This window comes from Rhinatrema bivittatum, chromosome 4, assembly GCF_901001135.1.
Source record: "Rhinatrema bivittatum chromosome 4, aRhiBiv1.1, whole genome shotgun sequence".
Lineage (NCBI taxonomy): Eukaryota > Metazoa > Chordata > Amphibia > Gymnophiona > Rhinatrematidae > Rhinatrema > Rhinatrema bivittatum.
In genome coordinates, this window is record NC_042618.1 from 228,136,123 (window position 1) to 228,376,295 (window position 240,173).

General features: G+C 45.6%; 1 protein-coding gene across 1 annotated transcript; it reads right to left on the bottom strand.

Annotated features, from left to right (window-relative positions):
* Positions 1–14,258: 14,258 nt before the first annotated feature.
* Positions 14,259–209,055, bottom strand: LOC115090566 (cystine/glutamate transporter-like). The gene is made up of 13 exons (XM_029599809.1): positions 208,980–209,055; positions 178,109–178,347; positions 177,112–177,238; positions 122,461–122,576; positions 111,485–111,610; positions 90,003–90,102; positions 84,992–85,036; positions 74,482–74,605; positions 52,695–52,798; positions 48,676–48,772; positions 32,581–32,730; positions 17,624–17,798; positions 14,259–14,678 (listed from the first exon to the last, which is right to left on the bottom strand). The coding sequence occupies exons 2-13, from the start codon at positions 178,314–178,316 to the stop codon at positions 14,614–14,616; spliced, it is 1,437 nt and encodes a 478-aa protein (XP_029455669.1). The 5' UTR covers positions 178,317–178,347; positions 208,980–209,055; the 3' UTR covers positions 14,259–14,613.
* Positions 209,056–240,173: the final 31,118 nt, after the last annotated feature.

Below are 240,173 nucleotides of genomic sequence, written 5' to 3' on the forward strand. Positions count from 1 at the left end.
TGTGGTTTTGATAGGGGAAAGACAGGCTGGCCCAGGAGACAGTTCCCTTTCCTTTGTGCAGGAAAGGACTCCCTAGAACAGGTTCACCCCTAGAGTGGGGTGTTTCCATTGGCGTCTAGTGAATACCGTTGGTGTCTAGTGTATACCGTTGGTGTCTAGTAAATTCCGTTGGCGTCTAGTGAATACCGACTGTACTTACACACTTCAGCTGATGACAAAGAGCTCTCAGAAATAAGAATACTGCTACTCAAGTCCAAATCTGCAATATCAACCTATGTTGACTTTGTACCGTACAGTGCCTCTGTAAACAATGGGAACACAGAGGATGAACTAGACTACAACTACTACCAGTTTTCTATAGCACTAGAAACATTAATGTAGCAACTAAGAAACAGCTTGGGAAAATGGCCCATATTATGAAGGTCATGAAAAGTATATCATAGCTCCAAGCTGGACAGACAGGCACAGCGTTAGAGGTCGAGCCCTGGTAGGGACATAAGGCCTGGATGAACAGGCACAGCAATCGAGGTCAAACACTTGTAGGAACACAAGGATGGACTGACAGGCAAAGCAGTCGAGGTCAAACACTTGTAGGAACACAAGGCCTGGATGAACAGGCAAAGCAATCGAGGTCAAACACTTGTAGGAACATAAGGCCTGGACGGACAGGCACAGTAGTCGAGGACAGAGGTCGATCCCACCTAGGGACATAAGGCCTGGAAAACGCTTGACACCTACATTCTCCACTAACTGCAAGGGCTGGTTATTAAGGACACAGCAATCGAGGACAGAGTCAATCACACCTAGGGACACAAGGCCTGGACTGACAGGCAAAGCAGTTGAGGTCAAACACTTGTAGGAACACAAGGCCTGGATGAACAGGCACAGCAGTCGAGGTCAAACACTTGTAGGAACACAAGGCCTGGATGAACAGGCACAGCAATTGACGTCAAACACTTGTAGGAACACAAGGCCTGGATGAACAGGCACAGCAGTCAAGGTCAAACACTTGTAGGAACACAAGGCCTGGACTGACAGGCACAGCAATCGAGGTCAAACACGTGTAGGAACACAAGGCCTGGACTTACAGGCAAAGCAGTCGAGATCAAACACTTGTAGGAACACAAGGCCTGGATGAACAGGCACAGCAATCGAGGTCAAACACTTGTAGGAATTCAAGGCCTGGATGAACAGGCACAGCAATCGAGGTCAAACACTTGTAGGAACACAAGGCCTGGATGAACAGGCACAGCAATCGAGGTCAAACACTTGTAGGAACACAAGGCCTGGATGAAGAGGCACAGCAATCGAGGTCAAACACTTGTAGGAACACAAGGCCTGGATGAACAGGCACAGCAATCGAGGTCAAACACTTGTAGGAACTCAAGGCCTGGATGAACAAGCACAGCAATCGAGGTCAAACACTTGTAGGAACACAAGGCCTGGATGAAGAGGCACAGCAATCGAGGTCAAACACTTGTAGGAACACAAGGCCTGGATGAACAGGCACAGCAGTCGAGGTCAAACACTTGTAGGAACACAAGGCCTGGATGAACAGGCACAGCAATCGAGGTCAAACACTTGTAGGAACACAAGGCCTAGACTGACAGGCAAAGCAGTCGAGGTCAAACACTTGTAGGAACACAAGGCCTGGACTGACAGGCAAAGTAGTCGAGGTCAAACACTTGTAGGAACACAAGGCCTGGATGAACAGGCACAGCAGTTGAGGTCAAACACTTGTAGGAACACAAGGCCTGGATGAACAGGCACAGCAATCGAGGTCAAACACTTGTAGGAACACAAGGCCTGGACTGACAGGCAAAGCAGTCAAGGTCAAACACTTGTAGGAACACAAGGCCTGGACTGACAGGCAAAGCAGTCGAGGTCAAACACTTGTAGGAACACAAGGTCTGGATGAACAGGCACAGCAATTGAGGGCAAACACATGTAGGAACACAAGGCCTGGATAAACAGGCATAGCAATTGAGGTCAAACACTTGTAGGAACACAAGGCCTGGATGAACAGGCACAGCAATCAAGGTCAAACACTTGTAGGAACACAAGGCCTGGACTGACAGGCAAAGCAGTCGAGGTCAAACACTTGTAGGAACACAAGGCCTGGACTGACAGGCAAAGCTGTTGAGGTCAAACACTTGTAGGAACACAAGGCCTGGATGAACAGGCACAGCAATTGAGGTCAAACACTTGTAGGAACTCAAGGCCTGGATGAACAGGCACAGCAATCAAGGTCAAACACTTGTAGGTACACAAGGCCTGGTTGAACAGGCACAGCAATTGAGGTCAAACACTTGTAGGAACACAAGGCCTGGACTGACAGGCAAAGCAGTCGAGGTCAAACACTTGTAGGAACACAAGGCCTGGATGAACAGGCACAGCAATCGAGGTCAAACACTTGTAGGAACACAAGGCCTGGACTGACAGGCAAAGCAGTCGAGGTCAAACACTTGTAGGAACACAAGGCCTGGATGAACAGGCACAGCAATCGAGGTCAAACACTTGTAGGAACTCAAGGCCTGGATGAACAGGCACAGCAATCGAGGTCAAACACTTGTAGGAACTCAAGGCCTGGATGAACAGGCACAGCAATCGAGGTCAAACACTTGTAGGAACACAAGGCCTGGACTGACAGGCAAAGCAGTCGAGGTCAAACACTTGTAGGAACACAAGGCCTGGATGAACAGGCACAGCAATCGAGGTCAAACACTTGTAGGAACACAAGGCCTGGACTGACAGGCAAAGCAGTCGAGGTCAAACACTTGTAGGAACACAAGGCCTGGATGAACAGGCACAGCAGTCGAGGTCAAACACTTGTAGGAACACAAGGCCTGGATGAACAGGCACAGCAATCGAGGTCAAACACTTGTAGGAACACAAGCCCTGGACTGACAGGCAAAGCAGTCGAGGTCAAACACTTGTAGGAACACAAGGCCTGGACTGACAGGCAAAGCAGTCGAGGTCAAACACTTGTAGGAACACAAGGCCTGGATGAACAGGCACAGCAATTGAGGTCAAACACGTGTAGGAACACAAGGCCTGGATGAACAGGCACAGCAATCGAGGTCAAACACTTGTAGGAACTCAAGGCCTGGATGAACAGGCACAGCAATCGAGGTCAAACACTTGTAGGAACTCAAGGCCTGGATGAACAGGCACAGCAATCGAGGTCAAACACTTGTAGGAACACAAGGCCTGGACTGACAGGCAAAGCAGTCGAGGTCAAACACTTGTAGGAACACAAGGCCTGGATGAACAGGCACAGCAATCGAGGTCAAACACTTGTAGGAACACAAGGCCTGGACTGACAGGCAAAGCAGTCGAGGTCAAACACTTGTAGGAACACAAGGCCTGGATGAACAGGCACAGCAATCGAGGTCAAACACTTGTAGGAACTCAAGGCCTGGATGAACAGGCACAGCAATCGAGGTCAAACACTTGTAGGAACTCAAGGCCTGGATGAACAGGCACAGCAATCGAGGTCAAACACTTGTAGGAACACAAGGCCTGGACTGACAGGCAAAGCAGTCGAGGTCAAACACTTGTAGGAACACAAGGCCTGGATGAACAGGCACAGCAATCGAGGTCAAACCCTTGTAGGAACTCAAGGCCTGGATGAACAGGCACAGCAATCGAGGTCAAACACTTGTAGGAACACAAGGCCTGGATGAACAGGCATAGCAGTCGAGGTCAAACACTTGTAGGAACACAAGGCCTGGATGAACAGGCACAGCAATCGAGGTCAAACACTTGTAGGAACACAAGGCCTGGACTGACAGGCAAAGCAGTCGAGGTCAAACACTTGTAGGAACACAAGGCCTGGACTGACAGGCAAAGCAGTCGAGGTCAAACACTTGTAGGGACACAAGGCCTGGATGAACAGGCACAGCAATTGAGGTCAAACACGTGTAGGAACACAAGGCCTGGATGAACAGGCACAGCAGTCAAGGTCAAACACTTGTAGGAACACAAGGCCTGGATGAACAGGCACAGCAATCGAGGTCAAACACTTGTAGGAACACAAGCCCTGGACTGACAGGCAAAGCAGTCGAGGTCAAACACTTGTAGGAACACAAGGCCTGGACTGACAGGCAAAGCAGTCGAGGTCAAACACTTGTAGGAACACAAGGCCTGGATGAACAGGCACAGCAATTGAGGTCAAACACGTGTAGGAACACAAGGCCTGGATGAACAGGCACATCAATCGAGGTCAAACACTTGTAGGAACACAAGGCCTGGACAGTTGACGGTCAGGCACAGCGATTCATGTCAGGTACATGTGCTGCAGTGCATATATTATTTGGAGCATAGGAGGCAGTTGGAGCTGCTGCAAGGCTTTGAATTGCTTTTATTCATCTTGCATTCACAGGGAAAATTTGGAAACCCAAGCAAAGGCAGGTTTACTTTCAAAAACACTAGCATTTCCATCAACTCTGGTTCTAGCCTTGAGCGGTGAGGGCTCATGATATCCCCTGTCATTGTAAAGACACATTCACTGGGCACACTGGTTGGTGGACATGACAGATATCGCTGAGCCACTTTGGCTAGGTGTGGCCAGACAGTGGACTTGTGTGCTTAATATGCCAGCGGATCTGTATGCATTTTCTCTATCGGCTCTGAGAGATACCGTGTCACTGACAGCTGTGCTGCTGTCTCCTCCTGTGCTTGGGCGGGCTCAGTCACTCAATCCAGCTGCTTTCTCTCTCGCCCATTGCACAACTGATGAATCTTTATGGCCAACATGCCTTGGGCGTTCTGACGTGGAGGAGGAGGTACTATCTGTCACTGACACAGTACTGCTCCTGCTTGGGCTAGCAGCACAACTCTCTGACGTGCCTGCTGTTTCCACCTCTGCTTCAAGCCTAATCTGTCTCTGCCTATGGCGCTCCTGTTCATGGACCTTTGCTAACAGCAGCTCCTTCACAAATGACAGACAATTGGTCTGTAGGGCGAGTTTACCTTTCACACGGGGATCACAGACAGAGGCGAGCATGTATGTGTGGTCGTCTGTTAAAGGCCTTAATCTGTCTTTCACCTGCTGTTGCAAAATGTCCAGACACTGCAGCACCTCAGCAGTCATTCCCTCTTCCCGTTTAAAGGCCTCCAAATGTTCATCCAGGAAATTAACTATAGGGATGTTGTCAGCCAAGATGGCACTTCTGAAACTCAGCTCCTCCGTGACATCTTTGAAGGGCTGCAGGATTTTTACCAGCTGACTCATGACTAACCAATCATGATGCCCTAGGGGATTCTGCACACCTATGTCCATTCTACCAGAAAGTTCATGAAGGGGTGTCTGCAGATCCAGTAACCTCTCCAGCATCATAAAGGTGGAATTCCACCGGGTGGCAATGTCTTGAATGAGACGCTTGTGAGGCATATCCAAATCAGTCTGCTTTTGTCGGAGAACCTGCCCCGCCTTGACACTTCTGTGGAAGTGTGCTGCTATGTTCCTGCACTTCTGTATTAACCTATGCAGGTATTCATTCTCCTTCTCATTGGACTCCAAGCTCAGAGCTGACTTCACTACCAGGTGCAGAGTGTATGCAAAACATCGGATGTTCTTAAACCGCCCATTGGTTATTGCTTTTACCATGTTTGCACCATTGTCTGTGACAAAGAACCCTGCCTGCGTTTTCCTGTCTCGCTGGTATAGTTGTCAGCCCTCCAGCATCTTTCTGATGTATGCTACAATATTGGCTGCAGTATGGGCCTGGTCCATCAGGTGGGTGTGCAGTAAAGCCCACCTCCATCCTGATACTTCTTCAGTAATAGAGTTGCTGGCTGCCCCTGCCTCAGCCATGTCCCACCAGTGTGCTGTCAGAGAGAGGTAAGAGTATGCGGCATTCATGGCGGTCCAGATATCGCAGGTGAAATGCACTCTTCCGTCTGCCTTAGCTAGCAGTGCTTGCATGCGACTGCGACACTGCTTGTACAGGCTGGGGATGACCTTTCTACTAAATGTGGTTCTGCACGGGATTTTGTAATTTGGAAGTACGACCTTCAAAAAACGTTTGAAACCCACATTCTGCACTAGCTGCAAGGGCTGGTCATCAAGGGCAATCATTTCCCCAATGGTCCTGGTTACAACTTTTGAGGCTGCCTGCCTCCTACCCCGGGATAGCGTTACCGCACTCCACCCCATTTCCTCCATGGTGGATTGTCGCTTCTGCCACATGTCAGGGGGTTGCTGGCCTGCCGCCTGACTGCTAGAAGGGTATGAGGGCGTGGCCAGACTTTGCTGCTTTCCTACCACTGCACACTGGTTGGAAGGGGTCCCCCGACTGGAACTGCCACCATCCCCAGATGGCAGTAATCTTGTTGGGTGTTGCCTCTTCATATGATGGTTCATGCCAAAATTAGATAGATGTCCCATTTGCTTGCCTCTGCTAATATCCCTGGCACAGTAATTACACCGAGCATAACGCGGGACGTCCGTCACTTTAAAGTGTTTCCAGGTCGGAGATGTCTTTCGTGATCCTCCCCTCTCTAATACCTTGGGGGTGGATGCTGGCACTGGAGTTGAGGTAGTGGGTGCACCCTGAGAAGCAATGCCAGAGGGGGCATCAGTCACCCTCTGTGCCTGTACTGACTGCTCTTCCTCCTCCTCAATATCACTGTCATCTCTCCCCTGCTGCACATTTCTGGAGGCTAAGACAGTACTAACTGATTCTTCCGAAGATTCGTCAGCTATTACTTCTTTCGTTTCTGATGAGAATCCCACACAAGAAGATTCTTCATCTGAATCAGAAGCAAACATTGACTGCGCTACCTTGTGAACGCTAAGTGTTAGTCGAGACTTCTATCCCCCTGCTGCTTTTGGGTGTCTACATTTTGTCGGGCATGACTCTGCCTCCCCTTCCCTCTCCTCCAAAACTACAGGGCCAGAAACAAGTGGTGGTGATGGCGATGTATCATGGTCAGATTTCATTTTTTTTGGCATGGAACTGCCATCCCCTACAAAGAGTTTAGATTGCGACAGTTGCCTTTTTAGCTGTACTGGTGGTGTTGCACTAGTGTCTTTTGAGGTGCCTCCTCTGCCAGTCCCAATCACTCGATTATATCTCTCTTTCCCTAACATTATGGATTTAATGTCACTGAGTAGTAACACTGCCCACTGTCCCACAATAATAAGGTTCAGTCTGTTTAAAATGCCCACTGCCCACTGTCACGCTGCCTGGCTGTGCACTCATGTGTGTGGCATGTACACAGAAGCTGCTTGATTGTAAGCACAAAAGAGGCAGACTCCCCGGGCACTTCACTGCACAGACCCACTCAATAATAAGGTTCAGTCTGTTTAAAATGCCCACTGCCCACTGTCACGGTGCCTGGCTGTGCACCAATGTGTGTGGCGTGTACACAGAAGCTGCTTGCTTGTAAGCACAAAAGAGGCAGACTCCCCGGGCATTTCACTGCACAGACCCACTCAATAATAAGGTTCAGTCTGTTTAAAATGCCCACTGCCCACTGTCACGGTGCCTGGCTGTGCACCAATGTGTGTGGCGTGTACACAGAAGCTGCTTGCTTGTAAGCACAAAAGAGGCAGACTCCCCGGGCGCTTGACTGCACAGACCCACTGAATAATAAGGTTCCGTCTGTTTAAAATGCCCACTGCCCACTGTCACGCTGCCTGGCTGTGCACCAATGTGTGTGACGTGTACACAGAAGCTGCTTGCTTGTAAGCACAAAAGAGGCAGAATCCCCGGGCGCTTGACTGCACAGACCCACTCAATAATAAGGTTCAGTCTGTTTAAAATGCCCACTGCCCACTGTCACACTGCCTGGCTGTGCACCAATGTGTGTGGCGTGTACACAGAAGCTGCTTGCTTGTAAGCACAAAAGAGGCAGAATCCCCGGACGCTTGACTGCACAGACCCACTCAATAATAAGGTTCAGTCTGTTTAAAATGCCCACTGCCCACTGTCACGGTGCCTGGCTGTGCACTAATGTGTGTGGCATGTACACAGAAGCTGCTTGCTTGTAAGCACAAAAGAGGCAGACTCCCTGGGCACTTGACTGCACAGACCCACTAAATAATAAGGTTCAGTCTGTTTAAAATGCCCACTGCCCACTGTCACTGTGCCTGGCTGTGCACTAATGTGTGTGGCATGCCCACAGAAGCTGCTTGCTTGTAAGCACAAAAGAGGCACACTGCCTGGGCACTTGACTGCACAGACCCAGCCTGTTAAACTTCCCAGTGAAGCCCAGTGCACTGAGAGACTAAGTAATTGGAATTAAAAAAAGCAGGAATTTTTGTCACTCCAGAAAAATGGATTAAATTGAAAATAATGGTGGTCAGTGCTAGCTGACCTAGCACAGCTTCTCTTCTCAGTCAGAGATGACCAAAATAAACAGCTTGAAAGAAACAGGAATAGTAGTGGCTGTAGCTGACCCTGGCACTTCAGCAAAACAAAGAATATTTTTCTTTCCTTAGCTAGCCTATCTATTCTCTATCAGTTCTGCCTGCTCCCTCTTCCACCCAGCAGCCCACCTCCCCACAGCATCGCTGGAAATAACTGCGTGGCTCCTCGTGCTGATGTTTATATACTGCTGGCTCATCAGTAAAATCCACAGAGAGCACTGATTGACAGCGCTATTGGCTGCATTCAGTGCTGCTCAGAAAATGTCAGCGCGGATACGCTGCGTTCCGGTATCCATGCCGACCTGTCCGACCCTTTCCTGTGAGTCACTGTGACTCACAGGAAAGGGTCAGACAGGTCGGCATGGTTACTGCAGGGGCACCGCCATTTTGTGGTAATCATAGGTAGCAAGCAGCTAATGGGGGCGAAGAAAAGCGCGAGCCGCTGGGCACGCCGAATAAAACAGAAATATGTTAAATTCGTGGGGTGTCGCGATGCGTTTCGCTTCCCCACGTATTTAACAGATAGGACAAAATAAGTTGCGGATCACAAATACGTGGAAAACGGATGCACACCCCTAGCTCTTAGTACCTTTTAAAGTTCTATTTCCCTTCCACCCCACCATTAATGTAGAGAGCAGTGTTGGAACTGCATCTAATTGAATATGTAGCTTAGTCAGGGGTAGTAACCGCCTCAATAAGCAAGCTACACCCATGCTTTTGTTTACTCGACTATGTAATTCAGTCCTTGTTGGTTGTTGTCTATATATAGATCCTCTTTTCTACATTGCCCCTGCCGTTGAAGCAGAGAGCTATGCTGGATATGCGTTGAAAGTGAAGTATCAGACTTTCTCCCCTGCCATTGAAGCAGAGAGCTATGCTGGCTATGCGTTGAAAGTGAAGTAACAGACTTTCTCCCCTGCCGTTGAAGCAGAGAGCTATGCTGGCTATGCGTTGAAAGGGAAGTATCAGACTTTCTCCCCTGCCGTTGAAGCAGAGAGCTATGCTGGATATGCGTTGAAAGTGAAGTATCAGACTTTCTCCCCTGCCGTTGAAGCAGAGAGCTATGCTGGCTATGCGTTGGAAGTGAAATATCAGACTTTCTCCCCTGCCGTTGAAGCAGAGAGCTATGCTAGATATGCATTGAAGTAGAGTATCAGGCTTATTTGATTTGGGGGTAATAACTGCCGTAACAAGCAAGCTACACCCTGCTTTTTTGTGAATGCAAATCCTTTTTTTTTTTTCCATATTTCCTCTTACCGTTGAAGCTTAGAGCAATGTTGGAGTCGCATTAACCGTGTGTATGTATATTGAATAAGGGTATTATCTCCAGGTAGTAGCCTTCATTCCCGCGAGCCACCCCCTCTTCATTCACGTCCTCTAGACTTGATGGATCCACAGTTTTTATCCCACGCCCCTTTGAAGTCCTTCACAGTTCTGGTCTTCACCACTTCCTCCGGAAGGGCATTCCAGGCATCCACCACCCTCTCCGTGAAGAAATACTTCCTGACATTGGTTCTGAATCTTCCTCCATGGAGCTTCAGCTCATGATCCCTGGTTCTGCTGATTTTCTTCTGACGGAAAAGGTTTGTCGTTTTTGGATTGTTAAAACCTTTCAAGTTTCTGAAAGTTTGAATCATATCACCCATGCTCCTCCTTTCTGATCTACCATTGGTGACAGATTGCTCTGGAAATGCCCTTGTGACATAAAGCACACCCATTATAGAGGTACTACTTCACCTGCACACCTGTAAGCACTTCCAAATGAGGGCGTATCATTAACTATCTGCCAGGACTACTTTTAAGTGTGCCCTTCAAACATTGCCATGCACGTTGCACCTTCAGTGTTGTTTCACATTTACTGTATTACTACAACTGTCACTCTTCAGGGTCCAAGAGCATGTGTGCCACGAGCACACTTATGACACGGTGGCATCCACATGTGAGGCTGATAATGAGGGCCACTGTTGATGGCTCTCAGGCCACACCATGCTAGCTAGGCCACCGAGTGCCATACCAAATGTCACTCAATCTCTGTCAGTAACAGGCAGAACAATTGGTGGTGGCCACATGTGTATCATGTAATGTTTACAATGACAAATTTATTTCAAGTACACTGTTCACCTCCATCATTAAGACAATTCATGATCATCCATATGTGTTTGTATGGTTCACAGTGCCCTACTCAGCCCAGAAGTGATACAAAGACAAGTGATAGCGAGTAGAGCAGAAGCTAACAGGCCTCAGGTGCCCCTCCCCTAGAAGGGGAATAGGAACATGAACCCTATTAGGCAAAGTGTGTCCGTATAAGGTTTTGCTGAATCAGGCTGTCACTCAGCATGTTCTCCTGGCCTTCAGCAGGGAGTCATAGGGGATCTTGTGGCAGATCTGGACATATATCCATTGGTAGTCCGTGGCGTACAGCCACATTATGGAACACACAGCACAGCAAGACAATCTTTGCTACTTTAGGTGAGGCATACATTAAAGCTCCACTGGTCTTGTCCAAACAGCAAAAGCAACTTTTCAGAATGTCAAAGTGCATTCTATGATGCAGCAGGTAGCACTTAATAGGGATGTGAATCGTTTTTTGACGATTTAAAAAAATCGTCAGATAATTTTTAAATCATCAAAAATCATTAGAGTGCACGATACAATACAAATTCCCCCGATTTATCGTCAAAAATCGTTAAATCGGACACGGGAATTATTTGGGGGGAAGGTGGGAAAACCGGCACACCAAAACAACCCCTAAACCCACCCGACCCTTAAAAACCAATCCCTTACCCTCCTGAACCCCCCCAAAATGTTAAATTACCTGGTGGTCCAGTGGGGGAGGGGGGTTGTCCCAGTGCGATCTCCCGCTCTCGGGCCATCGGCGCCATTTTGGCTGCAACTAATATAAATGGCGCCGATGGCCCGATAAAAAAAAAACCCACCCGACCCTTTAAACCGATCCCCTTAGCCTCCCCCACCCTCCCGACCCCCCCAAACATTTTAAAATTACCTGGTGGTCCAGGGGGGGCGCAGGGAGTAATCTCCCGCTCTCGGGCCATCGGCTGCCACTCATAAAGATGGCACCGATGGCCCTTTGCCCTTACCATGTGACAGGGTATCCGTGCCATTGGCCGGCCCCTGTCACATGGTAGGAGCACTGGATGGCCGGCGGCCATCTTTACGATGGCAGCGGCCATCTTTAAAGATGGCAGCGGCCATCCAGTGCTCCTACCATGTGACAGGGACCGGCCAATGGCCCCCCTGGACCACCAGGTATGTGTAAAAAGTTTTGGGGGGGTCAGGAGAGTGGGGGAGGCTAAGGGGGTAATTTTAAAGGGTCGGGGTGGGGTTTTTTTTATCGGCACGGGCCTCACTAAAAAAAATTAGTGATGTGAATTGGAATCGGAACCGATCCCAATTCACATTTCTAATTATCAGATTTTCCACCACCCCCCCCAGCCGAACCCGATCGTTAAAACGATCGGGCACACGATTCACATCCCTAGCACTTAAGGCCTCGTATCTTGTCTCTGCCAGTGTGTTTGGTATGTGTATGGGGGTGAGAAGCTAGGGCCTGCAACCATACCCTAAGTCTCCTGCGGCAATGACAGAAGAAAGGTATGAATGTTTGCATTTAGAGATGTGAATCGGAACCGGAATCAGTTCTGGTTTCGGATTCGTGGACTATCGGGAAATTATTTTTCCCGCGGTCCAATCTTTTGTTTTTTTTTAATCGGCTGTGCCGAGCCGATAACCCCAAAACACAGCCTAACCTTTTAAAATTACTTCTTTAGTATCCCCCCACCCTCCGGACCCTTCCAACTCCCCCCAACCCCCAAAAAAAAGAATTTTTAAGTACTTGGTGGTCCAGTGGGGGTCCCGGGAGCATTCTCCCACTCTCGGGCCTTCGGCTGCCAGTAAAGAAAATGGCGCCAATGGCCCTTTGCCCTTAGTATGTGACAGGGTATCTGTGCCATTGGCCGGCCCCTATCACATGGTAGGAGCAATGGACGGCCAGCGCCATCTTTAAAAATGCCATCAAAATCGATGGCAGTGGGCGTCAAAGGTCGGTGGGTACTGAAGCGTCGCCATTGAGGAGAATCGACCGTGAAAGAAAACTTACCAATCAACAACGAAAACCCTGACTAGGAATACTATGGAGAGGATCAAGAGGGACCCAGCATTGAAAGTAGGCTAAAAAATCACGTTAAAGCAAAAACTGGAAAGTTTTCCAAAAGAAGCCAAAAAAGGCCGAAAGTCAGCTCACCAACGGCGATGCTGCAACTCTACAGAAAAAAAGAGACTGAAGAGGGACTCTGCATGGACACTTGGTATAGGGTAGGCTGGGCATGCCCAGTGAGGCAAGTCACATAAGTTTTCCATGTCTGCCCTCCATCTGATAATGTCACCCATGTGTGAGGACTACCATCTTACTTGTCCTTGGAGAAATGCTTTTTAAAATCAGGTCCACTGTGTCCAGTGAGTACTGATGCAGCCAATGTGGTATATTTTATGCTAAGATTGTGAAAATCATGGTCTGCTAAGAAAAGGGAGTATTAGTGTCTGAGGTGAGAGGAAATTGTATTCAGTGTGTACCTTGTACTAGTGAAATGGAGAGTGGGGAAGTTTTTGCAAGTGGTTCTTCTTACCAAGGGGAAGATGTACATATTTTATTTACATATATAATTGAGCGATCCCATTACAGCCTCACACTACCTCCCGACCTATGAGACAAGGCCAGAGAGGCACTCTACAGGCACATCCTATCAAAACAACACTAAGTAGAAGAGCCCTTTCCACCGCAGGCCCGTTACACTGGAACTCACTCCCTCCAGACCTCAGGCTCGAACAATCGACACCCACCTTCAAAAAAAGACTTAAGACCTGGCTATTCAACCAAGCATTTTCATAACCTATTTATCCTCTCACAGACCACCACTGAAGAATTCCTCCCCTTGACACCTCCTCAATATCCTTCAATAATCTCCCATGCGCACTTGCTCCTCCGAACGAATTTCACGACAATGACTCTAGGGCTTCCCAAGACAGCTCCATTGACTTCACATTATGCTCTTATAAGCTATTGTTCTTATAAGCTATTTGTATATAATATTTTCTCTCCCTGTTCATTGTAAGTTACGATCCAAGTTGCATTCTCCCTGTTCTATGTAAGACATTATAAATTACTCTTTATATTGTCATTGTAATTGTTGAAATGTGAACCAAGGGATTAGTAACATTGTTACCTGAACTGCGGTATATAAAACTGTAAAATAAATAAATAAATAAATAAATATTTTGTTGAAGAGCTATTAAGGGCAATCTTTTCCTGCTTTTGTAACACAGCCCAGATGTGCAAGCCTATGTACCTTGATTTAATCAGTGACTACCACTGATATTATGTATTCTAACTGCTACTGGTAACACCAAAAAAATGAAAGTTTTGTTTTATGGGAATTTGTAAGTCTTTATTTTCAGGTTATTTTGAGTGTTGGTGTAGTGAGGAGACAGCAGTTGGTGGTGGTGGTGGTGCCATAAAGGGGATTCTCACAGGGTAAAATCCCTATTCAGCTTAGGCATTTTATTTATGCCCCTTCTCTGCCTCTAGGTCCAGATCTACTGCACCATCTGCTTGACCTAAATCTTTATGAACCCTACCGAAAGACTGGCACTTGACTCACATTCTATGTACCCCATCTGAATGTGGTTACATAATAATAATAATAATGATAATTCTTCTACACTCTCTTTGGAGGTTCTTGTTCAGTGTCCAAGCACAGTGAAGTTTTAAGTCATTCTGCTCAGCGACAGCTATATTTTTTTTGCATAATTGTAAACTGAGATACTGTTTGAATGAATAGCAACATGTTTAAAAAAAAACAGCCCAAACAACATTAATATTTATGTACACTATCAATGTTTTCAGTACTGTATGTGATATCTCTCATTGTCCTTGCCCAGATGGCTTACAATCTAGATTTCAGAAGAACAAGGTTAAACAATGTGTTCATGGTCACAGACTGCTTGGTGGTTTTGAAATTCAAATCAGGGTCTCCAGGTTCAGCTCCATCGCTTTTTGCTATAGTACCAGCTCAATTACTTTCATTGTTATTATTAATGCTACTAATGTAAATTCATGATACGGCAGAAAAATGTGTAGTAAAATATTACAAATTACATTAAATGGAGTTGTACTAATCATACAGTATCAATCCAATTAAAGTTACAGTAATTGCTTGGTATCAATAGGTGCGGATTTCCTGGGGGACCACCTCCAGCAGAGTCTGCAGTTTGAACGTGAGATAACCTGCAAATGAGCACAAGTATACTGGAGTAATTTTTTAAATGCATGCAGTGTTCCCACTGAAATCACACAGTCTGCAGCTCCTCCCTTCCTCTGCAGCACAGATAAAAAATACCCATAAAACAGCAAGCATGCTTTTATCCACAGAGGGAGAGGGTAATTTTCAGCTCCTGCTTTTACCAGATAATGAGTTACCCATGAAAAATTTTTAAAAATTGCCCTTTGCTATTTTTGCTGTTGCTATAGACTTAGCAACAGCAGCTCCTCATCCCCAATAATGCATCATGGTCAAAGAGAGACAGAATTTCAGCAAACTCGCTCTCTCTAATCACAAACTTTCAGGCACATCTGAACCTTTGGTGCTCTCTCTCAGCTTTGAATTTAAAGCAGATAGAATAATCTGCTCCACTACACCTTTGCTAGAAATTGTAGTTAGGAGGGCAATTTTCAAAGGTATTTCCATGGGTAAAACAGAGTTTGGCCCGCAAAAATGGCATTTTACAAAGCTGCCCGCCAAAATTAGAGTACACTTATGCATATACGTCCTGTTCGCTGGACTAAGCGGAGGTACACATGAAGACAGCATTGGGAAGGGGTTGGATATTTATGTATATCCTTTTGGATTTTCAAAAGCATGCATGTGAATTTTCTCAAAAAATGTTTCACGTGCATGATAGCAGGTGTAATTGTGCGTGGATGTGTGCAAGTCTGCTTTGAAAACTGGTGTAACTTGAGTTTTGGCCACTTCATTTAGGGGTGATGCTTGAAAGTGACCTCGGGGAAGAAAATATGCTTTGAACATTTTTTTATTTCTGATCTTGTAACGTGATTAAATTACCCATGCCACCTGAAGAAATGAAGGGGCAAATTTCAAACTGTCAATACTGGGACTTTGAAACTTGTCTGCATCTGCTTTCTGTGCAGGTATTTTTTGCATGGAAAATAATGTGTGTAGAGTAGAAAATGCAATTTGCCAGCACTATTTTCTCCCCTTACTTAAAAGTACATGCATTGTGGAACAATGTGTATAATTTTAATCAAAATGAGGTAGCACAATTGTCAGATGGTCATTTTGCAAGCATACATGACTATTTATTGCATATGAAACATGCCCTCATAATGTTTCAAGGATAAAACAAAAAGTTTAGTTTCAAAGTTGTTTCTGGGCCCGATGGGATAAACTGTGAACTTCTTGTGTACGGCCTACTAGGACCTTATCAAGGAGTATGTTCTGGAAGGTGGAGTTGTTTTGTGTGGTCCATCTCCACAGAGTCACTAGGGGGAGTTGAAGGAGATGAAATGGGAGAGACAGTATACCTGCTGGTCTGCGATTACAACCATTTGTAGGAAAACAAGAATTACAAACTAATGTACATGGATTTATTATTAATTGACTAGACTTCTGTAATAGGTTGCAGGGTCTTCCAACTGTAGCACTGAGAAGGTTGCAATTGGTGTAGAATATTACAACCATGATACTCTGTGACTATATGACTCCTTGCTTGGAGATGATATATTGGCTTCTTATTATGTGTAGGATTAGATCTAAGATCCTATGACTAGTGCTTTATAGAGGATACCCAAAATATTTAGCTGATCTTCTGATTTCCTATAATCCAGCCAGAATGCTGGATTATAGGAAATTGACTCAACAAGATCTTATAAGGATACCAGGTCCTATCAAAATTAGGCAAGACCATATGAGATGAGCAGCTTTCAGTTATCAAGATCCCCTATTGTGAAATGCCCTGACTTTAGAGTTGCATAAGGAATCCAGTTATATCAAGTTCAGAAAAGCAGCCAAGACCTAGTTGTTCAAGCAGGTGTTTAATCATTGAATGGATCCTGGGCCTATTTTTTATCTGTGAGAGAATTGAATCGATTTTATATTTAATCATATCAGTTTTAATATACATTTTTGAAAACTATAGTTTAATCATGATATAATTAGGCTTTTATGAATTCCTCCTTGTGGGGATTTTAATTACAGGTTTCTATGATAATTTTATTGTATTTAAGTATTGTATGATTTATGATTAAGGTAGTTGTGATTTTTAAATGCTATTGTATGTATATATATTTTTAATTGTAAATCTCTGACTATTTTTTGACAGGCGGTATAATGAAAAATTAAACTAAACTAAATTAAACTAAAGTCTCTGAGAGGAGATGGCAGAGAAGAGGTTGCATTCACTCTCCAGGTGACAAGCAGCACTGGGACACTGGAGTTGTGGAGTAATCTGTATCTGCATCCAGAGGAGGACATCCATCCATGACTGAAAGATAGGGGCACAAACCCAAGGAGCTGCAGAGTGTAAGTATTCAAGGAAGAGTCTGAAGAAACTGCAGAAAATCTTTCAGTTGTGCTTAAAAGAGTCTTGGGAGGCTACCAGTACTATATTTTAGTATGTGTTTTGAGTGACTTTAAGGCCAGATTATTGTACTATTTCTGGAAGTGGAATTTTGTTGTATCTACTATGATTCTGCCCCAGTAAACATTTTATTTTTATTAGAACACCACTCTTGGCATAATGACTGCTATTTTGAGTGACTGCACTATAGATCCCCTTGGGCCTAGCAGCAATTCTCCCTCACCATTTGGGAGAATTTGTGGAATTGCAGGAAGTTCGTGCAGAGGAAGATGCTGAAAGAGAGCATATACTATGAATTTATGAGAAGTGGTCTTTGGCTATGCCTATGTGTGATATGGTGCTGGATCTCAGCATAGGAATAATAATCCCATGTGGACTCTGAGTGTTACCTGAGCAGCTGAAGAGCTTGTGTGCCACATAGCAAAGTATTAAGCCCAAGGTCTCATAACTGACTGACCTTTTCAACATATTTCCTCATAAAATGTAAGACTATGACTATAAACATTTAAATCCAAGGGCAAATACATTTCACACATTGTTTTTCACATATAGTTCATGGATTCAGTTGGTACTTACTGAATAATGCACGGCATCTAGCAGGCATCGGCCTGTAGATCAGGAGGTAATAGACTGGAACACCAGTTAAAATGATGGCAGCACCAATGCTGCAGTTCCCAGGGGCAGAGTAAAGAGACATTGCCACTGAGCTGAGGCAGATTATGATGAAGATCACTGGGATGAACAAGGGTAGCTGGAAAGAGATGAACAAAATATGCAGGGCTTAATTCATTCAGCATTTGTATCAGCTCCAGGTTTCGTAGCTGCAGTAGTTCTACACTATCAAGACCTGTTTGTGCCCAAACTTAGGGACCTGTTTTACTAAGAGATTGATATTCAAAGTGCATTCAGCATTACTTAGCCGGATAAGTGTAATTTATCCAGCTAAAGAGAAAGCTGGATAGTAAGTGGGTGGGCAGTGGGCAGATTGGTGCAGCGCTACTTAACCGGATAAGTTGCGACATTCGCTCTTATCCTGTTAAGTTAATAAGATAAGTTAGACCAGCCATAAAGCATGTCTAACTTAGCCAGATATAGCTTATCCAGTTTAGTAGCGATATATATGCAGATACTAAACAGCATGGTCCCATGTAAATTAGCTGGATAAATTATATTGGTCCCTAAAAGTTTTCTCCCATTTTGTGTCAATGGGGAAAATGCTTAGTAAATAGGGGTGGGAAGAGGGGAAAATTTTGTTTTGTTTTTCGTTTCATTTGTGTGTGTGGGGGGGGGGGGGTTCCCCCAAGAATTTTGTTTTGTGTAATGTTTAAAAAAAATGAAATAAACATTGAAACACCACCACCCCCCCCCCAAAATGGCGCCGGCCATAGACAACACGATTCGACTGCAGGAGGTCGTTCCGGACCCCCGCTGGACTTTTGGCAAGTCTTGTGGGGGTCAGGAGGCCCCCCCAAGCTGGCCAAAAGTCCCTGGGGGTCCAGCGGGGGTCCGGGAGCGATCTCCTGCCGCAAATCGTTTTTCCATACGGAAAAACCAAAGGTAGCGCCGGCGCCATTTCTACAAGCACCGGAGGTCCGAGAGTGGAAGATCACAGTGGGACCCTTCCTCTGGACCCAGGTAATTTAAGGCATTTTGGGGGGGTTCGGGAGGGTGGGGGATTTATTTTAAAGGGTCGGGGTGGGTTTTAGGGATGTTTTAGTGTGCCGGTTTTCGATTTTCACGATTTTCACGATATTTTAAAACCCAAACGGCGACGATCCGATTCCCTCCCCCTCCCAGCCGAAATCGATTGTTAAGATGATCGATCACACGATTCACATCTCTAATAATTTCAGAAGCAAAACTTTAAAATGCATTCATTCTTGCAGAATCAGTCTCTCGACACAGGCTGTGATTCTCAAGAGGCTGCATTGTGAGGAACAATTTAGACTGCTCAGTTCTTAAAAAAATAGTGTGAACTTGCAGGCAATAACAGTCAAAACACTTAGAAGCCAATGCAATAAATTAGTGCAGAAAACAAGTGCTCAGTATTGAGCACCTGCTTTCCTAATGCACACCCAGCCTCCTCTCCTGGGCGCACAATTTAATATTTAAATGAGAGGTTGCATTAAAAAGGAGGCGTTAAGGACAAATGTGCGCCCCTAAATGCTTCCTTGGCAGCGAGCACCAAGGAGAAGTGACTGTCAGTAGGTTAGGAAAACAGAAACTCAATTTTACGAGCGACCCTTTTTGTAACCTGTCTGCTGGCACGCTATTTTTTTTTTTTAAATATCCTGGTCATTTTGGTTCCTACGACTTAATTTCGCTACAATATTAAATTGGAGGAAGTACAGAAAAGCAGTATTTTCTGCTTTTCTGTACCCTTTTTGGGCTGCTCAGAAATTAACGCCTGCTCTTTGAATCAGGGGAGAATAGCTAATAGCGCTCGTTACATGCAAATGCTTCGCTGGGGGTTGGACTGGCGTTTTGGATGCACTAATCCCCTTATAAAGTAAGGGCGTTAAACAGGTTAAACAGTGTGCTCGGCTGAGTGTACAGTATTGCATCGGCCCCTTAATTTAGTCTGAATCCAACTCCCTTTTCCCCCCTGCCGTTGAAGCAGAGAGAAATGTTGCAGTTGCATCAAAAGTATCAAGGCTTATTGGTTAAGGGCAGTAACCACTACACCAGAAAGTTACGCTCATGAATCCTTTTCTTCATTTCTATTCTCTAGCCTTTAGGGATCCATGGTGTTTATCTTATGTTCTTATGTTATGTTCTTATCCCATGCCACTTTTATTTCTTTGACTGTTTTCGTCTTCACCACCTCCTCCAGAAGGGCATTCTAGGCATTCACCACCCCCTCAATGAAGAAATATTTTCTGGTGTTGGTTTTGAGTTGTCACCTCTGGAGTTTCTTTTTGTGAACCCTAGTTCTACTGATTTCTTTCCAAAGGAAAAGGTTTGTTGTTCGTACATCATTAAAACCTTTCAGATATCTGAGGTCTGTATCATATCTCCCCTGCACCTCCTCTCTTCCAGGGTACACATATTTAGATCCTTCAGCCTCTCCTCATAAGTTTTCCAATACTGACCCTGCACCATTTTGGTTGCCCTTCTCTAGAGCACCTCCATCCTGTCTCTATCCTTTCTGAGATACGGTCTCCAGAACCGAACACAGTACTCCAAGTGAGGCCTCACAGAGGAACTGTACAAGGACATTATCACCTCCTTTTTCTTACTGGTTATTTCTCTCTCTATGCAGCCCAGCATTCTTCTGGCTTCAGCTATCCCCTTGTCACATGCATGACACTCTATTTCTTGGCATTGAATCCTAGCTTCCAAATCTTCAGCCACTCTTCAAGCTTTCTTAAACCACTTTTCATTCTCTCTACTCATTCAGACATGTCCACTCTGTTGCAGATCTTAGTATAATCCGCAAATAGACAAACTTTACCTTTTATCCCTTCTACAGTGTCACTCACAAAGATATTGAACAGAGCTGGTCCCAATGCCGATCCTTGTGGCACTTCACTTAACACTGTTTTCTCTTCAGTGTAGGTTCCATTTATCATTACCCACAGTCTCCTGTCTGTCAACCAGTTTGTAATCCACTCCACCACATTGGCGCTGACTCCTAAGCATCTCATGTTATTCACAAGCTCCTGTGTGGGACTGTATCAAAAGCTTTGCTGAAATCCAAGTAAATCACAATTCTCTAGTCACCCAATCAAAACATCAGTCAGATTCGTCTGAGAGGACCTTCCCCTGGTGAATCCATGCTGTCTTGAATCCAGCAACTTACTGGATTGCATATAGTTCACTATTTTTTCTTTCAGCAGAGTTTCCAGTAATTTTCCCACCACCAAGATGATGCTAACCGACCTGTGGTTTTCAGCCTCCTCTCTGCTACCACTCTTATGAAGCAGGATTACAACTGCTCTTCTTCAAACTCGTGGCACCACTCCTGTTTCCAGAGATCTATTGAACAGGTCTTTCAGCAGACCTGCCAGGACATCCTGGGATATACCTCACCCAGCCCCATGGCCTTGTCCAATTTAAGTTCTCTTAGCTCTTCCCACACATTCTCTTGTGTAAAAAGAGTTGTGTCTACCCCATTCTCATTTACGGTCTTGTCAACCAGCAATGGTCCTTCTCCAGGGATTTCTTTAGTGTACACAGAACTGAAGTATTTGTTTAATATTTCTGCCATTTCTTTGTCTATCTCTACACCTTGCTCCTTGTCACCTTTCGATTTTACTATACAACTTCAGGCCTTCTTTCTTTCTCTTATATATCTGAAAAATATTTTATCACCTCCACCTTTTTGGCAATCCTTTCTTTGCTTGACATTTCTCCCTTCCTGATTTCTTTTTTGTTCTCCCTCAGTTTCACCAGATAATATTCTCTATGTTCCTCTTTTTTGTATCCTTTATACTTCCTGAATGCTGTTCTTTTTGCCTTTATTTTTTCAGCCACTTCCTTTGTGAACCAAATTGGTTTATTTTTCCTTCTACTTTTTTTTACTTTTCTAACATATAGATTTGTTGCCTTTGTAATACCTCCTTTTTAATTTTGCCTACTGTTGTTCCACCTCGCTCATTTTCTCTCAGTCTTCTCCTTCTTCTTCCAGGTATATCTCCATTTTGTCAAAGTCCATATTTTTGAAATTCAGAACTTGGATCTTCATGTGATATCTCTGTACCTTATTTGCGATATCAAACTATACTGTCTGATGATCACTGATGCTCAGGTGGACGCCTGTCTGGACATTAGTGACATTATCCCCATTAGTGAGCACTAGTTCGAGTATCACACCCTCCCTCGTGGGTTCCATTACCATTTGTTTGAGTAGATCCCCTTGAAGAGAATCCACTATCTCTCTACTTCTTGCAGATTCTGCAGAAGAGATACTCCAATTCATATCCGGCAGATTAAAATCTCCAACAATTAACACTTCTCCCTTCTTTCCCAGTCTTTCACCAGATCTTGTTACGATTGGGCAGTGGTCTGGTGTAGTGAACAGCACCTGCAGGAGGAGTGACTCCAGGTGGAGAGAAACAGGGGTTGCCGGACAGTCTCTAATAATGGCTGGGGAGGAATGTGGTGCAGGCAGGAGTGTATAGAACTGGGAGATGGCTGGAATCTGTGGAGCTGAGTACTGGCTGGCAAGGAGTCTGGTGCTGGCTGGAACCTGTAGAGCTGGATGCTAGCTGGAAGGTGTCTGTGGTGCTGGGAGCTGGCTGGAGGGAGTCTGATGCAGGCTGAGGGAATCTCTGATACAAGGTGTGTGGAAGTAAGGGTGAACTAGATACACAGGAGCAGCATGGAGGTATGTGTGGAAGTGAATGTAGGTAAGCGTGGTCTGAACACTGGAACTGGGTGCAGGTATGGGTGGAATCAGGATAGCATGCAGGTAAGTGTGAGACTGAATGTAGGTATGTGTGACTGGACTGAGGGAACCCGGGAAGGCAAGACAGACAATGAATAGACAGACTAACCAGACAGCACTAACACTGAACATAAAACACAAAAGCCCGAAGGCAGCAATGCAAGACAGACTGCCCGAAGGCAACACAGCAAAGCAGAAGGCCCGAAGGCAACACAGAGGCAGAAAGGAGGCAAGAGCAGGGAGCCCAAACGAGCTCGATGCCGAAGCACTGAGGCATTGGCTAGGCAGGGTTATATAGGAAGTCCAGGTCATGAAGCAGATAGGTAAACCAGAGTGGGCAAGCCAAGAGAGCGTACTCGTGAGGGACCTCTGGTGGCGAGGTGGCTGCACAGCAGCCATAGTTGTAACAGTACCCCCCTCTCTAAGGCCTCCTCCTCCTCCTGGGTCCCAACTCTGCAGGGGGTACTGAATGATGACAAATTCAAACCCCTCCTGGGGTGGCGAGGCAGGCTCAAACCCTTCTGGAGCTGATGTGGCAGGTTCACTCCCCTCCTGGGGTAGCGAGGCAGGCTCAAAGCCCTCCAGAGCTGATGTGGCAGGTTCACTCCCCTCCTGGGGTAGCGAGGCAGGCTCAAACCCCTCCGGAGCTGATGTAGCAGGTTCACTCCCCTCCTGGGGTGGCGAGGCAGGCTCAAACCCCTCTGGAGCTGATGTGGCAGGTTCACTCCCCTCCTGGGGTGGCGAGGCAGGCTCAAACCCCTCTGGAGCTGATGTGGCAGGTTCACTCCCCTCCTGGGGTAGCGAGGCAGGCTCAAACCCCTCCGGAGCTGATGTGGCAGGTTCACTCCCCTCCTGGGGTGGCGAGGCAGGCTCAAACCCCTCCGGAGCTGATGTGGCAGGTTCACTCCCCTCCTGGGGTAGTGAGGCAGGCTCAAAGCCCTCCGGAGCTGATGTGGCAGGTTCACTCCCCTCCTGGGGTAGTGAGGCAGGCTCAAACCCCTCTGGAGCTGATGTGGCAGGTTCACTCCCCTCCTGGGGTGACGTGACTAATTTAACCCCTTCCCGGGGTGGCAGAACAGTCCCAAACCCCTCCTGGGGTGACACGGCAAGTTCACTCCCCTCCTGGGGTAGCGAGGCAGGCTAAAACCCCTCCTGGGGTGACATGACTAATTCAACCCCTTCCCAGTGTGGCAGAACAGTCCCAAACCCCTCCTGGGGTGACGCGGCACGTTCACTCCCCTCCTGAGGCGACGCAGCTGGCTCAGACCCCTCCTGGGGTGATGCGGCAGGCTCAGACAGCAGGGTAATAAAGTCTGTTGTGAATTGTTCACCAGTTGTGGGAGTAGTTATGATGGTGCAAAAGGAGGACAAAGACTGGACAGCTGAGGACTTGGTAAATAGAGACGGATTTTTGAAGCCTAGATCATGGTTCCCTGATTCTGAGGTATGGACTTGCAGCTTAGTGAAAGCACAGGCAGCTCTGGAACGTCTTGGGAAACAGTTCGTTAGTCGTGACTGACCTGCAGCTGTGGGAAGCAGAGCTCTGCTAGGGTTAATTAGTTCTCTCTTCTTTAGAAGTTCTTGTTTCTGAGACCCTAGCATGGAAGTCACAGGAGCATTCCATTACCAGGTGAGTTCTAGGGTTTTCTGGGAGATAACTTGCTTTTTTGTGCAAGGGTTTCTTCAAAGTTTTATGAAAGGATGTGTTGGGATTCTCTATCCACAAACTGCCAATAGTAGTAACATTATTAGTTGGACCAGAATCAGAACACAGACTAATTGAACTGGCTGATATTTCTTGTGAAACAGCAGGTCTGGTAGCTGTGCAACAGGGGCAAGGTTTGCCTGGGGGTAATAGGCTAGGGATACAGGAGCATTTCCACCATCCTGGTCTAGGGGTGTTGCAATTTAAACATTCTTGGTAGACTGCAACATTCTTTCTGTGACAGTTACTGCATGCCCAGTGTTCCTGATCTGAGAGCTGACAGGCTAAACAGTTTTGATAACTTAAATAGTTCAGGTTTGGCAAGAAGCACAGGTAAAAAACCGTGGAGACTCTGAAGTATTGTGGGTAGTGGAAAAAAAGTTGACTCACCGGATGGATACAAAGTCCTATCTCTCTCTCTGGAGGTGGATGGCTTCGGCATGCTGTTACAATTGGGCAGTGGTCTGGTGTAGTGAACACCACCTGCAGGAGTGACACCAGATGGAGAGAAACAGGGGTTGCCGAAGAGCCTCTGATAATGGCTGGAGAGGAATGTGGTGAAGGCAGGAGTGTATAGAAATGGGAGATGGCTGGAACCTGTAGAGCTGAGTACTAGAGATGTGAATCGTGTCCTCGATCGTCTTAACGATCGATTTTGGCTGGGAGGGGGAGGGAATCGTATCGTCGCCGTTTGGGTGTTTAGAGTATCGTGAAAATCGTTAAAATCGTGAACCGGCACACTAAAACCCCCTAAAACCCACCCCCGACCCTTTAAATTAAATCCCCCACCCTCCCGAACCCCCCCAAATGCCTTAAATTACCTGGGGGTCCAGCGGCGGTCCGTAGCTAAATCGGGGGAAGGGGGAGGGCAGGAAAACCGGCACACTAAAACACCCCAAAACCCACCCCCGACCCTTTAAATTAAATCCACCACCCTCCCGAAACCCCCCCCCCCCAAATGCCTTAAATTACCTGGGGGTCCAGCGGCGGTCCGTAGCTAAATCGGGGGAAGGGGGAGGGCAGGAAAACCGGCACACTAAAACACCCTAAAACCCACCCCTGACCCTTTAAATTAAATCCTCCACCCTCCCGAACCCCCCCCCCCAAATGCCTTAAATTACCTGGGGGTCCAGCGGCGGTCCGGAACAGTCTCCTGCAATTGTCTTCAGCCGGCGCCATTCTGCGCCGCCATTTTGCAAAATGGAGGCGCAGAATGGCGCCGACTGAAGACAACACGATTCAATTGCAGGAGACCGTTCCGGACCGCCGCTGGACCCCCAGGTAATTTAAGGCATTTGGTGGGGGGTTCGGGAGGGTGGGGGATTTAATTTAAAGGGTCGGGGGTGGGTTTTAGGGTGTTTTAGTGTGCCGGTTTTCCTGCCCTCCCCCTTCCCCCGATTTACGATTTTTTGACGATAAATTGGGGGAATTGGTATTTTATCGTGGCCCTAACGATTTTTGACGATTTAAAATATATCGGACGATATTTTAAATCGTCAAAAAACGATTCACATCCCTACTGAGTACTGGCTGGCAAGGAGTCTGGTGCTGGCTGGAACCTGTGGAGCTGGATGCTAGCTGGAAGGTGTCTGTGGTGCTGGGAGCTGGCTGGAGGGAGTCTGATGCAGGCTGAGGGAATCTCTGATACAAGGTGTGTGGAAGTAAGGGTGAACTAGATACACAGGAGCAGCATGGAGGTATGTGTGGAAGTGAATGTAGGTAAGCGTGGTCTGAACACTGGAACTGGGTGCAGGTATTGACGGAAAGCCATCTCAAGTATCAGGATAGCATGCAGGTAAGTGTGAGACTGACTGTAGGTATGTGTGACTGGACTGAGGGAACCCGGGGAGGCAAGACAGACAATGAATAGACAGACTAACCAGCCAGCACTAACACTGAACATAAAACACAAAAGCCCGAAGGCAATACAGCAAGGCAGACTGCCCTAAGGCAATACAGCAAGGCAGAATGCCCTAAGGCAACATAGCAAGGCAGGGAGCCCAAACGAGCTCAATGCTGAAGCACTGAGGCATTGGCTAGGCAGGGTTATAGAGGAAGTCCAGGTCATAGAGCAGATAGGTAAACCAGAGTGGGCCAGCCAAGAGAGCGTACTCGTGAGGGACCTCTGGTGGTGAGGCAGCTGCACAGCAGCCATAGTCGTAACAGATCTCATCCATGTCTTTATTTTGGGTTGGAGGCATGTAGACCATGCCAGTATAATACAAGCAATGATGTTTCTCATCTTGATAATTACAATATAGTTTATTTGGGGCATCCAGGGAAATTGCTGACTTACAGGCCGATACAGAAAAACCCGCGGGAAAGCAGGAAAGCGCCTGCTCTCCCTGCGCGCACAGGCCACTCTCTTGGGCATGCGATTCAAGAGGGTGGCCTATGCAAATTAGGGCCCGTGGTAAAAGGAGGCGCTAGGGACACCAGCGCGTCCCTAGCGCCTCCTTTTTGACAGGAGCGGCGGCTGTCGCGGGTTTGACAGCCGACGCTCAATTTTTCCTGTGTCAGTTCTCAAACCTGCTGACAGCCACAGGTTCGGAAAATGGACACTGGCAAAATTGAGCGTCCGTCTTCCGACCTGCGGGCTGCGGTCTGATTTTTAATTTATTTTTTTTTTAATTTTTACTTTTTTTTTTTACTTTTGGGCCTCCGACTTAATATCGCTATGATATTAAGTCGGAGGGTGTACAGAAAAATAGTTTTTTCTGCTTTTCTGTACACTTCCCCGGCGCTGGCAGAAATTAACGCGCGTCCCCCCGAAACTAATAGCGCCTGCAACCTGCAAATGCATGTTGATGGCCCTATTAGTTATTCCCGCGCGATACAGAAAGTAAAATGTGCAGCCTGGGCTAACAGTGCTCTCCATCAGAGCGCACTGTACTGTATAGGCCTGAAAGTTACAACTAGCCCAAAACACTGCTGATATGGTTTCTCTAAGCAGGAAGGAATGAGATAGAGCTACACAATTATTGCTTGCCTTACACAGATTATCCATCAAATTACAGGCTTATTTTAAAACCCTTACCATCATTTCAGAGCATTAAAGGGGTGCACTCCTGTTTTTGTAGCATGCCCTCATGGTCTAATCAGGAATGTCAGCTGGTGCTGTCTAATGTTCAAAAATGTATGATAGTAGTATAAAAGGCACAGCACTTGTCAAACTTATTTGACAGGTTGGCTCAGCCAATCAACATTCACTTCCAGATTAAGTCCCATCCACTTTCCATCCCTCTCAGCCAATCAGTGTTCATATAGTCTAAGTTCTGCCCACTATTATTTTGATGACATCATAGGAATTTGTCATAGCCACACTCCCAAAACATGCTCTCTTCTGGACAGTTTTGACGACATCATAGAAGGGCACACTCATTTCTTTTTGATGATGTATACAGGAACCAGAAATATATTTTACCAAGATGGCACTGGCTGTATGGGGCAGGATATGATATCACTGTCAAGATGGTTCTGACTATATGGGGGCAGGAAATGACATTATGGCGAATATGCACAGTCCATTCATGAGCAGTAAACATCACAATGGAACATGAAGAGACAGCCATGTTTAATGATGTCACAGTAAATGACAGCAAAGCCAGGCATGCTCAGTAAATGGCTATTTTTGTTTTCAGAGATAGTATTACCATGGAACATGATTTTACAGGAAATGACATCATCACCAAGCATGTGCAGTAACCCCTGTTGTTTACAATGGAAACCAAAAGAAACTCCAAGAGGGGCTAGTGTTTGTTTCGTTTAAGAGGAACAGACATTTTTTACAGTCTAAAGAGCAATAATTTGAGGCTTTTTTTTCTGCCCCACATAGTAAACCCTGATGTAATTAATTTTTAATAGATGTAGGTATTAGTGGCGGTGTGAAAACAGCTAATCTTAGTGTAAAAAAAAATCCTGCTACTATTTTTTCCTTACATACCATATATACTTCTTTTAGCAGGCAGCCTACAGCCTATAGTGTGAGCGGTGTACAATTTCAGCACAGATGGCAGAGCTGTAGATTTTACAAGGCAGACACAGAAATGCAGCCCTCTTTATACAAAACACAAAGATATCAGAGATGCATAGAGAAAATTTAAAGAATAAACAGTATCAGGACTGTGCTGTAAGCTATTTACAAGCTGATGGTTAGTAGAAAACATATATTTATGATAAGAATCCACAAAGGAAGTGAGAAAAAGCATCCGTAGTAGAATGACATGGGGAAACAGAATGCACGCTGGGCTGATTTTCTCTGTCATTGGGCAGCACCAGAGAGCAAACCCCTCGCTCCCTTCTTTCTGATGGCCAATTGAGAGGGGTGGTCTGTGATGGAACTGCAAGCACCCCTCCTTTTCACACACAAACCAGGTTTTTTTTAAAAAAAGTTGTTTTTAAGTGAGCAGGTTTAAAATGAAGGTATTCACGCTTTGACAGAAAGACACGGTCTTCAAAAAATGTTGTGAGACATTATAAAAAAAACCAGGACATGCCAAAACATGCCCTGATGGTCAGAAAAAAAAAGATAACGGTGCACCCATACCACACGGAAATTGCCATATAAGCAGGAAAAATGCTGTTTGCACAAATGTGGCTATTTTTTCAGCAAAATAATAAATGTGGTCATTTCTTCAAATGATATTTAAAAACGGTCCATGCTTAGCCTATTCAGATTTTTTCCTATAGTAACTTCTCACTAAGTCAGGAGTTCATAAACTTGAGGACCACAGCTCAGTTGGGTTTTCAGGATTCATACAATAAAAACACATAAGAATTATTTGCATGCAAAGCCTCCATTATATGCAAATAAATCTCACATATATTCATTGCGGAAATCCTAATGACTTGAGTAGGTTGCAATCCTTGAGGACTGAGTTTGGAGATCCCTGCACTAAATTATTCTGGATTCTGAATTAGGAAAGGGAGTTCTGACAGTAGCCAGATCTGACTATTAGAGTTAAAAATCTATGCAAGAGAAAGAAGAAAGGACAAATAAAGTATTTGCTGCAAGTGTACTTCTTTTTCAGCTGTCACAGTGGTGTCACTTCTGCTTTATACGTCACCCCATCTGGCTTGATTTCTCTCTATTGCAGGTTTGATTCAAGTCCAGACAGTATTATATCTGATATGTGTCGTAGGGAAGGGCAATTTTCACAGCATTTTCCATAGCTAAAATGCTTTTTACCTGGGAAATCGGCTGCCTGAAAACAGCCCACCCTCCATGCAGGTAAAAGTATGCATAGAGTTCCTCTACACACCTACTCTTGCCCACATTTTGTGGAGGCGTTCCTGGGGGTGGAGTTAGGGCAGGGGTTGAAAGTCTGCACGTTGTGTTTAGACGAAAAATGTACCTCATACAAAAAGGAGGTGCTAGTGGGTATTTTCTCTTTGAGAACTGGTTCAATGTCCTGGGTAAGATTGCACATGGACTTTGCAGATCTGTGGGCAGTGTGAAAACTACTCATAGAGGTCCATGTTCAGTAGGCCGGGTAGTGGACAAGTTATCCGGCTAAAGTCAGCCGGATAACTTGTCCCATATATTCAGTGGGAGAAACGTCCTGCTGAATATACCAGCCTAAAGTTATTTGGCTACATATAGCCGGATAACTTAAAAAACCTAACTGGCTATATCTGAATATAGCTGGGTAGGTTTTTTTTAGTTATCTGACTTTGTGTGACTGAATAACTAGATATCTTTAAAAGCTATCCGGCTAAGTAGCGCTGTCCTTACCAAATAAAATAAAGGCTCAGAGGGCCAATCCCGTTATCTGGCTTAATTTAATATTAAGAATTTTATGTTATTATGATTTTTATATTTAGTATGTGTATTGATAGTTTTAACTCATTATTGTATTTTAACTAATAGTTAAATTATGTTTTATATGTAAATTTTGATTTTGTACTGAATATGTAAACCGTTATGGAGGTTAACACCAAACATCGGTATATAAAATTGATTAAATAAATAAAATAAATAAATAAACCTAGCCAGATATACTCAATATTTGGACAAGGTTAGCCGGATATCTCAGCCCCTCCCTGGAATGTCCCTGAAATGCCACATTTTTATCCAGCTAAATTATAGTCAGATAAGTACTTAGCCAGCTATAATTTAGATGGATAAGTGGCTAAACATTTGCCATTTAGACAGATAACTTTTGAGTTGTCCATCTAAATGGCTTTTGAATATCTATCCCAGGGGTCGGGAACCCATGGCTCGCGAGCCAGATATGGCTCTTTTGAGGGCTGCATCTGGCTCGCAGACAAGTGTCGCCACACTTCGCGGTTCCCCGCTGACCCAGCTGCTCCCCGGTCCTCCGCCGCCCGGGCTTAAAATGCTGTCAGCCCGGGCGGAACGCGGCGGGACAGCTGGAGTCAGCGGCACCGGCGTGCTCTCTTCTCCTCCTCCCGCCCCCCCCCCGCGGCCCGGAAGAGGAAGTGGTGAGCATCGGGTGCCTGCGCGGAAGAAGAGACCACGCTAGTGTGGTCTCTTCTTCCCGCGCAGGCACCCGATGCTCTCCACTTCCTCTTCCGGGCCGCGGGGGGGGGGGGGGGAGGAGGAGGAGAGAGCACGCCGGCAGCGGCACGACTGGAGTCAGCTGGGTGCCAGCGCTGGAGTCATCGGGTGCCTGCGCGGGAGTCTTCCCGCGCAGGCACCCGATGCTCACCACTTCCTCTTCCGGGCCGCGGGAAGAAGAGAGCACGCCGGTGCTGAGCGGCACCGGCGTGCTCTCTTCTTCCCGCGGCCCGGAAGAGGAAGTGGTGAGCATCGGGTGCCTGCGCGAGAAGAAGAGGCCACGCTTGTGGGAAGAAGACTGCAGCGCGGCTCGGAGGAAAATGAAGAGTTTCAACCGCGGCCGATGGGACTCCGCCTCCGCGAGGGCTGAAAATGAAGGAGGTTAGTGTTGGGAGGAGGCTGCTGCTGCCGCGAGTTCCTGGGGTGGGGGTGGGGGAGAGAGAGAGTGAATGAGCGAGCAAGCGTGTGTGTTTGAGATCCTGTGTGTGTGAGTGAGATTGCATGTATGTGAATGATTGAGAGCCTGTACATGTGAAAGAGAGTATGTCTGTGATTGAGAGCCTGCCTGTGAGAGAGAGAGCATGAATGTAAGTTTACCATTGGGAACCTGTATGTGTAAGTTTGTGATTGAAAACCTGTTTGTGTGAAAGAGTATGTGTGTATGATTGAGATCCTTTGTGTGTGAGAGAAATCATGTGTATGTATGATTAAGAGCCTGTGTGTATAAGTAAGAGAGAGATCATGTGTGTCTGTGTCTGATTGACAGCTGGTTTAGGTGATGGAGCATGTGAGTATGTGATTGAGAGCCTGTGTTTAAATGAGAGAGAGAGACCATGTGTGTCTGTGTGTGATTGAGAGCTGATTTAGGTGAGGGAGCATGTGAGTATGTGATTGAGAGCCTGTGTGTAAATGAGAGAAAGAGAGGACATGTTTGTAAGCATGTGAATGAGAGTCTGTGTGTGAGAGAAAAAGACAGCATGTATTTATGTGATTGAAAGCCTGTGTGTGTGTGTAAGCGTGAAAAGATAGACAGCATGTGTGTAAATGTGTAATTAAGAGCCTATATAAGTGAGTGAGAAAAAACATGTGTATATGTGAGTACTGAGAGCATGTGTGTATAGGTGTGTCATTGAGAGCCAGTGTGAGAGAGAGCGCTGGTATGTGACTGAGAGAGGAGAAAGTTCCAAGCAAACCACCCCACCTCCTGCTAATTCAGAACAATCTCAGGACACCTGGATATCAAACGTTCCCAGGTATGCAGAGCAAAAAAATTTTTGTATCCTTATTATTTTTCATTACTGGATCTTTGTGTCTGCTATTTTGAAATATTTTGTTGGTATCTGGAAATGTTTTATATGAGTTTTAATTATTGGATAGTCCTCTCATCAGCTGTTTCGAAATATGTTCTTTTTGTTAGTACAGTTTTACTGCTGATGATTTTATATTTCTTGATTTGTTTTATAAGGATGGGTGATGTTTCTTTTTTCCTTTGTTACACTGCATACAGAGACTCTGGCTTGTTGCAGTTTCCAATTCAGTTTTTTCTGCATGCTTCTTGTTATGCGTTTTGGTCTCTTTATTCTATGTTAGGTGAGGGACAGCACGTGATTCAGGTGAGGTTTTCTGCTGGCGTGTTGTTTCTGTGTAGGACTCTATAGCAGCCTGACTTGGTCCGTTTTCCTAATAGGAGATGTATTGGTGTCTTAAGGCCTGGTGTAATATTTTCAGAGACTTATTGTACATTAAAAGTGGGATCTTACATAAAATGCACACATTTACTTGTATTTAGTTTTAAACATATTGTATGGCTCTCATGGAATTACATTTTAAAATATGTGGCGTTTATGGCTCTCTCAGCCAAAAAGGTTCCTGACCCCTGATCTATCCCATAATGTATTTTTAATGCAGCCGGTCATTACCTTAAATGGCCTGGGTACCTCAGGGTGCCGGTAACGATGGACAATTAGCCCAGTAACTACCAACGCTATAAAAAGCCAACGGGAGAAGCTGAAGAAGTTCAGGAGGGAATACAGATCTGCACTGAATACCATGAATGTAAGTAGAGGGACCTGCAAGGTAAAAACAGAAACACTTTCAATTTACCTTGGTGGGCTCCAGGAACAATTACATCCCAATTTCTCTTCAATTGTTCTACCTGAAACCATCCTTTGACCACAGTCTAGAATTCTGTTTTGTTAAGCGTCCAAAGCACACTTTATGACGCTTACCCAGGGATACAAGAACACTTAGATTTTGTAGAAAGCATAATTTTTTATTGAACAATATAAGTATTCTTGGGATGCTGGATGCCATTTCTCTGACAAACTGACCACCTTCTTTAATAGGTAAAATACAATACAGTACTAGGTCAGAAATTCTGAAATTGCGTGACTACCTGGAGAATCATTTACATAGGTTGTCATGTCAACAGCATGATACAGTATCTCTAAACTACCCTGACCAGTTCTCCAAGTTGGGGCCCATTTACCATCACTCTTTAGATAATTCTTTGTTCTGTTAAAATCTTGCTGCTCAGGGCAATTGTTATATCTTAGGCTGTGTGCTGTGTTTTCAGATGCCCCTGTTACAGTTGCCCCTATAACCAACATTCTAGCCTGAGGTTCTAACCGTTGCCTTCTGCTTTTGAGACCCTATAATTAGGCATCACAAATTGTCACCAGCTTCAACTGCTGTCCAGGTGTCCTTGGAATTCCTGCAGGTCAGGCTCAGTAGGGCATTTAAAGTTCACATAGCCAGAAAGGCTAAGATAGCAGAGGATTCTGGGTCAGTTGCTGTCTCCATGTTGGTCTCAAGCTCAGGCACACATATCAGTTTGCAAACAGAAAATGCGTGAGGATATATTATGTATACCTTTTAGTGCTTAACAAGGTTTGTATATATTTCTTGTTACCTTAATGCCTCTCCAAACTAAAAATGGAAACAGTGCTCAGTTATTGACAATTATAATGTACAGTTATTAGTGTGGTCTTTATTGAACAGCAGACAATGTGAATGTATTACTTTCACTCATGATCTCAGGCTTCCTGCTGTGAGGGTACTTATACTATAGGGAAGCCCAACAAGCCTATGCCTTGGTAGTGGGCTGAAGAGGAGCAAGTGCTGAGGGTGGAGCAAGATACAGCAAAGTCAGACTGGGATGGAGCATATACTGAAGCTGGAGCGAAGCAGAGCTATAATAGAGCTAGGACAAAGCAGATCTCTGAGGATTAACTGCACAAAGGCTGGGTAGCCTTCTAGTTGTCAGTATTCTGCACCCATCCATCCCTTTTAGCTGGCCATTGGTCAGTCCCAGTGCCTTAAGGGTGTGGCCACCGGTTTATCTGACTCAATCTTTACCCCCATGTTTCTGGCTCAAATGTAAAGCCAATTGGTCCAGTGGCTAAGGATTATGTCCTTTCTCCCTATCCTACCCCAATTTGAATCCCCACTGCTATCTTGTTGTAACTCATGATATCCTAGATGTTAGCACCCATTATTTCTGCAGGGAAAGCCACTCTAATATTCCTTGATGATGATTATGCTCCAGCCTCCTCCTCATCCTTCTCATGAAGCATCCAGGCTGACCAATTTCTTTGGATTTCTCTAGAAGTTGTCTTGTCTGACCTGTGCCACATCCATCCTGCTCTACTATTTATTTATTTATTCTATTAATATTTTACTTTTGAGGCACTAGACTCATATACTTCATCTAATATCCTATCTTGGTTGGTTTCCTGTTTAATTAGGACATTTGCCATTGACTGCTGCTTGAAACAACTACCATGGAAAAGGTCCACTGCATCCAGTTGAGGTACATACTATATTCCTTAAAGGAAAAGGTGAACAGCTTACTAAAATTGTGTGATATGCTGATTTCTAGGGATGTGAATCGTTTTTTGACGATTTAAAATATCGTCCGATATATTTTAAATCGTCAAAAATCGTTAGGGCCACGATACAATACCAATTCCCCCGATTTATCGTTAAAAAATCGTAAATCGGGGGAAGGGGGAGGGCAGGAAAACCGGCACACTAAAACCCCCTAAAACCCACCCCCGACCCTTTAAATTAAATCCCCCACCCTCCCGAACCCCCCCGAACCCCCCCTCCCAATGCTTTAAATTACCTGGCGATCCAGCGGTGGTCCAGAACGGCGGCGGTCCGGAACGGCCCCCTCAATTGCATCGTGTTGTCTTCAGCCGGCGCCATTTTGCAAAATGGCCGCCGCAAAATGGCGGCGGCCATAGACCCAAAACGATTCGCCGCAGGAGGTCATTCCGGACCCCCGCTGGACTTTTGGCAAGTCTTGTGGGGGTCAGGAGGCCCCCCCAAGCTGGCCAAAAGTTCCTGGGAGTCCAGCGGGGTTCCGGGAGCGATTTCTTGCCGCGAATCATTTTCCGTACGGAAAATGGCGCCGGCAGGAGATCGACTGCAGGAGGTCGTTCAGCGGGGGTTCCAGACCGCCGCTGAACGACCTCCTGCAGTCGATCTCCTGCTGGCGCCATTTTCCGTACGGAAAACGATTCGCGGCAAGAAATCGCTCCCGGAACCCCGCTGGACTCCCAGGAACTTTTGGCCAGCTTGGGGGGACCTCCTGACCCCCACAAGACTTGCCAAAAGTCCAGTGGGGGTCCGGAACGACCTCCTGCGGCGAATCATTTTGGGTCTATGGCCGCCGCCATTTTGCGGCGGCCATTTTGCAAAATGGCGCCGGCTGAAGACAACACGATGCAATTGAGGGGGCCGTTCCGGACCGCCGCCGTTCTGGACCACCGCTGGATCCCCAGGTAATTTAAAGCATTGGGGGGGGGGGGTTCGGGAGGGTGGGGGATTTAATTTAAAGGGTCGGGGGTGGGTTTTAGGGGGTTTTAGTGTGCCGGCTCACGATTGTAACGATTATCACGATAGTTTACACACCCAAACGGCAACAATAAGATTCCCTCCCCCTCCCAGCCGAAATCGATCGTTAAGATGATCGAGGACACGATTCACATCTCTACTGATTTCTGCTACAGAGCATGAAGGCAATTTTCAAAGCATGTGGGTAAAAAGCATTTTACTTACATAAAATGGCCATCTGAAAATTGCTCTTCCACAATGCAGCTAAAAGAAGGTGCCTTCTTCCACTATGCTCATACTTTTAGCCTCATTGAGAAGACGTATTTTCAGGGGCTTATTTAGTTCAGGGGAGGAAAACTGCAATAGATTGCATTTTCAAATATACCCATGCATTTTTCAGCAAAATTCTACCCATACAAAAATGGTGAAATGACCATCAGCAATTTTTTAAATATTTCTTTATTTATGGATGCAACAATATAAGACATCACAAAGAGAGTAAAATAATAACTGCAACATCCACAAGGACTTAAACAGATTGCATAATATGATGCTATCTCGTGAACAATAGAACAAGGATATAATAAAAAGCTTAAATTGAGGCATTTATGTTGAATGAGGATAACGCAAAGATATATCATTCAGTACATTGTCTCCATTGCCAGTTTGCCTTCCATATAGTATCATAGGCCTCCTGTTTGTTGAGAAGAACATCTTTTCCATTATTGCAATGTCGGCCATTACCGACTTCCAATGAGCAATCAAAGGAGTCGACTTCCAATAGTAGATGATAATAATGCAGGCTATGGGTAGCGAGAGTTTCAGCGGATTTAATCAAATCAAAATCATCCCATCTACCCAATAAACACAGAGAGACATTAAGCGGAAGATGATGACCCAGTATTTCTCCAATCAAAGTCTCAATCTGCTGCCAAAAATTGTGAACAATGAGATAGTCCCACCATATATGAAAGTGAGAAGTGGATTCACCACACTCCTGCAAGCACAAGGGTCTAGAGGTGCTGAATTTAGAAAAGAACAGGAGATATTTATATGTTCTATGTAACAAACAAAACATGAATTCCCTGATTTTAATAACAGTGGGACAAATTGAGAATTGAGTTTCATACGTCCTTCCAATCATCATCATCCAAATTTAAAGATAGATCTGCATTCTACTTCTCTATAATTGTGGGACATGTCGCTGGATCAAAAATACCTTTCATCAAAAACATATACATTCTAGATATTAAGGGGTGGATTTTAAAAGGGTTACGTGCGTAATATACGCGCGTAACCCTTTTAAACCCCTCCTGCGCATGCCGAGCCTATTTTGCATAGGCCTGGCAACGCGCACAAGCCCCGGGATGCGCGTATGTACCGGGGCTTGAAAAATGGGGCAGGGAGTGGGCGGGGTGGGACGCGGGCGGGACCGAGGCCTCCGGCACAGCGGCTGTGCTGGAGGATCGCGCGCCGGCACTCGGCCAGCGCGCGCAACCTACACCTGCCAGGAGGCAGGCGTAAATTAAAAAATAAAGGTGGGGGGGATTTAGGTAGGGCTCTGGGGCGGGTTAGATAGGGGAAGGGAGGGGAAGATGGGGGGGTGGAAGGAAAGTTCCCTCCAAGGCCGCTCCAATTTCAGAGCGGCCTCGAAGGGAACGTGGAAAGCCATCGGGGCTCCCCTAGGGCTCGGCGCGCGCAAGGTGCACAAGTGTGCACCCCCTTGTGTGCACCAACCCCGGATTTTATAACATGCGCGCGACTGCGCATGCGTAGATTTGTGCGCGCCGGGTTGCGCACACAAATCTACGCCCGCGCGTAGATACGAAAATCTGGCCCTAACTGTTTCTGGAATTTAATTTGAAGAAACAAAGTTTCCAAACCCATATGAGGACGCAGTGGTTCACCACTATTCGGATGCTTCATTATGGCCCTTTTGTAATTGGGAGAATATGAACCGTGTATGTTCCCCAATATGAAATTCAGCTTGAAGTTCCTGAAAACTCCTGAATTTGCCATAAGCATTTTGTACCTGCGGCAAATCAAAGTGAAAGTAAACACTTGAGAATGGGACAAAGTCTATGGGTAAAAAGTACTGGCTGAATCAGCCCGCAGAAGTTGGAAGAAAGATGGAGTTAGTGTCATGTCGGCCTTCACATGCTGAAAAAGTAGGAGAATGTATCATGTCAGCCTGTGCATGTTAGAGGAGGAAGGGGGTTGTCACATTATAAGAACATTAGAACATAAGACTTGCCATACTGGGTCAGACCAAGGGTCCATCAAGCCCAGTATCCTGTTTCCAATAGTGGCCAATCTAGGCCTCAAGTATATGGCAGGATCCCAAGGGGAAAATAGACGCCAAGCTGCTTATCACAAGAATAAGCCGTAGATATCTGCAGCTTCACCTTAATACTGGTTTATGGACTTTTCCTCCAGGAACTTGTCCAAATTGTTTTTAAATGCAGCTGCACTAATAACTGCCCAATCTCGTGGTCAGACCATGGTCCCGTATGGGTGGACCTACGCCCTTTGGGCCGGGAGGCTAGTCAGTCCTGCTGGCGCCTGAACAAGTCCCTCCTGGATGAGGAGTGATTTGATCAGTCTCTAAGTAAGCAAATGCAGGAATACTTTGATTTGAATTGCCTTTCTTCTCTCCCTTGGGAACAATCTGGGAATGCTCAAAAGCTTTTGCCAGGGGACTCCTTATCTCTAGATCCGCCGCCTGTAAAAAGGCACATGAAGCTCATCGATTAGCGCTAGTCAATAAAATTTAGCAACTGTCACGCCGACACACACACACTCAGTCCCATGCCCTATATATTAAACTACTAGTGACTAAAGCCGATCTGCACCAGCTAGATAATGATAAACTATTACATTCTTTAGTACTTAATAAGCAAGCCTAATTTGCGGGTGGTAATAGAGTGGGGTTTCTCTTTGCCCGTCAACTTAAATCCAGAGTTGCACAGAACATTATTTCTAAGATTAAGATTACCTCTGGCAGCATCTGTATGGAAACCACTGAAATCCGTCAATGCTTTTCAGATTTTTGTTCCATAATCTACAGTAGGGAAACTACCATACAGAATCAGGATATAGAGCCTTATTTACAATCTATGACCCTACCAGCCCTGACTATAACCCAGAGACAATTTCTAGACTCACCTATTTCTACCTCCAAAGTGGTGCAAGTAATTAAATTGCTTATGGCTAACAAAGCACCTGACCTCGATGGATTCTCTAGGGTATACTATCGTAAACTCTCCACCACATTAGCTGAGCCATTGGCTACATTTTTCAATGATCTTCGTGAGGGTAGAGCCATCCACCCTCACTCTAATACAGCTGGAATAACAATCTTAGCTAAATTGGGCAGGCACCCTTCCCTGTGTAGCTCGTACAGACTTATATCATTTAATTAATTTAGATTTAAAAATCCTGGCCAGAATTCTAGCCCTCTGAATGAATCGCTTCTTGCCCCATTTGATTCACACTGACCAGGTTGGGTTCCTCCCACACCACTTAGCAGCTAACATATGCAAAATTGTTGATTTAATTTGGTGGGCAAAGAAAGTTGGTGTCCCCGCAGTTCTTTTATCATTTGATGCAGAGAAGGCCTTTGACCTTGTACACTGGCCATTTTTGTTTGTGGTATTAAAAAAGCTACAATTTGGAGAACTCTTTTTGCAGTGGCTGTGGCAACTATATTGATTTCTCAAAGCTAAAGTAAAAGTGAATGGGGGATATAGCCAGAAATTTTGTATTGGCCGAGGCACTCGGCAGAGATGTCCTCTCTCCCCCCTTTTATTCGCTTTATTCTTAGAGCCCTTAGCTGCAAAAATTCGATCCTCACCAGGTTTTAAGGGGATATAGATAGGACAGTCAGCAATTAAAATCTTGCTATTTGCAGATGACATAATGCTTGTCCTGTCTGACCCAGCCACTTTCTTGGAGGGTGTTGCCTCTGAAATGACCCGATTCAGTAGGGTATCTGGCTTTAAAGTAAATGCTGAGAAATCAGAGATCTTTAACATTAATTTATCAGCTGCTGAGATTACTTATCTCAAAGAATATTTCCCATTCCGTTGGGCTAAATCAGCAATCAAATATTTGGGTGTCTTTTGGGTCTCAATGTTTCTGATCTATTTGCTTTAAATTATATACCCTTGGTGCATGCTATAGATAAAGATTTGGAGAAGTGGAGCAGAACCTTCTTTTCATGGTTAGTGTTGCGTATGTGGACCTGTGAGCCGAGACGAGGTTGATACCGTCACCAGGGGAAGGCCCCCAGTGGTCCTCGTCATTGGGAGGCGGTGCAGGCTGAGAAGACCCAACAGGAGCTTCACCTTTATCAGCCCACATTCCCCGCAGGTTGAGCCCTTGGGTGCTAGGGCTGGCAGGACTTAGGTGCGGGTCTCTCATGTCGAGGAGTCCAAAGGAGAAGACAGCATGGAATGAGGCAGGCAAAGGTCGAGGCAGGCAGCAGGCAGGCAAGATGAAGAGACAGGCTAGAGGTCAGGGCAGGCGGAGGTCAAGCGAAGTAGGAGTACCAGGCAAGGATCAGGCAGGCGGAGAGCAGGCGGAGACGAGATACCAGGCAGAAGTCCAAAACCGGGGAGTCAGTCCAAGGGCAGGAGCAGGAACAGGAGCAGGACCAGAGCACAGGATCAGGAAGACAAGGCTGGAATTCAGGATCAGGAAGACAAGGCTGGAAAGCAGGATCAGGAACAACGTAGACTACGCACGCAAGATCTGAGCAGGACCCGTTGCTGAAGCAAAGTGCAGTAGTCAGAGCTAGGTTTAAATACCCGGCTGAAGTGACGTCATTTCCCAAGGCCGCGGCAAAGTTTTCCTCCGTGGGCCCTTTAAATGGAGGAGAATGGCGCATGCACGCCTAGAGAGGTGGTGCCGAGTCTGAGCCGGCGGCATGTCGTGCTGCATGAGCAGGCCACCGCAGCAGGATTCGGGGCCTGGTCGCCTCGTGCGGCGGGGAAGAGGGCCGAAACAGGATGCCTGCTGGAGCAGATAAGGGGGCCCAGCTGCGGGTGGCCGCGGCCAGGAATCCTAACAGGATGCATCGCTGTGGTTAAAATGAATATCCTGCCCCGTTTTTCCTACATATTCACCATGCTACCTATCTTCCTCACCTCAACACTTTTGCGAAGGTGGCAGAGAAAAATCTTTGACTTTATCTGGTGCCCCGCCTCCTAGGGTAGCTCATCGTGTACTTCACATGCCCAAGCTTCAAGGTGGTCTACGAGTTCCTAATTTGCTTGTATACTATGTATCTTCCCAGCTACGGGCCCTTATCAATATTAATCGCCAAAAGGAGGAGAAGCAATGGATGACACTTGAACAATCGATTATAGGCTATATGCCGCTCAGTGCAATATTCTTGCAATCACGAGACACCTGGCACTCAGTGCGCTGTATTCCACGGTCTACCCATACTACATTGAAACTATGGGCGATCTGGAAACCAAAACTTGTTGGGGATTATCCGTACCATTATCAATCCCATCTTTTTCACAATATGTCCTTCACAGTAGGTTACCAGGCTCATGCCTTTAATACTTGGAAATCCGCAGGGATCACAAATACTGGACATTTGTTTAGGCAAGGCTACTTTCTGTTATGTTTTGTAGGGTTTGGGTGGACCCTTGGACACTGTGGCAGCTGACCTCGCCCAAGGGGGGAAGTGCTGTGAGGGGCCACAGGTCAGGCTTAGCTCTGGACACACAAACACAGATTATATCTTTATTTAGACAGTTTATGAAGCCACCAGAGGTGGCAGTAGTGAGTAGAAGATGGAGCCCGGCTGGGCTGGTATTCCTCAGGGCGCTGGAACAGCGGTCTCTCTGGTAGCAGTGCTGTAGGGAGAAGAACTGAGAGAATGGGTACAATAAGACATTCACAGAGTCCCCAGTATGGAGTCCCTTGCTCCATCTCCTTCAAGAAAAAAACTAAAAACATGGTTATTCAACCTTGCTTTTCCAGAACCCTCATTTTAGCTAACACATGCTCTCCATTTCTCGCAACATATCCCTCCTCATTTCTCTTCACAATTATGATTTGGTTTATTATAAGTTCTCTTTCATTTTTCACTTTTTCTCTAACTCATGTTACCTTGAAGAAACCCTCAGATACCCTTTAATCTTTTTCTCCCTAATGGATCCATGCTCAATCAATTGGATCGACCGTTTATTGTGACCTTTATTACTATGTAATGCTAATTGTTTTCCTGGTCAATTTACTGTATGACTATGTTACCCAGAGTTTTTCTTATATGTTCATGGTTCCATGTACCGCCTACAGGCAAGTTCTTTGTAAACCGGTTTGATTTGTATCTATTGCAAGAAGATCGGTATATAAAAACTAAAAATAAATAAATAAGTCCCGAGATAGGGAGAGCTGGCCCTCGAGGAGCGAGTTCTAGATCCCTGGGAGCAGAGACTCATTGGCAAGTACTCACACAGCAGTTCCAAGTAGGAGATGGCACTGGCGCTGGAACGGAGGCAGGCCCTCAAGGAGCGAGTACCTGGTTCCAGGGAAACAGCTCTGAGGAATAGATGGTAATAGTACTCACAGATGGTGTCTGTAGAAAATTCTTCCAAGTAGAAGAGGAGATGGACACAGGCAGCGAGTCAGGGAACATGGGCCCTCAAGGAGCGAGTACCGGTTCCTGATAGCGACCTAAAAGAAGCAGAGAGGCCCCCGAGGAGCAGGTACCTCGTTAGCAGCAAAGAGTCCAATAGACGTTGGAGGCAGAGTAGCCTGGTACGGAGAGCGAATCCCATCCGTAAGAATCCCCTTGCTAACTCGATGGCTAGCAAACAGCGATAGGCTTAAATATCCGGGCAGCGTGACGACATCACAGGGGGATGCCTCTGAGGTTTGCGCCATAGAGGAAATAAGAATGAGGGCCGCACGGCACGCGCCCTAAGGTACCTGAGGAGCATGGCGGGAGGCAGCTCCCAAGCCATGCTCCTCAGGTCTGGGGACACCGGAGAGGTCGGCAGGCAGACGCCGCGGCAGCCAGACGTCCACAGGGAGCAGGAGGAGTCGCAGAAAAAGAAAGGTAGGCAGAGTGAAGTCGTTGGGCAGTGACGGTTGCAACATTTTCTTACCTCAGAAGCTCTTCTACCACACTACTGTCTTGTGAATGTTAACTTTTTAGCTTACGCACAGGTCAAACATTTCGTAGATTCAATACACATCAAGCAAGCTTTGCGCCCCAATAAATCTTTATTTGAAAATTTTTGCTCACATGCTGACTCCATGTTCAGAGTTATCTCCAAAATATACAGTCTAATAATGGCCCAGAGTCAACAGCCCTTTAAGCACATCATTAAATGGGAGCAAGATCTGGGGGCGGCCTCTAGACACTAAAGTTCACGGTGTTATATCTAGAAATGCTAACAAGTGCTCAATATCCGCACACTTGCAAGAAAACTGCCTTAAACTTCTTGACTGTTGGTATTTAACCCCAGATAGATTACACAAGATTTACCCTCACCGATCCGACATGTGCTGGAGAAACTGTGGCCATACGGGCATGTTTCTTCACATATGGTGGCATTGCCCTAAGATCTGTCCTTTGTGGCGCAAAGTAATTGATTGGTTTGGGAAACTTATAGGAGTGACTCTGCATCTCAACACAGGTGAGACTTTACTTAATATCCCTATTGCAGGGCTCACTACACATCAGTGCAAATTAAGCATGCAAATCTTCTTAGCATCTCGAAGTTTTATTCCCCTACATTGGACAAAGTAAAATCCCCCTGCTTTTCAAAGATGTACTCGAACGTATCCACAAATATCGCCAACTGGCCCACCTTTCTGCTATCAAACACAACCGGCTACTTTCCACAAAATCTGGAAGACACTCTTGGATTCCCCATATCAAAGGGATAAGGGCATAAAAGATTAGTGCATCTTGCTTGATAATGAATGAGTTATAGAATGGTTTATCCATGTCATTCAAATGGGTTCTTTGGCTTACCTCAGTGAAAAGTCCTTTTTCTGTGCAACCAATTCCATGTCTAATGTGTGTCTGATATATGTTCATGTTAGTGGGTGGGAGAGGTATGGGGGGATAGTGCTAGCAGTATTAAGCTATTGAATGCTATTTTGTTATCTGAATGCTGTATCCATTTAAGCACTATGTTATTATTGTTTTAAAATATAATACAATTCTAATAACAAAAAAAAAACCAGGGGGTGGGGGGGGTTAATTCACATTGGTGTTTAGAGGATCCAAGCTCCCGGGAGAGCAAGGTCTTGTTGGGCTGCCTATTTCTGTGGAAGGTGGCATCCCTTGCCGTGGGAAGGAGTGAGCTGCAAGATCCTCTTACTCTTCATTTAGATTTTTCTTTTTTTGCCGCAGCCCAAGAATGCAAGGGGCCCGCAGCAAAGCAGAGCATGAGGTATAGGGCTGGCAGTAAGGCAGCCGCAGTAGGCCTAATGGCCGCCTCCCACCAAAAGAGGAAGAAGCAGAGCTGGGAAGGGGAGGTGGCTGGATTATTTCCTGTCTCGGCAGTTGAAGGTATGGGAGGGGTCCTGTCCAAATAGGGCTGGTGCAAGGGGATTAGGCACCTTCTGCCTAGCGCCGCCTCCCCCAATCCTGGTCATGCCAACACCACCCCCCCCCCCCCCCCCGTGGGTGCGCTGATACCCGCCCAAACTCTACCTCCTGCACCACCCCCCAAAACTTAAATAAAATAACACCCCCAGGACTCACGAAAATAGAGCCATTGCCCTTACCATGTGACACAGGTTGGCCAATGGCACCAGTAGTCCCTGTCACATGCTAAGGGCTAAAGGCTACCGGCGCCATTTTGGTTAGTGGCAGCCGACGGCCCGGGAGCAGCAGATTGCTCCAGGGCTCCCCGCTGGACCACAAGAGGTTTTCGTGAGTCTTGGGGGGGATAATGAGAGTGGCATGATCAAGGGGAAGGCAGGATGAGGCGGGAGCTGGACAGAATTTTCAAGGGGCACTTTTTGCCGCTTCAAAATTCTGCCGCCTGAAGCGGCCACCTCGGCCAGCTTCATTGGCTCATGAGTGGCAGCAGCGCCCCCTAATGGGCAGCACCCTCGACCAAGGCCTAATTCACCTAGTGCGTCCGCTGGCCCTGTGTCCAAGACAGTAGCAGGAGGAGGGCTAGGAATCTGCTGCCGACACAGAAAATTCAGTGAGCAAATGATAAGTAAGAGCCTCCGCGAAGGCTTGAAATTGAAGCGCAGTTGGGTACCTGGTCTTGGTTGCAGAGGCCCCGCAGACATGGGACTGCTGTGACCAACACCAACCACGTGATTGGCTGCACTGGCCCACCGGGCCATGCCCGAAGCCCCGATAGGGAAGTGCAAGGGCAGATTGGCCTAAGTATATCACTTTGCACTTGTCCACATTAAATTTCATTTTCCATTTGCACGCCCAGTCTCCCAGTTTTGCTTATAATTTCTCACAATCCTCTTATAATTTAACAATTTTGAATAATTTGGGGTCATTGGCAAATTTGATCACCTCACATGTTATTCCCAAGTCATTTATAAATATATTAAAAAGCATCGGTCCCAGAACAGATCCCTGGGGCACTCCACTATTCACATTTTTCCATTGAGAAAATGTACCATTTAGCCCTACTCTCTATTTTCTATCTTCTAACCAGTTGGCAATCCACAATAAGACACTGCCACCTATCTCATGACATTTTAATTTCCTAAAAAGTCTCTCATGAGGGACTTTGACAAATGCTTTCTTAAAATCCAGATACACTTTATCAACGGACTCACCTTTATCCACATGTTTATTTACACCCTCCAAAAAATGTAGCAAATTGGTGAGGCAAGACTTTCCTTGGCTAAATCCATGTTGGCTTTGTCCCATTAAACTATGCCTATCTATATGATCAGCAGTTTTGTTCTTTCTGATAATTTCTACCATTTTGCCTGGCACAGATGTCAGATTCACTGGTCTGAGATTTCCTGGATCACTCCTTGATCCCTTTTTAAAAACTGGCATTACATTGGCATAAGAACATACGACATGCCTTATTGGGTCAGACCAAGGATCCATCAATCCCAGCATCCTGTTTCCAATAGTGGCAAATCCAAGTCACAAGTTCCTGGCAAGTACCCAAACATTAAATAGATCCCAAGCTACTATTCCTTATTGATTAATAGCAGTTTATGGACTTACACTAACTGCTGTAACCACATCCTCTGGCAATGAATTCCAGAGCTTAATTATGCGTTGAGTGAAAAAGAATTTCTCCGAAAATGGACCAAAAGAAAGCAAAGGCGACATAGCATCAGCCGGTAAATTCCATATGAATGCAGTAGTTTTGTGGTGGCCCATGCAGGCTGAAGGAGGAATTGAAGACGCGATGGCCTGCGCAGGCCAGAAGAAGGAGGAGGTATCTTCTAAGCCCACAAGGGCCAGAAGAAGAATGAAATTATAGCTGAATCATCCAGTACCAGCTGCACCTGAACAGGTGAGAATGTTAAGGCAGGTGAGGTCAGACCCAGCGGCAGGAATGGGGAGGGGGTGAGAGAGAATGAGAGTGTGTGTGAAAGAGAGAGAGAGAGTTGGAGAGAGGAAAAAAGTTTTCCCCCTGCACACCAAACTGAGTGAAACAGTTCACCCCTTGTTGATCTGAGAGGGTAAGTATAGAAATTTTGCCCTCCTCCCACTAATCTAGAAGGAGGAAAGTTTGTACCACCATCCCCAGTTAACTCACACCAATCTGAGTCTGGTGGGGGAGAGAGTTTGCATGCAACATTCCCCATCTCCCTCCTCCCCACATACACACAAATCTCAGGGTGACTAGAACTGAAGGGTTCCCTGGTATGGCCCAAAAAAATCAGTGCTAGCTAATTAAGTCTATCCTTGCCCCCCAAAAACACCTCCTGACCATATTTTGAGCTGCTAACGCTAGACACTTAGTCAATCTAGGTGGTTAAATTTAGTCACTCTGCAATAGGGATCTATTATTAGGTAGCTAGAACCTGCTAAAAATCAGCCTCTTTGACATTAAAGATGATGCCATAAGAGAGGAGGCATAATGAGGGTTAAATAGCAGAAAGATACAAAAATAGTCCCAATTGTTTTGGGCACCCCTGGACTAATTAAAAAGAACTTCCACTTGGCGCAGATGACACATTATACCCTATGAACTCCAGAAGAAAGCTCTCTTTGGCTCAATGTAAGCATTAAGATAAGCACTAGCAGTAAATTTGAGCTATTGAGATCGTATTTGTTGCGCTCCTGCGAGCGGGCCTAGCAGCGAGCGGGCGCTTACCTTCGTGGCACAGAGCTGCCGACGTTCTTCGCCGCGGCGGGGAGCTGCGGACTGCGTGGCTTCTCGTGGCAGGGAGTGCCGCCAATGCCTTCATCCACCTCGCGGCCCGGAGGCCGCGGTCCTCGGGCTCCCTTGCGGCGTGGAGCCACTTCCCAGCCTGCCTTCCTGCGGCGGAGAGCTGCCTCCAGCGAAGGGTCCTGCTTCTCAGCCCAGCCCTGCTTCTCCATCGTCAGCGTCTGTGCATGGCCGCTGGCCATGGTCCTGCACAACTTCCTGCTTCCTGTTCCTAAGCGCGGGCCGTGCCTCCTTCAGAGATTTAAAGGGCCTGCGGCCGGAAATGCCCCGGGCCTCACCTGGACTCTGCCTTGGGTGTTTCCTGATCTTCAGCCCTATTTAAGGACCCAGCTTCCAGTCCTTAGTTGCCTTCACAAGGAGTTAGTTCCTCTCCAGGACTTCTCGTCTTCTCTCCTGCTGGTATTTCCTGTTCTTCGAGGGATCCCTCATTGTTCTTCATGTTCGTGGTCTCTTCTGGATTATCTCTCGTCTTGTCCTGATGTTTCGTGGTCTTCCTGATGTTCCTTCCTGATGCTTCGTCTCCGCTTCTGCTTCCTGGACTCTTAGTTCCTCCTTGTCACCATTTCTGGCATGCCATGTCATGTCTTGTCACCTCATGGCATGAGCCTGTCTTCTCGTCTGCAGCGCAAGCCTCCGGAGGGTCATCTTTGCCTGAAGTCAAGTCTCATCTTGGTCCCCTATCCTGAATCTCATCTCGGCCCTCGGATGTTCTTGTGGCTGCTCCATCCATGCCTAAGACTGACTGAACCTGCTCCTTTCCAGCGTGGTCCGTGACCAGCCATAGGCGACTGTGTAGGGCGCATCTCGGTGCAGGCTTCTACTGAATCTTCGCCATGTTCCAGCTTCATCTTCTATGTATTTGTCTGGAGTCTGCCTTGCACTCAAGCGTGATCCGCAACCAGTCCCGTGGGTCCGCCCTGTGGTGGGCTGTGTAGGGCGTGCTGCGTCGCAGCCTCAACCCAGTATTAGACTTTGTTCCTGAACCTTAATCCTGAGTCTTTTTACTCATGCTTCTCGTCTGAGTCTTCACGTCCCAAGCTTCTCATCTGTGTCTTTACATCTCCAAGTTCCTCGTCTTGAGTCTTCATGTTCCAGATCCTTCATCTGCCCTCATCTCCTGTCCGGCCTGCTGCCTTTGCCATTCCAAGCAGCAGGTCCGAAAGGGCTTGGAGTAGTCGGAGGACCACTCAGAGACCAATCTTGCATGGTTGGTCTCACTCAGGCTATGCAGGTCGGCAGCGGCCTGGCTTTCTGGTCTCAGCCCAGGCTCGGACATGTCTCACCAGCCTCGGTTCTGCTTGGAGTCCTCTGGGGTTGTGCCGAGGTCCAAGGGCACACAGTCTCCTCGGACATGGGACCGCTCTCCTAGCGCTCCCTAACAGATTGCAAAGGTCTCTGAGCTTTCCCATGCTTAAGGTCTCCATCCTCCCTAACAGTATTAAACATACTCTGGCTCATGAGTGAGGTTCGTTCCGGTCATAGTATAAACCTATTTGGAGACATTACACACCAGAAATGTAATCATTCCTATCATGGTTTGCACAAAACAAACCCCTTTGGAGATGCTAACCCAACAGATATCTTGTAAGGCAATACAAAAAACGTCTCTATATAGTTATACACACACAATGTGAAGTGGAATGAGATGCATGGGCAATATTGTCCGAAAATCTCCCTGTTTGGAATTTTCCAAAGTTGGTAGGTAAGAACCTCACACTTGCCACAGATGGCTACCCCTCCTACCCCACATCCAAGTTGTAAATCCATAACATAAAATGAAAAAAATCTAAATTATTATACCTGCAACATCACTGCTGGAAGAGGCGTGTGTCTTCGAATATGGATCATGGAGAACAGCGGAGGCCATTGTCCTTCCCTCGCAGCCACAAACTTTTCTCTGTCAGAAGCAAGGGTTAGACTATCATAGCTTCTGATAGATAAGGCTTAGGAACTGGGGGCATTTCAGTACCTCAGGAATATCTCAAAAAAGGAATGTAGAAAGCTGCTTTCCAATATGAATTACAGCCAAGACTACAAGTATTCATCTCTGCAGTGTTTTGAATATAATTTAACAATGTGGAGGCAACTGAAAATGCTTTATGACATGTTGGCAGATATGATGAGCGACTGAGCTCCACACTGCTCTACCAATCTCAATAATAAATATGGCTGAAACCATCATAGAGATTAAGCTTCACATTTTAGATATCAGTAGTCATCCTTCTTAATCTGTCCATTAATGACTCTACAGATGCATATCAAGATGATCTCTCAACTCATCATGCCCAGAAAGAAAAACAGCTCTGCAAATGTTGTTGACTGACACTGTTACTATAGGGTCTTGTGAAAGGAACTTTGGGAAACTGACATTTGTGAAAAATGACATGATCAACAAAGGAACAAAAGAGAATTTAGAATCTGGCAGTTTTTCTATTGAGGACAAGATGGTAAAGCTCAGTCAGCTTCAATGGCACAAGACATGAGTTTGCTTCAACACAGCTTGGGAGGGTTCTATTAGAGACTTCATTTCCCTACTGAAATAAGTTATTTGGATTAATTCTCTGAATTAAATCATTTTGTTAAGAATAAAATTATCTTGATTTTGAATATGATTTCTTAGAATTTGGGAAACTGTCAGTCTTTGTTTTGCCACAAATATGATACTTGTACATTATTTGAGTTGAACGGGAAGTTCCTAATCCATCCCAAATGTGATGTTAAATTTCAGTCTGTGAAATAAAAAATAAGGGGCAAGAATTTTTGGTTTTACACTTTCCAGATTATGAAATCTTTCCTTCCAAATCCTTTTAACGGTTGTCGCAAAGAAGCTTCTCCTTGTTTGGACCAACACTGCTAGACGCAAATTAAAATCAACATCTAGCTATTTAAGTTTATACTACGTAGTTCTCTTTTAGTTGACTACATTCCTTTTAAGCAATTTTTTTAGCCTGTCAGTTTCTCCCTTCTCATTGGAACCAGCCTCTACTGGGCTATGGTATTATAAGCCTTCATTTGCAACTACCCAGGGATTTTTCACCTTTTTTTGAGCTGGCCCCATTCCCCCTTCCATGGAGCTCAGCCATTTCAACAAAATCCTTAGATCATGGCTCGCTGTGGAATCTGGTCCGCATGTACCTTGATTCTTACCAGTAAATAACACTGCTGCGCAATGTCTAGGATGCCCTTCCTCCATGGGGCTATGAATTCTGCCTTTGCAGGATCCTGACTGGCCTGAAGAGCAGAAGCTGAGTTTAGGAATGCTTCCCAGATCTCCTGCAGCACTCTCACTCACAGAGCTGTCTTTAGGCTGAAATGAGGCCTTTTGTGCATTGTACACACACACACATAAAACCCTAATTTCATTATTATATATGTGTGTGTGTGTGTGTGTGCACTCATGCACAACCTACACCACATGCTCCTAGCCGCCCTCTTCATCTCTATCTACTTTCCTCCATTTCTGTTTCTTTCCCCCTTTTTTCTCCCTCCCCTCACTACCCTGTACTCTGGCTGTTGCCCTCAGCCTCACAGAATTGAACTGGCTCTTATTTCCCTCTACCAGGACCTCCACTGCTCCCCTACAAAATCATGAACTTCCAACTTCCTTTCACCCCTTACCAAAATCATGGACTTCCAAATCATTGTACTGCCCCATCATGGACCTCCAACTACTTTTGTCACCATCACATAGACCTTCCCTCCTTCTGTGGGCATTCACGCCTTCCTATCCCCTATCCATCTTTTAGGTGGAAAGCTTTTGGAGCAGTCGTGAGCTCATCAGTAGAAGTGATATCAGCAATAGCAACAGGTCATCGGCGAGCACGAGATACCTGGGAACTCTCTGGATTGCCCCCCAGAGACTCAGGTAATTTGTATCAATTGCCAGGCCCCAGAAGAAATACCAAAAAGCTCCGTGTTTCTCAGTTCACTGTTCCAGTCATTTCCCTTCATTAATCCTGCAGGAAGGTGAGGAGTAAGCCTGCAGCAAGTAAACTGCAGGGCAGCATGTAGGGAAAAACTGCAGCTGTGATTCCAAGATGTGGGACTCAGCTGAAGGTAAAGTGAGCGACGTCGCAAGGAGTGGCAAGTGCCACTCTAAAAATATAGTTTGCCACTCCAGTTTCAGACATCGGATAAGGCAGAGGTTTGGGTTATCCCTGCCCAATCCAATGTGGTGAAAAGCAGTTGCTCATAGCCATGGGAGGATTTGGGGGGAAGGGGTGCATTGCTTCCTCACCTCAATGCAAGAAGACAGACAGAATTCGCCAACACTAGCAGCCTGCTGTCAGCAGAAGAATTGACCCAGCAGAGTCAATGGCCTAGTGGAGCCACTAACATTTCTCCCCCTGCCCACAGCCAAAAGCTCCAACATATCTTCTCCCACCAACAGCCAAAGAAGGATCTGCCAGCTCTTCCTTTACCATCGGTGGCTAAAGAAAAGGCTTAGCAGGGGTCCAGAACTTCATTCCACCCGCAGCCGATGAAAAGGCCCAGTGGGGCTCCGGCATTTCCTCCCCACCTGTGGCTGGTGAAGAGGCCTAGCAAGGCCCCAGCACCTCCCCTCCCACTAGCTGAACAAGAGGTCCAGCAACCAACACATGTTCTTTCCCACCTACAGCCAAAAAAAAGATCAAGCAGGGCCTCCTTCACGTCCTTTTCTGCTAATGGCTGAAGAAGAGGCCCAGAATGAGAGAAAGAGCTAGTGAGTGTGTGTGTGGGGGGGGGGGGGGGGGGGAAGAGCCAGTGAGTGTGTATGTGTGTGTGTGAGTGAGGGAGAGCCAGTGAGCAAGTGTGTATGTGCATGTGTGTGACAGAGAGAGAAAGAGAGCCAGAAAGTATGTGCATGTATGTGCATGTGGGTGTGAGGGAGAGAGAGCCAGTAAGTTGTGTGTGTGTGTGTGAATATGAGGGAGAGAGAGCCAGTGAACATGAGAGAAACAGTGTGTGTGTAAGTAAGAATTTGTGTGTGTGTGTGTGTGTGTGTGTGTGTTTGTGTTTATGTGTGAGAGAATCTGTCTATGTGTGTGAGAGAGAGAGCGAGTGTGCGTGAAAGTGAATGTGTGAGAAAGAATGAATATCTGTGTGTGTGTGTTTTTTTGAGACAGAGGATAAAATTTGTGCGTCCCCTCTCCATTACTAATCCACAACAATTTCAGGGTGACTAGAAACCAAAAGTTCCCAAGTATGGAGAGCAGAGGATTTTTTTATCCATATTGGGGCAGATTTTCAAAGGCTTACCCACATAACATACGCGCGTAACCCGAAAACCTGCCCCTGTGCGCACCGAGCCTATCTTGCATAGGCTTGGCGGCGCGCACAAGCCCCGGGACGCGTGAATGTCCTGGGGCTTGCAAAAAGGGGCAGGGTGTGGGCGGTCCTGGGTGGTCCGGGGGTGGGGCGGGGCGTGGCCGGAGCCTCTAGGCACAGCGGCCATTTGCCGCTGTGCCCAGGATCGTAGCTCGGGGGGGGGGGGGGGGGGTTACATAGGGCTGGGGGGCAGGTTAGGTAGGGGAAGGGAGGGGAAGGTGGGGGGAGGCAGAAGGAAAGTTCCCTCCAAGGCCGCTCCGATTTCGGAGCGGCCTTGGATGGAACGGAGGAAGGCACATGCAAATTGCACAATTGTGCACCCCCTTGCGCGCGCTGACCCTGGATTTTATAACATGCGCACGGCTGCGTTCTAAAACCTATGCATACACATACTCTGGAGCTCGCACATAATCTTAGCCTCATTTCAGCAGGGCAATTGTAAGTCTGGTGATTTTACCCAGAAAAGTGGCTTTGAAAATTACTCTCCAAAACAGCTTAAGTTCAATCCATACCTTGCGCCGCTGATGAGACCACCATTAAGAGTTCCAAAGCAGGACAAGACAACCAAGACTTGAACGATGAGAGAAAGCCATTTAGAAATGTGGTCTGCAAATGTCTGAAAGAAAAATGAAACAAGAATATTTCCCTGTCTTCACATTTTCATTGTACTGAATTTGACAGAAAGCTTCCGTGCAGTAAATTAGTTAAAAGCTCTCCCTTCACTGAGCTTACCTGTACAGTATTTGGGCAAGGATTTATTTGTGGTGACCCAAAGAAAAATATAAATCTCTGTAGAACATCAGTCAATCACAGGCAAACAAAAAAAATTTCCTCCCTCACCTTGAGAAAGCAATTGGAACAAATTTCTTAACAAGGACTCATGAGGAGAAGATGTGCAATTTCCAAAGACATTTCTGTAGGTAAAACAGAAATGAGGATTTTTTAAAACTGCCCGCCCTCTATGTGGTAAATATGAGCGTAGTTCCATTACGAGCTTTCGCTTACCCGCATCTGAGGGATCTGTTCCGGGGAGGCGAGGATTGAAACAACACGCATATTTTTGAATTTTTAAAAGTACATGTTCTGTTTTAGGAAGGAAAAAAAATCCAGCAGCACAAACAGGAGGCGTAAGTGCACATTTAAACACTTTTTTCTTACACAGTTTTCAAAGGGAAAGTACGTACGTGCATGCATGCGTTTATTTTGAGAAACGCTGCAAAGTTTCATGAGGGTAAAGCATCCACGGACTTTGCAAATATGTGGGACAATTTGAAAGTTTCCCTCTAGATCTCACAAAATCTGGATAACCAGCAGGACCATTGACCTTTAGATATTTGTCAATGTTGGATGGTTGGAAAAACAGTTGGAATAAAGGATGGGTCGGAGATATGCATTGGACTTTTGTTGGAAACATATGCCACAGGTGCCATGCATGCACCAAAATACCTCTGGAATTTCACATTGAATGCTCTCTTTCTGTGCACGGTGCATTTGTGGTAGACAGAAGGAACGGTAGATTTGTACAGAATACTGTACCTTGCAAAATTAACATCAGAAAAAGTAGCTTTAGTTTTGCTTGGGTTTAGAAATTGTAATAAAGAGTTAAGTTGCTCTCTTGACACTTTGTATGGCCCTTTAAAAGGTATCACAACCTACAAACACCAGAATTTTCTAGGCCTAATAGAGTTATTAGAACCATTGACCCTGATCCTGCTTAGCTTTCACGATCTGACAAGTTTGGGCTTTCTTTGGGAATGTGGCCAGTTTTGTAATAGTTAATATGCTGCAGGACCCGGAAGGTCGATATGTTATTCTTATTGGGAACTGGAATGGGAGGGAAGTCACTATATGCAGTTTATATGCACCTAACACTTATTCTCATCAATTTTTTGTACATATTAGTCATTTGCTGGTTTTGCACATGAAAGGTATACTGTTTCTAGCAGGGGAGTTCAATTATTATCATGAGACCTCCATTGATAAGTTTCCTCCAGTAAGGCTGCATAGTAGCTTTAAAGATAGAGGGGTGGCTTATATGTGTCGCCAAATGGGGCTTCTAGATGTTTGGCAAACCTTGCACCTGGTGGAGAAAGATTATACGCATGTGGCACAAGCTCACCTATCATTTTCACGCATAGATTATATTTAGGTGTCCCATAAGAACATAAGAAAATGCCATACTGGGTCAGACCAAGGGTCCATCAAGCCCAGCATCCTGTTTCCAACAGTGGCCAATAGGGATGTGAATCGTTTTCCATATCGTCTTAACGATAGAAATCGTGTGGCAGGGCAAGAAAATCGTCTTAGGCACGATTTTTTAGTTAAAAAATCGTTAAAAATCGTTTTTTCCGATTAGTGCGCACTAACTCGAGTTAGTGCGCACTAACTGAAAATGATACAATTTGACACTTTTCAGGTCAGTTAAGGTCAGTTTAGGAATGAATATGTATTCCTATTGGCTGCCCTCTTATTAATTCATGTTACCAAGTTTCCTACTGACAGTATATGGGGGATGGGAAATGGAAACAGTTGGTAGCTTGACAAAACAAGTAATGTGATCAGTCAATGTGACTAGAACTTGTGCCCTAACCCTGATACCAGGGGTATTGTGATCTTCCTGCACACAGTGCCCTATCCCTATTAATACCAGGAGTGTTGTGATCTTCCTGCACACAGTGCCCTATCCCTAATACCAGGGGTGTTGTGATCTTCCTGCACACAGTGCCCTATTCCTGATACCGGGGGTGTTGTGATCTTCCTGCACACAGTGCCCTATTCCTGATACCGGGGGTGTTGTGATCTTCTTGCACACATCCCGGTATCAGGGATAGGGCACTGCATGCAGGAAGATCACAACACTCCTGGTATTAATAGGGATAGGGCACTGCATGCAGGAAGATCACAACACTCCTGGTATTAATAGGGATAGGGCACTGCATGCAGGAAGATCACAACACCCCTGGTATCAGGGATAGGGCACTGTGTGCAGGAAGATCACAATACCCCGGAGGAGTGAGGGTCAGGCAGCTCCCCCCTGTCTGTGAAGCCAGCCTCTCACTAGTAATGCAGGGAGGGAGCTGTCTCAGACTTCACCATCCTCCCCCCCCCCCTCACCCACACACCATTCACTAGCTGGGACATGGGGGAAGTCAGGAGTGAGGGTCAGGCAGCTCCCCCCTGTCTGTGAAGCCAGCCTCTCACTAGTAATGCAGGGAGGGAGCTGTCTCAGACTTCACCATCCTCCCCCCCCCCCTCACCCACACACCATTCACTAGCTGGGACATGGGGGAAGTCAGGAGTGAGGGTCAGGCAGCTCCCCCCTGTCTGTGAAGCCAGCCTCTCACTAGTAATGCAGGGAGGGAGCTGTCTCAGACTTCACCATCCTCCCCCCCCCCCTCACCCACACACCATTCACTAGCTGGGACATGGGGGAAGTCAGGAGTGAGGGTCAGGCAGCTCCCCCCTGTCTGTGAAGCCAGCCTCTCACTAGTAATGCAGGGAGGGAGCTGTCTCAGACTTCACCATCCTCCCCCCCCCCCTCACCCACACACCATTCACTAGCTGGGACATGGGGGAAGTCAGGAGTGAGGGTCAGGCAGCTCCCCCCTGTCTGTGAAGCCAGCCTCTCACTAGTAATGCAGGGAGGGAGCTGTCTCAGACTTCACCATCCTCCCCCCCCCCTCACCCACACACCATTCACTAGCTGGGACATGGGGGAAGTCAGGAGTGAGGGTCAGGCAGCTCCCCCCTGTCTGTGAAGCCAGCCTCTCACTAGTAATGCAGGGAGGGAGCTGTCTCAGACTTCACCATCCTCCCCCCCCCCTCACCCACACACCATTCACTAGCTGGGACATGGGGGAAGTCAGGAGTGAGGGTCAGGCAGCTCCCCCCTGTCTGTGAAGCCAGCCTCTCACTAGTAATGCAGGGAGGGAGCTGTCTCAGACTTCACCATCCTCCCCCCCCCCCCCCTCACCCACACACCATTCACTAGCTGGGACATGGGGGAAGTCAGGAGTGAGGGTCAGGCAGCTCCCCCCTGTCTGTGAAGCCAGCCTCTCACTAGTAATGCAGGGAGGGAGCTGTCTCAGACTTCACCATCCTCCCCCACCCCCTCACCCACACACCATTCACTAGCTGGGACATGGGGGAAGTCAGGAGTGAGGGTCAGGCAGCTCCCCCCTGTCTGTGAAGCCAGCCTCTCACTAGTAATGCAGGGAGGGAGCTGTCTCAGACTGGTATCAGGGTTAGGGCACTGTGTGCAGGAAGATCACAACACTCCTGGTATTAATAGGGATAGGGCACTGTAAGAGATGACTGTAGTAGATTGAATAAAGATCTGATGTTTCTGCTCTCCTCACACCAAACAAAAACACCACACAAGCAGAGAAGCCCTTCTTACAAAGCTGAGCTAGTGAGTTAAGTAGGAGGAAAAGTAAACATACTTGTGCCAGTGTGGCTACTTAAAAAATACACTTACCAACAATCAATTACATATATTTGAACTGTGTACAGTTCCAGCCAGGACCACCTTTCTAAAATGCACAGTGATTGGCAAATTCAACATGCACTAGCATTTCAGGTGCCTGCTAACAAAAATAATAAACAAACAAGTTCTAGTCACGTGAGTGCTGATCATTACATTACTTTTTTTGTCAAGATTCCAACTGTTTCCATTTCACATCCCCCCAACCATTACCTCAGTATTAGCCTTGGTAACATCAATAGATAAGAGCACAGCCAGCCAATAGGAATACATACATACATATTCATTCCTAAGTGACCTTTACTGACCTGGGAAGTGTGAACACTTTGTTTCATTTTCTGTTGGTGTTTGTTAGTTTCCAGTTCCATTTCCCATCCCCCCAACCATCACCTCAGTGGTAACATCAATAGATAAGAGGGCAGCCAGCCAATAGGAACACATATTCATTCCTAACTGACCTTCAGTGACCTGGAAAGTGTTTATTTGTATCATTTTCAGTTAGTGCGCACTAAATCGAGTTAGTGCGCACTAACGGGGAGTTAGTGCGCACTAACTCGAGTTAGTGCGCACTAACACGATTTAACGATTTTTAACGATAAATCGTTAGAATTTCTATTGTATCGTGTTCTATAACGATTTAAGACGATATAAACATTATCGGACGATAATTTTAATCGTTGAAAAACGATTCACATCCCTAGTGGCCAATCCAGGCCATAAGAACCTGGCAAGTACCCAAAAACTAAGTCTATTCCATGTTACCATTGCTAATGGCAGTGGCTATTCTCTAAGTGAACTTAATCGCAAGTAATGGACTTCTCCTCCAAGAACTTATCCAATCCTTTTTTAAACACAGCTATACTAACTGCACTAACCACATCCTCTGGCAACAAATTCCAGAGTTTAATTGTTCGTTGAGTAAAAAAGAACTTTCTCTGATTAGTTTTAAATGTGCCCCATGCTAACTTCATGGAGTGCCCCCTAGTCTTTCTACTATCCGAAAGAGTAAATAACCGATTCACATCTACCCGTTCTAGACCTCTCATGATTTTAAACACCTCTATCATATCCCACCTCAGTCGTCTCTTCTCCAAGTTGAAAAGTCCTAACCTCTTTAGTCTTTCTTCATAGGGGAGCTGTTCCATTCCCCTTATCATTTTGGTAGCCCTTCTCTGTACCTTCTCCATCTAAATTATATCTTTTTTGAGATGCGGCGACCAGAATTGTACACAGTATTCAAGGTGCGGTCTCACCATGGAGCGATACAGAGGCATTATGACATGTTCCGTTTTATTCACCATTCCCTTTCTAATAATTCCCAACATTCTGTTTGCTTTCTTGACTGCCGCAGCACACTGTACCGACGATTTCAATGTGTTATCCACTATGACACCTAGATCTCTTTCTTGGGTTGTAGCACCTAATATGGAACCCAACATTGTGTAACTATAGCATGGGTTATTTTTCCCTATATGCATCACCTTGCACTTATCCACATTAAATTTCATCTGCCATTTGGATGCCCAATTTTCCAGTCTCACAAGGTCTTCCTGCAATTTATCACAATCTGCTTGTGATTTAACTACTCTGAACAATTTTGTGTCATCTGCAAATTTGATTATCTCACTCGTCGTATTTCTTTCCAGATCATTTATAAATATATTGAAAAGTAAGGGTCCCAATACAGATCCCTGAGGCACTCCACTGTCCACTCCCTTCCACTGAGAAAATTGCCCATTTAATCCTACTCTCTGTTTCCTGTCTTTTAGCCAGTTTGCAATCCACGAAAGGACATCGCCACCTATCCCATGACTTTTTACTTTTCCTAGAAGCCTCTCATGAGGAACTTTGTCAAACGCCTTCTGAAAATCCAAGTATACTATATCAACCGGTTCACCTTTATCCACATGTTTATTAACTCCTTCAAAAAAGTGAAGCAGATTTGTGAGGCAAGACTTGCCCTGGGTAAAGCCATGCTGACTTTGTTCCCTTAAACCATGTCTTTCTATATGTTCTGTGATTTTGATGTTTAGAACACTTTCCACTATTTTTCCTGGCACTGAAGTCAGGCTAACCGGTCTGTAGTTTCCCGGATCGCCTCTGGAGCCCTTTTTAAATATTGGGGTTACATTTGCTATCCTCCAGTCTTCAGGTACAATGGATGATTTTAATGATAAGTTACAAATTTTTACTAATAGGTCTGAAATTTCATTTTTTAGTTCCTTCAGAACTCTGAGGTGTATACCATCCAGTCCAGGTGATTTACTACTCTTCAGTTTGTCAATCAGGCCTACCACATCTTCTAGGTTCACCGTGATTTGATTCAGTCCATCTGAATCATTGCCCATGAAAACCTTCTCCATTACGGGTACCTCCCCAACATCCTCTTCAGTAAACACCAAAGCAAAGAAATCATTTAATCTTTCCACAATGGCCTTATCTTCTCTAAGTGCCCCTTTAACCCCTCGATCATCTAACGGTCCAACTGACTCCCTCACAGGCTTTCTGCTTCGGATATATTTTAAAAAGTTTTTACTGTGAGTTTTTGCCTCTACAGCCAACTTCTTTTCAAATTCTCTCTTAGCCTGTCTTATCAATGTCTTACATTTAACTTGCCAATGTTTATGCTTTACCCTATTTTCTTCTGTTGGATCCTTCTTCCAATTTTTGAATGAAGATCTTTTGGCTAAAATAGCTTCTTTCACCTCCCCTTTTAACCATGCCGGTAATCGTTTTGCCTTCTTTCCACCTTTCTTAGGGGCGGATTTTCAGAGCCCTGCTCGCCTAAATCCGCCCAAAACCGGGCGGATTTAGGTGAGCAGGGCCCTGCGCGCCGGGAAGCCTATTTTACATAGGCCTACCGGCGCGTGCAGAGCCCCGGGACTCGCGTAAGTCCCGGGGTTCTCCGAGGGGGGCGTGTCGGGACCGTGTCGGGGGGCGGGCCCGGTCGTTGCGGCATTTCGGGGGCGTGTCGGCAGCGTTTTGGGGGCGGGTATGGGGGCGTGGCTACAGCCCGGGGCGGTCCGGGGGCGTGGCCGCGCCCTCCGTACCCGCCCCCAGGTTGCGGCCCGGCGCGCAAGAGGCCCGCTGGCGCGCGGGGATTTACGCCTCCCTCCGGGAGGCGTAAATCCCCCGACAAAGGTAAGGGGGGGGTTTAGACAGGGCCGGGCGGGTGGGTTAGGTAGGGGAAGGGAGGGGAAGGTGAGGGGAGGGCAAAGGAAAGTTCCCTCCGAGGCCGCTCCGATTTCGGAGTGGCCTTGGAGGGAATGGGGGTAGGCTGCGCGGCTCGGCGCGCGCCGGCTATACAAAATCCATAGCCTTGTGCGCGCCGATCCAGGTTTTTAGCAGATACGCGCGGCTCCGCGCTTATCTACTAAAATCCAGCGTACTTTTGTTTGCGCCTGGAGCGCAAACAAAAGTAGGCTATTCGCGCTCCTTTTAAAATCCGCCCCTTAATGTGTGGAATACATCTGGACTGTGCTTCTAGAATGGTATTTTTTAACAATGACCACGCCTCTTGGACATTTTTTACTTTTGTAGCTGCTCCTTTCAGTTTTTTTCTAACAATTTTTCTCATTTTATCAAAGTTTCCCTTTTGAAAGTTTAGCACGAGAGCCTTGGATTTGCACACTGTTCCTTTTCCAGTCATTAAATCAAATTTGATCATATTATGATCACTATTGCCAAGCGGCCCCACCACCGTTACCTCTCTCACCAAGTCCTGTGCTCCACTGAGAATTAGATCTAAAAATGCTCCCTCTCTCGTCGGTTCCTGAACCAATTGCTCCATAAAGCTATCATTTATTCCATCCAGGAATGTTATCTCTCTAGCGTGACCCGATGATACATTTACCCAGTCTATATTGGGGTAATTGAAGTCTAAATGTAGAAGGAGCGAACCCTTGCACATAAGCAAGTATCACGCAACAACACTGGTGCAAGATCAAGATTTAATCACCACAATTTCTATGGTGGTTATTAACAATTCCAATAATGGAAAGACTCAATTTTTATAGTGGCAACTCCATGCGTTCAACGAAACAGAATTTGAACAGGTCCCCCGACACGGTCCCGTGTTTTGCTGGGCTGCTTCGGGAGGGACCAGGGGTATATTTTAATCTAAGACATAAAACAAATATCAGTGAGTATAAACAATGGTGAAGAAAGGCTACACAGTACCGACCTTTACAAATGTACATACCTTTATGAAAATACCCGGAGCGCGCAAGCTCACACAGGTGTAGGGCATTTAAACACAGAAAAGGCGCGAACGTGACAGCTCTCGCGAGAGCTGTCAACTTACAGCTGGTCTCGGCGGATCCGCACAGTGGATACCCATCTAATAAAACAGGTACCACTCAATTTCTTTATTGAGGCCAGAGGGGGCTACCGTGTCTAGAATAAAGATCCATCTCTGCTCCCTCCTGCCTAGGATCTCGGGGTAGTTGCCTCCCCGGGGAGGGCGGCGCACAACCTCGATCACCAGGAAGGAGAGATCAGAGATGGTATGTTCGCATTCAAGCCAGTGGGACACCAGGGGTTCATCAAGTCTGTGTAAACGAATGTTAGAACAATGTTCAATTATTCGAGTTTTTAACATGCGTGTGGTTTTTCCCACGTAGAGCAACGGGCATGTGCACTTCACAATATATATCACCCCTTTAGTGAGACAGTCCGAGGAAGAGCGAAGTTTGAACACCCGCCCCGTAAGTGGATGTATGAATTCTGACATATTGGCTGTGTGGCTGCACATAGTGCAATGACCACAAGGACCATGTATTCCTAAATTGTCAGATGTGTCAATGAATGGGTAAGTATGCACTAGCCTGTCTCGTAGATTTCTGCCACGCTTAAAAGTAAAACGAAGCGGGCCACGTAACAGTTCTGTGAGTGAAAGTGCTGACCAGTGTCGCCGTATCGTCTCAGCAATGGTGCTCCCCATTATTGAAAATGGCAGAATACAGTTGTTAGATTCATCAGGCGAACTGGAGGATGGTAAAAATAGCCAGTCCCGGTTTGTGTATAGCGCTCTCTTAAAAGCTCTCTTGACTACCCTATGGGGATAGCCGCGGTCCAGAAAACGGTTGGTCATTACTTTTGCCTGTGTTAAAAATTCCAGGCGGGTGGAGCATAAGCGGCGTAAACGAAAGAACTGGCCTGTTGGGATATTGTCGCGCAAGGCGCGAGGATGACAACTCTGATACTGTAATAGAGTGTTCCGGTCAGTGTGCTTCCGATAAATAGATGTTTCAAAATGCTCCTGACCTGCAGTAATCAAAATGTCTAAAAAAGCAATTTTCCAACGGTGAATACAGAAGTTAAATTGTATATGGGCATTGAGAGAGTTGAGCCAATCCAGAAAACAATAAAATTGTATATCTGTGCCCATCCAAATCACCAAGACGTCGTCAATGTACCTACGCCAAAGATAAATGAATCTGGACCACTCAGAAGGATAGATAAATTGACTCTCAAAATTATCCATAAAGAGACAAGCCAAACTGGGGGCCATAGTGGCCCCCATAGCTGTGCCTTTAATCTGTTTGAAGTATGAATCATGGAACTGAAAGAAATTCTCAGTGAGGGCTAGTTCAGATAACTGCATTAAAAAAGAAGTAGGTACACGATGAGGTCGTGGGCGTTTGTCCAAAGTGTGTGAGATCACTTGAAGTGCTTCAGTCTGAGGAATATTTGAATATAGTGAGATAACATCAAGTGTGACAAAAAAGAATGGGTCAGGGGGAAATGGCAGTTCAGATAATATGGAGATCAAATGAGTAGAGTCCCTCACATATGACTGAATTAGCGACACAAAAGGTTTTAGGAAATAGTCCACAAACTGGGATAAGGGTTCAAGAAGAGAGCCAATGCCCGAGACGATAGGACGACCAGGCGGATGCATCAGCGTTTTATGGATTTTGGGTAACGTGTAGAACTGTGGTGTAACAGGATGTGGGGTGGTGAGAAATTTCCCTTCTTTAGTTGTAATAATATGCCGGTCTAATGCTTCCTGAACAAGTTGTTTGATAGTACCCTGTAGTTCTTCGGTGGGATCAGTCAATAATGGGCTATAAAATTCACGGTCACTCAATTGGCGAACAACCTCAGTGTCATAATCAGAACGGTCCTGGACGACGATCCCGCCACCCTTGTCCGCTGGTTTAATCATGATAGAATGATCCCTGCTTAAGGACATTAAAGCATGTGTCTCGTCTCTAGTCATATTATACCGAATAAATCGTTTGGATAAAAAGATCGTGCGTACATCCCTACTGACTAGGCGTTCAAAAGCACCGAGGGAGACATCAATAGGGCCTGGGGGGATCCACCGAGACCGCGGGCGCATAACTGACATATCCGTAGATGTGTCAGAATCCAAAAAGAATAATTTAAGTCTCAGCAAGCGAAAAAAAGCGGTGGAGGTGTGTGAATACATCAAATATATCACCCTTAATCGTGGGGACAAAGGAAAGTCCCTTCTCTAAAACCCTTAATTCACATTCAGAAAGACCATGTGAGGATAAGTTAAACACAGTCTCCCGGTTTACTGCCACGGATCCGCTTGTGATCGTGTTACACGAGCTGGTCTCTGTGCTCGCTGGACTGTTATAGTTCCCTTCGCTCGCGATCCCCGGGTGTTGCGTTGACTGTGGCCCGAGTCTAAAAAAGATGCCGCGATCGATGCATACCGAGAGGATGCAGAGAGTCCCAAAGCAGAGTCGGAGGAAGTTTGACCAGTCTGTTCGCTGAATAGCGGTGCGCCATCTTGAGGTTGTTGTCCACGATTCCAACGCTGAGCCCCTCCCCGAGGGCGTTGTGCTGCCTGCTCTTCTGATGAGGAATCTCCTGACGAAGAAGAGTCCTCGGCAAAGGTAACCTTCTTGGCAGGTTTCTGACTCATCCATCTGTATACGTACCCCGTCTGATAATCGGTAGCGTCCCGCTGGAATTTGCTGAATTTAACCGCTTTCAGTTCAGAGCGGAACTTAGATAAATTTGCTTGAAATTCCTGAAGTTGCTGATCGAACAGGTCCACCACTGTAGATGATTTAATCATCTCAGTTTTAAGAGAGACTTCTGCTTTCAACTGGTCAATAAGCTCTTTATTAGTTTCGATGATCAGCACCATCAAATCCAAAGAACATTTATTGAGTATTTTATTCCAGCACGCTAGAAATGCGGGGTTGTCAGTGTGGAGACGAGGCTCTTTTTGAATACGGAGTCCCCTGGGTATCCGGCGAATGTGACAATATTCTATAAGTGTTGATGAGTGGAGCTCAGCCCTAGTCAATCGCTTCTGAGTATTGATCAGATCCGTCCAGGTCACTGGAGGAGTGGTATCCAAAGAGGAGTCCTCAAAGAAAGGATTAGCTGTAAGTACCGCGTTCACTGCGGCTTCCGAATAACTAAACGTGTAATCATCAGTAGCCATAACATGCTCCGATAGAGCGGCACTAGTCCAAATGTAGAAGGAGCGAACCCTTGCACATAAGCAAGTATCACGCAACAACACTGGTGCAAGATCAAGATTTAATCACCACAATTTCTATGGTGGTTATTAACAATTCCAATAATGGAAAGACTCAATTTTTATAGTGGCAACTCCATGCGTTCAACGAAACAGAATTATTACAACTAAAGAAGGGAAATTTCTCACCACCCCACATCCTGTTACACCACAGTTCTACACGTTACCCAAAATCCATAAAACGCTGATGCATCCGCCTGGTCGTCCTATCGTCTCGGGCATTGGCTCTCTTCTTGAACCCTTATCCCAGTTTGTGGACTATTTCCTAAAACCTTTTGTGTCGCTAATTCAGTCATATGTGAGGGACTCTACTCATTTGATCTCCATATTATCTGAACTGCCATTTCCCCCTGACCCATTCTTTTTTGTCACACTTGATGTTATCTCACTATATTCAAATATTCCTCAGACTGAAGCACTTCAAGTGATCTCACACACTTTGGACAAATGCCCACGACCTCATCGTGTACCTACTTCTTTTTTAATGCAGTTATCTGAACTAGCCCTCACTGAGAATTTCTTTCAGTTCCATGATTCATACTTCAAACAGATTAAAGGCACAGCTATGGGGGCCACTATGGCCCCCAGTTTGGCTTGTCTCTTTATGGATAATTTTGAGAGTCAATTTATCTATCCTTCTGAGTGGTCCAGATTCATTTATCTTTGGCGTAGGTACATTGACGACGTCTTGGTGATTTGGATGGGCACAGATATACAATTTTATTGTTTTCTGGATTGGCTCAACTCTCTCAATGCCCATATACAATTTAACTTCTGTATTCACCGTTGGAAAATTGCTTTTTTAGACATTTTGATTACTGCAGGTCAGGAGCATTTTGAAACATCTATTTATCGGAAGCACACTGACCGGAACACTCTATTACAGTATCAGAGTTGTCATCCTCGCGCCTTGCGCGACAATATCCCAACAGGCCAGTTCTTACGTTTACGCCGCTTATGCTCCACCCGCCTGGAATTTTTAACACAGGCAAAATTAATGACCAACCGTTTTCTGGACCGCGGCTATCCCCATAGGGTAGTCAAGAGAGCTTTTAAGAGAGCGCTATACACAAACCGGGACTGGCTATTTTTACCATCCTCCAGTTCGCCTGATGAATCTAACAACTGTATTCTGCCATTTTCAATAATGGGGAGCACCATTGCTGAGACGATACGGCGACACTGGTCAGCACTTTCACTCACAGAACTGTTACGTGGCCCGCTTCGTTTTACTTTTAAGCGTGGCAGAAATCTACGAGACAGGCTAGTGCATACTTACCCATTCATTGACACATCTGACAATTTAGGAATACATGGTCCTTGTGGTCATTGCACTATGTGCAGCCACACAGCCAATATGTCAGAATTCATACATCCACTTACGGGGCGGGTGTTCAAACTTCGCTCTTCCTCGGACTGTCTCACTAAAGGGGTGATATATATTGTGAAGTGCCCATGCCCGTTGCTCTACGTGGGAAAAACCACACGCATGTTAAAAACTCGAATAATTGAACATTGTTCTAACATTCGTTTACACAGACTTGATGAACCCCTGGTGTCCCACTGGCTTGAATGCGAACATACCATCTCTGATCTCTCCTTCCTGGTGATCGAGGTTGTGCGCCACCCTCCCCGGGGAGGCAACTACCCCGAGATCCTAGGCAGGAGGGAGCAGAGATGGATCTTTATTCTAGACACGGTAGCCCCCTCTGGCCTCAATAAAGAAATTGAGTGGTACCTGTTTTATTAGATGGGTATCCACTGTGCGGATCCGCCGAGACCAGCTGTAAGTTGACAGCTCTCGCGAGAGCTGTCACGTTCGCGCCTTTTCTGTGTTTAAATGCCCTACACCTGTGTGAGCTTGCGCGCTCCGGGTATTTTCATAAAGGTATGTACATTTGTAAAGGTCGGTACTGTGTAGCCTTTCTTCACCATTGTTTATACTCACTGATATTTGTTTTATGTCTTAGATTAAAATATACCCCTGGTCCCTCCCGAAGCAGCCCAGCGAAACACGGGACCGTGTCGGGGGACCTGTTCAAATTCTGTTTCGTTGAACGCATGGAGTTGCCACTATAAAAATTGAGTCTTTCCATTATTGGAATTGTTAATAACCACCATAGAAATTGTGGTGATTAAATCTTGATCTTGCACCAGTGTTGTTGCGTGGTAATTGAAGTCTCCCATTATTACTGCACTACCAATTTGGTTAGCTTCCCTAATTTCTCTTAGCATTTCACTGTCCGTCTCACCATCTTGACCAGGTGGACGGTTGTATACCCCTATCACTATAGTCTTCCCCGACACACAAGGGATTTCTACCCATAAAGATTCAATTTTGTATTTAGTCTCATGCAGGATGTTTATCCTGTTGGACTCTATGCCATCCCGCAAATAAAGTGCCACACCTCCTCCCGAGTGCTCCTCTCTGTCATTGAGATATAAAATTTGTACCCCGGTATAGCAGTGTCCCATTGGTTATCCTCTTTCCACCATGTCTCTGAGATGCCAATTAAGTCTATGTCATCATTCACTGCTATACATTCTAATTCTCCCATCTTACTTCTTAGACTTCTGGCATTAGCATACAAACATTTCAAAGTTTGTTTTTTGTTTGTATTTTCATTCTGCTTTTTAATTGATAGGGATAAGTTAGAATTTTTTAGCTTAGGTGAGTTTTTAGTTACAGGCACTTGGACTACTTTTCTAATTATTGGAACCTCACTGTCGGGATGTTCTAATTCTAATGCATCATTAGTATCCTTTAAAGCTACCTCTCTCCGAACCATGCGCTGCTGAGCGACTGTCGGCTTTCCCCTTTGTTCTAGTTTAAAAGCTGCTCTATCTCCTTTTTAAAGGTTAGCGCCAGCAGTCTGGTTCCACCCTGGTTAAGGTGCAGCCCATCCCTTCGGATGAGACTCCCCCTTCCCCAAAAGGTTCCCCAGTTCCTAACAAAACTGAATCCCTCTTCCTTGCACCATCGTCTCTTCCACGCATTGAGACTCCGGAGCTCTGCCTGCCTCTGGTGACCTGCGCGTGGAACAGGGAGCATTTCAGAGAATGCTACCCTGGAGGTTCTGGATTTAAGCTTTCTACCTAAGAGCCTAAATTTGGCTTCCAGAACCTCCCTCCCACATTTTCCTATGTCGTGGGGGTCCCACATGTACCACGACAGCCGGCTCCTCCCCAGCACTGTCTAAAATCCTATCTAGGTGACGCGTGAGGTCCGCCACCTTCGCACCAGGTAGGCATGTTACCAGGCGATCCTCACGCCCACCAGCCACCAGCCACCCAGCTATCTACATTCCTAATAATCGAATCACCAACTATGACGGCCAACTTAACCCTTCCCTCAAGAGGGGTTTTCTCTGGTATCTCAGGCAGCAATAGAATAGTCAGTAATTTCTGACCACTCACTAGTCTGTTCACCGAGATTGATTTGTTGAGGCCGCTTTGATAGAAAAGATTTAAACCATAATAAAACTGTACCAGTGATGCCAATGTGTTTAAGGTTAGAGTAAAGAATATCATGATTTACTGTATCAAATGCAGCAGAGATACCAAGCAAAATAATAATATAGTCGATACTGGAATCAATGTTGTGTGCCGCCGCTGCGGCAGCACCAGGGAATCCAGGCCATTCGTCCCCGCACCTCACCGCACCTCCCCGCGGTGATTGCTGGCGGGGGAAGCGCCCCAGGCTTCCCCTCGTGGCGTCGGGCTGCTCTGCAGGGCTTCCGGGATCCAAGATGGCTGCCCTGCCCTTAGGTGCAAGGCCATGCCTCCTTTGCTGATTTAAAGGGGCCTCGTCATCCAAATTGCCTGCACCTGTTCCTAATGGACTAGACCAGGGGAAGTATAAAAGGAGACTTCCTCTGCTCACTCCTCGACTTGACCAAGGAGTCTGCTCGCTTCGGTGAGTCTTCTAGTGCCTTGGGTTCCTGATTCCTGGTTCCTGCTTCTTCTCGGTTGATTCCTGTGTGTGTGACTTCGGACTGGCAAGCGGTGATTCCTCAGTGTGTGACTTCGAACTGGCAAGTGGTGATCCCTCGTGTGTGACCTCGGATTGGCAAGCGGCGATCCTCTGGTACTCGACCTCGGACTTCTTCCGGACCACCTGTCTTCAAGGGCCTACCTAAGTCCCAGAGGTCCGGGCTCCTACGGGCTCCTCCCTGGGGGGCCGCAGGCTTCCAGTGGCGAAGATCCAGTTGGCCCTTGCACCGACTTCACGCCTCCTCGACCTCTCAAAGGTCCACCTAAGTCCCAGCGGCCTGGGTCCCTACGGGCTCCTCCGGGGGGGGCCGCGGACTTCCAGTGGCGAAGATCCAGTTGTCTCTGCTCCGACGTCACGCCTCTTCACCCTCTCAACAGCCGTCCCAGTCTTCAGCGCTGAAGGACCAGCCAGTTCCATCTTCTATTCCGCCTCGCCACCCGACGGGGGAACCAAAGGAGCCATCTCCTAAGGTATATCAACCTCCTGTCGGTCCAAGGGTTCACGATCCCTCCTGATCATAACAATCAAAGCCATGTATAGTAGTATCAAAAAGAGAGAAGAAGGGATTCTGTACTGTATCTTTTACAAAAGCCATGTTGGTTTGGGTGGAGAAGGTTACTATCTTCAATGTATTCAGATAGTTGATGAAATACTACAGATTCAATTATTTTTGCTAGAGTCAGAAGAGAGGCTATTGGACAACAGTTTGTAATGTCAAGGAAATCAATTGTTTTCTTTTTCACAATAGTTAGAATGGTAGTCTGTTTAAGGGCAGATGGAAACAGACCAGATTTAAGTGATTAATTAACTATTTGAGTTATGATTAGTGAGATGACTTTTATTAATTGACCAGAGCAGGGGTTGAAGGGGTTATTTGAGACTTTTTATTTTGATAGAATTTTGATAATGGTAGAAGAGTCAACAGTAGCAAAATCAGACCAAAAATAAGTAGCTGGCAGACATGACTCGCACCACTTCAATAAAGCCTCCCCTTGGATTGATTCTGGCAAACCTAAAATGTGCACATTATTCTACTTACTACGGTTTTCTAAAGAGTCTAATTTCTCCTCCAGTTGCTCATTTTTCCTCCATAATTGCTGCACTTCATCATCTAGCCCAGTCAGCCTATCCTCATGACGGCCTTGCTTTTTATCAATGGCGACAAGCATCATATTTTGGCTAGAAAGTTTTTCATGCAGTTTGTCTATCGAAGTTTGCAATTTTTTATGTTGTGTAATCACTGCCTTGGTAATATCATTTAGAAGCAGCTCTGAAATGACTTCCGCCACTGTTCCAGTTTCTGCCACCATTTTGTCCTCCGGAACATTCTGGTTCTCTGCTCTGCCATAATCCCTGTCCTTCATGCTGCTATCTACAAACAATCAGGAGAGCTCATTTCACCAGCTTCAGCGATCGGGTCTGAGGTGTTTGCAAATTTAATATGCGGGTTGACAGCGATCCCCTAGGAGCTCAGGCTCCTGACCTCCGCCTAAGCTCACATCGTCACTGGAAGCCTCTCACATATATCATATTTTATAAGTAGAAAACACAAGTGATTTCTGCATATAAAGTACGATTTCTGCATATAAAGTACGATTTCTGCACAGAAAGCATTATTTGTGTGCATAAATTCTATTTTTATTTATTTTATTTTATTTATTTATTATTTTGCTATACCGGCTTTCATGACAGGAATCACATCAAACCGGTTTACATTTAACAATGTGTGTAAAGTAGAGAGAACTCAAACCACAGTAACAAGAGCATGGTTAGGAGAGTGCAACAGTTACAATAAAAACAGGGTAGTAAATAACTGGGATCTGGAAAAGAAAAAAGGGGGGAGATAACTGAACAGGAAAATATTTACAGGGTAGCAAAATCGATTCCAATATAATATTTACAGGGTATCAAAATCGATTCCAATAGAGTGCAATTGTATATTAAATGACATTAATAAAACGGTAATGGAGATGATGGTGAAGTTAGTGATTTCTTATTTAAATTCATTTTTTGATAAAGTGTTTGTGATGTTGGGTGAGGTTCTCAATCGAGGCCTGGGAAGGCTTTTTTAAAAAGCCAAGTTTTTAGCCTTTTCCTGAACGTTAGTAGGCAGGGTTCCTGTCTCAGGTCAGTTGGTATGGAGTTCCATAAAGGTGGGCCTGCTGTTGAGAACGCTCTGACACTGAGAGATTTGTATTGGTAAGTTTTGGCGTGTGGTACCTGAAGCGATTCTTTGTAAGATTCCCTGATGGGTCTGGTGGACGTGTGTTTTTTGAAGGGAATTTGTAAGTTGAGCTGTGTATGTTGATGGATGACATTGTAGATGGTGGTGATGGATTTGTACATGATTCTGTAGTGAATCGGTAACCAGTGAAGGTCTTTGAGGATTGGGGAGATGTGGTCAATTCTCCTGAGTTTGTAAGGATTCTGGCTGCTGTATTCTGTACCATTTGTAGAGGTTTGGTATGTGAAGCTAGGAGGCCCAGTAGTAGTGAGTTGCAATAATCTAGCTTGGAGAAGATTATTGCTTGCAGAATTGTTCTGAAATCCTGAGTGTGGAAGAGTGGCTTTATTCTTTTAAGGATATGTAATTTATGAAAGCAATCTTTGGTAGTTTGATTGATGAATGATTTAAGGTTGAGACGGTTGTCTAAGATTGCTCCTAGGTCTCTTACGTGGGAGGTTTGAAGGAGGGCTGGTGGCTTTGAGAATGTATTGTTGTTTTCTGGGGATATAAGCAGGTATTCTGTTTTCGAGGCATTGAGTATTAAGTTTAGGCTGGTGAGGAGGTGTTTGATTTCTATTAGGCAACTATCCCAATATTCTAATGTTTTAGTAATGGATTCTTTTACAGGGATCACGATCTGAACATCATCTGCAAAGAGGAAGTGTTTCAAGTTTAGTTTCGTGAGTAGTTGGCAGAGTGTGAGCAGGTAGACATTAAATCGCGTGGGTGAAAGAGAGGAACCCTGCGGAACCCCTAGGGAGGATGGAAAGTAGTGGGATTCTTTATTATGAATTTTTACCTTGTATCCTCTGTTCTCCAGGAATGTGCTGAGCCAGTGCTGAGCCTGTCACTCCTATGTTTGCCAGCTGTTTTAGCAGGAGGTGGTGGTTGACTGTATCGAAGGCAGCCGAAAGGTCAAGGAGGATTAATAAGAACGCTTGACCTTTATTGATGCCGGAGAGGAGGAAGTCCGTGAGGGAGAGAAGTAGTGTTCGGTGCTTGCAGCTTTGCGAAAACCATATTGGTTTGGGGACAGAATATTGTGATCCTCTAGGTAATTAGATAATTGAGTGTTCACTAATTTTTCCATAACTTTAGCTATAAATGGGAGGTTGGAAATAGGGTGGAAATTGTTAGGATCGCTGGCATTTAGGTTCGGTTTTTTTAGGAGTGGTTTGATTGAGGCTGTTTTAAGGGACAGGGAACAATTTATGATGTCGGCTAGGGTTTTTGATATAATAACGGGGATTAGAAGAAGCATTTTGGAAGGGATTTGATCAAAAAGGTGTGAAGATGGTTTCATTTTCTTCAGAACCGCTTGTATCTCTGAGATGGTGATGAGTTTGAAGGAGTTGAGCTGAATGTCTTTGTTTGGGAGAAGATATGTGCTATCGGATGTGCAAGTGTTTGGTGTCAGCTGATTGAGGAGGTCGGAAATTTTTTTACTGAAGTGAAGAGCCAGTTCATCTGCTTTAGTCTGGGATAAGTTGGTTGGGATATCTGGAGTGATAGCTTTTGTGAGACTGGAAACGAAGGTGAAAAGAGCTTTAGAGTCATAGATGAGGTGGTGCAACATTGGAGAAATAGAAACAGAAATGCATTTCCTTTTGTTCTGTACAAAATACAAAGATATCAGAGTTGTACATTTCCCAAAGCTAACAGAGAAAATCCAAGAATTCCCACAAAAGAATGAGCAAGAAACCTCTTAATAATCTTAGGGGACGAGGAGAAACAGAGACTATACAAGAAAAATATGTGGTATCCTGCCACCAGGCTAAAAATGGGACCATGCAGACCAGTATCAAAACCTGAGATGTACTTTCTGTAACCTGCATCTTTGCATGATTTATTACCATTTTGTAACTTTTCCATATTTTCCTACCCTTTTATTTTAATTATTCGGTATATTACTTTTGTAACACATGTAAAATTTAAATAGACAAGGTCCTAGTGTATGCTCACTAGGACCTTGTCTATTTAAGTATTCTATGTTCATAGAGAGAGACAGGAATAATCGGTAGTGGGAGATAAGTATAGATTACACATGTAAAACTGTCATGCCAATACATTTTTTTGAATCTTGAATGCCATTTGGAGCTGTTGCAGATCTTAAACCTTGCTTGCCTGGTAAGGAAGTGGCCCTGTATAATTTGATACTCCTGCAGAGTATTTTCTTAGCGCTGGAAACTTTATTTGGTATGGCAGATTTGCTACAAATGTATCCCTCTAATGGGGCACATAAAAGATTGAGAGGCTCTAACCTAGGGGTCAGGCTCTCAGGTTTGAGGGTTCTGCAATGTTGGTTCAAGCAGATGGTGTCATGGACCTGGGCTAGAGGCAGTGGTTCCTCTTGAGCCAGACAGGGAAACCCCTCCTTAGATCTCCTCTCTGTAAAATTTAGCTCTCTATATACCCCTTTTTCTTCACAGTTGGTAGCTGATGTGCACCAAAACATGAACTACATCCAGGTATATTTCAAAACTTTTAAATTTTATTTTCTGGGGTTACCAGCCAGCAAATATTTACAGTATTTTGGAGGGTAAAAATATTGCTGAATAATTCAGGATTCAACAGAACCCTCAGCAAAGATACAGCTCACAACCGTATAAACAATTGATCAGCAGAGTAGAATAGTACCTCCAACAATCTTCAGTTTGCCTCCAATACTCCACGTTTACTCTTTCAAACTAATCTCAACAGGAATATGTGTCTCATATCCCAAAGCTCAGGGGCCACTAAGCAACCCCACCAGTAATACAAGCCATCATCCTATTCTCCTCACAAAATCCTCAGGGTTTCTCTAACCAAGATAATCACGCCATAGGCCATACTATAAGAACATAAGAACATAAGAACATAAGAAAATGCCATACTGGGTCAGACCAAGGGTCCATTAAGCCCAGCATCCTGTTTCCAACAGTGGCCAATCCAGGCCATAACAACCTGGCAAGTCCCAAAAACTAAGTCTATTCCATGTTACCATTGCTAATGGCAGTGGCTATTCTCTAAGTGAACTTAATAGCAGGTAATGGACTTCTCCTTCAAGAACTTATCCAATCCTTTTTTAAACACAGCTACACTAACTGCACTAACCACATCCTCTGGCAACAAATTCCAGAGTTTAATTGTGCGTTGAGTGAAAAAGAACTTTCTCTGATTAGTTTTCAATGTGCCACATGCTAACTTCATGGAGTGTCCCCTAGTCCTATTATCCGAAAGAGTAAATAACTGATTCACATTTACCCATTTTAGACCTCTCATGATTTTAAATACCTCTATCATATCCCCCCTCAGCCGTCTCTTCTCCAGGCTGAAAAGTCCTAACCTCTAAAGAGCTGTTTCATCCCCTTTTTTGAAATCTTTTGGCTTGGAAAGGGTTCTTAGATTAGGAGGTACTGAGTTCCAGAGGATTGGACCTGCTATCAACCAGGAGCCAGAGTAGCTGACACAAAAATCAGCTTCACAGGATTGGTGGATTTGGCCCCTAGCAAAGTCTAGCTGCCATGTTCTGCAAAAGCTGAAGGCATTTGAGATTGTGTGGTGAGATGCCATGGAACAGGGAGTTACAGTTGTCTGTGCAGTTGGTGACCAATGTGTGTATGACAGTAGCTACTAGCTAGGTCCTGTTTTTTGAAGTAGTTGCAGATGAGAAGTTGGAGAAGTTGACTGCTGAAATGCAGGAAATGATGCATACATTTGAAGTGATGTGACTAGTTTGTTGTGAATTTTTTAAGAGAAACCCTGACTATGTTTATCTGATTTGGTCAAATTCTGCTCTATGCTTTGATAGAGATTGAACTCTCTCCATTACTGTTTCTTGAGATGGTTTTAGTCCCATGATGTGGGAAGGATAAGAATGCAGCTGTATTTCAAAATGGAAAATGATTATGCAGAGCTCCCTGGACCAATGCATTAGTGTTTGCTGTTTATCTCAATGCAATTTCAAAAGGAAATTGCTGGGCCAAAAACAAATTACATTTTCATAGCCACTGATAAATCTGCTTCTTTTCAGTTCTATGTACCTTGATGCTACTGTGTGAATCACAGACCACAGTGTTATAACTTACCACAGCCACGGCATCTGAAGTCAAAATCTCTTCTGTTGTCAGGACCGTGTAGTAGGAGATATTGGTTAGAATGTACCCAGTGGTAACAACAACCAGAGACATTATCACAGTCAGTGGAATAGTTCTACATGGAAGAAAGAGAAAATGTAACTAAGATCATTCAACTTCTCACATTCTGTGGTTCAAAATGGGCCTTGCAGTTTGCAAAACACAGAATTCTGTATTTTTTTATGGCAGAGGTAGCTTCCAGGCACTGGTGTATGGGCAGAGAAGATTTCTAAAATGTAGGATTCACTTCTTTTTCTTCTATTTTCTAATTAGACCCTCTCTTCCTTTCATATATAGGCAGGAAGACAGCTGACAACAAGCAAGTGAGCGCATAACAAGTATTGATAATTTCGGAAGTCAAGCACATGAAAAGATAAGTAATTTTATTGAATAGAGGGATCACGCAAAACATAATGGTGAATAGTTTTCAAGGGTAAAAAAAATTTTTTAAAAGAAAAATTTTTTATTGGGTGATTTATTAAAAATAAAAACATAAATAAAATAGGCTTACTCTTATGGGGTAATGGTAGATGACGTGATCTAACAGTGCCGATACATGAGAAGGGTTGTAGCCCTGTACAGGGCAAGAGCCTGTGAGACTGTGAGCACTTCTATCTGATACCTTCCCCGGTAGAGTTTGTTAAAGTATTATAAAAAATAATATATGCTTTTGAGCATTAATCCTCAAAGTTAATTGTTTTTTTGTTAGTTGATAAATTTTGAGGTAGTGAGCCGTTGTTGTAGAATATATATATAAAACTTACATGCAGGGCCTCCAATCTCCCATGATTCCATGACTAAGGCAAGGCTGCAAAATCCAACCCTCATTACAAATTTCCCCAGTCCCTGCAAAATCACAGGGAACCATGGGGGCTGGATCAGACATCTTATCTCCTCCCCACCCAGCGCCAATCCAGGCTTAAGGGTAGATTTTAAAAGGCCGCATGCGTAAAATCCGGCCTTTACACACGTGGCTGGGCCTTGCGCGTGTCGAGCCTATTTTCAAAAAGGCCCGGCCACGTGAGTAAAGACCAGTACGCGCATAAGTGCGGGCCTTATTGAAAGGGGCAGGCCGGGGGATGTTTTCTGAGTAGGGAGGGGCCGGCCAGGACAGCGCCATTGTTTGCTATCCCGAAGACCTGGCTCCTGGCGCACACAACTTACTTCAGCTCAGGAGCTGAAGTAAGTTGCTGAAACAAGGTTAAAAATAACAACAAACTAGCATTTAATTGGAGCAGACTGGGAGGGAACTGGGGAATGCCGCAATGTGTCGCTGCGCAAATTTTGCTAAACTGTGCTCCCCCCCTTGCACACGCCGACCCCAATTTTATAACATGCGCATACCGGCGCGCGCTGTTATAAAATCTCGCGTCCATGTGTGCGCACCACGTATGTTTTTAAAATCTACCCCTTAGTGTTGTGGAGAACCATGGCCTCACGCTTTGAGCTACAGGGAATACTGAGGTGTTGGGCACTTGAAAGTTTGAAAATCCAGCCCCAGGTAGTAAAAAAGATGACATGGCTTGAGGCACTGGATCTGTCCTTCTTCTAACGCCAAGCCCAGATCAGTGGCGGGGATTGGAAGGAGTGGGGGGAAAGGGGGAAATTGGGGGAGGGGGTGATGTGGAACAGGTGTTAAGGTGTGAGAGAGGGGGTTGAGGGGCTAAGGGATGCGTGTGAGGGAAACAGAGGGGATATGGGGTGTGTGTGAGCAAGAGAGAAAGTGAAGGGATAAGCATCAGCAAGAGTAGTTTGAGAGAGTAGATCTTCCCTGCCTTACTTCCTGATCTCATATCTCCTCTCTGAGTCTAGAGAGGAAGGGGTAGACTGCCTTTTCTTTCCATTGGAAGAACATGAGTTGGTTCTCCTGTGTTTGGAGAACTTAAAGGCTGGAGTGGGTTCCCGGAGGGCCTCTGTTGCACTCAGGAGAATTGCTAGTCCAAGATCTCGGGGATAGAGAGGCTTGTCCAGGAGACTGATCATCAACACATTCTGTGATAAATTTAGAGTGGGAGAAGAGGATTCAGGTAGTCTACCAGGCCTTAGATGGAAAGGAGACTTTTAAAGTGTAATTTTCAAAAAGCAAGCAATAAAGTGAAAGTGTGTGTTTTCTTTGAAAATACTCGGTTAATTGACTGAGTACATGCACACATCCACTCACATAAAGTTACACTTCCTCTGTAGAGGGCACAAGTTTCAGGTATACACTTATGTGCATACTTTTATAAATAAAAATGAATAGGTTTAGATTTATTGATTTAATAAATCACTTTTCTATAAATAATAGAAGAGATGTACAATAGAATAAAACAAGTATGCATGCAAGTGCCAACTCCACCCCTTGGAACTGTTTCCTCTCAGTGTGCATAAAAGTACACAAAAAACCAGGTTATGTGCTTACTTTTACGCATGCTAAGCCTGCGTCAATTTTAGAACAACCATTTATGAGCATAAAACTAATTTCACGCTTGTAAACGGCTTTGAAATCACCCCCTTAGAACCCGTGAGATTCTCACTTACTGCTAACTTAAAAATTAGTTTTTCTTGTAATCTTTGTTGTCTACTGGAGAACTTGCAGGGCCAAAAACAAATTGGAGAACTGTGTTTTCTGTGTTTTGTGTTTCTCTATTTGTGTTCACTTATGTTTTGTCTTCAGTAAAATCCTCTTTTGGGAAAACAAAATCTTGTGTGCGCATGTTAGAAAATCAGCGCGTCCATGGGTGCGCACCAGGAAGCGTGCACACGGGAAAATCTACCCCATAGGGAATGTCCTAAAAAGATGAGGAGGAAGGTTTACATCATTTTAAGGATTTCTTTCTTACACTGAGGGGTGACTGCAAGGCACAGATGTTGATAAGTCTCAGCACCCTGGTTAACGTCCCTTCTCCATCAACTTGGTTGCAAAAGTTTCCCGTGCTCAAAATTAGATTCTAAATTTGTCTGGATTTAGGAGCACTGAGCCAACTTTCCAAGGGATTTCCACAGGTAAAAAGCATTTTACCAGGATGAATCAGCTGTTTGAATGTTGCCCACCCTTAAAGCCTTCTCATTTTTCCACAAAGTGTGTGCTTTTAACCACACTCAGAGGAGGCATTCCTTGGGGAGTGTTTAGATCAGGGGAGAAAAAGTACGCATATAGACAGCTTTTTCAAATCTGTGCGTGTACTTTTCAAGCAACATTCTACCCACGCAAAATGCGGGTGCAAGTGACCATGTATACTTTATCCCCATGGCAATTTTCAATGAGAAAGTACCTACTTTTGCTTTGTGTATTGGAGCAAAGCCTGCAGGTAAAATGTATGCACAGATTTATCCACTGAAGACGGTTTGAAAATTGCCCCCACTAAGCTGCACAGTGCTGGGTACTTTATTCATTCATTTTGTATCCCATCCTACCAGCTTAGATCGAGCTTTTGTGGACATAGGTCCTTTCACAGTCAGTAACAATATTTAAAATCATCAGCTATGCATAGTTTCTCTCTAACAAACAGAATGTATCAGATACTGTAAATCATCTGTTCTTCACTGCAAATACAGTTCACGTGATGGGCCTGACGAAGATAGCTACTCCAGAGCAAAATGGGGCTGACCCCTGTGCAAAGGCATTCTAGCCATTGCCAAGTTGTCTGTGGCTCTTCTGATTCTAGTGGAAAAATATCCACTACCTGTTGAAGGATATCCACTACTATCAGCTAGTACTGATGTTGCTTGCAGTCATACCTTCCATTACTGGAGACATCTGCTTTCTGGGTAATAAAACTCCCTGATCTGAGACGGCTCATGACAGATACAGTTGATGCCTTGGGTCTACGGTCTGCTGCAACCATTCTGTACAGTTGACCACCATTCTTCTTATGTCTTGTAGGTGTGATGTCAGCCAAGACCTAAAGGTTGTCTGCATTAGTTAAAATAAGGTAACCAGCAATGCCTCTGCAATACTTGTTTTACCCTAGGTAGATGGGGTTTTTATTTTTTGCATGTATGGACCTTTCCTATACAGGATATGCATTTTCTACTATTCAATAATGGAGAACCAGTATGGTTGACCTAAATAGTAAATGCATTCACTCCATTTAGTATTGGCCAGTTTCAAGATTATTTTACATTGTGAACTTACCTTCACCATGATTTTCTGAATCTATGCCTTATATGTAGAAATTGACTATTACACCAAGGTAAACAGTATTCAAGTAATGGGCCATTTTTAAGCCATTCTACATGACTTTGAGTTCCTGATTTACATCTCTGTTCCTTAAATGGAATGTGTACACTTGATTTTCCTCATAATTAATAGTTTGGCTTGTTCAACTTGTCATCAGGATCATTTTAAGGTACTGGAAATCCTTGCCTTGGATTGTCACATGCAAGCCGTCTGCGTAGATAATTCTGATATCCAGGTGAATCGTCTAATCATTATTAAGAAGAAATTGCCATACTGGGTCAGACCAAGGGTCCATCAAGCCCAGCATCCTGTTTCCAACAGAGGCCAAACCAGGCCACAAGAACCTGGCAATTACCCAAACACTAAAAAGAACACATGCTACTGATGCAATTAATAGCAGTGGCTATTCCCTATTGCCTAATCATTAGTGTAAATATTAAAACGTATTGGTATAAGCACATTGAAGAAGGCCATTTTACTTTGCTTTCCATCTCGTTCTACAAAACAAATTGCCCATTCTTTCTCTTGCCATTCATTCTCCAAATGATTTCAATTACATGTAAATCTTTTATTATTTCCAGTAATTTAATGAGTAACTGTGATTAATGGTATCATAGGTTGCCTATAGATCTATAAATACAGCTCTTGTAAATAAACTCTGTAGATTGGGGGTTTTTTTTCATCTCTTTGCATGATTTCTCTGCACATGCAAGGCATAGCACAGAAATTTCACTTCTGAAACCATATGTGATACTGAGTGATCAGAGGGTAGCCAGAGAACAGACTTCAGGATAGTCTCTGGCAAAAATCTTTTATAAATCTCTTTTTTTGTAGAAAGTAATACAGCCAAAGCAACTTTGTTATTCTATGCCAGGGCTTCCCAAACCTGTCCTGGGGACCCCACAGCCAGTCGGATTTTCAGGATGCCCACAATGAATATGTATGAGATGCATTTACATACCATGAAGACTTGGTATATGCAAATGTATCTCATGCATATTCATTGTGGATATCCTGAAAACCGGACTGGCTGTGGAGTCCCCAGGATAGGTTTGGGAAGCCCTGTTCTATGCAGTTCAACAAAAACATGTGGCAATGCAACTTACAGTTCAGTGCAGTTCTCTTTCTCAAGGCTTCCTTCTTTCTCCAGGGGCCCTTCTAACCCCTCTGGGCCCTGCTCTCTTGTCCCCGGCTGAAGGAAACATCCCTGACCCAGAATCCCTTGCTGGGTGAATTCTTAAGGAGGACTGGGCCAGATAACTGTAGCTGGTCCTTTAAGATGTTTTGAGCAGGGCTGGTGCAAGAGCATTTGGCATCCTAGGCAAACCTTCGATCCTCCACCCCTCCCCCATCTTATCTATTGGCAGCAGCTCCAGCACAACGCTCCCTCCTATGGCAGGACAGGCTCCAGCAGGGTGCTCTCTTCTTTGGAAGTATTGGCTCGTGCACAGAACCCCTCTGCATCTTATGCTGGCAGGATTTTGCTGCCTCCCCCCAAATTTTGGTGCTCAAGGCCAGTGGTTTTCAACTGGTGTGAAGCGACACACTAGTGTGTTGCGAAGCACCAGGAAAAGTGTCACGGCCCACCAAGTTAAACACGCTCTGCTGGCAAATATCTTCTCCACCTGCATGGGATGATGATGAGCTCCTTCTCTTACTGCAGGGCAGAATTCCTACACTGCTCAGGAAAATGTGCTGAAGGTGCAGACCAGGTCCCCGATACATGTGTAGCCTTGCACGAGAATGGAAGTGGCTCGTGGGAGGGGAGGTGACTAGTAAGGGAGACCATGCCCAGGATGAGACAAGAGAGCCACAAAGCTCAGGCAGCATATAGACCAGGAGCTGGGGAGAGGGAAGGAGAAGCAAGGGTCCGAAGAGACAGGCGAACAGAGACAGCATTGCAGTGGAGGGTGGAAGGTACTGAGTAGGCGCCATTTTGCCAGTAGCGCTGAAGGGAGGGTCATACCTCTGACTAGTTTCTCCCCACTCAGTAGCCTGGTTAAGAGACAGAGAAAGTAGACAACTGAAGAGGAGGGAACCGGCTGCAATAGATTTTTGCTCAGGAATAATTGCTTGATTATTGATTTGCAAACTACTTATGTGACCACACTAATCTTCCAATCTGAAATGAACACTGGTGACAAGAAGAGGGGCTAAGATAAGAGATTCTGGTTGGAGGGGGAAGAGAGATGTCTGGGGTGGGTGTGGGTGTGTGTATAAGAGAGAGAGAGACTGGTTGGGAGGGTGACTGGTATGTGAGAGAGAGACTGGTCATGGGATGACTGGTGTGTGAAAGAGAGAGAGAGACTGGTCATGGAGTGACTGTGTGTGATGGAAAGACTGGTCATGGGGTGACTGGTGTGTGAGAGAGAGACTGGTCATGGGGTGACTGGTGTATGAAAGAGAAAGAGACTGGTAGAAAGGTAACTGGTGTGTGAGAGCAAGAGACTGGTCAAGGTGGGTGACTAGTTTGTGAGAGAGAGGGTGGTTTATGTGAGAGAGACTAGTTGAGGTGTGACTGGTTTGCGAGAGAGAGACTGTTCGGGGGAGGCAACTGCTTTGTGAGACTGCTTTGTCGTTGGGGAGGTTAATGGTATGTGAGAGAGAGAGACTGGTTAAGAAGTGAATGGTGTATGAGAGAGACAGAGAGACTGGTTGGGAAGAACTGGTGTGTGAAAGAGAAGGAGACTTGTCAGGAGGTTGAGTGGTATAAGAGAAATAGAATGGTCAGAGAGGTGACTGGTGTGTGTGAGCTAGAGAGACTGGTTGGGAGAGGGGGGACTGGTGTGAGAGAGAGGTCAAGGAGCAGGGTGGGATAGAGGGAGGAAGATATGTCAGTTACTCCCTACAGCTACTTCACTCTCCATTGCTTCAGGTACAAACTTAGGGCCTGATTTACTGTGGCTTTTCTCCCATTCTGTGTCTATGAGAAAAAAGCTTCGCAAATGAGGCCCTTTGATTGTAAGCCCTCTGGGGGTAGGGACCTACCAAGTATACCTAAATTTGTAATTCACGCAGGGCTTGGACCACATTATAAATCTGGGTTAATATTAAAAGGCAGCTTCGGAAAGGTGGATTTTTAGACTGAATTTGAAGAAGGTCATTGAAGGAGCATCACGCACCAACCCAGGAAGTCTATTCCAGATGTACGGTACAGGAAAGTGGAAAGCACAGAGTTGGAAATTGGCGATGAGGTGGCAGGGCATGTGCTAAAAATCTCCTCTTAAAAATTGTTGCATATTGTAGTCCTGGGGGAATTCTGTGCTACTGCAAAGTGCAGAATTTGCGCAGAATTCCCTCCCTGTGCAGAATTGCCAAATTCTGCGCAGAAAATAGCAGTGGAGACCCCGGCATGCAGCAGTAGAGCGAAGAAGGAAGGCCCCCGTGTGCTGCAAACGGAGTGTGCTCCGCTCGCGGCAAAGATAAAGGCCCCGGTGAGAGAGAATGTGTGTGTGTGTGTGTGTGTGTGTGTGTGTGTGTGTGAGAGAGGGGGGAGGTGAGGGTGAGAGAGAGCATGGGAGGTAAGAGAGTGGGGGGGGGGGATGTTTGAGTGTGGGATTCAGAGAGAGGGAGCCTATATGAGGGGAGGGGAGGGTGAGAGAGAGCATGGGAGGTAAGAGAACGGGGGGGGATGCTTGAGAGTGGGTTTCAGAGAGACAGAGCCTATATGAGGAGATTGTGAATGAGTGTGTATGTGTGTGAGAGATTGGGAGCTCGTGTGTATGAAAAAGGAGATATGTGTGTGTGCGAGAGAGTGAGGGAGTCTGTATGAGGGTGTGTGTATGTGTACTAGAGAGAGGGAGCATGTGTGTGAGAAAGAGAGGGAGAAGGGGAGCCTGTGTGAGGGGCTGGGACTGGCAATAGAGTGGAAGGGGGTTGAGCCTAGAGATGGAGGGGAGGGAAACTGGCAGGTGGAGGAATTGGGGCCTGAGAATGCAAAGGGCCAGGGGAGTAGGGAGAGCGAGTGGAAGCGACACACTTACAGTGAATTTCTAGGGAGATTCTGCTCAAAATATTTAAAATTCTGCATTTTTAAGTAATAATTTTTTCTGTATTCATTTAAAATATAATTACTTAAAGACTGTCATGCAAATTGTGTTATTTTGACCAATATAATGTTTGCAGAATTTTAAGTTTTTGTGTGCAGAATTCCCCCAGGAGTAACATTGTCAGCTTTGTACACTGGGTATGTTGGGGGGGTGAAGAATATCAAATGGGGGGAAACCCCTATGTATTTATAAATGGTTTATGTGGGAGTGCTCGTAAGGAGATTGGGGATGTCGGGCAAGGAAAGTGGAAGAGAGAAGGCTGCTGAGCAGGTAGGGGGATGGGAGAAAGAGGGCAGGGAGAGTTGAGCAGGGGAGAGAGCGAGCACAGGAGAGGATGTGGGAAGATGGGGGAATGTTGGGCATGAGTGTGAGGGGATGGTTGAAAGGGAGTAATTATTTTGGAGACGTGAAGGATGGTGGGGGGCAGGCAGGAGGAATGACAGGGTGAAAGATCCATAATATGTCAGTTCTGGAAATGTGCATTTCTTTTATCTTTGTAGTGTGCTTAGTGCAGGAGGAAATGTATTTCCGTTTCCATTTCTCCAGGTTTGCACTGCATGCAGAGTGGCTTTTTTGAGTTTCCATTACAGTTTCTATCTCCACATTTGCAATTTGTGGTCTTTTATTCTGTATTTAGTGAAGGTCGGTTCTGAATGTATGATCGAGGTGAGGTATTTTACTACCATGTGGGCATCTGTATCACTCTTATTTGTTGTATTTTCTCAATAGGACATGCATTGGTGGTAAACTGCTGCCTTTTCATAAGGAAAGCTTTGCATCTGGTAGTAGAGGGAGTCTGTATTACTCTTTCTGAGATGGCACCAGAATCAGAATATCTTTTTTGTATGGGGAATGACCTAGTTCTGCTCTGCTTCCATTATATGTTTACATTTAGCCTTGGACGGTCATGTGTTTGGTGTGTCACACCTGTGAGCATCATCTGTCAGGTGTGTCCCAACAGAAGAAAGGTTGAGAAGCACTGTTCCAGGAGATTGCCTTGTTTGCCTAATAGAAGCAGTGGCCCTGGTTCTGAGGGAGTTTCTTAAACACTCCCTCACACACCATTAAACCAGCTCTTTTTTTTCCCTGTCAACATTTACTTGTAACAACACAAATAGCCACGTACTCACATTTCCAAAATAGCATATACATGTGCACATACTACTTACAAGCATATATGCCACATTTATTTTCTTAATGTGTGAAAACCTTTTGAAAATTAACCCCACAGTGTCTTCACCAACTTCTTTTCCTTAAAAGTAAAACACAGCTGTGGATTTCTAGCACTCCACTAGAGATCCTTAGACACAAAAGATTTGCAGATGGTTTTTTTCCTTTGTGGGAAAAAAGGAGAAAATCTCCTCCTCCCATAAAAGAGAATATGAGAAAGAGGCCCACTCTGTCTGTGTAGAAAGGCCAGTGACCCTTTCACTGGAAAAAGTAAGAAACTGGACAAAATTCTCCAGAAAGCAGGCCAGTACTCTTGCTGCCTCTCTCCTCTCCTCCACGATATTGACTTCCTCTATTGCCTCATGGAGACGCTTATATAGATTTTAGAGAGCGCGGCACCCCTTTTTGGGGATGAACATTCTATACCTCTGGACACACCCGTTGCTGGAAATTTCCACATGTTAAGATATGGTGAAGGCTCAATTAGCCTTACATAATCCTGACAAGGACTGAGCATAAGGAACATCCAGGGTCACAGCAATTGATCAGCCAACCTAGACAGCTTCCTAGGACATGCAATCAGAGGTGGATCTCTCATTGGTGCAGCAAGTCTGATGTACCAGATCCCAACCTGCTTGGAGCCTGTAAGCCAATAGCAGCCCCTCTACAGGCCATCAACAGTGGCCATGTATAGACTGCTGAGATGAAAAATAGAAAACGGTGGCCCTCCAAGTCCCAATATGAAAGGAAGCTGCAGCAGCAGTGGATCACTGATCCCACTGATCTTTCATGTCCTCCTTCCTTCCACAGGCATCCGTTCCTCTGCCCTGCCCCAATCAGACAACACTCCTCCTCCTGTGGCTGTAGCCTCCACTGAGTGCATATCCTTTCGGAGTTAAATGTCAGGACAAAAGAAACAAATGCCACTGATTTTAACAACCAACTGAATTAGCCAAAAAAGTTGCTAGTGCTATTGCTTTAATATATAGGGACATTTACACTTCAGATTTAGACCAAATCCCTGGAATTCCACATGAGATAAAGTTGTACTTCTCTAATTAAGAAAATGGAGATGATTTACCTTCTAGGATTTACCAATTCCTCCCGAATGTAGACAGTCTGACCCCTGCAAAGTTGAAAAAAAAAAGTTTAAAAAGCAAAGATGGAGCAGTTACAGATAAAATTCTGTTTATACCTTCCTTGCAATCCAGAGTAAATTTATGGGATGATGAATATTGCTAATATTTTTCATAAATTTGGCACTGAAAAATCCACCCGAATCTGTCAGAAAATTTGGACTACATGATCAACAAATACATAGAGCCAGCAGAAGCCTCCGAGCTCGAGAAACCAGGCTCTGCTTCCCCACATGATATTGAAGTGACTCCTCATGAAACAGATCTGCAGAGTTTAGAAGAGTTCAAAGCCCCACATTCACAGATTACTCATAAGAACATAAGAATCGCCATGCTGGGTCAGACCAGGGTCCCTCGAGCCCAGCCAATCCAGATCACAAGTACTTGGCAGGACCGCATAAAGTAAATCTAATTCCTGTTTCTTTCTCACTCCCAGGGGCAGCAATAGCTTTCTTTAGTCTACCTAAGTAAAAGTGTGTTATGGACTTTTTCCTCCAGGAACTTGTCCAAACCTCTTTTAAACCCCGCTATGCTAATCACCTTGATCACGTCCTCTGGCAACAGATTCCACAGCTTGATTGTGCACGGAGTGAAATGCGTTTTGAATCTGCTGGCTGTTAGTTTCCTGGAGTGCCCCCTTGTTTCAGTATTATTTGAAAGGGTAAATATTTACCACTCATGATTTTATAAACTTTTATCATGTCCCCTCTTAGCCATCTCTTTTCCAAGCGGAAGAGTCCTAGCCTGCGCAGCCTCTCATCATGGAAGAACATAAGAACATAAGAAAATGCCATACTGGGTCAGACCAAGGGTCCATGAAGCCCAGCATCCTGTTTCCAACAGTGGCCAATCTAGGCCATAAGAACCTGGCAATTACCCCAAAACTAAGCCTATTCCATGTTACCATTGCTAATGGCAGTGGCTATTCTCTAAGTGAACTTAATAGCAGGTAATGGACTTCTCCTCTAAGAACGTATCCAATCCTTTTTTAAACACAGCTATACTAACTGCACTAACCACATCCTCTGGCAACAAATTCCAGAGTTTAATTGTGCGTTGAGTAAAAAAGAACTTTCTCCGATTAGTTTTAAATGTGCCCCATGCTAACTTCATGGAGTGCCCCCTAGTCTTTCTACTATCCGAAAGAGTAAATAACCGATTCACATCTACCCGTTCTAGACCTCTCATGATTTTAAACACCTCTATCATATCCCCCCTCAGTCGTCTCTTCTCCAAGCTGAAAAGTCCTAACCTCTTTAGTCTTTCCTCATAGGGGAGCTCTTCCATTCCCCTTATCATTTTGGTAGCCCTTCTCTGTACCTTCTCCATCGCAATTATGTCTTTTTTGAGATGCGGTGACCAGAATTGTACACAGTATTCAAGGTGTGGTCTCACCATGGAGCGATACAGAGGCATTATGACATTTTCCGTTTTATTCACCATTCCCTTTCTAATAATTCCCAACATTCTGTTTGCTTTTTTCACTGCCACAGCATACTGTACCGACGATTTCAATGTGTTATCCACTATGACACCTAGATCTCTTTCTTGGGTTGTAGCACCTATTATGGAATCCAACATTGTGTAATTATAGCATGGGTTATTTTTCCCTATATGCATCACCTTGCACTTATCCACATTAAATTTCATCTGCCATTTGGATGTCCAATTTTCTAGTCTCACAAGGTCTTCCTGCAATCTATCACAATCTGCTTGTGATTTAACTACTCTGAACAATTTTGTGTCATCTGCAAATTTGATTATCTCACTCGTCGTATTTCTTTCCAGATCATTTATAAATATATTGAAAAGTAAGGGTCCCAATACAGATCCCTGAGGCACTCCACTGTCCACTCCCTTCCACTGAGAAAATTGCCCATTTAATCCTACTCTCTGTTTCCTGTCTTTTAGCCAGTTTGCAATCCACGAAAGGACATCGCCACCTATCCCATGACTTTTTACTTTTCCTAGAAGCCTCTCATGAGGAACTTTGTCAAACGCCTTCTGAAAATCCAAGTATAAAGTTGTTCCATCCCCTTTACCATTTTTGTTGCCCTCCTCTACAGCTCTTCTAGTTCTGCTATGTCGTTCTTGAGATGGGGAAAGCAAAACTGCACTCAGTGCTCAAGGTGTGGTAACACCATGGCTCAATACAGAGGCAATACGATAATGTCCATTTTACTCTCCATTCCTTTTCGGATCATTCCTAACATCCTATTTGCTTTTTTGACCACTGCCTCGCACTGAGCAGCGGATTTCGACAAACTGTCCACAGGGACTCCAAGGTCCTTTTCCTGGGTAGTGACTCCCAATACAGAACCCAGCATCGTGTACCTGTAGCTGGGATTATATTTCTCTATATGCATCACTTTGCAATTTTCCACATTGAATTTCATCTGCCATTTAGTTACCCAGTCTCCTAGTTTTACAAGGTCCTTCTCAGTTCCTCTCAATCTGCTGCTGTATTAAATTTGAATCATTTTGTGTCACCTGCAAATTTGATCACCTTACTCATCATTCCCTTTTCCAGATCATTTATGAATATGCTAAATAGTACAGGTTCCAATACAAATCCCTGGGGCACTTCACTAATGACCTTTCTCCATGTGGAAATCTGTCATATCCTCTGTTTACAGCCTTTTAACCAGTTACCAATCCACAATAGTACGCTGCCTCCTATCCCATGACTTTGTAATTTCCTGAGGAGCCTCTCGTGGGGGACGTTATCAAATGCCTTCTGAAAGTCCAAATATACTATATCAAGTGGCTCATTTTTATCTACATATTTATTTACACCTCCAAAAAATTCTAAAAGATTGGTAAGACTTCTCCTCGCTAAAATCATGTTGACTGCTTTCCATTAAGCCACGTCTATCAATATGGCCGGTGATATTTATTTTGAGGTTTGGTTGTCATCTATTCACATGGGTCCTCTGAGCAGTATGACTTTTAGCATACCTGAGGTGGGGGGGGAGGGTCAGGAGATTGGCCACTGCTCGGCCCCTATCTTTTTTTTTTTAATTTAAATTATTTAGTTATCTTTACGTTAGCAAGTTTTCCAACCAATTAGCTGGATATTCAGCACCAGCCGGATGAACTTAAGCCATGCCCCTGAAACGCCTCCTTCCTGCTTTTTTATCTGGCTAAGTTTTAACCGTTTAATGACGTACCCATTCAGCAGGATGGGAAATTCAAAATTCTGAGTTTGCCCATCCAATTTCCGAAGTTAGCGAGATATACCCTTTTGAATATTTACGTCTTAATGTTTCACGGAATATTTGTCCCCACTGTTTCATCCAAGCATTTGAGTGGAGTGCAAAGGCGGAATAAAAGAAAGGAGTTGGCAAAAAAGCAAGCTGAGGATTTTTCAGCAAATGGTAAAAAAGCAGAAATTGCCACAAATATTGCTTCCCTTGTCAGCAAACAGTAAAACAGTACCTTGGAACAATTTATGTATTGACAATAATCTTTGCATGTAAACATTCCGGCATGAAAAGCATTGTTTTAAAATAAATTTTAGAATAGTACAAAGTTTCCCTGTGCCTTTCATGGGGGCGGGGGGGCGATCTGGGAAAATAAAAAGTTTTGCCCAGAGCCCTATAAGTGGTTAAAGCAGCCCTGTCTTCAAAACAGTTTTGTCACAAGGTTTTTCTTGCTGCATCCATAACACCAAACGACAACATATAAATGGGCTTTCTGATCCTTCTCCTTTCTTCCCCCCCCCCTGAAATGTATGTTCCCGCTGGACTGGTGCTGGTCTCCTGACTCCCCAAGAACACCTGTACCTTTTTTTCATCCGATTATTGATCTCTACCCCTTTCTCTGGCTTCTGGAACAAAGCAGTGGATGGGCATCTCTTCTCCTCTTTTCTCCAGTTGGTACTTTGTGCTATCACCTAGCATAACTGACTGCCTTCTCCTCAACCCCATATACAAAACTCTCTCCCACTGTTCTTTTCACCGCTGTAATCTCAGTTTCCCCCTGGAACTTTGACAAGGGGTTTCTTCACTTGAAGACCACCCAGGAGTGAGAGACTGACTTCCCTCCATGTGGGGATGCTCTCCACTCAAGATTAAACTTCAGTAACACAGTGCAGTGATCTTCACAGTGCACCACTGCACCAAGACTACTTAAGACCCTTGGTCTGACTCAGCATGGCAATTTCTTATGTTCTTATGTGCTGCCAGGTAACAACAAGAAGCTATCTGCAAATTCATTGCCATTGCTTCAAAAGCCTGCTTAAGGATGGCCTCAATTCTTCTATCCTGTGCATCCCTCAAGGCCGCTCCCCCTTCTATGGGAATAGTCGCCCGCTTGGTAACAGCACACACAAGCACATCCACTTTTGGTAAATGCAATTGCTCTCTCACAGCTGGATAGAGGTGGTACAGTCCATCCAAGGCTCATCCCCCTTTAAAATTAGCTTCCGGGGTGCCCCACTCAAGATCAATCAATTCTTGAATGGCCTCCATAATAGGGAAGAAAAATGAGGCTTTATGCAAAGAAATCAAAATTGAATCTTTCTTTGGCTCAGACATGGATTCATCCCCCAATACTCCCAGCATCTTCAGTGACTGGGAAATCAGAGCCGGTAATTCATCTCTATGAAAGAAGCGCAACACAGTTCTATGAGGTTCCAATCCTGGAGGAGTTTCCCCATCCTCCAGGAAGTAAGGATCAGCTTCATCATCCGTGCCATCTGGGTCCCTATTGGAGAGATCCACAGCAGATCTAGGTGACTCCTACGCTTATCTGCAGCACCAGGCATGCAGGAATCCGCCACCTGCAATCCTGACCTGTTAAGATTGGCAGGGGCCAAGGACTGCGCCTCAAGAAAAGACTGCACAGGTTTTTGATTCACCTATCCGTATGCTAAGAAAATGAACTTTAAGGATGCAAATGATGGGTGCAACGAACAGTACAGCAGAAAGGAAACATCTCGCCAGGGTTACCTACCAGCCTGAGTAAGCGAACATGCCAGCATAGAAAGCCAGGGGAAGTTTGTCTACTGCCAGGGAACTGCTGTCAAAGGCATCCTGGAAATTTTCAAAATGACCTACACAAGACAGAAAGAATAATAATTATAGAAGCAAAATTAGCAAGGCATTTTTGGCTCCTTTAGGAGGGCATTTGCAATGTATTACCAATATTACCAAGATATGCCGAGCCCAATATTCAAACACTACTTAGCCGGAAAAGCAGGACTTATTTGACTAAGTAGTGGCTGCTGAATATCTGGCTACATTCAGCAGTCTCTGCTTAGCTAAGTATTTAGCCAGGTAGTCAATGGGCAGGCAGTGGGCGTAACGGGGAAGCACCACTTATCTGGCTAACTTAGCCGTGCTGCTGAATATTCTGTGCAAGTAAGCCAGATAAGTCTTATCCATTCAACTTACTTAGCCAGTATGTCAGAATATTGACCTCTATATATTGAGTCAGTGTTATGAGCATATGTTAAATAAATATCCTATAATAAAACAGAAAATCATAAAAGCAAACTCACTGAGTAGCAGATTATTGAAATCCAGAAATGAATTGCTTTAAATATGTATATGTCAATTTCCGTGCTGTGTGATTATTAATTTTCTCCCCACTACCCAACCCCTCCCTGGTCATGGATGTCACACTATGGAAACCACCCTAGGATATAGAGAGTGACCTTGTGCAAAGAGTCAATCACTTTCAAGATTACATTAGAGAGACAAAGGAGTCGGTAACTGAGTCCTCCGTCTATAAGTTATCCATGAGGAATCCCTGCGTGTGAAACTGGTATATACATACTTCAACCGGGACTGGAATTTTTCCAGCTAATTTAAAGCTGCCATACTTGTTCAAAGCTGTGCAGTCGGTCACCTCTAATAGATGTCAACTTTCCCATATAAAACACTTTTTCCAAATGAGAGTGGAAGTGATTTAGAGAGGGGACTTCGACCTTTCGCCAGCAAAAGGCTAATTCACATTTAACAGCAGAGAAAACCTGGTATATCCATCGTTGAGTGTGGGGTGAGCCAATATCAAGAGGGGCATGCAATAGAAATATTTTGGGATCAATGGGGATAGCAATACTCGTTAGTTCAGAAATAAAATCCCTAACCACCTCCCAAAGCTCTTGTACCCTTGAGAACTCCCACCACATGTGTAGAAAAGTCCCAATCTGATCACACCCCTTCCAAAACTGATGTTATGCTCAGGCTTGTGAACCCTTGGCCGACGGGAGGATGGTATACCTTTTGGAGGATCTGTAGGTTCTCTCATCGGGTGGCGAGGCAGAGCAGAAGACGGGACCAGCTGACCCTGGGTACTGGAGACTGAGGCGACTGCGGAGGCGGATGAAGAGACGAGAAGAGGAGCTGCATCTTCACCACTGGAAGTCTGTGGTCCCCCCAGGAGGAGCCCGTAGGGACCCAGACCGCTGGGACTTAGGCGGACCTTTGAGAGGTCAGGGCGTCAGTGCAAGGCCTGACTGGAGCTTCGCCCTGGAAGCCCGCGGTCCCCCCGGGAGGAGCCCATAGGAACCCAGGCCGCTGGGACTTAGGCGGGCCCTTGGAGACGGTAGTCTAGAAGGAGTCCTAGGTTGAGTGCCAGAGGGTCGTCGCTCACCAGTCCGAGGTCACACACCGAAGGATCACCACTTGCCAGTCCGACGTCACACACCAGAGAATCATCGCTTGCCAATCCGAAGTCGTACACCAGAGAATCACCGTAAGCCAATCAGAAGTCAGGAACCGGGAACACCAAGACGAAACAGGAACAGGATCCAAAGTTCAAGGAACTCACCGAAGCAAGCAGACCAGACAGCGCTGGAGGACGTTGCCAAGTCACTGAATGAGCAGAGGAAGCTTCCCTTTATACTTCCCCTGCCTAGGCTGGTCAGGAACAGGTGAAGCCAGTTAAAGGGATTAGGTCCCTTTAAATCTGTAGAAGAGGCGCGGCCTCGCGCCTAAGGATGGTGGCGGTCATCTTGGATTTTCCCCCGCGGAGGAGAGATGCCGCTGGACGCCGCGAGGGGAGAGCAGGACGGCTCCCCCTGCAGCGAGCAGCACTGGAGGCCGTGCGGGAGCGGTAGCCCGGATCAGAGCCCTCCCCCAGGGCTCCCGCGGCGAGGGAACGCCGCGGACGAGGTAGGGGGCCACAGTCGTGGAGCGCCATGGCCGCGGAACACAACAGTATCCCCCTCTTTAGGGCGTCTCCCCGGAGGCCTGGGTTTAGCTGGATGGTCCTTGTGGAACTGCTCCAGCAAATTCCAGTCCAGGATATTAGCCAGTGGTTCCCAGGAGTTTTCCTCGGGGCCGAAGCCTTCCCACGCTATCAGGTACTCCCATTTCTTCCTGTGTTTCCTCACATCTAGGACCTCTCGGACTTGATAGGTGAGGTCATCTTCAGAGGCCACAGGTTGCGGGGTCGGAGGCGTGCTGGAAGGCCATGATAATACCAGAGGCTTCAGTAGGGAGACATGGAACATTTTGTGAATCTTGAGAGACAGAGGGAGACGAAGTTGATACAAGACAGCACCTACCCGCCGGATGATGGGAAACGGTCTGATGAATCGTGGGGCCAGTCGCGATGATGGCAGCTTCAAGCGGATGAACTGCATGCTCAACCAAACCTTCTGGCCCAGCTTGAGAGGCGGGTACAGCCTTCTGTGCTGGTCGGCATATCTCTTAGCTGCCTGGCCAGCCCTGATCAAGGCGCGTTGCGAGGATATCCACAGACGATGCAACTCATCAGCACAGAATTGAGCTGTCGGGGACGCAACCGTGATGGGAACAGGCAGTGGCGGGTGTGGCTGTTTCCCATACACTATCTGAAACGGGGAGGATCCCATAGCTGCGGAGATATGGGAATTTAGCGCAAATTCGGCCCAGGGTAGCAGGCTAGCCCAGTCATCTTGTTTCTCATTAACATACAGATGAAGGAATTGCTTCAAGGTCTGGTTTGTTCTCTCTGCGACGTCGAACTTCTGGCAAAGAGCCCTCCAGAATTTGGCGGTAAATTGATCAGACAGGATGCCTTTAGGTAGACCATGAAGCCTGAAGATGTGCTGGACGAACAGCTGGGCCAGCTGAGGTGCAGACAGCAATCCTGGCAAAGGCACGAAGTGTGCCATCTTGCTAAAGCGATCGACTACCACCCATATTACAGTGTTGCCATTGGATAGTGGTAGGTCCACCACAAAGTCAGTTGCCACATAGGTCCACGGTTCAGAAGGCGCGGGTAATGGTTGAAGTAACCCTGGGGTCAAACCGGAGATCCTCTTGTGGCGAGCACAGGTCTGGCAGGACTCCACATATGCCCGGACTATGTACCTTTGGCCACCAGCAGTACCGGCGCAGGGTCTGCAACATGCGGGATTGCCCTGGATGGCTGGAACAGCGGGAATCGTGAGCCCATGCCAGGACTTGTTTCTGCAGACATGGCGGGACCAGAGTTTTCCCAGGCGGAATGGTTGTGGTAGCCGACAGGAGGAGGATACGGGATGGCTCAATGATGTACTGTGGTTCCTCAGAACCTTCCGTTGAATCAAATACCCGTGATAGGGCATCGGCCTTAATATTCTTCCCAGCCGGTCTGTATCGGAGAATAAAATTGAAATGGGTGAAGAACATGGCCCACCGGGGTTGTCGTGGGTTGAGCCGTTGTGCCCGATGCAAGTATTCTAAATTCTTATGGTCTGTGAAGACCATAAACTGGTGTTGTGTCCCCTTCCAGCCATGGGCGCCACTCTTCTAAGGCCACCTTGATGGCCAAGAGCTCCTTGTCGCCGATGGCATAGTTCCACTCTGCAGACGAGAACTGGCGGGAGAGGAAGGCACACGGATGTAGCTTATGGCCCTTGGAGGCCTGGCTCAGGACGGCCCCTATTCCCTCCGAAGATGCGTCCACCTCGATGAAGAAGGGACATTGCGGATCCGGATGCCGAAGGCATGGTTGCTGCATGAATGCCTCCTTGAGACGACGAAAGGCGGCCTCTGCCGCCAGAGGCTACTTTTTGGGATCCGCCCCTTTCTGGGTCAGGGCTATCATCGGGGCAACAATGGACGCATAGTGAGGGATAAAAGAGCGGTAATAGTTTGCGAAGCCCAGAAACCTTTGGAGTGCCTTGAGCCCAGACAGCTGTGGCCATTCCCGAATGGCACTTAGCTTTTGCAGATCCATTCGGACTCCCTGACTGGAGACTATATATCCCAGGAAGGGAAGAGACTCCTGCTCAAACAGGCACTTTTCGAGCTTCGCATTCAGCTTATGTTCCCTGAGGTGTGTAAGACTTGGATGACGTGCCGCCGGTGAGCGGCCAAGGTATCAGAGAAAATCAAGATGTCGTCCAAATATACCACCACGCATTGGTACAGAGGTCACGGAGTATCTCATTCATAGTATTCTGGAATACTGCGGGGGCATTACAAAGCCCGAATGGCATCACTAAGTACTCATAGTGGCCGTCATGGGTATTGAAGGCCGTCTTCCATTCATCTCCTTCCTTAATTCGAATGAGGTTGTAAGCCCCTTGGAGGCCCAACTTGGAAAAGATCCTCGCACCCTGTAGCCGGTCAAAGAGTTCAGTGATGAGAGGCAAGGGATAACGGTCCTTGATTGTTATAGCATTCAAACCCCGGTAGTTAATGCAGGGGCGGAGTGTTCCATCCTTCTTCCCGACGAAGAAGAATCCAGCCCCTGCGGGGGATTTTGACTTCCGAATGAAGCCCCTCTCCAGGTTTTCTCTGATATACTCATTCATGGCCTGCATCTCTGCAAGAGAGAGGGCGTAGGTGTGTCCTCGAGGAGGCTCAGTGCCAGGGAGAAGATTGATGGCGCAATCGAAGGATCGATGAGGCGGGAGAATCTCGGCCTTTTGTTTCGATAACACATCCGCGTATAATGCATAGGGGGCCGGCAGGCCTGGAAGACTGGTGGATGCCACGGAGCAGGAGACTGGGACTACAGATTGAAGACATTTATCATGACAGCTTGGACCCCAACGGGTCAGCTGTAGAGTCTTCCAGTCAAACTGGGGACCGTGTTCTTGGAGCCACGGAAGGCCCAGGACTACCAGGTGCATCGAGTGCTCCAGGATGTGGAACGTCATCTCTTCGCAATGAAGGAGCCCGACCCTTAACTGGGTAGGTTCTGTCATGTGGGTCACGTGACCTGGGATGGGTCTCCCTTGGATGGAAGAGATGACCAAAGGATGCAGGCCAGATGCAGGCCAGAGGAATTTTCAGGTGCTCCACCAATTTCTACATTATGAAATTGCCGCCAGCGCCTGAGTCGACCAGGGCTAACGTATGAAACTCACCCGCGGGTGACGTTAGCGCCACTGGAACAGTTAATGGAGGTGCAGATGAAGTTGAGCATAGGAAGAGGCCTCCTCCTGGTCCTAGGCAAGGGAGTTTTCCGATCATGCAGGGCATGCGGCTATCCGGTGGCTCGCTGCGCCGCAATAAAAACAGAGATCCTTCTTTATTCACCAATGGCGTTCGTGGGAGGACAACTTCCCACGTCCCACTTCCATGGGTTCCTTGGCGGGTGCCCGAAGGGCTTCAGATGTGCCTTTGGGCAGAGTTGAGGGCCTTCTCACCACCTTAATTACTGGAAAGTGAAACCTCATTCGGCGATCCACTCAGTTGGCCAATTCTATAACGGCATTGAGATCGTCCGGGAGTTCCCTCGCTGCTAGCTCATTCTGAAGGCAGGGCGCTAGCCCTTCCAGGAAGATTCCATGCAGGCAATCTTCCCTCCAATTCAGTTCTGTGGCCAGGGTGTGGAATTCCGTTGCATACTCGGCCACAGTCCGAGTACCCTGTCGCAGTCGGAGCAATTCTGAGACCGCAGTGGGTTTGCACATGGGGTCATCAAACATCTGCCGGAAGGCAGACAGAAACTGACTCAAGTCCCTGAAGATAGGATTCCTTTTTTGGATAATTCAGGGGATGGGGGTATGGGCCTGTTTCCCAATGGCCTGGTTTTGACCAGGTCATTGGGAAACTGCGCCAGCAGCAAGGAGAACCGGACCTGGCACTGGCTGAGGAATCCTCGACACAACTTCACATCTCCGGCGTATCGAGAGGGCACCGGGAGTTGAGTTGGAGTTACATGCCCCAGGTCACCCCTGGAGGCCTGGGTGGTGTGTGGCTGAGTATCGCGGGCTCCTTGAGCCCCAGATGGAGACGGCAGCGTAGGATTCATAGGCCCTAATGCTTCAAGACGTTGGGTTAAACTCTGCACGGAGGAAACCAGAGCGTCCATGGTTTTCTGCTGGTCCACCAGACGCTGGGCCATTTCCGGAATGGCCTGGCGGGTGGATGCCTCTGCCAGGTCCATGGACTTGGCAATCTGTTTTGCTCAGGCTTGTGAACCCTTGGCCGATGGGAGGATGGTATACCTTTCGGAGGATCCGTAGCTTCTCTCGTCGGGTGGCAAGGCAGAGCAGAAGACGGGGCCAGCTGACCCTGGGTACTGGAGACTGAGGTGACTGTGGAGGCGGATGAAAAGACGAGAAGAGGAGCTGAGTCTTCACCACTGGAAGCCTGTGGTACCCCCAGGAGGAGCCCGAAGGGACCCAGACTGCTGGGACTTAGGCGGACCTTTGAGAGGTCAGGGTGTCTGTGCAAGGGCTGACCGCTGGGACTTAGGCGGACCTTTGAGAGGTCAGGGTGTCTGTGCAAGGGCTGACTGGCAAGTGGTGATCCTTTGGTGTGTGACCTCGGACTGGTGAGCGATGACCCTCTGGCACTCGACCTAGGACTCCTTCTAGACTACCGTCTCCAAGGGCCTGCCTAAGTCCCAGCGGCTCGGGTTCCTACGGGCTCCTCCCGGGGGGACCGTAGGAACCCGAGCTACTGGGACTTAGGCAGGCCCTTGGAGACGGTAGTCTAGAAGGAGTCCTAGGTCGAGTGCCAGAGGGTCGTTGCTCACCAGTCTGAGGTCACACACCGAAGGATCACCACTTGCCAGTCCGACGTCACACACCAGAGAATCACCGCTTGCCAATCCGAAGTCGTACCCCAGAGAATCACCGTAAGCCAATCCGAAGTCAGGAACCGGGAACACCAAGACAAAACACCAAGACGAAACAGGAACAGGATCCAAAGCTCAAGGAACTCACCAAAGCAAGCAGACCAGACAGCGCTGGAGGACGTTGCCAAGTCACTGAATGAGCAGAGGAAGCTTCCCTTTATACTTCCCCTGCCTAGGCTGGTCAGGAACAGGTGAAGCAAGATAAAGGGATTAGGTCCCTTTAAATCTGTAGAGGAGGCGTGGCCTCACGCCTAAGGATGGCGGCGGCCTCCATCTTGGATTTTCCCCCGCGGAGGAGAGACGCCGCTGGACGCCGCGAGGGGGGAGCAGGACGGCTCCCCCTGCAGCGAGCAGCACCGGAGGCGCGCAGTAGCGGCGGCCCAGATCAGAGCCCTCCCCCGGGGCTCCCGCAGCGAGGGAACGCCGTGGACGAGGTAGGGGGCTGCGGTCGTGGAGCACCACGGCCGCGGAACACTATAACTGATTCCTGGAGCCCCCATACATTCTGCATAATTTATCTGGGGTGAGATACCACCGGTATAGCACCTTGTAGCCATTTTCCTTGATGGAAGTAGGTACCGAACTTCTACTGATAGAATGGAAAATGTGATCCCAGATCTCGTCAGCAATAACTTCTCCCAAATCTCGTTCCCACGCACATTGAAAGGTCGCCTTACCATGGATGTTGCCCTTAATGAGAGTGAGGATTCTAGTTATTGGTTTGGTAACTTTTTTGGGGTGAGAGCATAAACTTTCAAAGAGGGGTTTGCCCTTACGAAGTTCCGGCTCTACATGGGCCGTACTAAAGTAGTGTGCGATTTGATTATAAGCATAATAGTCCATGTCTGGCAAATAGAATAAGCGCTTTAATTCATAAAATGGTAACAGACGCTGGCCGCCCCAGAGTTGATCCCATTTATAAAGACCTTTGGTCCCCCACTTGGTAAAAATACGGTGTTCCTGACCCAGAGGGAAGAATTTATCATGTAAAAAAGAAGTCAGATGGTGAAATGACACTAACGCTCAACCAGAGCAAGTCGTAAATTCTTCACCTCCCCAGAAAAACCCCAATACCCATGTCTGACCCCACAACTCTAACCAATTATAACATACTCCCGACGGTTGGAGACCTCGGAGTCACCCTGGACCAGGAACTGAACTTCAAACAGCATATCAAGACACTGATAAAAGAAGGATTCTACAAACTCCAAATCCTGAAGAAACTCCAACCTCTACTTCATCTCCCAGACTACCGGACGGTACTGCAATCCCTCCTTTTCTCCAAAATAGACTATTGCAACGCCGTCCTAACCGGCCTCCCCGCATCCACTCAAGCCCCTCCAGCTCCTACAAAATGCCGCAGCACGGTCACTAATGAATAAGAAAAAAACAGATCACATCACGCCTGCATTCAAACAACTACACTGGCTGCCCGTCCCATTCAGATCTCAATACAAAACACTCATGCTCATATACAAAGCAATCCATAATGACAAAGCCAGCTGGTTACAAGGACCTCTGACCCCCTGCAACCCCACTAGAAATCTCCGCTCAACCAACACAGGCCTACTCCCCATTCCCCCTGCCAAGGAAGTACATAGAGTCTCCACTAGAGAACGCGCTGCATCTGTAGCAGACCCTCACCTATGGAACAACCTTCCAACCGCTCTCAGAACTGACCCATCTACAACTACCTTCCAAAAGAACCTCAAGACCTGGCTCTTCCGGAAAGCTTTCACACTAGACAAATAATCCCGCTACAGTCCCTCATCCCACCAATAACATGCCCCACCCCCCCCCCCCCCCCCCCCACCTCCTAACCCCCTCAGTTTCCCTACCCTGCCACTGTACATAGTTAATTTAACTCTTAATATATTCTGTATTAAGTTATGCTATCAAGCATGTTATGGTAACACTATCTTGTAAAACAGTTATAAGTATGTAGCCAGTTACTCAGTTAAGCTGTTATAATGTATCATGTATTTATAAGGTTCGCCTTAGACATCTTGTTATATGTAAACCAATGTGATATGTCAAATCGAATGTCGGTATAGAAAAATAAATAAATACATACATACATACTTGCTTATTGCCTACTAATCTGATTTTCCACTTGTCCCATACCTGAAACAATAATTGTGTGTATGGAGAAAGATCTTGGTGGTCTCTACACCCTCTGTGCCAGGCTCTTACATGAAGGGGGGGTGCGTCCCTTATTGGAGATGCCATTGTCACCCATGGTCTGAGGGTATCAGCAGACTGGCAATAAGGAAAAGCACTCAATTGGGAAGCAGCAAAGTACCAAGTGAGGTTGGGTACCTGGAGACCACCACTTAGTTTTTCTTGGAATAGAGTAGTACGTGCCACCCTGGGCAACCTCCGTTTCCATATAAATCAGAGTAGCTTTCGTTGCCATAGGGTCAGGGTAGCATCTGGTACTGATATTGGGAGGGTTTGGAAAAAGTAACTAAGACGGGGCAGTATATTCATCTTTATAATTGCGATCCTGACAAACCATGAGAATGTACCCCTATCCCACCGAGCCAGGTCATCTTGGATGTTACGAAATAGCAGGATATAGTTCAAGCGATACAAGTCCTGACCCTCTGGACCTATTTTGACACCAAATATTTCATCTAGCCTTTCGTTATACGGAAAGGGAGAGTCCGAGCAATGTCACCAAAGAGGTCAGGCTCCACTGATACATTTAAAAGCTCCGATTAATCCTTGTTGACTTTAAAGCTGAACACTGCCCCGTATTCTCGCAACCCAGACAACAGAAATGGTAAAGATCTGGGCCCTAATTTTATTAAATGGATACAGCGACTATATGAAAACCCGAGGGGTAGTCCAAAAATCAATGGGGAGTACGTGAAACCTTCTCCGGTATGGAGAAGTACCAGACAAGGCTGCCCTTTGTCTTCACTTCTTTTTGCACTATCCCTCGAGCCATACACGGCCAAGGTTAGGGCGAACCCAGAAGTTAGGGGACTGATGAGAGGCCCCACTGACTACTGATATTTTGTAGTCCAATATTGGATTCTACCATTAGGTGCACTAAATCTCTCTCTACAAGAAACATATCTATGCGAGAATAGGAACAGTGGGCATGAGAATAATAAGTATAATTGCGCTGAATGGGATTCCATAGCCGCCAGATATCTTCTAGCCCCCTATCTAAGAGCAGGTGTTTAAGGGCTCTCCTCTGTGCACAGAGGCCCATACCCCCATCCCCTGAATTATCCAAAAAAGGGTACCTGGTCAGATTAAAATCACCTCCCACTATCACATGCCCTTCAGCCCAGGACTCTAACAATGTGGAGATAGTGTCGAAGAAATTACCCTGTTCAGTGTTGGTTCCATATATTTTAAGGAGAGTGTACAGATTCATGCCCAACATAATTTTTAATGCAATGTATCTTCGTCAGGGTCACACCGGCTATCCTTGACATCGAACACCAGCATACGTGCAAAGAGGATACCCACCCCACTGTATTTCCGCTTAACAGAAGCTGAAGCTAAGTATTGCTGGGAATAAAATTTGTCCCAAAGCAAATGTGCTGAGCGCTTGAGCAGATGGATCTCCTGACAGAAAATGACATTTGCGTGTCCTTTCCTTGCCTCTTGGAATAATAATTTCCTCTTATATGGGGAGTTCAGCCCCTTCATGTTAATGGACACTATACACAAACCTGCCATCATTCTTTTTTAGGACTGTAAGAACTATGGTTCCCTGGTAGTCTCATGAGTGTTAAGGTGAGACAACCTCTGGCTGCTATAACTCCTATGTGCGGTAAAGTATATTCGGGCATCCATAAACATTCCCCTCCCCCCCCCCTTCCCCACCCCTCCCCATCCCCCTCGCTTTAACTGAGATGAGGCCTACATCCCACCCCCCGCGAACCTCTTTTCAGAGGAGTGAGTACATCGTCTCATTAGACACCCCCCACCCGGCACCGATCCCCCCTTTGCTAACATGTCAAAATGACAAACAAAAGGAATAAAGTTAGGCCCCTAAAAAATGAAACTTGTTATACGAAACCGTTCTCAGTCTTCCAGTACTGAAGATCTCAGATCAGATCTCATGGTATAGACCTGGGGTAAGTCAACTGCAGACAGTTCAACCAGGGCGATCGCCGAGATGTAAGGATCTGCTGGAGTGTCTGCGAAGTCTCTTGCCCCCCTTTTCTACGTGTTGCCATCTGGGCACCTCGCTACGTGACTGGCCCTGCCTTTCGCCACCGGGAGCAGTGTTTGGGATGTTAACAACCATGCCTGTAGCTTGCAGTATCTTTCCTGCTTCTTCCGGTGAAGTAATCCGTGATGTAATGCTCGCTATGGTGAAGCTCAAGCCAAAGGGAAATAGCCATCTGTATCTCACATTGTGAGTGCGGAGCGTGGTTACATCATCTCTAAATTCTCTCCTTTTGCAAATAGTTGAGGGGGGCCAAGTCTTGATATACCTCTATTTTATTGCCTTTCCACATTACTGATCCCTCTCTGTGAGCTTTCAAAGCAATTTTCTCCTTCTGTGCATAACTATGAAAACACACCACAATGTCTCTGGGCCTGTTGGGCCGTGGCACACCTAGAGCCCTGTGAGTTCTTTCCAACTTTACTATTGCTGCAGGTCAGGGTCGCCCGCCTGCGTGCCCAGAATCTGACTGCAGATGCTGCTTACTACCTGCTGGCAATTTAGAAATTCCTCCGTCTCAGGGACCCCCCTGAATCTGAGGTTAGCCTTGCGGGATCTGTTCTCCAGGTTTTCCATCTGATTTAATAAGTCAGTGTTGGCTTGTAAAAGCTTGTCTTGGGCTAACTTGCAATTAGATAATTCAGAGGCCTGGTCCTCCAGCCTTGCCTTCATCTCCTCCACCCTGCCCCCCCCAGCGCGACCAGATCACCTGCAATTTCTGCCCTCAGGTCGTGGATATCTTTCTGGAGGCCTGACACTGCACCTTTAAGCTCCCCAAACCAGCACTGGAAAGCTGCTCGGCTTGGAGCTTTGCCTCCCACACCGTCCCCTCCTTCCTCCCTCACCTCTGTGGTCACGAGGTCCGCCGAAGCCCATTCCACCTCACCCAGCGCCGTTTGCACTGCAGCGTTAGTGAAGGAGAACTTATGCAGGTCTATTTTTTTCTCTGCTGCCGACATCGCGCTTGTAGGCTGGTCGTCGGGGAGGAAACTACCGAAAACAGAGCTGTTCGGAGCCTGGATGTGGGGGGATCGCAAGTGCCGGATCGGGAGCTCAGAGATAGGCGGCCATGCTCGGCGGTGACGTCTCTTCCTCCCTCGCGGTGACATCACTTCCTCCCTCCAAACCCCTTTTAAACTCAGTTATACTAGATTCCTTGCCCACATCATCTGGCAACAAATTCCATAGCTTGATTGTGCATTAAGTGAAAAAATGCTTTTCTTTGATTGTTTTAAATCTTTTACCTGTTAGTTTCATGTAGCATTAATCAAGTAGCAGATCCTAAGTACTACAAGGGGGCATCCCTAAGTGGATACGAGACCCCTTTTCCAGTTTTCCCATCATCTTCACTTTCCATCCAAGAATAAAGATAAAGGGACCAGAGGGATAGATTAAGGGACCAGAGATTTCCTGTTTTTAAATTGCATTTGTGGAGATTATCTAAAAGACTTGCATCCAACACCATAAATTCATGTTTAACATTTTATTCAATAAAGTTTTATGTTGGAACACCATCACAGTATCCAGTTTCCTTATTGGCACACAGAAGAAGATAATGTATGTAATGCCTAGGAACTTGGAGGTTTATCCTTCCTCTCAACATAGAACCTGCAATTTGGGACTGACAGAGAGAGTCCAGGACTTAACCCCAATACTTATTGTGTGACCTAGCACCTTAATGAGAGCCTGGATCGAGGCTGCATACACAGTTAGTTGGCAGACAGTGCAGAAGAGTTTGTACTCTGAGGTATTGGATGAAGGCTTAGGAATGATGAGTACTCTGCTGCAGTGGTGTCTCCTGAAGCCATTTCTCATCTAAGGTCCTCTGTTCAGGGTTAGAGTTAAGAATTGGGAGTCCATAGGCAGAATCAGAGAGCGGGTATGGGGATTATTCTCTGGGAGATTGGAAAGTGGAGGTGGGTGCCATGGTGGCACCCCTTTGAAGCACCACCGGCATGCAGCACTAAAGCAAGCAGAAGCGGGCTCCTCATCAGCCCTAGTATTGAGCGCTTTCAAGATATGGCGCCCTGAGGTAGATCTTACGAGGCAATTCATAAACCGACCTGATTCGATACTTGTATTGAGAATGTCGGTATATAAAAATCCGAAATAAATAAATAAATAAATAAATCTGGGCCTGCCTCAGTTGGGAGACATGTATTTGGTACCAAAATCAAAGAAAGAGTTGGACAGCTGGATCAAAAAGAATAAGTGAGACAGATTCACAGAGCAAAGAGGGAGCCAGGCACAAATCATAACTATATGCTGATAGATTATATTTATGGCTTCTGGCTATCAGTTAAAGTCAATAAATCCCGATAGAACTATCCGCAATGTAAAAATCAGGGCTCTTGGTTTTAACAATAAACATCGCCAGGAGATAAGAATGCCATCCTTCCCCCAAATCTCCCCTGCCCCATGGACAATTACTGTCTATGCTGGGGCAGCAGCAACACACTCTGAAGGGATGCAGACTGGGAGCTGAACACCAGTGCTTGCAGGCACTGCCTCCCATACTCCCAAAATGGAGCATGCACTGACTTAGTTCCCAGCCCTACACCTTCAGAGTGCACTGCTGCTGGCACTGCAACCAGGTCTCAGAGCTGCCTCAACTTCAACAGAGAAAGCCCGAGGAAGAGTACTGGGATTGCAGGGGTGGGGGTGGGAATGGCAGGGGGAAGGGCTTGGCAATATTAAGGTGCTGTGGTAGCTTTGTGAGCGGGGGGGGGGGGGGGGGGGGGGGAGAGGAGGGTGTGGCTGTGGCCAGAGAGCATTGGGCCTGTGTGTGATCTTAGGGGGGGGGGGGGGAGAGGAACTCTGTTGGCCTGTGCTGGGTGTTGAGGGTTGGGTGAGGAAGGAGTCCTGAGACTGTTGGCGGCCAGGCTGGGAGAGGCAAGAGTGCTGTGGCTATAGGGAAGAACACACTGTAGTAATACGTTAACAAAATGTATTGTTAATTTGAAATAACCAAAAAAGTAACCCAATAAATGTTACAACTAGGCGAAAACACCAGAAAATCACAGATTTTAACTATTTTCAATGAAGCCCTAATTAGTTAGAAAATAAACACTGAAATTGACACTTTATTGAGCGCAGTTTTCAAAAAGTGATTTATCCAGGTAAGTATCAATTTACGTGCATAAAAGATGGACTGTCTTCCCCATCCAAAATCCAACTAAGAAATAAGTGTGGGGATTCCACAATGCGCATCCTTTTAGCTGCCATAGGAGACGGCATCCCCGAGGACGTGTTTGGGTCGGGGGGGGGGGGGGGGGAGGAGAATAACACATGTAGATGGCATTTTCAAATCTCTGCGTGCTATTTTCCATGTAAAACATACTCACAGAAAAAGCAAGTGCACACACACGTAAAACTGGGTTTTATACATGTAAATGTACTTTACTTGTGTTCGTGAGCTTCTGAAAATTACTACAATATATGCCGTTGAATTATTCATAGGATTCACCCATGTAAGTTCACTTTGCACAGGTAAATGACTTTTGAAAATTGCTAGGATAGTATGTTAACATTTACAGGTGTTACTCCTTTTAAAATTATCTCCTAAGAGGATAAATTTCAAAGCAACATGTATGTGCCCATATATGCGTGTATATGGATGCACGCAAAGTTGCTATAGTATACTATAACCTGCACGCAAATGATACGTGGCACGGGTGCCACTAAATGGGCACTGGTCCTCTATTTTTTGGGGGGCTGTGTTTACATAGATTTATTCTTTACAGTGTTTGAAAGTTTAAAAGTGCAAAAGTGAAGAGGTATCAATTGGAAAGGTTGTGGTCCGGGCAAGCATGGACAAAGAATGTTGGTGGGAGGACACTTTGGGTTAGCCTTTCCTCTAAGAGGAAGTTCAGAGTGCTTTGTTTTTATAAAGGTTAAAATTTTATCTTGTTTCCTGACCTGCGAAAATTCCAGATAGTATTCTAAGAAGGCCCAGGGAAGGTGTGTGCATTGTGAGTGAGTGTCAAGTATGAAGTTTTGTGTCTGGTATAAATCTGTGTGTGTGTGGCCTGTGAAAGGGGCTGGACACTGAGGAAGGAACTCAAGGCGTGCAAGTGTCTGGAGAGTCCAGGTCATAAAAGAGAAAAGGGAACAACTGGTGCTTCACCCTGAAGCACTGTTGGAAGTGTGCAAGTGTGAAAGATCATCTGAGAGTACCATCTGCTCTCTTGGATTTAGAGAAATGCTACAGAAGTCAAGGATTAATGGGAGAGGGAGAAGAGGTTTTGAACTTTGAAATTTTTTTGAGGAACTGTGTTTGGGGGGGAGGGGGGTGGTTATGGCTGGGCCTAGGGGAGAGGCTTCAGCTGGCTTGAGACTAGCACTATGCTCTAATGGACCAGGGGGTGCACTGTCTCAGGAGCTGCTCCAGAAGGGAAGTGTCTGAAATCCTAACAGCATCTAACAAGTTGAGATTTCTGTGTCAGGAAGCGATAACTATCCAGGACTCCTCTTGGGTTCTCAAGTGAGAGAGAAAGAGACTGAAAAGTAAAAGGAGTAAGGAATGTGGAGTGAATTCTGAGTGAGGAAAAAAAAAGTGAGCCAAATCAGAAGTTGTGTAAAGGTGAACTGGGCCTTGCGTGCATTAGGAGTAAACTCTACAATAAAACTGTTTTGCCGCTTATAAACAAAAGAGTTAAAAAAAAACCAAACCTGAGCATATGGGAGGTGAACAAGGGTTTCTAAAGACTCGGGGAGTAACCTACAGCCAAAGAATACCTTTGAAAAAGAGTGAGAACTTGGGGACTGATTTTTGTGATTTGAACATAATGCCAAGTGATGTGATTATAATTCTGGACTGTGGCCTATCCATTATTATTGATATAACAAAGTTATTTATTTTAGGAGCATAAGAAACTTGTGGACACTGGAATTTTTTAGGAGTGTCTTCAGTCAGTTTGGCATTACAGGATGTCCTGTCCCCAGCCTGCCTCCTAAGAGGCAGTATACCCCACTTTGGGTGAGTACATCTAATGCTTCCCAGGACAAGGAAGTTGGCCCCTTGGCACAGAGACTATAGATATGCACAGGTTATAAAGTAAGTATGTAAAAACCGTGCTCCACGCAAGTTCAAACTTTTCTGGATAAGTACTGGCACTTATCCAGATAAGTCTGAAAAGCAGTACTTGTCCATCTAAGATAGCCAGATACATCTGAAAAAGCACCACTTAGCCAGATAAGTCAAACAGCTGGATAAGTCTAAAAAGCGCTACATATCCGGCCAAATCAGACAGCTAGAAAAATAGCACTTTTAGATGTATCCGACTGAGAAGCACTTTTTTTTTTTAAGACCTTTCCGGCTATTTAGACGGACAAGTAAGGTTTTTCTGACTTATCTGGCTAAGTAGTATCTTCTGATACTTAGCTGGATAAATCAAAACCTGTTCAAGTGCCATACTTATCAGATAAGCTTGAATTTGTCTGTCTAAATAGCAGCAAATGTACCCCTAGATTTATCAAAATGCTATAAATAGAGCAGAAATAGCACCCACGATAAATGGGGTGTTACTGTGAGAGAGAGAATGAGACTCTGTAGAGAACAATATGCCACTCTACCATTTATACCACTGTTAAGAGGGGGTACTTTACACTCAGAGTGGGATTTATGGGGGAAAGGTTTGGAGGGGTGGTTTTACATACACAATAGGAGGTATGAGCAGCAAAGTACATATCAGATTTGCTCATTTCAATGTATCCTGTTGTTTTCACTGTTAACCATGGTGAAGGCTTGCTCCAAACTACGGTATATAAAAACCGTCAAATAAATAAATAAATAAATAAAATATCACTGACGATTTTCTGTCATTTCAATTGACAAAGAGTTGATTAGATAATAGAAGGACTAGTGGGCACTCCATGAAGTTAGCAAGAAGCTCATTTAAAACAAATTTAAAAAAAAATCTTTTTCACTCAACACATAGTTAAGCTCCGGAATTTATTGCCAGAGGATGTGGTTACGGCAGTTATTGTAACTGGGTTTAAAAAAGGTTTGGATAAGTTCCTAGAGGAAAAATCCATAAAATGCTATTAATTAATAAGCAATAGTATCTTGAGATTTATTTAATGCTGGATACTTGCCAGATACTTGTAGCCTAAATTGGCCACTGTTGGAAACAGGATACTGGGTTTGATGGACCCTTGGCCTGACCTAGTTTGGCAATTCTTATGTACTTTATAAAGAAAACACTAGAGTGAAAGGATGAAAGGTTTTTTTGCTTTGTTTTTTGGGTTTTGTTTTGGGGGTTTTTTTACCAGTGATGGCAGTGAATTAGAGGCATGTGAAGCACCTAGAGATCCCAGATGTGCTGTCTGAGGTTTTCCCTTTCTAAAGCAATAGCATTCTAAGCAGTCTTGGTTAAAGTCTATTTGTGTATGGAAATTGGTGTTTAGGAAGTGCAAGGAAGGGTACAATAAAAAAAATAAAAATAATTAAAATATAGTTGAGTTATCCAGTGAGCACTGGTGTGTTTTTTGAGATAATTTGTGTTGTATACTGGAAAAATTGTGGATATCCTACAGGCTGATTTATAACTGGCTAAATCTGTGGCTGTGAAAAGCTCAAGCAGATTCCATATCACACATACTTTCAGCCACATGAAAAAGAAACAGTGCTGGCACGGGGGAGGCGTTCAGAGGTCAGGTGGAAGACCTGAGGAGGGAGGAGAGAGCTGATATTGTTTTACAGATGGAAATGTGGCCCCAACTTGGCCACTAGATGGTGGTAGAAGATGTGCTATGAGTAAAATACATAAAAACATAGAAATGATGGCAGAAAAGGACCATATGGTCTATCCAGTATGCCCAGCAAGCTTATGGTAGTATCTGCTGCAGCATGCAGGTTACCCCATGCTTTGTTTCCCCAGACCGTAAAAGTTGGGGCCCTCATTGTTTGCTGTTTGAAACCAATTCCCCCTTTCCCCCTGCTTTCGAAAGAAAGAGCCATAATGAATTTGCCTCCAATGAAAGCTTATTGATTAAGGGCACTAACCGCTGCACCAGCAAGTTACCACCATACATTAATTTCTTCAATTCCATTCTCTAGCCTAGGGAATCCCATGTAGCATCTTACTGCCTTGCCTGACTGTTCACTGGAAGGACAGAGATGTTACACAATCACTACACAGTCTGTTAAATGGGGAATCTTCTATCTAAAAAGATTAAGAGAAAGAGCTGAGGTGCCCTAAAGTGTGGGCTATCTTGTGATATTGGGAACTTTCTGGCAAAGGAGGCTCAGGAAGAGTTCAATGGTGTGTATATTCATTGACCAAAGTGACTAGGTGATTCATCCTCCAAAGGGAAGTAAAAATCTGGGTCGTATGAAAAAGTGCTTCCCCTGAGACACAGAAGGAATTTTGGGAGATTTTGTTGGAGATTGGGAAAACTGGAGAGAGTAAAGAAATTGAAGTGGAATTTTTGTAGTTGGGTGCTTTCACAAGCATTCAGTGAAGTCTGGAAAAAGTGTGGAACTGAAGTCTGGGAGCAGGAGATTGTTAGGGCTGGTTTGTCTGCAGTGAGGGAACACCACCTGGGGAGTGCCATAAGATGGCAGGTCAGGAATAAGTCCGGTCTTCCTCCTAACCAGCCTCAACCCCCACAGGTTGAACCCTTGGGATCTAGGAGCCAAAAGGGCTTTGCGGCGGCACTGATTCATCATGGTGTTATGTTGGCAAGGGCATGAGCTGATACTGGTGCAGAGTGCTGGTAAGGACTCCAATAGGATCTTGAATGGAGGCAAGGACTGGAACTGTAGTTTGCATGCAAGCAAGGACTGGAACTGTGGATTTCATGCAGGCAAGGACTGGAACTGGAGCTAGAGTGCAGGCAAGAACTGGAATTGTGACTAGAGTGCAGGCAAGACAGAACAAGGACACACAGAACAATTAACAGTGAACATAAAGTCCTGAGGGCTAGCTAGACAAGAAGACACTAGGGGGCCCAAAGGCCGTGGGCTACGCAGAAGGCCTGAGAAGGCTACAGTGCTAGGCTAGGCAAAAGGCCTGAGAAAGCCTCAAGGCTAAGGCAAAGCAGAAGGCCTGAGAAGGCCACAAGGCTAAGGCAAGGAGCAAGAAGGCCCGATTGCCACAAAGCAATGCAAGGGGTCAGGGCAAGGAGCCAAGGAAGACTCGATGCAAAGCATTGCGGCAGGGAAGAGAGAGGGTTATGCAGGGCTGAGACTTGGGAGTGGTGCAGGCAAGAAGGAGGAGCTTGGCAAGGCTGGAGACAAGGTTTGCCAAGGACTCCTGGTGGCTAGGAGGCTGCACCAGAGGCTGAATTGCATGAGTTATGAGGAGATGAAGTAGAGAGCATGGAATAGAGCTCCCAGGAGACCTCTGCTGGTGGAGAGGTTTCATAGTCAGGGTACGATGAGGCTGTGTAGCAGGTGAAATCGTAACAGAGATCTGCTGGGGGCCAGAAGGACAGCAAGAGATTGTGTTCCTGACTTGGAGCTCCAGTGCAGGGACTGGGAAACTTTGATTGCCTGAAGGAAAGGGAAAGAAGTTGGCTTGGGCCATTTTTTCAACTGGTGTGAGTAAAGTGAAAATTTTCAAGCATAAGTTGGGAGTGAGTGAAGGAAGTTTGGACTCTGCATTTTTTGTACTTGAACTATATTTATTATGTTCTATCTGTTTTTCTTGCTGTAGAATTTGAATTGTACTTTTCCGTTGAACTGATTATTTTTTGCAAGTAAACTATTCTGTTTGGAGTACCAACTTTATGTGGAATGCGTGTGTTTTATTTTTTGAGGTTACCTCTGCCCAGTTGGCCTTGCAGGGGAGCCCGCCCCTAGTTTACAGGGCCCAGAGACAGTATTCCTCCACCTTGATTGAGCAATTCCAGTGCTCTTCGGGGCTGGGAAGATGACCCCCCCCCCCCCACCCCCCCAGCTGATGGGGGGAAGGGTTACAGAAATTTCTACCCTAGCTCTCCCTTCCCCACCAACACATTTATTGCTGCCTTGATTGACTACCTTACTGTATGCAATAACAATGTACTATATATATTTCCACTAGTCCTGCCTAGCCATATTTTCATATGCACTGTATGCAAAAACAATGTACTGTATATATTTCCACTAGTCTTGCCTAGCTATATTTTCATATGCACTGTATATACTTCTTCTATTCACTCCTAGTTGTATTCTCATATTCATTTCCCTTTCTTATATTATTTTTGCCACCATTATCATCAAGTCTATAGATTCACCTCTTCCTGTAAACTATGTTGCCCCCCCCCATTCTAACTACCACTATGTTGCCTCCCCCTATTCTACGTACCACGTTCTAGCTCTTTGTATTCCGTTATGTTATACTCTCCAAGTTTTATGCACCCTGCTCTTTGTAACATGTTCAAGTTCTTTGTAAACCGATATGATGTACCCACGAATACCGGTCTAAAAAAGCTTTTAAATTAATTAATTAATTAAATAAATGTGCATCTACACAGAACCCCAACTGGGCAGATTGAATGGGCCAGTTGGTGTTTATCTGACATCATTTACTTTTGTACTATGTTACTACCATTACGGATTCCACTGCAACCTGGCCATCTGTCAAAGGGTGATAGGAAGAAAAAAAGAGAAAATAAGTTAGCCTACAAGAGCCATGTTTGCCTGCAACTCACCTCAGCTAGCTGAAGCAAACAGTCCTACCTGCATCCTCTGTTCCCTGCATCCACACACAACACCCCCCCCTCCCCTGCCCCCGACTGTTCTGTCCTTTAGATCTCAGAGGGTAAAAAGCCCTGATCCACTAAAGCACTTCAGTTTCCACCTGTAAATTAGATTGCAAGCTCCATTGAGCAGGGACTGTCTCTTTTATGTGTTTCTGGAAAGTGTTGTGTACACCTTGTAGGGCTATACAAATATTGAGTTACAGCTTCTTCCTTTGGTTAAAGTCTAATACACTACTGCCACTGTGGAGAGCTTTGAAAAGTGGTGCAGAAATAAATTAAATTGTAAAAGCAGAGGAAATAAAATACGGAAGACCAAAAAAAAACATGAAAGAAACCAAGGAATGAAACTGAAAGATGAAACAATGACTGCAAGAATCATGCAGGTTTGTAGTCTGAAGAATGTAAAGAGTATTGAGAGGATCTCTGCCACTTCTCCCCTCCTCTTCCCTATGCCCCATGAAACATAGGGTTGAATCTGTGGGTTCGTTTTGGGGAGAAGCATCACATAGTCTAAGAGATCACCACTGAAGCGTTTTACCTTTGCTCAGGACCATCATCCCTGGCACAATAATGAGTGTGAGAGCCGTCAGTTTGGTAAAGGACAAGAAATTCATCACCCTGGCGCTCCAGCTGACGCTCCAGCAGTTCAAGGCAACGGTTACATCTAGAGAATGAGAGACCAGAGAGTCCTTCACTGCATTGACATTGGATTCTCCCTCCTCTTCCTCCTCCCTTCCACATACACTTCAATTAGGCCTTGAAGAGCATGAAGGAATCATTCAGATTCACCTTATATTGTAACTTGTGACTGTGACATTAATAGATTACATGAGAATATTGCACAATAACTTTAGGCTTTACTGTTTTATTATAATTATTAACATAGATGTTGCAGTTTAAAATTTGCATACATTACAACTATTAATAAAGTACATTCCATTAAGCTTCATAATGGGTATAAAAATAATCCGAATACCGGGTGCCATTTTCAGCCAGTTGACCTGGAGTGTGGATGACCCAACTCAGAGAATGAGCCAGAGACTTTCTGCATAGCAGCCCACTGCAGGCGCTTTTAATGCACATGCACTGTTTTCCTGTCTCAATATAAACTACAGTAGGCGTGGCCAACTCCGGTCTTCAAGAGCCACAGACAGATCTGGTTTATGGGAGGTTAACAAATTGCCAGACATGAGATCAAAGACAGTGGGGCATAAACTGAAGGCACAGTTTGCAAGATATGTTACCCCAGACAACTTATCCACCAATAATGGACCACAATTCATGTTGGCAGAACTGAAAATATTTGCTAGGAAATGGGAATTTGTGCACCAGACATCATCACCAACATATCCACAAAGTAACAGAAAAGCAGAGTCTGCCATGAAGAAAAACAACTCCTGCATAAGGTTATCACCTCCAGTCACACCCTTACCCTTAACTGGCCTTTCTGACATTGGAACATGCCGTCTTAAGGACGCTAAAGTAGCCCAGCACAAGTCCTGATGGGGCAAAGGACAAAAAACATTACTGCCAACCAGACTTGCTACAGTCAAGGGAATGGGGCTACCACATGCTTGAACTATTCCATAAACAATAAAAACAACGAAAAGATTACAACCAGACTGTCAAAGAGCTCCTGCACTATCTTTGAGTGACGCCATTTGGGCCACTGGAATGACAGTGAGAGGAGTGGGTCCAAGGAAATGTTGAAGTAGTGTCTTCCCAACCATGTAATATGGAGATGCAGGATAGTTGGTTGATTTAGAAAAACTGCAGGAATCTCAGAAACATCTGGGGGAACCCAAATGTCCCAAGACCAACAGGCAGCAGCCTCTTATGTACTAAGTGTGGGAGAGGAAGAGCAGGACATGAAGCAAGACCCAGGAGACACAGTAACTGGAGCTGAGGACAAATTTGTGAGGGCCAATTAAGTTAACAGTGAGGAAAGTCCTCTGCAAAGTCAGGATGCTTGCTAAGAAAACCATCAGATCTAAAGGATTATCTGTCTGACTGAATCTGTGGTAAAGGCGTGACTGCAACCTCTAGCCTAAAAAGTGTTAAAAAGTGTTATTGAATGCAGATAATAAAGAGAAAGAGTGAGACACCATGAAGTATCTGTTCAAAAACCTGCTGAGTGGATTAGACAACCAGATAATCTTGCCCAGTTATCTTTATCCATATATTATATCCAGGTACAAGGGCTGCTGAATATCTGATTAAATATAGCCAGTCATTTGCCTATATTTAAGGTCCTAAATTAGATACCTAGTTCTGAAAATCAGTGCTCAGCGCCTAACTTTAGAAGGAAAGATTTGTCTTTCTGCGGATGATACTAAGATCTGGAATAGGGTGGACACGCCTAAAGGAGTGGAGAGAATGAAAAATGATCTAAGAAAGCTTGAGGAGTGGTCGAAGGTCTGGCAGCTGGGATTCAGTTCCAAGAAGTGCAGAATCACATCTGGGGTGTTGCGAGTGCCGCGACTGGGACCTTACCTCATTCCTTCGGGCTCCGGGCTGGGAGGCTCCACGGCTCCGGCCCCAACTCCAGGCTCCGGCCCCGACTTCGGGCGACAGACGCGTGGCACGGGAAGGCAGGTAAGGCCTAGCTTCGGCGGCGTCTCCACAAGGGAGACGCCGTCGGCCCGCTGTAGCTAGCCCCTCCCTCCTTAGTCACGCACGTGCGTGAAAGGCCGGGATTTAATGGGCCTTTCCCGCTTTTGGGTGCCCCGCTTCCTCCAGTGACTTCAGATGCCGGCAGATATTTAAAGCCGGCATCTGCTCTAGTTCAATGCCTTGCAACAAGGTTGCTTCAGATCCTCATTGCTGTGTGCCTCTGGAGTTCCTGCCTGCGGTTGTTCCAGTCCAGGTCCTTGCTTCCTGTTCCAGTCGCCTGCTTCAGTTCCAGTCTCGGTCTTGAGTTCCGGTTCCAGTTTTGGTTTGTGGGGATCTGCCTTCGGTTCCAGTTCTGCTCCTGTTCCAGGTCTTCTGCCTACCTCGGTTTGCTTCTTCGGTTCTGACCTCGGCCTGCTCCCGCCGCCTCCCGTCTGCTACCTGCCTTGATCTCGGATCGTCTCATCGAATTTCGCCTCTTTGCCAAGTCCCAGCGGCCCGGACTCCTACGGGCTCCTCCTGGGGGAGTCTCGGGTCTCCAGGGTGAAGTCATCTTCTCTTCTCACCTAAGTCCCAGTGGCCCGGCTCCTACGGGCTCCTCCTGGGGGAGCGCGGGCTTCCAGGGTGAAGAGTCTTCCCCCACCAGTCCGCCCAGTATCCGCCTCCCGGCCTATTTCCCAGCACGGAGATTGTTCCCTTTCTCTCCGACAGGCCGGCCCAAGAGTCCACTTAACCTCCTTAACATGGGGTGTAGAAATATGAATGAGCTGTATGTAATGGGGGGTGAGAGACTGACGTGCAAGTATCGGGAAAGAGATCTCGGGGTGATAGTGTCAGATGATCAGAAAGCAGCAAAGCAATGTGACAAGGTGGAGGCTAAGGCCAGAAAAATGCTGGGCTTCATCAAAAGAGGCATAACCAGCAGGAAACAGGTGATAATCTCCCTGAACAGGATATTGGTGAGGCCTCATCTGGAGCATTGTTTTCAGTTCTGGAGACTGTATCTTAAAAAAAGAAAGACAGCAGTCCAAAGAAAGGCAACCAAAATGGTGTGTGGTCTGCATCAAAACCCATGTGTAATGAGACTGAAGGATATAAGTATGTATACTCTGGAAGAGAGAAGGGACAGGAGGGATATGATAAGACATTTAGATACCTGAAGGGTATAAATGATGCATGGGAATCAAGCTTTTTCCAATGGAATGAGAGCTGTAGAACTAGAGGTTCCAAGGGAGTAGAATTCAGGAACAACATCAGGAATTATATCTTCACGGAAAGGGTGGTGGATGCATAGAATACCAGCCCGGTAGAGTAGTTAAGATGAGAACCGTAATAGAATTCAAAAGAGTTTAGGATAAATACAGAAGATCCCTAGTGGTTAAAGGATGGAAAGGAAAATAAGGGGTAACCCGCATTGAGGCAACCTGCATGGAGTGGCAGTTTCCACCCTTACCAGAATAAAAATAAATAAATAAAAAGAATAAATAAATAAAACTTGTTGGACAGACAGCTTGGACCACAGCCATCATTTACTATGTTACTACGCTAACTTTGTTTCACTGCTTTAACTCTGCTGCCATAACCACCCACTTTTTAGGTCCTAAATTTAGGAGTTTAATAAAACTAGGAGCTTAAATTTAGGAATCCAGCCCTAGTAAATTTTCAAAAGGGCCAATGTAGAAGCCTAAACTTTTTCAAAATTGGCTCCTAAGCTTTTTAATGTTGAAAAAAAAACATAAAAGCCAGCAATCCCTGATCCTGCCTCCTTCCTTTCTGCAAACAAATGATATGTGGAGGACCTCCAGGCCCCTTTCACCTTTCAGCCCCATTATCCTGAAACACCCCCCCCCCCCCCACCACCACCACCACACTAAACAAAAAGCCACAGGCCAAGCCAGAAAGAGATAGAAGATTAAGAACATAAGAAATGCCATGTTGAGTCAGAACAAAGGCCATTGAAACCAGCATTCTGTCTCTGACAGTGGCCAATCCAGGTCACAAGTAGTTGGTGCATCCCATAAAGTAGATCTATTTCCTGTTGTTCACTCCCAGTGATAGAAGGGATGTGCAAAGAAAAAAAATTCATTTTGGTTTATTATTTCATTTCGTTGGTACCCAAATTCCTTTTTATTAGTTTCCAAATGAAAAAAAATGTGTTCATTTGTTCCATTATTTAATTTGTTAACCATTGAAAACGATGGGGGAAGCATTGCAGTCTATTTTGAACTCCAAAATAGTGTTTTTCTCATGAAGCTTCCCCCATCCTCTCAAACCCCCCCAAAACCTTTTACAAGTACCTGGTGGTCCAGTGGGAGTCCCAGGAGCGATCTCCCACTCTCGGGCCGTCGGCTGCCACTAATCAAAATGGCGCCGATGGCCCTTTGCCCTTACCATGTGACAGGGTATCCGTGCCATTGGCCGGCCTCTGTCACATGGTAGGAGTTATGGCCGGCCGGCACCATCTTTAAAAATTGCGCGGGCCATCCAGTACTCCTACCATGTGACAGGGGCTGGCCAATGGCACGGATACCCTGTCACATGGTAAGGGGAAGGGCCATCGGCGCCATTTTTATTAGTGGCAGCCGACGGCCCGAGAGTGGGAGATCGCTCCCGGGACTTCCACTGGACCACCAGGTACTTGTAAAATGTTTTGGGGGGTTTGGGAGGGGGGGGAAGCTAAGGGATCAGTTTTAAAGGGTCGGGTGGGTTTTTTGTTTATCGGCTTAGGCGCAGCTGATAAACAAAACCACGATCGGGCCGCACGAAAAAAATTAACGATGTGAATCGGAACCGGAATTGGAACCGATTCCGGTTCCGATTCACATCTCTAGTAGGCATACATGGCAAAGGTGTAACTCTTGATAGACATCGGTCATGACAGCCACATCCCCTCTGCGAATACTCCAGCATAGCCCAGTTAAACTGGGGCGTGTGTTCTTGTAGCCAGTGCAAGCCGAGCACAGCAGGGTGAATGGCTTTATCAAGGACCAGGAAGGAGATGGTCTCAGTGTGTAAGGCCCCTGTGCAAAGGCATATGGGCTGCATAGTAAGGGAGACTTCTCCTGGTAGAGGTTCACCATGTATTGAAGACAGCAGTAATGGAGTAGCCGTGGGCGTAGTGGGAATTCGTAGGTGCTCTACTAATCTTTTTAGAATAAAATTCCTTCCGGCACCCGAATCCACAAGTGCGAGTGTCTGAAACTCGAGACTGCTGGAGATGAGAGAGACAGGGAGAGATATCAGAGGAGAGGATGTAGTCAGACCTAGGAAGAGTCCTCCAGTGGATCCTAGGTCTGCATGTTTCCCGGACAGATAGGACAGGTCTGGACAGCATGGCCGGATTATCCGCAATACATGCAGAGACCCATGCGTTTGCGATAGAATCTCTCTTTAGTGGTTAAATGACTGCGGTCTAACTGCATTGGTTCGTCCTCTTCACTGGGTATAGGAGGTTGGGTAGAAGCCGTATGCATGGTCCTAGGAGGGTACCTCCCGAGGTGTGCTTCTTGGGACTCTTTGCTTCCTGGGTCCGATCACGTATCTGGCGATCAACTCTCCCAGCTAAATCAATAAGAGATTCCAGGGTGTCTGGCAAGTCGTGAGCCGCTAGTTCATCCTTTATAAGGGAGTTGAGGCCCTCTAAGAATATAGCACGTAGGAATCCCAGGTCCCAGTGGCATTCAGACGACAGTGTTTTAAATTCAATAACGTAGTCTGGTAGAGGCTTGATCCCTTGTTGAAGGTGCAGAAGAATAGACCCCGGATTGATCTGACAAGTTGGGTCATCAAACGCAGACTTGAAAAGGGTCAGGACCCCAGTCAGATCACTTAGGACTGGATCGTTGCATTCCCAGTGAGGTGAAGCCCAGGACAGGGCTCTTCCATCAAGTAACGATAGGATATATGTAGTCTTAGAAACAGCATTTGGAAAGTAATTCGATTGCAATGAGAAGTGCATACAGCACTGATTAAGGAAGCCCCTACACATCAGGGCATCACCAGAAAAGCGTGTAGGAGCTGGTAGAGGCACAGTAGTTCGAACAGTAACCACTTGAGAAGAGAAGTCTTTTTCTGGAGCCATGTTCAGTCTGGCATTCAACTGATTGAAGGCAACGGCTAGTGTCTCCAGAGATTTCTGTTGCTCGGTGATCCATTGGACCAGGCCAGGAATGGCCTGTAAGGCTGAGAGCTGAGCCGGGACCATGGAGTTAGCAATCTGTTATCATTTGACGTGAGTCGTGGGCCCTTGGTTGCAACAAGAGATGGCTCCTCCCACAGGGCAGAGCCCTGTGGTGACTCATTGCGATAGGCTGGCTCTAGTAGTAACAGACACAGAGGAAATAGAGTTTTTATTGTACAGCAAGCGATGGATATAACCCGAGGATTGGGCAGAGATCCTTAGCCCAGAGGAGGAGGGTCTCAGATGGCATAGTTCTGTCTGTATTCTGTAGCGTGGAAAACGCGGAGATGGAGTCTCACCAGATGCTGAGAAGGAGATGACTCCGGTAGTGGTCTGCGGAGTGGGGTAGGCCGAGAACCCAGTCACATATGGTAGGCCAGAGAGGGTTAGATCCGGTAGTGGTCCGCAGAGCAGAGTACGCTGAGAATCCAAAGTAGAAGGAAGGCCTTGGAGTGATAGATCCGGTAGTGGTCCGCGAAGCGGGGTATGCCGTGAATCCACTCTGTAGGTGGTGAGATAGAGACAAAGACAGACTGAAGAGCAGGAGTACTCACTCAGAGGCTTGAAGGTGGTTGTAGAGAGGAACCCCGTGGAGCGGAGGTCTGGGACGAGACAAGGCCCCTGAGGAGCGGGTACCTGAGTCATCCTGAAGCGGGAACCCAGAGCAGCGAGTGTCTGGTAACAAGGCGAAATCAGCAGGAAGGGAATCCTTGCTAACTTGTAGCTGGTTTAGCGAAGGGAGTTTAAATATCTGTAGAGGGTGACGTTATGCAGAGGGGACGCCCCCGAGGTTCCTGCCATGTCGCAGGTAAAAAGTGGGTCAGCGCGCACACACATGCCCTAGATGATCCCAGGAGGAAAATGGCGAACGCAATTGCCCATTCCGGTCCGGGGACACTGGAGAGGTCGGCATGTGGAAGCGGAGGCAGCCATCTTACCCACTGGAGCTGAATTCGGCAGAAGTAAGGTGAGCAACAGAGGGCGCAGCCGTCTGTGACCGATGGGTGCAACAAGGCATAGCAGACGACTGGGTCTGGAGATAGGCTGAAGTGTTGTCAAACAAAGCAAAGTCGATATCCGTAGAGTCAGTCCAAAACATAGACAGGGCAGGAACAAAGAAGACAGGAACCGGGAACAACGAAGATCAGGAACGAAGAATAGAGAGGATTCTCTAGCAGCGAGTACTCGAGTAGCGAGGAGACCTGTTGCAAAGGCAACGCTACGGAGAGAGGCCTGAGCTTAAATACACTGAAGAGTTTGATGTCACCAAGTGGGGCTGTGGCCAGGTTCCCGCCGCGGGCAATTCATAAGGATCAGTGATGCGCGCGTGCGCACCTAGGGAGGGGCCCAGTACGGGTAGTAGCGTCTCTCCGCAGACCATGCGGGGAAGCCCGATGAACAATGGCATCTTGACCTGCAACACTGGAGACCATGGCAGAGCCGGAGGCACCGGGGGCAGCCCGAGGTCGGAGCCGATGGCCCACTGCCACTAGCGAAGAGGAACCTGAAGCTGGAGTCTGTGTAAGAAGGTGAGGGGGCCACGCCGTGGGACTTCCGCAGACGGCATGCGTAACAGGGATGTGTTCCGGCTCCACGGTCTTCCCAAGCATATTCTCTTGGACTGTGGGGTTCAATTCACCGCACGCTTCTGGAAATCTATTTGCAAAAAGTTTAATATTTTGTTAGACTTCACCTCGGCTTACCACCCTCAAGCCAATGGCCAAACAGAGAGGACCAATAGAACTCTAAAGCAATTCTTGCAAGCCTACATGAGTTTGCGGCAGGATGACTGGGCCGACCTCCTTCCTTCGGTGGGGTTCGCATTAAATTCCCATCTGTCCACTTCCACTGGTTCGTCGCCCTTCCAGGTGGTCTATGGGCACCAACCTTTGCCTCCACTCCCTCTCCCACTCTCAGTGGCTTCCCCAGCACCGCAAGCTACATCCCAAGTATTGCATCAACTGTGGCAAAATACCCAACAGCTACTTAAGCAAGCTGCCCAGAGATCGAAGAAGGCCTTTGATGCCCATCTTCGCGCAGCACCCCAGTTCCAGCCTGGGGATAAGGTATGGCTCAGTACCAAATTTATTCGGCTTAAGCTGCCTTCTACCCGCTTTGATCCTACGTACGTTGGCCCCTTTCCAGTGCTCCACCATCTGGGTCCCGTTACCTACCAACTACAGTTGGCTTCCTTGCTCAAGATTCACAATGCCTTTCATGTTTCTCTACTCAAGCATCTGATTCTCTCAGGATTTTCTAAGAAACTGGATCACTTACAGCTATCTTCAGAAGCAGATGTCACCTATCGGGTCCAAGATGTCCTAGACATTAGGAAACATGGAGGAAAATGGGAATACCTCCTTTCATGGGAGGGCTTTGGACCTGAGGAGAACAGCTGGGAACCCATGGCCAATATCCTGGACAAGGAGCTCCTTCGGTAGTTTCTCGCTAAGCATCCTCGCAAACCCAAACCCCCAGGGAGGGGCCTTAAGAGGGGGGATACTGTTTTGCCCGTCGGTCGCAGATGGCTTCGACCGTGCTTACTTATATCCTGCACCATTCTCCAGCCCTTCCCGGGTCTGCTTGTGGCACAGGCCAATCTCTACCGCTGTGTTCCCCATGGCTCCTCGTGGCAGCCGAGATGCCACCCCCATCTATGTCGACTCCAGGCCTTCCTAGGCACACGCATGCGCCACCAGGCCCTCCTTTGAAGCCTCTACGGCGGGAACCTCAGGGGTGTCCCTGTTTGATGTCATCGGATCAAGGTACTTAAGCTCCACCTTCGCCCTCAGCTAGCCGACTTGGCAACAAGTTCTGGACGTCTCTACTAGCTCCTGCTCCGCGTTCCTGTGCCTCCGTTATTGGACTCCGTTGGACTTTGGCTGGTACCCGCTCCTCGGGGGCAAGTGGGCGCTCTCTAAGGGGGCCTTGTTTCCTGGCCTCCCCGGCTCCTCGGGCTGGCCCTGCGCTTCCTGGAGTCCTACTCTGCAAGGCTCCCCGCTGCTCGGGGATGCCCCCTGGAACACCTTTACCACTCGGGAGTTTACTCTAGTGCTTCCCCACTCCTCAGGGTTGTGCCTAAGTGCTGTGTTGGACTGTCAACACTTCCCTGCTCCTCTGGGCTGCACCCTCATACTTTACAAGAGACTCTCAGCACTGTCCGTTCCTCAGCTTCACTGCAACTGTCCGCGCATCCCCACTCCTCAGGGTCGCACTTACATGCTACTAGACTACCAGCACTTCCCCGCTCCTCAGGGCTGTGCTTCTCTATCATACAGAGTCTGTCTGTGCTCCCAGCTCCTCAGGTTTCTACCTATGTCATCATCGGAGACCTGAATTGGGCTTCCCTACTCCGCAGGTTGGCCTACGTCACTACAGATACACCTCCCCTGCTCCGCAGCTCTGCCCCTCGGGGGTGTCTCTCCGGTACACCTCCTGCACGCCAGTCTCAAGCCTTCCCACACTGTGGCCTGCCTGGCGCCTTCACCCTCGGGGCTCTCAGTTCAAGTATTATCTTCAGCCTGCTTGTCTACTGGAGAATTCCTCCTGACTCTTCAGGACCTCTCCACAGCCTCACCCGGAGCTCCCTGCCGTGCCTGACCTCACCTCCCGACAGTGTGGGTCTGTGGGGCTCCGCCTCACAGCTGGTAACAACTCATATCTCGGGGCAAGGGTCGACATACCCACAAACCATAACAGAAATTGTAACAAACTAAAAACCAAAAACAAAGTAAAGAAATTTATTTGCCATATTAAACCTTATATACATATGCTGCTACAATAAAATTAATTGATTACCTTACAAAAAATATAAGCAACTGTTCTCTTAACTAATGAATTTGTATCATAAGATTATTGGGTAAATCTAGTAAAATGTAGCCGTTATCCACACCTGGTATTCCTACAGCTATACAACGTAGTTAATGTATGGCAAACATAATTCACTAGTCAATTTATATTAACAAAAAACTTTTTAAGGTAAATACAGTCACATCAGTGGTACATGCTTAAAAACAAAGTAGTGATATGTGGTATAAAAACAAGGACCCCGACATGGCCGTGTTAATTTTTATGTTTCATTTTACATTTTATTTACCTGCTTTGTGTTTCAAATCCTTTGTTTCAAATGTATTTTCTCTTCCCCCTTCCCCTTTTTTTTCTTCCCCTTTCTTCCATACATCTTCCTCATTTTGTTGTCAAAACGTTCACTATTTTTCAGTTATGTGTTCGCCTTCCTGCTCAATATTTTATTTATTTTTTTTTTGTTTTTAGGTATATAAAATATCTGGTCTCCGTGACGCAGCCCTGACGCGAAACATCGCCGGGTCGGGGTCCTTGTTTTTACACCACATATCACTACTTTGTTTTTGAGCATGTACCACTGATGTGACTGTAAAAGAGAATACATCAACTATAAAGACTTTAAATCATCACTTTGCACTTTTTCAATATAGAGTAATGTTGGAAACCACCAAAATTCTCATATATTTCACTGAGTAACGACTTTAATGCTCATCTGCAAGGACTTTAAACTGGAAGGCATCTATAGCAATGTGAAGGGCCTTGAAACACATCTTTCCCCTGCACAGAGGATATGGCCTCTCGAACTAATATCTGGGTTCAACTATCACAGGGGTTACACGTGATTCTTTAAGGAAAAACAGTACAAGTCAGCTCTTCCTATCTGATTACAGAACAGCATGTCTCAGCTGTTTGCTACTCACAGTGTATAAGCAGGGCAACAAGCTTCACTGCCACAGGGGGCACTGTACACGGTGCAAGGAAATGTTCCAGTAAATAATGTGCAAAGGCCAAAATAACCACTGCGCCATTGGCAGGTCTGGGGAAAAACACATCCATTAGTTATAAAACATCATACAATACAAATCAGTATTCTAAATTTCTACCTACTCATTCATTCTTCAGCCTCATAATCATTCACAAGCATACACCTCCAGGTTGGTAGACACAGGAGCAACATCAGAAAATATTTTACTGAAAAGATGGTAGATGCATGAAAAGTTGTGGAGATAAAAACAAAACAGTAACTGCATTCAAAAAAGCTGGAAAAAGCACAGGAGTTCCCTAGTTGCAAAGTAGTGAGGAGAAAGCCATAGATCACAAGGGATGAGCTTTTGTTAGAAACAAAACTTCAACAAAATTTTCTGTCCTGTTTCATTTTGGTTTTAAAATGAAAAGAAAATCAAAATTTCATTCATTTTTTTGTTTTGCTTTAAAATAAACCCCACTCCATTGCAAAAAAAACAAACAAACAAACACAAAAAAAAATCTTCCCAGGCCCTCTATTAATCTCCCAAGCCTCCCCCCATTCTGCTGTCTTTATGGGGCAGAAGCAATCCCCAGTTGCTCCTGCCCTACTGATGCACAGGTAGACAATGACATCAGCTTCAGGATCTCTGGCCCCATTATCTGTTATTGCATGTGGGGCAGGAGCAGCTGGACATCCATCTTGCCCTGTGAAGATCACAGACATGGGGGTAAAAAGCTGGGGGAAGCATAGAGGATCAGGAGAGGACTTAGGAGGATTGGGGGGGGGGGGGTTCACAGTGGATACATACCCAACTATTTTTTTTATTTTGTAAATGTTTTCCTTTTTTTTTTTTCTTTTATTTGTTGGGAATTTTTTTTCAAATAAATGAAAAAAAAAAGAAAACGGAATTTACAGTGATGATGTAGGTCTGAATGGTTGTGCCTGAGATCAGCTCCCTTGGAGTCAGCGGAGATCGAAGCTAAATCTGCAGCTAATATCACAGGAGTTCCCCATTTTTGTACCAAAGCTTTAGCATGAGCTTTCATGGACAGTTTTGTGACAGAAAATAAAAAGCACCGAAATGTCTAATCGTTGCAAGAGGTTCAGCGCAGAAAATTCTGCACTTGTGGATGTCTGGAGGACAAGATGGCACCAGAGCCAAATCTGATAGTGGAAGGCTTATCTGAAGCAACCCAAGAAGAACTAATGTGCAGTATCAACTGTGATCACTGATCATTTACAGAAATTACAGCTGTGAGAGAAACATCCACAAATTTCCTGCCTCCTCTAGGAAAAAAATTGTTTTCTTTCAAACAAATACCTACAGTATCTGAATGCAATCTTCTCTGAAGTGTCGAAAATCGGAATAAAATAAATAAAAATGTCAATATATCAGTTTGCCCGTCCAACCAATGGGGTACCGCAACAAACCCTCTAAAAAATTACAAATATGTCTCCAATACAAGGAAAGCTTACAGCATTCTGTGAACATGTGGCATAAAGTTCCAGGCAGATAATTGCATTTTAAATAGAGCTCAGATTCCCTCAGTTTCATCTGGGCTCCTCCTGCTCAAGTAATATAAGTACGGTAGAATACTTTGAACTATATTTCTTTCAGATTAGCCGGCAACAAGTAACTGTAAACAACAAAAAAGGCTTCTTCAAAGTCATCTTCATTCAATATAATGCCCAGGTGTTCCCCCCAAACCACTGCCAACCTGGGGCAGATGATTCATTGGCCCATTCTTTTTTAACATTGTCACCCAAACACCCACTTTATTAAATTTTGGAATGGTATCAAGAAAAGCCTTTTCATCATCTGTGAATGTATTAGAGCCTAGATCCTTTCTACAAACAGAGAATAATGACCAACCTGCAGTTATGCAAATAAATAATTGGTTGGCAAACACCACTGTTCCCTTACTGTTGAAAAGAGCTTAAGCAGCTTAACTCCTCTTGCATCGGATGTCCTGGATAATAAAGATCCTTATGTTCCCAGACAGAGAACACCGAGTTATTGCATCTGGATGGAAAATGAATATTGCCCTACATTGAAAAAATGGGAAGATCATTTTCTTGTGGTTTGATCGCCTTCTCCACCATACCCAGCCCTTCCGCATTGCAATTAACCATGGAGTGGAATACCCTAAGGATGAAAACTTCCCTCCAGAAATATGGAACTGATTAAGGGGCTTTAGTCCATAAGAACATAATAACATAAGAAATTGCCATGCTGGGTCAGACCAAGGGTCCATCAAGCCCAGCATCCTGTTTCCAACAGAGGCCAAACCAGGCCACAAGTACCTGGCAATTACCCAAACACTAAGAAGATCCCATGCTACTGATGCAATCAATAGCAGTGGCTATTCCCTAAGCCAACTTGATTAATAGCAGTTAATGGACTTCTCCTACAAGAACTTATCCAAACGTTTTTTGAACCCAGCTACACTGACTGCTCTAACCACATCCTCTGGCAACAAATTCCAGAGCTTTATTGTGCATTGAGTGAAAAAGAATTTTCTCCGATTAGTCTTATATGCTACTTGCTAACTTCATGGAATGCCCCCTAGTCCTTCTATTATTCGAAAGTGTAAATAACTGAGTCACATCTACTCATTCAAGACCTCTCATGATCTTAAAGACCTCTATCATATCCCTCCTCAGTCGTCTCTTCTCCAAGCTGAACAGCCCTAACCTCTTCAGCCTTTCCTCATAGGGAAGCTGTTCCATCCCCTTTATCATTTTTGTTGCCCTTCTCTGTACTTTCTCCATCGCAACTATATCTTTTTTGAGATGCGGCGACCAGAATTGTACACAGTATTCAAAGTGTGGTCTCACCATGGAGCGATATAGAGGCATTATGACATTTTCTATTTTATTAACGATTCCCTTCCTAATAATTCCTAACATTCTGTTTGCTTTTTTGACTGCTGCAGCACACTGAGCCGATGATTTTAAAGTATTATCCCCTATGATGCCTAGATCTTTTTCCTGGTTGGTAGCTCAGAAAGTCTTCCTACAATTTATCACAATCTGCTTGTGATTTAACTACTTTGAATAATTTTGTATCATCCGCAAATTTGATAACCTCACTCGTCGTACTCCTTTCCAGATCATTTATAAATATATTGAAAAGCACCGGTCCAAGTACAGATCCCTGAGGCACTCCAATGTTTACTCTTTTCCACTAAGAAAATTGACCATTTAATCCTCTCTCTGTTTCCTGTCTTTTAACCAGTTTGTAATCCATGAAAGGACATCGCCTCCTATCCCATGACTTTTTAGTTTTCGTAGAAGCCTCTCATGAGGGACCTCGTCAAACACCTTCTGAAAATCCAAATACACTACATCAACTGGTTCACCTTCATCCACATGTTTATCAACCCCTTCAAAAAAATGAAGCAGATTTATTAGGCAAGACTTCCCTTGGGTAAATCCATGTTGACTTTGTTCCATTAAACCATGTCTTTCTATATGCTCAACGATTTTGATCTTGAGAATAGTTTCCACTATTTTTTCACTGCACTGAAGTCAGGCTCACTGTCTATAGTTACCCGGATCGCCTCTGGAGCCTTTTTTAAATATTGGGGTTACATTGGCCACCTTCCAGTCTTCAGGTACAATGGATGATTTTAATGATAGGTTACAAATTTTAACTAATAGATCAAAATTTAATTCTTGAGTTCCTTCAGTACCCTAGGGTTCATACCATCTGGTCCAGGTGATTTGCTACTCTTTAGTTTATCAATCTGGCCTACTACATCTTCCAGGTTCACAGTGATTTCGTTCAGTTAGTCTAACTCATCACCCCTGAAAACCATCTCCGGAACTGGTATCTCCACAACATCCTCATTAGTAAACACTGAAGCAAGGAATTCATTTAGTCTTTCTGCAATGGCCTTATCTTCCCTAAGAGCCCCTTTAACCCCTCGGTCATCTAATGGACCATCCGACACCCTCACAGGTTTCTTGCTTTAGATATATTTGAAAAAGTTTTTATTGCGAGTTTTTGCCTCTATGGCCAACTTCATTTCAAATTCTCTCTTCGCCTGTCTTATCAATGTTTTACACTTAACTTGACAATGCTTATGTTTTATCCTATTTTCTTCAGATGGATCCTTCTTCCAATTTTTTAAGGATTTTTTTGGCTAAAATAGCCTCTTTCACCTCACCTTTTAAACATGATGGTAATCGTTTTGCCTTCTTTCCACCTTTCTTAATGTGTGGAATACATATGGATTGCGCCTCTAGGATTGTATTTTTAAACAATGTCCAAGTCTGTTCAACACTTTTAACCTTTGCAGCTGCACCTTTCAGTTTTTTTCTAACTATTTTCCTCATTTTATCAAAGTTTCCCTTTTGAAAGTTTAGTGTTAGAGCTGCAGATTTACTTATTTATTTATTTTATTTATTTGGAGATTTTTATATACCGCGGTACGTATAGATATACATCACCTCGGTTTACATTGAACAATAATGTAGCAACAGGCTTTACATATAACAGGTTATACAGTAAGTAAACGATAAGTTAGTAACAGGCTTTACATATAACAGTTTATACAATAAGTGAACAATCCAACTTATTGTCCCCCTTCCAGTTATTAGTTTAATTTTGATCATGTTATGATCACTGTTGCCAAGTGGCCCCACCACCGTTACGTCTCACTTGAAATCCTGTGTTCCAGTAAGAATTAAATCTAAAATAGCTGCCTCTCTTGTTGGTTCCTGAACCAATTGCTCCATGAAGCAATCATTTATTACATCTAGGAACTTTATGTCTCTAGAAAGTCCCGATGTTACATTTACCCAGTCAATATTAGGGTAATTGAAATCTATGTTGAAACACGTGGTATTTAGAAACTTAGACAAATTGCAACGCTGTGTATAACAATGTCTTCATATATTCAAAATGTGAGTTTAAGGACCGTCATACCACCCACAGTGCTCACAAGTTAAACTTGTATTTCATGCACTTCATTGGGGTCATTTTTAATCATTGGTCCAAGTAGCTAGCATCAAAGTTCAAGTTTTTGGTTTTTTGTTTTTTTGATTTTTGTATGATTTCGCGCTATATATTAAAAAAGTATTAACTTCCCTTATTCGTAGCTGTCGGGGTCACTCGTCCGACGCGTGCGTTTCGCAACAAAGGCTGCTTCAGAGACATCCGTTTAGACTCTCCTGATCCAGCACTCCCCTTTTAATTCATTCACGGGGATACCGGCAAATCTTTAAGCAGTGCCAATTCGTGCAAGGGAACTTGAGCGATGCTGCAGGTCCGTCAATTTTTCTAGGATATAAAAACTCATGATTAAAGTGAATTTTTCAATAATTTGTTACAGCGATTTCACTTCTTTGAAAGCAATATTTAACGATGTATATTTGCAGATAGGAAAAACAGTTAGACAGGTCTGACTTACCGAACCTGACGCCATTTCCCCGCTTAAAACTTTTAGTGGTGGAGCGGCTCAGGTCGGTCTGATTTTAAGTAAGGTTGCCTTTAAAGTCCACCTGACAGTCAAGTGATTCCTGATTTCGGCGGGCAATCACCAAAAATGAAACCATTCAATGTCTCTATTCAGTCCACCGGGGGTGACTGATTTTAATTGAAAAATCCACTTCTGTTCACATTGACTTAATGTCTGCACTCGATTCCCGCCTCTCCAGTGTTGATTGACTATTTCCAGGACAGTCCACTTTATGTCATCAAACTCATGTCCTAATTCTTTAAAATGTGCAACTAAAGGTTCCTCTACTCGATTGGTATTAATGCAACATTTATGTTCATTGAGGCGAATTTTAACTTGTCTTTTTGTCATGCCCACGTAAATCAGTGGACATGGGCAGAAGATGGCGTAGACAACGTGAGATGAATGACAAGAGAATTCAGGTAGCATAATGATTTTACCCAATGATATAGTGATGTGGGTCTGAGAGGATTTTAATGGACAAAATTTGCACTTGTCACAGGCCTTAACGGGTTCCTTATTCAAAATAGGTTTAGAACAACTTGTACAACATGATCTCGAATGTTTTTACCCCGGGATTACGCAATCCGCAGGGGTTGGTTTAACAAGGGGTGGATCTGCTGGATAAACTTCCAGTGTGTTCTCGTGGCTCTGCTGATAGGTGCTGACAGAAGAGTGTTTCAGCACCATGGTCTGTGGGTTCGATCCGGGTTCAGGATTTTTTGGTAAAAACAAAAATTCTCCGATAAGCTTCCGGCATTCCGGGAGCGATTTCTTGCCGCGAATCGTTTTCGTACGGAAAATGGCGCCGGCAGGAGATCGACTGCAGGAGGTCGTTCAGCGGGGGTTCCGGACCGCCGCTGAACGACCTCCTGCACTCGATCTCCTGCTGGCGCCATTTTCCGTACGAAAACGATTCGCGGCAAGAAATTGCTCCCGGAACCCCGCTGGACTCCCAGGAAACTTTTGGCCAGCTTGGGGGGGCCTCCTGACCCCCACAAGACTTGCCAAAAGTCCAGCGGGGGTCCGGAACGACCTCCTCCATCGAATCGTTTTTGTCTATGGCCGCCGCCATTTTGCGGCGGCCATTTTGAAAAATGGCGCCGGCTGAAGACAACACGATTCTATTGAGGGGGCCGTTCCGGACCGCCGCCATTCTGGACCACCGCCGGATCCCCAGGTAATTTAAAGCATTTGGGGGGGTTCGGGAGGGTGGGGGATTTAATTTAAAGGGTCGGGGTGGGTTTTAGGGGGGTTTAGTGTGCCGGCTCACGATTTTAACGATTTTTCACGATAGTTTACACACCCAAACGGCAACAATACGATTCCCTCCCCCTCCCAGCCGAAATCGATCGTTAAGACGATCGAGGACACGATTCACATCTCTAATACACATCCAAAAAGGATTCCCATTATTTACATTATTGAACTTCTTGATCTCACATTGAGTAAGAATTACTTTATGTTTGATGGGGACTTCTATTTACAAATCCGTGGGACAGCCATGGGAGCGGCCATGGCCCCCGATGTGGCAAACATCTTTGTGGCCAGATTTGAGTCTTTACATATTGAAAATTGCCAATGGACACCTTATTTAAAATGCTTGAAGCGTTACATTGACGACGTTTTCGTCATATGGGAAGGGTCCCTATCTATGTTACAGGAGTTCCACACATGGCTTAATGGCCTAGATCCTTGCTTGAAATTCACCATGGAATACCATCTGGACCAGATTGCTTACTTAGATATAATGATCAAGAAAAAAGACAATACTCTTGCTACCAGCATCTATCGGAAACCAAATGATCGCAACAATTTGCTTCGATTCGACAGTTTTCATCCGACTAGTTTCAAGACCAATTTACCTGTGGGTCAGTTTCTGAGATTGAGGAGACTGTGCACGGATCAGGATGATTTTAAAAATCAGGCTAAGGACATGGCCAGCCGCTTTTTACAACGAGGTTACCCGATGCAATGCATTAGAAAAGCTTATCGGCGTGCACTTTACTCTAATAGAGAATTTTTGTTTTTGCCAAAAAATCCTGAACCCGGATCGAACCCACAGACCATGGTGCTGAAACACTCTTCTGTCAGCACCTATCAGCAGAGCCACGAGAACACACTGGAAGTTTATCCAGCAGATCCACCCCTTGTTAAACCAACCCCTGCGGATTGCGTAATCCCAGGGTAAAAACATTCGAGATCATGTTGTACAAGTTGTTCTAAACCTATTTTGAATAAGGAACCTGTTAAGGCCTGTGACAAGTGCAAATTTTGTCCATTAAAATCCTCTCAGACCCACATCACTATATCATCGGGTAAAATCATTATGCTACCTGAATTCTCTTGTCATTCATCTCACGTTGTCTACGCCATCTTCTGCCCATGTCCACTGATTTACGTGGGCATGACAAAAAGACAAGTTAAAATTCGCCTCACTGAACATAAATGTTGCATTAATACCAATCGAGTAGAGGAACCTTTGGTTGCACATTTTAAAGAATTAGGACATGAGTTTGATGACATAAAGTGGACTGTCCTGGAAATAGTCAATCAACACTGGAGAGGCGGGAATCGAGTGCAGACATTAAGATAATGTGAACAGAAGTGGATTTTTCAATTAAAATCAGTCACCTCCGGTGGACTGAATAGAGACATTGAATGGTTTCATTTTTGGTGATTGCCCGCCGAAATCAGGAATCACTTGACTGACAGGTGGACTTTAAAGGCAACCTTACTTAAAATCAGACCGACCCGAGCCGCTCCATCGCTAAAAGTTTTAAGCGGGGAAATGGCGTCTGGTTCGGTAAGTCAGACCTGTCTAACTGTTTTTCCCATCTACAAATATACATCGTTAAATATTGCTTTCAAAGAAGTGAAATAGCTGTAACAAATTGTTGAAAAATTCACTTTAATCATGAGTTTTTATATCCTAGAAAAATTGACGGACCTGCAGCATCGCTCAAGTTCCCTTGCACGAATTGGCACCGCTTAAAGATTTGCCGGTATCCCCGTGAATTAATTAAAAGGGGAGTGCTGGATCAGGATAGTCTAAACAGATGTCTCTGAAGCAGCCTTTGTTGCGAAATGCGCGCGTCGGACGAGTGACCCCGACAGCTACGAATAAGGGAAGTTAATACTTTTTTAATATATAGGGCGAAATCATACAAAAATCAAAAAAACAAAAAAACAAAAACTTGAACTTTGATGCTAGCTACTTGGACCAATGATTAAAAATGACCCCAATGAAGTGTATGAAATACAAGTTTAACTTGTGAGCACTGTGGGTGGTATGACGGTCCTTAAACTCACATTTTGAATATATGAAGACATTGTTATACACAGCGTTGCAATTTGTCTAAGTTTCTAAATACCACGTGTTTCAACATAGATTACCTTAATCGTGGGATTATATATTAAGAGAATTTTGTATTTGGTAATTGAAATCTCCCATTATTATTGCACTGCCAAATTGGTTTGCTTCCCTGATTTCTCTTAGCATTTCATCATCTGTCTGCCCATTTTGTCCAGGTGGACGGTAGTATACTCCTATCACTATACTCTTGGAGTAGAAATCCAACACACATGGGATTTCTACTCATATAGATTCTACTGAGCATTTAGTCTCTTGTATGATCTTTATCCTGTTAGACTCTATACCCTCCCGGACATAAAGTGCCACACCCCCACCAAGTTGATCCTCCCTATCATTGCGATATAATTTGTACCCTGATAAAGCATTGTCCCATTGGTTATCCTCTTTCCACCAAGTCTCTGTGATGCCAATTATGTCAATCTCTCCCATCTTACTTCTTAGACTTCTGGCATTGGCATACAGACATTTCAAATTATGTTTTTTGTTTGTTTTAACAACCTGCTTTTCAGTTGTTTGGGATAATTTGGAAATCATTAACTTTGGTGATTTTTTACATAAAGGCATATGGACTATGTTTGCTTTTAATGGAACCTCTCTGTTGGGATGCCCTAACTCTCCTGTTTCATTAGTATCGTTCAAGGATACATTTCTCCAAACCATGCACTGTGAATGACTGTCGGCTTTCCCCCTTGTTCTAGTTTAAAAGCTGCTCTATCGCCTTTTTTAAAGTTAGTGCCAGCAGCTTGGTTCCACTTTGGTTAAGGTGGAGCCCATCCTTTCGGAAAAGTCTCCCCTTTCCCCAAAGTTTCCCCATTTCCTTACAAAGCTGAATCCCTATTCCCTGCACCATCGTCTCATCAAAACATTGAAACTCTGGAGCTCTGCCTGCCTCTGGGGACCTGCACGTGGAACAGGAAGCATTTCAGAGAATGCCACCCTGGAGGGTCTGGATTTCAGCTTCCTACCTAAAATCCTAAATTTGGCTTCCAGAACCTCTCTCCAACATTTTCCTATGTCATTGGTGCCCACATGTACCACGACAGCCGGCTCCTCCCCAACACTGTCTATAATCCTATCTAGGTGACACGTGAGGTCTGCCACCTTCGCACCAGGCAGACAAGTTACCAGGCGGTGCTCACGTCCACCACCCACCCTGCTATCTACATTTCTAATAATCGAATCACCAACTATGATGGCCGGCCTAATCCTTCCTTCCTGGGCAGTAGCCCTGGAAGACTGGTCCTCAATGCGAGACAACAATACATCACCTGGAGAGCAGGTCCTTGCTACAGGATCAGTTCCTGCTACACCAGGGTGATGTTCTACTGGGAGACCTTTCTGATCCAAGGCAGCACTGGGGCTGCCAGACTGGATTTGTGACTTGGCTACTATGTCCCTGAAGGTCTCATCAATGTACCTCTCTGTCTCCCTCAGCTCCTCCAAGTCTGCTACTCTAGCCTCCAGAGATTGGACTCGTTCCCTGAGAACGAGGAGCTCTTTGCACCGAGTGCACACATACAATCTCTCACCGGCAGGTAAAAAATCATACATGTGACACTCAATGCAAAAGACTAGAAAGCCCACCTCTTGCTGCTGGACTGCTGCCTTCATCTTAGTTTTATTGAGTTCCTAGTTAAGTTTAGGAGACTAAGGGATTTGGAGTGAGAGTACTTTAAATTTACAGGTGAATTTACTAATTAATCAGCTAGTGTCCTACAAGGGGATGATTAAACTTTCAATAACAGCTGGTACAATAGTATTAATTTAGATAAGACCCTGATTGATTTTTAAGGAGAAAGTGTCTCGTGCCTAAAAATCAAGGGTTGAGTGGGTGGGAAAGACAGACACTAGAATTAACTATCTCTGGCTTGCTTATTAACTCAGACACAAACTCTAAATAATATATCCCTTAATTTCACCTTTCACCAAACTTTTATAAGCCCAAAAATTTCTGAAAGCTATACTTACCAATCCTCTGTAAACACCTTTAATTAATCTTCACTCAGTTAATGGAAGGTTTTGAGATTTGCGTGCCTATTGGTGCGCGCGCTTCCAGTCCTCCTCTACTGCAAAGGGTGCGGAGCCTCTGGAAGCTGGGACTGTGGAAGTCAATCCCTGGATCGCTGTTGTTATTTGTGATAATTGTGGGTGGATCCTTGGGCCGGTGGCATATGACCACGCCCCCGGGGAAAGATCCCGAGAGGAGCCACCGGTCAGGCTCAGAGTTGGGACACACACTAGATCTTTTATTAAACTCTATAGTGAACCACCAGAGATGGCAGTAGTGAGCTGGAAGAGCCCGGCTGGGCTATAGTCCCTCAGGCACTGGAACAGCGATCACAGGATGGCTGAGCTGTAGAGAAACTGAATATAATGAGTAGACAGAGTATGCAGAGTTCAGGAACAGAACCTTGATGGTAACACTCACACAATAGTCTCTTGAAGCAGCCCAGAGGCTGGAATGAAGTAGGCCCTCGAGGAGTGAGTACTTGGTTCCAGGAAAAGCTCTGAGAGAGAGATGGTAACTCACTGGTGTTGTAGGCAGTGGTGACTTCCTGGCAGAAGTAGTATTCGGTAGCAGGTCCGGGAACGTGGGCCCTCGAGGAGCGAGTACTGGTTCCAGACTGCGACCTGAAAAGCAAGAGACAGAGCGAGGCCCCCGAGGAGCGGGTACCCCTGGTAAAGTCCGAGGAGGCAGAGTACCAAGGTATGCAGAAAGCGAATCCCATCCGCAGCGATACCTGGAGAAAGCCCTTGCTAAGTCGAATAGCTAGCAAAAATGAAGACCTTAAGTATCTGAGGAGGATAACGTCATCTCAGGGGGTCACCCCTGTGGTTCGCGCCACAGCTGGTACTTGAGTTGGGGCCGTGCCGCGCTTGCACCCTTAGGCTTCAGGAGAACGTGGTGGAAGGCAGCGTCTAGCTGGTCCGGGAATGCCAGAGGTGGTTGGCAAGATGACGCCGCTGCAGCCAAACTTCCATCAACCAAAGAGGGAGTCACAAAAGAGGTAAGGTGGGCAGAGTGGAGACGTCGGGCAGCGACGGTCGCAACAGTATCCCCCTTCAAAGGGTGATCTCCGCTTCGGGTACCAGGCTTGGGTTTGGAAAGATGCGCGATGTGGAACTGACGAAGCATCTCCTTGTCAAGGATATTGGTCTGAGGCTCCCAAGAGTTTTCTTCAGGGCCGAAACCTTCCCAGGGGAGAAGATATTCAAAAGTATTACTTCTTTTTCGAACGTCCAGAATCTCTTTGACTTCGAACTCTAAGTCGTCTTCTGCATTGACAGGTGAATCCTGAGATTTGAAAGAAAATTCGCTGAGTATGAGCGGTTTAAGAAGTGAAACGTGGAAGGCATTATTGATGTTGAGACCAGGTGGTAGCTTCAGATGGTAGGTGACTTTGCCTATATGTTGAAGGACTGAAAATGATCCCACGAAGCGAGGAGCAAACTGAGAGGAGGGTAGTTTAAGTCTGAGGTGCTTGGTTGACAACCAGACATTGTCTCCTGGTTGAAGACTGGAGCTTGCGAATGGTGCGCATCGTAGTATTTCTTAGCACGGTCACTCGCTTTGATTAGCATGTCCTTTGTCTGAACCCATAGATTATGGATATCATCAGCAGTGGATTGAGCTGCTGGGGACGTCACTGAGAGCTTCAGTGGAAGTGGCAGTGTTGGGGAACGTCCAAAAACCACTTCAAAAGGTGACAATCCAGTAGATGTTGCTGGATGAGAGTTGATGGCGAATTCAGCCCATGGAAGCAATTCGGCCCAATTATTCTGTCGGGACATGACATAAGCTCGAATAAACTGCTTCATTGTTCATTCATCTGTTCCGTCTGGCCATTCGACTGTGGATGATAGGCTGAGGTGTAGTCTAGAGAGATGTCAAACAACTTGCACAAGGCCTTCCAGAATTGTGCCGAGAATTGGGATCCAAGGTCGGATACGATGTGAGAAGGTAGTCCTTGGAGGCGGGATATGTGCGTTATGAAGAGCTTTGCAAGCTCTAAGGTTGAAGGTATTCCAGGGAGCACCACGAAGTGTGCCATCTTGCTAAATCGATCCACTGTCACCCAGATGGTATTCATTCCTCCAGAAGTGGGTAAATCGACTACAAAGTCAGTAGCGATGTGCAACCAGGGCCATCCGGAACTGGCAATGGTTGCATCTGACCCCATGATTGTCCAGAAGCGGGTTTGTTCTTGGCATAATTGGTGCAGGATGCCACATAGGAATAGGTATCCTTTTTGATAGTAGGCCACCAATACAGCTTCTGTATCTTGAGCAGGGTACTGCGTTGGCCAGGATGGCCAGCCAGCTTGGAATTGTGCGCCCAAAAGAGCACTTTCTTCCTGAGTCTTTTAGGAACTATTGTTTTACCAGCAGGAACAGACTGGGTGAATGCCAAGAGGATTTTCTTCGGGTCAATTATGTGCTATGGCTCATCAGGTACATCCTCCGAATGAAAAGAGCGTGACAGAGCGTCTGCTCTGGTGTTTATATCTCCAGGGCAGAACGTCAGCACAAAATCGAAACGATTAAAAAATAAGGACCATCTGGCCTGTCTGTAATTCAGATGTTGTGCGTGGTGGAGATACTCTAGATTTTTATGATCCGTGAATACGGTTATTTGATGTTGAGCGCCTTCGAGCCAAGGTCACCATTCCTCGAATGCAAGCTTTATTGCCAAGAGCTCTTTATCGCCGATCCCATAGTTTTTCTCAGCTGGAGAAAATCTTCGTGAGAAGAAGGAACAGGGAAGGAAGGCTTTCAAGTCTCCTGTTTGGCTCAACACAGCCCCTACACCCACATCTGAAGCATCAACTTCGACGATAAAGGGCTTGTTGGGGTCTGGATGCTGCAAGCACGGTTTTGTGGAGAAGGCAGTCTTCAATTTTTTGAATGCGGAAATGGCCTCAGCTGACCATTTTGAAGCGTTGGCACCCTTGCCAGTCATCGCAATCAAGGATACAGTTAAAGAAGAATAGTTCTTTATAAAGCTTCGATAATAGTTGGTGAACCCCAGGAATCTCCTTAAAGCCTTCAGGCTGGTAGGTTGGGACCAATTCTTGATAATTTCAAGTTTGTGAGGGCCATTTGGAATCCTTCTTTCGACACTATGTAGCCTAGAAAAGGCACTGAGTCTTTGTGAAATTCACACTTAGAGAGTTTAGCATACAGCCGGTGTTCACGAAGACGTTGGAGTACTTGCTTAACATCTGCAATGTGGGTGTCCAAATCCTGGGAGAAGATTAATATGTCGTCCAGGTAGACAACAACATTCTTGTACAGCAGATCCCGTTCATCATATTTTGGAAAATGGCGGGTGCATTGCACAACCTGAACGGCATTACTAGATACTCGAAGTGGCTGTCTCGCGTATTGAAGGCCGTTTTCCATTCAACGCCGCTCCGAATGCGAATGAGGTTGTAGGCCCCTTTCAGGTCGAGCTTTGAAAATATCTTGGCCCCTTGCAGCTGGTCAAACAGCTCCGAGATTAACGGCAAGGGGTAACAGTCTTTGATCATGATTTCATTTAGACCTCGGTAATCGATACATCGAAGTAGGGTACCGTCCTTCTTCCCCACAAAGAAAAAGCCTGCACCGGCTGGCGACTTTGATGGTCTGATAAAGCCCTTCAGGAGATTTTCTTCAATGTATTCCGACATTGCTTTATTCTCAATGGATGAGAGAGGGTACACCCATCCTTTCGGTGGCTCAGCATTGGGCTTCAGTCTTAGGGCACAGTCATAGGGCGTATGTGGAGGAAGAATATCAGCCGCTTCTTTGGAAAATACATCCCTAAAGGATGCATATTGGGGCATCAGTCCTGGCATCACTGGAGTCGTAGCCATTCAAATGGTAGGCGAGATTTCCTTAAGGCACCTCCCGTGACATTCTGGGCCCCAGCGGGAGAGATCCAAGGATACCCAGTCAAATTGGGGTTGGTGCACTTGCAACCAGGGTAACCCCAGGATGATAGGGTGCATGGCCCTTTCCAGTACAAAGAAGGAGAGTGATTCCGTATGGAGGGCTCCGGTGTGGAGAGTAACTGGTACGGTTTGGCAAGTCACGTTGCCCGATAAGGGCTCTCCATGAATGGAGGATAACAGTAGTGGATCTTTCAACTTGATGAGGGGAATCCTCAAGTATTCCACTAGACGTCTGAGAATGAAGTTGCCTCCTGCCCCTGAATCCACCAGGGCAGGAGTCTGAACTGTGACTGGTTCATAGGTCAAGGAGACTGGGAGAGTGAGTGGAGGAGAGGGCGTAGTGAGGCCTAAGAACAGTCCTCCTGCAGGACTTAGGCCCATCCATTTTCCGGACGAATGGAGCATGTAGAGACATCGTGGCCGGGCTGACCTTAGTACATGCAAAGGCCGTGCCTCTTCCAAAGTCTTCTCTCTTTGGAAGTCAAACGTCCATGACCAAGTTGCATCGGTTCATCTTTATCAGCAGCAGGGATTACTGGAACCTTCCAAGGTGCAGGTATAGCACTAGCTTGTTTCAACCCAGTTCCTTCACCTTGTCCCGAAGCCGGTGATCAATCCAAGTGGCCAAGGCTACTAATTTGTCCAGCGAGTCAGGTGTTTCACGAGCAGCCAGCTTGTCCTTTAAACGGTTATCCAGGCCTCTGAAAAAGAGAGTCTTGAGACATTTGGGGTCCCAGCAGAGTTCCACCGCAAGAGTTTTAAACTCTATGGCAAATTCAGCCAATGATCTGTTGCCTTGCTTCAATTCAACCAAAGCAGAACCGGCAACAGAAATTCGAGCAGGGTCATCGAAAACGGATTTAAATAAGTCCATAAATCCTATGTCCTGCAAATGGGGTCCTTGCATTCCCACAAGGTAGATGCCCAAGACAAAGCCCTATCATCCAGGTATGAAAGGATGTAGGTAGTCTTGGAGAGAGTCGTAGGAAATAAAGATGGCTGTAAGACAAAATGCATGTAGCACTGGTTTAAAAACCCCTGGGTCTTCTGGATTTCTCCGGGAAAACAAATTGGAGCCGCCAGTGGTACAGCAGTCTTTAAAGTTACCTCCTGTAACTGACCTTCATGGCTGGAAGCTGTGCCTTGAACCTCCTGTGTGTGTAGCTGATGGAACGCTGGAGTAAGTTTCCCTAAGGCATCTTGCTGCTCCGAAATGCTCAGGACCAGGCCCAGGCCCAGTATGGCCTGTAAGGCATTGAGCTGTGCCAGATCCATGGAGTTAGCAATCTGTTATTATTTGTGATAATTGTGGGTGAATCCTTGGGCCGGTGGCAGATGACCACGCCCTCGGGGGAAGATCCTGAGAGGGGCCACCGATCAGACTCAGAGTTAGGAGACAGACACACACTAGATATTTTATTAAACAGTATAGTGAACCACCAGAAGTGTCAGTAGTGAGCTGGAAGAGCCCGGCTGGGCTGTAGTCCCTCAGGCACTGGAACAGCGATCCCAGGATGGCTGAGCTGTAGAGAAACTGAATATAGTGAATAGGCAGAGTTCAGGAACAGAACCTTGATGGTAACACTCACACAATAGTCTCTTGAAGCAGCCCAGAGGCTGGAATGAAGTAGGCCCTCGAGGAGCGAGTACCTGGTTCCAGGGAAAGCTCTGAGAGAGAGATGGTAACTCACTGGTGTTGTAGGCAGCGGTGACTTCCTGGCAGAAGTAGTATTCGGTAGCAGGTCCGGGAATGTGGGCCCTCGAGGAGCGAGTACCAGTTCCAGGCTGCGACCTGAAAAGCAAGAGAGAGAGCGAGGCCCCCAAGGAGCGGGTACTCCTGGTAAAGTCCGAGGAGGCAGAGTAGCAAGGTATGCAGAGAGCGAATCCCATCCGCAGCGATACCTGGAGAAAGCCCTTGCTAACTGGAATAGCTAGCAAAAATGAAGACCTTAAGTATCCGGTGAGGATGACGTCATCTCAGGGGGACGCCCCTGAGGTTCGCGCCACAGCTGGTACTTGAGTCGGGGCCGTGCACGCGCCCTTAGGCTTCAAGAGAACATGGCGGAAGGCAGCGTCTAGCCGGTCTGGGAACGCCGGAGGAGGTTGGCAAGATGACGCCGCGGCAGCCAAACTTCCATCAATCAAAGAGGGAGTCACAAAAGAGGTAAGGTGGGTGGAGTGGAGACTTCGGGCAGTGACGTTCGCAACAATCGCTTATGGTGACCTTTGGACTCCTCTCCCGGGGGATGCTGGGAGCAGTATGCAGATAAGCCTTCCGGTCCTCCTCTACTGCAAAGGGTGTGGGGCCTCTGGAAGCTGGGGCTGTGGAAGTCAATCCCTGGATCGCTTGCATTCTGACATCAATTCCTCAGTGTCAGATTTATTATGGAACAAAACGCATAAATCTGCATAAATCTGCATAAATCTTAATAAACAAGCTACATTATACACACGTAAATCCATGCGGCTGCCAGTGGACCCCATCCCACTAGCAGTGAAAGAATAGAGAGGCCCATGTGACTGCTAGTGGATTCCATCCCTCCAGCGGCAGAAGAAAAGGAGTTCCTTCTGCAGCTCCTCCTCGTGTGCCGGCCGGCCCTGCAGTACTCAACACACAGGGTACTAGCACTTCTTGTATGCTCATCTTGTTCATCATGAGATGAGCATACAGGAAATGCTAATATCTTGCACTGGTCCAAAATTTCTGTGCAGAAATGATCCCCAGGTGCTTCTTACCTACCCACTGGTACCTGGCTGGGACCTGTAACCGGTACCAGTTTGTTGTACAGAAAATCACGCACTGCTATGGTACCAACCAAAAAACTGCAAAAAAGAGACACCGGGAACCCAAATAGTATTAGGCCTATTATAACATGTGTTAAGTGTCGATTTGGTCATTGGACAGACTTGAGTAAACTGAATGACTGGAGTTTAGTAAAATCCCTAAACCACAACAGGAACTAAAACAGGAACAACCCTATCTATGAAAATGCAAATATTACATCAGACCCTAAAACACCTCGTTCCCCGCAAGTTGAGCCCTTGGGTACTGGGGCCGGCTGGTCTTAGGTGGGCCTCAGTCTGAGGTCTTCCTGGATGCAGTGAAGGGATCAGCCAGAGGCCAGCAGAGGTAGCTTGGATAGGAGGACGAGTCCAGATGAGACAGAGTCCTGGAGATTCGGGCGCCAAGGAGATCAGGTAGCAGAACAGGAGGCACCTGAGCAAGAGCAGGCCAAAGCCTGAGAGGCCAAGTCCAGAGTAGATTCAGCAGAGGCTTGGAAGATCAGGCTGTAGTTGGGACAGACGGCAAGCAAGGAGAGACAGTCACACGGGCATAGTCAGACGTAGCAAAGGTCAAGCCAGGTATCAATCAGTAGCGTGGTCAGACGTAGCAGAAGTCAAGCCAGGAATCAGTCAGTAGCATTGTCAAACGAAGCAGAGGTCAAGACAGGTATCAAACAGTAATGAAGACAAAGCAGGTTAGACTCGTAACCAAGAACAGGAACAGGTACCAGGAGCAAGGCAGGATCAGGAACCAGGAGCACAGACGAAGCAGGAACAAACCGGGAACCAGGAACACAGACGAAGCACAGGGACGAGCAACTAAGCTCATGACTAGCATGAAGACCTGTTGCCAAGGCAAGGAAGCATTGGCTGGGCCCGGTCTTAAGTATCGGCACCCAGTGACATCATCATCTGGGGCTGCGGGATGGTTTCCCGCCACGGCCCCTTTAAAAGCAGAACAGATTCGTTATATTTTATTACAATGTTATAATTTATTATATTTATTACAATGTTATAATGTAAAATAGGGCTGTTACTACCCTATTCTTTTAGTTATCTGGAAACCGATGTGATATCTCGATCGAACGTCGGTATATAAAAGAAATAAATAAATAAATAAATAAACAGATGTGCTTGCGCGCGTCTAGGAGGTGGCATGACACGAGACGGCGGCATCTCCCCGCAGGCCACGCGGAGAGACCTGCCACAGAGCTGGGAGGTTCACGGAGTAGCCGGGAGCACTGGAGGCAGCTCGGGGGCGCAAGTGGCTGCCCACGGCCGCAAGAGAGGAGGAACCGAGAGCTGGAGCAGGCAGACAAAATTCCTACAAAATTCCTACATAGAAACTACATGCTAGCAGAATACCTCACTTCACTTACACATGCAGCACACAGACAGACCCTCACCAAATATAGAATAAACAGACCAAAAAGGTTAAATAGAAATGTGTAGACAGAAACTGAACTGGAAATTGCATGAAGCTAGACTCTGTACTCCTGGGGGAATAATTCAGCACAAAAACTTAAAAATCTGCACAATTCTGCAAACTTTATATTAATCAAAATAACACAATTTACATGACAGTTTTTAAGTAATTACATTTTAAATTAATACAGAAAAATTTTTTTACTTAAAGATGCAGAATTTTAAATATTTTGAACAGAATTTCCCTAGAAATTCACTGTAAGAGTGTCACTTCCACTCGCTCTCCCAATTCCCCTGGCCACTTTGCCATCTCAGGCCCCAACTCCTCCACCTGCCAGTATCTCTCCCCTCAACCTCGAGGATCAACCTCTTCCACTCTATCCCCACTCCCAGATTTTGACCCCGTTCCCAGTACTGCCCCTTACACAGCTCCCTCTGTCCCTCCCTCTCTCTCACACACAAACTCCCTCTCTCTAGTGCACATACACACACTCTCATACAGGCTCCCTCACTCTCTCGCACACACACCTCCCCTCATACAGGGTCCCTCTCTCTTGCATACACACCCACACAAGCTCCCATTCTCACTCACGCATACACCCTCGCACAGGCTACCTATGTCTCTCTCTCTTACGTACCCCTTCACACAGGCTCTGTCTCACACATACACAATCTCTTCACGCAGGCCAGCACCCTCACATATACATGATCCCTTTTTCATACACACGAGCTCCCAGTCTCTCACACACATACACACTCCTTCACCATCTCCTCATATAAGCTCCCTCTCTCTGAAACCCACACTCAAGTATCCCCCCTGCTCTCTCTCACACCCCCCTGCTTACCCTCCCTGGTCTCTCTCACACTCCCCCTGCTCTCTCACCCCCTCATCCCTGCTCTCTCTTTCCCCCCTCCCCCCCTCTCTCACACCCTTTCCCCTCTCTCACACGCTCCTGCTCATCCCCCTGCTCTATCACCCCCTCTGCTCGCTCTCGCTCTCTCTCACCCCTCCCCTCACAAACACACACCTCTCTACACTCATTCACTCTCACTGGGGCCTTCCTCTTCAACGCAAGTGGAGAGTGGCATGCTAGGGTCTTCCTCTTTGCGGCGAACAGAGCACATCCCGTGGCGGCCTTCCCCTTCGCCACGAATGATGTGCGCTTCGTTCACGGTGCAGCAGGGCCTTCCTCTTTGCCATGAATGGCTCCCCGGGACCTTTCTCTTCGTTGCGAATGGTACATGCTCTGTTTGCGGTATGCCAGGGTCTCCTTTGCCATTTTCTGTGCAGAATTTAGCAATTCTGCACAGGGGAATTCTGCGCAAATTCTGCGCTCCTCTGCAGCGCAGAATTCCCCCAGGACTAACTCTGTATGCAATGAAGCAATGGAAAAACAGAAACATCACCAGTCTTCATAGGATGTCAAACAATAAAATCAAGAAATATAAATCAATCTTAAAACCATATTAATAAAAAGAATATTTCCAAACAGATGACAAATAGAATAACATCCAATAATTAAGAACTCATTTAAAACATTTAAAAAATTTCCAAACAGCAATAAAATATTTCAAAATAGCAGACACATTAAACAACCAATAATTAAAACAAGAAGAAAAAAAATCCCCCACTTCCATATCCGAAAACTTTTGATTTCCAGTCACCTAAGCTTGTTGTCAATTAATGGGGGTGGCACAAACTTTTTTCACTCCCCTCCAAGGCAGGCTACCATTCATACCCATTCCCCCCATGTAGGCTCTCATCAACCCCCTCCCCCCCACTCCCGAAGAAGGCTCCCATTCACATACACACACACAGGCACAACATCTATGCAGGCAGGGTCCACGGGTCTCTTTTACTCCTCTGCTGCTGCTGCTGCTCCCATCCGGTGCCTCGTCTTTGTAGAGGTGTAGAAATCCTTTCTGCAGCTCCTCCTCGTGTGGCCCCACCATACTGAACACTCATGATATTAGCATTTCCTGTATGCTCATCTCATGATGCACAAGATGAGCATACAAGAAGTGCTAGTACCGTGAGTGTTGAGTACTGCAGGGCCGGCCGGCATACGAGGAGGAGCTGCAGAAGGTACTCCTTTTTCTTCCAGCAGAGTGTGGGACTCTTCCTTCTTCTGCCGCCGGTGGGATGGGGTCCACAGCAGCCACATGGATTTTCATAAGTATAATGTAGCTTGTTTATTAAGATTTATACACGGCTGGGTTTCGTTCCATAATACATCTGACACTGAGGAATTGATGTCAGAATGGACTAAAGCCCCTTAATCTGCTCCATATTTCTGGAGGGAAGTTTTCATCCTTAGGGTATTCCACTCCATGGTTAATTGCAATGCAGAAGGCCTGGGTATGGTGGAGAAGGCGATGAAACCACAAGATTATGATCTTCCCTTTTTTGCTATATAGGGCAATATTCATTTTCCATCCAGATGCAATAACTCAGTGCTCTCTATCTGGGAACATAAGGATCTTTATTATCCAGGACATCTGATGCAAGAGGAGTTAAGCTGCTTAAGCTCTTTTCAACAGTAAGGGAACAGTGGTGTTTGCCAACCAATCATTTATTTGCATAACTACAGGTTGGTCATTATTGTCTCTTTGTTTGTAGAAAGAATCTAGGCTCTAATACATTCACAGATGATGAAAAGGCTTTTCTTGATACCAATCTGAAATTTAATAAAGTGGGTGTTTGGGTGACAATGTTAAAAAAGAATGGGCCAATGAATCATCTGCCCAGGTTGGCAGTGGTTTGGGGGGAACACCTGGGCATTATATTGAATGAAGATGACTTTGAAGAAGCCTTTTCTGCTGTTTACAGTTACTTGTTGCCGGCTAATCTGAAAGAAATATAGTTCAAAATATTCCACCGTACTTATATTACTTGAGCAAGAGGAGCCCAGATGAAACTGAGGGAATCTGAGCTCTATTTAAAATGCAATTATCAGCCTGGAACTTTACGCCACATGTTCACAGAATGCCATAAGCTTTCCTCGTATTGGAGACATATTAGTAATTTTTTAGAGGGTTTGTTGCGGTACCCCAGTGGTTGGACGGGCAAACCGATATATTGACTTATTTATTTTATTCTAATTTTCGATACTTCAGAGAAGATTACATTCAGATACTGTAGGTTTGTTTCACAGAAAACAATTTTTTTCCTAGGGGAGGCAGGAAATTTGAGGCTGTTTCTCTCACAGCTGTAATTTCTGTAAATGATCAGTGATCACAGTTGATACTGCACATTAGTTCTTCAAGGCTCGCTTCTGATAAGCCTTCCACTATCGGATTTGGCTCTGGTGCCATCTTGTCCTCCAGACATCCACAAGTGCAGAATTTTCTGCGCCGAACCTCTTAGAACGATTAGACATTTTGGTGCTTTTTATTTTCTATCACAAAACTGTCCATGAAAGCTCATGCAAAAGCTTTGGTACAAAAAAGGGGAACTCCAATGATATTAGCTGCAGATTTAGCTTCCATCTCTGCTGACTCCAAGGGAGCTGGTCTCAGGCACAACCATTCAGACCTACATCATCACTGTAAATTCCAGTGTTTTGTTTTGTTTTGTTTTGTTTTTTTCGTTTATTTGGGAAAAAAATCCCCAACAAATGAAAGTAAACAAAAAAGGAAAACATAATCAAAATAAAAAAATAGTTGGGTCTGGATCTACTGTGAACCTCCAACCCCCACCCCCAATCCTTCTGAGCCCTCTCCTGATCCTCTAAGCTTCCCCCAGCTTTTTACCCCCATGTCCATGATCTTCACAGGGCAAGATGGATGTCCAGCTGCTCCTGCCCCACATGCAATAACAGATAATGGGGCCAGAGATCCTGAGGCTGGTGTCATTGTCTACCTGTGCATCAGTAGGGCAGGAGCAACTGGGGATTGCTTCTGCCCCATAAAGACAGCAGAATGGGGGGAGGATTGGGAGATTAAGAGAGGGCCTGGGAAGATTGTTTTTGTGTTTTGTTTTTTTTTTGCAATGGAGTGGGGTTTATTTTAAAGCAAAACAAAAAATGAATGAAATTTTTATTTTATTTTCATTTTAAAACCAAAATGAAGCAGGACAGAAATTTTTTTAAAGTTTTGTTTCTAACAAAAGGCCATCCTTTGTGATCTCTGGCTTTCCCCTCCCTACTTTGCAACTAGGGAACGCCTGTGCTTTTTCCAGCTTTTTTGAATGCAGTTACTGTTTTGTTTTTATCTCCACAACTTTTCATGCATCCACCATCTTCTCAGTAAATAAATATTTTCTGATGTTGCTCCTGTGACTATCAACCTGGAGGTGTATGCTTGTGAATGATTATGAGGATGAAGAATGAATGAGTAGGGAGAAGTTTAGAATACTGATTTGTATTGTATGATGTTTTATAACTAACTAATGAATGTGTTTTTCCCCAGACCTGCCAACGGCCTTTTCACATTATTTACTGGAACATTTCCTTGCACCCTGTACAGTGCCCCCTATGGCAGTGAAGCTTGTTGCCCTGCTTATACACTCTGGGGTAGATTTTTAAAAAATGCGCGTTCGCGTACTTTTGTTGGCGCACCAGTCGCAAACAAAAGTACGCTGGATTTTAGTAGATACGCGCGTAGCCGCGCATATCTTCTAAAATCCAGCATTGGCGCGCACAAGGCTGCCGATTTTGGGCAGCCGGCGCGCGCCGAGCAGTACAGCCTGCCTCCGTTCCCTCCGAGGCCGCTCCGAAATCGGAGCGGCCTCGGAGGGAACTCTCTTTCGCCCTCCCCTCACCTTCCCCTCCCTTCCTCTACCTAACCCACCCCCCCCCCGGCCCTATCTAAACCCCCCCTACCTTTGTCCACGGATTTACGCCTCCCGGACGGAGAAGTAAATCCATGCGTGCCAGCGGGCTGCTGGCGCGCCAAGACGCAACCCGGGGGCTGTTCTGGAGGGTGCGGCCACGCCCACGGACCGCCCCGGGCCGAAACCACGCCCCCGGGCCCGCCCCCAAAACGCCGCGTCGATCGGCCCCGCCCCTGACAAAAAAACCCCGGGACTTACGCGAGTCCCGGGGCTCTGCGCGCGCCGGCAGGCCTATGGAAAATAGGCGCGCCGGCGCACAAGGCCCTGCTCGCATAAATCCGGGCGGATTTACGCGAGCAGGGCTTTTAAAATCCGCCCTTGTGAGTAGCAAACAGCTAAGACATGCTGTTCTGTAATCAGATAGGAAAAGCTGACTTGTACTGTACTTCCTAATAGAATCATATGTAACCCCTGTGATAGTTGAACCCGGATATTAGCCTTTTTGAATTAATATATATATTAGCCTTTTTGAATTAATAACCTATCCTTTATCTTCTTTCCTCACCAAGTTCTAGTCACCTTGTTACATGTAACTGCCTTTTCCGCACCATTGTTCTAGTTTATATTTATTTGCACCCCTGTTTTATGTGAACCAGCATGATGTGACTGCGGTCTCGAATGCCGGTATATAAAAATCCGAAATAAATAAATAAATAAATTAGTTCGAGAAGCCATATCTCAAATTTCTATTTTAGATGGAACACTGTTATTATGCCAGTAGATATAATTCCAGGGATTCCCTTTGCAGGGGAAAGATGTGTTTCAAGGCCCTTCACATTGCTATAGATGCCTTCCACTTTAAAGTCCTTGTAGATGATCATTAAAGTCATTACTCAATGAAATATATGAGAATTTTGATGGTTTCCAACATTACTCTTTATTGATAAGGTGCAAAGTGATTACTTAAATTCTTTATAGCTGATATATTCTCTTTTAAGTCAGTACAAGTGCCTTTTAGTAAGTTTGTGACTTCTTACAGTCTTTTATACAGCATATGATGTTACAGCGTCAGGAGCAGCTTCCCACCGCCGCAGGAGAGCCAGGGCCCGCTTTATCATCTTGGTCACCCTTCTCTGTGCCTTTTCTAATTCTGCTATATCTTTCTTGAGATGTTGTGTCCAAAGCTGAACACAATAGTCAAGATGAGGTCGCACAATGGAGCGATAGAGGCATTATGATATTCTGTTTTATACTCCATTACTTTCCTAATAATCCCTAGCATTCTATTTCCTTTCTTAGCTGCTGCTGCACACTGAGCAGAAGATTTCAATGTATTTTCAATGATGATACCTACCTAGATCCTTTTCCTAAGTGGTGACTCTTAATGTGGAACCTTGCATTTTGTAGCTATAATTTGGGTTACTATTCCCTAAGGGGTAGATTTTTTTAAAAAGCGCGTTCGCGTACTTTTGTTTGCGCACCAGGCGCAAACAAAAGTACGCTGGATTTTATAAGATACGCACGTAGCCGCGCGTATCATAAAATCCTGGATCGGTTCGCGCAAGGCTGCCGATTTTGGGCAGCTAGCGCGCACCGAGCTGCTCAGCCTGCCTCCGTTCCCTCCCCTCACCTTCCCCTCCCTTCCCCTACTTAACCTACCCCCCGGCCCTAACTAAAACCCCCCCTACCTTTATCCATGGATTTATGCCTCCCGGAGGGAGATGTAAATCCACGCGCGCCAGCGGCCTGCTGGCGCGCCGAGACCTGACCCGGGAGTGGTTCCGGAGGGTGCAGCCACGCCCCCGGAATGCCCCGGGCCGAAACCACGCCCCGGGCCCGCCCCCGAAACGCCGCGCCGTTCGGCCCCGCCCCCGACACGCCCCTGACACGCGCGCGTCCCGGGGTTCTGCGCGCGCCGGCGCCCTATGGAAAATAGGCGCGCCGGCGCGCAAGGCCCTGCTGCGAGCAGGGCTTTTAAAATCCGCCCGTAAGTGCATCAATTTGCACTTGTCTATATTAAATTTCATTTGCCATTTGCATGTCCAGTCTCCCAGTTTTGCAATGCTTTCTTGCAATTTCTCACAATCCTCTTGTGATGTGTCAACTTTTATTAATTTTGTGCCAACAAATTTGATCATCCATTTCCAGGTTATTTATAAATATATTAAAAAACATCAATCCCAGAACAGATCCCTGGGGCACTCCATTATTCACCTTTTCCATTTGAAAATTTATCATTTAGTCCTACTCTGTTTTCAATCTTTTAACCAGTTGGCAATTCACAATAGGACACTGCCTCCTATCCCATGACTTTTCTAATTTTCTAAGTCGTCAAGGGATAGGAGGCAGTGTCCTGAACTTCATTAACACACAATGGAAATATTCATATGCATCTGGATTCAGACAATATCATTTGCATTCCACCAATCCTGTATCTATAGAAGTTGGTAATATCCAATTAAGATCAATTTTAGATCTTGCACAAAACTACACTAAGACGCTAAGGTTTAAAGCTTTGAATAACGCCAAAACTATTGTCCCTCCCTATGCAGCCGCGTTTGGCGAAACACGGGTCCGTGTCGGAGGACCCTTTGTGTTTGAAAAATTATGCCTCTTTAAGCAATGGAGTATGCCGTGATAATGAATTAAAGATTCTTCCTCGTGGGGGAGCGGTAAGAGAGAAGGAGAGAGAGCCGCCCTCAGTAGCCCCGAGCACTGCACCTGAACTGCCCCTCGATTGTCAGCACCGGAGGAACAGCTGAGACCCGGAGAGGAGGCGGGGTTGCGGTGACATCATCAGCCAGTGCCAGTCCTTTTAAACGACGGTCTGTCGGCGCATTAACGCCGACGGCGCACCTAAGCCACGAGCTCCAAAGGGGCGAGCGGCTTGGTCCGGCTTAGTCCGGAAAGGCCGGACAAGCCGGCACTGACTTTTGAAAGATTTTATTGTGTGGAATTAGTGCCAACTCCAGCGGTACTTTTCCTCCTAAATCCATGGGGAGGAAAAGGAAAGTGAAAAGCTTTCCAATTTCACCAATAGCTACTAAGGGCCCAATGGACAATCATGTGTTTAAACGGATCGAATCATCACCAAGTGAGGACAAGACTGGGGAGCTTTTTTCAGCTTCCCTTAGTCCTGGTGAAGGACCATCACTGCCTCCACAGCCGATGGCATCAATTCCAGATGGTTTTTTGCGAGTGGGAGCTGAACTCAATGCTTCAGGAAGCACAGAGATAAGTAACCAAATAACTGTATGGAGAAAGGTTATGTTGAAGGGGTGGGGAAAAGGCCTGAACAATGGCCTGATAACCCCCCAGACAATATAACCATGAAAGATTTATGGAAATTGATGTCTAATGTTAATAATAATGTTATACAACTGAATGATTCATTGTCAGCTGTAGTAAATACAACTAAAGGCAGAAGAACAAATGAAGGAAGTAGCTACTTTGAAAGAGGAGGTGGGAAAAATAACATCAAAAATTAAGTTACTTGAAAATATTGACTCTGCTCATATAAGAGATAGTCTCTCAGTACATAGAGAGTTAGAAAATATAGAGAATCTAATGCGTTATAAAAATCTGCAAGTGATTAATTTCCCGCAGACTAGACTTTTGTCACCCATTGAAATGTTTAAAAAATATTTAAGGGAGATTATGCAATATGAGGAGAAGGAGATACCAGCAGTTTCAAAAATCTTTTATTTTTCTAAGAAATTGAGAAAAAGGGAAGAGGGAAACTCTATATCTTCAAGTGTGGGAGTCTCGACCTTTTTGGAAGAGTCCATAGATATCATTCAAAAAAGAGCCACTTTATTTGTTTCTTTTCAGTTAGAAGCTGATAAAGAAAAGGTGTTTAGGGATTTCCTTAAACACAAAGAACTAAATTTCTGTGGTCAGAGGATTTTGATTTTTCCTGATGTCTCACGAGCCACACAGGCAAAAAGGAGACATTTCCTCACCTTGAAGGTTAAATTAATTGCTTTAGGAGCAACTTTCTTTTTAAAATATCCTTGTTTATGTTTAGTAACCTTTCAAGGTAACAAGTATAGTTTCTCAGATCCATCACAGTTGGAGACATTTTTGTTGGATAAAAGTGTAACAAGAGGTAGTTCTGATGGTCAACAGTAATTCCATATTTTCTCTCTCCTTCAAAAAATGTTAAAGTTTATTTGATAATTATGAAAAGCTTCCCCAAATTATAGGTTGTGTAAAAGAGATGTTGATGATTATGGTAATTTTCATTATGTTATGTAATTACATCTGTATTACCTTCGATATTTTTGTTTGATAATTTTAAATGAAAATTCAATAAAGAAAATTAAAAAAAAAAAAAAAGATTCTTCCTCATGAAATTTGAAGTATGGGACTGATTTCATATTTATGCATTTCCCTTGTTGCTTGGATAATATAATTGGAGTGCAGTGCCTGCTCCTCTACTGTGTTTGTGGAGATGTTAGATATGCCATTTTTGGGAATGTGCATTTCTTATATTTTTGTATTTTGCTCTTTCTTCAGTATTCCACTGTTCAGAGACTTTAGTTTCTCAGGCTTTCTATTTTGGTTTTATCTGCATGTTTCTGTTTCTAATTTGTGGTCTCTTATTTCTATATTAGGTAAAGATCGGTCTCTGTTTTGTTTTGGTGTGTGACTGAAATGCAGTATTTCTGCTAGCGTGTAGTTTCTCTGTAGTAGTAGTCCAGCTTGTTCTGTTATTCCCGTAGGTGATGTATTAATGTTCTAGAGCCTGGTGTAGTATTTGCATTGCTGCTTTTTCATAAGGTTGCTGTTATTTGAATCCTGAGAGTCAGTGCTGTGACTGTATGGCAAGGTTCTAGATGCCTCTTTCTTTGCAAGAATTTATGTTACTTCACAAAATATCAGTGGAGGGTTATTTTTTGCTGAGGTGATACCAGAATTAGAAAATTTTTTTCATGTTAGTTGTAATGTGACTTGCCCTAGCTCTGCGCTGCACCTGTTCTGATGATTAATAATATTTTATTGTATTTATGAAGATTTCTGGCTTTCTGCAAAGATGGTTCATGAAAGAATACATTAATTTTTGTTTTATTACATGATTGGATCTGGTTGTTTCCTATACTTGTGCATTTATAAACTGCAATAAACATAAAATAAATTGTGATTAATAAGGAATTTTTAATGTTGGTAAGTGCTTAAAATGATTGAGGTAAAATGTTTTAAAGTTTCACGCATGATGCATAATGGCTCCTGCTCAAGTAATATAAGTACGGTGGAATATTTTGAACTATATTTCTTTCAGATTAACCGGCAACAAGTAACTGTAAACAGCAAAAAAGGCTTGTTCAAAGTCATCTTCATTCAATATAATGCCCAGGTTTCCCCCCCCAAACCACTGCCAACCTGGGCAGATGATTCATTGGCCCATTCTTTTTTAACATTGTCACCCAAACACCCACTTTATTAAATTTCGGACTGGTATCAAGAAAAGCCTTTTCATCATCTGTGAATGTATTAGAGCCTAGATCCTTTCTACAAACAAAGAGAGAATAATGACCAAACTGAAGTTATGCAAATAAATGATTGGTTGGCAAACACCACTGTTCCCTTACTGTTGAAAAGAGCTTAGGCAGCTTAACTCCTCTTGCATCGGATGTCCTGGATAATAAAGATCCTTATGTTCCCAGATAGAGAGCACCGAGTTATTGCATCTGGATGGAAAATGAATATTGCCCTATATAGCAAAAAAGGGAAGATCATAATCTTGTGGTTTGATCACCTTCTCCACCATACCCAGGCCTTCTGCATTGCAATTAACCATGGAGTGGAATACCCTAAGGATGAAAACTTCCAAATATGGAGCAGATTAAGGGGCTTCAGTCCATTCTGACATTAATTCCTCAGTGTCAGATTTATTATGGAACAAAACCCAGCCGTGTATAAATCTAAACAAGCTACATTATACTTAGGTAAATCCATGCAGCTGCCAGTGGACCCCATCCCCCAGCGGTGGAAGAACAGAGAGCCCCATGTGGCTTGATTTTGACATCCTATGAAGACTGGTGATGTTTCTGGTTTTCCATTGCTTCATTGCATACAGAGTTAGTCCTGGGGGAATTCTGCACTACAGAAGAGCGCAGAATTTGCGCAGAATTCCCCACCTGTGCAGAATTGCCAAATTCTGTGCAGAAAATGGCAGAGGAGACCCCAGCATTCCGCAATCAGAGCACGTACCATTCGCAGCGAAGAGAAAGGTCCCGGCGAGCTATTCATGGCACCGTGAACGGAGCGCACCAAGCTATTCATGGCACCGTGAACGGAGCGCACATCATTTGTGGTGAAGGGGAAGGCCGCCACGGGATGTGCTCCATTCGCCGCGAAAAGGAAGGCCCTAGCCTGCCACGAACGGAGCATGCGCCGTTTGCGCGAAGGGGAAGGCCCCTGCCTGCCACTCTCCACTTGAGGCGAAGACCCCGGTGAGAGTGAATGTGTGTAGAGAGGTGTGTGTGAGGGGTGGGGGTGAGAGAGAGAGAGCAGGGGGGGGTAAGAGAGCAGGGGAATGAGCAGGAGCGTGTGAGAGGGGAGGGGATGTGAGGGGGAGGGGGAAAGAGAGAGCCGGGGTGAGGGGGCTGAGAGACCAGGGGGGGTGTGAGAGAGACCAGAGAGGGTAAGCAGGGGGGGGTGTGAGAGAGAGCAGGGGGAGTTTGAGTGTGGGTGCCAGAGAGAGGGAGTCTATATGAGGAGATTGTGAAGGAGTGTATATGTGTGTGAGAGATTGGGAGCTGGTGTGTATGAAAAAGGGATCATGTGTATGTGAGGGTGCTGGCCTGTGTGAAGGGATTGTGTATGTGTGAGAGAGACCCTGTGTGAAGGGGTGTGTGAGAGAGAGACATTGGTAGCCTGTGTGAGGGTGTATGCGTGAGTGAGAATGGGAGCTTGTGTGGGTGTGTATGCAAGAGAGAGGGCCCCTGTATGAGGGGCAGCACAGCAGTGCGTGATTTTCTGTACAACAAACTGGTGCCGGTTACAGGTCCCAGCCAGCACTAATGTTATGTGCACCAGTGGGTAGGTAAGAAGCACCTGGGGATCATTTCTGCACAATTTAGAAATTTTGGACCTGTGGATGGGGTAAAATAGGTTTGGGAAAGCTCGTAAATTTTGACAGTTTGGATTGGCAGAGGGAGCAGGGCATTTTTGTCAGCTCTGAAAGGGGGCCTGGGACATTTTTATTGTGCATTGGTTATTGGGGAAAACAACAAAAATGTTGTGTTAAAAAAAAGGGAGGGGGCACCATAGCAATTTTTTGCACAGGGCAGCAAAAATGTTCATGCCAGCCCTGCACCATAACCTCTTTACCCCAGTGTGTAATTAGAGCCATCTAGCGAAGACCCAAAGGGTCTCTACACATAAAGACCAGTATGGCCCAGCAGCAAATTGTTCATTTTAGGTAGATGCACATACAAATTCCCATATGGAAAACTACATTCCTTCCTCCTTTCCCCAAGTCCTTCATCCAACCAAACTTGTACCACTGCCTTTTATGGTTGTAGCTGCTGCTTCCATACAAGTTACCCAAATGCTTTTTCATAGATCTGATAGAACCATACCACTGCTATCTGGGCTTTGTGCACACAATAGTCATATCACTGCTATTTTCGGTTATAATTGCTATTTTGTGCTTCATTTCTATCCCCTTGCCCCCCCCCCCCCTTTGTTTATCCCACTCCACACTTTTTAGAATCCATTAACATTTTTGTCTCTACCACCTACTCTGGGAGGGTATTCCAAGCATTCTCCCCCTTTCCAAAATGTTGTTGTTGCGGGAGCGCTAGGGAGCGGTCCTGATTCCGAGGAGATTGATGTGCCCTTGGACCATGGCGCGACTGCAGAGGAGCTCCATGGAAAAGCGCCAAGGCAGGCAAGATGTGTCCAAGCATGGGCAGACAGGCTGACCAACGGAGCCCTGACTTCTGCCGAACCTGAACGCACCGGAAGAGACCCAGCAACGCAATGCTGGTCTCTGGGATAGTCCTCAGCGAACTCGATAGCCCTTTCGGACCTGCCACTTGGGAACGGCAGATGCGACAGGATGGACAGGGGTCGAGGACAGACGATGGTACTGGAACTTAGAACAAGACAGGAACTCGGAGACTTGGACAAGGCTTGAAGACAAACAAGACGAGAACACTTGGAACTTGGATGAGAGGAGGACACTTGGAACTTGGAACTCGGACGAGACGAGGATACTTGGAACTCAGAGGAGACGAGGATGCTTAGAACTTGGGTTCAGGATGCTCAGACGTGGACAGAGGTACAGGATGCTCAGATGTGGATGAGGACTCAGGATCTAGGTCAAGGACAGAAACAGGCATAAGGTATTCCGAAGACCAGGAACAGGATACAAGACTCAGGATTCAAGACTCGGAATTTGGAACTCAGAACTTGGAACTCTGAACATTAAAAGCAAGGGTCTTCCAGAGGCTTAACCTGCCGACGAGAAGGACATTAGGATCAGAACTCTGAACTTGGATACATCAGAATCAGGACTGGAACATAGGACAACAGATACAACAGGACACCGGTACCTCTGGACATCAGGACATCAGGGTATCTGGACATCTAGGACCTCTGGACATCAGGAACTTCTGGAGATGAGGACATCAGGGATATCTGGAACATGAAGCATGGAACATCAGGTACTTCTGGACTGGGGACATCAGGACTAGGAACATCCGGAGACTGGAGCATCTGAAGACAGGAACATCTTGAAGACAGGACAGACAAGGACGCAGGAACCGATGAGAGACCAGGACATGGAATGAAGACGAAGGATCAGGAACCACAGATGAAGACAAGGGAATTCCCATGAAGAACGGCGTGCCTTGAAGAAGCGAGGCAGGATCACGGAGGTTTCCTGGATTGACGAGTTGGAATAGAGAATCCAGGAGCTGACTAGCAACTTGCAAAGGCAAAGACAGACTGACAGAAGGCCCTCTTTATAGGGCTGAAGAGGAGACGCCTCAGGAATGTCACCAGGAGGAGCTTCAGGGCAGCCTCCAGGCCATGGAAGAGGACCTGGTCAGTGGCGACCTCCTGGCCGCAAAAGGATTGGCGGCGGCCTCCAGGCTGCATGGAAGATTGGCAGCGGCTCCCAGGCCACAGAGAAACATTGGTGGCAGCTCTATCCACCGTGAGAGTGGCAGCTTCGGTGGTGGCCTCCTTGCCATGGGAGGAATGGTGCTGGTGGCAGCCTCCAGGCTGCATGGAAGGAGCACCAGTGGTGGCCTCCAGGCTGCAAAGATGGCAGCCTCCAGGCCACACAGCAAAGGTGATGGCGGCGGCTCTGGGCCGCGGAGGGGAACGGCAGTCAGCAGCGACAGCAGCGGCAGCCTCCGGGCCCCGCTGAAAGGTGAGAGGCTGCTTGTGGGCCTTGCCCGCAAGCAGCATCACAACAGTTGTTCTTGAGGATGTTGGGGAGGTACCCATACTGGAGAAGGTTTTCATGGGTAATGATTCAGATGGACTGAACCAAATCACGGTGAACCTAGAAGATGTGGTAGGCCTGACTGACAAACTGAAGAATAGTAAATCACCTGGACCAGATGGTATACACCCCAGGGTTCTGAAGGAACTAAAAAATGAAATTTCAGACCTATTAGTAAAAATATGTAACCTATCATTAAAATCATCCATTGTATCTGAAAACTGGAGGATAGCTAATGTAACCCCAATATTTAAAAATGGCTCCAGGGGCAATCTGGGAAACTACAGACTGGTTAGCCTGACTTCAGTGCCAGGAAAATTAGTGGAAACTGTTCTAAACACTAAAATCACAGAACATATAGAAAGACATGGATTAATGGAACAAAGTCAGCAAGGCTTTACCCAAGGCAAGTCTTGCCTCACAAATCTGCTTCACTTTTTTGAAGGAGTTAATAAACATGTGGATAAAGGTGAACTGGTAGATGTAGTGTACTTGGATTTTCAGAAGACGTTTGACAAAGTTCCTCATGAGAGGCTTCTAGGAAAAGTAAAACATCATGGGATAGGTGGTGATGTCCTTTCGTGGATTACAAACTGGCTAAAAGACAGGAAACAGAGAGTAGGATTAAATGGACAATTTTCTCAGTGGAAGTGAGTGGGCAGTGGAGTGTCTCGGGGATCTGTATTGGGACCCTTACTTTTCAATATATTTATAAATGATCTGGAAAGAAATACGACGAGTGAGGTCATCAAATTTGCAGATGATACAAAATTGTTCAGATTAGTTAAATCACAAGCAGATTGTGATAAATTGCAGGAAGACCTTGTGAGACTGGAAAATTGGGCATCGAAATGGCATATGAAATTTAATGTGGATAAGTGCAAGGTGATGCATATAGGGAAAAATAACCCATGCTATAGTTACACAATGTTAGGTTGCATATTAGGAGCTACCACCCAAGAAAGAGATCTAGATGTCATAGTGGATAACACATTGAAATTGTTGGTTCAGTGTGCTATGGCAGTCAAAAAAGCAAACAGAATATTGGGAATTATTAGAAAGGGAATGGTGAATAAAACAGAAAATGTCATAATGCCTCTGTATCGCTCCACGGTGAGACCACACCTTGAATACTGTGTACAATTCTGGTTGCCGCATCTCAAGAAAGATATAATTGCTATGGAGAAAGTACAGAGAAGGGCGACCAAAATGATAAGGGGAATGGAACAGCTCCCCTATGAGGAAAGACTAAAGAGGTTAGGACTTTTCACCTTGGAGAAGAGAAGGCTGAGGGGGGATATGATAGAAGTGTTTAAAATCATGAGAGGTCTAGAATGGATAGATGTGAATCGGTTATTTACTCTTTTGAATAATAGAAGAACTAGGGGGCACTCCATGAAGTTAGCAAGTAGCACATGTAAAACTAATTGAAGAAAATTCTTTTTCACTCAACGCACAATTAAGCTCTGGAATTTCTTGCCAGAGGATGTGGTTAGTGCAGTTAGTGTAGCTGCGTTTAAAAAAGGTTTGGATAAGTTCTTGTAGGAGAAGTCTATTAACTGCTATTAATCAAGTTGTCTTAGAGAATAGTGACTCCTATTACTAGCATCAGTAGCATGGGATCTACATAGTGTTTTGGTACTTTTCAGGTACTTCGCCATTGAATTCAAGACATTGGCTTCTGAATTACATTGGGACCCTAGACGCCTGAAGACCCTCTTCTTTGAAGACCTGAACTCCAGTTGAAAGACCAATGGCACCGGTAGCTCCAGTGAGATAGTAAGGGCAAAGGCTATCGGCGCCATTTTGAATACTGGCAGTCGACAGCCTGAGTGCAGGAGAACTCTCCAGGACCCCCGCTGGACCACCAGGGACTTTTGACAAGTCTTGGGGGGATCAGGAGGGTGGGGGTTTATTCGTTAATGATATGTTGTATTCGTGGGTGTTCGCCATACTTTCGTGATCCCCACGAAAACAACGAATATGGCATATACGTTGCGGATTGCCAATACTTTGCAAACGAATGCACACCCCTAGTGAGCAACAGAGGGAGCAGCCATCTGCGACCGACGGGCGCAACAGTACCCCCCTTCTTAGGGCCCCTCCCAGGAGGTTTCAGCTTCCTAGAATGAGTTAGATGAAATTGGCGAATCAGCTCTTTGTCGAGTATATTGGTAGCAGGCTCCCAACTATTTTCTTCTGGCCTGTATCCTTCCCAAGATATCAAATACTCCCAGTGCTTTCCTCTCTTTCGAATGTCCAGGATGCCATCTATTTCTTACGTGATATCCTCTTCAGCAGAAAGAGGCAATAGATCCGGAGTCTTAGTTGAGAACTCGGAGAGAATGAGAGGCTTCAAGAGGGATACGTGGAACGCATTATGTATCTTCATGGAAGAAGGTAGTTTCAGACTGTAGATCAGAGGTCCTAGGTGACGGAGGATGGAGAAAGGTCCAATGTATCAAGGAGCGAATCTGACAGAAGGCAGCTTGAGATGGATGAACTTGGTACTGAGCCATACCTTATCTCCCAGTTAAAATTGGGGTGCTGCTCTGTGATGCGCATCATAGCTCTTCTTGGCCTGTTGTCCCACCTTAAGCAGAAGGTGTTTGGTCTGCTTCCAGAGATGATGGAGTTCCTTCGCAGTAGCCTGAGCTGCAGGTGATGTTACCGACAAAGATATAGGAAGTGGAGGCAATGGCTGACGATCATACACTATTTGAAATGGTGTAGATCCAGTAGCAGATGCAGGGTGAGAATTCAGGGCGAACTCGGCCCAGGGGAGTAATTCTGCCCAATCGCTTTGCCTAGAGTTGACATAAGAATGGATGAATTGCTTAAGCGTACGGTTCATTCTTTTCATCTGACCATTTGATTGTGGATGGTACGCTGATGTTAAGTGTAAACAGATGTTGAATTTCCAACACAGAGCCCTCCAGAACTTGGCGGTGACCTGTACGCCTCTGTCCAACAAGATGTGCTTCGGCATGCCGTGCAGGCGGAAAATATGCCGTATAAACAGTTTAGCAAGTTCTGAGGCTGATGGCACGAAGTGCGCCATTTTTGAGAAACGGTCCACTGTGACCCATATGTGTTGTTTCCATTGGATACTGGCAAGTCCACGATAAAATCGGTTGCAATGTGCATCCATGGCTCATCTGGCACTGGTAATGGCTGAAGGAGGCCCCAGGGGCAACCGGCAAGAGGCTTCTGTCTAGCACAAGTGGCACAGGAGTTTACATACGCTTGCACGTCTGTCTTTATTGAAGGTCACCAATAATATCTTTGTAAGGTGGCTAGTGTACAAAGCTGTCCAGGATGACTAGCCAACCGGGAATCATGGGCCCATTTTAGAAGCTTCTTTCTCATGATGCGAAGTACCACCATCTTACCAGCTGGAATGGAATGGGTAGCAGCCAACATCACTTTCTCAGGGCTGATGATATGGCGAGGTGCATCCAGCACATCCTCTGGCATGAAGGAGCGTGAGAGGGCATCTGCATGTGTATTTTCTCAGCAGGACGATACTTGAGCAGAAAGTCAAACCGGTTAAAAAACAAGGACCATCGAACTTGTCGATGATTGAGTCACTGTGCATGACGCAGATATTCCAGGTTCTTGTGGTCTGTTTATATAGTTATTTGGTGCTGTGCCCCCCTCAAGCCATGGGCACCATTCCTCGAATGCTAACTTGATAGCCAACAGCTCTTTGTCTCCGATAAAGTAATTTCTCTTGTCAGGAGAAAAACGCCAGGAAAAAAAAAATATGGGTGCAGAGTATGGTTATCGCTGTACTGGCTAAGCACGGCTCCTATGCCGATGTCGAAGGCATCGACCTTGACGATGAATGGTTTCTGAGGATCCAGATGGCGCAAACAGGGTTTTTTAAGAAACGCCTCCTTGAGGGTTTGAAAAGCAGCCTTAGCTTCTGGAGACCACTGCGAGGGGTTAGCTCCCTTCTTAGTCATGGCAGTAAGTGGTGCCGTCAGGGTTGAATAATGGTTGATGAATGTGCGATACTAATTGGTAAAGCCGAGAAAACAGTGGTGCTTTAAGCTCGGTGGGTTGAGGCCAGTCCTGTATGCTTTTGGTCTTCTGTGGGTCCATTTGAAAACCTTTGCTGGACACGATGTAACCCAGAAAGGGCATAGATTCCTGGTGAAAAGCACATTATCCAGGAGTCTCTGCAGGACTTTGATGACACCTGCTTGATGACTTTGAGGATTATGGGAGAAGATCAAGATATCGTCAAGATAAATGACCGTGCACTGGTATAACATTCATCATTCATCATATTTTGGAATATAGCTGGTGCGTTACACAGGCCGAATGGCCTAACTAGGTATTCAAAATGCCTGTTGCGGGTATTAAAGGCTGTTTTCCACTTGTCCCCCAGACGAATACGGACTAGATTATAGGCTCCTTTTAGGTCCAACTTAGTGAAAATCTTGGCTCCCTGAAGTCTGTCAAATAACTCCAAAATGAGAGGTAAAAGGTATCTGTCCTTTATGGTGATCTCATTAAGACCTCTGTTGTCTATACAAGAGCGAAGGGATCCATCCTTCTTGCCGACAAAGAAAAACCCGGTGCCAGCTGGTGACTTAGAAAGTCTGATAAAACCTTTTTGTAGGTTTTCTTGAATGTAAGCCAACATGGCCTCAGTCTACGATACTGAGACTGGATATATTCTTCCTCTGGGAGGCTTTGAATTTGACTTCAAATTAATAACACAGTCCAAGGATCTATGTGGTGATAGTACATCTTCTGCCTGCTTCGAAAACACGTCTTGAAAGGACGCATACTGGGGCGATAAGCCAGGAGGAGAAGTATTAGTAGTCATGCATGGTAACGGAAATACCCTCTTCAAGCATCAGTCATGACAAGCTGTTCCCCACTGTGATAACTCCAGGGTGGCCCAATCGAACTAGGGAGTGTGGTCTTGCAGCCAAGGTAGGCCTAGTACTACTGGATGAATAGCCTTGTCAAGGACCAAAGAAGAGATGGTCTCGGTATGAAGAGAACCAATACGCAGGCATATTGGTTGGGTGGTGAGAGAAACTTCTCCAGGTAGCGGCTCTCCGTGTATTGAAGAGAGAAGCAGCATTGTGGAAGTCGGCACTGTGGGAATTCGTAGGTGTTCTACCAATCTTCGAAGTATAAAATTTCCCCCGGCTCCTGAATCAACGAGTGCAAGGGTTTGAAATTCGAGAGTCCCGGAGATGATGGAGACAGGGAGAGTCAGTGGAGGAGACGGTGTAGTCAGGTATAGGAAGCGTCCTCCTGCGGATCCTAGGCCTGCATGTTTCCTGGAAAGATAGGGCAGGCTTGGACCGCATGGCCGGTTTGACCGCACTACATACAGAGGCCCATTCTTTTATGATAGCGGTTCTTCTTGGCGGTTAAGTGGCTGCGGCTTAGCTGCATAGGCTCATCTTCTTCAATGACGGGTGATGGCTGGACTGGCGTAGTAGGTGTGGAGCGAGAGCGAACATTCATGTATACGGCGATTGATTCTTCCCGCGAGGTCAATGAGGGAGTCCAGGGTGTCAGGCAGCTCACGCGCTGCTAGTTCATCCTTTATATGGGAGTTGAGGCCCTCTAGGAAAATTGTACGTAGACAGCCCAGATCCCAGTAGAGCTCAGAAGACAGGGTTTTAAACTCTATGACATAGTCCAGAAGTGAGTTACCTCCTTGTTGGAGGTGTAAGAGTGCAGATCCAGCAACTGACTGACTGCAGAGTCATCAAAGACTGACTTGAAGAGAGACAGAAACCCAGGCAGGTCACTAAGGACTGGATCGTTGCGTTCCGAAAAAGGTGAAGCCCAGGCCAGGGCTTTCCCATCTCACAAGGATAGGATATACGTCGTCTTGGTTATAGCCATAGAAAAATAAGAAGGTTGCAGTGAAAAGGGCATACAGCACTGGTTTATAAAACGCCTACAAAGCAGGGGATTTCCTTAAAAATGAGTGGGGGCTGGTAAAGGCACTGTAGTATGTACAGCGACCCCTTGAGGTGAAGCATCTTTGTCCGAAGTAGAAGAGTTAGTCAGTCGAGAGTTCAAATGATTAAAGGTGTTAGCCAATATCTCTAAGGTCCTTTGTTGCTCAGTGATATGCTGGGCCAGGCCAAGGATGGCCTGCAAGGCTGAGAGCTTGTTATTGTTTGTAAAGTTTTGGGTGGACCCTTGGACGCTGTGGCAGATGACTACGCCCACAGGGGGAAGTCCCGTGAGGGGCCACAGGTCAGGCTCAGCTTTAGAACACACAACACAGAATTATCTTTTATTAAACAGAGTTGAAAAGCCACCAGAGGTGGCAGTAGTGAGTAGAGATGAAGCCCCGCTGGGCTTGTAGTCCTTCAGGACACTGGAACAACGATCCCTCAATAGCTGTGTTGTAGTGGAGAGAAACTGAGATAGTGAGTACAGTGGAGCATACACAGGGTTCTGGTATAGAGCCTCGTTGATGGATTACTCACACAACGGTTTCTCCCTGAAGGTAACACAGAAGCTGGAATAGAGGCAGGCCCTCTAGGAGCAAGTACCTGGTTCCAGGGAACAGCTCTGAGAGAAAGTAGATGGTAACTCACTGATGGTATAGGCAACGGTTTCTTCCAAGCAGAAGTAAGCTGAGGCAGCGAGTCTGGGAACATGGGCCCTCGAGGAGCGAGTACCGGTTCCAGACAGTGACCTGAAAAGAGAGGCCCCCGAGGAGAAGGTACCCCGATAGAGTAAGTCCAATTAAGGAGAGGCAGAGTAGCCAGGTACGTAGAGCGAATCCCATCCATAAGGATGGTTCCGTGGAAAAGGCAGTCTTTAATTTCTCAAAAGCGGAAATGGCCTCCGCAGACCATTTTGAAGCGTTGGCACCCTTGCAGGTCATTGCAGTCGAGGGTACTGTTAAAGAAGAGTAGTTCTTTATAAAGCTTCTATAATAGTTGGTAAAATCGTCTCAGGGCCTTCAGGCTGGTAGGTTGGGACAATTTTTGATGCTCTCTAGCTTTTGAGGGTCCATCTGGAAGCCATCTTTAAACACGACATAGCCAAGAAAAGGCACAGAGTCTTTATGAAATTCACACTTGGATAGTTTGGCGTAGAGCTGGTGTTCACTGAGTCAGCGTAGTACTTGCTAGATGAGTGGGCAAATCCTGAGAAAATATCATCCAGATTTACCACGACACTCTTGTACAACAGGTCCCGCAAGATGTCGTTCATCATGTTCTGAAATATAGCAGGTGCATTGCACAGGCCGAAGGGCATTACTAAGTACTCAAAATGGCCGTCTCAAGTGTTGAAGGCTGTTTTCCATTCGTCGCCACTGCAAATGCGAACTAAGTTGTAGACCTCCTTCAGGTCAAGTTTTGAGAATATTTTGGCCCCCTGAAGCCGGTTAAACAGCTCTGAGATTAAAGGCAAGGGATAGCGGTCTTTAATCGTGATCTCATTCAGACCTCGGTAATCGATACAAGGACGTAAGGTACATAAATCTCTGGAATTTGTTGCCAGAGGATGTGGTTAGTGCAGTTAGTGTAGCTGGGTTCAAAAAAGGTTTGGATAAGTTCTTGGAGGAGAAGTCCATTAATGGCTATTAATCAAGTTTACTTAGGTAATAGCCACTGCTATTAATTGCATCAGTAGCATGGGATCTTCTTAGTGTTTGGGTAATTGCCAGGTTCTTGTGGCCTGGTTTTGGCCTCTGTTGGAAACAGGATGCTGGGCTTGATGGACTCTTGGTCTGACCCAGTATGGCAATTTCTTATGTTCTTCTTCCCCACAAAGAAGAAGCCTGCGCCGGCTGGAGACTTCGATGGTCTAATAAACCCCTTCTGTAAATTCTCCTCGATGTATTCGGACATCGCCTTGTTCTCAATCGCTGAGAGTGGATAGACACGTCCTTTAGGAGGTTCAGAATTGGGTTTCAGTCTTATGGCACAGTCATAGGACCTATGCGGAGGAAGAATGTCAGCAGCCTCTTTGGAAAACACATCACTAAAAGATGAGTATTAGCGGCAGCCCCGGCATCACTGGAGCTGTAGGCATGCAGATGACAGGAGTTATCTCCTTAAGGCACTTTCCATGACAACCTGGACCCGAGCGGGAGAGTTCCAAGGATGCCCAGTCAAATTGGGGTTGGTGCGACTGCAACCAGGGTAACCCCAGGACAATAGGGTGCATGGCCTTCTCTAACACAAAGAAGGGAATTGACTCGGGTTGGAGAGCTCCGGTGTGAAGAGTTACTGGTACAGTTTGGCAAGTCACATTACCCGGTAAGGGCTCCCATGGAAGGAAGATAGGAGAAGTGGAACCTTCAAAGTGACGAGAGGGATCCTCAAATGTTCCACTAGGCGTCGAAGAATAAAGTTGCCTCCTGCCCCTGAATCCACCAGGGCAAGAGTTTGAAACTCAGATGGTCTGCAGATCAAGGAGACTGGGAGAGAGAGCGGAGGAGAGGGCGTCATAAGGCCTAAGAACAGTCCTCCTGCAGGACTTAGGCCCGTCCGTTTCCCGGACGAATTGGGCATGTTGGGCATCGTGACCAGCCTGTCCACAGTACATACACAGACCATGCCTCTTCCGAAGTCTTCTCTCTTTAAAAGATTGTGACCAAGTTGCATCGGTTCATCTCCACTGGCAGCAGGAATTACTGGAACCATCCGAGGTGCAGATTTAGCACTAACCTCCTTCTGACCTGATCCTCTATTAGGCCGGAGTTCTTTCACCTTATCACGAAGCCGGTGGTCGATCCTAGTAGCCAAAGCCATTAGTTCATCCAGCTCGTCCTTCAAGCGAGTATCCAGGCCTCTGAAGAAGAGAGTTTTCAGGCATTTGGGGTCCCAGTAGAGTTCTGTAGCAAGAGTCTTAAACTCTATCGCAAAATCAGACAGTGGTCAGTTGCCTTGCTTCAGGTCCACCAGAGCAGATCCGGCAACGGTAACTTGGGCAGGATTATTGAAAACGGATTTGAATAAGTCCAAAAATCCATCTATATCCTGCAAAATAGGATCCTTGCGTTCCCACAGTGTAGAGGCCCAAGACAAGGCCCTTCCATCAAGATAAGATAGAATATAAGTAGTCTTCGCAAAAGCTGTGGGGAAGTGAGAGGGCTGTCAAGCAAAATGCATGCAGCACTGGTTTAAAAAGCCCCTGTTCTTTTGAATCTCTCCCGAGAAACGAACTGGAGCAGCCAACGGTACAGCAGTCTTTAAAGTTACTTCGGGTAACTGACCTTCATTACTGGAAGTAGCACCTTGGGTCTTCTGTGCGTGCAGCTGATGAAACGCTGAAGTGAGTTTCTCCAATGCGTCTTGCTGTTCAGAAATGCGCAGTGCCAGGCTCGGAATGGCCTGCAGGGCATTGAGCTGTGCCGGATCCATGGAGTTAGCAATCTGTTATTGTTTGTAAAGTTTTGGAGTTTTTGGATGCTGTGGCAGATGACCACGCCCATGTGGGGAAGTCCCGTGAGGGGCCACAGATCAGGCTCAGCTTTAGGACACACAACACAGAATTATCTTTTATTAAACAGAGTTGAGAAGCCACCAGAGGTGGCAGTAGTGAGTAGAGATGAAGCCCAGCTGGGCTTGTAGTCCCTCAGGACACTGGAACAGCGATCCCTCAATAGCTGTGCTGTAGTGGAGAGAAACTGAGATAGTGAGTACAGTGGAGCATACACAGGGTTCTGGTATAGAGCCTCATTGGTGGATTACTCACACAGCGGTTTCTCCCGGAAGGTAACACAAAAGCTGGAATAGAGGCAGGCCATCGAGGAGCGAGTACCTGGTTCCAGGGAACAGCTCTGAGAGAAAGTAGATGGTAACTCACTGATGGTGTAGGCAGCGGTTTCTTCCAAGCAGAAGTAAGCTCAGGCAGCGAGTCCAGGAACATGGGCCCAAGAGGAGCGAGTACCGGTTCCAGACAGCGACCTGAAAGAAAAGAGAGAGGCTCCCGAGGAGCGGGTACCCCGATAGAGTAAGTCCAATTAAGGAGAGGCAGAGTAGCTAGGTACGGAGAGCGAATCCCATCCGTAAGGAGTTTCCCTTTGCTAACTCGATTAGCTAGCAAACAGAGTAGGCTTTTGTATCCGGGATGAGTGACATCATCACAGTGTGCAGTGCTCAAGCCGGACTGGGGACGCCGGAGAGGGCGGCAGGCAGACGCTGCGGCAGCCAAACGTCCATCAACTGCGGGAGGAGTCGCCAAGAAGTTAAGGAGGGCGGAGTGGAAATGTCGCGCAGCGACAGTCGTAACAGAGCTGAGCCGGGTCCTTGGAGTTAGCAATCTGTTATAACATGGTTAGTTGTGAACCCCTGGATCATTATGAGAGCTGACTCCACCCACAGGGAGGAGCCCTGTGGGGACTCACCACGATAGGCGTAGCCTCAGCAGTGAAGGACACAGAAAGAAGCGAGGTTTTATTGTACAGCAATGAGAAGTGCTGCCCATGAAACAGGCAGTAGGACACTGTCCAGAGTAGAGTTGTACCCAGAGATGGTATCCAGTAGTGGCCCGCAGAGCGGGGTATGCCGGGGAATTCCTCCTCTTGACGATGTTCCTTGCGGTGCAGATCCAGTAGTGACCCGCAGCATGGGGTATGCTGAGAATCCACCCTGTAGAAGATGAGAGGTGCAGGAGGCAGGCAGAACTGGGTAGAGCTGTATACTCACTCAGTCAGTAGCATATGTGGAAGTCTTGCTCTGGCAGCACGGCAATGGCCCGAGGCACAGGGTGCACCAGAGGTTCCGACAGCTGAGATGGTAGTAGCAAGTTGTACTCACAAGGCTGAGTGAGGAAGGAGACTTCTGAGCAGAGCAGGCCCTCCGAGGAGCAGATAGCCGAAATGCAGCAAGGCTCCCGAGGAGCAGGTACCTAGAGCGTTCTTACCGGAACTCAGGAACAATGTGGGAAGCGAAGCGTCTCCAAGGTAGTGGAATTCAGCAAGAAGGAAGTCCTTGCTAACTTGTAGGTAGGAAAGTCCGGAAGGGTTAAACACACACAGGCAGGTGATGTCATGCGGAGGGGACGCCCCCGAGGGTGGACTTACGTGGGGTCTCAGGGGACTGGTCGAGGTTGGGCAGGCAGCTCCCTTTACTTTTGTCCTGGTGGGCCAGCGGGGGTCCTGGAGATATCTCCCGCATGCGGGTCGTCGGCTGCCAGTATTGAAAAAGGCATCGATAGCCTTTGCCCTTCTATGTCAAAGGGGCTATTGGCGCCATTTTGAATACCGACAGCCCGAGTGCAGGAGATCGCTCTAGGAACCCCGCTGGACCACCAGGTACTTTTGGCAAGACGTGGGGGGGTCAGGAGGGTGGGGGTTGTAGATAAATAACTTTAAAGGGTTGGGATGGGGTTTTTGGGGGGAACGAATGTATTTTTGACATATGAACGGATCGGAGGCCCCCGAGAACGGATGCAACGGATTTGGGCCCCTACAAATCCAAATCCCGAATGGGACAAATCCGTCCCTGCTGCATATCCCTAATGCGCGCTCGCACCTGGGAGCCCGGGAGTTAGCTTGGAGACCTGTGCGGGGCCTGACTGCAGCTTAATTGGCACGCTGTGTCCCGGCAGTGGCCTGGTCGGGTCGCAGCGACAGCATGGGAGAGCCGGAGAGGAGGGCATGCAGCAGAATGCGTCTTTGGCGGTTTCTGGCCGCCGCGAGGCTTCCGGGTCTGGTCAGTTGGAGGCTGTGCTGGTAAGTGAAGGGAGCTGGCCGCGGGCCTCCGAGGCCGATTCCCGTAACACCTTTATGGGTTGAAAACTGTACCAAATGCAAATAGTCCAGCGTGTCCAATGTTTCAAGGAAACTTCAAGCCATCCTACAAGAAATAACACCTATGTAAAACGTAAAATCTCCCACTATAGTTAAAGATACAAAATGCAATGAAACCTCCGCAATAAATTCAATAAGATCTTCCAACCTACTTAAATTAAATCCAGGAGGTGAATATACCAATTAAATCCCCACCCAGTCTCTCCTACATACACTAATCAGAAGATATTCACACTCTAAAATAGGTCTTAAAAATTCATTGGCCCACTTGGAACTTACTATTGCCGCTACCTCCACCACCTCTTCCTGTCTCCCTGATTTGAGCATATATATAATACCCAGGGGGATACACCTGGAACAAATGAGCCAAAGACTCATCTGAAAACCAAGTTTCTATCAAAAAAGCAAAATCTACCTGCTTTTCCACAATCAAATCATACAGATAAGCTGTTTTATTACTCAAAGACCTTCCATTTAGTAACACGCCCAGCAACCATTCACCACCAAGGTGTCCCATCCGCTTCCTTAGACTTTTCTACAACAGCACCTTCTTACCTCAGCAACCTTGTAATCACCCCTAAACCTCCCCCTTTCTACTGCTGTAAATACTTCCTGAACACAAAGTAACATAGTAGCATAGTAATGACTGCAGAAAAGGAGAAAATGTTCCAATCAGTCTGCCCAGCAAACATTTAATGGTAGTTTCTGCTACCATGCAGGTTACCCCCATGTTTCTCTTAAAAGTAGTAACTTCCATGCCATACAGTTGTCTCCAAGCCGCTAGTAATATTTTTCCTGGGTGATGAGCCTGGGTTGTGATTGTTGTGCTGCTTGTTGTGATTTGTGTATGGACTTGACCGTAGAAGCAGTCCTGTGCCTTTTCCCTTATGTCTGTGTATCAGTACCCCAGACTGTTGCGCCTGTCGGTCGCAGACAGCTGCGACCTTTGTTGCTCACCTCTTTTCTTTCTATTTCCCCTACTTTGGGGCAAGTAGCAGTGTCTGCCAGTCAACGCCGACCTCTGCGGCATCTCCCGAGCAGCATGGCTGCTAGGGATGTGCAGCAGGGACGGATTCGTCCCATTCGGTATTCGTATTCGTCGGGACCCAAATCCATTGTATCCATTCTCGGGGGACCCCGATCCATTCATTAGTTACATATGTATTCATTTCCCAAAAAAACTCCATCCCAACCTTTTAATTTTAGTTAACTACAAACCCCACCCTCCTGACCACCAAGACTTGCCAAAAGTCCCTGGTGGTCCAGCGGGGGTCCTGGAGCGATCTCCTGCACTCGGGCTGTCGGTTGCCGGTATTCAAAATGACACCAGTAGCCTTTGCCCTTACTATGTCACAGGGGCTACTGTTGCCATTGGTCGGCCCCTGTCACATGGTAGGAGCAAAGAACTGCCAGCACCATCTTGTGCTCCTACCATGTGACAGGGGGCCAGCACCATCTTGTGCTCCTACCATGTGACAGGGGCCGACAAATGGCACCGGTAGCCCCTGTGACATAGTGAGGGCAAAGGCTATCGGCGCCATTTTGAATACCGGCAGCCGACGGCCTGAGTGCAGGAGATTGCTCCAGGACCCCCGCTGGACCACCAGGGACTTTTGGCAAGTCTTGGGGGGGTCAGGAGGGTGGGGGTTTATTTGTTAGTGATACGTTGTATTCATGTGGGTTCGCCATACGTTTCGTGACCCCCACGAATACAACGAATATGGCATATACGTTATGGATTGCCAATACGTTGCAAATGAATGCACGCCCCTAATGGCTGCTGCCGACCGCCATCCTGAATCGGGGATCACCTAGGACGCGCGCGCACACAAGGGCCTCCTAAGTACACGTCATGGCGGGAACCTCGGGGGCGTCCCCTCCCAATGACGTCAGATGTCTTCAGTACTTAACCCGACCGGGCCTTGGCTAAGACAAGTTAGCAAGGAGTTCCTACTTGCCTAATTCCACTCTAGTTGTACTTCCTGTTCCTGCGTGGGTCTAGATGCTGAGTACCCTCTTCTCGGAGGCTCATCTGCACTCTTGGCTATCCGCTCCTCAGAGGGCCTTTCTGCTCGCATCTCTCGAACCCACCACCTTGGAGATTCCTGGGATTTCCATCTGTGAGTACTACTCGTATTTACTGCTTCATCTCTGGCTGGACTCATCTGCGGAGTACCCCCAATTCTCGGGCCACTACCGCTCTACTTCAGGTGAAGCCTGCTCGTGATACTCTGCCAGCAGTACTTGCCTCATCCGCTACAACTTCCACGGGCTGCCTAGCATCAGTCTACCCCCAGCGCAGAATCCTCAGCGTACCCCGTGCTGCGGGCCACTACCGGATCTGCAACCTGAGGTTCTACCTTCGCCTGTGGGAACACCTGGGATACCCGCTCCGCGGCCTCTTCCAGGATACATCATCAAGCGCAACATCCTTGGGGTATTCCTTCACTGCTCAGAACTCTCTCTCTTTACCCTCTCCCGCTCTGTGGGTTCTACCTCTACCTCCATAATAAAGTCTCTCTACAATAGCGTTCTGTGTCATCAGACCATGTCTGCTGATGGTGAGGTCCACAGGGCTCCTCCCTTTGGGCGGAGTCAGCTCTTGTCTCGGCCCAGGGTTCACAAGATACACAAGTTCATAACACAGATCATAAAAGCCAGGGCCTGTGTTGTTTGTCATTTGAATCCAGTTCTTCTTCCCCACGCCATGCCACTCCACCCCCACCGTTAAATCAGAAAGCAATGTTGCAGTTGAGACAAAAGCATCAAGGCTTATTGGTTAAGGGTAGTAATCCCCTGTCTTCTGTTAAAGGTAGTAACTGCTGATCTGTGCAGGTTACCCCCATGCTTATCAGTTCCCTGGACCATAAAAGTCGGGGCCCTTGTTGGTTATTGTCCAAATCCAATTTTCCTTTTCTCCCTGCCATTGAAATGGAGAGCAATGCTGCAGCTGCTTCAAAAGCATCAAGGCTTATTAGTTAATAGTAGTAACCACCACACCATCAAGTTACCCCATGCATCCTTTTATTTATTTCCATCTTGTAGGCTTTAGGGATCCACAGTGTTTATCCCATGCCCTTCTGAATTCTTCAACTGTTTTTGTCTTTACCACCTCCTCCAGAAGGGCATTCCAGGCATCCACAACACTCTCAATGAAGAAATATTTTCTGACATTGGTGCTGAGTCCCCCTGGAGTTTCATTTCATGACCTCTAGTTCTACTATTTCTTTTCCATCAGAAAATGTTCGAAGTTCATAAATCATTAAAACCTTTCAGATATCTGAAAGTCTGTATATCTCCTCTGCCCCTCCTCTTTTCCAGGGTATACATATTTAGATCCCTCAGCCTCTCCTCAGAAATCTGGCAATACTGACCCCCCCCATATCATTTTTGTCATCCTTCTCTGGACCGTCTCCATCCTGTCTCTATTCTTTTTGAGATACAGACTCCAAAACTGAACACAGTACTCCAGATGAGGCCTCACCAAGGACCTGTACAAGGTCATTATCACCTCCTTTTTCTTACTGGTTATTCCTCTCTATGCAGCCCAGCATTCTTTTGCCTTTAGCTATTGCCTTGTCACATTGCTTCACCATCTTCAGATTGCCAGGCACTATTACCCTAAGATCCATCTCTTAGTCCATGCACATCAGTCTTTCACACCCCATCACATACAGCTCTTATGGATTACTGCATCCCAGGTGCATGATTCTGTACTTCTTGGCATTGAATCCCAGTTGCCAGATCTTCAACCACTCTTCAAGCTTTCTTAAATCACTTTTCATTCTCTCTACTCCTTTAGACATGTTCACTCTATTGCAGTTTTTAGTATCATCTGCAAATAGACAAACTTTATACCATCTATCCCTTCCGCAATGTTGCTCACAAAGATATTGAACAGAACCAGGCCCAGTACCTATCCCTGTGGCACTCCACTTAACACGGTTCTCTCTTCAGAGTAGGTTCCACCATTTACCATTACACGCTGTTTCCTGTCAGTCAGTTAGTTTATAATCCACTCCACTACCTTAAGTTGATACTGACTCCCAAGCTTCTCATTTTATTCATGGCTCTCCTATGTGGGACCGTATCAAAAGCTTTGCTGAACTAGTTACTCAATCAAAAAAATCAATCAGATTTGCTGACATGACCTTCCCCTGGTGAATCCATGCTGCCCTGGATCCAGCAACCCACCAGAATATAGATAGTGCACTATCCAAGAGGCGTAGCCAAGAGTGGACCACAGTGCACCCACTTTGTACTCAGACCTATCCAATCAGAGCTTCCTGACACCAAATAGGGCCTGAAGAATGTCCATCATGTACTCCTTAATCGTGGTGGCTGAAGAAGGAGAGAGCCTGCCAAATCAAGGCTGCACTGGAGCCCATCCCCACGGCAGCAAAAGAGAGGGACCACTGAAGCAAGGCCTCCATGGGAGCTCGTCCCCACGGTAGTGAAGAAGGGGTTTGGCAGTGAGGCCCTGTGCGTGCGTGTGAAAATGAGAATCTAGGTGTGTGAGTGTATGGAAGAATGAGAACCTGAGTGTGGATATTTGTGCGTGAGAATGGGAGCCTGGGTGTTTATGTTTATGAGATTGGGAGCTTGTGTGTGTGTATGTATGTATGGGAGAATGTGAGCCTGGGTGTTTGTATGTGAGAATGGAACATAAGTACCGGTTCCTATCTGCAATCTGAAATAGAGAAAAGAGAGCGAGGCCCCAGAGGAGCAGGTACCCCTGGTAAGTCCGAGGAGGCAGAGTAGCTTGGACGAATCCGTAGCGAGTCCGAATCAAAGTCCGAATTCATGTCTGATTCGTAGTCCTTGCTAACTCAATCTGTTAGCGAAAGTTTGAGACCTTTTATACTGGAAGCGGATGACGTCATCTCAGGGGATGCCCCTGAGGTTCGCGCCCTTGCTGGTACATACATCGGAGCGTGCGCGCGCGCCCATCATTATCAGGAACATGGCGGATCCGCAGCGTCGAGCTAGTCCGGGGACGCCGGAGAGAGGGCATGGAGGCGGAGAGAGGGCATGGAGGCCGGAGAGAGGGCATGGAGGCGCCGCGGCAGCGGCAGCCGCGGCAGCAAGCGGCAGCAAGCAACAGGAACCTAGGTATTTGTGTGTGTGTGTGAGAATAGGAGCCTGGGTGTTTATATGTGTGAGAATGGGAGCCTGCGTGGGTAAGTGGGAGCCTGGGTTGTTTGTGTGTAGGTAAGAATGGGAGCCAAGGTTTTGTGTATGTGTGTAGGAATGAGAGCCTGGGTATTTATGTGTGTGAGAATGGGTTTGTGTGTATGTATGAGAATGGGAGTCTGGGTATGTGTGTGTGTGTGTGTGTCTGAATGGGAGCCTGGATGTTTTTGTGTGTGAGAATGCGAGCCTGGGTGTTTGTGTGTGGAATATGAGCCTGGATGTTTGTGTGTGGGAGAATGGGAGCCTGGGTGTGTGTATGTGTGGATAAGAATGGGAGCCTGGATGTTTGTACATGGGTGTAAGAATGGGAGTTTGTGTGTATGTGTGTGAGAGAATAGTAGCCTGGGTGTATGTATCTGTGGGTAAGAATGGGAGCCTGGGTTGTGTCTGTGTATAAGAATGGGAACCTAGTTATTTGTGTATGTGTGAGAATGGGAGCCGTGAGAGTGAAAGCTTGTGTATGTAAGGGACTCTGTGAGAGAATGCATGAGTCTGTATGTGTCTGTGAGAGAGGAAGGGAAGAAGATAGGAGAGAGAAGAAACAGAGAATAGTGACCTTGGAGAAAGAATTAGGAAAAGACTTACAAGGGAAAATTGGAACCAAATGATTAGAAAAAATAAAAAGATCAGGCAACAAAGGTAAAAAAAGAAAAAAGCGGATTTTTTAGCAATTGAAATTAGGGATGTGAATCGTGTGCCCGATCGTCTTAACGATTGAAATAGTCTGGCAGGAGAAGAAAATCGTGTTTGGCACGATTTTTTAGTTAAAAAATTGGTTTTTCTGATAAGTGCGCACTAACAGGAGTTAGTGCGCGCTAACAGGAAGTTAGCATGCACTAACCATTGTTAGTGCACGCTAACAGAAGATGATACAATTTGACACTTTTCAGGGCAGTTAAGGTCAGTTTAGGAATGAATATGTATTCCTATAGGCTACCCTCTTATTTATTGATGTTACCAAGGTTCCCACTGACAATATATGGGGGATGGGAAATGGAAACGGTTGGTAGCTTGACAAAAAAAGTAATGTGATCAGTCAATGTGACTAGAACTTGTGCCCTATCCCTGATACCGAGAGTGTTGTGATCTTCCTGCATGCAGTGCCGTATCCCTGATACCGAGAGTGTTGTGATCTTCCTGCACGCAGTGCCCTATCCCTGATACCGGGAGTGTGGTGATCTTCCTGCATGCAGTGCCGTATCCCTGATACCGGGAGTGTTGTGATCTTCCTGCACGCAGTGCCCTATCCCTGATACCGGGGGTGTTGTGATCTTCCTGCACGCAGTGCCCTATCCCGATTACCAGGGGTGTTGTGATCTTCCTGCACGCAGTGCCCTATCCCTGATACCGGGGGTGTTGTGATCTTCCTGCACTCAGTGCCCTATCCCTGATACCGGGAGTGTTGTGATCTTCCTGCATGCAGTGCCGTATCTCTGATACCGGGAGTGTTGTGATCTTCCTACACGCAGTGCCCTATCCCTGATACCGGGGGTGTTGTGAACTTCCTGCACTCAGTGCCCTATCCCTGATACCGGGAGTGTTGTGATCTTCCTGCATGCAGTGCCGTATCTCTCATACCGGGAGTGTTGTGATCTTCCTGCACGCAGTGCCCTATCCCTGATACTAGGGGTGTTGTGATCTTCCTGCACACAGTGCCCTATCCCTGATACCGGGAGTGTTGTGATCTTCCTGCATGCAGTGCCGTATCTCTGATACCGGGAGTGTTGTGATCTTCCTACACGCAGTGCCCTATCCCTGATACCGGGGGTGTTGTGAACTTCCTGCACTCAGTGCCCTATCCCTGATACCGGGAGTGTTGTGATCTTCCTGCATGCAGTGCCGTATCTCTCATACCGGGAGTGTTGTGATCTTCCTGCACGCAGTGCCCTATCCCTGATACTAGGGGTGTTGTGATCTTCCTGCACACAGTGCCCTATCCCTGATACCGGGAGTGTTGTGATCTTCCTGCATGCAGTGCCGTATCTCTGATACCGGGAGTGTTGTGATCTTCCTGCATGCAGTGCCCTATCCCTGAAACTAGGGGTGTTGTGATCTTCCTGCACACAGTGCCCTATCCCTGATACCGGGAGTGTTGTGATCTTCCTGCATGCAGTGCCGTATCCCTGATACTCCTGTTAGTGCGCACTAATCAAAAAAAACAAATTTTCAGGATAAATCGGGGGAATTTCTATTGTATCGCATTCTTTACCGATTAATGACGATTTAAACTTTATCGGGATGATAATCTAAATCGTTGAAAAACGATTCACATCCCTAATTGAAATATGCCGTCTTTGACAATGTGCATTTCTCATATTTTTATATTTTGCTCTTTAGAGTTACACTGTTCAGAGTCTGGTTTCTCAGGCTTTCTATTTTGGTTTCGTTTGCATGTTTCTATTTCAAAAATGTAGTCCTTTTTTTTTTTTTGCAGGGGGATATGCGTGTGGCCGGGCTGAGCGCATTTTAAAAATGGCCCAGCCACGTGCGTATCCCCTGGTATGCGCAGAAGTGCCGGCCTGTTTCAAAGGGGTAGGCCAAGGATATGGTCTGGGCAGAAAGGGGTGAGGGCTGGCCGGGACAGCAGACAATAGGCCCTCTCTTTAATTGGAGCAGACTGGGAGGGAACTGGGAAAACCCTACTCCCATCACCGCGCATTATTTTGTAAAATCCCCCTCCCTCACCTTGCGCACGGAAGAGGTCACCCGCCCACGGACATTAAAATCCGATGCGCATGTGCGCATGGGAATCGTATTTTATAACATATGCATGCCAATGCGCGCATGTTCTAAAATAGCCTCGTCCATGTGCGCATACCGAGAACTGTGCACACATGAACACAAGCGAAGGTTTTAGAATCGACCCCAAAATGTTTAGCAGTGGATGGAGTCTTTTTTTTTTTTTTTTTTTTTTTGCTGAGGTGACTCCAGAATTTGAATATAGTTGTTTTAAATGTTGGGTTGCAATGTGAACTGTCAAAGTTTTGCTCTGCACCCGTTCTTATGATTATTGCTATTTTATTGTAGTTATGATGATCTCTGTTTTTCTGGAAAGAGGATTCATGAAAGATTACATTGATATTTGTTTTCTGACATAATAGATTCGATCTGATGTTTGTGTTCTTTGCTTTTCACATGATATTCTTGTGTACTTATAAACTCAATAAATGTAAAATAAATTAATCATTCACACTCTCCATTAAATTAATGAAAACTCTCTACAAAGGACACAACAATGACCCCAAAATAAAAGCTTTTTTGTTTTAAAATGAAATGGAACCTATTTTTTTGGGTCCAGCTCCCAAATGCCTCATTATTGCAGGAATTGAGTCGGAAATCAATATTTTATGCTTAAAATACTGCACTGTCTAACATGATTCACCAGCTCCCAGGAACTAATTTTCTACAGTGCCTTTAGGGAGCTATTTTCAAACTCTCCACTTAGATGTAAAGTCCACTGGTACTTTGTACTCACAAATCTGTATCTATTTTTCAAAGACAAGGTATGCATGTACATTTCCTTTGAAAACTAACACAGATATGAAATACCTCCAGACTTTTCTACCTTTTTTTTTGTGCAGTTAAAATTTCTAAGGAAAATAATGTGCATTGATTTGAAAATATGATTTGTGCACATTGGGCTGGATTTTAAGAGGTACGCGCGGGCGTAGATTTTTTAACATGTGCGTGCTGCCGTGCACATGTTATAAAATCCGGGGCCAGTGCGCGCAAGAGGGTGAACACTTGCGCACCTTGCGCGCCGAGCCCTAGGGCAGCCCCCATGGCTTTCCCTGTTCCCTCTGAGGCCGCTCGGAAATTGGAGCAGCCTCGGAGGGAACTTTCCTTCGCCCCCCCCCCCCCCCCCCATCTTCCCCTCCCTTCTCCTACCTAACCCCCAGCCCTACCTAAACCCCCCCCCCCCCGACCTTTGTTTTTAAAGTTGAACTTGCCTCTGGGCAGGCGTAGGTTGTGCGCACCGGCCGAGTGCCAGTGCGCCATCCCCGGCCTAGAGGCCCTACGGAGGCCTCTGGCCACGCCCCCGCCCCGGACCACCCCGCCCCTTTTTTCAAGCCCCGGGACATACTTGCATCCTGGGGCTTGCACGTGTCGCCTGGCCTATTCAAAAGAGGCTCAGCGTGCGTAACCCCCCTGCGCACATAAATCCAGCTGGATTTAGAAGCGCAGGGCTTTTAAAATCCGCCCCATTATGTTCTAAACCCTGCATTGGAACGCTCAGTTCAACTAAAAGTATGCACATGATGGAGTCCTGCGCACACTTCTTACCAAATGGAGGGAGGTCAGTTTTCATACAGCCAATTTACCCTGAAAAATGGCTTTGCAAATTTTTAATTTATTTACTTTACATTACTGAGAGGGTCAGGTCTAAATGCTATATCCCTTTAAATGAAATGGTGTCTTACCCAGTGACAATGAACTCAGACCATAGGTATAGAAAAGCTATCAGAGATCCCAGGGTCTCTTTAAGGTAGATGTATGTGCCCCCAGATTTTGTGAAGGTGATTCCAAGCTCCACGTAAGAGAGAGCTCCTAGGAAAGGAAACATCAGAATGCATGTGTTGCATTAATTAATGGATAATAGATGGCACACACAATCATTTAAAGACAGGAATTCCTTGTGAATACACTGAATAAATACTTTGGTAATTCTAGTTAAATATCACCTGTTTTTTTAATTCAGAGGCCTATACTCAGAAGTACATGTGCTACCATTCAGCAACCTGCTGCACCAGTTCCTTCCATCGCGGCCAGCAGCCGCGTTCTCCGGCGGCATTCCCCAGCTGCAGTGCAGGTTGACGCATGCCACATCATGACTCCTCCCACCTCGGCACGTCATCGTTTTCCCCGGAAGTCCCTACATTAGCATGGGAACTGGGACTATTTAAATGCCACTCTTCAGCACAGCATTGCCTTGGCTACAGGCTTGCTTGTGCTGGTGCTGCTCTCGGATTCGCTCGCTTCCTCGTTGACCCGGATTGTGCCTTGGACCTTCTATTGCTTGCTACCTTCCTCGCTGACCCAGATTATGCCTTGGACCTCCTATTGCTTGCTACCTGCCTCGCTGAGCCGGATTGTGCCTTGGATCTTCTATTGCTTTCTGCCTGCCTCTTTGACTCGGATTGTGCCTTGGACCGTCTATTGCTTGCTACCAACCTCTCTGACCCGGATTGTTGCCTGGACCTTCTCTTATCGACTGCCGACCCAGGGGACCAGATTACGCCCTTGACCGGGTAACTTGCTTGGTCCAAGGGCAAGTCAAGGTAATAACGCTTTATTTTATAACTGACTTCATTATCAATTCTAAATTACACCTACTGTACTTTAAATAAATTATATAATCAGTGTGGATTATTGTTATTATGTGAAGAAGAGATATTTCTCAATAAAAACAAAACTCACCAAACATGGAGAGAACGCCACAGGCAAACCAGATGACCAGAGACATACCCACATTGCCTGAGTTTTTCAGCACTCCTTTGGGAGAGATGAAGATGCCGCTTCCTACGACCGTGCTTATAGTTATTGAGATGGCTCTCAGTAGGGTGATCTTCCTCCTCAGATAAACTGCCTCGTCTTCTTTCTTCTCTTTATGGAAACAGTTCTTCATGTTTGCAAGGGCTCAGGATTCCAAGATTTTGCTGGTACAGTGGAAAAGATTTGTCTGTTAAGAATGATGACTTCTTTATGAGAACTTTGACTGTGATGAAACTTATTTGGAATCCAGAGACTGTATTTTTTCAAGGGAAAAAATGCTAGTAGACAGCAGTCCCAAAGAATATGCAAAGTTAAGAAAGGGACTAATATATAATTGGATATAGAATTCATGTAACAAACAAAAAAGTCTAAATCCTGTTATAGTCTCTTCTGATTAGTCAGGAAAACTGGTTCAAAAACAAAACATATCAAGTAATATTTTGCTGCATATATTATGTATAAGTTAAATAAAGAAACAGGATATAGAAGGAATAATTAATCCATGTGACATATATGCTTCCATAAATATTTTCAATTCCAGTTACAATTACACAGCTGTATCAGCAGTGCCAGATGGCATGGGATAGTTCACAGCTAATATAGAAAAAATGGTAAAATAGGAAAATGCAGATTCTGTTAAACAAAACTGGAAAGGGTTACATTCCTCATTGCGCAAAGTAATGTGCTGATGTCAGAAGACCGGAAATCAGAAAGGCACAACAAGGTGGTACAGCTCATTGATTGGTCGTACTTGTAAACAGTCTAGAATTTTGATTGGTGCTGAATATAAATTGCGTAAATAAATAAATAAAACAAAAACACATAACATTACTATACCACAAAAAACCTGGGATCACAACCCTAACAGAATTGAAGAGAATGAAGAAGTCGTGATCATCTGGGACATTCCTATTCCAACTGACAGGAAGATTGATATAGCAAAAGAGAAATTACTACTTACCTGATAATTTTGTTTTCCTTAGTGTAGACAGATAGACTCAGGACCAATGGTTATGCTCCCCTGCCAGCAGATGGAAATGGAGCAAGCTGATATCACAGTATATATATATATATATATATATATATATATATATATATATATATATATATATATATATATATATATATATATATGTACATATACTCCTGCAGTGACTCCAGCCTGCAGTATTCTCTTCAGAAGCAACTGTGGACAGACTAGCAAAAAACTTGATTAAGAACAGTCAACCATTACTGTACTCAACCAACAAGAAACATTGAATTCAAGTAATGAATGTATGTACCCCAAGCTAGGGACAGGTCGAACACTCACCAGTAATCTTCTGAAAAGCGTAGCCTTATAGGAGGACCATTAAACCAATCATACAGCAGCCAAGGGCGGGAAGCTGAGTCCATCTATCTACACTAAGGAAAACGAAATTATCAGGTAAGTAGTAATTTCTCCTTTCCTAGCATGTAGACAGATGGATTCAGGACCAGTGGGATGCACCAAAGCTGCCCACAGTCCAGTCAACACCGCATGTGCAAAGGCTGCGTCCTCCCAAGCCTGCACATCCAGATGATAAAACCTGGAAAGAGTGAGTAAGGAGGACCATGTCACAGCTTGGCAAATGTTAATGGGAGACAACAATCTAACCTCTGTCCATGACACTGCCTGAGCCCTAGTGGAATGCGCCCTAACCAAAGTAGGCAATGGCTTCTCAGCTTCACATATGCCGTGACTATCTCCTTAATCCAGCGAGCTATTGTAGCCCGCTGCTTCCTTCCACCATGATGGACAAACAGGCGTTCCGTCTTCTGGAAAGGCTTAGAAACCTCCAGATAACCACATGACATGTCTCTTAACATCCAAGGGACGCAAGAGGCGATACTCTTCTGCATCCTTGTCCTCATCCAAGGATGGCAAGGAAATGAACTGATTTAAGTGGAAATCTGAGACCACCTTAGACAAAAAGGAGGGAACAGTATGAAGTTGCAATGCCTCAGGAGTCACCCGAAGGAACAGCTCCTGGCAAGTCAAAGCCTGCAGCTCAGAAAATTGACACGCAGAACATATTGCCAAAAGGAACACTGCCTTCAGGGTCAATAACTGCAAGGAAAGGCTACACAGTGGCCAAAACTAAGGACCAGCAATGAAATCCAACATCAGATTAAGAATCCATAATGGAACCGGCAATCTCAACGAAGGCCAAAGATTCTTCACTCCTTTCAAAAATTGGGCCATATCAGGATGAGACAACAAGGATTCACCATTCACCTGGTCCCTGAAACTAGCAAGAGCTGCAACTTGTACTTTCAAGGAATTCAGGGCCAAGCCTTTATTTATCCCATCCTGCAAAAATTCCAAAATGAGTGGGATCTTAACTGAACAAGGGAGAACACCTCAATCCTACACCAGGCATTAAACACCCTCTACACCCGTACATAGCTAAGGAGGTGGAGAACCTTTGAGCATAGAGCAAGGTGGCAATTACCTCAGAAGAATATCCATGCTTCAACAAGTGAGCCCTCTCAAGAGCAAGAACGTAAGACAAAACCAAGTCAGATCTTCATGAAGAACAAGCCCCTGATGCAACAGATTCTTGTGTGGTGGAAGACGAAGGGAAGCTTCGACCAGACGTCTGCACAGATCTGCATATCATGGTCATCTGGGCCAATCTGGTGCCACCAGGAACACCATCCTCCTCAATCCTACAAACCATTCTGCCCAACAGGGGCCATGGGAGAAAGGCATAAAGCAGCTTGTCTTCCAGCCAGTCCTGCATGAGAGCATCAATACCCAGGGACCATGGATCTCTTCTGCAACTGAAGAATCGAAGAACCTTCACATTGTGAGAAGTTACCAGCAGGTCTAAGAATGGAAGGCCGCAGCGAATCCCTATCAGCCCGAAACGCCTCATCTGACAATACCCATTCTCATGGGTCCAGACTCTCCCTGCTGAGAAAGTCCACTCTTACATTATCTTTTCCTGCAATGTGGGAGGCCGAGATCGCCTGATGATGCCCTTCTGCCTACTCCATAAGTTGGTCTATTCCTGCAACGCTTGCTGGCTTTTGGTTCCTCCCTGTCAGTTGATGTAAGCCACCATCATTATGTTGTCCGACTAACTCGGACCGCTCGATCCTGCAGCCTGTTGCTGAACTGCAAGCATGCCAGCTGAACCACGTGGGCTTTCAGGTGATTGATGCTCCAGAGGAACTCTTCAGCATTCCAGCATTCTTCTGCTGTTAGTTCCTGACAGTGAGCTCCCCAACCCTATTATGACAATCAACCAGTTCAGGGAAGCCAAAGAAACACTCTTTCTCAACTGATCCTCCTACAACCACCACTGGAGGTGAGAGCAGACCTCCATTGGCAAGTGGAGCCAAACTAAATAGTCCTGAGACTGTGGGTTTCAACGAGACAGCAGGGAGCACTGAAGAGGATCCATATGCACCCTCTCCCATGGCACCACTGCCAGGGTAGCCGCCATCAGCCTGAGGACCTGCAGATAGGACCCACACTGCTGGGCGTATAGTGTTCACCAAAAGACACACTTGAGACATCAACTTCTGAATCCGAGCATCCAGCAGGAAAACTTTGGCCTACCTCATGTCAGACCACACACCCATTCTAATGACTGGGATGGCTGAAGACTACTTTTGGCCAGGTTCACCACCCAACCAAGTTCCTGCAACAAGGAGATTACCTTGCAGGTCACAAGACAGCTCTGTTCCAGGGACTTGGCTCAAACCAGCCAATCGTCTAGATATGGGTGTACTAGGATCCCATCTTTCCTCAACTCTGCCGCTACTACCTTTAGAAAAGTTCTGGGAATAGTGGTGAGACCAAAAGGCAGCACCCAAAACTGATAATGGCGCCCAAACACCGCAAAGCACAGAAAACATTGGTGCTCCAATCGGATAGGAATATGAAGTTAGGCCTCTCATAGATCCAGGGAAATTAGAAATTCCCCTGACTGCACGGCCATTATCATGGAGCACAAGGTTTCCATGTGAAAATAAGTCACCCGCAAATGACAGTTGACTCCCTTGAGATCCAGGATGGGATGAAAGGAGCCCTCCTTCTTGGGCACAACAAAATAAATAGAATATCTCCCCATACTTTCCTGAGAGGTAGGTACGGGAACTATAGCCCTCAGCCTGAGGAGCCTTAACAGCGTAGATTCCGCTGCCTGCTTCTTCTGCAGGGAGTGGCAAGGAGATACCATGAACATGTCCTGAGGTACACTGCAAAATTCCAGCACATATCCATCTCAGATCAGCTCCAAGACCCACTGAGCCAATGTGATCTCGACCCACCTCCAATAAAAAAGAGAGAAGCATCCCCCTATCTCCTGTTCCCGAGGGTGGGTCGGCAAACCTTCATTGCAACACTTGGGAGGATCCACTACCCAAGCCTGCTCCTCGCTTGAGCTGTCTGGAACAAAAGGATTGAGACCTGCCGAAAGGCTGAGTCCTCTGAAAGGTCAACCCCCCTGTAGGGACAAAACCACTTGGAACACCTGAGTTGACCCCTCATACCAGAGGGGCGCTGCAACTGCTTCCTATCCTCCAGCAACCAAAGGACCAGAGATTCACTCCACTTACTGGCCAATTTCTCCATCTCGCTCACAAAGAAGAGCTACCCTTGAAAGGCCTTTTCATTAGCTTAGCCTTGGAGTTCGCATCAGCCGACCAATTCCGCAGCCACAGTTGACGTCTGGTTGCTATCATTCAGTGCCTGTCTTGGACCTATCAAATAAAGCCAAGCTCCGTCCTACAATCTATATTTTTTAAAACTGACAAGCCCCCGCCCAGAACCCATGAATAAGGAAGTGTATTAGGTACCCTAGGCAAACCTCACAGCCTTGTACACATGCCCCCCCCCACACACACACACACTCCTGTTCCCTTTACAGACACACACTATTAAATTATGCATATATCACACATTTTACATGAAAAAGAAAATTCAAGAGTACAGACTTCTGAGGCAAAAATATCACTTACAACATGCATATTATATTTATATGCACTCCTGAGGTACCAACCAGAAATCTCTGCAGAAAAGACACTTGGAGCTCCTATTGAATTAGACATTTTGTAATGCGTATTGGGATTGAGCTTGGCCCTCAGAAAGCCATGAACAAACAGAATTACAATTACAATATAGTAAACCTCCTTACCAAAACAATTTAACAACCTTATCTATGAAAAGGCAACACTGCACATATTACACCAGGCCTTAGAACACCAATAAAAGCTCTTATTAGGAAACCAGGCTGCTATAGATCCCTACACTGAAATTACAGTTGCAAATACATATGCAGAACACAGAAAGACCTTGACCAAATACAGAATAAAGAGATCAGAAAGTATAAACAGAAACGTGCTGAGAAGAACTGAACTGGAACCCACAAAAAGCCAACATCTATATGCAGAGCAACAATGGAAAAATAGAAACATTACCATTCTTCATAACATTAAATAAAATCAAGAAATATAAAACATTAATCATAATAGTGAAGTCATATTCATAAAAAGAATATTTCAAACCAGTTAATGAATATAATATCAAAGATTTCACAAACACCAAAACAATTTTTAGAAATCTGATGAATAAAAAATCCAATTAAAAAACGTTCTATTCCCCCGGCAAAAAACACATTTTTCAAAAGAACAGAATCTTCAAATTACATCCAATAATTAAACTAATGAGGATTTAAAAATCTGCTTTCCATACTTGGGATCTGATTTCCAGTCACCCTGAGATTGTTGTGGATTGGAGGAGGTAGGGCCGCACACATTTTATCGTCTCTCTCACACATGCACAATAACACTTTCATTCTTTCACACACTCCCTCTCTCTAACATACACAGGCTGCCTCTCCCTCACCCTGACAGATATATTATATGTGTGTATGTGTGTGTGCGTGTATGCCTGTGAGAGTATATGTGACACATAGGCTCTCATAGGCACAAAACATACAAAAGCACACAAGCTCTCACAGACACATTCACAGACACATAGGTTCTCACATAGACACACACAGAAGCTGTCACACAGGCAGACACACACCCCTCCCCCCACACCTAGGATCTCACACAGACACACACACACATGCACACACAAACAGGCTCTCAGACACACAGGCTCTCACTCATTCACACATACATACAAGCTCACACATATGGTCTCCGGTTATTATTGGGCTGTGGTGGGATGACTTCCATCACAGTCTCACGGGCCTCCTGTCCTGTTGTCTTTGGGCCATGGTGGGATGAGCTCCATCATGGCCCCGAAGGCCTCCTGCTATCTTCTGGCTGTACGTCCCACTGATCTTCCTGTTTGGGGAGGGGAGGGAGGGAAGCTGTGCACAGGCGAACACTCATGCATGCTCATACCTGGAAGAGAAGCCTCTCCTTCAGTCACCTGCGCTCTCGCCTTCTTCGGCTGCCAACTGGTTAGTCTCCACTGACAGTCTGTGGCCTCTCCTGCTGCTGCCAGCCCACCGCCTCCCTGGGTGTGTCGCCCTGTGCATATGCATTGTATGCACACTCGGTCGTGCCAGGCCTGCTATTACTGAAGCCACTCCTCTAGTCGAGGTATGGACCAAATTGCAGCCCACATCTGCCAAAAAGATGGCAGCGGGTTCCACAACTGCTCTGGAACTCACTCCAGAATCATCAACCTCCTGAGAGAGAAGCAGACAGGAGCGAGCCACTAGGGCACAACAGGAAGATATCTGTAAAGTCATCGCCACTGCTTCAAACACCTGCTTAAGGATGGCCTCAATCCTTCTATCAGGTATATCCTTCAAGAACGCTCCTCCCTCCCCGGGGATAGTTGACCGCTTAGACGGCACAGACAAGCGCATCCATAGAAACATAGAAATGACGACAGAAGAAGGCCCATCCAGTCTGCCCAGCAAGCTTTTGCACTTTTTTTTCTCTCACATACTTATGTTTCTCTTGGCTCCAATGTCCAACCCCCTTTGAAATTGGCCTCCAGAGTGTCCCATTCAAGATCAATTAATTTTTGAATGGCTTCCATAACAGGAAAAAAAAAAGGCTTTTTCCGTCGATAAGCAGGGCATTTAGCCATGCATAGTGGGCGGCGGCGTCCACGACGTCACGGGGCAGAGCTTTCTCTCTAAGCTCGAAGAGCTTTGAACTGCGCATGAGCACGAGTTCCCGCGCTCCTCGAGCCTGCCTCAGTTTTTGTTTTCCGCGCTACTACACGGACGTGTGGAAGTTTTTTCTCTCTCATTCGCCTCACAAAAAAAAAAAAAAGGAAAAAAAACAAGACAAATCGAATAACTAATTCAACGACGAGAGTAAAGGGAAAGAAGATGCCGAAAAGCCCGGGATTTAAATATTGTTCCTGTGGCAAAATCATGTTGGTGACCGACGAGCATAACTATTGTTATTTATGCCTCGGTCCCGACCACGACCAAGCTGCTTGCAGGGTCTGTGGAAGAATGTCCCCGCGAGCAAGATGACAGCGGAAGGAAAAAATGGAGAGGCTTAGGCAATCGGAGGCCTCCTCTCCGAGAGAAGGGAGATCTACAAAATCCTCTCCGGGTAAGGAAAAAACCCGATCCGAGACTCCCCGAAGCACACATTCAGGCTCACAAGGCCGTGCTTCGCACCCTGCGTCGTCAACCGCTGACTCCGCAATGATGCATGCTTCGACACCATCTGCGTCGCATCGTTCAGCTTCGAAATATCATGACGCAGATAAGGGAACTATGACGCATCATGACGCTTCTTCTGCAAACACGACACATCACGACGCATTACCCAAGTCTACGACGCATTCGACTCATTTAAAGCATAAACTACAAAAGTCGATCCCACAACAACTTCCTAAGCCAAGAAAATCAATCTCCAAGACGAAACATATTGTCCCTCAGGAACCACCTTCTGCACATCACTCCAGATCCAGACATGGAGACCACCATTTTCCATCCTCTGTATTATCGGACATAATAGTTGATGAACCTGATGCAGGTTGGGACACTTCACCAGAGATACTCCCTAATCCTCTTCATTCTAAAAGGAGACCAACATCTCCACCAACCAGACCTCCGGTCAAGCGGCTCAAGAAATCCGCTAGACCAACTCAACATGAGTCTCGCCTTACGGCTGAAGACACAATGTTAAAAATAACTTCGTTATTACACACCTTTTTCAAGGGCTTACCTCAGGATTCAAATATATTACCAGAGGATCCTCAAGATCATGCGTCCCCACATATATCTCCACAAACATCATCTCCGACGCACTCTACTTCTCCTAGGCTTTCCACACATGTGGATTCTCCAATAATGTCTCCACCATCATCTCCAGCTAGCTCAACTGGTATTCCTTCGGACCCTCCTCAGGAGTTGCCTCAACCGACGTCTCCACCTGAGGATTTAACTTACGCTAAATTCCTAGAAAAATTGGGTTTAGCCTTAGATATTGAAATTCAAAAACTCCCAGACCCAAGGTCGGAAGTCATGGGATTGTTGCAAATTCTAGATGTGCCTTCCGAACCCATGGCTCCGCCTCCACATCAAGTTTTAGAAGGCCTGATGACGAAATCTTGGGATACTCCACTACTTCTCACTCCAGTATCCAAAATATTGGACATAAAATATAGAATGCAAAAGACCTCATACTATTCAAATGTACAACTCCCACATATGTCAATCGTGGTGGAATCAGCATTAAAGAAGGCCAAGAAAAACAGGCTTTTTTCCAATACACCCCCTGGAAAGGATAACAAACTATTGGATGACTTTGCAAGGAAGCTCTACCAGAATTCCATGCTCAATTCCCGTATCAATCACCACCAATTTTATATTGTCCAATATCTACTTAACTGTACACAGAAACTCCAGCCCTTGATACAAAGCTCACAAGGGGACTCTTCCTTGTTTCAAACATTCAACGAAATACAAGAAGGCCTGCGACACTTATTACGTACTTCGTATGAAGCGTTTGACACCTCAGCACGTGCCTCCACTACCGCAATTTCAGCTAGAGGCCTGGCATGGCTTCGAGCGAGCAGTATACGCGAAGATTTCCATGATCGTCTAGCCAACTTACCATGTAGACCTGATAATCTTTTTGGAGACAAACTTCAGGAGACTGTATCTTTAATAAAGGACCAGAATATTGCTGTTCAATCTCTGACATCTCCTTCAGACACACAGTCTACTTCCAGACGTTATTATCCACAATATAAGAGGGGTTTCTACTACCGAAGACCATATCGATACTACCAACCCTACCAATCCTACTATAGATCACAGCCCTTCCAACAACAACGATCTCAACCTCAAGCACAAGGTCAAAGGCCGCGCCAGATTGTAATGCCTCAATTGTAAATATGCATAGAAATCAGAGTATGGTAGCGAATATATGTTTTGTAAATCTTGAAAACTATGTAGTGTGTTTGAATTATATTCAAATAAGTGACAAATGTGTGTTAAACCTTTCTTCACCCAATCTTTGAAAATCTTATTTTCTGTCCCCGGAAGAAATTGGGGGTTTCCACAGAGGCTGATAAGGGGAGAGAGTGGTGTTTTTATATTTAGCAATTTACAAAGGTGTAGCCAAGCCTGTTGACATGATGTAAGAATTGTGAAGTGTTTATATGGAAAAGGAATTTGTTGAGAATCTATTTGTAATAAGGAAGATAGTGAGTAACCAGCAAATCACTGCTCTAGGTGTATTGTCGATGAAAAATGAGAGCTGCTCAAAAAAGAGTCTTTTATATGTCGCATCATACACACTAGGTTATATTTTTGCAAGTCAGTCCACCATTCGAGATTTACTCACAGAGGTGTGTAAGGGCTAGTCTTGGTTTTTTCCCCTTCCTTAAAAATTTCCTAATTGCCCTATTTATTTTTAGTATGTCTGTACTTTTCAACCAAAGAGGAAGCATTTGTAGAAGGTAAAGCCAAGAGGAAGTTCCATCATTTTGATTAGATTGATCCGTCCAGTTAATGAGAGGGGTAGTTAAGACCATTGTGTTAAATGGCTGTTAAGCGCCCTGTCTGCGCCCGGCCCGCGCACGGGCCTGCTCACTTCGTTGGCTCCTCTGCAGGTCATGGGTTGGCCTCCCCAGCAGCAGCCGCGAGCTCCTCTAGGCCTCAGTGTCCCGCAGCAGCAGTTGCTGGGCCTTCCACCGCGCACCAGGCCTCATGCCAGAGTTCAGCGTCTCCAGTGGCGTTGGCCACGCCCCTACATGCACACGCGCTCCGCCGGGTCTCTTGTAGGGCCAGGGCGGGTCCTAGCTCCGCGGCATGCCCTGATTGAATGTTCAATATAAGGAAGTTCCTGCCTGTACTTCCTTGCCTTGGCAATCGGGTCGGCATTGTACTAGTTTGCCTCTGCGTTCCAGTCTTGTTCCAGTCTCGTTCCAGCCTTGTTCCAGTGTCCTTCTGTTCCACCTTGTTCCAGCGTCCTTCTGTCTCGTCTCCCCAGGTAGTACCCTCGGACTGTCTCTCTGGTACTGACCTCGGCCTGTCCTTTGACCATTCTGTCTGCTGCCTGGATCCTGACCTCTGCCTGCCTTGTGATCTCATCTGACCTCCGAAACCTGACCCCTGACTCATTTGACTACTCCTCGGACTGACCTTCGGATTCTGACCTCGGCTGCCATTGACCACGTCTCCTGATTCTGGCTCTGTCCCTCGCCTTGTCATCGCTTACACTGTTCTGATCTTCCTTGCTCCATCAGACCTACAACCTCAAGTCTGACTGTGCTCCCTTACTATCCATGAGCACACCTGTCTACTACCTCTCCAAGAGACCCTGTGAGGCCCACCTAAGTCCAAGTGGCCCAGTTCCCTACGGGCTCCACCAGGGGGGACCTTGGGCTTCCAGTGGTGAAGCTCATCCTAGCCTCTGTCTCCTCCAGTGCTCTGCCCTCTGGGAGCAGGTGCTTCCTGGTCCCTACCAGGGAGCCGTTCTCCACTGCTCCAGGAAAAGGGTCCACCCCCGAGCGCAACAATGGCTTTGCATTTTCTGTAACATCAGATGAACATTTAGGTGGTATATCTGATCTAACTCATTAGGGATCTGTTCCCCCAAATATTTGAGATTATTATTGGCCCAACAAAGAGAAAAAGATGGACCCCATGTGGCTTTAAGGTTACCATAAATTTCTATAGCTTCAGACATATCTCTGTTGATCTTGTCCAGAGAAAGCTCCAAAGAGGTCTTGATAAGCTAGTACTTTGGGCAATGATATGTATGGGTTAATTAAAAATATTAATACATCATCTGCAAATGCTGCAATACGAAATGAGGTACCTCCCACTTCAAGTCCTGATATTACTTTGTCCTTTTCAATAACTCGGAATAAAGGGTCTATTGAAAGTATGTAAGGTAAAGGGGAAAGTGGGCAGCCTTGGCGCACACCTCTTTGTGGGGCATACATCTTGGACTTACCCCCATTTGCCAATATGTGGGATGATGGCTTTGTGTATAACAGAGAAATATAGGTAACATGTAGGACAGAAAAAAGATATTGCCAAGAAACATGATCGAATGCTTTTTCTGAATCAAAGCTAGCAGTGAGAGATGGTAGAGAATGGAATTTACAGTATGACATTGCAGTAATTAATTTAACAATGTAGGTACTCGCAGAGCGTCCCTTGACAAAACCCACTTGGTCCATCGTTATTATAGAAGGAAGCACAAAACTAAGGCCACGGTGTTGGCCAACATCGTGGCCAATAATTTAAGATCACAGTTTAATAAGGATATAGGTCTATAGGAGGATGGATATGCTGGGTCTTTTCCAGGTTTAGCCAAAACTGTTATGTAAACTTTATTGTAGTCCCTCAGGAAGGTACCTCAGTTTAGCACATCTTTTGTAAAAGGTGCTTAGTGGAGCAGTTATAATAATCGTCAGGTCCAGGGGATTTGCCTGGCTTACTTGATTTGATAGCATTTAGAATCTCTATAGATGTGATCGGCAAATTTAGATATTCTACTTGTTATCTGAGAGTTGTGGAATTGATATATTTTGGAAAAAGGTAGTCTCTTCTGCTTGACCTCCGTGTCTGTCATCTGTGTATAATTTCTCATAGAAGGAACGTAACTCTTCACAAATGTCAGCTCTGCAGATTACCCATTCATCTTGAGTCAACTTTAGTTTTTCAGTGTAAGTTTTCCCTTGGCGTACTCAAACTGAATTAGCCAAAAATTTGCCTGCCTTATTTCCATATTTGAAAAAAGAGTGCTCTGCATATTGTAAAGTATTTAAAGCTCGCTGTTGAAGATAAGCATGCAAGGAGCTGAGTTAGGTTCCATATTAGGAGCTACCACCGAGGAAAAAGATCTAGGCATCATAGTGGATAATACTTTAAAATCGTCTGCTCAGTGTGCTGCAGCAGTCAAAAAAGCAAACAGAATGTTAGGAATTATTAGGAAGGGAATGGTTAATAAAATGAAAAATTTCATAATGCTTCTATATCGCTCCATGGTGAGACCGCACCTGGAATACTGTGTACAATTCTGGTCGCCGCATCTCAACAAAGATATAGTTGCGATGGAGAAGGTACAGAGAAGGTCAACCAAAATGGTAAAGGGGATGGAACAGCTCCCCAATGAGGAAAGGCTGAAGAGGTTAGGGCTGTTCAGCTTGGAGAAGAGATGGCTGAGGGGGGATATGATAGAGGTCTTTAAGATCATGAGAGCTCTTGAACGAGTAGATGTGAATCGGTTATTTACACTTTCGAATAATAGAAGGACTAGGGGGCATTCCATGAAGTTAGCAAGTAGCACATTTAAGAATAATCGGAGAAAATTCTTTTTCACTCAACACACAATAAAGCTCTAGAATTTGTTGCCAGAGGATGTGGTTAGTGCAGTTAGTGTAGCTGGGTTCAAAAAAGGTTTGGATAAGTTCTTGGAGGAGAAGTCCATTAACAGCTATTAATCATGTTGACTTAGGGGTAGATTTACAAAAAGGGCGCCCTCGCGTACTTTTGTAGGCGCATCAGGCGCAAACAAAAGTACGCGGGATTTTAGTAGATACGCGCGTAGCCGCGCGTATCCGCTAAAATCCTGAATCGGCGCACCTCTTTCATCCTCCGTTATTATATACTTATATATCCCTTGTATATTGTTTCTTAGAGATTGTTACGTAGACCTTGTTACATAGACCTTTGTATATTGTTTCCTAGAGCTTTTAATTTCTCATATACCTCTTGTATTTTTGTTTCCTACTTTACTTTTACTGTTCGATGTAAGGGCTATGCCCACAAGTTATTAGTTGTATATAAACCGATACGATGTGCAAACGGCTATCGGTATATAAGAAACTCCAAATAAATAAATAAATAAATAAGGCTGCCGATTCCGTGTAGCCGGCGCGCACCGAAATCGGAGCGGCCTCGGAGGGAACTTGCTTTCGCCCTCCCCTCACCTTCCCCTATTTAACCCACCCCCCCGGCCCTATCTAGACCCCCCCCCTTACCTTTGTCGGGGATTTACGCCTCCCGGAGGGAGAAGTAAATCCCCGCGCGCCAGCGGGCCTCCAGCGCTCTGAGACGGGACCTGGGGGCGGTTCCGGAGGGCGCGGCCACGCCCCCCGGACCGCCCCGGCCCGAAACCACACCCCCGGCCCCACCCCCGAAACGCTGCGTCCCGCCCCGAAAATGCCGTGCCGATCAGCCCCGCCCCCGACATGCCCCCGTCCCACCCCCCCTCGAAAAACCCCGGGACTTACGCGAGTCCCGGGGCTCTGCGCGCGCCCGGGGCCTATGGAACATAGGCACACGGGTGCGCAAGGCCCTGCTCGCGTAAATCCGGGCGGATTTACGCGAGCAAGGCTCTTAAAATCCGCCCCTTAGGGAATAGCCTCTGCTATTAATTGCATCAGTAGCATGGGATCTTCTTAGTGTTTGGGTAAATGCCAGGTTCTTGTGGCCTGGTTTGGCCTCTGGATGCTGGGCTTGATGGATCCTTGGTCTGACCCAGCATGGCAATTTCTTATGTTCTTATTGCATGATAATCTGAATTGTGTTTTGCTGACGGACATGAAATCATAATTGCCTTAGCTGCTTTCAACTTATCTTCCAGTTCTAAGATCTTTGCATTTAGGTATTTATTCCTGCTTCTAAGATAGGAGATTATTTTTCCTCTGAGCACTGCTTTGCTAGTTTTCCAGAACAAGCCAGAAGTTTCAGTGTACTGTGAATTGACATCATGTTGCGTGTCCCGTCCGTGGTAGGCCCACGGTCGGGACTACTCAGGTTGACGTCCCTTAGCAGCTCTGCTCCTCGGCCCAGACCATCTTCGCTCGCGGCTGTGGGTAGCTGCCTTCACCCCTGAGTGCCTGCTACCTCCTCGGCTGTTCCAGACTCCTCTGCAGACCTCCTCAGTTCCCAGCGGGTCTCCCCGCGTGGCCCGTGGGGAGACGCCATCGTCCGGCCTCCTGTGGGCTTTGGCTTAGGCGCGAGCGCCTCTCGTACCTTTAAAGGGGCCATGGTGGGAAACTAGCCTGCGGCCCTGGATGATGACATCATCGGGCCCTGCTATATAAGGCAGGGCCTGCCACTAGTTCCTTGCCTTCGCAACAGGTCTCCACGTTTGTTCGTGTGCTAGTTGCCCTTCATTCCTGGTTCCTGATTCTATCTTTGTTCCTGGTTCCTGATCCTGACTTCGTTCATGGTTCCTGTTCCTGACCCATACCTTGGTCCCTTCCTTGCCTTGCTGGATTGACTCTTTGGCTTTGACCCTTGCTACATTGGACCATGCTCAGGATTGACTCTCTGGCTTTGACCCTTGCTACGTTGGACCATGCTCAGGATTGACTCTCTGGCTTCGACCATTGCTTCGTTGGACCACTCTCAGGATTGACTCTCTGGCTTTGACCCTTGCTTCGTTGGACCATGCTCTGGACTGACCCTCTGGCTCTGACCTTTGCTCCACTTGTCTCTGCTCCTTGTCTTGCTCAGCCGCCTGCCCTGACACCAGCTTACATCGACTATGCCTTTGGTATCTCCATGGATTTGGCCTTCAGGCTTTGGCCTTCTATTATCTGGGCACTGCCTGTCTCCACTCTGTTCCTTTTGGCTTCCGGGTCTCTGAAACCATGCCTCGTCCGGACCTATGCCGGTCCCTTGATACCTCTGCTGGTCTTCGGCCACCCTTGCACCTCATCTACTGGGAGTCGTCACACGGAGGCTCACCTAAGACCAGCCAGCCCTGGTACCCAAGGGCTCAACCTGTGGGGAACGAGGGTTGGTATTGGCGAAGCTCCAGTTGGCTTCCGTCTCCTAGTCAGCTCCGTCTCCCGATGGTGGGGACCTGTGGGGCTTGCCCTACGAGTAGCGTCAACACCACCTCAGGCCAAGGGTCCACCTCCAGCGCAATAGGTTGCCAAGGCCATGGACTCGGCGGAGCCTTCTGCCCTTCAGGACTTTCCGGGCCTGGCTCTGAAGATCCAGGAACAGCAGCGGTTCCTAGAAGCGATGGCCTCCTCCATTGAGCGTCTCCATGTTCAACTAGATACCCATGCAGGTATTTCAGCACTGATGTCTGCATCAACCAGCCCTACCCGCCCCACCCCACTTTAACAGGAACTCTTGATTCTGCACGCTCAGGATTGACTCTTTGGCTTTCACCCTTGCTACAATGGACCATGCTCAGGATTGACTCTTTGGCTTTCAACCTTGCTATGTTGGACCACGCTCAAGATTGACTCTCTTGCTTTGACCCTTGCTACATTGGACCATGCTCAGGATTGACTCTCTGGCTTTGACCCTTGCTTCGTTGGACTACGCTCTGGACTGACCCTCTGGCTCTGACCTTTGACCGCTTGTGTATGCTCCTTTCTTGCTCAGCCACCTGCCCTGATACCAGCTTGCCTTGACTATGCCTTCGGTATCTCCCTGGACTTGGCCTACAGGGTTCGGCCTTCTATTGCCTGGGCATCGGATGTCTCCATCCTGCTCCTTTTGGCGTCTGGGTCGCTGGATCCTTGCCTCGGCCGGACTCACGCTGGTCCCTTGATACCTCTGCTGGTCCTCAGCAACCCTTGCACCTCATCTACTGGGCATCATCACATGGAGGCCCACCTAAGACCAGCCTGCCCCGGCACCCAAGGGCTCAACCTGCGGGGAACGAGGGCTGGTATTGGCGAAGCTCCAGTTGGCCTCTGTCTCCTAGTCAGCTCCGCCTCCCGACAGTGGGCACCTGTGGGGCTTGCCCTACAGGTAGCTTCAACCTCACCTCAGGCCAAGGGTCCACCTCCAGCACAACACAACATAAAACTCTACCCACTTGGACTTCAAAAACTGTTGAAACTCTGCGTCATTTTTAAGGAATGATGGAAATTTCCACCATCTTTCTGTGGGTTCCTGGTCATTGATACTTAAATCAATCCAAATGGGAGTGTGATCTGAGATATTATCAGAGCCAGTAGTGGTTGACGTGATATGAGGGAAAGTATTTTGTGATTCTAGAATATAGTCAATTCGTGAAAATATATTATGGACTTTCGAGACAAAAGTATAGTCTCGCTCATCAGGGTGCAAAGACCTCCATAGATCAAGAAGCTGTAAATTTTGACATTGTAAGGGTATGCCTTTGCTCTGATTTACTGAGCTATTGTCAGATAGGGTTGCGGAGCGGTCCAGTAAAGGATCAAAAACACAATTGAAATCTCCGGTAATTATAAGCCAGCCTCTTCTGTGTAAGGAGGTTAGTTATGTTGTAAAAGAAGGTAAAGTTGTAAACATTGGGACCATAATGATTACATAATGTAAATTCTTTTCCATTTAGTCTCCCTATTAATATAATGTACCTGCCTTCTGGGTCAGATATTTCTGTTATAAATTGAAATGAAATATTTCTGTGCATTAACATTGCCACACCGGCTTTTTTACCTATTGCCTAAGAGTAATGAACAGCTCCTACCCATTCTTGTTTAAGCTTTTTACTTTCAGAATCTGCCAAATAGGTTTCTTGAATGTATGCTATGTCCACTTTAGCTCTTTTGAGAGTTTGCAAAACTTTAGAATGCTTTATAGGACTTTCCAGATCATTAACATTTAAGTTTGCTATATGCATAATAATCTGTAGTTAAACTGATTATTAAGGACTGTAGATAATCTTTAAATAGGGTATGCCTGCGAGCCTCCCAGCCTAAGCCCACAAGCACATTGTTGTGTCTGTTAGGTGCAATGATCCTAAGATTTTCCTATGCAGTAGTTGAATATAGGTTCCCCAACTGGTTCTCATTTTTCCTCTTCCATGTATTACAATTCAAATTCCCTCCCTTCCTTAAACTACCCCCTAAACCCCTGAAGTATATCTTCATCTCTGCTTCTCCGACACATGCAATAGAAACAGAAGGAGCCCGTTAACTGATGTGTGTCGGCCCCATCCTCCCAACAGTTTGAAACATAAAACATTTCCAAAAATGGGTTAACCTCCAGCATCATTGATTTAATAACTGTAAAGTATTAGTTAAACCTGTTAAACCAGCAATTAGTTATATAATTCAGGCTGTCGGTGAGAGTAGCTTCTATTGGTAACACTTGCTGCTCTGTTAGATGGTTGCAAGCTTCACATAGTACCAAAATAGAGTCACCCCCATCCGACATTGGAGCTACACAGTAATCCTTGAAAAAGATTGAGATTAAATACTGCCAAGTCTCAATGCCCCAGCCTTCCTCATCCTGATGACCTATGGAAAAAAAAAAAGAAAAACAGCCGTCTCCGGCACAGCTTGTACCATTTGTTAAGAGTCAATTAAGTTTGGTATGTTGTGGTGTGTCCGTTTGACAGGTGAGTTGTAGAGGACCGTGAAAAATAAAAGGTGCAGAGCAGCTCTGTTAATCCTCATGTCATGGACTTTTCCTGTAGGCACAGACTGACGTATCTGCCATATTGGGTGTAGTAACTCACAGGGGTAGATTTTACGAACTTGCGCGCGGGCGTCCATGTGCTTGTGCTACCCGGCCCAATTTTATAATATGTGTGCGTAGGGGAGGGGTGCACACTAGTGCATCTTGCATGCGCTGACACACACGACCTTCACCCGTTCCCCCTATTCTATCCTTCCTACTCCTTTCCCTAACCTTCCTGCCCCCTAGCCCTATTCTAACCTCCCCATTCCTTTAACTTACCGTTATGGCCGCTGTGCCGGGGACCTCTATCTCTGCCCTGCCCCACCCCTTAGTTTTATTACCTTTTCTTGTTTTAAGAGCTGATATATAGTGAAAAGTCTTCATTGTGCACTAGCACACTAACAGACTCCCAGCTTTGTTCCCAAATCTGTGCAGCTTGAACTTATAAAAAACAGACTGCACCTGAGCCCTGTGCTCAAGCAACTTGTAAAGCTGTTACTAAGCCTCTTATAATATTATTTTGTCTGACTCCTGCATAGTGCGCATATGCTTCTGTTTCATCCTGTGAATATTATGGGTCAGCTGCAAAATGCCTAATGACCTTCGGGTTTCCTGTTTGTGGCCTTTGGGCCTTCTGTGTTATCTGGCCTATCTAGTCCTTGTCTTTTCTGTGTCTTGTTTTTATCCAGTCTAGTACTGTTTCCACATCCAGCCTTTGTCTCTAACCCAAGTCTTGTTTCAGCCTCCAGTCCTGCACAGCCACAGTTTCCAGTCCTGCTTGACATCAGTCTCCAGCAATACCTCAGTTTCCTGTCCTGCCCAGCCTGGGTCTCCAGTCCAGCTTAAGTCCTGCCAGTCACCAGAACCCAAGGTCTCCACCGTGGGGGAGGTGACTGGTATACCAGAAGATTCCCCAACTCTGTCTTATCTTGCCCTGAAGTCCTGGACTGCTCCCATAGGGGTTCCCCAGTTCTAGATGGAACTTCAGCCATAACACTGCACAAATAAAAATCAATGAAACTGTCTATGGCAGTTGGACCAGATGGCCTGGGGAATGAGTTCTATAAGATACTGGGATAGGAGTTGATACCCTCCTTGAAAGCTTTGATTGCAGAAGCGGTAAAACATAGGCAGTTTTCCAATGATTTGAACACAGCGTTGATCACTATCTTGCATAAGAAAGGAAAAAATCCCTTGTTGCCGGAGTCCTTTAGACCTATCTCCCTTCTCAACTCTGATGTGAAGCTATTTGCTTCTATTTTGACCACTAGATTGGGAGAAGTAATATCTTATTTGGTAGGTATGGATCAAGTAGACTTCATATGTAATAGATTTTTAACATTTACGAGTCATGAGGTCGGCCTACAACCGACAGCACTCACCCAGCAATTGTCATATGGCATTTGCGCCATCCCAGCACATCGTCCTGGCTCTTTGAAGCAGATGCCGCCATCTCAACACCACTGCCAGCAGCCCCTTAGGCACATAAATGTGCATGGACCATTCTTAAAGGCTCTGTGGTGGGAAACGAACAGAGGCACCCAGGGATGACGTCAGTGCTAGGTGGGTACTTAAACCCGGCACTGGCTCCCAGCCTGCACCTCAGCAACAGGTCTCCTGCCTTGTCATTCAGTGCATGTTGCCTTCTCATGATCCTGCTTTCTGACTCCTGCCTTGCCTTGCCTCGTTTCATCCAGCCTGCCTTGCTTTGTCTTGGCTTGTCCAAGCTGTCTAACCTGCTTTGTCCAGTCCACCTTGTCTTGTTCAGCCTGCCCTGCCTCGACCAGCCTGCTCCAGTCCTCCCTATCGAAATGGCTTGACTTCTTGGATTGACCCTTGCTTTGGACCTGGACCATTCTCTTGCCTACCACTTGCCACTGACCATCGCTTTAGACCTGGACTATGCCTTGCTCACTGCCTGCCCTGACCCTTGGCCTGAACCCAGGGCTGCCTGCCCAGACCTCAGCTAAGCCTTGGACTCTTTCTGTTTGCCCTGTGTGACTGCCGGTCCCTGGAACCCGAGAGCTCAACCTGCAGGGAACGAGGCTGGTACAGGTGAAGCTACAGTTCTTTTTTTTTTTTTTTCAATTTAATGTTTTTTGAGAAGTCTTTATATAACTATCAGTGAAGAACACAACCAGCATCAGAATACTTAAACTCTAAGCACAATCAAGTTGAAGGGGCTGCCATCCTGCTCAAGTAGCCCATGTAGATTGAGCCATGCAGGCTATTCCAGAAAAGAAACAGAGAAGAAGGCAGCTTGAGTTGTGTCTCTACTGTGTGGGTTTAGGTCACTTCACATCAAGTTGACCAGTCAAGTCATGAAACACCAGGACCTAGGTTTGATGGAAGTGGCCATCCTAGGTCATTCCGATTCCCCTCTTCAACTCCTAGTGCAAGTCGGTCTCTTCTGGGAAGAGACCCATATATCCATATGCAAGCCTTTATAGATATGGGAGCAGTTGGCAACTTCATTGCAGAGGAGCTTTTACATCGGCATGGAATCCCCACCGAGCCATTGGAAATGGCGCTTAATTTCTCATCGTTTACTGGAGATCCCCTATCAGCTCGAATCATCCTGCTCACTAGTCCTCTGCAAATGCAAACAGGCCTGCTCCATCAGGAGCAAATATGCCTTTATATCCTGCCAGGATCTATTAATAACATAATCTTCGGTCTTCCCTGGATGAGGCAACACCAACCCACCTGTCAGATGTGATGTCTAGGACAGGTTTAACCACCAAAGCTTCTGGGCCAAATAACTGCCACTGGGAAGCCCAGCCTACCTTCCCAATACTCAGCCTATGCTGATATGTTCAACAAGCAGCATGCAGAGACTATACCGTCCTACCATGCCTATGGCTGTGCCATAGACTTATTCCCAGGCAAACATCCACCCAGAGGCTGAGTCTATCTGCTATCCAGCACAGAAACTGAATCATTAAGGAGAATTTGGAGCAAGGCTTTATTCTTCCTTCCTCATCGCCTCCTAGAGCTGTTTTTTTCTTTGTTAGGAAAAAGGATGAGTCTCTACGTCCTTGTATCAATTATTGGCATCTTAACTCTATTACCCACAAGAATTGCTATCCACTCCCTTTCATCTCCGAGCTCTTTGATCGCCTACGGGGCACCCAGGTGTTTACTAAATTGGACTTCCAGGGAGGGTGAGGGTGACAAATGGAAAACTGTCTTTAACACCCAAGTTGGACATTATGAGTATCTAGTGATGCCCTTTAAGTTGTATAATACTCCTGCAATATTTCAATTCATGGTCAATGAGATCTTCAGGGATTTTCTCTACTCCCGAGTAGTGGTCTACTTGGATGACATCTTAGTCTTTTCAAATTGCTGACAGAACATCAGGAATAAATCAAAAGTTCCTCCAGAGGCTCCATGAACATCACTTCTATGCTAAGTTGGAGAAGCATACCTTTGAATAAGAGTAACTCCCCTTTTTAGGGTATATTATCTCTCACTAGGACCTCAATAAGTATCCAGACAAGTTAAAGGCCATCCTGGAGTGGTCCTGACGTGTGGGACTCAAGGTGCTGCAACATTTTTTGGGCTTTGCCAATTATTATAGGCAATTTATCCCAAATGACTCCGCTTTGGCAGCTCCATTCACAGCCTTGACTAAAAAAGGATCAGACACCAGAAATTGGACCACAGCTGCCATTTAAGCCCTTAAACGGCTCAAAGAAGAATTCACTGGGACCTGTGCCTACACCACCCAGATCCACTAATCCTTTCATTCTTGAGGAAGATGCAAACACCCTCGGGGATGGGTGCTATCCACCTACAACATAATTACAATTACACTCTCGTGATCTGTTCCTACATCTTGAGGAAAATCTCCCTGATGGAGAGAAACTATACATAGGAGACAATAAGTTGCTAGCAGTCAAGCTGTCCTTGGAAGAACGGTGAAACAAAGAATGGCTGGTGTGATATAGTGTATAATATCACCACAACGTGATTTATAAAAAAAACGTTTATCACCAGTGCTGAGGTCTTTTCCTCTATATTACAATATATCTTCAAAAGGTTTTTTAGAAATCATGTTGTGGTGATATACACTATAACACACCAGCCATTCTTTCTTTCATGTTTATAAGTACACTGGTGAATCCTTAATTTCTTGGAAGAACGATGACATCTGCTGGAAGGGGCCAAGCATGCTGTGATCATCTATACGAACCACAAAAATCTTGAACATTTGGCACAAGCTCAGAGATTGAAGCCCAGGCAAACTCTCTGATCTTCATTTTTTAATCAGTTTGACTTCAAACTATGATACTGGCCCACTGACAAGAACTGGCAAGCCAATGCTGTCTCCTGGTCCTTCAATGCTGAAGGAACCCTGGAATCTCCACAACACATTATTGACCTAGCCAAGATAGTGGTTGCTGCCACTTAAATGGTTCCTCCTGGGAAGACAGAGGTACCCTGGCACCTACGACAAAAGGTTCTCAAATAGGCACATGACTCCCATCTATCTGGTCATCCTGGTACCACCTGGAGATTGGAATTAATTGTGCAACATTGTTGGTGGCCTCAGTTGAAGAGCAATGTTCAGTGTTATTAAAGGATCCTGCCCTACATGTGCCATGCATAAAGATGTCCGAGCACGACCACAGACTTTATCTGTGACCTTCCTCTCTTTGGCGGCAACACTACTATATGGGTGTTTGTGGACAGATTCTCAAAGATGGCGTACTTCGTTCAGTTGCCTGGCCTGCCATTTGTGTCTGAATTAGCCAAGCTTTTTGTGCAACACATCTTTCATCTACATGGACTACCCTACCACATCCTCTCAAATCGTGGAATCTAGTTCACCATCTAGGGTGGTGGAAGAGCTTATGCCAGAAGTTTGGAATCACACTAGATTTCACCTCTGCCTACCAACTTTAAAAAAGAAGAGTAGGCGTGGCCTCGCCCCTTAGGAAGAAGGGGCAGGAACTTGGACAGCGGCTCTGCTGCGAGGAAGACTGCAGGAGCAGGAACTAGGCCTTACAGCAGGCCCCGAGGTGGAAGGCGGTTTCCCTGCTGCGAAGGGTGGACCGAGGATGGCTCTGAAGCACAGGCAAGGCTGGGGCTGAGGGCCCTCTCCCTTTGAGGGAGCGGAAGTAACGTCGGTGGCCTCTAGACCACATGGGGATGTCTTGGCGCAATGGTAACACCCAAGCGGCTCCCTGCCGCCGGGTAGAACAGGCGGGTCAGCAGGAGCTCCTTGCCACATTCACGGTAGCGATGATGGCGGCTCCATGCCACAGGAGAGCTTCGGGGATATCAGCGGCGATTCCCCGCCGCTTAAAATGTAGCAGCATGGCACCAGCTGCGTGAACAGCGTGTCGGGGACCTCCTGCCGCGTAGAATGCAGCAGCGCAGCTCCAGCCACGCTGAGGACACATCAGAGACGGCCTCCGGGCCGTGGAAAGAGATGGAGAAAGGGAAAAAGGGTGAAATACTGTCCAGAAATGGCAGAATCACAACATTTTTATCACCAAGGCCTGTCCCTTCACAAATCCTACCTTTTTAGGGCTCACCAAATCTTTTAGAAAGGGAGCTAGCCTGACCATTAGTATGTTCACAAAAGTTTCATGTCATAATTGAATAGAGATATTGGCCTATATGCTCCAGGACGCGTATGATCCCTCCCAGGTTTTGGCAGAACTATAATGGTGGCTTGACTTACTCCATAGAGTATTTTCTCAACTTGCTGCAAAGCTTCAAATACTGCCTCCAAGGGTTTACATACCTCATCTGATAATATTTTATAAAATTCCCCCAAGAACCCATCCAGGCCTGGAGATTTAAATAATTTAGATTGTCTTATTGCATTCCGTATCTCTCCAGCTTTTACAGGCCTATTCAAAACTTCTATTTGAGCTTCTGTCAAGACAGGGGAAGAGGATGCCAATAGATACTCTCTCATCGCCAGGGGATTTCCAACTACATTAGTATATAGGTCCCTATAATATTGATAAAATATTTCTTGTATTTTGGCAGTAGAGTGAACACAATTTCACTGGACATCTCACATGGTTATGACATGTGTCCTACCTGTCCTTTGCTTAATGAGATTAGCCATCATGTGACCTGGTTTATTACCAAATAAGAAGAACTTATAGCGATAATATATCTAACTTTTTTTCGCACATTGATGTAATAGGGTATTCAATTTAGCTCGGGTTGCTGGATATATTGATTTTGTGTCTGCTGTGGGGGTTAGGTGGAATTACCTTTTATCCCTATATAACTGGGTTTCTAATCTCAAAATATCCCTATACATCCTTCATTTCTTATGTGCAATATATGCTATATCTCCTCTCATAACTGCCTTGGCTCTCTCCCAAAATAGAAGTGGGTTAGATTGATGTTGTGCATTAGAAATCCCATAGGTCTTCCACTTTTTATTGAGATATGTCTGAAATTGTTTATTACTTGTGGATATTAAGCCTAAGGGTGAATAATCAATCAAACGATAGTAAAATTAAAAAATTCACCTATGCTTCATAGACACACCGTTGTGAAAGATACATATATGATCATCATATAAAAGACAAAGATATCTACTTATTAGTAGAAAATCAAACTGGTCTTTTCCAGACCTTGTCTTAAATTTTAATCAATGGTCATACAAATATGTTTTTTTGAAGAATTTTTCAATATGCAATTTTTTTAGGAAAAATAAAAGAACTTAACTTGAAACGCCTATGTATTGTTCTTGTTCTTAAAGGAGAGACATTTTTTATATGATGGTCATATATATATCTTTCACAACGGTGTGTCTATGAAGCACAGGTGAATTTTTGAATTTTACTATTGTGAAATTTTTTATCTTCATATAAATAAAATGGAAATCTCCATATGTATGATGTACTATTCTGGGCTAGACCCTCCCATTCCATCCATACTGGGGCGTGATCGAATATTTCCAATTTGGAAATTTCAGAAAGAAGTACCCCAGGAATCAGTAGATAGTATATACTAGATTGGGTATTATGTGCTCTTGAAATGTGGATATAATCTTTTCTTCTGGATGTAAACACCTCCAAACATCTATTAGATTGAGAGTGTTACATAAATATGGTACCCCCTATTTTGTGTGAAATAGAAGCTTTTAAGTTAGCAAATATTTTGACCATGGTGGGATTGAAAATGAAATCTCCTCCCAGTATAGGAAGTATCTGAGAATACTGCATGAGGAGAGTGAAAGGGTCACAAAAAAACCCCAAATATCTGTGTTAGGAGCATATATAGAACCCAATACCACTTGCTTCCCAAACAGGGTGTTATGCTTTGTGGGTATGTGGACCCTTGGCCCGAGATGCGAGTTGTTACCGCCTGTGGAGAGGAGCCCCACAGGTCCGCACCATCAGGAGGCAAGTAAAGGCACAGCAGGGAGCTCTGGGCACAGTAGTGGAGAGGCCCCCAGAGACCAGGGAGTGACCCCTGTAGAGTGAGTAACATTAGGTTGAATCTGGAGTGAGACCCTGAGAAGATAGGCACTGGACAGACCGCGGGGTGGTAGGCTCAGGATTATCTGTGCTGAAGGTTCTCCGGGAGGACAGCCCCAAGGGGCTGAGCTGCAGTGTAGTGGGCATAGACTTAGAGGTGCAGGCCCACCCACAAAGCAGGGAGGCTCGGAGTCGGTCTCAGCTGTAGCTGTAGGCAGGAATCCGGAGAGCGGAGAAGTGACAGCAGTCTAGTAGAGAAGCAGGCCCGAGGAACCAATAGTCGTAGAGCACACCGGAGCAAGTCTCATGGAGCGGGGAGGCTCTAGGTAGTCTCTGGAGTAGAGAGTGCAGCCCGAGGAGTGGGAAAGCGCAGACAGTCTTGCTAGGATACAAGCACAACCCCGAGGAGTGGGGATGGCTAGCCAAAGAACTCACAGGTTGCTGCAGTGTTCCAAGGGAGACCCGAGTAGCAGAAGCTTGTTGCAGAGTAGAACCCAAGAGGCGCAGGGCCAGCCCAAGAAGCGGAGTAGGCCAGGGGTGTGAGTCCCCGTAGGAGCGCACACTGACCCCCGAGGAGCGGGTGCCAGACAGGGTCCAGGAGCAAGGCTCCTAGCGAAGTTTCAGGACTCGTTCGGAGCTTGTTGCCAAGTTGGCTAGCTGGGGGAGAAGGTGGAGCTTAAGTACAGGAGTCCGATGACATCATCAACCAGGGACGCCCCCGAGGTTCCCACCAAAGAGGCTTCAAAAGTGGGGCCGATGCCGCGCAGCGCCTAGAAAGGCCTGACATCGAAGTAGGAAGTTGCGGCGTCCATGCCGCCATGAGGAGTCCCGAGGAACGCGGCGGTGTAGGCAGGCCCGCGTAGCGAGCAGACCTGGGGAGGGCAGGAGAGCGGTGGAGTACTTGTGGTTGCAGCAGTCTGCGACTGACAGGCATAACACAGGGTACCCTCTACGTTTGTTATGAATCTATAAAAAAGAAAGTGACCTTGCTAAGAAATCCTATTATGCTGAAAAAATTTCCTCCGCAAAAGGTAATCCGTCTGTACTTTTTAATATTGTAAAATTAGTAACCACTCTCGACCACACTCCAAACACAAATATAAATGATTTTACTTGCAATCAAGTTACTAAACATTTTCAAACAAAAATACAAAAAATTTCGAAAGAATTTTCTAACCTTCTGGTTCCAAAATTCTCTTGCTCAATACCGGGAACCAACTGGTCAACATTTTCAACTATAAACAACGCATCAGTACTTCAAATTCTTCACGTACAAAAAGAATCAAACTCCCCTTTAAACCCCTGCTCAGGTACTTTATTTAAGGCCCTGGGTGAAGTATTTAACGATCATTTTTGCACATTAATCAACCGATCATTAGAGTCTGGAATTTTTCCAGAAGCCCAAAAAAAAAACCCCCATTCTCCCTGTACAAAAAAACAAAGTTCTAGGTTTCACAGACCTTGCCAACCTCCGACCTATAGCCTCCCTTACTTCTCTATCAAAACTCATCGAATCCACAGTTTTACACCAACTAAATGAATATCTCTCAGAACACGAAATTTTACATCCCTGTCAACATGGTTTTCGCAAAGGTCATTCTACCGAGACATTACTTTTATCATCTTTTGATACTTATTTACGTGGCTTTGACTCAAACACTGACTTCATACTGGTATTACTAGATATTTCGGCCGCTTTTGACACTTTAGATCAGGGGTCAGGAACCTTTTTGGCCGAGAGAGCCATAAACGCCACATATTTTAAAATGTAATTCCATGAGAGCCATACAATATGTTTAAAACTAAATACAAGTAAATATGTGCATTTTATGTAAGATCACACTTTTAATGTACAATAAGTCTCTGAAAATATTACACCAGGCCTTAAGACACCAATACATCTCCTATTAGGAAAACGGACCAAGTCAGGCTGCTATAGAGTCCTACACAGAAACAACACGCCAGCAGAAAACCTCACCTGAATCACGTGCTGTCCCTCACCTAACATAGAATAAAGAGACCAAAACGCATAACAAGAAGCATGCAGAAAAAACTGAATTGGAAACTGCAACAAGCCAGAGTCTCTGTATGCAGTGTAACAAAGGAAAAAAGAAACATCACCCATCCTTATAAAACAAATCAAGAAATATAAAATCATCAGCAGTAAAACTGTACTAACAAAAAGAACATATTTCAAAACAGCTGATGAGTGGAATATCCAATAATTAAAAACTCATATAAAACATTTCCAGATACCAACAAAATATTTCAAAATAGCAGACACAAAGATCCAGTAATGAAAAATAATAAGGATACAAAATTGTTTTTGCTCTGCATACCTGGGAACGTTTGATATCCAGGTGTCCTGAGATTGTTCTGAATTAGCAGGAGGTGGGGTGGTTTGCTTGGAACTTTCTCCTCTCTCAGTCACATACCAGCGCTCTCTCTCACACTGGCTCTCAATGACACACCTATACACACATGCTCTCAGTATTCACATATACACATGTTTTTCTCTCTCACTTATATAGGCTCTTAATTACACATTTACACACATGCTGTCTATCTTTTCACGCTTACACACACACACAGGCTTTCAATCACATAAATACATGCTGTCTTTTTCTCTCACACACATGCTTACAAACATGTCCTCTCACACACATGCTTACAAACATGTCCTCTCTTTCTCTCATTTACACACAGGCTCTCAATCACATACTCACATGCTCCATCACCTAAACCAGCTCTCAATCACACACAGACACACATGGTCTCTCTCTCTCATTGAAACACAGGCTCTCAATCACATACTCACATGCTCCCTCACCTAAATCAGCTCTCAATCACACACAGACACACATGGTCTCTCTCTCTCATTGAAACACAGGCTCTCAATCACATACTCCATCACCTAAACCAGCTCTCAATCAGACACAGACACACATGATCTCTCTCTTACTTATACACACAGGCTCTTAATCATACATACACATGATTTCTCTCACACACAAAGGATCTCAATCATACACACATACTCTTTCACACAAACAGGTTTTCAATCACAAACTTACACATACAGGTTCCCAATGGTAAACTTACATTCATGGTCTCTCTCTCTCTCACAGGCAGGCTCTCAATCACAGACATACGATCTTTCACATACACAGGCTCTCAATCATTCACATACATGCAATCTCTCACTCACACACACAGGATCTCAAACACACATGCTTGCTCGTTCATTCACTCTCTCTCTCCCCCACCCCGGGAACTCGCGGCAGCAGCAGCCTCCTCCCAACGCTAACCTCCTTCATTTTCAGCCCTGGCGGAGGCGGAGTCCCATTGGTCGCGGTTGAAACTCTTCATTTTCCTCCGAGCCGCGCTGCAGTCTTCTTCCCGTCGGACATTAGCGTGGCCTCTTCTTCCCGCGCAGGCACCCGATGCTCACCACTTCCTCTTCCCACGGCCCGGAAGAGGAAGTGGTGAGCATCGGGTGCCTGCGCGGGAAGACTCCCGCGCAGGCACCCGATGACTCCAGCGCTGGCACCCGGCTGACACCCGATGACTCCCGCGCAGGCACCCGATGACTCCAGCACTGGCACCCGGCTGACTCCAGTCGTGCCGCTGACTCTCTCTTCTCCTCTCCTCCCCCCACCCCCCCCCCCCGCGGCCCGGAAGAGGAAGTGGAGAGCAGCTGACAGCATTTTAAGCCCGGGCGGCGGAGGACCGGGGAGCAGCTGGGTCAGCGGGGAACCGCGAAGTGTGGCGACACTTGTCCGCGAGCCAGATGCAGCCCTCAAAAGAGCCATATCTGGCTCGCGAGCTATGGGTTCCCGATCCCTGCTTTAGATCATCAAATACTTATATCTAGTCTTCAATCTATAGGACTAAATTCAACAGTACTCAATTGGTTTAAATGTTACTTGTCGAACCGAACCTATCAGGTCAATATTGGTCCACATTCCTCTGCTCCATACACTAACCATTCTGGTATCCCTCAAGGATCTTCATTATTGCCTATTCTCATTAATATCTACATAATTCCACTATTCCCTGGATGTCCAATTTAAGATATATGCTGACGACATACAATTTTTCGTATACAACCTCATGGACAGAAACCCTATCCACTGTAATCTTATATATAAATACCATAGACAAGTGGTTATCTCATAGCCACTTAAAACTAAATCCCAACAAAACTGAAATTCTATTCCTCAGCTCAATTACTGACCCCTCCAACGGTCCCCCTTCACACTTTCTATTAAATGGTATTTCTATACCTATACTTACCAAAGCTAGTAATTTAGGAGTATTACTAAACTCCGACTTGTCACTATCTCAGCACATTTCTCTAACAGTTAAAAATTCCTTTTACAAATTGCATCTCTAAAAACACTTACGTCCACTTCTATACTATTGGGATTTCTGTTCTGTCCTTCAGGCGTTAATTTTTTCAGGACTAGACTATATTAATGGCCTTTACCTGGGACTTCCCGACTTGGCAATCAAGCCCTTACAATTGATTCAAAATTCAGCTGCCCGTATCCTAACTGGTTCATCTATCAAAAACCACATCTCCCCCACATTACATATTCTGCATTGGCTGCCTATTAAATACAGAATACAATATAAAATCCTGTCCATTGTACATTCACTACTACATAATCCATCCTCAATCTGGCTTTGCACTATTCTTCTAATCTACAAACCATCTAGATACCTAAGATCTTTGAACAAAAACTTAAAAGACATTCCATCATTACGCCTAGCACATCTAAACATTACAAGAAAAAGAGCATTCTCAGTAGCTGGTCTGCAAATATGGAACTCATTACCTACTCCCCCAAAAGAATTTAAAAAATCACTAAAAACCTATCTTTTCACAAAAGCATTTGCCATCCCAGATACAAATCTTTCATAACCACATTATATACTGCATTTTTCATCATGTACTCCAAATCCAATTGAAATTGTCATTCTTTTCCTATTTCTTGTTTTTTAAAGTGAGATATTTCTTTATTTTAAAACATTTGTTTTTTTTATTTTAATATAATTTTATGATTGTATCTTTTTCTGCTTTTATTTTTGTTTGTTTTCTATACTGTTTTGATCAATATTTTATTGTTAGACGGTATATAAATAATTTTAAATAAATAAATATCTACTTTCAGGATCCTGAATTACTTTTTGCTTTTGAAAAGAAAGAGAACGATGGATAAGAACTGCCACCCCTGCCCATCAAGTGTCTGAGGATGATGAAAAAACTTGTCCTACCCACTGTGTCAGCTTAGCATGTTCCTGATCTGTTAATCTTGTTTCTTGAAGAAAGGCAATATCTGTGTGAAACCTTTTCATAGCATGCAGCAATTTGTACCTTTTATTACGGATCCTACCCCACATACATTCCACGTTACAATTTTAAGTGGAGACTTCATTTCTTTTATGTGTGTATCTGATATGCATTGTGGATCTCACTATTTTTACCTCGATGGGATTGCTCCCCAAGCTGAACGCCCTTCTTTCATCTCCAGAGCCAATGTAAAAGTATTATATATGCCCAGCCAATATGAAGATCTCTCCCTCTGCAATCTTCTTGCCCTATAATGCCAGAACAGTGTAAATACATTAACATAATCCCTCCCTCCATAGTCCAGTTCTCTTTTCCCTTTATCCTTCTCTCGCTAACCCCTTAGTAACCTTTTCTTTTTATTTATCCTTTCCCTTGTCACCCCTAATATTTATTACCCCCTCTAAATTATTGGTCCATCAAATTAGAGCTAGAGGACATGCCAATGTGATCAAATCCCCACCCTACCCCTTCTGCTAAAGACGCTTTTATTTTAATGACCCGATCATTGCCATCAGTCCTAAAGCTTTTAGTTTTTAATTTCAGATGTAGCATCCCTTGACCTCCTCATCATATGATATGGACCTCTCTTCCATAATCGTCACTATCTTCTGAGTGCCATTATGTGACTGCATGAGTCTGCTTCCTAAGCATGGCGAAATCCCTTGGTGTATATATTCTGTTGTATTTAGGTCCCTCTAGCTTGCCTCCAATGATTAAAAATAAATTTGAAAGTATGAATTATTCCTATCCATTAGCAAAATTTCATTCTAAAATATTTCCAATTTTCAGATTCGAACAGGACCATCCCCTTCGAATATTTATGCAAACTTGGGTTTAAGTATGGCAAATTGTGAAAATGTAATACCATTATAAGGGCTCACCAGGTGGAGTTCCGCTGCTGGAGCTTCTTCTGCTGGTTCCTCACTGCAGTATCCCTTCGTTTCCTTGAGATCTGGCTCCAGGTTCAAGCTCAGATGAATCCACACCCACACGGGTTGTAAACAAAACTGGTTAGTCAGGATCTGGACTTCCCAAGAACAGTTTGGCTGGGTTATGCCTGCCCCATATCGCTGCCCAGGGCAGACCGAGGTTCAAACATAGTCCTGTCAATCCGGCTTAGTCTTGGCTCTATGGTGCCGCCAAATACACACCCCCAGGCTGTGCCTGTCCCAGCGCAACAGCCTGTAGCAGAAAAGAATTTTAAAGTTTGTCCCGAATGCTTAGCTTGGTCCTGGCACACCGGCTTCTTTAACATAGTTCAGTCCTGGCTGTGCCCATCCCCTCCTCTTTACTGCTTATACCCCAAAGCCTTTAAAGGCAGTCCTGCACGGCTGCTCCTGTTTTCAGGGTTACCCCCCTCACCACAATTTGTAAGATTTCCTTTGCCCCAGCTCAGGTGACTCTCCGGAGCTGCAGTGAATTGCCACCGCCCCTTCAGTAGGAAAATCAACACTGAAAAAGTCATATTCAAACAAGCATAGTACCTCAGCATTTACCTACTCCACCCCAAGGCAATTCACTAAGAGTCTTTTGTGCAGCTAGTACCGTCTGCTTCCAACTTTCAGGTCGATACAGTAAAGTGTGCTCCGTCGGAGCGCACTGTCAGCCTGCTCTGGACGCGCGTTTTCCCTTACCCCTTATTCAGTAAGGGGAGGAAAACACGCGGCCCACCCGCGGCACCTAATAGCGCCCTCAACATGCAAATGCATGTTGACGGCCCTATTAGGTATGCGCGCGGAATCCAGTAAGTAAAATGTGCAGCCAAGCCGCACATTTTACTCTAAGAAATTAGCGCCGACCCAAAGGTCGGCGCTAATTTCTTCCGGTGCCAGGAAAGTGCACAGAAAAGCAGTAAAAACTGCTTTTCTGTGCACCCTCCGACTTAATATCATAGCGATATTAAGTCGGAGGTCCCCAAAAGTAAAAAAAAGTAAAAAAAAAAAAAATTTGAATTCGGCCTGCGGCTGTCGGGCCGAAAACCGGACGCTCAATTTTGCCGGCGTCCGGTTTCCGAGCCCGTGGCTGTCAGCGGGCTCGAGAACCGACGCCGGCAAAATTGAGCGTCGGCTGTCAAACCTGCTGACAGCCGCCGCTCCAGGCCAAAAGGAGGCGCTAGGGACGCGCTAGTGTCCCTAGCGCCTCCTTTCCCTCGTTTTTCCCGCGTCACCTCATTTAAATACTGTATCGCCCGAACCGGCGAAGGGCTGGTGCACGCGCCGGGAGAGCGGGCGTTCGTCCGCTCTCCCGGCGCGTGCACCAGCCCTGGAGTGCACCGCCCTGGAGAGCGGTGCACCAGCCCTGGAGTGCACCGCTCTCCAGGGCTGGTGGAAGCACTAGGCAAACTAGGCAATCGCCTAGGACGCCATGATCTCAGGGGCGGCAGAAAGACTGGGCCTGCTGCTGCCTCACTGTTTTCTGCGTGCTGCCTGAGATGAGAAGCAGATTCGCATGCAGCAATGGACAGAGTGGATAAAACAGACGTACCTATCTCTGCAACCCCCCCCAACGAGCCGGCATCCGATGTCATGGTCCTTGAATGCGCAGACGCAGGCATGCATCAGCGAAGCACATGCTATCTACTGCCTGTGCACTTGGAACAGCAGGAGTAGAGCAGGAAGGAGGCAGACCACGGAAAAAAAAACGCCTGCTGGCTTGAAGCGTTCCCTCTCATTGCAATCTCAAGCTACTGGTGAGAGGCTGTTGGAATGCAGTTTTCTTCTGCTGCTTAAATGCGCTGCTTCCATCCTTGCTGACTGCCGGTGCTGGGCACTGAACTGAGGAGGTCTGAAGGCTGGGCTGCAGGTAAGCCAGCCGGGCGCCTCCTTCCTTTCTGCAGCAAAAGAAACAAAAAAAAAACTCCAGGGCTGGCTCTACCGGTGCCTCCAGGACAGAGTAGTGATAAGGAATCAGGATTGAAATGTGCTTCTTCTCTTTGCTGGCTTCTTACAGTGCAGTACAGAAGATCTATTATGGAGTAACTAAAAATCTTAACCAACAAGGGTTCTGTGTTAGATAACACTTAGCACAAGATATCAATTGCATGCTTAATTAACTGACACTCAAGATTCATATGGGTCGATACAGTACCGATGCGAAAAAAAAATGCGGCAGTGTCCGGCGCCCGCTCAGTTGACGCGCGCACATTTTGGTTCACTATCCGCTCAATTCAGTATTCAAATCAGATGCAAATCCAAGCGGCGCCTATCAAGCGGTAGGCGTTTGCAATCGATTTTACTGTATAGGACATTATAGAATGCCTATACAGTATTCAGGGTGCGCTGCTTCCTTACATGTCATTTCAATGGAACGGGAAATGTCATTTTGAAAATGCAATGAAAATGTTACATTCCAAACTTTTCATTGATCTGGAAACTTATCCCGTTGTTCCCCCCTGTGACATCATCGCTGTTCATAATCCTACCTTGGACGTGTATATAAGTAGCATCGCCAAGTAAGAAAGTCCCTTTGTATTTGGTTCGGGCCAGACAGAGCGGTTACAGCAGAACCTTTGGATATCTTTCGGCAACGCTTTCAGCAGGTAAGGGCATAGTAATGGATGGTTCTTTCCAACAGACCCGCATGGACACCGAATGGACACCGGGACGTCCATGATCGGAGGCCCCGCTCCCTTCCAACATCCATGGCCACTGCCCTGAGCACCCAGACGTCCATGATTGGAGGCCCCGCTACCTTCCACATCCGGGCGCTTTGGGTTTTTTTCTAGCTGGAAGTATGAGCTGTGTCATTGCAAGCAACATAAACCTGACCTTGGCCTACCACAACAGAAGCCTATCAACTTACCTCCCTCGGGAAGGATGACTGGGCATTGAATTGTGCCCTGAGCACCCGCCACGCCTCGTTGGCCCAATCCTGGTCCCGCGGACTCCCAGGGTGGAAGTAAAGGTGGTGCTCGTCGGCTACTATCATGGTGGCCAGGAGCCGGACGTTGCCCTCACTGATTTTGGAAAGCCTCCCACACGGCATTTTAGGCAATTCCTGCTAATAGCATTAAATCAATAACAAAATGGCCATCCGGGCGTGGGGATGGAATAGCACGTCCATAGAGGCGTCCATGTCTCCGTTGGACCCGCGGAGCCGCAGGGACGCCTAATTATTGACGCCGGAGGAAGGTCTGGAGCGGCGTCCTTTTCACAGCATCCATAGAGGCATCCATGTCTCCGATGGGCCTGCAGGACCACAGGGACACCAAATTGTTGACGCCAGAGGAAGGCCTGGAGCGGCGTCCTCACGGCATCCATAGAGGCGTCCATGTCTCCGATGGGCCCGCGGAGCAAAATAGATGCCGAAATAACATAACATAACATAAGAACCTTTAATAAAATAAGGAAAGGAAGCAATTTATTGAGGATTAAATCAGTGTACAATTTATTGATTTAATACTTTAAGAAGTATTTATGAAGCAATGGAAAACAGAGGGGACAAGTAAAAATTCCAAAAACATTTTATTAGTTTCACTATTATTTGTTATTTTAAATCTACTTTTCTGCTTGCTGGGAATAGTTTGATGGATGGATGGATCAGCTTGCTGGGAAATGGTTAGATGGATGGATCACAGCTCCTGAAAGAAACACAACACAAGACAAGATTAAATATACTGTATAGCATTAAAGTATTATATCTCGAATTTCGCAGAGCTATGTGCAACAATAAAAGTGCCATATCAGTATGGAGAAATGAATGTATAACAGATAAGAACTTACACGAGAAATACGTTTCGATGATCCTTCGTCGGACATCATTCCCCCGTGCAGTGTTGTCCGCCTCAGCAGCCAGCTCCACAGGCGGATCTGGCGGCAAGTTTTCTGCTACCTCTGCATCCACACAAATCACTGACAAATGTTGTGTAGCATGCAGCAGGCAACAAAGATGTTCACCACCTTTTCTGCACTGTACTGCAGGACTCCCCCAGAGTGATCCAGACATCGGAATCGTCCTTTCAGCAAAAGTCCGCTCGATCACGCTTCTGGTGCTGCCATGAGCCTCATTGTAGCGTTCTTCGGCCACAGTGCATGGAGATTGGAGTGGAGTTAGCATCCAGGGCTTACAGCCATAGCCGCCATCGCCTATAGGGGGAATAATCAATGCATTAAAAACAACTTCTCAGTGCTTAACATCATTAACACATCACATATATAAATGCACACATATTTGTATATCGAACATCCCAGATCTGTACACATGACATAGAATCCCAGGCCGTAGCCAATGTCACTTACCAAGTAGCCAGCCTTCACCGTACTTCCCCTCTGGGAAATGTGTCCCCATAGATGAATGTGCCAGAATGTAGGCGTCATGGCAGCTTCCAGAATACTTCGCTACAGCATTTAGAATCCGACGATGTGCATTGCAAACGACTTGAACATTCATTGAATGGAAGTGCTTGCAATTCCGGAAGGAACTCTCTTCCTCCAACCTGGGGTAAACGCTATATGGGTGCAGTCTATAGCACCCAATACGTTCGGCATTCCTGCAATACCCATGAACCAACTGCAGATCTGTTGCAGCTCCACTGGATCCGTAGGATACACGATGTACTTCCTCATCCGCTTCATCATGGCCTTCAAGACCTGTGCCAGATGCCGTGGGAAGGAGGTCTGTGTCATACCCACAATGACACTCACAGGGGTTTGAAAACATCCGGTACCAAAAAAATTTAAGGACCAAGAAGTTTCATCAACCCTGGCACATCATGGTGGCGATTAGCCAGGGGCTCAAGGTCACAGCGCAGATCTTCATAGAGGAACAGGATTGCCCGTGAGCTCAGCCGGTAGGTTCGGACTACATCTCGCTCGGACGTGCCAAAGAGAGTTGTCCGTGGGTGAATGATACGTCCAGATCTGCCGATGGCACATCCTGGTCTGCCGATGTCCCTGTCCTGTGCATGGACAACTCTGTCACGCTGTGCCTGTGTGAAAAACAACACAAGAAAATCAGCATAACCTAATACATCTTGATTATTCATTTAACAAATAAGAGACCCCTAATTCGAGATGCTGGAGGAAGGTCAGGTGCAGTGTCCTTGCCCCGGCATCCGTATAGGCATCTGTGTCTCCGCTGGACCCGCGGAGCCTCAGAGACGCCCAGACAGAAAAATGCAACCGTTGGATATTAAAAAACAACACATATACATACCTCCTCCAGTCTTTGTGCCGGGTTCTCCTGTTGGCTGTTGTCTCCAATAGGCCGTCTAGAATTCGCTTGCAGAGCATTTCTTAATCTCGTTCTCACCCATAGAAAAAAGATCGCCAAAGCCAATGTATACATGTAGTCCACGACGCTGTACAATGCTGTCCATTGGATATTCACGACTGTCAAGAGCACAGCACCACACTAATGCCAGGGTCAGGGTAGGCGGTAAAAATAAAGGGTAAAGACGCGGAAAATGTGCAGGTTAAAGATGCGCTATTTGGGGCATGCGTTACTGTATCGAGGGGAATAGCTAATCCGGTCATTAAACACCATTAACATACCATCTACATGCGGCGGGCGCTAATTGCAACACGTCGTTTTCAGCACTCGCTAAGGACACATTAGAGCATATACTGAATCGCGCGTCCATTTTACGTGTCTAAAAACGTGCATCTAATTCGCGTTCAAAAAGCGCGCAAGCCGGGCCGCACTTTACTGTATCGGCCCAACAGTATTCTGCAGATCTGAGAGTGAATCTGGGAGATAACCTTGTCCTTGCTCCCTCAAAATGTATCTCTTGAAAACTATACAAAAATGAAGGAAATGCTTAACCATCTTTATAGAAGACTTTACACCACTGATGAGCACTAATGAAAAAAATGTGCTAGGAAATTTTCTTTCATTGTGGGAAGATAATAGAAAAAGGACTTGGTAGTATTAGGTTCCCAGTCAATGTTCTGACATTTTCCATCCTAAATCATAATGTGTGGACAGTTCCACACATTATGCAATTTAGGATGGAAAATTGCAGCTTGGAATTGCAGCTTGTGTTTCCAAGCTGCAATTACCAGTAAGGCCTCATTTATGCTACAAACTTGGGGCTTGATTTACTAAGCTTTTCCCCCACAGACACAGAATGGGAAAAGGCCTTAGTAAATCAGACCCTTGGTCTGTAAAAATCTCAACAACTTAGTGCAAAAATTCAAAGATAAAATAAGGCCAGACTATCAGTGCCCTGCATGTTGCTCATTAATTCCTAAATGGCTAATGCTGTAGTTAGTTAAAAGAGGCATACATGATTACACATGTTCTCAGAAAGAAACTCCTATATGTTTAAGAGCAATTGCTGGTGTCTTTTGTTGCTGTGAAGTACTGAGAGTACAGCCAAGCCGCTGTCTGGAACTGAGCCTTAGACAATGGTGACTTTTAAGTGGCACATCACTGTGCCGTGGCACACTGGTTGGGAAACACTGCTTTATTGCCTCTTTGTTCTGTGTTTGGTGTCAATCCATCTGTGTTCTGCATGTGCGACTGAGGTGAGGTATTCTGCTGATAACATTTCAAAATAGCATTCGCCCATGGACAAGATTGGTCGGAAAGCAGTTTAAAAATAGTCATGACAAATTAATATTTAATTCTTTTACCAATTGAGAGCCAGTGTAACTCAATCAAAACCGGGGTAATATGATCATATTATCTCAAACCGTTGATTAAATGAATTGAAGAGTTTAACAAAAGCTAATGTGGTCGTAGTGTGGAATGTGGGAGCCAACATAAAAACTGTTACAATAGTTGATAATTGGAAATAGAGGCTTGCAATACAGTACGGAATTCTGGAGTGTGTAAATGTTTCTTAAGCCCGGACATAACACACAAACTGTAAAATCCATTTCAAATTACTTGACTGATTTGAGGTTGAAAAGAAAGGGTACTGTCTAAGACAACGCCAATACTTTTGACTTGATTCTTGATTTGAAAGTTTGTATTATCAAGCTGGATGATTTTTTCAGTGAGCATAAGGTAAGGACTGGATACCGCAAGAAACTCTGTTTTGGACATATTTAATGAAAGTTTGTTGTGGTTTAGCCAACATTTGATAGCATAGAAGCATATATTAATGTACTCAAGAGTTTCTGTAGGGATTTACAGCAGCCTAGCTTGTTCTGTTTTCCTAATTAGGAGATGCTTTGGTGTTTTAGGGCCTGGCATAATTGCAGAACTGTCTTTTCATAGGTAAGGTTGTTTTTGTTTGAGTGCAAACAGTTACTGCTGTTTTTTGTATAGGAGGTTTACTAAATTGTAATTGTAATTTAGTTTATTCATGGCTTTCTGAAGGCCAAGCCCACACCCAATCTCCTTTACAATAGACCTAATACCATATTGTTCAGATGTCCAATTTTGCAAGGTTTTCTTGTTGGCACCAAAGCAGTGCATGCAATATTATGTACAAGTTGTTGTAAATTATATTTTTACCTCAGAAGACTGTAGTTAGAATGTCTTTTTTCATGCAAAATCTGTTTTTATAAATGCATAATTTTTAATTGTAATGTGTGAAGGGCTGAGGGTATGGTGGGGGCATAGAGCTATAAGTTTCGCCTAGGGCACCTAATAGGGATGTGAATCGTTTTTCATTGATTTAGATTATCATCCCGATAAGGTTTAAATCGTTATTAATCGGTAAAGAGTGCGATACAATAGAAATTTCCCCGATTTATCGTGAAAAATCATTTTTTTGGTTAGCGCGCACTAACGGGAGCGCACTAACAGGAAGTTAGCACACACTAACAGGAAGTTAGTGCGCACTAACAGAAAATGATACAATTTGACACTTTTCAGGTCAGTTAAGGTCAGTTTAGGAATAAATACGTATTCCTATTGGCTGCCCTCTTATTTATTGATGTTACCAAGGTTCCCACTGACAATATATGGGGGATGGGAAATGGAAACGGTTGGTAGCTTGACAAAAAAAGTAGTGTGATTAGTCAATGTGACTAGAACTTGTGCCCTATCCCTGATACCGGGAGTGTTGTGATCTTAATGCATGCAGTGCCGTACCCTGATACCGGGAGTGTTGTGATCTTCCTGCACGCAGTGCCCTATCCCTGATACCGGGAGTGTTGTGATCTTCCTGCACGCAGTGCCCTATCCTTGATACCGGGAGTGTTGTGATCTTCCTGCACACAGTGCCCTATCCTGGTTACCGAGGGTGTTGTGATCTTCCTGAACTCAGTGCCCTATCCCTGATACCGGGCATGTTGTGATCTTCCTGCACGCAGTGCCCTATCCCTGATACCGGGAGTGTTGTGATCTTCCTCTCTGCACTGCCCTGTGCAGGATCTCGAGAGCTGTGAACTTCAACCTTGCAATGCCCTATCCCTGATACCGGGAGTGTTGTGATCCTCCTGCATGCAGTGCTTTATCCCTGATACTGGGAGTGTTGTGATCTTCCTGCATGCAGTGCCCTATCCCTGATACCGGGAGTGTTGTGATCTTCCTGCATGCAGTGCCCTATCCCTGATACCGGGAGTGTTGTGATCTTCCTGCATGCAGTGCCCTATCCCTGATACCGGGAGTGTTGTGATCTTCCTGCACGCAGTGCCCTATCCCTAATACCGGGAGTGTTGTGATCTTCCTGCATACAGTGCCCTATCCCGGTTACCGGGGGTGTTGTGATCTTCCTGCACGCAGTGCCCTATCCCTGATACCGGGCGTGTTGTGATCTTCCTGCACACAGTGCCCTATCCCTGATACCGGGATGTGTGCAGGAAGTTCACAACACCCCCGGTAACCGGGATAGGGCACTGTATGCAGGAAGATCACAACACTCCCGGTATTAGGGATAAGAACATAAGAACATAAGAAATTGCCATGCTGGGTCAGACCAAAGGTCCATCAAGCCCAGCATCCTGTTTCCAACAGAGGCCAAAACCAGGCCACAAGAACCTGGCAATTACCCAAACACTAAGAAGATCCCATGCTACTGATGCAATTAATAGCAGTGGCTATTCCCTAAGTAAAATTGATTAATAGCCATTAATGGACTTCTCCTCCAAGAACTTATCCAAACCTTTTTTGAACCCAGCTACACTAACTGCACTAACCACCTCCTCTGGCAACAAATTCCAGAGCTTTATTGTGCGTTGAGTAAAAAAGAATTTTCTCTGATTAGTCTTAAATGTGCTACTTGCTAACTTCATGGAATGCCCCCTAGTCCTTCTATTATTCGAAAGTGAAAATAACCGAGTCACATCTACTCGTTCAATACCTCTCATGATCTTAAAGACCTCTATCATATCCCCCCCTCAGCTGTCTCTTCTCCAAGCTGAACAGCCCTAACCTCTTCAGCCTTTCCTCATAGGGGAGCTGTTCCATCCCCTTTATCATTTTGGTTGCCCTTCTCTGTACCTTCTCCATCGCAACTATATCTTTTTTGAGATGCGGCGACCAGAATTGTACACAGTATTCAAGGTGTGGTCTCACCATGGAGTGATATAGAGGCATTATGACATTTTCCGTTCTATTAACGATTCCCTTCCTAATAATTCCTAACATTCTATTTGCTTTTTTGACTGCTGCAGCACACTGAGCTGACGATTTTAAAGTATTATCCACTATGATGCCTAGATCTTTTTCCTGGGTGGTAGCTCCTAATATGGAACCTAACATCGTATAACTATAGCAACGGTTATTTTTCCCTATATGCAACACCTTGCACTTGTCCACATTAAATTTCATCTGCCATTTGGATGCCCAATCTTCAAGTCTTGCAAGGTACTCCTACAATGTATCACAGTCTGCTTGTGATTTAACTACTCTGAATAATTTTGTATCATCTGCAAATTTGATAACCTCACTCGTCGTATTCCTTTCCAGATCATTTATATATATATTGAAAAGCACCGGTCCAAGTACAGATCCCTCAGGTACTCCACTGTTTACCCTTTTCCACTGAGAAAATTGACCATTTAATCCTACTCTCTGTTTCCTGTCTTTTAACCAGCTTGTAATCCGCGAAAGGACATCGCCTCCTATCCCATGACTTTTTAGTTTTCGTAGAAGCCATTCATGAGGGACTTTGTCAAATGCCTTCTGAAAATACAAATACACTACATCTACTGGTTCCCCTTTATCCACATGTTTATTAACCCCTTCAAAAAAATGAAGCAGATTTGTTAGGCAAGACTTCCCTTGGGTAAATCCATGTTGACTATGTTCCATTAAATCATGTCTTTCTATATGCTTTACAATTTTGTTCTTGAGAATACTTTCCACTATTTTTCCCGGCACTGAAGTCAGGCTCACTGGTCTATAGTTACCTGGATCGCCCCTGGAACCTTTTTTAAATATTGGGGTTACATTGGCCACCCTCCAGTCTTCAGGTACAATGGATGATTTTAATGATAGGTTACAAATTTTAACTAATAGATCAGAAATTTCATTTTTGAGTTCCTTCAGAACCCTAGGATGCATACCATCCGGTCCAGGTGACTTGCTACTCTTTAGTTTGTCAATCTGGCCTCCTACATCTTCCAGGTTCACAGTGATTTCGTTCAGTTCGTCTGACTCATCACCCCTGAAAACCATCTCCAGAACTGGTATCTCCCCAACATCCTCATTAGTAAACACGGAGGCAAAGAATTCATTTAGTCTTTCTGCAATGGCCTTATCTTCCCTAAGAGCCCCTTTAACCCCTCTGTCATCTAATGGTCCAACTGACTCCCTCATAGGTTTCTTGCTTTGGATATATTTTAAAAAGTTTTTATTATGAGTTTTTGCCTCTATGGCCAATTTCATTTCAAATTCTCTCTTCGCCTGTCTTATCAATGTTTTACACTTAGCTTGACAATGCTTATGTTTTATCCTATTTTCTTCAGATGGATCCTTCTTCCAATTTTTGAAGGATGTTTTTTTGGCTAAAATAGCCTCTTTCACTTCACCTTTTAACCATGACGGTAATCATTTTGCCTTCCTTCCACCTTTCTTAATGCGCGGAATACATAATGGCTGCGCCTCTAGGATTGTATTTTTAAACAATGTCCATGCCTGTTGAACACTTTTAACCTTTGCAGCTGCACCTTTCAGTTTTTTTCTAACTACTTTTCTCATTTTATCAAAGTTTCCCTTTTTAAAATTTAGTGTTAGAGCTGCAGATAAGGCACTGCATGCAGATAAGGCACTGCATGCAGGAAGATCACAACACTCCCGGTATTAGGGATAGGGCACTGAGTGCAGGAGGATCACAACACTCCCGGTATCAGGGATAGGGCATTGCAAGGTAGAAGATCACAGCTCTCGAGATCCTGCATAGGGCAGTGCAGAGAGGAAGATCACAACATGCCCGGTATCAGGGATACTCCCGTTAGTGCGCACTAATCGGAAAAACCGATTTTTTTACTAAAAAATCGTGCCAAACATGATTTTCTTCTCCTGCCAGACGATTTCGATCGTTAAGACGATCGGGCACACGATTCACATCCCTAGCACCTAATACCCTTGCACCGGCCCTGGCCCCAAGGATTGCTGTGCCACAGTCAATACCAAAGAAGGAAGTGCTATGCTAGAACCACTGTCACCAGTTGGAGGGAGTGTTGTCCCGGAGCTGCTATCAATAGGAAATTTGGGGAAGGAGTGTGTTCCTGCTCCTGTGCCTGCCTCATCATAACCAGCCCTTGCCTCCCTGCCTGCCCTGCTGTGTCAGTCCTTCTTCCTGTCTCCTAAACATGCCCTCCGACTGACTTCTGTATTTGACCCTAGTCCAGACTTTGACCACTCTTGTTTGCTGCCTGCCCTTGACCCTTGCCTGGATACTGAACATTCTTGCCTGCCACTGAGCCTTGCCTGGACATTGACCAAGGGTCCATCAAGCCCAGCATCCTGTTTCCAACAGTGGCCAATCCAGGCCATAACAACCTGGCAAGTACCCAAGAACTAAGTCTATTCCATCTTACCGTTGCTAGTAATAGCAGTGGCTATTTTCTAAGTCAACTTAATTAATAGCAGGTAATGGACTTCTTCTCCAAGAACTTATCCAATCCTTTTTTAAGCACAGCTATACTAACTGCACTAACCACATCTTCTGGCAACAAATTCCAGAGTTTAATTGTGCGTTGAGTGAAAAAGAACTTTCTCCGATTAGTTTTAAATGCTTATTTATTTTATTTATTTATTTAATGCTTTTTTATACCGACATTCATGAAAAATCATATCATATCGGTTTACATAGAACAGGGGTATGATAACAATAATAACAATAGCAAAAGCAAATATGGGAGATCACGTGATGTGGTGAGAGCGGCCGGGTGGTTACTGGCTGAGCTCCGGGGATAGGGCCCTGATCCTCCACCATCCGACCGGTTAACAGCCTTTTTCGAGACAGATCCTACTCTGGTCACTGTGGTCTATGTCGATCACTAATTATATGCAAAAATCGCCGTCGGGGATGCCGCCGAAAGCGACAAAATGCGATAAAGACAAGCCGCGAGGTCCGGATCCCAAAATGGCGACACCTACGCAAAAATCTAGCAGCAGCAATGCCCCCGACAGCATTGCACCGGTACATCCAACGACCCGAGAATTGCAAACGGCGGTTGTTGCGGCGCTAGAAAGTAAATTTACAGGCCTCTCGGAACAGCTCACGGCTCTACAATCTTCGCTCGCCGAACTTACACCGCGGCTTGATCAAGTGGAGGGCCGCACGGGAGTGCTAGAGGATGATGTGCTGGCACTTACCACCCGAATCTGTTCTCTGGAAAAGGCTTTGGCGGAACAGCAGAGTAAGACCGAAGATCTGGAAAACAGATCTCGGCGTTCCAATATTCGAGTGCTGGGTCTCCCAGAGTCACTTGAGGATCAGAACCTGCGCACGGCTCTAAAAGCCTGGATTCCCACAGCTCTTGGCCTGCCCGAGCTTCAACCCACGTTTGAAATCGAACGGGCACACCGACTGGGACCTAGGGACTCGACTCGGGCCCCGGCTGGGAAGCCGCGTGTAGTAATCTTCAAGGTCCTTAATTTTCATCATAAACATTGTATTTTACAGGCGGCACGAAAAATACCAAATTTACAGTACCAAGGCTCGGATATTCGTTTGGCACCCGACTATTCCGCTAAAGTCGCTGCACAAAGGAGGGCCTTCTCAGAGGTGTGCACTCTTCTCGTAAAGAAGAAAATCCGTTTTCAAATGCAATTTCCAGCGAAGCTCCGTGTTCTTAAGGAAGGGAAATGGTCCACTTATGAAACTCCGGAGTCTGCAGGAAGAGCTTTCTTAAGGACCTAGTTTTTTTACTGTTCCACATAATATCAGATTTTGGATGGGGTGGAGAAGGGCCCTAGCCCTCGATCACATTGTAGTTGATCTCTAAGCAGGTCATGGACCTGAGCGAGTATTCTCGATTCTATGGGGAGGGGGAGGGGGAGGGGATTTTACAGCTTTTGGGGATTTTGGGTACTCAAGGGTCAGGTTGTACACAATCATGTTTGAAAAGGGAATGTTCCTTAACTTTGTGTGTGGCTTAATATTGGCTGGGTATATGTTTGTGCCCTTCATTGTTTACCTTATGGAGCGGAGGCGAGGCTGGGAGCCTCCGGTTCCTTTGTTTTTACTGTTTACAAAACTGTTTCATGCTCCTAAAATGTGTTATCATGGGAGGCCCATATAACATTGTTTCTTGGAATGTGGACGGCCTAGGCCATCCTATAAAAAGGAAAAAGGTGTTTCAACATTTAGCCCGCTTAAAAACCAGCATTGCATGTCTGCAAGAAACACACTTGAATGCACTCGAAAGTGGGAAGCTGTGCAGGGAATGGGTCACTACTTGCCATTACGCCCCAGCTGTAGGGAAGAAAAAAGGTGTGGCAATTTTAATTCATAAGAATACCCCTTTTCTAATTGCTAAGGAGTTTGTGGACCCAGACGGCAGGTACATTATTATCACTGGGGAATTGGAGGGGAAGCCCTTAACCATCTGTAACTTATATGCGCCTAATGATACTAGCACTGTATTTTTTTCATCCTTACTACAACTTCTCCTTGAACACCAGAAGGGTTCCTTAATCCTGACAGGCGACTTTAACTGTGTAGCGGATGCTAGATTGGATAAATCTGCCATTCCCGCCAGTTTGAAAATGCCGAAGGAATCTGTTATTCAGTCCCTCTGTAAAACATTAAACCTTCTGGATGTTTGGAGGGTGTTGCACCCCGAGATCCGTGATTACACCCACGTGTCTCGTGCACACGACTCGTTATCCAGGATTGATTATATCCTAGTTGACACTCAATTGTTCTCAAGAATTGGTGCAGCGGAGCTCGGCTCCATAGTGGCATCGGATCACGCACCCGTGTGGGCGGAGCTTTTCATTTCTGGGAGGGAGCGTGCTAGCAAACTCTGGAGATTCCCTGGGCATTTATCGAATGATAAGGCCTTTCATACTTACTGAAAAGAGCGATGGGATGATTTTTTAAAAAACAATCAGCAGCATGAGGCGCAGCCCCTGTTATTTTGGGAGGCGGGAAAAGCTGCTCTTCGGGGCGATATCCTGGCCTATACCGCCCGGAAACGCAAACAGCTCTTAAGTTCTATCTTGTATTGGGAACAAGAGTTGAAACGTAAGAAGGATGATTTAGCACTAGTTCCATCCAAACTCAATAGGGAGGCCTATTGGGCTTGCCTAACCCACTTCAACTCATTACTGCAGGCCCGGGCACAGAAGGCATTAAAAGCCTCAGAGCATGGTTTACACAGATTTGGGAACAAAGCGGGGAGGCTACTTGCACGCCTGGTTGCTGTCAAGAGGAGGAAGACCTTTATTAGTAGTCTCAAAGCCAAAAACGGTCAGCTTATGACACAAACCTGAGATATGTAAAATCCTTCAGGAGTTTTATTCGGAGCTTTACACAGATGATCGAGTAGGCGACTCTGTGGATGAAGACTCCTTTTTCCGGCACCTGGAACTACCCCAAGTGATCCCCTCTCAGCTGGAAAGTTTAAATAAACCCATCCTGGAACAGGAAGTGCTCCAGGTTATCAAAAGTAGCAAAGCCCATAAAGCACCAGGCCCTGACGGCTTTTCCTCAGATTTCTACAAGATCCTAGGAGATCGGGTAGCGGGACCCTTGTGCCGATTTTATCAGGAAGCGGGTGATCAGGGGAGATTTCCTTCTGAATTTAATAAAGCTTATATTACGATCCTTCCCAAACCTGGGAAAGACCCCTTGCAGGCGGCCTCCTATAGACCGATTTCCTTATTAAATTGTGACTTGAAGATCTATGCCCGCATTTTGGCGATGAGACTCAGTTCCATTCTCCCCGACCTAATCTCCCCCTTTCAGACGGGGTTTGTAAAGGGCAGAAATCCCGGTGCAAATGTGATTAAACTGATTGCGGCTATTGAGGCTACTAGGAACTCTGGCTCTCATTCTCTGGCAATTGGCTTTGACTCTGAAAAAGCCTTTGACAGAGTGTCATGGGCTTATATGTTTTCAGTGCTACGCAGATTTGGGCTCCAGGGGGCTATCTTACAGGGGATCCAACTCCTATACAGCTCTCCTGAGTCATTCCTCCTAGTTAATGATTCCTTGTCAGGTGCCATCCCGATTAAGCGAGGTGTGAGACAGGGTTGCCCTCTCTCTCCAATTTTGTATATCTTGTCCTTAGACCCCCTGTTATGTACTATAGGAGCTTCACCAGTAATACAAGGGTATGGCTCCTCTGCCACCTCATTTAAGGTGGCGGCTTTCGCAGATGATATGCTTGTTTTCTTGACAAACCCCGTTATTGCTTTGCCTGAGGTATTGAAAATCCAATCTGCATTTGGCAAGTTTGCGGGCTTAAAAGTTAATGCCGAAAAATCAGAAGCCCTAGACATCACCAGCGGTTTGCAGCCTTCATGGCCCGGACCCTTTCCCTTAAAATGGGTCTCCTCGGATCTTAAATATCTGGGGGTAAAAATTCCAGCTGACCCGCAGAGACTTTATGCCCTTAATGTGGGTCCCTTAAAGCAAAAATTATTAAAGCATCTCGATCAATGGCGTAGTCTTCCACTCTCCCTTTCGGGGAAAGTCCAACTGTTAAAGATGATGGAGATCTCCCGCTGGATTTATTTGTTCCAAATGTTACCTATCTGGCTAAACCCTGGGGATATATCTGACATAAACAAAGCCATCAGGGAATATATTTGGGGAGGCCGTAGAGCACGTATTTTGCTGGCCCGGCTTATGCAAGCCAAGGAGGCGGGGGGTCTTGGATGCCCAAATCTAGCCTTATATAATTATGCCTGTTTGATTCGCCACGTGCGGGATTGGCTTTTTGGGTCACATTTTTTCTCGCCCCTGGCTTTCTATGAACAATGGGTGGCACCGTTATCTTTAAGTTCTATTCTACATGTTAACGCAGATCTTATACCGAAACATCTTTTACAGAGTAAAATTATCTCTCCCATGAGGCGAGGGTGGAAGTTCATTTGTGGACTATTGGGAATCCCTGCGCACAGCTCTGCCTACTTGCAAATAACAGGGTGCCCCCTATTTGGCCCGGGACTTGGTTCTCCTCTGTTTGATATTTGGAAAAGGAAAGGTCTGTCTACTCTTACCCAATTTTTCAGCTCTAGTTCTGGATCTGCCCATCTCTTGAGTTTTCAGGATCTAAAGTCGCAATACTCCTTATCCAATAAAGATCACTACGGATTTCTACAAGTGCGTCATTTCATCCAGGGGTTACTACAGGATAACCCGTCTTTACCTTGTGGACTTCCATTACGCAACCTGTTACTAGGTATCAACGGTAAAAGGACTAGATGTGCGGAATACTACAAAGCGATGTTGGATCTCCTGCCTACTCAGTATCCTACTCGATTGGCTTCCAGATGGAGTAATGTTCTTCACACATCCCTCACGACTGATGAGCTTCAAAACTGTTTTGCAAAACTTCTTAAGGCTGTGGAGGATGTCTCTCTCAGGGATCAGCAATACAAGATCCTACATTTTGCTTTCTACTCCCAACAACAAGCCTTTTATATGCGCTTGGTCTCTTCATCTGCCTGTTTGCGTTGTTCGCATCCCTTGCCAGACTTTTTGCATAGTCTTTGGTCTTGCCCTGCTATACAAGTTCTTTGGACGGCAGTACGGAACACTTTATCAAATATATGGCAAAGACAGTTACCTCTAGCTCCAGAAATCTGGCTTCTGGGTGCTTCTATGGACTCTATGGAATGGTGTTCCCCGCATCAGTCAATGCTTGTGGATAAGATGGCTTTAATGGCGAAGGCATCCATTCTGGCATTATGGACTGAGCCACACTCTGATTTCTTGTCGCTTTGGACCAAGAAGCTGCATAACCTGTTACATATGGAATATCTGACGGCTGTCTCTATGATTTCCAAACAAAAAGCTAAGTTTCTTCAAATTTGGGGAGAGTATATTTCAACCCTTTCACCAGATCTTCAAACACAACTGTTACCTAGCCTAGGAGGGTCCTCCCAAGATACATACCATTTTCAGTAACACCTGCCATGCTCCAGGCTCAGGTCGAGGGTCTGGAGCTGTGTCCTAACCTGGAGATGATTGCCTCGAGGTGCTGTTCCATCCCTACTGCATACAGACGTTGATCTTTGCGTGGCTTGGATAAAATGTTGGGGACTCATTATGGTGCCTCGCCCTAGATGCCCTTTTATGGGCCTCAGTTTCCTACATCTGTATAAGTGGGTCCATGTACCCAGGAGCATCAAATCGCGGGACTGATGACATTTGCCTCATCTGGTCTTCCTTATATAAACTGAGTCTATCAGTCTTTCATCAGACTCTCATAGCTTCATCTGATCTATGGTTAAGAAAGTTTGTTCATTGTATTCTAAAGTTATACTTACTGTGGTGATATGTTTCGTCTGACCCCTGATTGGCTGAAACACACTTGAGTACCAGGGAAAGGGTGGGAGGGTGGTAGAAGGGGGGGGGAGGGACTTTCTCACATTTGGCAAATGCCTCAGGTACAGCCCATGAGACTTCTGGTTGTTTCAATCGTTCGACCGGGTATACTATAACTGTATTGGGATACCCTGTATCTTGTTGTCTATGAGATTCTTGTTGTTGTAGAGAATATGGTTGAACTCTGGAAGATGTTTTTCACCTGTTATTTGCAATAAAAATTATGTTCAAAAAAAAAAAAAAAGCAAACATGCAGCGATGAAAGTTACATTGACCACTAACTTCATGGAGTGCCCCCTAGTCTTTCTAGTATCCGAAAGAGTAAAAAACCGATTCACATCTACCTGTTCTAGACCTCTCATGATTTTAAACACCTCTATCATATTCCCCCTCAGCCGTCTCTTCTCCAAGCTGAAAAGTCCTAACCTCTTTAGTCTTTCCTCATAGGGGAGCTGTTCCATTCCCTTTATCATTTTGGTCGCCCTTCTCTGTACCTTCTCCATCGCAATTATATCTTTTTTGAGATGCGGCGACCAGAATTATACACAGTATTCAAGGTGCGGTCTCACCATGGAGCGATACAGAGGCATTATGACATTTTCCGTTTTATTCACCATTCCCTTTCTAATAATTCCCAACATTCTGTTTGCTTTTTTGACTGCCGCAGCACACTGAGCTGACGATTTCAATGTGTTATCCACTATGACGCCTAGATCTCTTTCTCTTTCTTGGGTAGTAGCACCTAATATGGAATCTAACATTGTATAACTGTAGCATGGGTTATTTTTCCCTATATGCATCACCTTGCACTTGTCCACATTAAATTTAATCTGCCATTTTGATGCCCAATTTTCCAGCCTCACAAGGTCATCCTGCAATTTATCACAATCTGCTTGTGATTTAACTACTCTGAAAATTTGGTATCATCTCTCACCAAGTTGGTATGGCAGGTAGCTCCGGTAGTGGTCCACAGAGCGGGGTACGCCAAGAATACACAAAATAGATGGTAGGCCAGAGCAAGAGATCCAGTAGTGGTCCGCAGAGCGGGGTACGCCGTGAATCCACGCTGTAGATGGTGAGAGAATAGAGAGGTCAGATCAATGTAATATCAAATGGGTAACCCACAGGTATAATTCTAACGAATAAATAATATCTAGATACCTGTGTATTATTTGTCTCATTTATTGTTTTTTAATCTTTAAATACAATTTCATTATTCAAAACAATACACTTTAAAACATCACCCCATCATTCACACCACATACACACATGCTCAATCATTATTATACAAACAAATATTGCACCTGATTCTAATACAACAGTTCACCTATACTAATGTATTGGAATACATCCATATACCGTTTATCAAAATAATATTACAGTCAAATAGCTCCAAAAAAATTTTTATATTACATTTGTCAGTTTTATTAAACAAACAATTATCAACTTATCTTCCTCTTAGTTCCCTTTCATGTTCTTTATTTGTTCATAAATTTCCTCTTTATTGTTGTATATTCCCGACGACAAGCTTTCGTTTCACCGAGGTGGTTTCCTCAGGGGACCATTATCAACTCTATAATTTCTTTTGAAGAACGGGAACTTCTCTATACACTGTATAGGATGATTGTTGCATGTGCTATCGTTACTAAAACCATCACCTATATATCCATCTGTATAATTCCTTACCACTATTATTCTTAACTTCTTCTGTTAATCAGAACCTTCCAATATCCACTGTTTGTTTCAATACCGTCAACGTCAAACTGCAGCGTTTTTAAACTCAACTTCTTACTCTATGACGCTACCTTCATACACGCCGCTGTTTCACATGCGCTCAATAGCTGTATCACAAACGCTGATTCCAATACATCATTCTCATCTTCTAGCGTACCTCTCACTTGTGCTTCACCTTTCCCAACCGTGGCGTTTTGGGAAAGGTGAAGCACAAGTGAGAGGTACGCTAGAAGATGAGAATGATGTATTGGAATCAGCGTTTGTGATACAGCTATTGAGCGCATGTGAAACAGCGGCGTGTATGAAGGTAGCGTCATAGAGTAAGAAGTTGAGTTTAAAAACGCTGCAGTTTGACGTTGACGGTATTGAAACAAACAGTGGATATTGGAAGGTTCTGATTAACAGAAGAAGTTAAGAATAATAGTGGTAAGGAATTATACAGATGGATATATAGGTGATGGTTTTAGTAACGATAGCACATGCAACAATCATCCTATACAGTGTATAGAGAAGTTCCCGTTCTTCAAAAGAAATTATAGAGTTGATAATGGTCCCCTGAGGAAACCACCTCGGTGAAACGAAAGCTTGTCGTCGGGAATATACAACAATAAAGAGGAAATTTATGAACAAATAAAGAACATGAAAGGGAACTAAGAGGAAGATAAGTTGATAATTGTTTGTTTAATAAAACTGACAAATGTAATATAGGGAACATACAACAATAAAGAGGAAATTTATGAACAAATAAAGAACATGAAAGGGAACTAAGAGGAAGATAAGTTGATAATTGTTTGTTTAATAAAACTGACAAATGTAATATAAAAAATTTTTTGGAGCTATTTGACTGTAATATTATTTTGATAAACGGTATATGGATGTATTCCAATACATTAGTATAGGTGAACTGCTGTATTAGAATCAGGTGCAATATTTGTTTGTATAATAATGATTGAGCATGTGTGTATGTGGTGTGAATGATGGGGTGATGTTTTAAAGTGTATTATTTTGAATAATGAAATTGTATTTAAAGATTAAAAAACAATAAATGAGACAAATAATACACAGGTATCTAGATATTATTTATTCGAGAGAATAGAGAGACAAGCTGGATAGCAATGGTACTCACTCTGAAATAGTGCAGGCAATTGAAGAGAGGGAACTCCGAGGAGCGGAGGACCAGAACGCGGCAAGGCCCCCGAGAAGCGGGTACCTAAGACGTCCGAGGCAGGAATACAGAACTATAAGCATCTTTAGCGAGGTGAAATCAGCAGGAAGGAAATCCTTGCTAACTCATAGGAAGGAATGAGAAGAGAGGTTATATACACGTAGGCAGGTGTACTGGGGACGCTAGCGAGTGGTTCCAAACGAAGTCCCCAGTACATTGGATTTAATTTGAAAAACAATAATCTTCAGGAGACGCTGCTGCACTTCTTGTTAACTGCTGTAAGCTCATCCAATTCCTCTGCAGGACTCCTCTACATATTCATCACTCCTACATAATTGGCCTTTCCGTTCATTGTTTGGGCTTCTGTCCCTCCCGATGCAGCCCATGTGGCAAAACACGGTCCATTTCGAGGGACCAAAAAACTGTTCTCTTCAAGCAACTGTGAAAAAACGATGAATATGTTGAAATTAATTCTTTGCTAAGTCTTTTCGAATGAGTTCTGTAAGACAAGGTTCCATGAACATAACCAGCGCTATACTATCTACTATTAGGTCTATTATAACACATGTTGAGTGTGGATTTGACTTTCAGAAAGCCATGAATAAACTGAATTACAATATATTAAACCTCCCGCACCATAACAGTACTAAATTCCAGCACTTAAACAGTAACATCCTACCTATGAAAAGGTAAGACTGCAAATATTATACCACCTCCAATTAGGAAAACGAAATACAGTAAGCCAGGCTGCTAGAGATCCGTACACAGAAACTACATATTAACAGAATACCTCACCTTGGTCCAAGTACGCAGAATACTGACAAAGCCTAAAGAAATACAGAATGAAAAAAGAAAAATGCAAAAAAACACAAACTGGAAACTGCAACAAGCCAAACTCGCTGGGGTACATTTTCAAAAACAGAGCGCACGCATACTTTTGTTCGCGACACGCGCGAACAAAAGTACACTGGATTTTATAAGATACGTGCATAGCCGCGTGTATCTTATAAAATCCGGGGTCAGTGCGCGCAATGGGGTGCACATTTGTGCAACCTGCGCGCACCGAGCCCGGCGCGTGCTGCCTGTTCCCTCCAAGGCCTCTCTGAAATCGGAGCGGCCTCAGAGGGAATTTTCCTTCCGCCTCCCCTCACCTTCCCCTCCCTAACCCCTCCCCCCCCCCGGCCCTATCTAAACCCCCCTGCCTTTGTCGGCAGATTTACGCCTACCCGAGGCAGGTGTAAATCTGCGCACGCCAGCGGGCTGCTGGCTCGCAGTCACCCGACCCATGGGCTGGTCCAGAGGCCTCAGCCATGCCCCTTTTACGAAGCCCCGGGACTTGCGGCGTCCCGGGGCTATGCGCACGCTGGCGGCCTATGCAAAATAGGCTCGCCGGGGCGCGAGTGCCCTGCGCGTGTAAATCCGGCCAGATTTACGCGCGCAGGGCTTTTAAAATCCGGCCCTATATGTAGTGCAAATATGGAAAACAGAAACATCACCATCCCTCATAAAACATCAAACAAAATAAAACATTATAAAACAATCATAATAGTAAAACCATACTAATAAATATAATAAATATTTCAAAACAGCTGACAAATATCCAATAAGTAAAATCTCATACAAATTTCTAAAAAGTTTCCAAATACCAATAAAATATTTCAAAACAGACATCAAATAACACTCAATAATTAAAACTAATGAAAACCAAAATTACTCCACTCTCCATACCTGGGAACCTTTGATTTCCAATCACTATGAGATTATCATGGATTAGTGGGGGTTGGGAGTGCACAAACTTTCTCCTGTCTCTCACACATACATACACGTTTACTCACACGTTACCTCACACATAAATTCTGTCACATGCTCTCTCACACACATCACACACACACACGCTGTCTCTTGCTCTCATACACACTCTTTCACACATGCTCTGTCTCACACACACACACACACACACACACACTCTTGCTCTCACAAACACACTCGCTCATACATGCTCACACATAACGCACTCTCACACATGCATTCACATATTCTCACATACACATGAACTTTTGTGCATGCTCTCACATACATACACTCACTCTTCCCCTTCCCCATGGAAGATGCGGGCAGCAGCAGCAGCCTCATCCTTGGGCCCCCATGGCATCAGGAGCCTTCTCTCTTTCCCATCTGTGGGACTGCCTCTGCTCCTCTCTTCAGACGTACAGCGTGGCTGCTGCTCCTGCTCTTCTTCAGTGGTGGGACCAGTGGCTGCTCCAGCTTCTCTTCAGGGGCAGGGCCTGGCAGCTGCTCCTGCTCTTTTTTAGTGGCAGGACCTAGTGGCTGCTCCTCCTCTATGGTCATAGAGGCCCAGCGGGTCTTTCTGGTTTTCTTCAACCGCGCAGGCCCAGTAAGTGGTTCTGTTCTTTGGTCACACAGCCTGGCCACTGCTCTTCTCTTCCACTGGGTGGACCTGCAAGTGCTGACACTGCTCCTGCTCTTAGGCCATGTGAACGGTGACATGCTCTTCTTCCTGAGGAATGCCGATGCTGCTTCTGCTCCTCCAATCCATGTGGGCTCAGCTGATGCTGTTCTGCCATCATGACCTACTATTTTTTTCATCCTCTGCAGGGCCCATTTCTTCTGTTCCTTCTGGCACTGAAATTGGGCCTCCTTCTTCCCGCTTGCACGGGTCCATGACCCACTTCCTATTCTGGTCCCCAAGGGCAGGAAGCAGGAAGCCCAATTGCCACAGTCCTACTACTGCCAGGAAAAGTTGGAGTGTTTTTTCTACATTTGAGTAGGGCCAGTGAAAGCACTAGACTGCCGCCCCCGCATTCCAGGCGAACACCTAGTTCGCCTGGTAATTCCACTGGCCCTGCTTGATCAGAATGGATTAATTTGGAAATTATAGCTTTTATTCTTTGTTAAGATTTTCGCTAATAATTTGCTATCTTGATTAATTTAGTTGAAATATTTTTAAGATTATATTTACAAAAGAAAATAAAGGAACAACCGTAACATGTAATTAGTACACAATATCAATTGTACAATCTGATGCAACATGGTCATAGCTAGAAATGAAAAGTGGAGAAAGGAGGGGAAGGAGAGGAAGGAGGGGAAGGAGAGACAAGAAGAAGGAGATAATAAAGAAAAACAGAGAGGGAACAGAAGGGGGCTGAGAAAAAGAAGGAAGATAAGAAAAGGAAAAGAGAAGATGCTAACACCAGCAGTATCGAAAAGGAGGAAAAGTACAGCCGGTAAAGCGGAACTTAATTCAATGAGGCAATATAAGTGTCTAATGGTTTCCACACCTGTGACCATGCTTGAAGCCTGCCAAACTTAATCGCCATCGCTCATTGATATTTAGAGTATAGACAAACTGTATTTCACCATAAATGTTCAGAAAGCAATTCGCTACGCTTCCAGTTAGACATTATATTATGTTGCCCAATGGTTAAGAGAAAATCTAGCAATTTACGATGAGATCGTGGGATGTGAAGGGAGGGTTCAGCTCCCTTGGATATGATTATTGCATAGGTAAGCGGTTTACTTGAGTATCAACGAAATTGTGGCCCAAACTTGTGTCTAGAAAGTATGCACAATCAGACAAGAGAACAGCATGTGAGTTAACATTACCTAGGGGCTGAACAGGACCAACAATCATGTGTGGGTATAAGACCAGCTCTATGGAGTTTCCAAGGGGTCCAAACTGCGCGATGCATAATGAAATAAGAAGTCTGTGACAAACTGGAAGAGGGCGAAATGTGGACAGAGGTCATCCATATATATTTCCACAAAGGGGGCGTAAGTTCCAGACCGAGATCTGTTGTCCATACCGGTTGTAGAGACTGCACCGGGGACCGGGTGGATAAACTTTTTATAAGTTTGTAAAGGCGGGAAGCAAGATGACCTTTGTCTCCATGTTCTAAATAGAATGTCATGAAGGAGTTAATAAACATGTGGATAAAGGTGAACCGGTAGATATAGTATACTTGGATTTTCAGAAGGCGTTTGACAAAGTTCCTCATGAGAGGCTTCTAGGAAAAGTAAAAAGTCATGGGATAGGTGGCGATGTCCTTTCGTGGATTGCAAACTGGCTAAAAGACAGGAAACAGAGAGTAGGATTGAATGGGCAATTTTCTCAGTGGAAGGGAGTGGACAGTGGAGTGCCTCAGGGATCTGTATTGGGACCCTTACTGTTCAATATATTTATAAATGATCTGGAAAGAAATACGACGAGTGAGATAATCAAATTTGCAGATGACACAAAATTGTGCAGAGTAGTTAAATCACAAGCAGATTGTGATAAATTGCAGGAAGACCTTGTGAGACTGGAAAATTGGGCATCCAAATGGCAGATGAAATTTAATGTGGATAAGTGCAAGGTGATGCATATAGGGAAAAATAACCCATGCTATAATTACACAATATTGGGTTCCGTATTAGGTGCTACAACCCAAGAAAGAGATCTAGGTGTCATAGTGGATAACACATTGAAATCGTCGGTGCAGTGTGCTGCGGCAGTCAAAAAAGCAAACAGAATGTTGGGAATTATTAGAAAAGGAATGATGAATAAAACGGAAAATGTCATAATGCCTCTGTATCGCTCCATGGTGAGACCGCACCTTGAATACTGTGTACAATTCTGGTCGCCGCATCTCAAAAAAGATATAATTGCGATGGAGAAGGTACAGAGAAGGGCTACCAAAATGATAAGGGGAATGGAACAACTCCCCTATGAGGAAAGACTAAAGAGGTTAGGACTCTTCAGCTTGGAGAAGAGACGACTGAGGGGGGATATGATAGAGGTGTTTAAAATCATGAGAGGTCTAGAACGGGTAGATGTGAATCGGTTATTTACTCTTTCGGATAGTAGAAAGACTAGGGGGCACTCCATGAAGTTAGCATGGGGCACATTTAAAACTAATCGGAGAAAGTTCTTTTTTACTCAACGCACAATTAAACTCTGGAATTTGTTGCCGGAGAATGTGGTTCGTGCAGTTAGTATATCTGTGTTTAAAAAAGGATTGGATAAGTTCTTGGAGGAGAAGTCCATTACCTGCTATTAAGTTCACTTAGAGAATAGCCACTGCCATTAGCAATGGTTACATGGAATAGACTTAGTTTTTGGGTACTTGCCAGGTTCTTATGGCCTGGATTGGCCACTGTTGGAAACAGGATGCTGGGCTTGATGGACCCTTGGTCTTACCCAGTATGGCATTTTCTTATGTTCTTATGTCAAAAGATATGGGGGCTGGTCTAAAAGAGAAGAGAGAAAGGTAGACTCTTGTAAAGCAGCCCTCAATTGTAACCAGGCATAAAACTGAGATTCAGGTAGATGCAAATAATTTTTCATTTGAACAAAGGACATATAGTTACCAGATAAGAAGACTGACGATAAGAGCCAAATATTACTTTCCTGCCATATGGCCCAGTGAAGGGAGTGACCTGCAATCTTAATTAAGGGATTATGCCATAGAGGAGCCAAATTGGATACTCACTAAGAGGGAGCAGAAGCAGGTTTGAGTATATCCAGTTCTGCAAAGGCCCGGTGTAAGGATCTTAATATGGGATTAGCGAAGACTCGAGATGGAAGAGTCATCCCTGGGAAGCAACACTGTGGGTAAGGAGCTATGTAAGCCTGTTCTACAGATAGCCATCAGGGCTGTTCAGCATCTGTCCGGGGTGTGTTAAAATAATGATATCCTTGTTGAAGGAGAAAGGTTTGATGGTAAGCGTAAAAGTCTGGGAAGTTAACTCCTCCCTCAGTTCTGGCTGCTTTCAATTTAGAAAGAGCTATGCGAGGCACTTTCTTTTGCCAAAGAAATGTAACTAGCAGCCTATCTGTTTATAGAATTCTGGCGTAAAAAATATGGGAAACATAGAAAGAGTATAGGTGATCTTGGGTGCAAGGACCATTTTAATAGTATCTAATCTGCCCCACCAGGTGAGATACAGAGGTGACCATTTTAGCAGCAAATCCTTTAGATTTTGCAATACACTAGACTCCCCATGGCTTAGAGTTGTTGCCGGGTCCGTAAAAAATTTGATCCCAAGGTATTTCAAACTATGAGTCACTTTCTGAATAGAGAATTTTATTTATTTATTTTAAGTTTTTCTATACAGGCATTCGCGATGGGTATCGCATCATGTCGGTTTACAATTAACAAGTGAAGAGGTAACAAGAGGTCATAAATAACAATAAATAACAAAAATTAAAAAAGGTAGTAGTAATAGTAACAATATACAAGTGAAAGTTAAGGGTTGCAGTTACAATAAAACAGGGTAGTAATAACTTGGAACAGAGAAAAGAAGCTGGGGTTTTTAACTAGATACATATGATACATATATGCATATCAATGCATTTGAGGTAATAACGAATTGCCCTAATGCTGTGGAGTTAATTTCTATGTTAAGGTAAAGTCAGAGTGATTAGTCAAAGACTGATTAAGGTTCAGTTTAGGTCAGGAAATGCTTTCATAAAAAGCCATGTTTTGAGTCTTTTCCTGAAAGTGGGGAGGCAGGGTTCCTGTCGCAAATCTGGTGGGATGGAGTTCCACAGTGATGGTCCTGCGGTGGAGAAAGCCCTGTCTCTGGCTGTTATGTGTCGCATAGTTTTGGAATGTGGTATTTGTAAGGATTCTTTGTAGGACTCTCTGATTGGTCTATTTGAAGTAAATATTTTGAGAGGAATTTGAAGGTTGAGCTGAGAGTGTTGATGTATGGTTTTGTAAATAATGGTAATGGACTTATAAATAATTCTGTAGTGAATTGGCAGCCAATGTAAGTCTTTGAGAATTGGTGATATGTGATCTCTTCTCCGGGAGTTTGTTAATATTCTTGCAGCCGTGTTTTGAACCATCTGAAGGGGTTTAGTGTGAGAAGAGGGAAGACCTAATAGTAAGGAGTTGCAGTAATCTAGTTTCGCGAATATTATTGATTGAAGAATTGATCTATAGTCTTGAAAGTGAAACAGTGGTCTTATTCTTTTTAAGACTTGGAGTTTATAGAAACAGTCCTTAGTGGTTTGATTTATGAATGATTTAAGGTTTAGCTTATTATCAAAGATAGCTCCTAGGTTTCTTACTTGTGGGGTTTGTAAATTCGGTGGAGGATTTGCGTCTGTATTACTGTTTTCGGTGGAAATTAGGAGGAGTTCGCTTTTTGAAGAGTTTAGTATTAGATTTAGGTTGGAGAGGAGTCCATCAATTTTTTGAAGACAAGATTCCCAGAATTCAAGAGTTTTAGTATAGGATTCTTTGATGGGGATGACTATCTGGACGTCATCTGCATATAGATAGTGTTTAAGGTTTAATTTGTTTAGAAGTTGGCAAAGAGGGAGCAGGTAGATATTAAAGAGCGTTGGTGAGAGGGAGGAGCCCTGCGGAACTCCTGAAGAGGAAGCGTAGTGCTGAGATTCTTTGTTGTGTAGTTTAACTTTGTATTTTCTGTTTCCTAAGTACGATTTGAACCACGATAGAGCTGTTCCTGTTATTCCAATATTTGCTAGTTGAATTAGTAAGATGGAGTGGTTAACCGTATCAAAGGCAGCTGAGAAGTCCAGGAGGATTAGCAAGTATGCTTGACCTTTATCCAGGCCCATGATAAGGTAGTCAGTCAGGGAGATTAGTAGTGATTCTGTACTTAAGGATTTCCTGAAACCATATTGGGTCGGGAACAGAATTTTATGTTCTTCGAGGTAGTCTGATAGTCTGGAGTTAACCAATTTTTCCATTACCTTGGCTATGAACGGGAGATTTGATATAGGACGGAAATTGGTGGGATCATTGGAGTTTAAGTTAGGTTTTTTTAAGAGCGGTTTGATGGATGCAATTTTCAGGTCGTCAGGATAGATTCCTTGTGCTAGTGAACAGTTAATGATGTCTGTCAGAGCGGTAGAGATGGTGTCTGGTATTAGCAGGAGAAGTTTGGATGGGATGTAGTCTGATGGGTGTGATGAGGGTTTCATTTTCTTCAATGCAGCGAGTATCTCTGATATTGAGAATAGTTCGAAGGATTGTAGAGAAGTGTCTTTGTTGTGATGTAAGTATAGGTTTGATGGATCTGAAGTATTGGGTCTCAGCTGTGTTATCAGGTTGGAGATTTTATTGCTAAAGTAGAGGGCCAGTTCCTCAGCTTTTTCTTGTGCTAGGTTTGCTGGGATGTCAGGAGTAATGGTTTGTGTTAAGTTAGATACATAAGCAAATAGGGCTTTGGAATCGAAAATAATGTGGTGGATCTTCTGTGCAAAGAAGTCCCTTTTAGTTTTTAATGTGGCGTTTTTGTATTGGTGTAGAGCGAGTTTGTAAGCGGAGAGGGAGGTTGGTGTTGGTGATTTCCGCCATTTGCTTTCCTTCTGTCTGAGTGTGTGTTTGCGTTTTTGAAGTTCTTCGTTAAACCAAGATTGTTTTTTGGAAGTGTTCTGTTTGAGTTTTTTTGTTGCCAGTGGACAGAGTTTGTTTGCTGCTGTTTCTGTTATCTTGTTCCAAGAGTGAAGGGCTGCGTTGGCTGAGGTGATGTCTATTAGTGGGAGTTCTGGGACCAGATGATTGTGTAATTCCTCTGATGTGCAGGATTTCCTGTATATAAATTCTGGAGGTGGGACGCATTTTTTGCTTGTTTGTTCCAACGAAAAGGCAGAAGATATTAAAGTATGGTCTGACCAGGGGACTGGTTGGCATGTAGGTGGCGTTGAGTGTGATATGTTTGAGTTAACAAATATAAGGTCCAGGGTGTGGCCTGCTCTATGGGTAGGTTTGTTTATGATTTGTTTGAAGCCTAATGCCGACATGGCGGTTAGGAAAGCTTCGCAATTGGTAGAGCGAATGGGGTCGTCGACATGTAAGTTAAAATCGCCCAGTATTATGGTTGGACGATCCAGATTTAAGTGAGTTGCTATTAATTCTAGTATGGGTGATGCATTGGGATGCGTGAGATCAATGGTAGAGGCAATGGTAGAGGCAGAGTAATTGAGAGGTAGAAGCTCAGTTTTATGCCAGTTAATCTTATATCCAGAGAAGGAAGAATACGTTGAGATAAGAGTGAAGAGAGGTGGGAGTGAATGGGAAGGAGTTTTGAGAAACAGAAGAACATCATCAGCATATGCAGATAATTTGAAATTGTCAGTACCAATTTTTACACCTTGAATAGAAACATCTTGTCTATTGGCCGAAAGCAGTGGTTCCAAAGCCAGGTTAAAAAGAAGTGGAGAAAGAGGGCAACCTTGATGGGTACCCCTATGTAATTGGAAAGACTGGGATGGCTGCTGATTGATGAGGAGAAAAGCAGTAGGTGAGGTATATAAAAATTTCATGCACGCTATAAAGTTAGGACCAAGTCCATACCATTTACGGGTAGCAAAAGGAAAAGGCCATTCAACACAATCGAACGTCTTTTCAGCGTCTAATGATATGGCCACAACTGGAGTCGGGGAGGAAAAAACAGCATGTTGAATATGCAAAAATAAGCGAGTATTGTTAGCTATAAGGCGATTTTTAATGAAACCGGATTGATCCGGATGTATCAGAATGCCAAGTACTCGAGAGAATCTGGTAGCCAATATCTTTGTGAATATCTTATAATCAGTGTTCAGCA

What these genes read in the sequence shown, in the direction of transcription:
- LOC115090566 (XM_029599809.1), bottom strand. Translation starts at nt 178,316, where the DNA reads ATGAAGAACTGTTTCCATAAAGAGAAGAAAGAAGACGAGGCAGTTTAT. An exon ending in GAATTGGTAAATCCTAGAAG is followed by an intron (nt 74,606 to 84,991) that starts GTAAATCATCTC and finishes TCTTCCATGTAG; the next exon opens with AACTATTCCACTGACTGTGA. An exon ending in GGTCTCATCAGCGGCGCAAG is followed by an intron (nt 48,773 to 52,694) that starts GTATGGATTGAA and finishes TGCTTCTGACAG; the next exon opens with AGAAAAGTTTGTGGCTGCGA.